This window comes from Lepidochelys olivacea (genome assembly GCF_965140295.1).
Source record: "Lepidochelys olivacea isolate rLepOli2 genome assembly, chromosome: 1".
Lineage (NCBI taxonomy): Eukaryota > Metazoa > Chordata > Testudines > Cheloniidae > Lepidochelys > Lepidochelys olivacea.
In genome coordinates this window covers 325,500,022-325,730,793 of record NC_140411.1, presented here as the reverse complement: position 1 = coordinate 325,730,793, position 230,772 = coordinate 325,500,022, and the positions used below count along the sequence as shown (strand labels likewise).

The window sequence follows — 230,772 nt, the reverse complement described above, 5'->3', positions numbered from 1 at the left end:
GTACATTGGTCAAACTGGACAGTCTCTATGTAAAAGAATAAATGGACACAAATCAGATGTCAAGAATTATAACATTCATAAACCAGTTGGAGAACACTTCAGTCTCTCTGGTCGCTCGATTACAGACCTAAAAGAGGCAATTCTTCAACAAAAAATCTTCAAAAACAGACTCCAAGGAGAGACTGCTGAATTGGAATTAATTTGCAAACTGGACACCATTAAATTAGGCTTGAATAAAGACGGGAAGTAAAGACATAAAGTAAACCTATTTCCCCATGTTTATTCCCCCCCGCCCCTGTTCCTCACACATTCTTGTCAACTGCTGGAAATGGCCCTCTTTTATTATCACTGTAAAAGGTTTTTTTCTCTCTCTCTCTCCTGCTGGTAATAGCTCACTTTACCTGATCACTCTTGTTAGAGTGTGTATGGTAACACCCATTGTTTCATGTTCTCTGTGTATATAAAATCTCCCCACTGTATTTTCCACTGCATGCATCCGATGAAGTGAGCTGTAGCTCATGAAAGCTCAAATAAATTTGTTAGTCTCTAAGGTGCCACAAGTACTCCTTTTCTTTTTATGAAAGTTAAGTGTTACTTAAAATTTTTGAACAAGGCATTTTAAGTTGTTAGTTCTCTTTCATTGGGGTAGGTAGCAGAGCAGTACCATGAGAGGAGCAGAACAGGAGGAAGGCAGAACTGAGACCTTTCAAATTTTTGGCCCAAGCGAGGGGTAATGGGGGTGTCATTTGAGCTCCCCGCCTCAGGTGGCTGTGCCTCTCCAAACAGCCTGGTGTGGCCCCACCCACACTCCGCCCCCAGGCCCTTTCCCGCACTGCAGTTCCTTCCTGCTCTTCCACAGTAGCCCAGGTTGGCTGGGGCTGGGGTGGGCTGGCGTTGCAGTTCCACCGGGACTCGGGGCAGCTGGTGCTGGAGCCACGCTGCCCACCTGGCACTTGGGGCGCTGGGACCATGCCGCAGCTCTGGGGCTGGCGGCACTCCAGGGCTGTGGTTGGGGGCCCGCCCAGAGCTCTGGAGGCCTAACCAGAGCTCTGGAGCTGGGGCAGGGGGCCTGGTGGCCACAGTGGGGGTGCTCTGGGTCCCTGCAGGGGAGGGAGGGTAGAAGGGGAGGGTGAGGAGCAGGGCCTTGGGCAGAAAGGGAGGGGCCAGGGGCTAGCCTCCCCAATGGCCGGTTCACCAGCTGCCCGTGGTGGCTTTCCACATCCAAAAATTCTGCAGCCACGGTTTGTCAACCCAGACTTGCATAACACTAAGATCCCTCCATTCAGAAGCCCACAGAGTGCTGGGATGGAAACCAATGCATCATGGGACATTGAGCCCACCCCATGACATCCTGTATCCTCTCTGCCTTCCCAGAAGTCTTACCTGCAGAAGGTGGACAGTAGCACCATGGGATAGCTACCCACAGTGCACTGCTCTCTCTGTTGATGTTAGAGCACCAATTGTGGACACGCTTTACAGAAAGAGGGAGCGTAGTGCAAACACGCAATAGTGATGTTATTATAGCGCTTTTCGATGGTCCACATAACTTTTGTTGACAAAACTCTGTAGTGTAGATCAGTGGTTCTCAAAGCCAGTCCCCCACTTGTTCAGGGAAAACCCCTGGTGGGCCGGACCGGTTTGTTTACCTGCCGCATCCACAGGTTTGGCCGATCACGGCTCCCACTGTCTGTGGTTCACTGCTCCAGGGCAATGGGGGCTGAGGAAAGCGGAGTGGGCTGAGGGATGTGCTGGCCGCCATTCCTGCAGCCCCCATTGACCTGGAGCGGCGAACCGCAGCCAGTGGGAGCTGCGATCGGCCGAACCTGTGGATGCGGGACAGGAGCTGATGGCAGGATGCTGCATTGCCAATGTTCATGCTCTTATCAAGAGTTTCATGTTATTGGGTGATTTCCTTTAGCGCCAGCTCCGGGAGTCCTGGGATTTTGTAAGAATCGCAGCTCCTTTAAAAAAAACAAAACCAAAGGCTGTTTCCAGCCTTTGGGCTGAGGGGCGGGGGCGGGAGCCTGGAAACGCGACCCCCAGAGGCTCTGTTAAGTCAGCAGACAAGGAGCGGTGGCTGCTACTGCCAATCGGATCAATCGCGGCATTTGAGCGGCTGGATCCCGACGCCGGAGCAGCGGGCGCGTCCCGTCACCCGGCCCGGCCGGGCGTGTAGGACGGCTCGTGAGGGGAGAAGGGAACGCCCCGGCTAGGAGCAAGAAGCAGAACCATAGAGCGCGGCCTCCGCGGAGTGCTAGACAGGCACATTCTCGGTCCCTTCCAGCCGGCCCGTCTCGGTGCTTGCTGGCGGTAGGGCACGCGCGGCCTTCTCATTGGCCCGGAAGACACCCGCTCCAGACCCGGAGGCGCAGGCACGGGCTGCCGGAGTCGAGCGCCGGGAAGCGCTCACCGCTGCTCGGTCAGTGGCCGGCCGGGAGGTAGGCGCCTGTCCCCGTTCCCAGCCGCTCTGCCCCTCAGCACCGCCGGTGTCCCTGCCCCCCGCACCGCTCCCCGCCCTGAGCCCCCTCCTCGCCTATCCCCCGCACCCCTCCCCTTCCTGAGCCCCCTCCCCGTCCCACCCCACTCTGAGCCCCCTCCCCATGTATCCCGCACCCCGCACCCCTCCCCATCCTGAGCCCCCTCCCCGCGAATCCCCCCACCCCACTCTGAGCCCCCTCCTCCCGTATCTCCCGCACCCCTCCCCATCCTGAGCCCCCTCCCCGCGAATCCCCCCACCCCACTCTGAGCCCCCTCCTCCCGTATCTCCCGCACCCCTCCCCATCCTGAGCCCCCTCCCCGCGAATCCCCCCTCCCCACCCCACTCTGAGCCCCCTCCTCGCATATCTCCCGCACCCCTCCCCATCCTGAGCCCCCTCCCCGTGAACCCCCTCTCCCCACCCCACTCTGAACCCCCCCATGTATCCTGCACCCCGAGCCCCCTCCCCACGAATCCCCCCTCCCCACCCCACTCTGAGCCCCCTCCTCGCATATCTCCCGCACCCCTCCCCATCCTGAGCCCCCTCCCCGTGAACCCCCCCTCCCCACCCCACTCTGAACCCCCCCATGTATCCTGCACCCCGAGCCCCCTCCCCGCGAACCCCCCCTCCCCACCCCACTCTGAACCCCCCCATGTATCCTGCACCCTGAGCCCCCTCCCCACGAACCCCCCCTCCCCACCCCACTCTGAACCCCCCCATGTATCCTGCACCCCGAGCCCCCTCCCCGCGAACCCCCCTCTCCCCACCCCACTCTGAGCCCCCTCCCCATGTATCCCACACCCTGAGCCCCCTCCACGCGTATCCTCCTGCACCCCACCCTGAGCCCCCTCCTCATGTATCTCCTGCACCCCACCCTGAGCCCCCTCCCCACATATCCCGCACCCTGAGCCCCCTCCCCGCATATCCCGCACCCCTGCACTCTTCCCCACCCTGAGCCCCCTCTCCCTGCACTCTTCCCCACCCTCAGCCCCCTTCCAACATATCCCCCAACTCTCTCCCCACCCTGGGCCCCCTCCCCACATATCCCACAACCCCTCCCCATTCTGAGCCCCCTCCCCACGTATCCCACAACCCCTCCCCATTCTGAGCCCCCTCCCCATGTACCCTTCCAAACCCATATCCCTACTACCCTGAGCTCCCCATGTGTCCCCTAAATCCCATACCCCCCTCCCCGAGCCCCCTCCCCCTGCCCACCCTGAGCCCTCTCCGCACATACCCTTCCAGACCACCATAACCCTGAGCCCTCTCCCTATGTATCCCCATACTCCTCCTCACCCTGAGCTCCTTCCCCACCTATCCCCCAAACCCCATATCCCTCCTCACCCGGAGCCCCCATCCCCACATATTCCCAAACCCTGTATCTCTTCTCACCCTGAGTCCCCTCCCCACTTTTCCCCCCAAACCCTGTATTGCTCCCCACGCTGAGCCCCCCTCCATGTATCCCCAAATCCCTCCCAGCCCTGAGTCCTCTCCCCATCCACGTATCCCCCAAGCTGCATACCCCTCCTCACCCTGAGCCCCTGTCCCTTGCATCTCCCTACCCCCAGCCCCTCCACTCCCTGAATCCCCTTTGCCAAGCCCCCTTCCCATGTATTTCCCAAATCCCCTTTGCTACACCTCATTCTGAGCCTACACCCATGTGTCCCTCAAACCCAAGTCCCTCCTCACCCTGAGCCCTCTGTTCTTGCATCCTCTTGCCCCATGGATCCCCCATCCTGAGCCTTGTGTCCTTACCTCTCTTCCTGAATCTCCTGTATCCCCAACACATCGTGTCTGCTCTTCTCACCCTATGCCCCTTATATCCCTGACACTTCCCTTTCCCTGCTTCTGTCTTCTCCACAACATACCTTTCCCCTCACCCTATATATCCTGCTGTCTCCCATATCCCTTTCTCAGCCCCTCCCACTCCCTCCACCTGTAACCTTCCTCTCCCTTTCCCAACCTCTTGCCCCTATCTCTTTCTCCAAAGATGCCCCTCTTAGCCCTGGCTAGCTCCCTTCCCCCATATGTCCTCCTTGACCCTAGCCTCCCCCGCCCTTCTTTTATTCCCGCCCCATCAGATTGTATCTCCTGCACACCCCTTCACCTCATTCCTTCTCCTCCCCCCCCTTCATCTTCCTACTTGTTCCTCTACGCGTTCCCTTCATCCCCATCTTACCATCTCCCATCTTTCTTGTCCCCTCGCCCCCCTCCCTTGGGATACTGAGTGTTTGTGGCTCTTGTAGTTCCCCCTTTACCAAGAAGAAGAAGAATAGTCCTAAGCACATCTTGCTTGCCCCTTCTCACTGACAAAGTGCCTCACTAACATTAATGAATTGAGTCCCACGTCGCTGGCTGCTGCTGTTGTAATAGTTTTGGGGGTTAAATTCAGTGGTAGTTGTCTGGCCTGCCAGAACTTGAATTTGCTGTTATGCATTCCACCTACAGTTTTCAGATTTGACCCTAAAGTCAAGTGCATAATATTATTTTCATTTAAAAGAAAGGTATGAAGAGAAGTCTCCAAATTTGTTTCATAATTTGATCACTTTGTTCATCCCCCATGTGCTTCTATCATTCCCTTTGACATCTTCAGCATAGTTACAATATTCCAGGCTGTGCATGTGCTCGTACATGTGAACGCACATATCTGTTACTGGGCTAAACTGCATCATAACATCCTAGTTCTCAGAAATTGTTTTCTCTGTCCTGTTTCTTTTGTGACTTGTCTCAAACCTGAAGACTTTAAGCCTCTTAGGTGATTTCCCTTCCCCGCCCCACCCATACCAGGGGCTGCACAAATCACTGATGTGTTTTTTTTTTTAAAAAGCAAGAATGTTACTCTTTGTTTAGATGAGTTAATCCTATTCTCAAATTGTGGTATGGGTTTTGTTAAATACTGTAGTTAACTAAATCTGTGTAGAAAGAAGACAGTAGGGAAGGGCCAGTTCTTTTCCTTCAAGCATAATAAACCTCTGACATGTTTCAGTCTTTGCCAGGTGGACTTCATTTTTCTTCTCCAGTCCCTTTATCTAATGACGAAGGTAATTTGGCAGTTGCTGATTAGCTGGTGAAGGTAATTCGGCAGTTGCTGATAGGCTGCGGTCTCTTAGAGGTGTGTTTGAAAGAGCACAGAATTAAGATGCATTATGGCTAGTGTGTATGCTGAGTTAGCATAATGCAATTGAATGTTATTACAGTTAAAGTGTTTTCACTGTTTTATCTTGGATTCAGAAAAATAATCTTACTGCAATATTTTGTTTCCATAAAATTTTATGGAGATGGCTGTGTCTTTTAAAAAAAAAACAACCCTGTGGCCTTGCTGGTGATGCATAGCATCAAGCAATCTGGCAGATCCAGATCCTTGGTGATGTAAAGCCAACCACTGTATCTCTGTGACTATTGCTCCTTCTAGCCCGCATTGTAGGGAACATTTCAGGGGGCAAAGGGAGTTGGGCCAAGATAATCTCTGGCTGCAGAATGGCACCTTATGGCATTGGCTGCTGGACATAAGAGCCTTAAGAATGCTGTAACTTGCACTGGGAGCCAGCTGACTCCAGGATAAGGAGAATGCAAGTCACATGAAGTCATATTTGCCCCAGTCTTGTGCCTACTGTAGCTGATGTTGCTCTTTTTTCCTATGGTCTCTGTTTTGTGTGTCAATGCAGTTAATCATTGTCCAAATAGCACCAGGGTCACCAAATGGTCACCAAAATGCCCAAGACAGACTGACCAGAATTCAATGAGAACTTAATTGTGTTCCTGTCTGGGTCCCCCCTTCACAAGTCAGCTTTTTCCAGAGCCCTGAAAGACTGGAGCTACTCCCCTTTTCCACAGATTTGTTTTCTGTTCCTTCTAATTTTTAGTTCTCTCTCTTTCTGAAATTTAAATACCTTTATTTAATACCAAGAGGAATGCAGTTGTCTTTTCAAACTTTACTCACTTTGGCGCTCACATTGAGATTCCCTTATCTGATGAACTTGCTCTGCCCTCTGAAATATTGGAAATGGGAGTAACTCTGTATTCATGTTCTATATCATGGCTTGTCTTTTCCCACATGTTTATCAGGTTTCCTTAGGCCTTGGGTTCAGGGTTGCATAGAATTTTTCAGTCTGTCTTTTTTCTGCTCTGTAAGTGTTGGATATTTGGTAGAAAGATCTCAAGTTTCAATCCTTTTGAAAGGGAGGTGATGCAGTTCTAGAATTTTTCTCTAAGGCAGTATTGATAATGACAAAACGGTTAGTACTGATCAAAATATATCCCTGGCAGAGAATGTCCCCGTTAGTCATCTTAGTTCCTGGCAAGCAACTCTGTGCCTGAAGATTACGAGATGCTCAGTTCCCCTTGGATAATGTCATAAGAATGGCCATACTGGGTCACACTAACGGTCCATCTAGCCCAGTATTGTCTTCTGGAGTTGCCAATGCCAGATGCTTCAGAGGCAATGAATAGAACAGGGTACAGAGTAACAGCAGTGTTAGTCTGTATTTGCAAAAAGAAAAGGAGTACTTGTGGCACCTTGGCGACTAACCAATTTATTTGAGCATAAGCTTTCGTGAGCTACAGCTCACTTCATCAGATGCATACTGTGGAAAATACAGAAGATGTTTTTATACACACAGACACAGGGTAACTTATCAAGTGATCCATTCCCTGTTGTCCAGTCCCAGCTTTTGGCAGTGAGAAGTTTAGAGACACCCAGAGCATGGGATTGCATCCCTGATCATCTTGGCTAATAGCCATTGATAGACCTATCCATGAACTTATCTCATTTTTGTTTGAACCCAGTTATACTTTTGGCCTCCACAGCATCCCCTGGCAATGAGTTCCATAGACTGACTGTGCATTGTGTGAAGAAGTACTTCCTTATGTTTGTTTTAAACTGGCTGACTATTAATTTTTCCTTTTTTGAGATAAAAGACCAGAACTGCATGCAGTATTCAAAGTATGGGTGTACCATGGATTTATATAGGGGTATTATGATATTTTCTGTTTATCCCTTTCCTAATGGTTGCTAACAGATTGTTAGCTTTTTTTGATTGCTGCTGCACATTGAGCAGATGTTTTCAGAGAACTATTCAGTGACTTCAAGGTCTTTCTTGAGTGGAAACAGCTAATTTAGACTCAATCCCAACTATATATACAAAATGATGATGTTTTCCAGTGTGAATTACTTTGTATTTATTAATATTGAATTTCATCTGCCATTTTGGTGTCCGGTCATCCAGTTTTGTGAGACCCCTTTGTAACTCTTCAGTCTGATTTGGATTTACAAAATTATTCAGGATATTTATTGTGTACAGACTTTGCCACCTCCCTGTTTACCCCTTTTTTCCAGATCACTTATGAATATGTTGAATAGTACTGGTCCCAGTACAGATCCTTGGAGGACCATCGTATTTACCTCTCACCATTGTGAAAATGGACCATTTATTCCTACCCTTTGTTTCCTATCTTTTAACCAGTTACTGATCCATGAGAGGACCTTCCTTCTTATCCCATGACTGCCTACTTTGCTTAAGAGCCTTTGGTTAGGGACCTTGTCCAAGTACACTGTATCCACCATATCTCTCTTGTTCATGTGTTTCTTGACCCCCTCAGAAAATTCTAATAGATTCGTGAGGTATGATTTCCCTTTTTCAAAAGCCGCATTGACTCTTCCCCAACAAATTGTGTTCATCCGTGTATCTCATAATTCTGTTCTTTACTATAGTTTCAACCAGTTTGCCTGGTGCTAAAGATAGGCATATTGGCACTTCTGGATCCTTTTTTAAAATTGGGGGCATTGCAATAGCTATCCTCAGTCATCTGGAACAGATGCTGGTTTAAGTGATAGGTTACATACCACAGTTAATTTTGCAATTTCATATTTGAGTTTCTTCAGAACTCTTAGGTGAATACCACCTGGTCCTAGAGTGTTGTTATTGTTTAATTTATCAATTTGTTCCCAAACCTCCTTTACTGACATCTCAATCTAGGACTGTTCCTCAGATCTGCCATCTTAAAAGAATGGGTCAGGTGTGGGAATATCTCTCTCATCCTCTGCAGTGATGGCCGATGAAAAGAATTCATTTAGCTTTTCCACAATGGCCTTGTCTTCCTTCAGTGTTTCTTTAGCACCTTGACTGTGTGGTGGCCCCACTGATTGTTTGGCACACTTCTGATGTATGTAAACAAAAATTCTTTTGCTGTTAATTTTTGTGTCTTTTGCTAGTCTTTTTTGGACTGCCTAATTATACTTAACTTGCCAGAGTTTATGCTCCTTTCTATTTTCCTCAGTAGGATTTGACTTCCAGTTTTTAAAGGATGTCTTTTTGTCTCTAACTGCCTCTTTTACTTTATTGTTTAGCCATGCTAGCATTGTTTTGGTCCTCTTACTGTTTTTTTTGTTTGTTTGTTTGCTTTGTTTTAATTTGGAGTATGCATATAGTTTGAGCCTCTATTATGGTGTTTTTAAATGGTGTCCATGCAGCTTTTAGGCATTTCACTCTTGTGACTATTTCTCTAATTTCCATTTAACTAGCCTCCTCATTTTTGTGTAGTTCCTTATTTTAAGTTAAATGAGTATCTACAAATTTTATCTCTTCATCCTGTCCTGAGGTGGAATGTTCCTAGTCAATATTGGGATAGTTGCAAGCCCCCATTATTATTAGGTTTTATGTTTTTGTAGCCTCTCTAATCTTCCTGAGCATTTCAGTCACCATCACCATCCTGTCTGGTGTTCGGTAGTATATTCCTATTGCTATACTCTTATTATTCAAGCGTGGAATTTCCATCCATAGTGATGCTATGATCTTGTTTGATTAATTGAAGACTTTTATTATTTTTGATGGTATGTTTTCTTTTTTTCCATATAATGCCACTCCCCCACCTACATGAGCTACTCTGTCATTCCTATATGTTTTATACCCTGGTATTACTGTGTTCCATTGACTGTCCTTGTTCCACCAACTTTCTTGGATGTCCATTATATCAGTGTACTCATTTAATACCAGACACTCAAGTTCACCCATCTTAGATTTCATGCATTTGTATACAAGCACTTATAAAATGTGTCACTATTTAGTTGTCTCCGTTCATGTGATGTAACTGAATGGGACTCTTTTTTTCATTTGACTGTCTCTTCAGCTCCTATCTGTACTCTTATCAGCTTCTATCCTCTCCTCTTTACTAAGATATAGAGTATACCCTTTAGTAAATCCTCCCTTAAGGAATATGTTTGTCTGAACTGTGTGCTTCTCTACATCTGTCGGCTTTCCCCCAACCCTTAGTTTTAAAATGCCTCTATGACCTTTTTATTTTTACATGCTAGTAATCTGGCTAGTACATCTTTCCTGTCTAAGCTTCTCCTTTCCCAAAAGGTTCTCTAGTTCCTAATAAACCTAAATCCTTCCTCTGAACATGATCATCTCATCCACACATTGAGATCCTTCAGTTCTGCCTGTCTCACTGGCACTGTGCATGGCATTGCAACCATTTCAAAAAATGCCACCAGGGAGGTCCTAGACTTCAATCTCCTACCTAGCTGCCTACATTTGGCCTCTAGGGCCTCTTTCCTACCGTTCTCTGTGTCATTGGTACTTAAATGTATCACGACCATCACTTAAATGTACCTCCTCCCCAGCACTGCACATACATCTGTCTAGATGTCTCGAGGGGTCTGCAACCTTTGCACCCAGCAGGCAATTCACCATGTAGTTCTCCTAGTCATCACAAACCCAACTATATGTATTTTAATAGTCAAATCCCTGATTACTATTGTCTCTTCCTAATAACGGGGATCCCCTCCCCTGGAGAGGTAACCTCAGTGTGAGAAAATACCATAACATAATCTGAAACTGTGGGATCATTTCCCTCTGCTCTAGCTTGATGTTCTCCTTCCCTAAGACTTTCATCCTCTTCAATAGCACAGTGGCTGTTGGACTGAGTGTGAGACTGCTCTAATGTGGCCCAGAAGGTCTTGTTTGTGTACCTCTGTTTCCCTTAGCTCCTTCAGTTCAGCCACTCTTGTCTCAAGCCCATACTTATCTCAGAGGGGAATGGAGCTGCTTGCACCGAATGCACACATGCCTCCTGCCCACACTCAGGTGATCGTACATGCTGCATTCAGTCCACTCCGCTGCTGCCCTTCTGCCTGCATTATTTTTACTCTTGCAGGTTGTGTGTTTTTGGGGTTTTTTTGAGGGGGGCATTTATTACTCTAAGTTTATCGTGTAATAAACATTCTATCTAGCTTTCATGCTCCCTCTCTAAACTCCTTGTCAAAACTCCCCTGCTTGCTGCTCCTGTTCACTAGCTCCTCTAGTTGCATAGGAGCTGGCTGTCAGTGTCTGCGTTCTAGAGCTAGGCACTTTGTGCCAGGTACTGTACACCTCTCCCAAAATGTCTACACCCTTTGAAATCTATTGACCAATTTGCTTTTTCCTTTCAATACTGAAATCAGTATGGGTGTCTTCTGCGGTGTTTAAGGGCCTGATTCTCTACTCAGACTGTAGAGTAATCAGTGGAGTAATAGTGGTGTAAATGAGAAGGAAAATCCAGCCCTACCATTCTGATTTGGTAGCATCACAGATGCAAATGACTACGCAAAGTACAAGGCAGTGGAGAGACTCAAGCCCTGAAAGTGAGAAGGGAATATTACGAGATTAAAATGACCAATTGGAAACATTTACCAGTGCTTTGTTCAGTCTTGTTTTAAATGCATTTGGCTTCCATCCTTTTCCTTTGAAGGCTATTGCTCATTGTATCAGTTCTTATCCTTAGCAAATTTCTTCTGATATTCAGCCCATGTTTTCCTTTTGATTAATGCATCCCACCCTTTTTGATATTACTGTAACAGCAGTCCTTGGCCCTGGTCTTGGAAAACTTGCGCACACACACAGGAGTAGTCCCATATGAATTGCAGTTAAGCATGTACATAGACCTTTGCAGAACTGAGGCCTTTAAAGATGAACTGCAAATCCTTTAAAAAAAAGTTTTAATGTCCTTTATGCTCTTTTATGTTGTATAAAGACTGTTTAAATCGGTGGTTCTCAACCCACAGCCTGCAGTCTGCTTGCGGCCCAATCAGCACACAGCTGCAACCCAGGTGACATCCTCATGGCCATACAGTGTATATATATTGTGTGGATGTGTCCCACGTAACCCACAGAGAGCTGCATTTGTGGTCCAGAATGGTAAATAGGTTGAGAACCACTGGCTTAAATTCTTCTATCAGTTTCCTCTGGACGCCCCTCTTTTCCCTCTTGGAAGTATCAGATCCTCTCTTCCCTGTGTGGGGCTCTCTGTGCAGCAATTTTTGTTTGTGTCGAGGCACTGTAAAGCTGTAGAAATATCTGTAGTGCTAGCACAGAGAAATCACAATAACTCCATTGTGTTCAGTGCTCTCCGTGCTTGTATCCCTGGGGAAGGATTTGCCCAGTAATTTTTATTGGAACCTATAAAGTTCTCTCCAAATAGCGCAGTTCAGGAAAAAGAACAGTGCATCTTTTCATATATATCGTTAATGGTTTTTATTAGGGCTGTCAATTAGTCATAGTTAACTCACACGATTAACTCAAAAAATTAATCGTGATTAATCACATTGTTAAACAATAGAATACCAATTAAAATGTATTAAATATTTTTGTGTATTTTTCTAAATTTTCAAATGTATTGATTTCTGTTACAACACAGAATACAAAGTGTACAGTGCTCACTTTATATTTTTATTTTTGATTACAAATATTTGCACTGTAAAAATGAAAGACAAAAGAAATAGTATTTTTCAGTTCACCTCATACAAGTACTGTAGTGCAATCTCTTTTCCGATGAAGTGAGCTGTAGCTCACGAAAGCTCAAATAAATTTGTTAGTCTCTAAGGTGCCACAAGTACTCCTTTTTCTTTTTGTGAATACAGACTAACACAGCTGCTACTCTGAAACCTCTCTTTATTATGGAAGTGTAACTTACAAATGTAGATTTTGTTTGTTTGTTTGTTACATAACTGCACTCAAAAACAACCCAATGTAAAACTTTAGAGCCTACAAGTCCACTTAGTCCTACTTATTCAGCCAATTGCTAAGACAAACAAGTTTGTTTACATTTACGGGAGATAATGCTGCCCGCTTCTTGTTTACAATGTCACCTGAAAGTGAGAACAGGTGTTTGCCTGGCACGTCTGTAGCTGGTGTTGCAAGGTATTTACGTGCCAGATATGCTAAACATTCGTATGCCCCTTCATGCTTTGGTCACCATTCCAGAAGACATGCTTCCATGCTGATGATGCTCATAAAAAAAAAAAAAAAGTGTTAATTAAATTCATGATTGAACTCGTTGTGGGAGAATTCTATGTCTCCTGTTCTGTTTTACCTGCACACATCTGCCATATATTTCATGTTATAGCAATCTCGGATGATGACTCAGCACATGTTTGTTTTAAGAACACTTTCATAGCTGATTTGACAAAATGCAAAGAAGGTACCAATGTGAGATTTCTAAAAATAGCTACAGCACTTGACCCAGGGTTTATGAATCTAAAGTGCCTTCCAAAATCTGATTGGGATGGGGTGTGGAGCATTGATTTTAGAAGTCTTAAAAGAGCAACACTCCGATGCAGAAACTACAGAACCCGGACCACCAAAAAAATCAACCTTGTGCTGGTGGCATCTGACTCAAATAATGTAAATGAACATATGTTGGTCCACTCTGCTTTGGATTGTTTTTGAGCAAAACCCATCAGCAGGGTGGACACATGTCCCCTGGAGTGGTGATTGAAGCATGAAGGGACATATGAATCTTTAGTGCATCTGACATGTAAATATCTTGTGACGCCGGCTACAACAGTGCCATATAAATGCCTGTTCTCACTTTCAGGTGACATAAACAGGGGCAGTATTATCTCCTGCAAATTGTAACCAAACTTGTTTGTCTGAGCGATTGGTTGAATTAGGACTGTGTGGACTTGTAAAACTTTAGAGCCTTCATTGTTTGTTTTATTTTTGAATGCAGGTTTTTTTTGTGTATAATTCTACATTTGTAAGTTCAGCTTTCATGATAAAGAAATTGCACTACAGTATTTGTATTACATGAATTGACAAATAGTACTTTGTTTTTTACTGTGAAAATATTTGTAATAAAAAATATAAAGTAAGCACTATACACTTTGTATTCTGTGTTGTAATTGAAATCAATATATTGAAAATGTAGAAAATATCAAAAAATATTTAAATAAATGGTATTCTATTATTAAGAGCGTGATTAATTGTGCCGTTTAATTTTTTTAATTGCTTGACAGCCCTATTTTTTATTCTTCCATAGTTGTAATAATGACCAGTTAGCAAGGAATTCATTCACAGTGTCTCCCTACCTTTATTTGCACTTACTAGAAAAATGTCTTATAGTAAAGGAGGTAGTCACAACTTGTATTAAGTTGTAATTAGCTAAAATTATAATATTGAATAGTTTTCTTTCCCCGGCGCGCACACTCTCACACTCACTCTCACCAGCATTGCCCACTCTAGTCTCTTCTCTCTACGTCCTCTACTTGCTCCACTCCCACCCCTGTCTCCAATCTGGATCGATTACACACTCTCTCACACTCACACACCATTGCCCACTCTAGCCTCCCCTCTCTCTCTCTCTTCTTGCTCCTGGCTTCTTGCTCTCTTCTTGAACCCATTCCTGGCTTCAACCTGGATTATCAAATTTCGGGGCATTTTTGAAAGTGGATCCGCATTGCAACTCGGGCAAAAGGCACAGTAAGGGCAGCAGCTTCATTGGGGCTTTACTTGCCTTAATGGTCATATGCGTTGTACATGCCCATTAGACAATAGTAGGAGGGTGAGCATGTGCAGAAGCAAAAAGGGCATGTTTGGAGGCTGGGCAGATTCTCTCAGCACTAAAGATTTTCATGCACATGTAAACTTTGTAATTTCAAGTTTTTTATAGGCATGGATGCATTGCTGATAATCGAAATAGCCACTTAGATTATGACTTGTTTGGGATTCCTTCTTTTTGTTTTAGAACCTCGCTTCAAAATACCGAAGAACATCAAGAGAGACAAAGGGTCAAGGTAAGACAACCTGTCTGCTGATCTTTTTTGGATATTGATGCAAAACTATAAATATCTGTGGCGTTTAAAATATTGTGTGTTAGATTCTCTGATATGTAATATGTTCTTCTCCAGCACTCCCCACCCCCCACCAACTGCTTCATCCATTGTCCCATTCCAGCACCGCTCCCACCCTACTTCATTCCCCTTTACACCTGACTGTCACTAACAATCCCCTTGTCTTCCACCCATCTTCACTCTCCTGACCTGCTCCAGCCTCTCGTCCTTCCCTTCTTCTCTTCCCACTTACTTGTTGGCATCATCATCTTTCTGGCCTGCAAACCCTCTCGCACCACTGACCTGCTCCAGCCTCTCTCCAGTCTCCGCTGACCTGCTTCAGCAATCCTTCCTCCACTCTCAACCTGCATAAATAACGCTATAGGCATTTCAGGAAAACTCAGAACAAGGGAGAGAGTCAGGGCAGCAGTTTTATTTTCCCATTGGGCATATGCACATAATTTGCATATGACTTTTGGGGCAGTCTTAGGAGTCTGGACATATACGGGTTAACAGGTTACTTTGGATTCTGTTCTTTCTTTTTAGTACATCACTCCATCTTACCTAAGAACAGCAAGACAGTCATCAGCACAAGGTAAGACAACTTGTGTGCTGCGGGTTTGTGTGAGTTAATTCAAAAGCGTAGGCATATTGGGAAGTTGATTGATTGTGACCTGTGTTAGAATTTGGTGTGCAATTTTCAGGCATGTGTCATGTGCAGTGAAAACAAATGGCTTTACTTCTGTGAGCACAAAAAGATGTGCCGGTATGAGTATCCAGAATATACAAGCTTAAAAAAAAAAAAAAAGGCTTATTTTGACTTCCTTCAAGGAAATTTTGTCCATGAACAATTTTTAGTTGCACATCGGTCTTTGAATGAATTTTACACTATGAATTATACTGCTTTTTCACTAGTAATGATCAGATTATTGACAGGATGATTCTTTCTTTAGCATACAGTACAAATCTGCCTTAGCTGAACATGGGGGGTGGTGGGGGCACGATGAGGAGTGTGGAATCCTTCTGAGTCGTATGTAGCATGTTAGACATCCTCCATTAGTTAAGGCACTGACTTCGATTCACTGTCAGAAGTTTGGCTTTAGTACATTTAACTTAGAACTGACTTTAATCTTAATTAACTGCAATATCTGTCAATAATGATGATCATTTAGTTGTGTAAAATGGAAAGAATATATTCTAATGAATGTTGAAGGCGTTACATTGCATCTTTCATCAAAAGATTTCTAAGTGTAAATTATTCACCGATTATTAAGATCATCTAGGCTGACCCCCTGCATAACGTAGACCATAGAATTTATTCCTATAATCAGTCAATTTTAGGGCTGAAGCTGGATTGTTGGTGTCTCTAATTGGAACAATTTATTCTCAATATAGAGTGAATATATGAAGGAGGAAGTGGGGGAATCTGCTGAAGATGAGGCGATTGAATCGGAAGAAGACCCTGAATTTGATGAAAGAGTTGGATGCCTTTCCAAAGGTTCCTGAGAGCTATGTGGAGACTTCAACAAGTGGTGGAACAGGTAAGCCTTACTGAGACACTGGTGATGGCTGGCCTGATTAATTTGGTGAGTCTCTTTAGCGCATTTTGGTAGTAAATGTTTCAGTTGTGGGAAGACATGAGTTTACAAATGTGGATTTAAAAGACCTATACGGTGCCGTAGCTAATCCCTTTCAGGTGATGGCTCAATTTGTTTCTCCTGCTGTTGGACAAAATGTATGAATCTGTCACATGGGAAATTCTGTCCAGTAGTTAAGAATCAAACAGATGTAAGGGGTATATGTGCACCTATGATATAAATTAACAAAATGAGCTTTAGAGAGAGTTATGAATTTACCCCCACCCCCCAAACATGCTGTGCATACTTTCTAAACGGAATACAATTGAAGTGTACTGTAGCTACACTAAAATAAGACTGTCTATTGTGTCCCTCCTTCCAAAGCCTGCACTTGTGGAGTCCCACAAGGATTGGTCTTTCCCCTATCCTGTTCAACATCTATACGAAGCCATGACAATGTGAAACAGCATGGACTGAAATACCAGCGATACACAAGTGATATCCAGCTCTATATCACTTTAACATCAGATGCGAAAAGAATCATCTTCCCTAACTAGTCTCTGGAAGACTGAGGCAATGTTAGCAGGGTGAGGGAAGCATTCAGTAATTCTGTAATACCCCCTCCACTGAAGGTATTTGTGCAGACTACAGCCTCAGTGTTCACCTGGGCTCCTCTCATTTCTATCTATAGGTGTCAGACCAGGCCAGAGTCATGGTTCTAGCTGGCAATGCACAGCATGTGTCTCCAGATGAACCTCAGACATCTTTACTGTATTTCTGTGTGTATTCACAATAGCATGACTTTATGCACAATTTCTCAGTTCCAATGAGGGTGTATGCAATGCACATCTTGGATTAGAAATTGACCATTAATCCAGTTTTTGGTGCTTTTTAATGTGTTCATTTGCTCAATCAAACACAAAGTGGGCTGAGTTTTGTGCATCTATAATTATTACAAAAAGAGGCTGGTAGCCTTGTTACTGGATTGATATGCACAAGTGACTTCCACAGGTTACCTCTTCTTATTGAATGAGTGGTGCATCTTATTTCCCTTATTTGTTTTCCTTGGCTGAGACTAGAAGCATAAATCTGTGATATGAAAGCCCAAGTTCTATAAGCCTGATTGGTACCAAGGCATTTCGTGCCCCCTAGGCATTTCTTGCCCAGTCTTAACCATTTTAAGTTAGAGAAAGGTACGTGGGGTCTGCCACAGTTCAGGGCAACTGCACCTATATTCCCCCTCCGTAATCCCTCAAGGGCATCCACTCTAGGCTCCCAGCTCTTCAACTGTCACCTCTCTTTAGCACACAGCTGCATCTATCTCCCTGTAGACTGCGGTTTTTCCAGGCTGCACAGTTCCCTGCCTACTCTGTGGTATTCCCAGCAAGCCAGACTGCCTAAACAGGCCAGCATCTGCACTTTGTTTTCTCTCCAGAGACTATATGAATAGCGTAAATACTAGCAGTTGTATGTTACCACCCAGCTCTTTTTAAGCAAACTCATTTATTCTTAAGGGAAAAGCATTACAGAGAAAACATTATAAATATTAAAGAACCTACACACATTCTATAAAGCTTACGAGAGGTCACGCAACTCTGACTTCAGGCTCCGGTAGGTGTCAGCCTTTCCATGAGGATTGGGGCCCTGCCTGGGGCAGAAGGTCCTGTCCATTTGCTGACCCAGAAAGGAGGTTTTGAGTCAGTTTAAACTCAGGCTGTTTATCCAAAAGTCTCTTCTTTGTCTGTTGGTCGGGGAGAATCCAGTTTTAACCAGTATATGTGAGCTTCCCAAGGAGCTGGTGCATTGCTGTGGGGGTTGCAACCTTGCTGATTTGCCTTAATCACCACTGACTGCTTTTAGTTAGAAGGAGTTGTGCATGGAGTAGAACACAATCATATATAAACTATTCATTTAAAACAATAGACCTAAAGCTACTTAAACTTAATTCAATAAGGTCTCCCAAGGATATACAGGAACTGATCATATCTGTTACAGGGTAATGCTGCAAACATCAGGGTTTACTTTTTATTCAGGCTATTTTAACTAAAGGAAATCTTCTGTGTGAATACCGAAAATCCCAACGGGCTCTGTGTTTAGTAGCCTGTGCTGTCATTGTAATGGAGCTGGATTTGATTTTCAGGCCCTGTGCATGGTGATGGATATATTGTACACACAATATGCTTAGCCTTTGAGCAGAGGGCAGAGCACCTGGATACCATGATGATGGGGCACTTCTGTAAATAAGTAGCTGGAAAGCTGATCTTGCCCTGTGGTTATCTTTGTATTTGAAAAAGGATCAGCAATGATGGACTTAAGTCCATCCAGCACCCCTTATTCATAGAAAGTTGTTATCATGTGGCATCCTTGAAGTGGAGGGAGAAAATTTTTATGGACTCTATGAAATGTTTTCTGAGGACACAGCCCATCATACCCAAAATATATTTTTGGATTGGGACTTTCAGTATTTTTGTTTTTCCTATGTAAATGAGAAAATTGTACAGTTGATGATGTGTTTCTAAGAGAATTTTTGCACTTATGGCTTATTTGTGATAAATATAGTCAAGACCTGAACTCAATAAATTCATTTATTTGCACAAAAATGCCTTCCTTAAGTATTAAATTCTTTTTATTGTTTCTTTTTTGTAAATGCCAGCAGTAAATAACATTTTCTCACAAGCTGATCCTTTTTCTTTTTGATTTTTCAGTTTCTTTAATAGCATTTACAGCTATGGCTTTATTAACCATACTGGAGTTTATGGTGTATCGAGACACCTGGATGAAATATGAATATGAAGTAGACAAGGATTTTACTAGGTAACTTTTTATTCCTTAGAATTTCTTTTATATTTAAGTTGTCTGCATTTCATCAGCTGTTCTGAAAAAGAATGAATTTAAAATATTCTTGCCACTCATTAGCAACTACAGTTTGAAATTAAAATGGAAACAGGTGATTTACTTTTTGTTTTGTTGTTTAATACGCTGGGGCCAGGTTCAGTAAGAAAATGAAACACATCCGCCTTCCATGAAGAGGGAAGAGACTTGCTTTCAATCCAGCAACTTTTTGGATGTAGTCTCAGCCAAATCTAACACTTAAAACCAAGGTGCTGTTCTGGCACTCTTTCAGCATTTTTGTCAGTATGCTTCTTGTTTTGCTTCTGAGTGCAGTTCAGAGTGTTTGAAGATTAATTTTAAAGCAATTCGCTGTCGACGACCAAACTATCTGAAGATTGCTTGTCATCTTACTACATGTCATGACAACTGAGGTTGGCTGGAGATACTCTTGCTGTCAGTTCCATGTGCTTGCCTGATTTTTCTGAGGTGCTACGTGCTCACAACTCCACTTGAAGTCAGTGGGAGCTGAACGTGGTCAGTGCCTCTGAAGATCGGGTTTTGTGTATTTAAATCCTGTAACCCAGTTCACAGATGTGATGTACATTTTTGAAAATTGGCTTAAAGTGGTGATTGTGTTATGTCAAAAGTTCAAAAAGACCTATTTATTCAGAAAAAGAATTTCTATAGTAGATTTAAGTGAGATGCATGCAAAACTCAGGTTTTGCCCCTCAAAGAAAAATCCATTCGAACAGACTGACATCCTCCTATTGCACGCAGTTACATAGCCTTTGGCTCCTTCGTCAAAGTGTCTCTTAAGTTTGGCTGAAAAGCTATCTTGGGTGAGTGTAGCAAACCTTCCCTTTTTAAACTGTGCAACCTGCATCTTAAGTATATATTGGTGAGGAGGTTTCTTTGCAAAGTCACTTAGCCTGCCTGTGCCTCTATTTTCCATCTGTAAAATGGGATTAATAGCACGTACTCACCTCACAAGGGTGTTCTGAGGATAAACACATTAAATATTGTGATGTGCTCCGATATTACTGATATAGAGGCCATATAAGTACCTCAGATAGATAGAAGGAATAGTCCGGATTCATATGACTTTTTGTTTGTTTTCGTTTGCTGCTTGAAAAGTCCTGCTTTTAAAAGTGGCTGTACTTTGGTGCTTGAAAAGTCCTGGTTTCAAAAACAGAAGTCGGTACCAAAGGCAATAGCATTTTCTGGCAGCTGGATCCCAATTTGAGTCCGACAGAGCAGCTGTTGAATTGTGATCGTGTAGGATTCTCACTGAAATGAAATAAAAACCTGCTCCTGCAGACATAGTCGCCGACTTTGTCTGTTCCTAGGGGGTGCTCGACTCCCGCCTCATCTTTTCCCACCTCCACCTGCCCCCGCTCCTCCTCCTCCACCCCCACCAGCACCTTCTGCATGCTGCTGAACAGCTGATCTGTGGCGCGTGGAGGAGTTGATTGGTGGGGCTGCTGGTGGGTGCTGAGCACCCACTATTTTTTTTTTTCCCCATGGGTGCTCTGGGGCTAAAGCAAGAAGTAGATGTTCAAATCCTTGCACAGGGTTTTAGCTTTGTGGCCCCCCTGTACCTCCCATTCCACTAAATTCATTGGGAGCTGTGTGCTACTACAGTCTCCTGAAAATATACTTCAAAATATTACTGACAATGGAGACACTGCTTTTCTGCAACCTTTGGGGTTTTATAAGAGGTAGCTAAATTCCTGAACCAGTCATATTTCATTTAGTTTTTAAAGTTAATTGCAATATTTAATTTTTCTATGAAACTAGTTTTCCCTTTGCCACTCATCTTGTCTTGTATTAAAGGCTAAAGTGGTGACTAGGACACTGGGTGACTTTCTAAAATTCTCTGCCTACGGGGATAGTATTTACCTGTGCTGGTATTCATTTTGCCCTTGGAGTGCATTTCTGTACATATTCTCACATAGTTATTTTGTCTTGGCATCTGTACTAAATTTACTTAATATTGCAAATTTTTGCTTTTTTGTCTTCCAGTAAATTAAGAATCAATATAGATATTACTGTTGCCATGAAGTGTCAATGTAAGTATTCCATCAGCATGACAGTGCTGGTGGTTGTGGTTTTTTAAAAAAATTGGTATTGCTTTCAGATTAAAAATAACATGCTTATGATAACTTGTTCCGACATCTTGATTTTGGCTGTCCAAGAAGAGAGTATGATTGTTCTAGATTTTGTTGAGCAATAATATGTAGCTTTATTCCTGAGTCACAGGATTAGGCATAGTTAACTGAGAGCAGACAGGAGCAATTTATCAAAGTCGTAAGTCAGGCAGATCATAAACGTGCTCTGCTGTTTGGTGGCATTTACAACAAAACTAAGACAGAGAGAGGGTTAGTTTCATGCTAAGGTTGGCCGTGTTCAGTCAGTTCCTTTGTAATCGTTAAACACAGGTTCACAGCTCTTTTTTAACAAGCAGTGGGTAATTAAATTACATTTGTCTACATTGTAGTTGTTGTTTTTTTTTCAGAGTAGCAGCCGTGTTAGTCTGTATCCGCAAAAAGATTCTTTTTTTTATCCTTGACTGACAGAGAAAACAGTTTTTCCAAGACAGATTGTTGGTGTTAAGGTTTTGTCTACGTTCTATGTTGAATCCCTCTTTTCATGGGTCTTACACAGCTATAATATTTTTAGATTGTGTGATGCTGAAGTTTGTCTCATAATTCTTTTGATTTACAAGTACCCCATTCCCTACTCTCATGGGTTATTTTAAATGTTAATCTGCCACAAGAGTAGCAGATAGGAACTCTCTGAAATCTAAACCTGGCTCTGATACAGACTCTCTGTTTGGTCTTGGGCAACTCCTTAAACCGCTCTGCCTCAGTCCTGCCATATGATAAATGGGTACAATACTTAGTTACCTCATCAGGCTGTTATGACAATTACTGTTTGTCACGCTCTTTGGAGGTGCAAAGTGCTAAATAAGAGCTTAAATATTATCAGTATGCTTTTTGCAGTTAGTTTTAAATAAATCTATCTTCCAATGTGTTTTCCTTCTTTTAAAAAAAACAAATAACTTAGTCTCTCTGTGGACTAGTGTCATTTTAGATTTGATAACTGCGTTTATGTAAATGGAAGAGATTTAAGTTTGCACTGATCAATTTGTGTGTGGGAAATGTGTATAAATGTGTGTGTATATAGAGCTACAGTAATTACACTTCATATAATATTTTGTCCAGTACTTTCTGTTTAAGAAGAGCAGTAAATGAGCATTCTCTGAAAGTGATATATCAGTGAGAAATGATGCTTCTCCTAAAAACTGTCTCTGTCCCCTTCTCTCTCTGTGATGTTTTGTTAGGTGGATTGAAAAGTTTTTTCAGTCATCAGTTTCTTGCCAGCTTTTTTTCCTCTACTAGTATGGACTTGCATACTGTTAATAAAGAATAGATTTTCTCACCGTAATTAGTATCTGCTGTTTTACTGATAGGTTTGAAGAGATGCTGTCAAGCTTGATTTCTACTGGATATTTTTTGTTTTTATTCATATTTATATTTTCTTTTAATATTTGCTATTTTGTTTTGTTTTTTGAAACAGATGTGGGGGCTGATGTTTTGGATTTAGCAGAAACAATGGTTGTCTCTGCAGATGGTTTAGTTTATGAACCGGTAAGTTTATTCCATTTTCTTTATAAAGATGGTGCTCTTTATTAGCTGTGACATGCCTTTTTCATTTTGGCTGAACCATACCTCCAAAACTATTATCCAGTCCTGAAGTTGGACCCATGCAGAGTAACACTGAAGTCAGTTATGCTCCACATAGTCACAAAGGTTTGTCCATGCAAAACTGGTTTCAGGATTGGCTATGTGAGCTTAATATGCTCATGCTAGAAAGAAATGCTGTCCAGAAATGTATTTTCATTGTGACCATGGAACTATGTTTTCTGCATGCTCGCTCATTGTTAGTGTGCAAATTTAAGTCTTTAACTTAAGAAAACAACAGCATATTCCCTGTTCTTGGGTCCGCATTCATGAATAGATTGGAATATTCTATAGCTATTAAGTTACATCACCATTAGGTAGCATGTGTGTTTCTATTGCTGAATTATAACAGCTAACAATTGGCTCTGTATTCATTTTCCTGTCAATTAAATAAATGAAGAACTCCCATTGGCAGCTTTGCTTAATTTTGCTTTGTGTTTCTGTAAAGAGAGAGAGTAGAATCTGAAAATATTTTCTGTTGTCTTCTCCCCCAATTTAGGTGTATTCTTTTAATGTTGGTTCCTTGAGTTTGCTTTTTCATTTTGGGCTTTTCATGTTTTTCCTGTGAAGTGGTTCAACAGACTAACTCATGGACTGTTGTTTATTTTTCAAGTACCATTGTGTGCGCGGTTTTTGTTGTTCTCGTCCAGCTGTTGGAGAACCAGCTTCAAGTGTTACCTAAAGTGCAATTACAAGTTCCTTAATGGATGCTCATTATTGTGGTGTCTTCTTATCTTTCAATTGAGCAGACAGTGATGCATCTGGATATGAGATCTGCTTGATGCTGTTTCCTCAAGTCATCGAGTCCCATAGCAATTATATGCTGCTTCCCTGAAGCAGCCTGCGGGTATGTCTACACAGCAACTAGACACTCACAGCTAGCCCATGCAAGCTGTCTTGGGATAGCAGGGCTCAGGCTGCGGAGCAGTTTTGTTGCTTTCTTGATTTCCCAGCTGGGCTGGAGCCCTGTAAAGTGGGAGGCTCCCAAAGTTCAGGCTGCAGCCCAAGCCTGGAAGTCTACACAGCCGTCAAACAGCTCCACAACTTGAGCCCTGTGAGCCTGAGTCAGCTGGCATGGGCTTTGCTGTGTAGACATACCCTGTAAGTCTAACTGCAAGTCAGTACAGTGGGCCTGAGTGAATGGGGTTAAATACCTTGTCCCCGGGGAGTATATGCTGCATCACAGTTGTCTGTTTAGTTGCAGATTGATTGATTAAACCCATCAAGTAGTTCTGTCTGTAATTTCTTGGAGACTGTTCAGTTTACAGTAGCTGAGGAAATGCATATGGCGTTATTGAACCTTTTCACTTCACTGATAATTCTGTGCCAGGAACAACTTGCAAATATTTGATTCTATCCCTCTCCTTTTTCCTTCTGTCTAACAAGAGTCTCTTAGCTGGCCGAGACTGTATATTTTGTAACATTACTGTCAGCCTGTGATCAGAAAGAAACCGCTAAAAGAAGTACCCTAAACAGCCCAATGCTGGTTTGAGTTTGCCAGGTCTCAGAGTAGCTAATAAGACCATGTGCGGTGTCTGTGTTTTTTCCCAGCAGTGAGGTTGCAAGTGAAAGTCAACACCAGAGACAGAAGTCACATTTTCAATCTTTACTGTTTGTGTCTCCTAAGAAATGGGGTCTAACTGCAGCAGCAGCAACAACAGGTCCAGCCCATCTCAACTAACATCTTCTCTTTTCACCAAAAGGACAGTTATTACCATCTTTAGTATCATCTAATAGACTGTAAAAACTCTCTCCAACTAAAGGGAAAGGAAATAAGGGATGTTAAAATGAAAGCCTTACTTAATACTTTACGTTTCAGGTGCTTTAACTGTTTTTCCTTCTTTGCTGTGTCTGTAATAAAAGGTTAAAATGGTGTTCAATGGCGTGTTTGCCATGGCAAAAAGGAGGCTGAGGTTTCGATATACCAAATGCTGAGCCTTGTTTAACACAGTTCAGTGTTGGACCATGACTGCACTTGCTTCTTTTATTTTTAAACTATAGTTGCTACCTTTTGAACTATGTATAGTTATAAAAATCTGTCTCCTAGCTCCACATTGTTAGGATTAACTAATGAAAAGCTAAAATTTAAAGTCCGCTTTGGATTTACTGTATATGGGAAAAGTTGGATAAATCTTTTAGCACAAAATAAAATATTGTTAAATCACCTTCCTTTTTTCTGTTCTGAATTTTGTGGAGAGAACTTTGGTGGGGTGAAGTCATTGGTATTGCTTTCTGGTTATGTGTTACTATGTGTTTTCTTCTTTGTTGCAGGTAATATTTGATCTTACTCCCCAGCAAAAAGAGTGGCAGAGGTAATAGATCATTCTAAAGCACTGATGTGAATGCATGTAGATTGGACAGCGATAGGTCTGCTTTTCTTTTGTCACTGGATATAGCTCCGAGAATGTGCTCTGAGTATACCTAAGTCATGTTTAAAAGAAACAAACCCAACCCTATGTTACCTTGCACAGATACTGCCCATAATCGTGCAGTACACACCCACTGAAACTGAAGCTCCTTTATTTTTCCTCTGGCTTTTTAGAGCTGGCTAGTCAGCATTCGGTGTCTTTGCCATGAATGAGTACTCCTTTCATTTTGTAAAATATAAAACTGTATGATTTATCTATCAGTCCTTGTAATAAACCAGTCCTGACGCATTTTATCTAGTTTAATTGCACGTGCGGTAGTTTTGGTAGTTTCATTATGAACTCATTTGCCATGTTTAGATGTATGTCAGGGTCATTAAACCAAAATAACTCGCCACCTTCAGCAGTTGAATTGATTACTGTTAGCACTTAAAGTTTATTGTTGTTCTCTCCTTCCTCCTTCCTCTTTGATGCAACTGGGGAGAGAAATGCTCCAATGTACTGTATAACACAACAGTAAGCAGACAAGTGCATATGTGCTTTAATGCGAGACCCTGGAGATTGCATGCAGGACTTTGTTTAGTATGAATTTAGGCCTAGGATTCATTCTGATTTGTTTTTGTTGGAATTGGGAGGTTGGTTGAGATGGTGATGAGGAGGGATGTGTGTATGGAATCCCAAACTGCTGAGTTTACCAATGGAGCTACTGCCAAAGTAAATGAATGGTTGGGCCTGCCAACCTTAACTGTATGCAGTGTTGTTGTAGAGCCGTATCAGTCCCAGGATAGTAGAGACAAAAGGTGGGTGAGGTAATATCTTTTTATTGGACCAATTTCTGTTGGTGAGTGGGAGATGTTTCAGGCTTACACAGAGCTCTTCTTCAGATCTTTTCCTGAAGAAGAGCTCTGCATAAGCTCAAAAGCTTGTCTGTCTCACCAACAAACCTTAACTGTGTCCTTCGCATCTGAAAACTGTGTCACAGAATCTAAAGCCTCTTTAAATTCATGCTTAGTTCTTTAGGAATCGTTTTCTAGTTTTACCATCCTCATGGCATACTATGGGAGTCCAACATCAGTGCTTTTATTTTTATTTTTTAAATTGTGTATATTTGAGCAGTAGGAATGTTTGGCATATGTCTGAATTTAACATACCATCCTTTTGCTGAACTGAGTTGTTTTATAATATGTAACTAATATACCTGACGGTAACTATGAATTTATTTTCTGTTACTCTGTTGCATGCATTCCCACTTACTGTACTCATCTGTGTGATCTTTTAGGATGCTGCAGTTAATTCAGAGTAGACTGCAAGAAGAACACTCCCTTCAAGATGTGATATTCAAAAGTGCTTTTAAAAGTGCTTCAACAGCACTGCCACCAAGGTGAGAGAGAAATTGTTGCATGCAGCTGATTTCACTTTCTCTCATGACTGATTGCTTTCTTTAATTCATTTCTGAAGACAAAGTTATAATGGTGAAGAGACTTGTATGCCTCTGCCTTGCTTCAGGTTTCCCTGAATCCAAAGCCTTTGTCTTAATGTTTTAGAGACTTGCTGGTCTGGGTTGTGAAGAAATCAGTAACAGTCTGAACTGGATTGTATTTTACTTACATCCTTAGTGTGCCAGCAAACACTTGCCGGAAAGGTTGTTACTTTTTTATATGAATCCATTTGTGTGTGTTTAGCATTTTTATGATGATCAGCACCCCACAAGATTCAAGACTCATCACTTACCTGTCATGTATTAATGCTGCTTAAAATTAGTTACAAAATATTTTTGAATATTTTAAACAAATTGTATCTACTTATTTTGATGAGCTACCTTTCTAAAACAATTTCAGAGCCCTCTCTTTCAGTTCTTTCATTTCAACCATCAACAGGTTTTTAACCTGCTTTATCAGGCACTTGCATTTCTAATATAAATAAAAAAATATTAAATCAGTAACAAACATGAATTTTTTCTTTAAAATCATTTAAATAACATATATATAAGACTTACTGTGCATGTCCTTATTTGGTGTAAATTTAAAAAAAAAAAAAAGTTTCTCCTTTTCCAATGCTAATAAATGCTCCCTCCCATAGTTAGTACACTGTGGTCTACTACACCTTTCCCATGTCTGGGGAGCGACTGTATTCTTTCATCTTAGACCACTGCTCAAGAGTGCTCAGAAGTGATGCTCCCATTTCATTATCTTCTGCTCCCATTTCATTGTCTTCTGGGGTGCCATTTAAACTACACTTTGGGCTGTTTTAACAAACTGTTTTCAGAAGGAGATCTGGAAACTTTCAGGTGACATGGTTATACCAGCAAATGTGAGCAGGGCAAAACTTCTTAAACAGATGTTGAAAACTTTTCTTGGTACATGGTCATTAATTAGCTTTCAGCAACTGGTTTTTTTTTTTTTAATGTTTTGTGCTGTTCACCCTGATCAGCACAGCTGTATTACCTGGACAAACCATTTTCAATCTGAGTTGCTGAAAAGTGTTTCATGAGGTGACAGATATCCCAAGGGCCTGAGAAAGTCTTCTCTGTAATTTGTTCTGGTTCTTGTCCATCTGGTTAGCCTCATCCCCTAGGAGTCTTGAACATTTGAGTGATGTGTTGAAACTCTGAGTGGCATCAGGCTGGCAAGGATATTGTTTATAAAATGAGCTACGCTTAATTTGTTTTCCTCTCAATGGGGGTGTGTAACTTTTATGTGCTTAATCTACTATAAAATGTGCTTTTTAACATAGAAGTCCAGATGTTTTAAAGCTCATAATTTGTAATTACAGTTTGTTTTCCCTTTTCTGAATTTCTAGGTTGTACCAGAACGTTTATTTTCCATGGCAGAAGAATATGGTTTTCTAAACTTTACATTGATGCTATTTTTTTTACCTACATATAAAATAATCTCAATTACTGTGTTTTGAGCTGTTTCCCTGTTTCTTGTTCAAACAGGGAGGATAATTCGTTACTGCCTCCAGATGCATGCAGAATTCATGGTCATCTCTATGTCAATAAAGTGGCAGGAAACTTTCACATAACTGTGGGCAAGTATGTTCTTTTCACTTACTGAATCTACCACAAATTGATCAAGACAGATGTGTGTGTAGTTAAGCAAAAAACTTTCTTTGGCTCACTTTTGCCTAGTTAGCTGCTTTTATCGTAATACAGCTTCCCTTTCTGGTCATATTTTTCATATGGTATCTCTCATTTCAAACATCATATTTCTTCATGTCTGGTTGTAGTCAACATGAACTATGGAACTTTTTGAAATGTCTGCTGAAGTAGCTGCTTCTCCTGTGTTCAGCAATGTTGTCATATATCCATAAATTGAACCCTTACAGCTCATTAGATGAACTATTGCCTTTTGTTAACATGTGATAAAGTGACAGCTAATACTTTTAGAATGCTTGTACTTTCCTGTTATCTAATTGGGCCCAACCTTACTATACCTCTAACCCAGAGGTAGGCAAACTACAGCCCACGGGCTGGATCCCTCCTTTCTGGCCCCTGAGCTCCTGGCCCGGGAGGCTAGCCCCCAGCCCCTCCCCTACAGCCTCAGTGTGCCGCACTGCCGGCGCAACGCTGTAGCCGGCTGGGCAGTGCAATTGCAGAGCCGCAGCCTGCCCTGGTGCTCTGGGTGGCACGGCTGTAGCCCCACCAGCCACCAGTGCTCCAGGCAGCACAGTAAGGGGGTGGGGGGGTTGGATAGAGGGCAGGGAAGTTGGGGTGGTGGTGGTCAGGGGCGGGGGTGTGGTTAGGGGTTGGGGCGGTCAGAGGGCAGGGAAGAAGATGGGGGCAGCAGGGGGCAGTCAGGGGACAGGGAGAAGGGGTGGTTGGATGGGGCAGGGGTCCCGGAGGGCAAGTCAGGAATGAGTGGGGGGTTGGATGGGGCGGCAGGGGGCAGTCAGGGGTGGGGGGTCCAGGGGACAGGGAGTAGGGGGTGGTGGATGGGGTAGGAGTCCCGGGCGGGCCATCAGAGGACGGGGGGTTGGATGGGGCAGGAGTCCTGGGGGCGCTGTTGGGGCGAGAAGGGGTGGTCGGATAGGAGGCGGGGGCCAGGCCATGCCTGGCTGTTTTGTTTTTCTCCGCTAACCAGCCCTCCATACAATTTTGGAAACCCGATGTGGCCCTCAGGCCAAAAAGTTTGCCCGCCCCTACTGTAACCGTTCAAGAGCAAAGCTGTCTGTCATAATAAAGGGCATATGTTTCGCAGCACAGATTTTTGTTAGTTGTATGAATGAGATAATATAGTTATAGAAGCATGTTAGGGAGTCATGACTAAATGTGAATCACAGTTTCCTGATATGCTTCTGTAATCATGTTGTCTTGTAAACACTTTAAACTAGAGATCTGTATTGGAAACTTATGCCTCTAACCAAGCCAGATCATTGTGCACTAGCATGGCTGGAGGTGTCATGTTCACATGCCATGTGTGGTTTCTGCAATGACCCTTTCTTGGCCTGTGACTGTGCTCTGATTCTTCTCCTGCCTTGCCGACTGTTCTTTCAGCATCTATATACCTCCTTAAACAGCTCCTCATTCTTTTTCTCTATCCCTGTCTGACATCCCTAAGAGTTGCTGAACCCCCTCTTCTCGCTCTATGGACCCACTGAATAACCATATCTCCTTTTGTGGTTTCAACTATCATCTCTGCTAGACTGAATCCGAAACCTACACCTCTAGTTTTGTGTCTCAAAATTGCCTTTGACATATGTTGTTAGGTGCCCAGCTGTCTTCTCAAGCTCAGTCTGTTCAAAATTGAAGCTCTAATCTCTCCCCTCCTACTCTATCTCCGTTGCCATCTCTTCTGTCCTTCCTGCATCCTAGCACAACCTGTCTTTTCTCTCTCATCCCCTTCATATCTATGCTCTTGCTAAGTCCTGTTGCTTCCTTCCTTCTGGTCGTGTCTTGCCTTGATTATTGTAGTCTTCTAGTGCCTCATCTCCCAATCTTTTATTCCGCACCCCTCACCCCCCATCTTCAATTTCTCCAAAATGCATCTGCTTAGGATAGTCACTCAACTTTTAATGTCTAAATGGTGAAGGAGGGTTTATTTAATTCTGTTAGGTGTAAACCTCACACTAGATCATAGGGTAGTAAAAGCAAGCCTAGAAAGAAAACTTCTTTTTGAGTGTGAAGAGGGGCTGGGGAAGTGTGCCAGTTTTCCAATCCATGCTGGTCCTTTCCCAGTGTGATTCTGGTGTTCCCTTTGTTTTCCTTCTCTCTTTCCTCGTGCTCTTCCAACCTCTCCCAATGCACATACTATAGAGTCCCACAAATGAAACTGATAATCTGCCTACTCACAAGGCAAGTGCAGGGAAATCCATATTAACCCCTGGCACACTTGAGCTGTTACATGGTTGGTCTTGTACTGTATTTGGCCATGCCAGGGTTTTACAGCTTTTCCCCTTGCAGCTCTCTGGCTAGACAAAACCTATTGGGGTTTCTAAAAAGAACTTTTTGTGTATATTGGAGGATTTTCATGAGCTTAATGTGTCTTCAGGTGTTACTCTGGTTGTCTGTACTGAGCAACGATGAAAATTTCAATGCCCATTATAAAGAGCTATTTTATTGAAATCAAGGGAAAACTGGTGATTTGCTTTATGGAAACCCCAATTTTTATTATTTGAGCTTCTCCTAAGTGTTCGTTAAATCACCACTTTATCAAACATGTTTTTGCTTTCTTTAGGGCAATTCCCCATCCCCGAGGCCATGCACACTTGGCAGCCCTTGTGAGCCACGATTGTAAGCATTTACTGTCCTCTTTCAAAAAACACTGTTGGTTCATAGCATCTCCTAGCTACTAATTTGGGCATTAGTGTAGTATTGGACACATACTATTGCTGAGATATTTCTAGCTGAGTGATTTGCATTGTAAAAGAAATCGGAGAATAGGCTTCAGTATATTATATTGTAAAGTGACAAATCTTTTCATGCATTTGACATTCACAGACTATCTGTTTATGCTGATTGTGTAACAGTCATAATGTAAAACGATATGTAAAATAATATGTAAATAACAATAAAAAGCATGTTATAATAGTATAGCTTGGATTTCAGAAGTATTGTATAATAATCTGTATTTTTCAGAGAGCTTGTTCCCCTGCAATATTTAGACTATAAAAGGTTTAAAATTTCTGACCTCATAAAGCATTATTTCAGTGTTTAGGATTACTAGTCAGGCTGCTGAATGTATATTACTGCAGTGTGTGTGTGTGTGAGAGAGAGAGTAAATGTTACTGTGAAAATTTAGCTTTGCTTCCTGACTCTTTACTGTTTAAGCCTCCAATCCTGCAATGGCTTCCATGTGAATTTAATTTTACATGTGTGTATTCCCAATGCAATTAATCATGTGCATAAATCTTTTCAAGATTAGGAACTAAATTAATAAAATTATTCTTGCATTATATAGGTTTGTGCATTTAATTAATAAAACAATTTAATCTTTCCAACACTTTTGGTCAGCCTGAAATGTGAACTGTAAAGTAATTCCAGGTGTCTTTGGCTGCTTCTTGGCCCTTTAACTCTTGGGCTGTTGCAAATGCCTGTACATTTAGATCTACATTGTATTGCCTATAAAAATGGAGGGGAAGTGCCGAGTTAAAATTGAACATACATATTTTTAAATATTGATGCCAGTAAAGCAAGCTTTGCTTATAATAAATACACATTTGGATTTGTGAAAACATTTACAAAAGTGCAAATCCTGAAAACATTTTATATCCATCCTAATAGCATTAAATATTCCAATTGATGCTTTTCCTATTGTGCTGTGGGTGGGGGGGGTGTGAGAGAGAAATGTACAAAATTTTCATATTTCACCAAAATAAACCCCTTACATTTGGTGGTTCTTTTGTGTTGTCTTTTAGCATACAACTTCTCTCATAGAATAGATCACTTGTCTTTTGGAGAGCTCATTCCAGGAATTATTAATCCTTTGGACGGGACAGAAAAAATTGCATCAGATCGTAAGTGTTTCATGATGGAAAAATAATTTAGTATCTGAGATGCTGCTCTGTTAATTCTTAGCTTAAAAACTAACATTTTTCTTGAATTCTGCTACTAACAAATGGTACATTATGGTAAATAAGGAATGCATCATTTAGTTACTCTTTCTTTATCCTGCATCATTCATGGTGTAATCTTTTTTTAACGGTACTTTGCTACTTCTTTGTTGCTTCTGATGTTGATTTGTAGTTGCACATACAAATGTACTGTATTTAAATTATGGCTGAGCACTCACCTGTGTGGACAAATTCCAAAAAGATTTACAGCTGTATGTTACAACTTGGACTTGCAGAGCCAAGTGTCATCATGAAGGAGACTGTCTAGTGGTTAGACTGTAGGACTGAGATTCAGGATTCTTAGGTTCTGTTCCCATCTCTGTTACCGACTCACTGTGTGATCTTTGGCAAGTCATTTACATTTCCTCATTTATAAATTGAGGCTAATATCTACCTCACAGAGGGGCTGTGAGGTTTAATCACGGTTTAGCACGTTCATTGACAAAATATATTGAACTCTTTGGATGTGTTTTGTATTGTAATGTCACTGGTAAGATTACTTACCAGACTATTGAAAAGAAATGGAATTAATTATTTCTGTGACATGAATATTTTAATATGCTAAAAAACTGCAAAACCTTAGACCCACAGACCTTGATCAGACAGCAGAGCAAATGGTGTTACTTTGCTGATTTGAAATACCATTTCACTTGAAATGATCATTTCAGTTGTTTGGTGGTTTGTTCTGCTAGGATGTTGAATGAAGAGGGATTATATTATAAATACATGACAAAATGCTGATTGTCTATGTTAAGGAAAAGTTAGCACATGTGACTCCATTTTGGTTTGGGGCCCACCATTGTCTAACCTCTCAGGTATAATTCGTAACATCTACTATGAGTTCTCTAATGAACTGTCTCATCTAGGGAAACTTTCTGAAAATCCAAACAATTCAGTCCCACTAGTGTTAAGAACACTGGAAGAATTTACATAGACAGACTGTTGGCTTCAGCCACCGTTTTAAAACCACTGCCATAACCCCTACTTCTGTGTGCAGGGTTACATGAGATGGTGGTTAAAACAGCAGTGGCAGCCTGTGGCTTGTCTACAGTAGGGCCCTGGAAAGATTTATGCACATGCTAAACTTCACACACTGAACTGTCCTATTGACTTCAGTGGGACTAATCACAGTGTGTGAAGTCTGGCATGTGCAAAAATTTGTCCGAGGGCCTAACCCTCAAAATTAACACTGATAGAGCCAAACCAGTGTTGTCAACAGTGGGACTTTTTGAAATTGCCCCCAGGGTAGACAGAGCTTAATAGATAATATTCTTAATGGTCTTTTCAGAAAAATACTTGTTTAACAGCTGACTATCTCTCTCAAATGATTTTTACCCTATAATTAGTGTTAATTCAATAGTAAGATTTGTTTTGTTTTAGACAACCAGATGTTCCAATATTTTATCACAGTCGTGCCAACAAAACTCCATACGTATAAAATTTCAGCAGAAACTCACCAGTTTTCCGTGACAGAAAGGGTAAGTCCCAGTTAGAAACCAACCCAAAGAAAAGGTTTTGTTTTAGTGTGTTTGTACTTGTCAAAGGTAGATTGGTTTTTGCTTTTAAAAACTCTTCAGGCAGGTCAGTTTACTAAAATACTCCAGGATATGTTGGGATATTTGTCAGTGATGATATACTGAATGTAAAATATATGTATGTGGCAACACGTGTTCAGTTATTTGCATTAGCGTCTTGCATCCAAAAATCCTGGGTCCCAATGTTAGATTTAATGATTAGCAACTAGCCTTTCTTACTTCACTTGTGGCTAATAATGAAAACAGGTTCCCATAAATTATCCTAATAGGCTTGCATGATAAATACTTAATCCATCTCTATTCCTTTTATTCAACTCCTGTTGGATTGAGTAACCCGAGGGTACAGAACACTACTTTTCTTTGCCTCCCAGCTATTTTGATTTGCATTTGGTGAGGCACCTACTGTTAATCACCCAATCTCTTGATTGTCAAACTTCTGTTATCTTTAGATTTGGTGTTCATTATAAATTCCAAATCTGTAAAAAGGGAAACCCAGCTATTAGTTACTGCAGTCTACTCCTTGCCAAATTTTGTCATGTGAATGTTCAAAGACTGATGTAAATAAGAAAAAAGCATTCTAATATATTCTTGTTACACCTGTCTCATTATCATTTCCCTAGTCAGTGGTTGAGCTCAGGTTGATCTTGATATTTACAAGCTGAAGGAACAGCTCTTTGAAAAGCTCAACTATGAAAGGCAGGCAGGGGATACTGGGCTTAAAAAAAATTGTATAGTAATGATCATTCACTTAAATGTAACTTGTATGAAATTGATTATTCTACAATCTAGTGTTTCCTCACAGTCTTTATTTTGCATTGGGAGCACTATGCTATGCTTCATAGACAATTGTTTTTGCTGTATTATCAAAGTGGGAGAAAAAGGAGTGATTTTTTTTTTTAAATTCAGCAGTGGGACATTCAGGATATTGAAGAAAAGGTGGGGAGGTTATTCTGTAAAGAATTGAACTCAAAACAGGAACAAAAATTAATCAGTGATCTGGATCTTGCAAGATACATTTCAGTCTCCTCACTCCTCCTCCTCATCTAGCATTTTGCCATTCCTCTGCAGGACAGTGTCACTGCTCCTTCCAAGGCACTGCCATCTGGAACAGTTTTTCTAAATCTCTCCACCTCATTGACTCTCCATCTCACTTTACATCACAGCTTTTCTCCCTGTACCTCCTTTCTCTCTTTCTGCTTGGAAAAATTATTTATTTTATTAGTAGTAGTGATTTATTTAACTCTGTAAATCTTTTGGGGATTCAGTTGGTCTGAAAGATGCTACAGAATCATAAGCTCCTAGGAGGAAGTTTTTATGAATAACTGAGGTTGTGGGTGGGATTACAGTGATGTGCCTCGCCAGGCAAGCCTGCCTGTTAATAGTATAGTTCTTCTTTTAAACTAATAAATGGTCTGAGGAAGGCTATTAGAGAGAGAACAGTTTTCCAGAGAAAAATTGTCTAGTGTGTAAGTGGTGGTGTTGTAGCAGACTACAGAATGTGTCCAGAGATTGAAAAACCCAGGATCCACATTGTGCCAACTCCTCATGGTTAAAACCTGACCCCTGTAGGGCCTAATAACGTCCGTAGGAGATACAGTGGGGAACACAGCTTGTCCTTGTCTATGGTGACTACAAAGCCATGGTTAAAGTAATGTTAATTAATGCTGCTGTTTGAAAAATTGTTTGAATATGTTAAAATGTATTACTGTAGAGAAGGCCTGAGCGATAACCAATACCTATACCACATAGCTCCACTTTTCTACATATAGTAGGGCAGATCCTCAGCTGCTGTAAAGTGTTGTAGCTTTGTTGAAATCAATATAGCTATGTCAGTTTATACTAGCTCAGGATCTGGTGTTGATAGGAATAGAAATAGAAAGTAGAAATATTAGACCAAAATGCCCCCAAAAAAGATGGTTTTTCTCTTTAATGTAGCTTTAGAATAACGCTCAGGCTGTCTATAGCAATCAGAAAAGAATCAACTCTTGTTAGTGCATCCTTGGCTCTACATACTGACCTTAACGGCCTCCATCCAGCTTTTTTTTTTTTTTTAAATGTGTAATAAAGTCTGTTGGTATCTGTCCTTATTGCTTAATACAGCCTGTTGGTCTTAAAATTCTGAAAGTACGTATGGGTTTCTTCTGTGATATGGGTTTGTAATTATTGCAATTAATAAAAGCGCTTTGTATGTAGCTGATAAATTTGATATATGACGCTCACATCCTCTTACTTTGGTAACTAAAAGCAGCTGTATATCATAAATATAACCTGGTTATACATGTCAGCTGAATTTACTGGAGAAAGATGAGATGTCTGAAGTTTTCAATCAGTTGCCTCTGATTTTGAGTTTCCAGTATACTGGATGCTCTTTAGTAAAAGGAAAGAGTGTATTGAATTCTCAGACAGGATGAAACTGCTCCATGATACATTGCCTTTCTGTTTAGTTTTGCGCTTTTCTTATGTAGCTTACTTCTTTAGTCTATTCATTGCTGAATATATCTTCAGTGAATTAGTTCTTTGCTACCCTGTGCATTTACTCAGCAGCTCCCAGGTTATTTTATCAACAGCTGTCACTAGCATGCAAATAGCTGCAAATTTTTCAGGATGACTTCAGATAGATGTGACTTCTTTTCTCTTGAAAACCATTCAAAAGAACTTGAATTTCTAGGTTTTAAACTGCTTTGTACTTGACCATCTTAATGATCAAGGAGAGGCAGGAAAGTGAGGATAGTAAGAAGTGTGTTAATTTTGAAGAAAATTCTGAATTTGGGGAGTATTATGACAGTAAGAAATCATATACAAGAAGCTTAGAGAGATGAGAATCAACTTGGGAAGTACAGGCTAATACATCTGGGAGAAAGAAACTGAAACAGAGATTTTCAGACTTGGAAAGTGATGATACCAAAAGAAACCTCTGGGAGACAGTGGGCAGCAAAGGAGATGTGACCTTGCAGCACAGTATGGCAACAGAAAAGCAAATGTCTTTGGGCTACATGTGAGAGGTATCATGTAAATGGCCTTGATGAGATTGTCAGGAGTAGTGTGCTCTGTTCTGGACCCCTCGGTATAAAAGAGTTTTTCACAAATTGGAGGAAGTTATAAAAGTGATTAAGGACACCGATTTGTCTGGTGGTTAGAGCAAGGGGCTGGGAATCAGGAGTTTTGAGTCCTTTTCCATGAGTTCTGACCTACCTGGATGTTTGATTTTTGAGTCCAATTACTTAGTGTGGATTTTCTAAAATGGTCTCTAATTTTGGATTCCTGTCTTTAGACCCATTGGGTTAAAATTTTCAAACATATGAGCCTGATTTTCAGAAGTATTGAGCACCCATGCTCCGAGTGAAGACAATACAATCCGTGGATGCTCAGCAACTCTGAAAATTTGGCACTAGATTTTGAAGGGTCAGCACCCAAATTCATATGTAGGGATCTAATAAATAAACCTACAGCTCCTCATGACTTCACTTGAGGTTGTGGCTACTCAGAAACTCTGAAAATGAGGCCCACATGTCTCAGATGAGGCACCTAGAGGCTGGTTCTTAAGATCTGGACTATAACCTTTCTCAGCCACCTCAGTTCACCACTCTGTAAAGTTGGTACAACGCCTACATGTAGTGAAGTTTAAAGTGCACCTGGATGCTTCATACTTAAGGGAAGAAAACACTTATAGGCTAGAATGTTTCTTTATGACCCAACCCTGTATTAGGGGCAGTGCAAGGCTGCAGCATCCTGGGACATGTGTGGAAGGCTGCACTTCTTCCTGGTGTACAAGGCCATGACCATTATATCTTTCCCTTCCTTTTTGAGGCAATTACAGGGGCGCAGAGAGGAGGCAGTCCCTGGCCCTTACAGGTGTCTGCTGCCCTTATACTCCCAATCTGTACCCCATATACCTGCATAAAGGACAGGGATGATCTGGTTTTAAGCTTGGTCCTTAAAGAAATGAATTAAGTAAACCCGTATCCTGAGAGGAGTGTGTAAATTGCTCAGTTGTAGAATTAAAGGAGGGCAAGTACTAGTCACTGGTATTGAACAAGGTTATGCAATGCAAAGGGCAAGTAAACAGGAAAGTGAATAGTGACTTGCTAGCATGAAGGTCTACAGTATAAAATAGTATCTCATCCCTACTTTGATCAAAATCTAGTTACTATGTGTCACCTTGTTGCTCTGTTGTCTCATGTTGATTACTGACTGTCCTAACAAGTTGCTCTTCGTCAGCCCTGTCCATTAGATATTGCTGTGCATGTGACTGATGTGAGACTACTAACTTTTGTATGTTTCTCTCTTTGCCCTCAGGAAAGAGTGATTAACCATGCAGCTGGCAGCCATGGGGTATCAGGGATATTCATGAAATATGACATCAGTTCACTTATGGTGACAGTAACAGAAGAACACATGCCCTTTTGGCAGTTCTTAGTAAGACTCTGTGGTATTATTGGTGGAATTTTCTCAACTACAGGTAACCATCAATGCATTCCTTCTTGTGACCTACCAGGTAGATAGAATTATGCAACTAAAGGCCATAAATCCAGCGTCCACCCTCGTTACGCTACTCGTTTTGTGAGTTCATGCAATAAGCTATTAGGTATCTATTCACAACTAGTGAGTGGGTTATTGGTTTGTGCATGAAATGCTACGAATTTCTAATACTGTGTATAGAACATCCCCAGTACACTATGGTGGACTTGCCATTTCTTTTCTTTTCTAATTAAAACCATAGTTTGTTCATTACTGGAAGTTCGTGGATATACACTACAAACTGGTGTGACCTCTAATATTCTGTCTGACTCTATACTGTAGTTGGGGCCTAATTCTGCTAACCTTGTCCAAAACTTACTGAGGTAAAACTCCCATTAAAGTCATCATGAGGTTTTTTCCTTGGTAAGTCTTGAATGGACCATAGGATTTGGCCCCTGAGAGAAACAGCTAGCTTTACCTGAAGAGGCATCTCAATTCACTGATTACCCAGAGCCAAAATGAATCATAAAAAGAATCAGGTTCCTCTGTGCCTAAGAATTATTAATACCGTTGCTTTTAACTTGACAAAAGTATCTTCCTATTCTGTACTAAAACTGCTGAAACAGAGACGATTTTAACCTGTGAACATTAGCTGTCTTGTTGAGTGGATGCTTTTTGCCTCACAAAACAGATTTGTCTACGCTGACAGCATTTAATGATGAATTAGCATAACCCGGGCAAAAGCCATTGTATTCTTCTAATTTTATCCATTATCAAAACACTTCAGAGCACTTCATTTGTCTAGAGGAAGGGTCGTACAATGTACTCCGTGTTCCAATGAGAAAATGAATCGTTCACTGAAGTATAGGTTCCTCTAATTTTGAAATTAAAGAAATTAAAAAAAACCATAATCATCAGCCAAATTACATAGGTAATTAATAATGGCTTCGGTGGTCTCTGATCCCCTTTAGTCTTTGAGCTTGTAACCATGCTTGATACCTAGCAGTTGTTTGGTTTTCCCCATCTGCACAATGGCCATTGGCACATCCTTCCTGTTACCTGAAACCACTTTTTTCCCTCCTCTGTGACCTTGTTCCCAGGCAGGCAGTTACTTTTTCCCTGCCTTGCTCGAGTGACGTTTCTGGATTTATCAACAAGCATCTGGCCCAACAAACGGTCTCTGAAACCAATTCCATTTACCTCATGTGAAAGAATAGTTTATTGGCACTTCTAAAGAAATAGAGGGAAAAGCTTAGCATAAAATGTGCCTAGAACAATGCTACAGAAAGCCTCACTAGACTGGCATTGCTGTTTGGTTCTGGATTGCTTCCTGTGGCAAAAAATTCCTTTTAACTCTTATTACCACTACTAATGGTACAAGGTTTACAGGTACCAAAAGAACCCATGTTATTTCATTGAATAACTTCATTAGCTCTGTAAGCCCTTCAGAGATCACAGCTCTGACTCAAAGGATCAGAGTTGTGCCCCTTGCACTAGTGGTGGCTGGTTTGGAGTCAGATTTGGGATTTTTGGTTATTCAGAGCATATCTCCAATTCATTTGAGGGGCAGCACGTGTGTAGCACATGACCAATGACACGGACATGACCTTTGTGAAATTCATATAGGCTTCTGTCCATTGTAAAAACAGCTTTCAGCTTCTTGTGGGAAGCTGAGTTTTCCTGTCAAGTTTTTTTCAAGTGGGTGGTGTAATAAACTGGTCAGTCTGAATCACAGCTTTTGGTTTTTGTTTCCCCCAAGCCAATGAATAAATAGTAATGCGAATCTCCTTGTTGATTAACTTAATTCCCTGATGCTTTTCTGACACAAAATTTGTTTTATGGAGGGGTCACATTTGCATGGAAAAAAATGAGTGGTTTCCATTTCAAAATAGAAATCTTTGTTAAGAAAATGAAAAATATTTTAAATTTTTTTTTTTTTCAGTGCATGCATTGTGGTCAATTGTACTAAAACGGAGTTTAAGTTTAAACTTGATGTGGTGCTGTTATTGCAGAAGCCTCTTTTTACACAGTCCTCATTTTATTCCTTTTAAAAAATCAAACCCTGTTTGATATTACAGGCATTTTACATGGCATTGGAAGATTCCTAGTGGAAATTATCTGCTGTCGTTTCAAACTGGGCTTACACAAACCTACACCTGTAAGAATATTTTCTTTTCTTATAATAGGAATTAAGGAAATAGAACAACTATATACTAGCAAAGTAAAAGATTTTAAAAGATAGCTAGCTGTAATGAAAGAATACAATTGTATGACCTAATCCTGTTCCAATTGAAATCCATGGTAAAACTTCGCTTGATTTCATTAGGAGCATGTTCAGAAGTTTTTAAAAATTGTTTGAACAGCATGGGTCCTTAGCCAGATTTGTAATAAGAGGACAGTGATGTTCCCTGGAAAATCTACTACATAAGTGGGGAAAAAACCACACACTTCTATGGATTTAAGGATCCAGAAAAGCAGAGAATGGAGGACATGCGTATTTAAAAAAAGCAAAATGCAACAGATGAAGTTCTTGAACAAGATATTAATAATGTTTTCGTTTTGTTAGGTCCTACTTCCGGATGGCCATATAAACAACCACTTACCTCTAATTACAGACAACAGTATGCATTAGCATCTCCTTGGGAAACTTTTTTTTCTTTCTTTCTGCCTGATACAGAAGACAATTTTTATAATAAAGAAAACATTGTGCAATATGTTGAGACAGTGCTGATGGGAAGCAAAAATCAAGCCTTTTCAAAAAACAGTCTGTGTAATTTGTCTCTTTTAAGTGCACATGGAATCGAAGGAGGCCAGGAAGCCCTGTGAAGCCAACCTCTTCTTGAGCTAGCAGAAGCATTACTGAAGAGAGACAATATTTGCAATGAAACTGAGTGTCTTTGCAAAAACTGCCATCAGCGCTGAAGTGTCAGTGTAGTGATCTGGATTCCAGGCCTGCGAAGTCAGGCAAACACCTACGAAAGCTAACACACATGCAGAATGCAGAGAGATCCCCATGCAGTGTTGAGCTTGCAGTGCAGCAAGCAAGGGTGGCTGTGATAATTGTAGTTTAAGAAGCCAGGATTTGCTGCTAGGTTTTCAGAAATGAGACATGAGTTTTTTTTATTTTTATTTTTTAAATGAGTAGGTAGAGGAGGCTTGGATACTATGCTTATGGAGGTGGGGGGAACTATTGAAAACCCTGAAATAGAAGCTGGCTCAGGGACTAAGACCGAGCCACAGCACTTTCAGCAGTCACTGCCATTCTCCAGTAGCACTATTACCTATCTACAAGAGGAAAAAGTGCTGCAGAGCAGGGAATATGGCATTTCTCTGTGTCTCTTCTTACAGCCGCTTTTTGCCAACAATCCGATTCTCTCCGAGTTTGAGCCAAGGAATCAGGAATAGGAAGTCACTGTTGAAAAGGTGTTTGACCGGACTCATATCTGTTTTCCTATCCCAGGGCTAAACACAGTCTCCAGAAAGTAGGAAACCACCTCTCTGCTATGGCTTAGAAAAGAAATGAATGTCTTGTGATTAGGTGGGCCACAACACTGCTTTTCAAGAATAGACATGTCCTCTACCTGCTGCTGGAACATAAGCTTTGGCAAATAAAAAACAGGAGAGTAAGAGGAGGGAGAAGAGATTGAAGGACAAATGGCTAAGAACAGCAAAGCAATTTATTACTAAATACTGCAGAAGCAAGTAAACTGTCAGCCAGTGAGTCTGCTGGACCACCCCGGGTATAGTAAAGACAATCACCAAGGAACAGGTGATGGCAGAGAATTTGAATAAATTTCTCTGCAGTATAAGTGATGAGGAAGAGTTTAAATTTACACGTCATGAAAGTTTCGGGGGGGGGGAGGAGGGATGGTGGTTGTTGTTTTTTAAGTAAATGGAGCATCCTGAGCTTTATGCTGGAATACATTAGTGGAGTTGGTGGCGTTAAGAAACTAAAGAACTAAGTACTGTAGCTGAACTACTGACCAAAACATGTCATTAAGAAACCCAACTATTCCACCAGAGAGTACACAGTGTATAGGCTGATTTGCATCACCCTGATTTTTGTAGAGGTAATGCCTCTCTAAATTGTGAGAATTATGCAGAAGAGCATTAAATAAAAAGTGGGAAGGGAAGAACCTGTCCATAATTTGTTTGGATGATTGAAAAAGTCCCAAGTTTAAGGAAACTAGGTCATCTGAGGACAGAGGTAAAGTTTTTTCATAGATTTAAACTGACTGAGATGGGAAACAAAGGTCTTGGCTACCTTCAGCACGGAAACCATACATAGTGACTGCATTAAGGGGCATGGTGCTTCACGTGTCCTTGCAACCTTGTAGTGTATCCACACAGTTTTGCCGTTCTTGATGGAACCAGTCTAGTGCATTCACATGGGTCTTGTATTGCAACTGTGGTACTAGTGCATTCCATCATATAGTGCCCAGCACCTTTGCTAAGAGCAGGGGCTTTTGGGGTAACTTCCAGATATGAGGCACTGCATTGTGAGATGGAGTTAGAGGCAGTTGTACCATTGTAGCTGCCATGCTTGTTGCTACATGTCCATACTGGGGTGAAGCCATTATAGTCTGCGCCAGCTCATCTGGATCTGAGCTGAAGGCTTTGTTCCCAGTGTTACAGCTAACTAGCATTGCAACCACACCTTGGACAGCTATTCTGTGTGGATGCGAGAAGGCACACAAGGGTTGCAAGCATAAGCCATCTTATTACAATGGTTTCTTGTAATGCTTCATTGCTTTGTGTAGCTGGGCAAAAGAGTAGGGTTAAGTGTAAGTGTGTGGCTTCCCAGTGAACAATATGAATGCTAGCATTGTTCAGTATTATTCTGGAAGGTAGGTGAGACAGGAAACTAGTGAAGTTGCATCTTAAATGTAACTTCTCTTGAATTAGCCAAGTTTAGGGAAGATTGTGACCAAAGAAACATATAAAATGCGTATTTGGGCAGTGTGATGGTTGGTGACAGTCACTATAAACAAGTGTAAGGAAACATCGATAGGAGGGAATATTTAAACCATTCAGAGAGTCCTTCATTATGAATTTGTTACTTCTTTGTAAGTTCTTCAGCTCCAACTTCCTTCAAGCCAGCGTCTTCAGCTGCTGCCACTCTAGCAGATTATTCTCCCTCCTGCTTCTGCTTGCACTGGTTCTGATGACCAACGTTTTTGTTTGTCTCTGCTGAATGCTCTCCAGATTGTCCACATTGTTCATAGTGTAGTGCCCAAATACTGGAAACGGTACTGCAGTTGACGCCTCACCAGTGCCAAGTACAGCAGGACAATTACCTCTTGTATCTTACATATTATACGCCTGTTAATACACCCCAGAACATAAGCCTTTTCTGCAGTTGCATCACATTGTTGACTCATACTCAGTTTGACACCCACTATAACCCCCAGATCCTATTCAACTGCCTGCTGAGTTATTTCTCACTTTGCATTTGTGCATTTGATTTTTCCTTCCTAAGTGTAGAACTTTGCACTTGTCTTTATTTAAATTCATTTTATTCATTTCAGACCAATTCTCCAGTTAGTTGTAATGCCATGTAAAACATTCAAGTATCATCGTGTCCAAATTAAACCCACCTCCCAAGTGCTAGAAACCTCCGACAAACACTGGACATATACTCCAAATATCTGAAAGCCCTCAGAATGGCTGGTTTTCAGGTGCCCACCACCTAGAAACTGCATTGTGTTCTAAGAGGTCAGAAGACAGAATAGTTGAGAAACTGTTATAACAGCATTCTAGAAATTGTGTGTGTGTTGTTCAAAAGTATGTTAACTCTTGCAGACCATAGAAGAAATAAAGGGCAGTAAAAACGACATTAAGTGGGCAAAGCTTGCATCAGAAGAATGATGAGGGTGGAGAAAAATTAGCAGCCACATTTTCCAAAGTAGCCAAATTGAAAGCTCAAAGGGACAACTTGGGTTTGACTTTTCAGCAGTGCTAAGCACCTGCAAATCCCCTGACTTAACTAGTTAGGCTATGTCTGCTCTACAGCTTATGTCGGTATAATTTATGTTGCTTAGGGGAGTGAATAAACCACCCCTCTGAGCAATGTAAGTGCTGGTGTGGACTGTGCTCTGTCCGTGGGAGTTTCTCCCCTCGACCTTGCTGCTACTGCTGCTCGCGGGAGCTAGAGTCGTTAAGCCAATGGGAGAGCACTCTCCTGTCACCTTAGAGCACCTACATTGTAGCTTGCAGCTGCACCACTGTAAGCTCTCTAGTGTCACTGGAGCCTCAGTGCTGAACAGCCACAGCTCCAACAGAAACTGGACACGAGGTTGAGTTTCCAGAAAGAAAGGCACCCCAAACCAAAACTTCCTGAAAATGCTGGTTAGGGCTATTAAATGTGGGAAGGCAAAGAGTAAGATGCAATAATGTAGATCTATATTTACTTGTATACTATTATATTTATAGCTGTATATAAGTACAATGAAGACCGTTGGGAGACTGTTCATATCGTGTATCATAATACAAGAACTAAAGGGCACTTAAAGGCAAGACATTTTAACTGGATTAATGGAAGATCGTTATGTAAGGTATACTTAAGTTGAACTCTTTTCAAGGCACTAGGAAGAATAAAAAAGAGGGACACATGAATACAATCTGCAGTTATGTTAGCTGCAATAATTTTTGGGTGGGGGAAACTAATCATGAGCTGGGTAAGGAACAAATTTCTATTTCTTTCCCCTCCATGCCCTCGAACAAACTGTGATATAATATAACGTATGTTTCTGACTGTTAAGTTATTAGATCCCCTTCCTCATCTGCCATAGGTAGCTGCCAAAGGCAGGATGAGAGTCTAGATGGAAAAATGATCTGACCAGGTATGACATCTACCATATTTCTTAAAGAAAATACAGATGATGTGTCTGTGGGAGAAATGTCAGAATTAGGATGACCATACCCACGATCAAAGACAGGCGTGAGTCTCGACATTCAGGCCCCGAGCATCCTCCCAATATTTTAGTGCTTGTTTCCTTTTAAGGTTGTTGGGATGCTCGAGCTTTGCTTTTAGATGTGTTGTGCTTCTTTTTTGACTTTCATTAAGATTACTTTATAACTTATTTGCACTTGCAGCCTCCTTGCCTTGAAAAGCTTAATCTGTCCCACCTCTTGGCTTCTAGTGCCATACCACATAAGCAATACCATGTACCAGCTACCCTTTCTGAGCCCCTCCTGGCTGTGGCTTTTTTCACTTCCTTATTGTTCAGCCTGGTGACTGGTTGCCCTTGTTGCAGCTAAATCGATACTGAGTCTCACTACTGCTACTACTTTGCTTTCTTCCTTTGCCTCTGTGGCTTCAAATACAGGGTTGGACTCAGAGGAGGCAAAGTGAAGGGAATAAGTTGGGTGCATGGATAAGAGAGAGAGAAATTCTGCTTAAGACTCTTTTCTAGAGGAAACATTAGAGGGGCATTTACTGCAGTAGATTTAAGAAAATCATCATCTTGTGTAGAGGGCACTGGTGTGAAAATCATCCAAGCGAAACTGCCTAATTTGTGAGTTTAGATGAGGGTACTTGGGTAGCCCTTTGTGATGTTCGCGCTCGCTCTCCGAGTATGTATGTGTATATATGTGTAATGGTGTGTGAAGCCTATCCAGGTGGAACTGCTTCTGCAGATGTGCTCAGTCACAACTGTGAGGCACTTCAGTCTCAAAAGGTAATGTTCTCTCTTTGCTGTATCCCAGTGCAGGATTCTCTTTGGATTTTCAGGCACTACCTTGACCATCTGACTCAAAACCACCAACACATCTCTACCTGGCTGTTAATTGTCTTTCTATCTGTTACAGCTGTTTCTGTGGTATAAACTCAGCTGTGATCCTCTCTGTATACTACACCAGCTCTGGAGGGGTAATAGTTGCACTGGAGGACAGGACCAAACTCTCAAGTGTCCTGAAGCGGGGCTGAAAGCAAAGAGGAAAGCTTTGGGACTTACAACATATAAGGCTTTACGTTTCTGTGTTTTGTTTTTTTTTAAGAGGAAAGAGTCAGTGCAAGTACAAAGCAAGGGGATGTAAAATTGAGCTGTCACAACCATGGCATTTAAGTTCCTTCTTAATAATTTTTTAATGCAACCAAGCACTGTAGTTGTTTCTTAGAACAGTGGTTCTCAAATTTTTGTACTGGTGACCCCTTTCACATAGCAAGCCTCTGAGTGTGGCACCCCCCCCAATAAATTAAAAACACTTTTTAATATATTTAACACCATTGTAAATGTTGGAGGCAAAGCGGGGTTTGGGGTGGAGGCTGACAGCTTGCAACCCCCCATGTAATAACCTTGCAACCCCCTGAGGGGTCCCGACCCTCAGTTTGAGAACCCCTGTCTTAAAAGATGTGAGATCAAAATCATTTGATTGGGAGGGAAAGTGTCCAGGGAAAGGTTTGTCTCTGCCTTAAAGTACTCCACAGTGTGAAAATATTTGAGAACAACTGTACTATGTGCACCTAGTCTTGCCTTGGTAGTTTATTCCATATGTTAATTTTTTATGTAATGACCTTTCCATCAAAATTCATTTAGTGCTGGCTCCTGTATTGGGGCCCTGGGAGTAGTTTGGTATTTTGACAAAACATCCTTGCACATCTGTATTCTACACCCCCCACCCACCCTTAAAAACACTTTGTGCATTTTGAAGGAACTCCACTTGCCCCACAAGAAGTCTAGCATTATGGCACTTGGCCTTTAGCTTCAGCAGGGGTCAGTGGGGCTCCTGAGTTAGTCAATGATGCCATTTTGTTCAGCAGGACTGGTTAGTTGCTCCTTCTCTTTTCAACCCTGTGGATCAGTGCTCTGTGTGCATAGAATTCCCAGCTCCTGTTGGCCAAGGCGGCAGATTATTCTCTTTCAGTGAGGTCTTTTCTCACTCCTGTCAGGTGGTGTGTCTAATCTTAAATTCTTTGAGATGACTACAGTGAGTGGTCTTTGCTGTTTGAATACAAGAATCTGCTCTGTGGACAGCAATGGCTGGCAACGGAAGAATTGTTTTCTTAACCAAGGAGGGAGCTAACCCACAGCTTTGGCTCTGTGTACACCTTGTCTTTTTCACTGGCACCATTTCATTCCAGACTCAACACCTGAGGAGCATGTTAAGGATTGTGAGTAGGGTAGACCAGTGGTTCTCAACCTTTCCATTCTACTGTACCCCTTTCAGAAGTCTGTCGTGTGTACTCCAAGTTTCACCTCACTTAAAAACTACTTGCTTACAAAATCAGACATAAAAATACAGAAGTGTCACCACACACTGTTCCAGAAAAATTGTTTATTTCTCATTTTTACCATATAATTATAAAATAAATCAATTGGAATATAAATATCATACTTACATTTTAGTGTATGATATCTGGAGCAGTATAAACAAGTCATTGTCCGTGTGAAATTTTAGTTTGTACTGACTTCACTAATGCTTTTTACGTAGCCTGTTGTACAACTAGGCAAATATCTCTAGATGAGTTGATGTACTCCCTGGAAGACCTCTGCGTAGCCCCAGGGGCATGTGTACCTCTGGTTGAGAACCACTGGTGTGGAGGGTCACAGTAGGTTGACGTAAAGGGTAATTATGTAACACATTTGTCAAACCTACTTGCACAGCAGCTCCAACACACAACCAATGCACCTCTGTGCTGAGAGTGCTGGCCAGTGCTCTGCAAGGCTGGGGGAATGGAACGTCTTTCCAGGTGCCCGAATGTAAGTCTCAGGGTAAATGAAAATGTAATTGTACCTGCCTTATGCCTTGCCTGTCCAGGGTTGAAAGCCTGCCAGGCGGGGTTATTTTATAGTGCAGCCACATCACTACTCTGTTATTTTTTGTATGTTATATAATGTATGAGGCAGTTTGAGATAGAGGAAGAAACTCCAGAAGTCTTATTCTCTGTTTGCTCATTGGAATGACTGTGATCTCTTTTCAGAGTAGCAGCCGTGTTAGTCTGTATCCGCAAAAAGAAAAGGAGGACTTGTGGCACCTTAGAGACTAACCAATTTATCTGAGCACGAGCTTTCGTGATCGACAGCTCACTGCATCGGATGCATGTAGCTCACAAAAGCTTATGCTCAAATAAATTGGTTAGTCGCTAAGGTGCCACAAGTACTCCTTTTCTTTCTGTGATCTCTGTTGCTGGGAAGAGGTAGGGCTGAAATTCCCCACAGAGCTTCCGGCAGGTGGGGTTTATATACTGGAATTAAATTGGTGGGGAGGGGTGGTTTTTTGTGGGGTTTTTTTGTTTGTTTGTTTTTTTCCCTTCAGCAGCCTTTTTGGGATCTTTGTTTGAGAGTCTGAAACAGTGCAAATGGGTTAAGGCCCAAACTTTGTTTTCACATTTTTATTGATGGACCCTTTTTGTGAATAAGAGGGATTTTTTTTCCCCATTCCATTATCCCCACCTTGTACTCACGCATTCTCAGTAACCAGTTGAGTGATGTTTTGTACGATGACACTGTGCAGCATATTGCTGCATTTCCCAGGACACCGACAACCTAATATTTGACTATTTTATGTGTTTATCAGAAAATTGCAAGCCACATGCTTCATTACAGCCTTCTCGTTGACCTCCCACAGCAGGAAGAGAAGGATTGTGAGGAGAGAAGGAAAGTAGCCTAGTCTAAACCACAGTATGAGCATCGCTCTGATGATGCGCTCAATGATTTGGGACAAGTAACTCCCCCTCTCTGCCTCAGTTTCCCCATCTGTACAATGGGGACAATGATACTGACCTACCTCACAGGGCTGTTGTGAGCATTGATTAGATGTTTGTAAAGCACTAGGAGAATGGAAGCACTACAAATGCTGTGGAATTGTTAGATTTTGCTGAAAATGTGTGTGGCCAAGTATTTGTGTTCCCTTGTTCTCGGACACCTGGGCAGACTCTGTTGCGGAGCTGCCATTTGCCTGGTGCTAGATGGGACTGGCAGTTACTGTCAACTTAATTTTCACAGATTTTTTTTTTTCAAAGCTGCAAATGCAAAGGAAATGTACAATGACCATTCCCAGTTCCACGGTATTATCAGTATTATACACAAACAGTGCTCTGTGGAAATGTGCCCTTTTATCACACTTTCCAAAAACAGAAGCTGATGATATTTCTGTACCAGGATTTTAAGTCCCTCTCCTTGGGTATTTCTGGCTAGAGTAACCTAGCAAGAAAACTGTGTTTTTGAAGTCATCACTTGTATTGTAACAACATTTTTAGGGTGTCAGTCCAGGAAATAAAAGATTTGCAGGTGTGACAATGTGTAAACAGTATTTATTTATTTCTAGACTATGAAATAAACTCTGGTCAGAAATGGAGCTATTTGACTGGCTGTCAGCACTGTCAAACTCCTTCTGTAGATAAATTGCAAGGACTACACAAGTCTAACTGGTTTTAATTTGTTGGCTGAGCAAAATGGGGCCCTACACTTGACTTGATGGCAATTCAGTTTGTTTGTGTCTGTCTAATGCGATAACTGCTAACACTGAATCCAAAAAGAAAAGGAGTACTTGTGGCACCTTAGAGGCTAACCAATTTATTTGAGCATAAGCTTTCGTGAGCTACAGCTCACTTCATCGGATGCATAAAGTGGAAAATACAGTGAGGAGATTTATATACACACAGAACATGAAAAAATGAGTGTTTATCATACACATTGTAAGGAGAGTGATCACTTAAGATGAGCTATTACAAGCAGGAGAGTGGGGTGGGAGAGAGAAAACCTTTTGAAGTGATAATCAACGTGGGCCATTTCTAGGAGTTAACAAGACCGTCTGAGGAATGGAGGGGGGAGGAATAAACAAGGGGAAATAGGCTTGAATAGAGACTGGGAATGGTTGAGTCATTATACAAAGTAAAACTAAGTTAATTGTATCCAATTTGCAAATTAATTCCAATTCAGCAGTCTCTTGTTGGAGTCTGTTTTTGAAGATTTTTTCTGGAAGAATAGTCACTTTTAGGTCAGAAATCGAGTGACCAGAGAGATTGAAGTGTTCTCCGACTGGTTTTTGAATGTTATAATTCTTGATGTCTGATTTGTGTCCATTTATTCTTTTACATAGAGACTGTCCAGTTTGACCAATGTACATGGCAGAGGGGCATTGCTGGCACATGATGGCATATATCACATTGGTAGATGTGCAGGTGAATGAGCTTCTGATAGTGTGGCTGATGTTATTAGGCCCTGTAATGGTGTCCCCTGTATAGATATGTGGGCACAGTTGGTAACAGGCTTTGTTGCAAGGATAGGTTCCTGGGTTAGTGGTTCTGTTGTGTGGTGTGTGGTTGCTGGTGAGTATTTGCTTCAGGTTGGGGGGCTGTCTGTAGACAAGGACTGGCCTGTCTCCCAAGATCTTTGAGAGTGATGGGTCGTCCTTCAGGATAGGTTGTAGATCCTTGATAATGCGTTGGAGGGGTTTTAGTTGGGGGCTGAAGGTGACGGCTAGTGGCGTTCTGTTGTTTTCTTTGTTGAGCCTGTCCTGTAGTAGGTGACTTCTGGGTACTCTTCTGGCTGTGTCAGTCTGTTTCTTCACTTCGGCAGGTGGGTATTGTAGTTGTAAGAATGCTTGATAGAGATCTTTTATAGGTGTTTGTCTCTGTCTGAGGGGTTGGAGCAAATGCGGTTGTATCGTAGAGCTTGGCTGTAGACAATGGATTGTGTGGTGTGGTCTGGGTGAAAGCTGGAGGCATGTAGGTAGGAATAGCGGTCAGTAGGTTTCCAGTATAGGGTGGTGTTTATGTGACCATCGCTTATAAGCACTGTAGTGTCCAGGAAGTGGATCTCTTGTGTGGACTGGTCCAGGCTGAGGTTGATGGTGGGATGGAAATTGTTGACATGAGAGATGGGATAGAGAGGGTCTGCAACAGGTTCCTGAAATAAAGGGAGATGGGAGGGTGACGCACAGGGAGCTTGTGGGGTATGTGTGGAGGGATGCAGGGAGTCTCTGGTGTGTAATGTGCTCAGTCTACAGGCACAATGGCGTGTGTGTCCCCAGTATATAAATGCCAGTATAAAATTGCAATAAGCACTCACCTGTTGCAAGCAGTGAATTAGGACAATGATTGCTTTTCTGGCTTTGTGAAAACCACTGTGCGTTGAGCACTCTAAATGTGTTCTCAGTGTTTCTCAGGTGATGTAAATTGACTTCAGTGGACAGTGAAGGATTTACACCATATGAGGATCTGGTATCTTATCTTTCACTCCCAGTCAGTTGAAATTAATCTTGGGATTTAATACAAATAATAGTTCAGTACTAATGCAAAATTATCTGCTAGCTGTTTTTAACAATGCAGGTATCATACTGTCTCCCAGTAAACTCAGAATTATCCACATTTAATCCAAAGCTGTATTTTTCAGATGTGATTGGCAGACACCAACAACACAAAGTTTAATTGAAACCATATTATTCATTTTACAAAGAAACCAAATCTGAGCCGAGTTGTTGGCATGTGTCTTAATAATGCTTGTTAGACTCAGTTCTCTACTGATTTAAAACAGTCTTATATACAGAGGAAATTAAGTATCTCAAGTTTGTAATTTTAGAACAAGGACGCTGCAGATCTCGCAGGCGCAGGAGGTGATATACCGGTACGAGTACTCTCATACTTTTCCTCCTGAGCAGAAAAGGGGAATGGTTCAGAAGCCACCAGATTTTCTCTACTGCAAAGGCATGTATTCTCCACTTCTTCTGTAGTGTAGTTATACCTGGAGAGGAAAAAAAAGAGGGGAAAATAATGAGCAGTGGGTTGGTAATACATGGACATTTAAATACAAAATCCACTATCAAGATGCAAAAATAACCCATTAAGTTATCATTTACAGTTCTATTTCACAATATGTTACTATATGGAAAAATCTCAAACATTTGAAAGGCTCAGCATTAAAAAGAACAAGGAGAATATGTAATGTACGGTTGGAAAGTCACAGGCTCATTGTCCAGTTAATGATACAAACAGAACAACACCACTGGAGGTGTGGAGCCACATCTTGGCCCAGGCATTGATCCCTTCATTCTGGTGGCACAAAGAGGCTGGAAGAATTTTGCAATAAATATATTTGAATAAAACATAGTAACTTACATTGGGGTTTTTTTTGCGGTCACCAGCACATTTTGCCATCTGAACCTTGTTTTTACGGTTACTAATGTTAACTGGTTTCAGAGTAACAGCTGTATTAGTATGTACTCGCAAAAAGAAAAGGAGTACTTGTGGTTAACTGTTACTTTCACAGGTGCTTGCTTGCATTCCCCCTTGCCTATAAAGGTAAAGTCCACCAGAACTGAAACTTTGTACTAGACAAATACATTTGTAAAGACTTATCCTGAGACCTGCCTGTCCAGTCATGACTTATAAGTAAACCTGTTAAGTGGTATTTAATTTATTCCCAATGTATTCAGCATATACCATGCAGAAAGTGAGACACAAATTGGTTGTTTAAACAATGGGTCAGTTCTTTACGATATTTGAGATAGTGAAGATTCATTCCAGTATATAAGCTGTTTTTTGTGTCCCACTTTTCCAATACTACTTCTAAACAAGTGAGAAGAGGGCAAATCTGTTTTTTTAAAAAAACCTACTTCATCTGAAAACAACTCACGTAATAATGCATCCAGTGAAGTGAGCTGTAGCTCACGAAAGGTTATGCTCAAATAAATCTTTAAGGTGCCACAAATCCTCCTTTTTCTTTTTTTGGATACAGACTAACATGGCTGCTACTCTGAAACCTGTCACATAATAATGAATGTGTCTTTTTAGTACTTATGTCAGACCTTAAGCAACTGGATATGCAAAGGAGAATTTTCACTTTTTTTTAAAGGAAGTTAGTAGCCCTTTTCCTTGTGCAAACAGGCTTGAAAATGCAAATGATCATGAAACCAATTGCTCAGGTTGAAAGAAACAAGCAGCTGGGTTCCACTTCTGCCCCAGGCACACAGGTGCTGAACTAAAGAGCCCAGGCCCTGCCGCATTAAGATGAATCAGTTCCAGTTGGAGTATACACCAAAATGGCAGTCGCTCCTGCATTTCTCAGGCTAGCCCTGTGTATAGTTGCGGGACTATGGTGCACGCAAACTGGCAAAAATGTTCCAAAAGACAATGACCCCATTCCCCCCCACCCCCAATTCAAAAATATCAGGGCTGGTTCTGCAAAGTAAGCCAGCCACGGGCCTGAAACGCCTGACAGGAATTGCTGCTTTCCCTCCCCAAACATGTCACTAGTAGCAGAGTTCCGTTATTACAGGTGAGATTTCGGAGTAGTAGCCGTGTCACTCTGTATTCTCAAAAAGAAAAGGAGGACTTGTGGCACCTTAGAGACTAACCCATTTATTTGAGCATAAGCTTTAGCTGTAGCTCACGAAAGCTTATGCTCAAATAAATGGGTTAGTCTCTAAGGTGCCACGAGTCCTCCTTTTCTTATTACAGGAGAGGGCACCCTACTAACGATCATGCTGCTGGACCCTGCCATTGGTGCCAGCGCTCTCCTCGAGCTGTCGGTAGGGAAGGAACTGGATGTTGTGTTAGGCAGAGCGTGTCTGAATAGCTGTGCCCGAACACCCAGGCTGTGCCCACAGTAAGAGAACTCAAACCAGCACTTCTTCACTGGTACAGCTCCTTCTGGGGGAGCCAGTGATTACACGGACCCATGTCTGCAACCCCTGTGCAGGGGTTGCAGTCTCTATTCCAGTCCAGGGGCTATGGAAAGGCCAGAGGGGAGCTGAAGGCTCCCCTGTCACCTGCACATGGGCAGGGTGGGAGGATTTCAAACCCCCAACTCCCCGGCAGCAACTCTGTGTAAAGCCCACTTAGTCGGGCTTGATGTAGGGTGGCTGGGGGGAAATTCACTTTCTAAGTGGAGTTTCACTAAAACAGAATTAACCATAAACAGGCTTTACTGTGCTATTGACACTGGGCATCACAGCTCAGTGTAACTTCTATGTAAAAGTAACTAGCTCTGTACAAGTCTAGCAGAATTTCATCATATTATATATTCTTGACACCTGTTTAAAACACAAACCACACTAGAATCTATAGATTTATCATATGCCCTATATGGTAACATTCCCTATTGCTTTTTAACCTTGTTTTTAAAGGTTGGGGTGTGGCTATAATGCTCCAAGCAGCCCTGGAGATCAAAAGCCCTTTGCTTATCTACAGATCAGATTAAGCAGCTGCAGTGGCAACACTGGCTACCCACCTAATGCCCCTCAACAGGGGCATCTAAGTGTTTTACAGAGTTGTTAATAGTGGTGTCCCCATTTTAGAGAGACAGAAACTGAGGCACAAAGGCATTGAGGGCATCTGCGCTACAGTGTAAGCCCAGAGTTCGAACACAGCCTCAAGCCTAACTCCCCTGCCTTCCATCGTCTCACAAATTGCGCTAACTCAGGCCCTGGATCCAGGACCCCACAGAGACAGATGGCCCAAGCCTGAGAGGTGCACCTTATTAGCTTATGTTAGTAAAGTCTTGAGATACCATTTTAAAAGAAAGGCCATTAGGAAAATTTGAATCTGTTATTTTATATATGTTATGTACTTTGCTGCACCAATCTCTGCTTGCGACTGTGCTGAACCAGCACTGTTAAGCCCTCAGCCGTGCACACGTACAAGAGGCATGGATTTTCTAGATCAGCAAATGTCTGGCCAATCTAAAATAACATCAAATATAAATATGAGTGGATGAGAAACTACAATGTGACCAAACAAGATACTAAGTCAGTATTAATAAATTCAGTGGGCATGTGGTAAGGGTATTACTTTCTTGTAAAATATCATGATTTTGAGCACTGTATATTGCTCTGCCAAAGTGTTTAGGAATAATTTTAAAAGGTGTTTGTTTTTTATATATATATTCTCTGATTTCCTCCCAGTGTTATCTTTACAAGGTCTCTGATCTCTTTTTGTGTGTGTTGCTTTTCACCGTTTAAGTTAGGTAAAGAAAACATAACTCAGCTATTCTGGTTGCCTGATGAAACTGCATAAGCAATTAACACACCACTAGAAGAATGTCCTTAAAATTCTACATCTACTTACATACTTTACTGGCTTGGAATGTTACAGCAAGAACCATCAAATTATTGCTGTTTTCCGGGTGGGACTGTTAAGGGGCCCCTTCTCCCATGCTAAGAAAGCCCTAATTTATCCCATAGGCCCCAATTCTGTAAAGAGAACCATATGAGATTATCCCTGTGCACCTGTCTGGAGCTCCCATTGGAGTCAGTGGGAATGACTGTGCTAAATAAACTTGTAGTCAGTGGGGGGCTAGGCAGAAGCCAGGATCTACCCATGCAGCAATCTTTGAGGGATTGAGGCCTTAGTGGTCAATGCACAGTGTGGAAATAACCCTTACAGTTTCAAAACACTGCACAAGGGGTTTAGCCATATGATTTCCAGAGACTTTAATGGGGTTCCCCTGGCTAAAATGCCATCCAACAACTTGAGCATGGAGAGGAAGTTTGTCTCCTTATCTATCTGTCCCCTTGAATGAAAAAGTGAAATGAATGCATAATGTCCTGTTTTACACACTTAGCCCTGGTCTACACTACGAATTTAGGTCGGATTTAGCAGCGTTAGATTAGTTTAGCCCTGTACCCGTCCACACTACAAAGCCATTTTTCTGACTTTAAGGACTCTTAAAACCGGTTTCTATACTCCTCCCTGACGAGTGGATTAGCACTGAAATCGACCTTGCTGGGTCCAATTTGGGGTAGTGTGGATGCAATTTGACAGTATTGGCCTCCGGGAGCTATCCCAGAGTGCTCCATTGTGACCGCTCTGCACAGCACTCTCAACTCAGATGCACTGGCCAGGTAGACAGGAAAAGCCCTGCAAACTTTTGAATTTCATTTCCTGTTTGGCCAGCATGGCAAGCTGATCAGCACAGGTACTATGCAGAGCTCATCAGCACAGGTGACCATGCAGTCCCAGAATCTCAAAAGAGCTCCAGCATGGACCAAACGGGAGATATTGGATCTGATCGCTGTATGGGGAGACCAATCCATGCTACCAGAACTCTGTTTGAAAAGACGAAATGCCAAAATATTTGAAAAAATCTTCAAGGGCATGAAGGACAAAGGCTATAACAGGGACCCGCAGCAGTGCCACGTGAAATTTAAGGAGCTCAGGCAAGCCTACCAAAGAACCAGAGAGGCAAACGGCCACTCCGGCTCAGAGCCCTGGACATGCCGCTTCTATGATGAGCTGCATGCCATTCTAGGGGGTGCCCCTACAACTACCCCAGCCCTGTGCGTGGACTCCCTCAATGGACTCTCACGCAACGGGGATGCGGATTTTGGGGACAAAGAGGAGGAGGAGGAGGTTGAAGCACAGCAAGTAAGCGGAGAAACCATTTTCCCCAACAGCCAGGAACTGTTTCTCACCCTGGATCTAGTACTCTCCCAACCCAACGAAGGGGGGCTCCCAGACCTAGAATGTGGAGAAGGGACCTCTGGTGAGTGTACCTTTTGTAAATATAATACATGTTTTAAAAGCAAGCGTGTTTAATGATTAATTTCCTCTGAAGACTTGGGATGCATTCGCGGCCAGTACAGCTACTGGAAAAGTCTGTTAAAGTGTATGGGAATGGAGCGAAAATCCTCCAGGGACATCTCAATGAAGCTCTCCTGGATATACTCCCAGAGCCTTTGCAAAAGGTTTCTGGGGAGGGCAGCCTTATTGCGTCCTCCATGGTAGGACACTTTACCATGGCAGGCCAGCAGCATGTAATCTGGAATCATTGCATAACAAAGCATGGCAGCGTATGGTCCCGGTGTTTGCTGGCATTCACAGAACAGCCGTTCTTTATCTCTCTGTGTTATCCTCAGGAGAGTGATATCATTCATGGTCACCTGGCTGAAATAGGGGAATTTTATTAAGGGGACATTCAGAGGTCGCCGTTCCTGCTGGGCTGTTTGCCTGTGGCTGAACAGAAATCATCCCCACTGTTAGCGACGTGGTGGGGGGACGGGTGAAGAGATCATCCCAGATAATTTTGTGTGTGGGGAGGGTGGGGTGGGAGGTTAGTTCGGTTTGTGCTGCACATTAACCTGAAAACCACAGCCCCTCCTTTTAAATGGCCAACCCTTTTTAAAGGGCAAACCCAACAGGTTCTTGGTATGTGAAATGAGGGTGCTGCTGTTTAAAACCATTCCCACATGTTAGGAAGGTTAAAGAAGCCAAAAGACTGTGGCTTACCATGTCTGCCTGCAAACTGAATTCTGTTGCCCGCAGGCCCTGCCTGTGTGATCTCTCACACCATACCGACAGGCCCACCATATAAGAGGCAAAATGCGACCTTGTGAAGAATGCACATATGTAATGTTAACAGCTTGGTTCACCATGAAAGAATCTACCCATTGTTCTCTAAAATGTCTCTTTTTAAAGACTAATCTCCCTTTTTTCCCTCCCGCAGCTGCAAATGTTTCATCGCTCCATGTATCATCTCCATCCCAGAGGCTATCAAAGATTAGAAGCCAAAAAAAAAATGCACTCATAATGAAATGTTCTCTGGGCTTATGCAGGCTTCCCATGCTGAAAGAGCCCAGCACAAGACGTTGAGGGAGACAATGTCAGATCCAGGAAAGCACAAAATGAACGCGAGGACAGGAGGGACGAGTGAGAGGAGAGGAGGGGCAAGCGCGAGGACAGGAGGGACGAACGAGAGGAGTGGTGGCGGCAGCGTGATGAGAGGAGGCAGGATGCAATGCTGAGGCTCCTGTAGGATCAAACTGATATGCTCTGGCATATGGTTGAGATGCAGGAAAGGCAGCATGAGCACAGAACGCTGCTGCAGCCCCTGTGTAACCAACTGCCCTCCTCCCCAAGTTCCATAGCCTCCTCACCCAGACGCCCAAAAACGTGGTGTGGGGGCACCCAACCACTCCACCCCAGAGGACTGCCCAAGCAACAGAAAGCTGGCATTCAATAAGTGTTGAAGCACAGTGTGGCCTTGTCCTTCCGTCCTCCCCTCCTCCACCACCCCACCCGGTGCTTTCCTCACCCCTCCCGAGCTACCTTGGCAGTTATTCCCCCATTTGTGTGACAAATTAATAAAGAACGCATTAATTTGAAACAATGACTTTATTGCCTCTGCAAGCGGTGATCAAAGGGGGGAGGGGAGGGCGATTGGCTTACAGGGAAGTACAGTGAACCAAGGGGGCGGGTTTTCATCAACAAACAAACAAACAACTTTCACACCGTAGCCTGGCCAGTCATGAAACTGTTTTTCAAAGCTTCTCTTATGCGCAGCACGCCCTGCTGTGCTCTTCTAACCACCCTGGTGTCTGGCTGCACGTAATCAGCAGCCAGGCGATTTGCCTCAACCTCCCATCCTGCCATAAATGTCTCCCCCTTACTCTCACAGATATTGTGGAGCACACAGCAAGCAGTAATAACGATGGGAATATTGGTTTTGCTGAGGTCTACCCGAGTCAGTAAACTGCGCCAGAGAGCTTTTAAACGTCCAAATGCACATTCTACCACCATTCTGCACTTGCTCAGCCTACAGTTGAACAGCTCCTGACTACTGTCCAGGGTGCCTGGCTTCATGAGCCATGGCCTTAAGGGGTAGGCTGGGTCCCCAAGGATAACTATAGGCATTTCAACATCCCCAACGGTTATTTTCTGGTCTGGAAAGTAAATCCCTTGCTGCAGCTGTTCCCACAGACCAGAGTTCCTGAAGATGCGAGTGTCACTGTACCTTTCCCAGCCATCCCACGTCGATGTTGGTGAAACGTCCCTCGTGATCCACCAGTGCTTGCAGCACCATTGGAAAGTACCCCTTGAGGTTTATGTACTGACTGCCTTCGTGGTCTGGTCCCAAGATAGGGATATGCGTTCCGTCTATTGCCCCACCACAGTTAGGGAATCCCATTGCAGCAAAGCCATCCACTATGACCTGCACATTTCCCAGAGTCACTACGCTTGATAGCAGCAGGTCAGTGATCGGGTTGGCTGATTGCATCACAGCAACCCCCACAGTAGATTTGCCCATTCCAAATTGATTCCCGACTAACCGGTAGCTATCTGGCGTTGCAAGCTTCCACAGAGCTATTGCCACTCGATTCTCAACTGTGAGGGCTGCTCTCATCTTGGTATTCTGGCGCTTCAGGGCAGGGAAAAGCAAGTCACAAAGTTCTATGAAAGTGCCGTTACTCATACGAAAGTTTCGCAGACCATTGGGAATCGTCCCAGACCCGCAACACTATGCGGTCCCACCAGTCTGTGCTTGTTTCCCGGGCCCAGAATCAGCATTCCACAGCAAGAGCCTGCCCCATTGCCACCAGGATGGCCAAATTGCCGAGGCCCGTACTTTGAGAGAAGTCTTTGTCCATGTCCTCCACACTCTCCTCACTGCGCTGCCGTCACCTACTCGCCTGCTTTTGGTTCTGGTTCTGCATATACTGCTGGATAATGCGTATGGTGTTTAGAGCAGTCACAACTGCTGCGGTGATCTGAGCGGGCTCCATGCTTGCCATGGTATGGCATGAGCAGGAGAGCAGAGTGGCAGTGGAAGCGACTGGTGGATGACGATGCTGACAGCAATATGGTGCTCGCATGGAAAAAGGCTCAAAACGATTGTCAGCCGTTGCTTTTGCAGAGGGAGGAGCAAGAGGTAGGCTGGCAGCAGACAGTGCTGCTGGCTGGGAGAGCAGCCTGAGGCAGAATGGCCCCCTCACAGATTGAATTCTCAACCCTGGGTTTAGCAGGCCAATGCTCAAACCACTGAGCTATTCCTCCTGCCAATATTCCAGGCAGGACTGAATCTCCATTAGACAAAACTTAAAGAAGAGAATGACCTGAGTCACACCCATTTATGTGCAGGCGCCCCGACAGACCTCACCGAGATCTGCCAGGAGCACCCATGTCTGCCCAGGTGCCCCGACTGAACTGAGCAAGGCCAGCCAAGAGCACCGAGGGAACAATGAGGACGGCTACTAGTCGTACTGCACAATTTGCTGCCACAAGGCAATGAGCTGCTGCTGTGTAGCAATGCAGTCCCACATCTGCCAGCACCCAGGGGACGTACGGTGAAGGTGACCTGAGCGGGCTCCATGCTTGCCATGGTAAGGCGTCTGCACAGGTAACCCAGGAAAAAAGGCACGAAACGATTGTCTGCTGTTGCTTTCATGGAGGGAGTGAGGGAGGGGGGCCTGACAACATGTATCCAGAACCATCCACAACAATGTTTTTTTGCCCCATCAGGCATTGGGATCTCAACCCAGAATTCCAGTGGGCGGCGGAGACAGTGGGAACTGTGGGATAGCTACCCACAGTGCAATGCTCTGGAAGTTGACACTAGCCTCGGTACTGTGGACGCACTCCGCTGACCTAATGGTCTTAATGGTTTTAAGTGGGGACACACACAATCGACTGTATAAAATTGCTTTCTAAAAATTCGACTTCTATAAATTCAACCTAATTTCGTAGTATTAGACATACATACCCAGTGTATATGTGTGTGCGCACTTCACAAGAGACCTGTTTAGCACAGAACTTAGATTCCAAAAGTTCTGAATTGTACAGAGGTGGACGTTACCGTGGGTCAGGCAATCGCTGTTTCTATTCCCTCCCCCCATGACAAACTTTGTTTTTTCACTGAAAAACTAAACGTTTCAGGGTTTTTTGGGGGGTGAGGGAACCAAATATTTTAGTTGAAAGTGAAATTTCTCTCTCTCTCTCATACACTCACATACACTTTTGAAGAAACCTCTCGCTCACTCTCATTCATAGTATGTTTGACAAAATCTCACCTTTTTCATCCCCAAAAATGTCAATCAGCTCTCATAGCTATCATGGTGCTCTGCTTGTTCCTTTGTAATTCAATTAAAGCATTTGGAAAGGAGCATGCAATTCATCTCATAGTCTCTGTTGTTATGGCAACATTTCCCTGGTTCTCAGAAAGAAACATGTTCAGCATTTAAATAATGTTAGTGGTGCTGAATTTTAGCAGGCTGCTATATTTTCAGTAGTAGTTACATTCTTCTTTATCATTAACATCATTACTGTTTAATTATTTTTGGGCACCCACGAGTCTGTTAAGCTTTCTAATCAACATCTGGCTGGTTTTTTCCAATCAAGTTGACGATTTCCCATTTCAATCCCCAAAACACATTGCATTCTTCTCTTAGCAAATATTGAAAATTGGACCCATACCACAAGAAGAAAATTCACAGCGGGAATCATCAGGTTTGTGTTTTACCAGCCTCTCTCCAGCTTTCCAGGAGGGTGCGCTAGGACAGGTCAGAGGCGAACATACAACAGTATTGGACTCATTGCAGATACAGCTATAACAGCTTGTAGTCCATGTGTCTCCTGAGTGGGGGTTAAAAACAGACCTGACCCTTAGACACCTGGTCAGTTACAACTCGAGGAATTTTGTGCAATCCAGAAAATACCTGAATACTCTGATTTTTCTCTCCTATTGAGCTGTAGCAAACTGTTTAAAAATGAATGCATTGAAGTAATTGGCAAAACTCTCATTGACTTCAACAGGGTCACAATTTCATGTAGGAGTTTTGCCTGAAAAAAGACTGACATCAGTCACTCTGCCAATAACCGAGATCTACTCACCTATACCCAAAACTCTAACTATAGCCCAGTGTCTTCTCTTATTGCCTGTTTTCTTACTTGAATAAATCTTAGTCACATACAAAAGAAACTGTCCTCACACTAATATACCATGGTCCAGATTCTGCTGTCAGTCAAACATCTGTATTGGCGCTGGACAGGTGTAACTAGAAGCAGAATCTGGCTCCGATGATTGTTTAATGTAGCATACATACCACAGGTTGCCATTCATCTGAATCGTTCTGCTTGGCTTCAGAACCTCATCATTTACGTAACAATCATGTTGATCATGCTCAATACTGATACCTTCACTATTTTAATTTTAATTCCACCAAGATTTCAACAACTTCCACCCTACCATCAACCTCAGACTGGACCAGTCCACACAAGAGGTCCACTTCCTAGACACTACAGTGCTAATAAGCGATGGTCACATAAACACCACCCTATACCAGAAACCTACTGACCGCTATACTTACCTACATGCCTCCAGCTTTCTCCCAGACCACATCCATTGTCTACAGCCAAGCTCTAAGATACAACCGCATTTGTTCCGATCCCTCACAGACAAACACCTACAGAATCTCTTATCAAGCATTCTTAAAACTGCAATACCCACCTGGTGAAGTGAAGAAACAGGCTGACCGAGCCTGAAGGGTACCAAGAAGTCACCTACTACAAGACAGGCCCAACAAAGAAAGCAACAGAACACCACTAGCCATCACCGACGGCCCCCAACTAAAACCTCTTAGTGGCTAAGTCATTATGCAAGGTAGCCTGTTTCCTCTTGTTTTTTCCTACCCACCCCCCCAGATGTTCTGGTTTAACTTGGATTTTAACTTGAAGAGTGGTCAGTTTGGATGGGCTATCACCAGCAGGAGAGTGAATTTGTGTGGGGGGGTGGAGGGTGAGAAAACCTGGATTTGTGCTGGAAATCACTTTAGATAAGCTATTACCAGCAGGACAGTGGGGTGGGAATAGGTATTGTTTCATATTCTCTGTGTATATATAAAGCCTGCTGCAGTTTCCACGATATGCATCTGAGGAAGTGAGCTGTAGCTCACGAAAGCTTATGCTCTAATAAATTGGTTAGTCTCTAAGGTGCCACAAGTCCTCCTTTTCTTTTTTCAAATAAATGTTATTGATTAGATGTTTCATTTGGCTCTTGTTCCCTGCATCAGGGTACTATGCAGATTATCTATGAGAAATTATAAATGTTGGGCTTTTTAAATATTGTTTTAGCAAAAAAATTTGAAGATTACTATTTATGTATATAATATCTACAGTGGTTTAATCAGAGCATAAGAAAGATGAAGAACTTACATGAGAAAATAAAAGCAAAGCAATGTAGACAAGCTAAAGTAGCCCCTGCATTCACAAATTCCCCAGACAGCTGGTTAGATATTGGTCAGAAATGCTACGTATTATGCACTCTCCATGTCTCCTGGAATTGTTGTCAAGAAATTCTGTACTTCTTTGCGGTGCCAAAAAAATACAACTAAAATTGCCCATTTTATTTCCCTTACATCCCCATGACTCCTAACAGTGCCCTGTGCAAGCCTAATGGTGTCCACTATATAAAGATTAGACAAACCCTTGTTTTAAAATATCAGGTAAATCTGAGAAAAGTGATACTATGAGACAACACTGTTCAGGCTTGAATCAACAAATTTAAGAGAATTATTGCCAAGTCCTAGTCAGCTTAACTCGTGGGAGAAGTCAATGGGACAGCTCTCTTGTGTCGTGACTGCAGGACTGAACCCATAAGCAAACACACTTTGGGACAGATTGTGACCCCCCCATCCATATCTGCATTCGGAGGGTCTTCAACATATTGGTCTCCTCTCCTCTGTGTGGAACGGGGGCTCAGGTGCTACTGTGAGGATCAGTGAGCTGAGCACAGTTTTCTTTTACAAATGTTTCTGTAATAAATAATATGAATACACAAATATGACATTTGTTTCTGTTTGAGGGTCTTCAACTGAAGTGTTGTTGGGCTGATAGACTAGTTCTGGGGAAACAAATCAGTAATGGAAGTGAATATTTTATGATGATGGCATTGTAGAGATTTTTTTTTTTAAACTGAAGATACATACCTCATTTATCTAGCTAGTAGTTAGTTACTAAAATCCAAAACAGACAAATGTGTTAGTTAAAAAAAAATCACTGTTGAACAGGGTGGGAAGTTTATACAACATCATTCTGAGTATAGCCATTAACAGCAGAAGGTGGTCTATTGTTTGAGATATTCGCAGATTGACAGAGCCAGAAGAGTACCCAGAAGTTACCTACTATAGGACAGGCTCAACAAAGAAAGTAACAGTACGCCACTAGCCATCAGCCCCCAACTAAAACCTCTCCAACGCATCATCAATGATCTACAACCTATCCTGAAGGATGACCCGTCACTCTCACAGATCTTGGGAGACAGGCCAGTCCTTGCCTACAGACAGCCTCCCAACCTGAAGCAAATACTCACCAGCAACCACACACACCACACAACAGAACCACTAACCCAGGAACCTATCCTTGCAACAAAGCCCGTTGCCAACTGTGTCCACATATCTATTCAGGGGACACCATCATAGGACCTAATCACATCAGCCATACTATCAGAGGCTCGTTCACCTGCACATCTACCAATGTGATATATGCCATCATGTGCCAGCAATGCTCCTCTGCCATGTACATTGGCCAAACCGGACAGTCTCTGTGTAAAAGAATAAGTGGACACAAATCAGACGTCAAGAATTATAACATTCAAAAACCAGTCGGAGAACACTTCAATCTCTTTGGTCACTCGATTACAGACCTAAAAGTGGCAATTCTTCAACAAAAAAGCTTCAAAAACAGACTCCAACGAGAGACTGCTGAATTGGAATTAATTTGCAAACTGGATACAATTAACTTAGGCTTGAATAGAGACTGGGAGTAGATGGGTCATTACACAAAGTAAAACTATTTCCCCATGTTTATCTCCCCCGCCCCACCGCTGTTCCTCAGACATTCTTGTCAACTGCTGGAAATGGCCCACCTTGATTATCACTACAAAAGGTTCCTCCCCCCCCCCCCCCCCCGCTCTCCTGCTGGTAATAGCTCACCTTACCTGATCACTCTTGTTACAGTCTGTATGGTAACACCCATTGTTTCATGTTCTCTGTGTATATAAATCTCCCCACTGTATTTTCCACTGAATGCATCTGATGAAGTGAGCTGTAGCTCACGAAAGCTTATGCTCAAATAAATTTGTTAGTCTCTAAGGTGCCAAAAGTCCTCCTTTTCTTTTTGTAGATACAGACTAACATGGCTGCTACTCTGAAATCGCAGAGAACAGGCAGTCATCTAGTAGTCGCCTTACTGGCCAGCAGGTGATGCTGTTGTTCCATGACAATGTTGAAAGTACATTTCCTCGCTGTAAGAAAGAAGGGTTGTAAAAAATGAAGTCTGGAAATCAGTTTGTCAGAATTTTAGCTCTTTTATTAAATGATTTGAAACTCATTAAAACCATAAAATCTATACCACATGCCCCAAATTCAGTTAAAATATATATTTTTCATTTACATTGGATGGCATGTATCGTCAAGTATATAATATTGCTATATTGTTATATGAGTGCTCAATGATCCTGATCAGGATCACTACTACACACGGGTATGTCAGTCTCTCTCTCTCTCTCTCTCACACACACACACACACACCCTTTTTATCTATTTTTCAGTTAAGATTATTCTGATGAAAAATAATGACCTCAAATACTTCTAAAGGAAGAAATTCGGTTTTGGCCCTTGATATACGTTTATATATATTTTTATTAACCGTCTCAGGAGAAATGTAAGTATCACATTTTAAGTTAGACCACATGCAGATGGTCTCCTCCTCCCAAAGTAGAGTATAATTTGAGATGTATCACAGCAGGTATAATACTTTTTCGTTTGCTAAGATGCGATTCTACATACAGCTACTAAAAATGAAAAGTAGTAACCATGCCCTGCTCAGCATATTATATAAATAGTGATGCTGCTAATTCTACATCAATTCATTTAGTTTCTTTTCTACTTTGCATTTCTGTTTGGTTTTAGCTTATTAGGTACATTTTTTTAATCCTAAAAGTTGGATTCTACCAGAAAATACATAATAGGGACATGAGCATCTACTAGATTCTACCAGAAAAATACGTAATAGGGACGTGTGCATACAAATCTAAAAGTCTTGTCAAGTTAATGATCTGTCAACTACCAATGATGGTAACATTAAACAGGGAAAAGCCTTTTGATAATTGGGCTAGATTTTACTTTAGTGTTGATTAGCTAATATAGGCCTATAGGGCTGTGTTTTCAAAAATACCTCTGGGAGTTCGGGGCCCAATTCCTATTGACCTTTTTAATGTTATAAATCACTAGGAGCTGATGCATCATAAATTCACCGATGCTCAGTGGGAGCTGGGACACTGACTCCTTAGGTGCTTTTGAGCATTCCACAGCGGGGGGGGGGGGGGGGGGGCAGATTGCAAGGGGCTAGATGGAGCAAGGAGCATCTTTTTCTTGCACCCCCACAGAATTGCTGGAATTAAATAGTGGTTTGATTACTCAGGGAATGCAAGGGCTGACTTTAGGGCCTTGGCTGGCATTGTTATTGCCAAAAAAGGATCTGCCCCATTATGAACCAGCCAACGCCATACGACCTGTCAGAGCACTGTTGCAAGGCTGGTTCATGGGCCACATTCCTCCTGTCATTCCGGAAGCCTTGTGTCTATCTGAACCATGATGCCTCCCAGAGCTATTAGAGGGGCAGTGCACCTCTGATTACTCCCAACTTTCAAGGCACAGCCAAGCCCATAAAATATTGCCTTTTTCTATGCTGGCACATGAAGGTGGCCTTGCTTTAGGACATGACATCAATCCCCGGGAACTTGCAAATGCCTCAGAAATCACCTCCAGTATTTTCTGGCTGGACATAAAACTGGATTCTGCATTGTTTCTGAATGATCCACAGAGCCCTTTGGATTTCATATACATATTTTCCATTTGTCATATTGATGTTTGCTATATGTGCCACTACACAGCAAAGTAAATGTCAGGTGTTTCAAGAGGTAATTCCATTTTCAAATAGCCTTATTAAATACAAAGAAATGAAACTGCGCGTCTTACACAAGGTCCAATATAGGTATGAGCGGCTGACGTCTTGAGCATGGGTGCAGTTCAGTACTGAGACCATATTTCTCACTTGATACATCCAATATGGCGAGAAACATCTGCATCGCACTCGTATACATTCTGAGCACCAGAATGGGCCAGTTGCTGCTAGTGATCCAAGAAGAGGACAGTTTGGAGTGTGGTTGTAATGACACCTATCAATGACTCCAAGTGCCCTATATATATTATGCATCCTACTTCTTGTGAAAAATCAGATACCATAAAGATCACATATGGCAAGACTGGAACCATGTATAAAATCAAACAGTTAGGACAATTATTTATTTTCTTTGTCCATTCATGAACAAAGCACAAGGTTTTGTTTGTGTAACTTTTATTTTGTCTTTTGTTAAAAAAAAAATCAGACTGATGTTTGAATGTTTAAAAAGGAAACAAAAGGTTTTACAAGCCATGTTGCCAGCAAGAAGAGTTGTTTAGCCCCCGAAGTCAAAGTTTAGATATTATAGCAGTGGGCTTAAAAATTGCAAGATTCAGCTTATACCTATGGGGGCAGGCTTCAGGAAATGCTTACAATAGCATAAGAAAATTGATAGTGTATTTAATTAGCTTCCCCATCTGCTCTCTTGGGACTAGAGCCAAGTGAAGTCAGTGACAGACTGCCATTGACTTCAATAAGTTTTGGACCAGCCCCTTACTGTTCTAGCATTTTAATGCCTGCACAATGTGAAATTTGAAAAGACATACAGTCGGGTTAGAGCTCAAGAGTTTACTAGAGGGAAATAACTGACAAGATCAGGCCACTTGGGAGTGAGGTAGCTTCCACAGCACTAGCATTATGACAGTTTTCATCTACAAACAAAATTGTGGCTTACATCATGACTTCCCATGGAAAAATCCATAGGAGGACATATGTTAGGCAGAAAACAAGCACTCCACTCCCACACCGTTCTAACAGTGCAGGGTGCGAGTATGTGTCAGTTAATACTGAGGATGGCAGCAGCAATTTCATCAAGAAAATCCAGGCAGGTTTCTGGGGGATGATACTGTGAAGAGAAGTTGAGTTGCCTCAATCTCCATTTCACTAATGTACTTGGGAACAGGGATGGGTTTTCTGTTCCTTTCATCCTCACTATGGGAAATATTAGATCAGATGCTATAGCCTTGTAATTAGATCAACTTTAACAAACAATGAATGGCATTAGGTATATGAACAGCAACAGAGAATATTAGATGTCAAAATCAGGGAAAATTCTCAATCTAATTTCAGAACTTGCATTAAAATAAAATAGTTCAATCATCAGATCCACAAGCTATAAATGTTGTTTGTATTAATTCTAGAACTCACAATTCAGGAGCCATTTCCCAGTAACATAAGTAAAAGTTAAAAACTCGGTATGTTTAGTCTTGAGGAAAGAAGACTGCGGGGAGACCCAGTAAAGTCTTCAAATATGTTAAGGGCTGTTCTAAAGACTACAGTGATCAATTGTTCATGTCCATTGATAGTGGGAAAATAAATTAATTGGCTTAATCTGCAGCAAGGGAGATTTAGGTTAGGTATTAGGAAAAAATTTCTAACTTTAAGGATAGTTAAGTACTGGAATAGGTTACCATGGGAGGTTGTAGAAACCCCCTCAGTGGAGTAATGAGGAGTCCTTGTAGCACCTTAGAGAATAACAAATTTATATGGGCATAAGCTTTTGTGGGTTAGAACCCACTTCATCAGATGCATGGAGTGAAAATACAGGAGCAGGTATAAATACATGAAAGGATGGGCGTTGCTTTACCAAGTGTGAAGTCAGTCTAATGAGATAAATCAATTAACAGCAGGATACCAAGGGAGGAAAAATAACTTTTGAAGTGGTAAGAGAGTGGCCCATTACAGACAGTTGACAAGAAGGTGTGAGTAACAGTAGGGAGAAATTAGTATTGGGGAAATTAAGTTTAGGTTTTGTAATGACTCAACCACTCCCAGTCTCTTCAGTGCAGTGTGACAGAGTACTGGGAACCAATAGCTGAGCCAGAACTCTGATAACTTACACACCAATTAAATTCCCTGGGATGGACCTGACATTAGCAGATTAGAATGGACTGGGGAGGACTAAAGAACTAATTAGCCAATTAGTTCAGAGGCTAGAAGAAAGCATAGGAAGCCTGTGCTGGGAGACAGATGTAGGTTCATAGAATATCAGGGTTGGAAGGGACCTCAGGAGGTCATCTAGTCCAACCCCCTGCTCAAAGCAGGACCAATCCCGAATTAAATCATCCCAGCCAGGGCTTTGTCAAGCCTGACCTTAAAAACTTCTAAGGAAGGAGATTCTACCACCTCCCTAGGTAACGCATTCCAGTGTTTCACCACCCTCCTAGTGAAAAAGTTTTTCCTAATATCCAGCCTAAACCTCCCCCACAGCAACTTGAGACCATTACTCCTTGTCCTGTCCTCTTCTACCACTGAGAATAGTCTAGGTTCATAGAGCTAGAACCAAGAAAAATCCCTGGGTGGTGAAATCTCTTCCCTCTTCTTGGTAGAGGAGAACTAATGCTGTAAATGATGTGATGTACTGGTCAGTAAAGGTGGTGGGAAGAGACAATGTAAATAAGCTACACAGAGATGTTTAACAACTGAAGGTCTCAGAAAAGTCCATGTATTCAGAGCAGAAGACAAGAGTGGAACCCTGCCATGTCACACTTTGGAGGCTTGTCTGGGATCTGCCTTTACCTGTGCAGATGGAGGACCTTGAAATGGAGTTGGTGGAGGTTACACGGCTTGGACCATGGAGGAGACCCTGCAATGGCTGGTTGAGCAGCAAAAAGAAATGCAAAAGGCCCTCCAAGACTTTCAACAGGCCCATCCCCTGGAAAGACAGTCTTTGCTCACCTGGCAGCTGAGCAACAAAAGAGCCTTTACAAGGAAGCAATTGCACAAGCAGCAGCAGCAGCTACACCAAAGAATGGTGAGTCCTGTGACCGGGAACCAGGGTAATCAGGTGCAGGGAATGGGTCTGTGTAAGATGGGCCCTGCAGATGACACGGACGCATTTCTGGGCACCTTTTAGAAGGTAGCTGTGGGCCAGGGCCAAGAGACCTGGGACAGGACCAGGAGACCTGGGCCTTGTGTCTAGCACCCTATTTGACTGGGGTGGCACAGGCAGCCTCTATGGCTTTAATGAATGAGTGAGACTAACCATCCTGGATCAAGTGGGCCTTCCCACTGAAAAATGTAGACAAAAATTTCAAACTGTGAGATGGATTGGGGAGTCCAGCCCCGGGCTTTTGCCCAGAGGATGACAGACTGGGCCACCTGTTGGCTGAAGCTGGACACTCAATATGTGGTGAGATGAAGGACACTTTGATCCTTGAACTGTTTCTACAGAACCTCCCTGAGAACACCTGGCTACAGGTCAGGCAGTTCCAGCCTGTCAGCCTGCATGCAGCAGTTAAACCCAGAAAGAGGAGGGTCAGACCAGGGGAGGCAGGCAGGGGAACTCACTATCAGAAAAGGCCCACAGAGGGGGGGAAAAAAAGGAAGAACCCATTGGAACTCCAACAGGGGATGGGGACACTTCCTGCTACCAGTGTGGGCATCAGGGACATCTAAAAAGAGATGGCCTATACACAGAATGTGGGTTGGCTGAGTTCTGTAGTTGGTCTGGAACTCTCAAACAAGGAAGAGAAAAAACTGTAAACCTTGCCTCTAATGGTGGGGAGGAGTCTAAGCGGCCTGATAGACACGGTCTCAGACAGTTTACCACTCTGGTGGGAGCTGGTGAAACCCCACTGGATGATCCCAGGAGTGAAGTTAAAGCTGGAATGTATACATGGAGTTCAGAAGTACTGCCCTATAGCAGGGGTACCCCTAGAGGTTTGGCTGGAAGTGGCTTAGATTAGTAGACATCTCTCTGTTTTGCTGGGCACAGATTGGAGCCCATTCCCATTTGGGAAGTGGAATGTTGCCAGAGGGCCCAGGTGAGGAAAATGAAACCCATGTGGCAGGATAGGAAACCCAAGGGGGAGGAAATAGTGAAATCAGAATGTTTGGTAAATACTGGACCTAGGAAACATGCCATTAGAAAGAGGAGTCCCCCCAAGAGACACAGTGGGAGGAGAGGGGGGGGGAAAAGACAAAGGAGGCAAGTGACACACATACCCTGAGCATGGTAGCTGGGGTTGAGGGGTTATCAGATGTCCCCCACTGAAATGCCAAGGGAAAAGAGCCCAGGCTTATTTCAGAAGGTTGGAGGAGACAGGGGTTCTGAGCAACCAGGCAGAGGAGGGGAAACCACAAGCCCCACCACAAAGGGGTTGAGATTTGGGAGCATCCCTTGGGTTGCACCTGGTGCAAAGACCTGTGGGCAGAAACAGAATTGTGGGGGTTACCTCCACCCACCAAATGCAATTTCTGTGGGTGGAGAATGGGTGGACCCCAGATAATCGCCCTGGGGGCAACAAGAGGCTCAGATAGAGTAACACCTTTGGCAAGGGAGGAAGAGCCTAGGGAAAGAAAAATATGTCCATCAGGCAAGGGGGGAAGGTTAAGTGACAGAGTGCTTGGAACCAGCACCAACTGGAAATCTGGAGATGGGCAGGCATACGCTGGCCCATAGCTAAAGGCCTCTCCCTCTAGCCTAAGGGGAGGAGCTACCAGACCCATATCCCAAGCAATTCTGGGGGACAACTAATGAAAAAGCAGGGACAAGTGTGAAGGTCACAGGGAGCCAGAAGGGAACACCAAGCAGAGAACCCTGGACAGCACCCATTGCAAAACAGTCTATTTCCCCTCACTAGGATCTTCAACCCCATCTCTGGGCCCTTTAAATTCAGGCCTTTGTTGGGCACCCAACTAAGGACTGTCCCCTTCTTGGGGTTTATGCTACTTTACCTGTGGCCAGTAGGGGAAGTCTGGCCCTCCCGCTACTCCGGGTACCAACCCAAGGACTCTGTAAACAACCCAGCCATGTACTGCTTACTCCAATCTACTATTTTCCTGGGCCTCTTCCTACCAGGCCCCTTTTATCTCCAGCCCTAGCTCAGGGTCAGCATCCTCAGGTTCTCCTCTAGCTTCAGGCCAGAGATGAATACTCCTTTTCTCTCCTCTGGTCCTAGCCAAGAACTGACCTGCTAAGGTCCTGCAGCTCCTTTTATCTGAGCCTGCTAGGATCTGATTGAGTGCTTCCATGAGTCCTGGAGGACCCACCTTCCCTATTTCTTTCTGTCACTTCACTGCTTCTTAGGGTATGGTGTAGTAGGAGTGTGGGGGTCTCCTGTAAGGAGCCGCAAAGGCCAGGTACACCCCACCACAGTCCCAAATCAAAAATGGTCCAGAATTTTTGTTTTGAATGAAATTTTTTTGTTCCTATTCAGAAAATCTTTTTTTGACACTTTGGAATTTCCCATGGAACAGACGTTCTAGTTTCTTACCATTTCTAATTATGCTAAAATCATTCAGGCTATTTAAAATGAATCCTTCAGATTCTCACTGGAAAATGCTATATTTAGAAAAAGAAGCAGCCAGAGGGAGTTCCCATGTATATTTGGTGAAAAAGAATATAAACCATGAGAAGTAAAGGAAGGTTCTTGTTCAATACGCTGGCCATATTTAAATGTATGTTATTGTTCATCAGCCCCCAGAACGCACTAGATGCTTCCCAAATTGGAAAGCTAGCATGGGGATTGTCCTGAAAGCTTACAGACTGACTGCCAGAGAGGCAGGCATACAAAGTGATCGAGTTTGTTAAGTGATATAATGCTATTGGGAGAGGGAAGATCTCTGTATGGAGGATCTCTGGTGCATGAAGATCTTTTGTGGCACAAAACTTGCTCTTTCTAATCATGGCCAGCTGCTACATGATGTACTCAAGGTATTTTTTCCATAATGGTGTATTTGATTTGCTACAAAGCAGCAAAAGAAAACTAATTTTATGTTGTATGAGTACTTTGTTGGTCTGCTAAAGAGTTGGAAGACCCTAAATGGAAGATTTTCTGCAAATGGATCCTTTGTGGGAATTGTCGTCTCTGATTTTTTTCCCCCCCAGATTGCCCAATCAATCCCCATTTGTGTGTGCTGCGATGCAAGAGTATCAAGAGGGTCCTGTTACGAGATACACTATCATGTGAGATTACTAAAGGCTCATAGTCATGGTAACACACTACAGAAGGAAGTTACCCCGGAGACCCTGTTACAGAGGCAAGATTCAAGGAAACCATCTCAAGGAAAGTTAAACTGCTGTAGGAAGAGCCAGAAGATAGATAACACAAAGTGTTTTCCCTGTGTAGGCAATCAGAGCTCCCTTAATTTATCTCATTGAGTCCCTCCTATTTGTAGTATGTAATGTTACCTACAGCTCTGAAACCCCCTATCTATTACAGTTGCTGCAGTGCGTAGGGACACCAAGGCTGAATGAAAACTTCGGTAGTGCTATCAATGGAATATCCTTGTGAAATTACTAGGGATTTAATACTCCTCATTTATACTTGTCCTTTTCTCTGCATCTATGTGCTGAGGTTGTATTTAATTCCCTCCTACTTTCTCCTTTTCCTAGTGACCCCTTGCTAGAGCTGACCTCTTGTATAAGGGAAACTCCTCAGACAATGCTAGAGCTTTTAAAGTAGAATGAGGAGATGTCTGACCTCAAAGGGCCCAGTGATTGTCAGCAAAACCTGAACTATTGAAAAGGGAAGGATGGCCTGGCAACTAAAACACGGGCATGAAAGTCAGGACATTTGGTTCCTGTTTCCAGCTCTGCCATGTAAGTTTTCTGTGTGATCTTGGGCATGCCATTGAAACTTTGGAGGGACTTGTATTTCTGTCTGTAAGATGATACTTTTTTCTCCCTGAAGAGTTATAATGAGGCTGCACCTTTTCAAATCTTTCCACTCTCTCCCTTGTTTGTGTTCTGACAGAATGTGGCCCTGCCCAGGAGCTCCATGTCATAGAATATGTAAAGTGGGAGGACCATTCAGCAGAACACTTAATGGCAATTCATATAGCCATGCAGAAAACAGTCACGGCGCAGCAGTGCAAGTATGTTAAATGGTTTTTCATTAAAGGGCTTTTACAAGTATTTCAATCACTCTGCTGCCTTTTCTTGTCTGAATTCTCACATGCATCTCCTAAAAATCTGTGTTCTAAACTGAATTGGACTGAAATTAATACTCAGAAAAGTTTAAACAAAGTTCAAGAGTCATCATAAGCTGAATTCTTCTGTTCCTGCTAAAGGGATGATAAGTTGTAAATATTTTTTACTATTTAAACTTTAAGTCTCCCAGTTTAATGGTCAGACTTGGAAAAGAATAGATGTCTTTATATAATTATCTTCATAGGTCATCATAATAAAATTATAGAAGCACAGAATGGTAGAAATGTAGGGCTGGAAGGGAACTTGAGGTCACCTAGTCCAGCTCCACATGCTGAGGAAGGACAAAATATACTTAGACCATCGCTGGTAGGGGTTTGTCTGATTTATTCTTAAACAATCTTCTGTGCCCTGGTCTATACAGACTACTTGGAGAATTCAGTGGCTAAATGTTACAGTGTCATTTATTTACTTTGCTCTTCCCACCACCTTTCTCATCCATACACCACATTATTTACGGCATTAGTTTCTCCAAACCCCTCTGCCAATGACAGGACAGGGAAGAGATCTCTCCACCCAGAGATCCTCCTTGGTTCTGGCTCCATTTGCCTGTCTCTCTCCTTCAGCACTTCCTTCCTGTCCCTTCTTATGCCCTCTGTGCTAATGGGTTAAGTAGTTGTTTAGTCATGCCCAACCCATTCTAATGTGTTAATTAGGCACAGTCAGGTCCATCCTGGGGGATTTCATTAAGTATTTAAGTGATCGGAATGCTGGCTCTGCTGCCTACGGTGGGGGACTGTCTTGCTCCACAGCATGGACAACAAGGTCATAGCGAAGGCCATCTTGCTGTGACTGGGGTCCGTGCTGGTGGACGTCGTCCATACTGACCAGACCTACACTGTCCTGGGTCGTACCATCTTCAATAATCTTTATCTGGTCTGGGACATCCTCGAGCTTGAGTGTAAGGATGGGTCATTTGCCCTCCTGTCCCTGGACCAGAAGGTGGCATTGAACAGGGTGGATCACGGGTATTTCCTGGGCACGCTGGGCTGCAGGCATTTGGCTTCGGGTTCCAGTTTGTGGGTTTTCTTCAGGTGCTGTACGCTTCTGCTGGGTGTTAGGTCAAGCTCAACTGGACCCTGACCAAACCCATCAGCTTCAGGTGAGAGGTGCGTCAAGGCTGCCTGCTGTCAGGCCAGTTGTATACTCTGGCCATTGAGCCCTTCCCCCATCTCCTCTGCAGGAGGCTGATGGGGTTGGTGCTTCGTGAACCAGAGTTGCGGATGGTCCTGTCAGCATTCACTGATGACATGCTCCTCATGGTCCACCTCCGAGGGCTCCAATATAGCTGGCATCTCTTTTTTCTCTTCTAAGGGGGTCTTCTGTGAGACCTCTCCGAGCTGCCAATCTTCTATCAGGACCTCCTCATGACCTGGAAGCTGGTTTCAGCGATCAAGTCTGTGGTGGCAGCCAAGGAGGCAGATCTCCTTGCGGACCCCCTAGTGCACAACCCCCAACTTGGTATGCAAGTGGGTGGAGTCCCCCTTGGTGTGCCAGAGGCTGGTCCTGGCAGGAACCACCAAAATTGGAGACCTGCTGGACTATGGCCAGGGAGATGGGTGGATTCCCCTAGCACTCGCGTGGCACATGGGGCTCTTCATCCTTCATACCCTGCAGCACATACTCCAGGTGAGGGCAGCCTTATCACTCACCTTTCAGGTTTTCCTTGAGTGGGTCCTGTGGCAGGGTGCTCCCTGCTCACCCCTGGCCCTCCAGACTTTTAACATATGGGCCCCTACGCTGCAAGTCCCCCCACAGCCTCGACGCCCTCCCCTCCACAACCCAAGCCAGCTAAGTGACCTTCAGCCAGTTTGTTTCCGAGCCGTGCCTCGGGAACAACTATTCATGCTCGTTCTCCACACACATTTCCCTCACCCTTGTGTCCTGCCCCAATACTAATGGCAAGAATGTCTGCCATTTGTGGAGGGTGAGGAAGCCCAGTGGGCCAGAGCCTTCCATCTTGGTTCCACGGCCCACCAGGAATATCAGTTGGCAGCTCCTTCACGGAGCTGTGAGCATGGGTGTGTACTTGGCACAGTTCATCCCCCTTCCTGACACCTGCCCCTTCTGCACCGTGAGAGACACCCTGGCACATAGCTACCTTGAGTGCGCCAGGTGGCAGGCCCTTTTCCAGCTCCTCTAGAACTTTCTCTTTAGGTTCTGGCTGCACTTTTCCACACACTTCATTTATACATACCCTGTTCACGGCCCCATGAAGTCATGAGACCTCCTCGTCAACCTCCCCCCTGGCACTGGCCAAGGTGGCCATCTATTTCCCCTGGAGCAGGATGCTGGATGGGGAGGTGCTCTGTGACTGTGGGGCCACAACTGTTCTTCCCTTCAATCACATGTCCAGGCACAGTTCCTCTGGGCCGTGTCTGCTGGCTCCCTAGCCACCTTCAAGTATCCCATGTCTCCATGCAAGGCATTATTCTAACCTTTTCATCTTCTCTAAGGTGGCCATAGAAGAGCTACTGCTGCAGACCTGAATAAGGACTGAATGGTAACTTCTTACAGTTCCTTTGGAGATGTGTAAATGATGTCACGAGGCAGCATAGAATCAAGCCTCCTGTCTTCATGCCCATATCCTTAATAGTAGGGAGGTCTGCTCCTGTTTCCTTTGACTTTGATAAAAGTAGGCCTGTGCCCTAAAAAAGGGAGGAAATTCCAGAACATATCTTCTATACACAGAACTATTTGTAAGCAGAATGTTCCTCAGTTTTCCATGAAGCGTTGGTTGCTCTTTACAAAGATAAAAAGATATCCATGATTAACAATGTCATTAACCTGGAACTACTGGATTGTTTTGAGAAGCCACTTAAAATTAATTTATAGGTGAACTACTTCCATAACATTTGCTAGAAGCTAATAAGATTCAATTTAATTCAAAGCCAATAGCCAGGAGAGGAACAGATAGAAAAAGAATTCAATATCCAGCTGCTGAGTAATCAGTTCATGTCTCTTTATGAAACACCTTTAAGTCAAGTACACAAAATAAATGAGATGGATTTTTTTAAAATATGGGTTTAGTTAATTTTTTTTGTAAATTAAGTACAACAAAATAACTGCATTCAAAAATAAAACAATGTAAAACTTTAGCCAACAAGTCCACTCAATCCTACTTCTTTTTCAGCCAATCACTAAGAGAAACAAGTTTGTAAATAAGAAGCGGGCAGCATTATCTCCCATAAATGTAAACAATGTCACCCGAAAGCAAGAAGAGGTGTTCACACGGTACTTTTGTAGCTGGCATTGCAAGGTATTTACGTGCCAGATATGCTGAACGTTCATATGCCTCTTCGTGATTTGACCACCATTCCAGAGGACATGCTTCCATGCTGATGATGCTTGTTTTAAAAAAATGTGTTAAATTTGTGACTGAACTCCTTGGAGGAGAATTGTATGGCTCCTGCTCCATTGTTTTACCCACATTCTGCCATATATTTTCTGTTATGGTAGTCTCAAATGACAACCCAGCATATGTTATTTGATTTAAAGAATACTTTCACCACAGAGTTGACAAAACACAAAGGTTCCAATGTCAGATTTCTAAAGACAGCTGCAATAGTCGAACCAAAATTTAAGATTCTGAAGCACCTTCCAAAATCTGAGAGGGACGAGGTGTGGAGCGTGCTTTCAGAAGTCTTAAAAGAGCAACACTCTGATACTGAAACTATAGAACCTGAACCACAAAAAAGAAAATCAACCTTCTGTTGATGGCATCTGACTCAGATGATGAAAATGAACATACATTGGTCCGCACTGATTTGGATTGTTATCGAGCAGAACCCATCATTAGCATGGACACATGTCCCCTGGAATGGTGGCTGAAGCATGAAGGGACATATGAATCTTTAGCGCATTTGGCATGTAAATATCTTGTGACGCCAGCTACAAGAGTGCCTTGCGAACACCTGTTCTCACTTTCAGATGACATTGTAAACAAGAAGTGGGCAGCATTATCTCCTGCAAATGTAAACAAACTTGTTTGTCTGTGCAATTGGCTGAACAAGAAGTAGGACTGAGTGGACTTTTAGGACTTAAAGTTTTACATTGTTTAATTTTTGAATGCAGTTTTTTTTGTATATAATTCTAAATTTGTAAGTTCAACTTTCATGCTAAAGAGGTGAATTGAAAAATACTATTGTTTTTTCTAGTGCAAATATTTTTAATAAAAATATAAAGTGAGCACTGTACACTTTGTATTCTGTGTTGTAACTGAAATCAATATATTTGAAAATGTAGAAAACAGCCAAAAATATTTAAATAAATGGTATTGTACTACTGTTTAGCAGTATGATTAATTGCATGGTTAACCATGATTAATTTTTTTTTAGTCACTTGACAACCCTAGTTTAAAGCACTACCACCCACAAGCACTATTATTCTGGCTTGGAAGGGGAACTTCAGACTCCAGCGAGGACCCACAGGACAATCAGCCCAGCATCAGCAATCCTGAATCAGCAGAAGAATCAGCACAATCAGTAATATTGCAGGCAACTTGTGCCACTACTTCCCCATCACTCCACTCAGACTTTCTACTGCTGAGGGCTGTAATCTGGGTTCCACAAACTGAGGGAACTGGACTTGTTATACTCACCAGTCAGTCAACAGCATAAGAGGCTAAGGGAGGTAGGGCTGCTATAACACAATTCTAGCACTGTGACATGCAGCGGAAGAGGTATTCTCCTGTTATGAACAGACTTCTGCAAAACCTTTATGGGGTGGTTTCAATATTGTTATGTTCAGCATGTTTTCTCTGCATTTGAGTCCCAGTGGGTCACCACTGCTATGAGCCTTTTACCTTTGAAACAGTGGTAACTCAACTATCAAGAAGAAACAATGGACAAAGTTAGGTTGGTTTGACAACTTTCTACATCACTCTGTTAGCATCTGAATAAAATCACTTGCTTCTGGAGGAAAGCTTAAGAGCTTAGAGAAGTAGAGGTCAACTTAAATTCCAGCGAAATCAACCTGCAAAAACGTGTGGTCACAGCAAAAACAACAAATTTCATGGATGTGTCATTTATGCCATGACCAACCTGTGAAAAATGTGATTTCTCTGTAGCATTTCTCAAACTGGGGGTCCTGATCCAAAAGGAGAGGCTGGCAAACCTACTGCCACCCTTATTTCTGTGCTGCCTTCAGAGCTAGGTGGCTGGAAAGCAGCGGCCTGTGGCCAGGCACCAAGCTCTGAATGCAGCGTTGCTGCCCTCAGTGGAGAAGTAATGATGGCAATACTGTGACCACCCCTCCCCACAATAGGCTTGTGACCCCCTTTTGGGTCAGGACCACCAGTCTGAGAAATGCTGTGTACTTTTTACCCTATACTATAAGGTAAAAGTCTCACAAAGAGACCAGATTTCACAGTCCATGACACAATTTTCATGACTGCGAATTTAATAGACTCCTGCATATAAGTGGTCAGGCCCCAGCTCAATAGAAATTCTGTGAGAAATAAAGCATACTATTGGAAAATTGTCCATGAAAATAGTGTTCTAATAAATAGATATAAGGCTTACACTTCAACATGATTTATAAACTGACTTCAGCACATGAAATATCAGATATTTAAGTTTATTTCTTTATGATAAAAATAATGTATTTTTTGAGTTATAAAATCCCATATAAATAGCATTATTCATAGCACATAATACAACACAAACACATTATAAACCGTGTACATATGAAAAGAATCCAAATAGCCAAATACTGATTCATTTTGAAAAAGTTCTGTGCACTCTGTTGTCCTAGTTTAGGAATTATTTATAACTATAGAAGATTGGAAGGAGAGGGACTTGTCTGGTCCCAACACCTTGCTCTGTTCCACAGGAGACAAATTTCAGAATGGCTTTGGGTTTTTTGCTACCTGGCATTGCAGGCTTGTTATGGTGAAGAAGCTCTTGGTCTGAGGGACAGAGAAAGACATCTGTCTGTGGTCTGAAGGACGGAAGTAAGGCACTGAGTGCATGCTGTCAGATAATTGGGTTAATGGATACAGAGCAATAACATGGCATCTCCAGAATGAAGGTAGGTGTGTGCGTGAGCAGCCTCACGGGGGGGGGGGTGGGGGCGGTTACACAAGGCAAGAAGTTACACAAGACAAGAAGTCGCCCATTCTTGGATGCCTGCTGGCTCCACTACATACTTCAAAAATCTCAATATAAGGTGCTCATAACAAGGCTGGATGGTAAACTTTGCACACAAGGTAAATATGAATACTACAGTTTTCATGCTTTTTCAGACTGAGATAAGCGAACTGAACAATTCTATTGCGTGAATACTCCATAGGCACTTTATAGCACATTGGCTGGCTACCTGAGAAGCACCATGTCAAGAATTTTACCCTGCGTTCTCTTGCCTGTGCAACGTGAGTTGTAAAATTACGTGTGTGAATGTGTTGTGTTGCTATGAATGAGATTGCATTGCTCAGTGCCAGGCAAACGCTCACAGTCAAAAAAGGCACTATCTTCACAGACACCTTCGTTCTGAATTTTGTCTTTGCTGTTGCAGGGCCCAGCCTTTTATGAACAGACTGAAAATGGCCAGATTCCTAATGTACATAGGAAGGGAAAAAGCCTGACCTATTCAGCCTGTGCTTTTTAAACGAGGCTGTATACGGTCTACCAACTAGCTGTACTATCCATCATATAAACGACAATGTTTTCCTTCATATAATCAAAATTATTAAATATGAGTTTAACTAAGAACATTAACCACCAGTAAAGTTCATGTATGCAGGCGGCAGTATATATAGTGAAGCCTAAACTTTGCTCTCATTTACAATGTCAGCTTAATGAAGTTACTCTGCATATACAAGGCTATAACTAGGAGCAGAATCTAATCCTGTGGAGTTACTCTGGATTTATGCTGGTGTAACCAAAATCAGAAACATACCAACCAAGATTCTTTGGATTTACACAAGTGTTGCTGAAAGCAGATTGAGTGAATAGTTTTAACTCCTTCAAAATATTATAAATAAAAATATTCCTTATTTCTTCTGATATTTTATGATTTTGAGGGATGACAGTCACTTCCCTTTGTTTCTTACATTACTTTTTTGTTTAATATATAGTAAAACAAAGTTTAAACCAGTGGAAAACTGGGAAACAAGATGACTCTCCACTTATCTAGGGCTCCTTAATCCAAAGAAAACCTTCTCATTTTTTCTGCTAATTCCTGTCTCACTTCAATGTGCTTTTTCAGGTTTTGTACTTCATAGGGCAGCTTAATGTCCCACACGGACATACACGACTGCAGTTCTGCAAAAATAATTTAAAAAAACGTTTAAAAGTACTACACAGATACAATTATTGCATTACAAATGTGATTTTGCTTTGTTTTTAATTACAGTTAGAAATAATAGATCTGGAAATGTAAATGAGCTTTAGTGTAAATGAGAATCCGGCCCAAATCATTAAAATAGAATTAAAACAGATTTGAACGCTAAATTTACTAAGGTTCAGACTATATTGGATGTGAGCCCAGTCCCACAACCCTTATGCAAGGAGTGAGTCCTTTCTCCTTGAAGCAGTCTCACTGGTTTCAGTGGAGTAAGGGGATGAAAAGACTACTTGCGTGAAAAAGTCTAGTCTCAATTCTGATTACTATAGGTACAATTTTGGATACTGTTACACAGAGTAAAAAGGCAAAGGATTTTATTACAATTATAATCAGGGACCCTTAAAAGACGTTCTGGTTCAGTTAGAATTTTGAGTAAAGGTTTGTCTGGTTCTTCTTTTTTCCACATTTAATTTTATATGAATAAGCCATTGTCATATTTTACAGGCTCAATTTGGCAGGAGTCTAGAAACACAGACAACAATAAATCACTACAAAACTGCAATGAAAATATATCAAGTGATATAATAAAATTCCTAACAGACATATAAAAAAAAAGTACAGTATTTTTTACAACATAAGTAACATGGATTAGTAAAATAAATTACCAGATACCTTTCTGACATTTGTCGTCTTCATCACATTTATAGCAGTGCCCCAAAACCAGCATGACATTCTTGAGGCTCCCTTTTCAAAAATAAAATGTTAGATTTTAATTTTAACTAGCACTTGGATTTCACTTCATTTAAGAGCAGAAGAAGCAGATTACATGCACCATTGAAGGAACAGAAAGCAGATTTCAGTAAACTAATGCATATTATATATTTTACTGTTAGAAAAATCAAAATTCAACATTACCAATCAAAGTGACATGAAAAAATGCAGTGTGTGTGTGTGTGTGTGTGTGTGTGTGTGTATAACGATGCTACCAATTGAGAGTGCCAATTCAGGACAAATTGCTTAAAGCAGGGCAGTTACAGCCCAAGGCTGGGGTTACTTTGCACACCAAGGCAAACCAAACCAGCCAGAGAGGAGAGGACTTAGGTTTTACCCCACTGGCTAACCACAAGTCACACAAGCAATTCCCTTAGACACTCCAGTTTCCCAGTATCACCACCAGTGCCACTCGTTATGGGGACAAATGGTTATGAAAACCAATACCCCAGGATTATTCACAAAAGGAAAAAGATATAGATGAGAGCTAGAATTGGTTAAATGGAATCAATTACACACAGTAATGGCAAAGTTCTTGGTTCAGGCTTGTAGCAGCGATAGAATAAACTGCAGGTTCAAATCAAGTCTCTGGAGTACATCCACAGTTGGGATGGGTCTTTCAGTCCTTGGTTCAAAGCTTCAGTGTAGCAAAGTTCCTCCGAAGGTATGAAGCAGGATTGAAGACAAGATGGAGATGAGGCACCAGCCTTTTATAGTCTTTTCCGGGTGTAAGAACACCTCTCTGTTCTTACCATGGAAAATTATAGCAAAATGGAGTTTGGAGTCACATGGGCAAGTCCCTTACTTTGCTAAATCACAAGGCATATATGCCTTCTCTCAATGGGTCAGTTGTATAGTTGATGATCCTTAATGGGCCATCAAGCAGGCTAGGCAGAGCTGACACCAACTTTTCTGGCGTGGCACCCAGAAGCATAGCATAAGTATGAAATACAGACAGTGTAGAGCCAATATTCATAACTTCAACTACAAAAATGATACATACATATAGACAGCATAATCATAACCAGCAAACCATAATCTCTCCATACATCCCTTACACGACAACCTTTATTCAATATTTGCTGCAAATATATATCAGTAGTCGCAACAGTGATCTATACAGTTACAGATTATGTCAACGTCAGAGTGTGTGCACCCCCATTTAATATGAGGGATTTATAAAAGATCAAGGACAAATTACATAAATATTGTAAATCATTTACCTTCATTTACACCCATTCAGCCTCACTGGGTAGAGTAGAGAAAAAAATTGCAATGAAAATATGTTAAAGTTTTATCAGTGTGTGTGCGAGGAGAGGCTTCGTCCCTGTGTCTTATGGAGCATATATAAGGCTAGATTTTGGTTCACTACCAAAACTAGGATTGTGGAAGCTTTGAGGGGCCATGCTGGGAGTCCCAGGAGGTATTCTGCCTGAATCAGCCAAAATTCCTCTTGGGTCTTGAAGGGAGTGGTTGCTAGAGCAGCAGTTATCCCACTATGAAAATACACAGTGTGCCCTCCTCATGCTGGGCTAGCTCTGCCCACTATGGGTGTCTGTCCCCTTCTGGACTGTACAGATTTCCCATTTCAGGATTCTAGGTAAGCATGGTATACATTTTTGTTACAGAAAACCACTAGAGAAAATTCTGGGCTATCAGTGTATACAGTTAATGTAAACAGGTTGTAAAGAAGATGCTATTTGTGAGTACACTTCAGATTGCCCAAAGTTTAAAAAAAAAAATATCAAAATTGCAGTCAAGTGAGAATTTTTGGTGACAGATGCCTTGTTTAATTTTTAGTGTTGAAGCAGGGAAGGATATGAACTTTTATTAAACTCACAGTACAAACAGAGCAGACTAAGGATGTCTACACAGCTGCTGGCAGGTGCGATTCCCAGCGTGGGTAGATATACACATGTGCTAAAAATAGCTGCGTGGCCATGGCAGCATGGGCAGAGACTTAGGCTAGCCACCTTGGTACAATCCTGCTCAAGGCATGTACGCAGGTGGCTAACCTGTGCAGCCACCTCCACACTGCTATTTTAGGCACGAGCTCAAGAGGAGTTGGCAGGTGTATGTCTACCAGCCCTGGGAGTTACATCTCCCAAGTGCGGTGTAGACATACCCTAAATGTTCTACCAAGTGGCATTCTGTTAATCTTATTACATTCATGGAAAACGCAGAAAACTGTTAATTGTGATACAGAAGGCTCAGACTCAAACTTTAAGGCCAGAAGGGACCATCATGATCATCTAGTCGGATCAGGGCAGATTAGGGTTTTGGCCCCCTCCCCACCCCTTCTGCCTGCAGTCCCCACCCCCGGTGCTCCTGTGGAGTGGGTCAAGCCCCCATACCCTGACCCCATTCCGTCTGGCGCAGGAGGGGAGACGGGTGTGTGGAGTGGTGCAAACCCCCATGCACCGACACAGGGGAGGGACTGCAGGACAAGCTCCCGGTCCTGACCCCGATCCACAGCAGGAGCGCTGGGCTGGTGAGGGGAGCGGGGTCAGGGCATGGGGCACCCATTTTTCCAGGGCCCCTGGGCGCAGGCCCCATTGGCCCAGTGGCTAATCCGCCACTGAGTCTGACCTACTGCACTTCACAGGATTGCTCCTCTCCCTCTGATGTCTTCCTGCTTTGTCTAAAGCACACTGACAGAGCAAATGACAGGAGAAATACATCTGTGTACGTGTCAAAGAGCTCCTTACCCCTCTGGTATGCAACATTTTGTAGGGGCTGGATAGTCAGGCTAGTTCATTGCTGTGACAGAACATCACCCGTTTCACTCAGGAGTAGAGATGGCCCATAATGTACACAATAGATCAAAATGTACCTAGGTTTGGGAAAATTTCAATCTGTTCAGAACTTTGTACTTGGGAACTATCCCTGTCTTAGCTTCCCTATACTCTTTCCCATAATGAACAGTTTCAATTGTTCTCATGAGAGGGACTGAGGTATTAAGGGTTATGTTTTTATAACTGGACTATCTGGAGGTGTAAATTTGTGCTTGCAAAATGAAATGCAGATGTAAATCTGAATATCTGAACATCCTCTAATGACCCAATTTTCACTTGTCCTATTGTAGGCCAATCTATTAGTAGATTTCTGGAACCTATTTACAATAGTTAAATGGAAAAATGAAATAATTTCACGATATTTGGGTAAGTTCTATTCACCTGAAATATTTATACTTGATTGAAATACGTATTTTAATCTTGAAACTGAAACTATTTTTGATACTGAAGTACTTTTCCCCTAGTTCCTTTTATCTCATACAAGCAATGTTCTATTATTGAAGAATTACTCACAAGGCTTGGACTGTTTCCTATAATTCTCTTTGGAACTGAACAGTCTTTGCATTCAAAACACTTAAATAAATACACGGAAAAACTGACTAAAAAAAGTTGATAGGTTAAATTGGGTGTCTATTTTAACAAAACTTATATCTACAAAAACTGTAAGCACACTGCATGGAGCACACAAAATTAAGCTCTTTATTTTAAATCATTATCTTTCCATATGCAGAATTTGATTTTTCTGAAGATTAAGGTGCCTGGAAACTAAGAATTAGAGAATCCAGGTTTTAAAAATCAACAAACTAGTATTATTGTAAAATGTACTTGTTAGGATCCTATCACTGTAGAATTCAACACCATTAAATAAAATAGTAGTGAATTATTATTAGGGCTATGATTTTCTCATGGAGGTCACAGAATCCATGACTTCTAGAGACCTCCATGACTTGAACCTCTGGTGCCTGGGAGCTATAGGATCCCTCATCACCCCTAGCAGCTGGGAACTGTGGGGGACCGAGCTCCCAGCTGGGGCAGGAAGCAGGGCTGCCCCGCAGCTCCCAGTGGGGGTGGGTTGCCTGGAGCTCCCAGGGGGCAGGGAGACCCTGAGTTCCTGGCCTTCGTGGGCAGTGGGGCTCCGGGGAACTCTCAGCTGCTGTGGATGGTGGGGATGCCCCCCAGTAACTGCAGGTGCCCCAGAGCACAGAGCTGCCATGGGTGGCCAAGGTGCCCCGGAGCCACCGCAGGCAGCTGGGGTGCCCCGGAGCCACCGCAGGCAGCTGGGGTGCCCCGGAGCCGCTGCAGGCAGCTGGGGTGCCCCACAGCTCCGAGCCACTGCAAGTGATGAGGGTGCACTGAGATCCGAGCCACTGCAGGTGGCAGGGGTTACCCGAGCTTGGCACCAGGGTGGTGGGGGGACCCTGCGGCTCCCAGCCAGGCCCTTGTGTGTGGTCTGGAGAGCCTGCAGTTCCTCATTTTGAATGCATATTTTTAGTAAAAGTCAGGGATAGGTCATGGGCTTCCATGAATTTTTCTTTATTACCTGTGATCTGTCCGTGACTTTTACTAAAAATATGCGACACAAAATTTTAGCCTTAATTATTATTTACATTATAACAAGGGGCTAATGCTGTAACTATAAGGACCACAGTGAAGAGAAATATCGAATACTGACTTTCTAATAAATTAATATTTAGCTGGCACTCTGTCATCTAAAGACCTAAGTACTTTATAAAACTGCTGTTATAGGCCCTGATCTTGCAAATGGATACCACGTGTCTCTGGACAGGACCAGGGGTCCATGGAAGCCGTTCTATTTATAGGATTGGGGCCATAGTCAAAAAAACAACAACGGAAAAACACCTTCTGAGTCAATCTATGTGCCCTCTGCTTCCTTTATGAAAATAAACATTTTTTATTGCTTGAAGCACTGCAGAGCCAATACCTTTTGAAGGGTTAGTCAGAGTGAATTGAAATTTATTCTGCCTTATAAATCATCATCATCACCACCAGCTAAGTCTGACTGTAGAATATATTTAATAGAGTCAGTGCTGCAGAAAGAAAATAGATTGGGTTTACAGTGATGCCAATGAGAAGATATCGGAGCTTTAAAGTACGGAATTGACTAACAGGAATATAGTAAGTGTGGGAACTCCACAATGTTAGCTTTAGAGTCACTTTTCCTACTATGAACATGCTTTATTCCATACTGACACCGGAGATGCAGCTTAGGGGTGTTTAGTAGGTGAATGGAGTCCACGTACAATATTCCAGAGCAGCGTTTCCCAAACTGTGTTCTGCAGAACACTGGTGTTCCACACGATGTGAATAGGTGTTCCGTGAAAGAATCTAGAATTTAATTTTGACTCTTGCACTTGATTTTTGTACTACTTTATACCTGCTTTCCAGTTAGAAATTGTTAGTTCAAGTTACTTTAAATTTGTATTTTTACTTTGTTTTATAAAATAAAATATATTTGAGCATAAATAATGCAATTTTCTATTTGAAAACCAAAGGATTACAAAATAATATTGTAAGTGTTCCGTAATAGGCTAAAAAGTGTTCCATGGCCAAAAAAGTTTGGGAAACACTGTTCCAGAGTATTTTACTATAATACATATACCTAAGTTTTCCATCCTTGCACTATGACGTATTGTAACCTGGGGATGTTTAGATTAGTCTGGGGGACACAGAAGAACAGTGGGGATGGAGAAAATTACCATACCCCAAATCTGACCCTTCTGCACATGTGCTCCTCTGGCTATGTATAAAGCAGAAGTAACTCCTTGAAAACCACCCCCCCTCAGTCCCTGCTTCCACAGTGGCTCATAATAGAAGTGGCCATCGCCACAGGAGCAGCTGATACATACAAAGCTGTAGGCTCTGATAGCAGCCCACTAACCCAAGCTTCTATCCCCTGCTCCTACTTCACACAGCTGAATTGAAAGCTGCACATGTAACTCTGCCCTATGGGGGCACCCATTAGAGTTCTGCTCAGTGGGAACTGAGAGTGGGAGCCACAAATCAAATAAGTAAAAAAGAATGATTAGAAAGCAACAAGATTACACACACGCACACAGCACGCGAGAGAGAGAGAAAAGGAAAAAGGGAGAGAATTAAGAAAGAGAAAACAGGCAAACAGAACAGGAGAAATAAAATGGATAGAAGGATGGTGGAAAGCGTGTGGGGGCATGGCACGAAAGGAGCTGGGAGCGAGATGTTATTGGTCACAAGTGGGGCTTCGCTAGAAAAAGCGGGGGAGCCACTGCTGTCACATCTGAGCACCAGTAGCACATTCTTTGGTATTTACTCACATAAGGATTTAGATTGATTAGATTAAACATGCAAATAGAACAGAGTGAATGAAAAACAATGAATATTCTAATTAGTTCATGGAATGTCATGTCAAACAGGAATTGTCAGATTCTATAATGAAAGATTGTTTCTTTTGAATACTTACCTAGCTGGGCTGTCAGCATGACTCGAACAGAGGCACAAAAATCGCGTATTATTCGTATAGGACGACGTGTTGATAAATCAAGCAGCAGGATATGTCCTCCCCCTGTTCCTATCCAGAGGGCAGTATTTTTTTGTAGACAGATGGTCTTCACTCTTCCAGAATAAGCCACTGTATGTTTTGATTCTTTATTTAGTTTCACTACTTCTTCCCTAACAATATGAAGAGATTTTGTATTAAAAATTGCTTGCATGCATGGATATTTCATTGGATAATTGCTAAGTTGACGTCCTTGCACTGGACAAATTTTTTAAAATCTGGTGTCAATGCAGACTGCATGAATCCCAGCCTAAGAAACTTCCTTACATTAAACAAGTTGGGAGGAAAGCTTCTGAAGTTTTAATAACCATCAGTCTTAACTTGGGCAACCTGAACAGGGCTTTAAATTGGACATGGGTAGCTCTCCTTTCTCTTCAACTCTCAAAGCTGCATTTGAATAATTCCCTGTTCTAGTCTTTTAAAGGAGAGGATGACATTGATGCTACTGCTCACAGCAGCACGAGAATGAAACAGCACTCATTTTCACCAGCTTTTCACCAGGTGAGAAGAGAATTGTGTACAAAGAGTTAAATTAACTAGGCTTGTGTAGCCTAGCAGGAGATAATTTGAGGATGGGAACTATTTTAGGGTATTTTGGTTACCAATCTAATTAGTACGGTTTATGGATTGGGGACAAAGGAAACTCAGAAATGAAACCTTCCCTTCCATATTCTAAATTCTCTCCTATATGAAAAAGAAAGACTGGCAAGGCAGGGGAAGAGAAATCCCTGCACAGACCAAAATAAATTAAAACATCCCCCCCCCCAAAAAATACAATCCTTTCAGGAGCCAGGATTTCCTCTCACAATGTGCTAATATGGGTAATTTTATTAGCATGAGTGAATTTATTTTCAACTAACATGCATACATATAGTTGTGTGTACCATATGTATGTAGTTGTATATATTTGTATATAGTATATGTGTTATAGTTATGGTCCCTAGAGGATCCAGTATGTGCATTTTATACATTGGATGAAAAGCTACTACGTCATGGATTAATACTAATGGTGATCACTTCTGGCATCTTAGAATCTCTCTTCTTGAAGGCAGAAGCTGTGAGCTGTTGAGTATCTCCTGGGTAACTCTGATACGCTCTCATCTCAGCGTCACTCTCTCACAGATTCTTGAGTTCAACGGGATTTGAGGGCACTCAAAAGGCCCAGGAGCCATTTAATACCTTGCAGGGTTAGGCTCTGAAGGACAGGAGCAATAGATAGCAAAATTAAACCACCCTATCTGAAATTTTGAGATATGTTCCCTGTGTTCTCAATCTGGGCATAGAGCAAGGGGTGGGAGATAATAATGCTATCTAACTACCCTAGGTCAGCCCATAGCTGTGGTGGCATGGACAGGAGTCCCACAGAGTTAAAGCGTTCATCTGGGGTCACAGGTAGTCAGTGAAATAAACATTTGGGGTTAAATTACTAGAAGCTCAAGAATGAAAGCCAGGGAAAAATCCTGAGAGCCTGCCTGGACCAGTCCAAAACTTAGGACCAGAAGAGGGGAAAGAAAAGCCATGCCTGACAACAGAATTGGTCTCAGCAGTGATTCCCTTCCCTGCCACCCCCAAAATGTGAAGTATTTCACGAGACAAAATCTCCCAGACGAATCCACTATTCATCTATTACACACAATAACAGTACAAAATAAGACGCTTACCTTAGAAAATGTGCACAGTCAATTAGTTCACAAAGTTTCTCTGTTTTCTTATCCCAAACTTCCACAAAATGGCTGTTTTTCTTAGCCAAGTAGATGGATTTGTCTACTGCTATTGAAATAATGTTTGCGTCACTGTAAGCCTTGTGACAGAATCTAAGAAAGAGGGAAAAAAATTAAGCGTACACTATATTCCTAATAGGTAAGCTCTGCCTACAATTACAGACCCATGCAGCCTAAAAACAAAGTGGGCCTGGATCAATTTAAAAATAAAGGATTGGATCTGAATGTTTACAGTCCGTGGAGTTACACCAGTATAAAAACATTTAAAGTGAGCTCAGATCCAGGCCTATGTCGTCACTATTGGTTCAAGGTATGGGAAACTGTAATGTGCCTGCTCCTGCTCCCAACAAAGTCAAGGGATGTTTTACCACTGAATTCCATGGAAGCAGAACCAAGTCCAGTATCTATTAACACATCTTCCCTAAACGTATGTGTCAGGTCACAACAGAGCAACCACCACTTCTTTCTATTCTAACAAAGGGCCAGATCCTGCAAGCTGCTAAGGACTTTTGACTTCTTTTGGAGAGCTGCTCAACACAACAAAAGACCAGTCCCAAAACGGGGCCAGCCTGATTCTGCCCAGTCTGCTTTGCCTCTGTTTTTAACTCTAGTGACAATGTTTTTGATTACTTAGTTATTTGAATCTCCTACAAATCCCATGATTGTGCAAACTTTGATCATAATATCTCTGCAATTTGAAAAGAGCATCCTTCTGCCTCACTGATTTGGGGTGAGGACTGTATGCTCAACAACTTCAGCCTCACAGTCTGATATATGAATAAGACCTTTGGTATCTTCATCACAATAAAATTATAGCCTTTTAAGAATTAGTGGTGAGGAATCATATGCAATGTATGTATATTGGGCAAAGACGTAAACACATACCTTATAACTATATGAATATATACGATCAAATCCTAAGCTCAATGCATGTAAATGGCTCCCAATGAAATAAATGGGAGTAGAGCAAATTCTTCCCATGTGTGCCTTTGCCCAATAGCATTTCTATATTCATAGAACATACATTTACTTCCTACCACATTTGTAAAATAAAAATGCATACTACTTAATGTTTGCTTTAAAACTAGAACAAATATATTAAATATCAGTTGATCTTATATTCTTTTTAAATATTATTAAAAGAAAAAATTGGAAATAAGATATTTACAAAGAACAAGCAATAGGTCAGGATTCTCAGACAAAACACTGATAGAAAAATGTCAATGAAAACAAGAACAACCAAATTACATTAGCATAAAAAACTCACAGCTGACTTGTCTTTGTCTCAATCAGGGTTTGAATAGATATATCACCAGATAATAATATGATCTTTGTTCCACAGCCTCCCCAGACTATATTTTTTTCAGATGCACATGTGGATTCACTTAAGCACGTAAGTGGTGTGCTGACATTCCCTATAGTTAAGATCTTCAAAGGTGCCGCACCCTTGTACTGTAAGAAGAAATATACCCTCCATTAGAAACATATAGTATATACTTATACAAGGCAACTTAGAAATTGATAAACCAAGAACTTATATTTTACAGAACAGATACAGGGCCAGATTTTCTATACCTTTATAAAAGACAGTTTACCTTTTCCATAACTGGTGTTCTTCGAGATGTGTTGCTCATGTCTATTCCGCAATAGGTGTGCGTGCTCGCCAAGTGCACCGGTGCCAGAAATTTTTCCCCTAGCAGTACCTGTAGGGGGGGAGCGGCCCCCCGCGATCCCCGGAGCGGCGCCTGCCTGGCATGATAGAAGGGGGGCTGCACTCCCCCCACCCTCAGTTCCTTCTTGCCAGACAACTTCGACAGAGGGGACGGAGGGTTGGGTGTGGAATAGACATGAGCAACACCTCTCGAAGAACACCAGTTACAGAAAAGGTAACTGTCTTTTCTTCTTCGAGTGATTGCTCGTGTGTATTCCACAATAGGTGATTCCAAGCTATATCTGTTGGAGGTGGGTAGGAGTTCACAAGTTCTCAAGTTGGAGTACCGCCCTGCCAAACCCAGCATCATCCCTGGCCTGGGAGACTATCGCATAGTGCAAGGTGAACATAGTGCAAGGTGAACCGAAGACTAGGTGGTGGCCCTACAAATGTCCTGGATGGGGACGTGGGCCATGAAGGCAGTCGACAAGGCCTGTGCCCAAGTCGAGTGTGCCCTCATAATGGGCGGCAGGGGAACCCCTGCCAGCTCCTAACAGGAACAGATGCATGAAGTGATCCACTTAGAAAGCTGCTGAGTGGAAATCGGCTGACCTTTCGTGCACTCAGCCGAGGCGACGAACAGTTGCGAAGACTTTCAGAACGGCTTGGTCCACTCGAGGTAGAAAGCCAGAGCTCGCCTCACATCGAGCGTGTGGAGACGGTGTTCCTCACTAGTCATGTGAGGCTTGGGGCAGAGGACTGGCAGAAAAATGTCCTGACCCATGTGGTAGGCGGAGACCACCTTCGGGAGGAACGCAGGGTATGGGCGGAGCTGGACCTTGTCCTTATGAAAAACCATATACAGCGGTTTGGAGGTTAGGGCCCTGAGCTCTGAGACCCGCCTAGCCGATGCGATAGCTACCAGGAAGGCCACCTTCCACGAGAGGTGAGACCAGGAACATGTGGCCAGTAGTTCAAATGGGGCCCTCGTGAGACGAGCCAGCAACAGGTCTAGGTCCCACTGTGGAATTGGGGGCTTGGAATATGGGTAGAGATGGTCCAAAACCTTAAGGAACCGGCTGCTCATAGCATGGGAAAACACTGTGCCCTTGCACTGGGGGATGAAAGGCCGATATGGCAGCCAAGTGTACCCTGATTGACAAGGGCGCAGGTCCCTGGGCCCTCAGGTGGAGGAGGTAATAAAGGATAAGCTGGATCTGGGCGGCTGTCGAGGAAACACCTTGGCCTGCTGCCCACCTTGAAAACCGAGACCACTTCGCCAAGTGGAGGACCGTTTAATTTCAAGGACGCACTGAACCTGTTCCGAGCATGTCCTTTCCTTGCCACCTAGCCACTGAGCAGCCACGCCATGAGGTGAAGCGTTGCTAGGTTGGGATGGAGGAGGCAGCCTTGGTCCTGAGAGAGCAGGTCCGGGCTGAGCGGCAACTGCCATGGCGGAGCTACCGCCAGCCCCAAGAGGGTCCCGTACCAGTGCTGCCTGGGCAACGCTGGGGCAATGAGGGGGACCCTGGCTTTGTCCATCTTTATTTTCTCCAAGGCCCTGCTGATCAGAGGAAACTGGGGAAAGGCGTAGAGGAGCTGGCCTGACCAGGACAGGGTAAAGACATCGGAGATAGGGCCCTTCCCTAGGCCGCCCCTGGAGCAGAACCAGGGGCATCGTCGGTTCTGCCGGGTTGCAAATAGGTCCACCTGGGGAGTACTCCACCTTCAGAAGACCTGGTGAGCCACTTCCGGGTGTAGAGACCACTCGTGCTGAGAGGAAAAATCCCTGCTCAAGTGATCTGCCCTCACATTCCGGGAGCCCGATAGGTGGAAGGCTCTTAGGTAGATGTCATGGGCTATACAGAAGTCCCACAGACTGAGGGCTTAGTGGCAGAGGGCAGAGGATCGGGCCACACCTTGCCTGTTGATATAGAACATCGAGGCTGTGTTTTCCGTGAGAACCCTGACTACCTTACCCTCCAGGTGCAAGCGGAAGGTCACACACACCAGTTGCACAGCCCTGAGTTCGTTGACTTTTATATGAAGAGGTAGGTCTTGTACAGACCACAGGCCTTGGGTCTGAAAGTTCCCCACATGGGCCCCACAACCCAGGTCCGACGCATCAGACACCAGCTCCAATGACAGGGCCCTGTCCCTGAACGGGACCCCTTGGAGCATGTTGTTTGGGGCGGACCACGACTGCAGGGAGGTGATCACAGAGTTTGGCACGGTGAGACTTTGCCATTCTGTCCGTGGTCTGGGAGAACTGTGAGGCCAGCCAGAGCTGGAAGGGCCTCATTCCGAGTCTGGCGTGATGGACCACATATGTGCACGCAGACATGTAACCCAGCAGTTGCAGGCAAGCCCTCGCCGTCATCACCGGGAACCTTGTGACCGAGTCGATGAGCCCTTGAGTTTCACCATGTAGTGGTTCAGGCCTCACAGGTCCATGATGGGCCTGAGCCCCATTTTGGCCTTCGGGATAAGGAAATACCAGGAGTAATACCCTTTGCCCAGGAACTCCTTGGGCACCACCTCTATAACTCCTAGGTCCAGGAGCCACCCCACCTCCTGCTTGAGCAGAGCCTCGTGAGAGGGGTCCCCCAGGAGGGACATCGAGGGGGCGGAGGGTGGTTGGGCGGGGAGGAGGTAAACTGAAGGGTGAAACCTCAGGAGATGGTGTTGAGGACCCATTGGTCTGAGGTGAGGCACGACCATTCCGGGAGGTGAGCACACAACCGATTGGAGAAAGAGAGCTTTTCTGGGGGTAGGTCCCTGCTGAGAACTGGCAGGGAACCCCCGAGTGTCCGATCAAAAACACCTTTTGCCTGCCTGCTTGACCTTAGAAGACCCAGGCTTGGGGGTAGGCCGGATTGCCGTTGTGGGCACTTTCTATAGTTCTGCTGCTTTTTGTGGGCAGCCTTGTACTTTGGGAGGGCGACCTGGGCGGGAGCCTGCTGCGGCTTGAACTTGGATTTTGCCGGAGGAGGGACATAGAGGCCCAAGGTCTGGAGAGTCGTGTGGGAGTCTTTCATGCCATGCAGCCTTGTGTCTGTTTCCTCAGCAAACAGAGCCTTCTCATCGAAAGGGAGATCCTGCATTGACGACTGCGCTTCGCTGGAGAGCCCAGAGAGCAGAAGCCATGACGCCCGTCTCATGGATACCACTGAGGCCATGGACCATGCGGCTGTGTCCACTGCATCCGAAGCGGCCTGCAGGGATGCCCTTACAGCTGCCGCCCCTTCCTCCATGAGCACCCTAAACTCCTTCTTATTGTGCTCCTGGAAGGAGTCCTCAAACTTGGGGAGGGATTCCCAGAGGTTAAACTCGTAGCGACCCAGGAGAGCCTGATGGTTTGCTACTTGTAGCAGAAAGCTTGAGGAAGAATAAACTTTTCTCCTGAAAGTATCCAGCCTCCAAGAGTCTTTGTTCTTGGGGCTCGTTGCCCCTGCCTCTCCCTGTGGTTGACTGACTTGACCACCAAGGAGTTGGGCGCTGGGTGGGTATACAGATACTCGTGTCCCTTCGTGGGTACAAAGTACTTGCACTCCGCCTTTTTGGAGATGGGAGCCAACGAGGCTGGTGTTTGCCACAGGACATTTGAAATTCTTGCCACCCATTCATGGAGTGGCAAGGCCACCCTGCCCGGTGCTGAAGGGGACAGCACATTGAACATGGAGTCTGAGGGCTCTTCCATCTTCTCAGCTTGGAGGTGGAGACTTGCTGCCACCCTTTTTAGGAGGTCTTGCAGGGCCCGGTAATCCTCCTGCGGCATGGAGAGGGGCGAGGACGTAATCAGATCCTCCGGACAGGGAGAGACCGGTGTGGTGCTTTGGGTGTTGTCCGGCACCGGAGGATCCACCACCTGGTTGGATTCCGGGCACAGTACAGAGGACACAGGTCCCACGGACCTTTTTTCTGGTGGTTTAAGCATGGATGCCGACGGTGCTTCCGAGGCCCCGGCCACCAAGCGAGCCCGCACCGGGGGCTGCGCCGGAGGCCATGGTGCCCACTGGTACCACTGGGCCTGCTCTGAAGGGGCCTGGCTACTCCGCTCAACGTGAGTGGGAGGCCTAGGGCCCAATGAGGATCGAGGACTACCTGACATGGGCCTACCCTCTGTCCCAGACTTCCCTCGGTGCCGTTACAAAGAGGGAGTCTTTCCGGTCCTCTTGGCATGCCCCGTGGCGGGGAGTGGTGCTGACTGGACAATGGTCCCGGAGGGTCTCCGCGTACTGACGCCGCTGTACCGGGTACCTTCAGAGCGGCGTGCCGGGGTTGGGGCCAGCGCTGACTCCATCAGGATGGCCCGGAGCCTAATGTCCCTTTCTTTTTTAGTCCGGGGCTTGAAAGACTTGCAGATCTTGCACCTTTCGCTGATATGGGTTTCTCCCAAACAGCACAGACAATCTGCATGAAGGTTGCTCCTTGGCATAGAGCACCTACAAAAGCAGCATGACTTAAAGGCTGGGGAGCGGGGCATGCCCTGGCCCGGGCTCAATGACTAATTAAACTAACTGAATTAGCTAACTGACTACAGGTACTACTGAACAAATGAAGAGTTCTGGGGACGAGCTACAGCAAAGCTGGAGCAGAGCAGTTCCGATGCACCTTCACTGGCAGCAAGAAGGAACTGAGGGTGAGGGAAGCGCAGCCCCGCTTATACCATGCCAGGCAGGCGTCACTCCAGGGGTCGTGGGGGGGGGGGGCGCTCTCCCCCATGGGTGGTCCTAGGGGAAAAACTTCCAGCACCGGTGCACATGGCAACCACACACACCTATTGTGGAATACACATGAGCAATCACTTGAAGATGAACTCCTTTGTGCCACTGGATTTTGGTTCAGCACTCCCCCGCACCCCCTCTTTTTTTTTTGGTAAACTGCATGAAAGAAAGCTATTAGAAGTAGTTACTTTACATATTACGGATTACATTTTTTAAAGAGAGAGTACTGTATACGTTAAATTTACCTTTACTACTTGGTCTTCAAAAACTGCTACTTTGCCATCAGCTGTTCCCACCAGAAAAAAATTCTTCTGTTTGCTGAAATGAAATGATAAATTCCAGAATTGCCTCATGAAAGGACGTTCATTAAAGAAGATTTAAAAACAGAAGTGTCTGGCAGATCAGGGGTTTTATTGGTCACTAAAAGTGAACACAGGGCCACATGTCCAAAAATAAGCACTTAAGCTCTGCCTGAGAGCAAGTTAACACATGTGCAAAGTATGTAGCTGCAGGCACAATACAGGTGTCTGCATGTACAACCACCCATTTTGTTAATATTGCTGTGACGTCAGATTTCAAATTGTAGCCCGTAGTACACTCTAAATTATACCTTTGCTTTGAAAAAAAGTTGCTGTATAAACAGGTAACAGAATCGGACATTTTCTGAAGATGGTGTTTGTTTTTTCCATCTTCTGTATTAAATGCCCACAGAGAACCAAACTGGGTTCCTGCCAAAATCCAGTTTTCTTTCTCTGTAGGAAGAGTCACTAAAGCCAAACACAAGATTCTTCCATCTGCAATGTCCTGTGTCAAGAAAAAAATAATTAAAAGCAGCCTGGTTATTTTTCAGCGAGGATTACATGAGTGAATTACATAAAGTAAAAACAGTAGGCCCTTCTGGGAAGATGGCCTTTCTTCCCAATGGAAAGAAATCCCCAATTAGCAGAAGATACTTTCATCTTTTCCTCTGGCAACCTCTGGCATTCAGATAAATGAAATAAATGATTCATAAATAGCGATGATCCATGGCAGGCTGATGCCATGCCTGTCCTTTTAAGAATGCACCATCTGTCTGCCCAATGCTGTGAGAAGGCCAGCATGGTGATCGAACACATTAACTAACTACCAGGAACACATACATTCTCAGCATATAGCAGCTAATGATCCGAAAGCTGTTGTTAGAGAAGCAAAGAAATGGAACTGCACTTATGTTACTTTCTGTGGCACAGTTTAATTGATGGAAATAAAGCAGAGATCTAAAATATTTCATTTTAAAATATCCCCCCCTTCCCCAGAAAGCAGCAGTTTCAAATGTAGCACAGTATCTGCTAGGTCATGCCTGTGTCTCACTACCGTATATTGTGTCACAGAAATCCTTCTTTTAACATGCTCTGTGAGGAGTTGTATCCTGTGCTGGTAGTGACACACATGTGCAACTTTGCACACCTAGCCTGGGTAATCCACCTTCCAGTTTACAAATCTGCTTCTTGTGACAATACTGAATATGGGAACTCCAGAAACTAAATGTTGACATTTGGTGGGTGCATTCCACAGCAGCGAGAGTGTCTTGGGAGGAGTGGGAATTACAAGAAGTTGTGTTGGGCTGCAGGATTATCAGGACTATTGGTCTGTGTTCTGACCTCAGTGCAAAAAGGCTGAGGGTTGGCATACAGCCAGCCCACTGGAAGAAATACATACATTGGTGGTAAGACAATATTGTGAGGGGTGTTGGATGGACAGGAGGGAGAGTAAGATGATCACAGAACCATAGAAATGTGGAGCTGGAAGGGACCTTGAGAGATCATCAAGTCCTTTTCCCCGGGGCCTTTCCCCTGCTCTATATTCCATAAGCTAAACAGCTTCACCTGTCAGGAAGTCTCATGATACTCATATTAAATTCCACTTTACTCAGTTCCATCCCATGACTTCTAGCTATGCCCCTCCCTGAGACACCCTCAGTAATTGCTCTTAAAAAAAGAAGCATTTCTGTGGCCCTTTTGGTCTGAGGATCTCAAAGCACTTTTCAGACATAGGGAATTAAGCCTCAAAGTCCCCACCTTCCTGTCAGTACAGTAACTATCAATTCTAATGTTTTATAGTTTCATAAGGTAAGTCTACACAGCAAAAAACAACAACAAAAACAGACCAGTGGCAGCTGTTTTGCTTCATCTCATGGTATCAGTGCTGATTCTTATATCAAATGCCTTTGGAATTCTTGGCCATGAGACGTAGCTGATATGGCTGTACAGCATGAAAGCAGTCAAAGCTGGGATCTAGGCTTTCCAGAAGCTATACCCTACTGTTAAAATGCATTTAATATGTAAATATAGAAACATCAGATCTATCAATGCCAAGGAGTTAGTAATAAATGACAACTTCACACCTACCTCACAAGTATGGCCATCTGTATTTAAGTCAATAAATGAAACCTGTCCTTTTTTTGTATTTCCAGTACCGATCCAGACCCCTGCCTTCTTGCAGCTTTGATTAGCTGCAACCATGCACTCTGCTGCAAAGGCACTACGTATTGAAATATGTCTCATCAAACAGATAAGTTTTGCGGAGTTCAAAATATCATAAACCTGTAAAGGACACCACAAGAGAACAGCCTGTAAATTAACAGATAGTACTTTTCATTCTGAAGGATAACAAAGTACAAGGTATGTACACAGTATCACAGCATGCAATAGTCACTCATGTACTGCAGGTACACAGTCACTATGCACTACATTACTGTTTTTCAGGGGGAAGTAAAGAATACATTTTCCCAATTGAAACTACAGGACAATGTCAATGTGACTTAGTCTCCTAAGTCACTTAAGGCACTTTTGAAAATCTTACCCAATATCACAGAGCAAGGTAGTATTGTGATAGAAGACACACTATGGTAGCTTTTAGAACCATACCATTATAGAAGATGTACGGAGTGGTGTAGATTAACTGCATCCACAATTTTATAACTAGTTCTTGTTGTGTAATGTTAATTGAAAATGTCTATCTGGCATGAATCCTATGTGGCTAGCATATAAGAGTATTAATCACCAAGTAATGAAGTGGCAGAAACATGACTGGATGATTCATGGCAAAATATAAAAGAAAATGGCCGATTTGTATTTTGCACAAATGTTTCTGTTCAAACTAGGGAGGAGAAAATATTGTACTTCTTAGGAAGGGTTTATCTACACAGTGCACTAGTCCGAACCACTGGGGTGTAAATTCTAGTGCACTGGTATGGAACACACTAACTGGCCCCCATGGACCCAGAAGTTCCGTAGCGCATGTTAATGTAGTCCTGTTTGAAACGGGACTACATAATACCCATTATGGAACTTTTAGTGCAGGGTCTACGTGGGCCAGTTAGTATGCAACTTGCTAGAACGGGCTAGAATATACACCCCTCTGGTGCAGACTATGCCAGAGGTTTACACTGCATAGACAAGTCCTAACTTAAATTCACCACTTCCTCTTGAATTGGTAGAGCATAATAAGTCAACGGCAGATGCTAAACTAGAAATAGTATAATACAACCACAAACTACCTGGGCCGATGTAGGTCTTTCCTGAGGGTTTTCTTTCAAACACTTGCTGATTAAACTTTCAACTTCAGGCCAGGGGGCACACCCATATTCTTTCACAGGATCTAAAATATACATTTTGTGCTGCCAATTAGATAATTGCCTAATTATTACAATTTATCACAACTAAAGACTTAGAGTTATGAATACCATTCTTCTTACCAGAATTTCTCACAACTTCTTACAAAGTTGTTCAGAGATACATCCCACACTAGAGTAAAATTTCAAACTGCATAGAGATTAAGTGCTCAACTTCTATTAACAGCAAACTGGAGTTACACAGCTAGAGTGGTTGTCATTACCAACAGGTACATCATGATGCCCAAGGCATCACTGTTTCCCTAATTTTAGAATTGGATCTAAGCGGTAACTGCTGGCGAATGTTGACTTTTTAATGGTGACTTCGGCAATGCCCATGCACTTTGTTTTGAAAATTTACTCGTCTCTGTTAGGCAGAGAGAATGGTATTAAATAGAATTAGAAGAAGTCTTTCATCATATGGGTGAATTTTCAGCACACTGCACAGGAACTCCCAACAACATTTATGGGATTTATGAGGTTAAATTCTCACATAGTGCTTTACCTCATCATCTTAGGCACTGAGAGTTCAAACGCAAAATTTAAATATTAATTATGGTGAATTAATGTTTTCTTTTTGGTCCATCAAAATGCATGGCGATATCCCCAGTATCACCTTATATGGACATGACATTAAACAAGGTTAAAGAATAAAATACAGCCTACAAAATGAACATATTCTCTCTTACACCAGGTCTGAATTTAGTTCTAAGCATACAAAAATCCTGTTTCTTTACAGAGTGCACCGATTTGATCCCTGATGTATCTCTAATAAAGTTACACCAGGGATGATATTGGCCCAATATCACCAAATCTGAGTTTCTCAGTTTGAAAACGGGATGTAATTTTAGAAAAATTCAAAAGCTGCTCATTGTTTTGCATTATCCTCCAAGTAGTGGCCGCGGTCAGACATAGGATACAACACAAGTGGCAATATTTATCTTAGACAGTATGACAATCGCTATAAGAACATATGAATGGCCAAACTGGGTCAGACAAAAGGTCCATCTAGCCCAGTATCCTGTCTTCCAACAGTGGCCAATGCCAGGTGCTCTAGAGGGAATGAACAGAACAGGTAATCATCAAGTGATCCATCCCCCACTCCTGGCAAACAGCTTCTGCCAAAACTATCCTGGCTAATAGCCATTGATGGACCTATCCTCCATGAACTTATCTAGTTCTTTTTTGAAGCCTGTTATAGTCTCGGCCTTCACAACATCCTCCGGCAAGGCATTCCACAGGTTGACTGTGCATAGTGTGAAAAAATACTTCCTTTTGTTTGTTTTAAACTTGCTGCCTATTAATTTAATTTGGTGACCCCTAGTTCTTGTGTTATGAGAAAGAGTAAATAACACTTCTTTGTTTACTTTCTCCACACCCGTCATGATTTTATAGACCTCTATCACATCCCCCTTTAGTTGTCTCTTTTCCAAGCTGAAAAGTCCCAGTCTTATTAATCTCTCCTCATACGGAAGCCGTTCCATAACCCTAATAATTTTTCTTGCCCTTTTCTGAACCTTTTCCAATTCCAAAATATCTTTTTTGAGATGGGATGACCACATTTGCATGCAGTATTCAAGATGTGGGCGTACCATGGATTTATATAGAGGCAATATGATCTTTTCTGCCTTATTTTCTATCCCTTTCTTAAGGATTCCCAACATTCTGTTTGCTTTTTTGACTGCCACTGCACACTGAGTGGATGTTTTCAGAGAACTATCCACAATGACTCCAAGATCTCTTTCTTGAGTGGTAACAGCTAATTTAGACCCCATCATTTTATATGTATACCTGGGATTATGTTTTCCAATGTGCATTACTTTGCATTTATCAACATTGAATTTCATCTGCCATTTTGTTGCCCAGTCCCCCAGATTTGAGAGATCCTTTTGTAGCTCTTCACAGTCTGCTTTGGACTTCACTATTTTGAGTAGTTTTGTATCATCTTCAATTTTTGCCATCACACTGTTTACCCCTTTTTCCAGAACATTTATGAATATGCTGAACAGTACTAGGCCCAATACAGACCCCTGGGGGACACCACTATTTACCTCTCTCCATTCTGAAAACTGACCATTTATTCCTATCCTTTGTTTCCTATCTTTTAACCAGTTACTGATCCATGAGAGGACCTTCCTTCTTACCCCATGACAGCTTACTTTGCTTAAGAGCCTTTGGTGAGGCACCTCAAAGGCTTTCTGAAAATGTTATACTGTATCCACTGGATCCCCCTTGTCCACATGTATGTTGACCCTCTCAAAGAATTCTAGTAGATTGGTGAGGCATGACTTCCCTTTACAAAAACCATGTTGATTCTTCCCCAACAAATTATGTTAATCTATGTCTCTGACAATTTTGCTCTTTACTGTAGTTTCAACCAGTTTGCCCGGTACTGAAGTCAGGCTTACCAGCCTGTAATTGCCGGGATCACCTCTGGAGCCCTTTTAAAAACAAAATGGTGTCACATTGGCTATCCTCTTGTCATTTGGTACAGTAGCTGATTGAAATGATCTTTCCCTCTGTATGTTCCAGTGTTAAATCTTGAGGAAACATGACATACCTGGTAATTTTCCATGAATTGCTAATTCATCAAATTCATTTGGAAACTTCATGCCTTCAATTATTCTACCTCCTGCTGTTAAAATGTCATAAAGAAGCAAGCCAAATGAATATACATCAGCTTGCTGATTGTAAATAACATTTCCTCTGGCAACCTCTGGTGCTCGAAATCCTGGAAATAAATGATTCATCAATAGTTATGATTTATGCCAGGCTGATGCCATGCCTCTCCCTTTAAGAATAAATACCTCTTGATGAAAAATGCCACAGGAAGTTAACAAAAAATTACATACTATCTCTGAACTGGCAGCAGTCCATATGCTGAAAAATCACAGAAGAAATGAGCAAATGGAAGGTCAGTGTACAAGAAGTATCTGTAAATCAGTTAATAAGCTTCTGTGCTATTAGTCTAACCACCAAAAGAGTTTCATTATTTAATATTGAAAAGGAAGGGCACATCCTGCAGTCCTAAATCAGGGCCTGATATGGGAGTCATGCCCTCAAGTTCATGGCAACTGGCCCAATTCTCATTCACTCTAAGGCAGGGGTCTCAAAAACACGTGGCCCGTGGGCCGCATGTGGGCCGCAGGGCTATTTCCTGCAGCCCACCAAGCGGCCCACGGCCCACACCCCAGCCTACCTCCAGGCCAGGGGTGGACAAACTACAGCCCGTGGGCCAGATTCGGCCGGCAGGATTGCCCCCTGTGGCCCCGCAAGCCCTGCGCTGCTCCCTGAAGCAACCAGCACAATGTCTCTGCAGCCCGGGGGAGAGGGGCAGACGGCTCCATGCGTTGCCCTGGCTTCCAGGTACCGCCCCCCACAGCTCCCATTGGCCAGGAACGGGGAACCGCGGTCAATGGGAGCTTCGGGAGAGGTTCCTGGAGGAGCGGCAAAAGCAGCACACGGATCCCTGTGTCCTTGCCCACATCCTTCCCTCCCCTGGGCCACAGGGACATGGTTTCGGTTGCTTCCCAGAGCGGAGCGGGACCAGGGCCAGGGCAGGCAGACAGGGAGCCTGCCCTGACCCCGGTGCACGCTGCTGCCACCCTGGAGCTGCTCTAGGTAAGTGGTGAGTAGTGTCAGGCTGGAGCCCGAACCCCTCCTGCACCCCACCCCCCAACTCCCTGCCCTAAGCCCCCCTACCACTCCCTGCACCAGCTCCCTGCACTGAGCCCCCTGCCTGCACCCCAACCCCCTGCTGCACCCCAACTCCCTGCCCTGAGCCCCCTGCTGCACCCTGCACCTCAACTCCCTTCCCTGAGCCCCCACCACAGCCTGCACCCCTCCTGCACCCCCTGGGGGCAGAGAGGGGGCAGAGTTGGAGTGAGGACTTCAGGGAAGGGGTTGGAATGGAGGCAGAAAAGGGGTGGGAAGAGGCGGGGCAGGGGCGGGGCCTCATGGAAGGGGTGGAGTAGGGGCGGTGCAGGGGGCAGCGTGGGGGGTGTCAGTGATGCGACCCTTGGACCAATGCACTAGTCCTCATGTGGCCCTCGTGGTCATTTGAGTTTGAGACCCCTGCTCTAAGGCTACTTTTTCATTGCTCTAATAGTGCAAAGGGGCCTTCAAATGGTGTAAATGTGATCCAATTAAAATCAATGGGAGCTGCAGGTGTTCAGCACCTCTGAAAAATCAGAACTCTAAAGAGCACATTACTGACCACGAAAACCCAACCACATTTAAAATATTGTTTTAATAAAATAATAGGCATAAAAATATTCAAACTGAACATATTTGTACAAAAGAAAAAATAATTAAAATCAGTTAATGTAATTTAACTTACATTCTTTTTAACACCCCATTATACTGCCAGCATTGTGTAAAAGGCCCCTTAGTGTAAATGGCAATCAGGCCCAAGGTATATAAATCTGTTTTCATCAGTTATAACATGGTGAGAACCACAGCAATGTAGACTGTTCCTTAACTGTACACTTCTTATGGTGGAATTACAAAATATTGTCTTTATTCTTTTTAACAAAACAAAAAATACAACAAAGCATTTTTTGCCATACCTGGTGTACCTTCTGAGGTTTTTATCCCCATTCTGCAGCAATACTGAGCAATGCCATAATCAGCTATCTTTGCAATGACTGCTGAATTGGGATATAATGTAAAGAGCAGCACATTATGAGGCTTTAAATCACGATAAATGATCATTGAAGAATGTAGATACCTGTTAACAAAAAAGTATTTAGGTGAAAGCATTTAAAATCCATATCTATCTATTTACACTGACTGCATTAATAATACTATAGTAAGCCATGCTATTAATTTTATTTATTCTAACATCAGAAGGAAAAAGTTCACTAATACGATATCAGATTGATGGATTATGGTTTTGGAATTATCCCAATATATCAGTTATTGGTACATGAACAATTTGGTATTATAGTTCAAGACACCTCACCGAGAGGGACACCACCAACTTGAAAAAGAAGCCAATTAAACAAAAAATAAAAGTAGTTTCACCTATACCTGCCCCTGAGCTTCCTTGCCAGATTTTGTAATTTTAAAATCATATTTCCCTAGCCTTTATGAGGACATTCACAGGTTTTCAGGTTAAAAAGAATGGGACAAATTAAAGGTCAAGAGTGCTGGCTTTTTCTCTATTCACATGAATCCCACTTGTGAATAGAAAAAACAAAAAACACAAGAGAAAAGACAATGAATAGACCAAATGTAAAAGTATCGACTGCTTGTGAGTGGTTTTCTGGTTCCTGGCCCTACAGGTGAGTTGTCACTTCGTGCTTTCTGCCTTTATTCATTCACTTGAAAATCGACAAAATAAATAATCTAGACTAAATTTTAAAAAAAAAAGTACAGAATTCTGTCTCTTTTGGGACACACACAAATTAAGAATATATGATAGCCTAGCCTTACAGTTGATTAAGATCTTGAAAGGATAAGCTAATATATGTCATCAGATGCCCAATTAAATAATGATAGCAGATGCCCTTGATAGAATGTTCTTCTTGTAGCCCGTGCCTACAAATCCCTTATGGAAAACTGCTATAGAATTGAATAGAAATAATTACCTTTCTATAGAGTTTTGAATGATCTTACATAATTTAATAGAAGTATACTGCATTGTATACACTGCTTCAAGTACACAGACAGTATTTTATCCTCTATTCAATTAATCGAATATAAAAAGATAGAACTTATTTGACTAAGAATACACCTCCATGGAAGGAGACTCAAGGAAGGGGAAAGAGAAAGCTTTCCTACTTTCAGACTGTCAATATTTTTCAGTGCCAAAATTAGTATGTCAAGAAAATTTACCTTAAACCATCTGCTACATGTAGAGCTATCCTGTGCTGAAGTGTTTTAGTTAAGCTTGAACTATCTTGCTGAAGTAAACGATCCAGAGAACCCTTAGGGGCTAATTCCATTACCAACATCCGGGGACGGATTGCAGCAGCCAGCAAAGATACTAAGCTAGGGTGATGAAGATGACAAAGCACTGCAAGCTCCTGTAAATTGTAAAATCAAGTGAAATACTGCATGTATTATAATATTGATAGTTCTGGGTGAACTGTGTTTGTTTCAACAATATTAATCACTAAAAGGCAGAAAATTCAGAATTAAGGCAGAGACTGTGCTTAAACGTGATCAAACCCTTCACTATCGTGGTTTTACTAGCACTGCAATATAAAAAGAAGCAACATTTCTTACTTGTCGTAAGAGTCTGAGGGAGGTATGTTTATTAAAAATCTTTACAGCTACTTCTTCTCCACCATATGATGCGCGGTACACAGATCCAAAACCACCGTCACCTTTTCAAAAAGAAAATGGAAGGGAATATAAAAAAATAAAAGAACATCAATCTTTTCTCAAATTGACTGGGCCTGACTCTAAAAAGCACAGAGCATAAGCCAGTGAGAGTCATGTGTGCTCAGCACATCTGAAAAATCAGGGCCCTAACATACATATTACTCGAAGTTAAAAAAAATGCTCTATAATTCAGAAGTATCTTTTAGCAGCACAGTAGACAAATCAAATAGAAAAAAAACCCAGGTAAAATGTTTTCAGTATGTTTCATAATTTAGACCGATAGCTTAAGTTACATAAACGTTACACTTTTAATATCCTTGCCACATATTGGGTATATAGAGGAGACAAAAAATGAATATTCACCCAACAGAAATTCAGGAGCCTGGTCAAATTCCAATTCATCATTGTTCAACATGATATTTCTAGGCAAATCAGCCAATATCAGGTCAGGAGCAATCTGGGCTATTGGAATGGTAAATCTTGGTTGATCTGGATTTACTAAGAGATCACCTAAGTAAGAAAGAAAAAATATGAGATGCAGTTGAAAAGCAGAGAAAATAGCATATTCACCACACTAAACCGAGTGAAGCGTACATATATTCAGTTGTCACTAGTTAGTACACATATGCAAAGTTCATATGAAGTGCAGTAGTTGTATACATAAATAGAGAGAGATACCTCAATTTATATACATTTCTTGCATGTGTAAATAATTCCAAACCATGGTTTAATGGCATATGCAGTGGTCAACATTAAAAACTAGCCTTTGTCAAGAGTTACCATACAGCATTAAGCTAACTGAGATACCACATTTTTTCTCTATACCTAGAATAGGAAATAACTCTAGTAAATGCGTGGTACCTGTTGGCTAATATTGCCTTTTTAAATTGTGTCCATTGTACAGGATCCAATCAACAGAACTAATGTCAACTGCAGGACTAACATGAGTCAGAATAAATCACATGAATAATGAATTGCTGGATCAGGTCCCACAGATGTGTAGGCGAGTGTCTTTCAACCCTCCCACTTTGTACAGCAGTGCAGGGGCTAGCCACAGTCTGGCCCGTACTGTATTGTAATACAAAGACATTAGGACAAAAAAGTTGTGGTTGTTGAACCACATTATGAGGATGGTTTTGTTTATTTTAATCAAGCGTTCTTAAATAATGTGAGGTCTCTAAATGCTATGGCTATGGGCATCATGTACAGTAACTCCTCACTTAACGTCTTCCCGGTTAACACTGTTTCATTGTTACACTGCTGATCAGTTAGAGAACATGCTTGTTTAAAGTTGTGCAATGCTCCCTTCTAACATTGTTTGGCAGCTGCCTGCTTTTCCACTGCTTGCAGAAAAAGAGCCGCCTGTTGAAGCTAGCTGGTGGGGGCTTGGAACCAGGGTGGCCTGGCAGCCCCCTTATCAGCTCCCCACTTCCCTATATTCCCTGTGCAGCAGCCACCCAGCAGGCTATCAATTGCCAGGCAGTTCAGCTGTCCCTCCCCACATTGCCGTGTGCTGCTCCTGCCCTCTGCCTTGGAGCTGTTCGCGGGAGCCTCCTGCTTGCCGTTTGTGTGGGGGGGGAACGAGGGGTGCTAATGTGAGGGTGTCCCCTTTTCCCCCACTCCTGCCCCCCATCTCCACAGAGAGGGGGGGGGGACATGACAGGGCTCAGGAGAGAGGGAGCTTGCTGGCAGCAGCTGCTGTCTCAACTTGCTGATCTACTTAAAAAGGCAGTGTACTTAGAGTGGGGTCAGCGTACTTAAAGGGGCAAAGCATCTCTCTCTCTCTCTCTCACACACACACACACAAATATGTTAGTCTTCAAGGTGCCACCGGACTCCTTGTTTTCATACACATGGTATGGGTCTCTGTCTCTGCCATGCAGTCTCCACTCCCTCCATTTGTGCTCCCTTGTAGAATGTGAGGCTACAATAACAACGAGTTAACCCTTGAAGGCTCAGCCGAGTTCTAGTTTATCATTTAGCAGTAAGGCATTCCCTGGGAAATATCCCACTCTCTTTCACCTTCTGACTTCACCACCTCAACCAAGCTTCACAATCATCATTGCTGTGTACAGTATTAAATTGTTTGTTCAAATCTTATGCTGTGTGTGTGTGTGTGTGTGTGTCATTTGTCTGGCGAAAAAAGTTTCCCTGGAACCTAACCCTCCCTATTTACATTAATTCTTATGGGGAAATTGGATTCGCTTAACATTGTTTCACTTAAAGTAGCATTTTTCAGAAACATAACTACAACATTAAGCAAGGAGTTACTGTATAAATATTTATTTATACGGGTAATCTAATTAGCTTAATTAAAACATTATATACCTTCTTCAGCTTTTTCAAGTAAATCATCAAGTAATATTTTTTGGTGCTCTTTGCCATCCTCAAAGCTACACAAAGCCCATTTCTTCAACAGAGTTTCCCCTTCACCACATACATCGATATCCAGTAAACCTGGAAACCATTCTTCCATAAGAGAATCAATGTGATCCACAACTTGCCCCAAAAGGATACAACCTGTAAAAAGCCCCAAAAAAGTAATTAGAACCACCGTCTCATATCTCCGATTATAAAAACATACTGCATGTTCTAAAAGGAGCAAGCAAAATGAAGAAATGCACCAAGCATAACTCAAACAGCAGATACAAGAACATATTCAGGAATAATTTAACCTTTTCTGCAAGAAGGAGCTGTAATTTTCAAAAAACTGTCTGGATTGCTATCAAATACTGCTGATTCCACTAGACAGTAAGCTTCAGGAGACCAGTTCAGGTAAACGCCTTGTCTCCAATACATTCTATTAGGACGAAGAGCTCGTTCTAGGGAAAACAAAGTTAGTCAAAGTCAGACCTTTAATATGAACTCTTCTATAAACTGGGCTGAACATTCCAAAAATACTATTGTAAGCATATACTTGTGGTTTTATAGATTTATACAACACAAACAACCAATGCATCTTTGCATGCAATTGTGCATCACCAGAAAAGCTGAACATCCTAATCACATTTTTGACCATTCCACCGATGCATATACAAGAATACTAAATATTGACTCAGCTCATGGACTAGTTGGTGAATGTAGGTAAAGTACAGACCTTGAAGTGCAGGCAAACTGGAGTCAAATATAAAGTTTCTTAGGCAATAAATGAAATCACTTGGTGTCTTCCATTTTCTCCCAGGTGGACATGTCTACATTACATATGCACCATAGCCTGATGTGACTGGAATGGTCTGCCCAGGGGAGATCAATTGCCAGAATAGCAGAGGTGTATTAAGTAAAATTTGAAGAGCATTACCAAAGATACATTTGTGTGAATCGTCTAGCTGCAGCTAATGCTCATATGTTATTAAAAATTAAAAACCCCAGTGAACTGAGAAGCGGTGGGGGGAGCAGGCCCTTCATATGGACTGAGTGATTTAAAAATGGTTCTGATAAAATTGGAGTCTGCAGAATTTTTTTAAAAGGGGGAAGAAATGGGCATCAGCAAATGTGTAAGGGCAATTAATTTCACGCCCCAGGAGCCAACACAACAAAACTTGTCAATGGTAGAACTCCTAGAAGGAGATGGGTGTCAGAGTGCATATATCCCCCAAGATGAGACTCAGAGGATGTGTTCAATATAGCCAGGTTTTTCCCCATTAATGGCAGAATTCTGTCATACAGCCATAACCCTGTATTGGGTGCCATATGAAGGCACACTACCTTAGCAGGAAATCCAAGAGGCACCAGGTCTAAGTAGGTACAATGTTTTTTAAAGATGTGGGGGGGTCTTCAGTGACTAACAGCAACTGCATTACCCCCGGTGCAGCATCTAATCCCCTCTATGCTCAGCCAGCTCCGCTGGGTGATGTGGCATAGGAGGAGACAATGGCTCTACATCCTCCCTTCTTTTTCCTGCCATTTTTGCAGAAACTAATCTCATCAGTGCTTAAATGCAAAGATTCCCTTTGTGTCTGGCGTGTGTGCGCACACATGGTGGGCTGGGGAGAGAGGGAACACAAGAGAGCAAGAGCCTGCTTTCATTCTCCCTTTCTCACTCACACAGAGGGCAGGCACAAAGTGTTCCTAAGAGTTTTTAAATTACAAGTACTGGCCACTATTTTGTTTTCTTACACTTGTAAAATGGCCAGAGATGAGCCCAAAACAAAAATATAACACACAAAATTTCAAGGAAGTAGTAGGAATTAGGATTTGAATCTGTAGACCTGAATTCAACCCCTTGGCTGCTAGGTGTACAAGGTAAACACACACATTGATAGTTTTAAAGTTAAATGTCAGTACCTCTTCCTGAGAGCATGTAAGGAGACACTTCAAGCAACCTGTTGATCAGTCTGGACCAGAATCCCATGGGAAAGTATGGCATCTCATACAGCCTAATGATGATTCCTGAGTTTTCACAGTGGGGAAGCTCTATAACAGGTCTGTGATCAGACAAACTGAAAGAAACAGGAACATTATTTTCCAGTATTTCATAATTTACTACTTCCAGAATTATTAAATACATAGACTAAAGTGAGAATTATTGTACAGCTGATTATGTTAGCTATATTGATGAATGAATGTCAGAAATGAATGCACCACCAAATCACATAAGCAGGGGGCAGATTATTGGGGTTTATCTGTACTAATGTGTTTATTTATTTTTCATGTTAATGGACAATTTCTGCTCAATTTAAACCGCATGCAGTCCCAGTGATTTCGGGGAACTATCCAAGGATATAAGTGTGTGAAAAAATTATGTAAATATAATTCTTATAGATAATTCTTATCTTGCACTTATAACATCACACATCCAAGGACTCTGAAGAGTTTCAAAGGAATAATCCACACAACACTCCATCCTTTAAGGAAGGTAAGGATTAGTATCTACATTGCACTGATGTAAAAACTGAGGCAGAGAGGCCATGTGACCTGTCATAGCTCACGCAAAAAGAGGGTGTCAGCACTGGCATTACAACTCATAACTTCGGATTTCCAATACTATAGTTTAACCATTAGACGATTCAAAGGCATAATGCCTCCAGGCATCACTGCGTGGGCAGTGCAACTCCTCCCAAGTGTGGTCCTGACTTAAACTAAACAGTTTATAAATACTAATGTTTATGACTTATATTGAAATGAGTACCTGTATATACTGGTACTATCTGGAAGATTTGATCATTAGTAGTATAGGATATTTTGCTATTGTGGTCTCATTGTAAAAGAAATTGTATTCTCACAAAATATTTTGCCTTTTATATGTGCCATTTTCCATTGTGCTAATGGTATACAACTAGTGCCCTACCAAATTCATGGTCCATTTTGCTCAATTTCATGGTTATAGGCTTTTAAAAGTCATAAATTTCATTATTTCAGCTATTAAAATCTGAAATTTCATGTTGTTGTAACAGTAGGGGTCCTGACTCAAAAAGGAGTTGGGGTGGGGGTCGCAAGGTTATTGTGGGGGGGGGGTTGCGATACTGCTACCCTTACTTCTACGTTGCTGCTGACAGCGGCGCTGCCTTCAGAGCTGAGCAGCTGGAGAGCAGCGGCTGCTGGCTGGGAGCTCGGCTCTGATGGCAGAGCCGCTGCCAGCAGCAGCACAGAAGTAAGGATGGCATGGTATGGCCACCCTTACTTCTGTGCTGCTGCCTGCAGAGCTGGACCCTCACTCAGCAGCTGGCACTCTCTGGGCACCCAGCTCTGAAGGCAGCAGCGCAGAGTAAAGGGTGGCGTGGTACGGTATTGCCACCCTTACTTTTGTGCTGCTGCTGGACGGGTGCTGCCTTCAGAGCTGGCTGCCTGGCTAACAGCCGCCGCTCTCTGGCCAGCTCTGAAGGCAGCACAGAAGTAACGGTGGCAATACCGTGACCCTCCCTGAAACTCCCTTTTGGGTCAGGATCCCAATTTCAGAAACGCTGGTCTCTCCCATGAAAATCTGTATAGTATAAGGTAAAAGCACACAAAAAACAAGATTTCATGGGGGAGACCAGATTTCACGGTTTGTGACGTATTTTTCATGGCCGTGAATTTGGTAGGGCCCTAGATATAACTTTGTTTACTATAAGATCAGTTTCACTTTTATGAAAGAAATTGAGTAGTATACCAATCTAGCATAATCAGTCAAAGTCTTGCTCACTAAGGGGAAATTGCTTTGATATCAAACAGCTAGAAATGTCATTACAGCCTGAGAATATCAGAGTTTTTGATCTTGATACATTTCCATGGCACATTTGTGGTTTTAGCTCTTTTTTACCTGCTTGGAACAAGTAGTTGATCTTCTCCTAATGGCAATGCAATTTGGAACTTTTCCAGAAGCTTAAAGTATTGTGACATGTAGATCTTAGGGAATCTGCTCTTCTTTAAAAGGAATTTTTCCACATCTGAACGCTTTACAATTCCCTTAGGGTATTTAGGAAAGCCTTCCACTTTCACTGTCAAAATCTTTTAAAAAAGTAAAATAATTTCAACTCTGCAGTCATAATTGGATTGCATTTTTCTGACAAAAATAGTTTTCTGCAATATATTACTAACATTACTTACAAAAATTAATAATCCTATTCATAGTAAAACTCAGCATTTCAGCAATGACAGCCATCTGAGCACAAGCTAACAGTTCTGAACAATATATCCCAGGATACCATTTAGCTACCTTTTCATTCAGTGGTGTAGTAGTGTACTTTAGTGGCTCCACCTACTGCATATCATATGGGAGATTATTCCACACGTTAGTTAGTATAGAACAAACCTTCAAAGATTTGGAAGTCTGAATAAATATCTAAAAGTTTGGAACCTTTTCTAAACTAACTAAACCAATTGTGGATCCTTTCCAGGTAGGCCCTCCTAGCAGTCCTTTTGCCCCTCGCCTGTCCCAATATACAGGTCAGTACAACCCATCCTCTTCTTCCTTCTATAGCAGGGTCCAATTACCCTTCCTCTCCAACATTCTAGGTTACTGTTATTGCTTTGTGCCAGAACTCCAAGCTTTAACAATTTGTTGCAGGATTATGCTGCCTCTCACCTGGGATCTCCATTTCATTTTACACATGTACTGGGACCTAACTGACTGTGAGGACTATGCGACATCAGAGAATAAGAGAACTGAGAATGGAGGCATTGGTGTAAGCTTGAACCCTAGAATGCATATTTAAAAGGCAACAGGAGAAGTCATGCAGGCCAAACTGGGGAGCTATGAAAGGGAGTGGGTCATGAAACTGGGAAGAAACAGAGGAAAATGAGACCAGGTCAGCTACAGTAGTTGGGGATGGAGAAAAGAGTTGAATAAAGGGATACATAAAATATAATGAGAAGCTAACCTGTGCCATGATTTTACACAGCCACTTAGGGTCCACAAAATACAGATCTGTTAGCTGGAGTGCTGGGTCTTGAAAATGTAGCAGTACGCCTATATAAATAATACTGTAATTAGAATAATATCACACAACATCTATATGAAACAAAAGAAAAGAAGGACGTTGCTTTTAGACAATTCTGGGCTGCCTTTTTCCTGCTCTTCTGGTTAAGGGCATATTAAATGGTGGATACTTTTATCAAACTTAAGTGTAACTCAAGATATCTGACTGCAGTAATGAAATGGTCACCTTTTCCATTATTTCCAGGTGTCGTATTTATAGTCATAATCTGACCTACTCCTTTCAAATATCTAATATGCTCAATGTGAACACTCAGTGTTGATTATTATTTTAATCTAAGTATGTTCAATTATATAGTTCTGAGATAATGTGTTAACTATGTTGTATAACTGCTGTCCTAGTCACAGGCTATCCTAGTGATCTTATTTTTCCTCCCGAATCCTCTTCTCTATTCTGCAGGTTTATTACTTTCAAATAAAGTTAAGAGACATAAGCTGTTAGCAGATTAGTCCTTCACATGATTGTTCCCTTAGGTTATAAAATTTTGAGATAAAATGAAATCATAAACAAGAATAACAGCACCAGGAGGATAAGGTGATAATAGCCAACATGTAAGGTCAAGAACAAATCATTTCAGACCAAACCAATTTCCTTCTTTGACAGAGGAAGCAGTAGAAGTCATATAACTTGATTTTAGTAAGGTTTTTGACAGAGTGCATGACATTCTCATAAACAAAACTAGGGAAATGTGGTCTAGATGTAATTACTATAAAAGGTGGCTGCATAACTGGTTGAAAATCCATACTCCGAGTAAAAAACAGTTACCTACCTTTCTATAACTGTTGGTCTTTGAGATGTGTTGCACATGTCCATTCCACTGCAGGTGTATGTGCACCTCATGCACAGATGTTGGAAACTTTTTTCTCCTTACAGTACCTGTTGGGGTGGCTCAAGCACCCCCTCTTGCTGGGCACCACCACATGCTGGTATAAGAGGGTGAAGCAGCCCCGGCCCACCTCATTTCCTTTGTACCAGATGCACTCTAATATACAGGGGAAGGCGGGTGGGTCATGGAATGGACAAGTGCAACACATCTTGAAGAAGAAGAAGAGTTACAGAAAGGCAGATAACCCTTTTTTTCTTTGAGTGATTGCACATGTCAATTCCTAGGTAACTCACACACAAACAGCTATGTAGGTGGGTTCAGAGTTTATCTGAACAGTGATTCTAGAATCACCGTCTGAAACTGGCATAATCTTTGGACTGAGGGTAATGACGTAATGAAAAGTGAAGATGTGGACTGAAGACTGATTGCTGCTTTACATATTTTGGTAATTGGTACTCAAGCCAGGAAAGCTGCAGAAGTTGCTTATGCTCTAGTAGAGTGCCCCAGTATGCTAGCTGGCTAGTCAGTTGGTAGCATAAACAGATGCAGGAAGAGCTCCTGGAGGAAATCATCTGGGAGGAACTGGATTGCTCTTAACACTGTCAGCAACTGCAACAAAAACCTGTGTAGAATCATAGAATATCAGGGTTGGAAGGGACCTCAGGAGGTCATCTAGTCCAACCCCCTGCTCAAAGCAGGACCAATCCCCAATTAAATCATCCCAGCCAGGGCTTTGTCAAGCCTGACCTTAAAAACTTCTAAGGAAGGAGATTCTACCACCTCCCTAGAACTCTGGAATGATTCAGTATGCTCTAGGTTGAAAGCTAATGCTCTTCTCACATCCATTGAGTGAAACCTTCAGCCTTGCTTATGGTGATGGGGTTTTGGAAAAAAAAGTTGGCGAACTTGGTTAATGTGAAAATTAGAGACTACTTTTGTAAGGATCTTTGGGTGCAGCTGGAGATAAACCTTAATCCTTATGAAAATTGTGTAAGGGGGTTCTGACACCAAAGCTCTCAACTCATCAACCCTTCTGGCTGAGTTGATCACTGCTAAAAAGGCCACCTTCACACACAGATAATGGAGGGAGCAAGTTGTGAGTGGTTCAAAGGGAGGTCCCATTAGAGTTGCCAGGACTAAGTTGAGATGGCAAGGAGGGACAGGGTCCCAAATTTAAGAGTTTCAGAGTAACAGCCGTGTTAGTCTGTCTTTGCAAAAAGAAAAGGAGTACTTGTGGCACCTTAGAGACTAACCAATTTATTTGAGCATGAGCTTTCGTGAGCTATAGCTCACTTCATCGGATGCATACCGTGGAAACTGCAGTAGACATTATATACACACAGAGACCATGAAACAATACCCCCTCCCACCCCACTGTCCTGCTGGTAATAGCTTATCTAAAGTGATCATCAAGTTGGGCCATTTCCAGCACAAATCCAGGTTTTCTCACCCTCCGCCCCCTCCCCCCCCAAACTCACTCCTGCTAACTTAATGATCACTTTAGATAAGCTATTACCAGCAGGAGAGTGAGTTTGTATGGGGGTGGGGGGGGGGTGAGAAAACCTGGATTTGTGCTGGAAATGGCCCACCTTGATTATCATGCACATTGTAGGGAGAGTGGTCACTTTTGATAAGCTATTACCAGCAGGAGAGTGAGTTTGTGTGTGGGGGGGCGGAGGGTGAGAAAACCTGGATTTGTGCTGGAAATGGCCCAACTTGATGACTTGTGGAGTCAAGGACTGCTCCAGTGAATTCTGTTGTCCGTACAGGTCTCCGTATTGATTTTTCTAGATTCAGCAGGAGCCCCAGAGCATTGAATATGGATAGACCAGTGGATATGCTGGAAAGGACTGGAGATTCTGATCAAACCATCGTCCAGGTACAGGAACACATGGACACCTAATTTGAAGATGCAACCTGAACCTGAAGTGGAGGCAACTATCCCCATGCAATGCCTTGGCTGGGAGTTGAAGTGCTGCTTCCATAAGCAAGCACTTAAGCCTTGCTGCTCTATCCTTTTGTGAATGGGGTTTGAAGCCCTTGCAGATGTGACAACTGTCACTAATGTGGGCCTCACCCAAGCACTTCAGGCAGGTCAGATGAGGATTACTAATCAGCATGGACTTTGAACACATCCCACAGGACTTGAACCCTAGGGATTAAGGCATCGTTCTGGTACCGAGCCCAGTACCAAAAAGAAATGAACAGTCCCAAAAGACACAAAACACAGAAACCTAGTGCTAACTTACTTGAAAAACTAACTAACAATTAACAATAATTAACTTCAACTGTTTACAACGATTACTTTGACAACTATCACTGGCCATAAGAACGAACTGAGATGGGTTGAGGGCAGCTCCCCCCTTTTATACCAGCACTCAGTGGCACAAGGCAACAGGAGGTGCTCGAGTCACCCCAGTGTGTATTGATGGGGAAAAAAGTCTCTGACATCTGTGCACAAGGCATGTACACACCTACAGTGGAAATGACATATGCACTCACTTGAAGAAGAATGATCAATGATTTGCTGTCAAACTGGAAGGTGGTGTTTAGAGGGGTCCCGCACGGATCAGTCCTGGGTCCAGTAGTATTCAACATTTAATTAATTACTTGGATAATGGAGTGAAGAGTATACTTATAAAATTTGTGGATGACACCAAGATGGGAGGGGAGCGTTGCTTGCATTTTGCAGGACAGGATTAGAATTAAAAATTGGAGAATTGATCTGAAATCAACAACATGAAATTCAATGCTGATACTGTAAGTGCAAAGTACTATATGGAGGAAGGAAAAATCAAAGGCACAACTACAAAATGGGGAATAAATGGCTAGGCAGTAGTATTGCAGAAATGGATCTTATAGAGGATCACAAATCGAATACAGCCAACAATGTGATGCAGTTGCAAAAAAAGGCTAATATTCTTGGATCTATTAAAAGGACTGTCATATGTAAGATATGGGAGGTATTTATTCTACTACTGGGCACTGGTGAGCCCTCAGCTGGAGTACTGTGTTCAGTTTTGGGTGCCAGACTTTAAGAAAGATGTGCGTAAACTGGAGAGAGTCCAGAGGACAGTAACAAAAATGGTAAGATTTAGACATCTGACCTTTGAGGAAAGGTTAAAATAACTGGGTATGTTTAGCCTTGAGAAAAGAAACTGAGTGGGGCCTGATCACAGTCTAATATGTTTAGGGCTCCTGTTTATCAGGGTTTAATAATTTCATTTTTGAAGGTTTATTTTTTTTTAGCAATTTTTGAGTTTTATGTAATTGTTCTGAAATGGGGGGTTTTCAGGTCTTTCTCTTCGCATATACTGTAATGACTAATGTATATTATACATATTGCTCATTACAATATCAATACCATTACATCCTCGATACTTTTTGTAATGTTCCCTAGTGCACTAGGAACTTCTAGTGTGCAATAGCAGGGTCCCCCCGGACCAATTAATGTACAGTATGTTAGTGTGCTTGACAAGTCACATGCCAGTGCTCCACGTTACTGTTCCATGCACACAAATCCTTGGATACAAATAACCATTTCTAGTGTTTTTCTGGTGTTAAACACCAATTTCATGGTTTTTTGTATTGGGGGTGTTTTATCTGTGCTTATTGGTTAAAACCTAAAATCACAACTAAATTTGTTAAGGGCTGTTATAAAGAGGACAGTGATCAATTGTTCTCTACGTCCACTGAAGGTAGGAGAAGTAGTAATGGACTTAATCTTCAGCAAGGGAAGTTTAGGTTAGGTATTAGGAAAACTCTTCTAACTAGAAGGATAATTCAGTACTGGAATAGGTTATCAAGGGAGGTTGTGGAATCCCAATTATTGGAAGTTTTTAAGAACAGATCAGACAAACACCTCTTGGGGATGGTCTAGATATACTTGGTTCTGCCTCAGTGCAGGGAGAAGGGGTTGACTAGATAAGCTCTCGAGGTCCCTTTCAGCCCCACATTTCCCATGATTCTATTATTTCAGTCCACCATGTTATGGTAATCTGCTGCAGGTCCGGTGCACATTGCTGGCATCAAACTTTACCCCAATGAAGAGATTATAGTACCTGATTCATTCAGAAAGTAAACTGCATGAGGAAGTTCATTTTCATCCAGCTGTAACTGACTTTCTTGCACCAGTACTAATAATCGCTTATAGTCAATCACAGGAAATTCAGTTGGAACATTTTCACGTTCGAATAAAATTATCTTCTCAAGTTCCAGATAGCTGTCTGGGATTAGCTGTCCTACTACTGGCTGGTCTCTGATCTGTGTAATTATGAATAATAATCTTAACACACATTTTATTTAGTTTTTGTTTTAAAATTTCAGACAGATGCATGCAAGATGTAAATTAAGCAGAGAACACAGATAATCAAAGTCAATAGAACAAAAGAAGAATTATCTGATGGCTAATCACGGCTTTTTAAAGATTCACAGAAATAAAAATATTTCAATATACATTATGAACATATTTTAAAAATTAATTTTTCATAAAGAACTTCAAAAATTCATTAATATGCAAAAGTAAATAATTATATACCTGACATCTGAAAATATTTTATTTTTCAAATCTTTATTACCACAATAATCAGAGTTCAGCTAAATGTTGAAAAGATCCGAGTGGGGAATCCTGTATGTAAGAGAAGCATGCATACCAACGACTAAGGCTGCGAGTCTGTCACGGAGGTCACGGAAGTCACAGATTCTGTGACTTTCCGTGACCTCCATGACTTCTGCAGCCACTGGTGCTAGCTCAGGTGCCGCCCGAGCTGGGCAGCCCTGGGCCAGCAGCAAGAGCAGTTTGGGTATGTGGGAGGGGGCTAGGGACAGTGGGTTTGGGGGGGTGCTTACCTCAGGGTGTGGGGGCTCCCGGGATCGCACAGCCCTGCAGTTCCTAGGAGTCGAAGGGGCCGGGGAGAGGGGGCTCCGCGCCGCATGTTGCTCATGCCAGCAGGCCCCGCCCCCGCAGCTCCCATTGACTGTGGTTCCCGGCCAATGGGAGCTATGGCAGTTGGCGCTGTGGCAGGAGCAGCATGCCGAGCTCCCTGACCCCTCTGCCACCTAGGAGCTGCAGGGACACAGACCCAGGTAGGGAGCCCCTGCCAGCCTCCTCAGCACCAGCAGAGCTACCGGCCGCGCAGTGCGGCCCCCCTTAGCAACAGTGGGGGTACCAGGCTTCGCTGCCAGTCTCTCCCCCAGCAACAGCTGGGTTCCTGTGCCGTGCTGCCCGACCCCCACCAGCGGGGTGCCCTAGACCACCCCTCCCAGAGCACCCATGGCACCCCGCCCAAGTTTTAGTCATGGGTATTTTTTGTTAAAATCATGGACAGGTCACGAGCCGTGAATTTTTGTTTACTGTCTGTGACTTTTACTAAAAATACTTGTGACTAAAATATAGCCTTACCAACAACATACTCTCAGCACTTTAGAATCCTAGTGCTGTTCTACATATCTTAGAACTAATCATTGGGACAAAATCCTGGCCCCACTGAAGTCAATGGAAATTTTGCTATTGGCTTCAGTGGGGCCAGAATATCATCCCGGGTATTTATCTGGAACTAACCTAAACTGAAGCAACTACGATTTTTTAGAGATCTATAAATGGCCTTTCAGATTCTTATGTGAACATTTTTCATATAAGATTTCTTCCAGCTCTTTTTACCTTTCCCCTCTAGTTCTCTTATGATCCCTTACTGGAATCAACATTAATGTTTTACTGAACCAAATATCTTTTGACATTACTCAGTAGTAACAAATACCTTTCTACCTTGAGGCTAGAGAAGAAATCATGAGTATTATTTTTGCTCCACAAACTACTTATCTAGTTAATAATCTTCCTCTGAAGACTCCCCCTCAATTTCTTAAAATGCTTAACAATCTGGTGCTGGATTTTATATGCGACAAGAAATATTACATCCTTAAGTACCCTTGGAAGACTGACAGCCTTGGACTACCTATTTTATACTTAAATAATTTTACTTTTATCTTCCAACCTGTTTCCTCATGATTTTCCTTTCACAGAAGCTCTACAAAATATACAATTCCTCCTTTCTCCTTATAGCTGCCTTATTTTTTATTATCAATGAAGTCTAAACACAATGCTAAATTACAGTCCTGATAGCTTCTGAAGTGTAAAGGTAGGAGGACCACTGCTAAGAATTCTGCCTTCCTAATGCAAAATATCTCCAGAATTCTGTGGAAAATATGGCGAGATGCGGGACTTCACATCTTTAAGAGGTGTATCCTGCATTCTCCCCAGTGCTTCTCTGTTCATAGCTTACTGAAGTATAGGAGATGGGTCTATTCTGTTCCACACAGACATACCCATTCTGGGACAATAATCAAAGGCTGGTTCCCATCCTGTGCACTGCTGAGCATACCTAAACAAATTATGGATGTTACTATGCTGGTAGACTGTGGCAAAGGAGAAGAAAGGGGTTTTTGCAACCTTTCCCCAGCATTTAGTGCACCAGCACAAAGCTAGACATAAATATGTTACTTGGGCTGTTCGATCATTAGGGCAGGCACTGTGGGTGAATTCCTGCCTACAATGATGCCAATGGGAGTTTCCAATGACTTCAGTGGGGCAGGATTTCTCCTTGTGTCTTTCAAGTATCATGGTCACTGATGGCACTACATAAACAATGAAGAAATAGACCCAGAAATAGAAGCTAGACCCTGTCTTCCCATTAGATTCTCTATCTTCATGTCTCTATATGAAGAGCCTTCTACACCCACTTCTAGGTGTAAAATCCTGGGCTCAATTCTCCACTACACCCAACCACAGCTTTGGCATAATGGAGAGAGAGGCCTAACAGGGAGCCAGTTGCAACTCTCTCTCCTCCATGAGTACACCCTCCTCCTCGCCTCTGATCTACATGCTGCTTCTCCACTCCTCTTATCTCAACTGCCAATACATCTGGCCCCGACCTGACACACCCAAGTCCCCTTGCGCAAGACACAGTGAAGCAGCTGGTGCAGAAAGCAAGAGAGCTACCTCCACTAGTTTTACACCAGTGGATATTCTCCCTATATAAGCTGATGCACCTTTGCTTTTCCCTTCATAACACATTTTTTAAACCGTGCAAACTGAAGTTAGTGGATGGGAGAATCTGGCCCCCTTATCTTCAGCACGACCCATTCTGAACTGCTGCTTTAAAATAACTCACCTCAACTTTACAAACTTTCCACTTTCATCATTCGCCTGGATTAACCTTTAGGAGACAAAAGCATAGTCCTCCAGCAAATCGCTGTGTCACAAGTTTAAGAATTTAGAAATGGCTGGATGCCAACATCACACAAACATTCCTCTGTCTCCCTTAATCTGTTATTTCTAACTGCAGTGATGTTGCCGTTCAACAAGAGTGAGTAGCTGTTGATCAGACCAATCCAACAATCCATCAGAAAAAGGTTAATCTATTTCAATTTAAATGTTTTATTTCTGATATCTTATATGTTAAACAAAAACTATACTTAGATGATATTTGTGCTAAAGGTTTTGGAGAAAAAAGTAATGAAAGTAAATCTGTTGGTATTTTTGGGTTAGTGATTTGCCTTCTTCATTCTGTTATGTCTAAGGTATTGTAGTAAGTTTTATGAACTTGATTTCAAGCTAAAAAAAAAAAGTGTTACAACATTGTTTCCTCAACAACTTTCAATGTAAAGAATAGCATATGGTTTACCTTGAAATTCAGACTCTCCTTTATTATGGTTTTCCGAAGTTTGATCATAGCATCAGATTCTTCTGTAGCATTTACAAAATGACAATCTTGGATTGCTGGGAAACCCCTTTTATTCAACAGCTCTCTGGTAATTTTACTCAGACAGGCCTTACGTTGTTTCTTATCAGAGACATCTAAATGAGTGCCAACAAGAATCACGGGGGATGATGAAGCTCGAGCCTGTTAATAAGATCCACACAGTTTGTTATCTCAATGTTGAATCATGATTTTCTCTTTATGTTTACACATTTCAACAATTCAATCATAACAACTTATGAAACTCTAGGAATACAAAAAGGCAACCATGTTTGTCACTGCTGCCTCTTTCGGTCATAAATTTATATTTGTCTATTTTCTTCTCAGAAGCAAAGGCAGGGTAATATTAGGAATTTTAAAAACTGATTTAATTCACAACCTGCCGGAATTTATGAAAAAACCTGAGTTTTTAAAATATGTAATACAAGGAAATATTTTAGGTCTGCTGATGGAGTAATCAGTAGAACTAAATCTGAAAGTATATGCGTTCGAAACTGCACATCCATTTTATAGTTTTGATTGGGTAAGGCAATAAAAATGTTACAGACCTGTGTCTGTAATATATTTTAACATGCAAGGATGGGTTTGATCCCGAACACAGATCTTTATCTTGGGGAAGCTAGGATCTAGAATCCAAACTTTGCAGCTTGGTTCCATCTCTAGTAATATATTCTAGCAAACGTATTTTTAGAAAATACAAATCTTTCAGCAAACAAATTGGTGCATCAATGAACTAGAGGTACTGAAAGTGGGAAAGCAGTACATGTCAATTATGGCCTTTACTAAAAATTCACTGACTATGGTTTTATACCTTGGGGCAGGGAAACAAGATGTGAACACTGTGTGATGAGTGAAGGAAAACAGCAGGTAACAGTTATGAGAAGAGTGAAAAAACCTAATATCTTTGTACTGATCAACCTCTGGTACAGTTAGACTGAAAACAGTGAGGGTGTAATGCTTAACTTGACAGTTAAGGGTAAGATGAGATCACGGACGTCATGGATTCTGTGACTTAAATGGACCTCCGTCACAACTTTGGCTTCAGCCTCGCCGCAGTGGCAGTCAGCGGCAGGGGCTAGAGCTGTTCCCCATCATGGCAGTTGTGTGTTAACTATTATAACTCTACTGACTTCATTGCAGTTTACAGCAGTGAGAAAAGTGAACCAGGGCCAATGCTCAGAACTCTCTATTCAGTATCCAACAGTCCCCCTTACACTGTTTCATTAGTCTGTGCAAAATAACATCACAACTTGCCAAATTCTTAGTATGCATACTCTACTGCACAAATTTAAATTGAAAATTGTACTTTATAAGTCTGCAAAAAATTATAAAGACATTTTCATAATCAATAATACGCATTCCAGAAACTTCCTCATCTTAATGTTTGTACCAGCTGAACAGGACATACAAAATTTTCAAGTGAATTCTCTTTGATGTTTTCACAGAGTCACTTGGAATTTAAAAATCTATATTATAAAAACTTTTCTGTTACCTTGATATTAAACAGCCACGGCTTCATAGCATCCACTTCTGCTTGTCCTTTGCTGAGATCATAAACAGCAAGATACAAGGCTCTCTGAGTCATAAAATGGGGATGAGTGCTGTAGAACTCCTCTTGTCCTAAATGATAAAGAAATCAAATATTTTATACTACTTTCCTCACTTCACTCCTCCAGATGAAATAAACACAGCAGAACCTCACTTCTCCTGAATTCACTAATCTGCAAACCTAATTAATTCTCACAATAATCCTGACAGTCCAATCTCACTTCTCTGTAACGCTTTCCATTGATTTTAATGAGCTTTGGATCAGACTTATGATAAACTGGGAATCTAGCAACCTCAGAGGCTGCTTCTTCCTCCATGAACTTCCTAAATAGCTAAGCTGTACAGGAACAATGCATCTAGAGAGATACCCAGGTTTAGACAGCTGACACCAGAGATACAACACTCGTAGCTGTTTGACCCTGGCTGTGGAACTTAAATAGGCAAGATCAGACTGAGCCCAAGCATGACTATGTTCAGATCTAAATGAGACACAGATCTTTTGATAAAGACTCTTCCTGGGAACACTGACCACTTTTAGAAAAAAAATCCCTAAACATACAAACTTACTGAAACCTGGAAGGAGGCGGTGGGTTATATAACTATAAATGAGAGAGAGAGAGAGAGAACGAACAAAAACCAAAAACACATACGGGGTGAAATCCTGGCTCCCCTGAAGTCACTGGTGAAACTCCCACTGAATTTCAATGGAATCAGGTTTTTACCACCATTTTTCTACTCACTCATATTCTTCCACAATTGTATTTGGTTCTAAGGGTATGTCTACACTACGAAATTAGGTCGAATTTATAGAAGTCGGTTTTTTTTAAATCGGTTTTATATATTCGAGTGTGTGTGTCCCCACAGAAAATGCTCTAAGTGCATTAAGTGCATTAACTCGGCGGAGCGCTTCCACAGTACCGAGGCAAGCGTCGACTTCCGGAGCGTTGCACTGTGGGTAGCTATCCCACAGTTCCCGCAGTCTCCGCTGCCCATTGGGATTCTGGGTTGATATCCCAATGCCTGATGGGGCTAAAACATTGTCGCGGGTGGTTCTGGGTACATATCATCAGGACCCCGTTCCCACCCTCCCTCCCCCCGTGAAAGCAAGGGCAGACAATCATTTCGCGCCTTTTTTGTCTGCTGCCAGCCAAAGATGTAAAGGATAGATGGAGTGGGTCAGAACAAGAAATAGACCAGATTTGTTTTGTACTCATTTTCCTCCTCCCCTGTCTAGATCACACTGCAGTCAGTCACAGAGAAGGCGCAGCGAGGTTAATCTAGCCATGTATCAATCAGAGGCCAGGCTAACCTCCTTGTTCCAATAACAACGATAACTTTGGTGCACCATTTCTTATTGGAACCCTCCGTGCAGTCCTGCCTGAAATACTCCTTGATGTACAGGCACACCCTTTGTTGATTTTAGCTCCCTGAAGCCAACCCTGTAAGCCGTGTCGTCAGTCGCCCCTCCCTCCGTCAGAGCAACGGCAGACAATCGTTCCGCGCCTTTTTTCTGTGCGGACGCCATACCAAGGCAAGCATGGAGGCCGCTGAGCTCATTTTGGCAATTAGGAGCACATCAACCACCACACGCATTATCCAGCAGTATATGCAGCACCAGAACATGGCAACGCGATACCGGGCGAGGAGGCGACGTCAGCGCGGTCCCGTGAGCGATCAGGACATGGACAGAGATTTCTCTGAAAGCATGGGCCCTGCCAATGCATGCATCATGGTGCTAATGGGGCAGGTTCATGCTGTGGAACGCCGATTCTGGGCTCGGGAAACAAGCACAGACTGGTGGGACCGCATAGTGTTGCAGGTCTGGGACAATTCCCAGTGGCTGCGAAACTTTCGCATGCGTAAGGGCACTTTCATGGAACTTTGTGACTTGCTTTCCCCTGCCCTGAAGCGCATGAATACCAGGATGAGAGCAGCCCTCACAGTTGAGAAGCGAGTGGCGATAGCCCTGTGGAAGCTTGCAACGCCAGACAGCTACCGGTCAGTTGGGAATCAATTTGGAGTGGGCAAATCTACTGTGGGGGCTGCTGTGATGCAAGTAGCTCACGCAATCAAAGATCTGCTGATATCAAGGGTAGTGACCCTGGGAAATGTGCAGGTCATAGTGGATGGCTTTGCTGCAATGGGATTCCCTAACTGTGGTGGGGCTATAGACGGAACCCATATCCCTATCTTGGCACCGGAGCACCAAGCCGCCGAGTACATAAACCGCAAGGGGTACTTTTCGATAGTGCTGCAAGCTCTGGTGGATCACAAGGGACGTTTCACCAACATCAACGTGGGATGGCCGGGAAAGGTGCATGACGCTCGCATCTTCAGGAACTCTGGTCTGTTTCAAAAGCTGCAGGAAGGGACTTTCTTCCCAGACCAGAAAATAACTGTTGGGGATGTTGAAATGCCTATATGTATCCTTGGGGACCCAGCCTACCCCTTAATGCCATGGCTCATGAAGCCGTACACAGGCAGCCTGGACAGTGGTCAGGAGCTGTTCAACTACAGGATGAGCAAGTGCAGAATGGTGGTAGAATGTGCATTTGGACGTTTAAAGGCGCGCTGGCGCAGTTTACTGACTCGCTTAGACCTCAGCGAAACCAATATTCCCACTGTTATTACTGCTTGCTGTGTGCTCCACAATATCTGTGAGAGTAAGGGGGAGACGTTTATGGCGGGGTGGGAGGTTGAGGCAAATCGCCTAGCTGCTGGTTACGCGCAGCCAGACACCAGGGCGGTTAGAAGAGCTCAGGAGGGCGCGGTACGCATCAGAGAAGCTTTGAAAACCAGTTTCATGACTGGCCAGGATACAGTGTGAAAGTTCTGTTTGTTTCTCCTTGATGAAACCCCCCGCCCCTTGGTTCACTCTACTTCCCTGTAAGCTAACCACCCTCCCCTCCTCCCTTTAATCACCGCTTGCAGAGGCAATAAAGTCATTGCTGCTTCACAGTCATGCATTCGTTATTCATTCATCACACAAATAGGGAGATGACTACCAAGGTATCCCAGGAGGGGTGGTGGAGGAGGGAAGGAAAATGCCACACAGCACTTTAAGCACAGCACTTTAAAAGTTTACAACTTTAAAATTTATTGAATGACAGCCTTCTTTTTTTTGGGCAATCCTCTGTTGTGGAGTGGCTGGCTGGCTGGAGGCCCCCCCACCGCGTTCTTGGGCGTCTGGGTGTGGAGGCTATGGAACTTGGGGAGGAGGGCGGTTGGTTACAGAGGGGCAGCAGTGGCAGTCTGTGCTCCAGCTGCCTTTGCTGCAGCTCAACCATACACTGGAGCATTCTGGTTTGGTCCTGCAGCAGCCTCAGCATTGAATCCTGCCTCCTCTCATCACGCTGCCGCCACATTTGAGCTTCAGCCCTGTCTTCAGCCCGCCACTTACTCTCTTCAGCCCGCCACCTCTCCTCCCGGTCATTTTGTGCTTTCCTGCACTCTGACATTATTTGCCTCCACGCATTCGTCTGTGCTCTGTCAGTGTGGGAGGACAGCATGAGCTCGGAGAACATTTCATCGCGAGTGCGTTTTTTTTTCTTTCTAAGCTTCACTAGCCTCTGGGAAGGAGAAGATCCTGTGATCATTGAAACACATGCAGCTGGTGGAGAAAAAAAAAGGGACAGCGGTATTTAAAAAGACACATTTTATAAAACAGTCGCTACACTCTTTCAGGGTAAACCTTGCTGTTAACATTACATACATAGCACATGTGCTTTCGTTACAAGGTCGCATTTTGCCTCCTCCCACCGCGTGACTACCCCCTCAACCTTCCCCCCTCCCTGTGGCTAACAGCGGGGAACATTTCTGTTCAGCCACAGGCAAACAGCCCAGCAGGAATGGGCTATACTGAGTGTCCCTGAAGAAAAGCACCCTATTTCAACCAGGTGACCATGAATTATATCTCACTCTCCTGAGGATAACACAGAGAGAGAAAGAACGGATTTTGGTTGAATGCCAGCAAACATACACTGCAATGCTTTGTTCTACAGTGATTCCCGAGTATGTGTTACTGGCCTGGAGTGATAAAGTGTCCTACCATGAAGGACGAAATAAGGCTGCCCTCCCCAGAAACCTTTTGCAAAGGCTTTAGGACTACATCTAGGAGAATCGCAAATGCCAGGGCAAAGTAATCCTTTCACATGCTTGCTTTTAAATCATGTATAGCATTTTAAAAGGTACACTCACCAGAGGTCCCTTCTCCGCCTGCTGGGTCCAGGAGGCAGCCTTGGGTGGGTTCGGGGGGGTACTGGCTCCAGGTCTAGGGTGAGAAACAGTTCCTGGCTGTCGGGAAAACCGGTTTCTCCGCTTGCTTGCTGTGAGCTATCTACAACCTCCTCCTCATCTTCTTCGTCCCCAAAACCTGCTTCCGTATTGCCTCCATCTCCATTGAAGGAGTCAAACAACACGGCTGGGGTAGTGGTGGCTGAACCCCCTAAAATGGCATGCAGCTCATCATAGAAGCGGCATGTTTGGGGCTCTGACCCAGAGCGGCTGTTCGCCTCTCTGGTTTTCTGGTAGGCTTGCCTCAGCTCCTTCAGTTTCACGCGGCACTGCTTCGGGTCCCTGTTATGGCCTCTGTCCTTCATGCCCTGGGAGATTTTCACAAAGGTTTTGGAATTTCGAAAACTGGAACGAAGTTCTGATAGCACGGATTCCTCTCCCCAAACAGCGATCAGATCCCGTACCTCCCGTTCGGTCCATGCTGGAGCTCTTTTGCGATTCTGGGACTCCATCATGGTCACCTGTGCTGATGAGCTCTGCATGGTCACCTGCAGCTTGCCACGCTGGCCAAACAGGAAATGAGATTCAAAAGTTCGCGGTTCTTTTCCTGTCTACCTGGCCAGTGCATCTGAGTTGAGAGTGCTGTCCAGAGCGGTCAGAATGGAGCACTCTGGGATAGCTCCCGGAGGCCAATACCATCGAATTGTGTCCACAGTACCCCAAATTCGAGCTGGGAACGTCGATTTAAGCGCTAATCCACTTGTCAGGGGTGGAGTAAGGAAATCGATTTTAAGAGCCCTTTAAGTCGAAATAAAGGGCTTCACTGTGTGGACGGGTGCAGGTTTAAATCGATTTAACGTTGCTAAATTCGACCTAAAGTCCTAGTGTAGACCAGGGCTAACATACAAACGTGATAGGCATATTGGAAAAACTTAAAGGCAAGATAAAAAATTAGGGTGGTTAGTGTACGCTTAGCCTGCATATGTATCCCTTTTGGTTTACCCGAACAGAATTCTGATGAAGTACACCAGAGGGAGCCCTTATACAACTGTTATGGCCTGTAACTTTAACTATAATTTAACTTAATTTTGCCTTAGTGCAGGGGGATGGATTAGATGATCTCTTCCTGTCCCATTCAGTCCTACATTTTTATGATTCTACAGCAAATTGCAGTACTCAACTATTCTGTAGTCACATTATAATTAATACTAAACCACTATTATCAAAATAAGTGATCAGAGTACATTTAATGATGGAGGTATCCTTGGATCTTTTGTTTTATGTATTTGTTCAATTAATCACTAATTTGCAAAATTCAGTAACTCACAATGAGTTCCTTGATCCTGAGTATGAATTAGCAAGATTCTGCTATATGTGGTTTGAGATTTTACAGACCGTTTCTAGGAACAAGCATTGTATATATGAGTTAATCAGGGCAATAAATTAATAGGTTTGTGAACAGAATACCTGCAAAATCCCAGACATTTAATATCAAATCCTTCTTCACTTTGCCTTTCACTGGAACTGACCAGTCCTTTACATCTATGCCTATTGTAGGATTCTGTGTCCCCAAATCTGATCGCTTGCATTTCATTAGTTGTTGTAACAGTGTAGTTTTACCACTGCCAGTATTTCCCACAATCATGAGTTTCATTCTGTTATAAGGGACAGCCTTCTTTAGCCGCTGCTGAAGAAACCTGGCATGAAAAATAGTTGATAAGAAGTGTATAATAAAGACACATACCAAAAGAAGTCTCGAACTGACAAACCAAGATAACGCCAACCCCTTTTCAAATTATTTACGTAAACAATTCTTTAATATTACATGTAATCTTTTTGACAGTATGTGTGTTCATTTTGGATTTTTAAAAAATGTTTAAACACAGACTAAATATCTTGTGTGTTTTGAATAACTTCTGCAAAACTTTCTATGAGTGACATATTGTAACATATTACAGATGTACTAAGCAACCATTGAATACCTTTGTTTGTGTAAGAGTCATATGCTTTTCTGGAGGTATCATCAACTCATAAAGCGGTACTATTACATTTTCATATGGCTATGGACCACATTTTTCTTGAGGAACAAAGATTCACCAGAATCATAACTAAGTAAAAGATTAGGTGGGAAATCAGTTGATACCTTTAAAGGGGCATATTGTTACCACACTATCCACGGTGTATTCCATGAAGACATGAAAAACAGACAACAATAGGATAACAAACCTTATAATGTCTCTGGCTTTGCATCCAACATGTTTGAAATCTAAATTAAGATGAAGCCCATCCAAAGGAAGATCCCAGACTTTGGACAACTTTCCCATTTCATCTGGAAAGGAACTCAAGCCAGGATTATAACTTACATCCAGAGATGTCAAGTTTTCAAGGAAGCCAATCTGAGGAGGAATCTGGATAGAGAAAAGTTAATAAACATTTGAGCATTTACTAAAAGTGAGCATTTATTTGTCTATATATGAAGATGAATATCTTAAGCAAATATTTAATAAGACCAAACACAATGCCAATTCTTTTTTTCCAGTTATTATCATCATCTAAAGTACACATACCTAATATCTTGATCGGACAAGAAAGTAACTCTTAAAGAACTAATTTTATATCCCTTTTACAAAGAAGACGACAAACACTACTCTTACCATAGATTAAAGACAGAAAAAGTTTAAGGAAAGATAGTCATATTCTTTTCAAAGGCAATACACAGTTCTAATTACATGCTATTTTACTACTAGGGTCTTCAATCACAAAAAGTAGCGCAAGAAGGGCGGAATTTAATTTAGGGTTGATCTGAAAACCAAGTGATCATTTTAAAGACCATATATAAATATGAAAAGTGGTTTGATATTTTTAAGCTTAGGCACCGATGGGTGCTCGACCCCCCCCCTGCCCCTGGTCCCGCCCCGACTCCACCCCTGACCCACCCCCTCCCACCCCCATTCCAATCCCTTCCCCAAAGTCCCCACCCCCTACTCCACCCCCTTCCTGCCCCTATTCCGACTCCTTCCCAAATCCCTGCTGCCACCTCTTCCCCGCCTCCTCCCCTGAGCGCACCATGTTCCCGCTTCTCCCCCCTCCCTCTCAGAGCTTGCTACAGCTGTTTGGCAACAGCAAGTGCTGGGAGGTAGGTGGAGAAGTGGGGACACGGCACGCTCAGGGAGGAGGCAGAGGAGGAGGTGAGGTGAGGTGAGGCAGGGCGAGCAGAGAGCTTGGCTGCCAGTGAGTACAGAGCACGCACTAACTTTTCCCCGTGGGTGCTCCAGCCCCGGAGCACCCATAGAGTTGGTGTCTATGTTTTTAAGTATCTAAAAATTCATACTTTACCTCCTTTAACTTGTTATGGGACAGGTGTAGCTTTTCTAGCCTAGACCATGCATATGCTTTTTCATTCAAGTCCAAAATGTCTATCTGATTGTAGTTAAACAAGAGCTCCCTTAAGTTTAAGGATTTCCAGTGCATAGGTCCAGGCAGGTTTATGATTTTATTGTTGCTTAAGTCTACTGATCGCAAACTAAGAAAATAAAGGAGAAAATTAGCAGAGAAAATAAATAAAATGGAGACTAGCTATAAATATATTAATCTGTTATAAACAAACAAAGGGGGAAGATATTAGAATAAGAATTCCTGTTGGAAATTTAGATAGGAAGATAGAAATTTATTGACGACCCAAGGCCAACCTCAACAATGTTCAAGGAATTAAAGGTACAAAGCAACGGTAATTATCTGAGAAGATATTGCAAATAGGATGTGGATATATCAGGGGAAAAAAAGGAAAAGAAAATCAGAGAACTAGGATTGATTCAATAAAGCGTACTTTTAATGTATTTATTTACACATGAAATTATATATTCTGGAAATGAACACTCAATGTAATCAATATACTTATTTCAGTGACTGAACCAAAAGTGGCACTTTCAAATACATGCATGTGCAGTTACATCAATATGGGATAATATAATTATTTTTATTTATATAGTATGATAAGCTTGTATGGTAACGTCCAGATTAATAAAAGACCAAAATCTAAATTCTACTTTCAGTCACACCTGCGAAAATATGGAGTAACTCAAATTAAATCAATAATTATTCCAGGTTTTTACCCATATATCAGAGCAGAATTTAGCCAATGGTCCCAGGTTCAAGTGACTTCACAATAATGGCATCTTTACTAAAATAAACATGCTCAGAGCATTCATTTCAATATAATATCAGAAGAATGTTTATTTTAATGTGTTTTACGAGATTCAAATAAAAAGGCACTGTTTCCCCAAATGTTTTTGCATGTATATACTGGAAGACAACATGCTGAAGAAACACATGCATTGTGTGTATTTATTTCTATGTGCAATCTATTGAACAAATGCAGCTATGTTTATTTCAATGTGAGGTATGAACTATGCAAGAAATTCATAGTATTCTTTTCTGACTTTTCTGGGCTGGGAGAAACAAAGCTTGAGAGCTGCATCTCCTTCAATTAGTATATTAAGTTTTAGGGCTCTCAATTAATAGCAGTTAACTCCCATGATTAACTCAAAAAAATTAATCATGATTAATCACAGTTTTAAATCACAATGATAAACAATAGAATACTAATTGAAATTTATGGATTTTTTCTACATTTTCAAATATATTGATTTAAATTACAACACAATACAAAGTGTACACTGTTTACTTTATATTATTTTTATTACAAATATTTTCACTATAAAAACGGTAAACAAAAAAAATAGTATTTTTCAATTCACCTCATACAAGTACTGTAGTGCAATCTCTTTATCGTGAAAGTGCAACTTACAAATGTAGATTTTTTTTGTTATATAACTGCACTCAAAACAATGTAAAACTTTAGAGCCTAGAAGTCCACTCAGTCCTACTTCTTGTTCAGCCAATTGCTAAGACAAACAAGTTTGCTTACATTTATGGGAGATAATGCTACCTGCTTCTTATTTACCATGTCACCTGAAAGTGAGAACAGGTGTTCACATGGCACTTTTGTAGCTGGCATCACAAGATATTTATGTGCCAGATACTTCTATAGAAGTAGCTGGAGTCAATATGTAACCAGTAGTGGACACTGGAATGAGTAACAGGAGGGGGCCACAGAGATATTGGATACATAGAAGAGGGGGGTGGAGCTGCAGTGCTAGAACCAGGAGAAGTGATAGGAGGGAGCTGCCATGTGAGAGATGTATACAGGAGCAGTACTGGTGCCTAAGAAGTGACTTGAAAAAGTGGGTTGGAGAGTAGTGCTGAGGCTGGAAGGATAGAGAGAGGAAGTGGGCGAGTAAATCTCTCTGGAGCTTGGAAAGGTGGTGGAAAGGAATGGGAGTGCCAGTGGAAAGGAGCAAGTGCATGAGTGTGAGAGGTGTTGTTAGGCCATTTTAAAAATAGTTAACATATTAAAAACCAGCCTCATGGGTCTGTGTATTATTCACATCTGGACTGAGTATTCTTTACATCCCTAGTATTAATATGGTTGCAATTAAAAGATGGCCAAAATAATGCACTCGGCACAATGTGCTAAAATTTAACGTTGCTGTAACAAAACTTAATAGAGCTAGTTTTCACATGAATAATGCTTTGAAGGAACAGGATAATTTGTGACAAATGCAGCTCTAACCCAATTCAACTTAGGGGGCCATAAGCAGTGTTATTCTTTGAGAAAGAACTTATCGTAGATATTTGGGAAGAGAGCCACTGGACTCAGTTGCTTTGTGCAAAAGGATGAAGTTCCAAGACTTAATGAAAAGAGAAATTGCCAATATCTTTTCTACCTTCTTTGCACCTGAAAAAACAAATTGGTTCTAACTCTGGAGGCAAAAATGGGCAGCTTCAGCATTCCTAAAAACATCTTTTAGTTTAAAAAAAAGGAGAGGTTCATAGTTTGGAACCATCTAGGGGATTCAGGCTTCCTCCAGTTATTGAAGAAAAAGTGACCGACTCTGGCTTCAGTTAATGGTCACCATGTTTTCAATTTAGCCTTTTTAGGATGATCGTCTGAAAACGTTGAGTAGAAACATGCCGTATTTTCTGCTTAATAATGGCCATTCCACTAGGTTTTCCTTCACAGAAGGCACAACATTGGCATTAACAAGTGAAATAACTTACTGTGGAAGAAGAAGAATTGCTTCTGGAATACTGACAAAATGATTTTGAGATAATTTTAAACTTGTTATGCTAGATGGCAAGTTAGATATGGTATCTAAAATAGAAAAGAAACTGAATTATTTCCTTTAGGCATAATTTTTCAGCACTTTTTACCTTAGTTTATAAAGCTGTCATTTTCTAAAATTAGAGATAGATTGTGAGGCTAGTTTCCAAACACAGGTATCGGATTCTATTTTCTGGTGCTCAAATTGGCACGTAGAAGCATAAATAACCATTTTAATCACCCAAGTGTTAACTTGAGCTGCCAAAGACAGGATTTGGATTTTCTTTTTCAGGAACTCCCATCTGAAAACTGAACTCCCAATTTGAAGAGTTTAGAGGAGAATTAAACACCTATTTTCTCCAAATATTTCTACCTTTTTTTTTTTTTTTAAATTTTTATTAGACACTATGACATTTAATTTCATATGGTTATCCAACATTGAAATATTCTTATTTACATTTTGCTGTGTTACTAATACTATATATGTTTGTCATTCCACCAATGTAGTAAAATACCATATGTACATAAAAGATCGCTTAAAAAAAACTTAATTTATTCCAGACACAACAGCTACATTCTGAAAGACTGAGAAACTAGATTATAAGCATATGCAAAATAAAAAATTCTGTATGTTGGATAGACATGTACAAAATTCTAATAATAATTTAAGAACGTCTATAAATTCATTAGGACAGGTGGATTCATGTATTACATTTTCTCAAATTAGTTAATTTTTTGTATAAAACGTTTTAAGCCATTGAATTACACTCTATATTGCTTAGTCAAATGACAGGAGAAATCTATGCAGACACTCAAAGGTTCACTCATCTCATTTAAACCAGTATACATTTAAATAAATGGGAGTTATACTGGTGTAAAATTGGCATGAGAAAAGAATGAAGTTCAAGTTTAATATTAATCAACAGTTATCACACCACAGTACCTGAGATGCAACAGTTATTTCCTATGGCAAGCATAGGGAAATAGTATTGTATGTGTGATAATTGTTGTGGTAAACTGCGGCTAATGGATATAGTATGGTAACTGTTGATAAATGTTTAAGAGGCTAATACTGTATATTAGACCTTGCTGTTTTTCAAGCAGTCTTTACATTAACTGTTCTGCTTTGCCTTGTCCGTATCTAGACTACGGCATGTATCATCTAAACCTCTCTCACCCTTTTTTTAGCAACTCCTAGAATACTTACCAAGTAAATTCATCCTGGCACTAAATATCTCCAATTTTGTGCACTCCTTGAGAAAATTAACAGCCAGGGATGAAATATTGTTCTTACTAATGTTTAAAACTTTCAGTTTCTTCAAGCATATGGGTGAACATATACCTGAAATTTTGTTTCTAAGGTAAAGGAAAACAAAATTACAAGTGTTATACAAAACTACTTGCTAAAAAATGGAAAGTTAGAGTATGGACCTGATTTTGCAGTCTTTAATTATGCAAACAGAAACTGAAAATAGTTTTACCTGAGTAAGGACTGATGGATCAGGATTGAGATTTATCCACAATACCAATGCATATGACAATGTGAATACCTCACCGTATGTATTTATTCACTTTATAATTCAAATGTTAGCGTGTGCAATAAAGTGTCATTTTCTGATTATACATTAAAGTCCAATCGTCAAGCACATATGATTAAGTAAGGGTATGTCTACACCAGAATTAAAAACCCGCAGCTGGCCCATGCCAACTGACTCAGGCTCGCAAGGTTCAGGCCAAGTGACTGTTTAATTGCAATATGAACATTTGGGCTGCCATTTAACTTGAGCCCCGTGAGCCCAAGACAGCTGGAACGGGCCAGCCGCAGGTGTCTAACTGCAGTGCAGACATACTCTGAAACCTGCTCACATAGGGTAACAGCCGTGTTAGTCTGTATTCGCAAAAAGAAAAGGAGTACTTGTGGCACCTTAGAGACTAACCAATTTATTTGAGCATGAGCTTTCGTGAGCTACAGCTCACTTCATTGGATGCATACCGTGGAAACTGCAGCAGACTTTATATACACACAGAGAATATGAAACAATACCTCCTCCCACCCCACTGTCCTGCTGGTAATAGCTTATCTAAAGTGATCATCAGGTTGGGCCATTTCCAGCACAAATCCAGGTTTTCACCCCCCCCACCCCCCCACAAATTCACTCTCCTGCTGGTGATAGCCCATCCAAAGTGACAACTCTTTACACAATGTGCATGATAATCAAGTTGGGCCATTTCCTGCACAAATCCAGGTTCTCTCACCCCCTCACCCCCCTCCCAAAAACCACACACACAAACTCACTATCCTGCTGGTAATAGCTCATCCAAAGTGACCACTCTCCCTACAATGTGCACGATAATCAAGGTGGGCCATTTCTCACACACACACACACACACCCCCATACACACACAAACTCAGCAGGAGAGTGAGTTTGTGTGTGTGGTTTTTGGGAGGGGGGTGAGAGAACCTGGATTTGTGCAGGAAATGGCCCAACTTGATTATCATGCACATTGTGTAAAGAGTTGTCACTTTGGATGGGCTATCACCAGCAGGAGAGTGAATTTGTGTTGGGGGGGTGGAGGGTGAGAAAACCTGGATTTGTGCTGGAAATGGCCCAACCTGATGATCACTTTAGATAAGCTATTACCAGCAGGACAGTGGGGTGGGAGGAGGTATTGTTTCATATTCTCTGTGTGTATATAAAGTCTGCTGCAGTTTCCACGGTATGCATCCGATGAAGTGAGCTGTAGCTCATGAAAGCTCATGCTCAAATAAATTGGTTAGTCTCCAAGGTGCCACAAGTACTCCTTTTCTTTTTGCCTATGTGAGCAGTTCCACTGACTTAATATGTGTTTGCAGGATTGCAACCTAAAGAGCATCTATCAATTTAAAAGAAATCGGTAACCAATTTCTACAGGACATGGACAGACAAGGAGAATACAGATAGTTCTAAGATTAATGTATCATGTTACAATGGATGTATTCTAGAAGAAAGAACAAGGGAAACAGAGAGTTAAAGATTTTCAGTGTGAAATATAAACTAAGATGTTAGAGATATTTGGGAATTAGAGGAATAGCAAAAACCTCTCCACCATGGTGGTATTAGAAACATGAACTCATCTAATGAAACATAATAAAAATGAAGAAATGGAAGGGAAACCTGGATTCTGCATCTCCTTGCTTTTGTGAATTTAATTAAATTATAACATATTTTTGATCAGAAAATAATTTACATTCAGTGACACTGATTATTTCCTGCAATTTTTGTTAAACAGTAATCAGATAAACTGGCACTATTCTTACCCTTCTAGCATTAACTGTTCCAGGTTTTCTGCAACATCCACAAGAAATTTAGGAATGCATGACAGCTGATTGTATGATAGATTAAGCTGCTTTAGAGATGGGCATTTGCTATGTGGATCCAAAGCTAAGGAAGGGCCAATTTCATTCCGAGAGATATCAAGGTTTGCAATACAATTCATTTTCAGTAAATAAGTAGGAAAAGATGCAAACAGGTTACTGTGCAAATCCAAGTCAGTCAAACATTTCAAAGTCTGAAAGAAAAGGAGAATTTCTTTTTAAAAAGTGCAACACACAGATATGAATTTCTAATTTTTAAAATAAATTAATATTTAGGCAATTCAGATTTATTTTATTTATCCTATCAAGTAAAATGAGAGAAAATGGTAATTATTATAATGTATTATATAATATTATATCAATAAAATAAAGAGGATGTTCAGGCATGCTGTAATAAAACTAACTAGTACAATTACACAAAGCCTTTAGCACAGTGGTCTCCAATCTTTTTACATTCAAGATCACTTTTTGAATGTAAGGGCAACCCAGGATCTATCCTGCTGCTTCCCCAAAGCCCCGCCCCACTCACTCCATCCTCTCCTTTCTCCGTCACTCGCTCTCCCCCACCCTCACTCACTTTCACCGGGCTAGGGTAGACAGTAGGGGTTTGGGAGGGAGTGCGGGCTCTGGGCTGGGGTCGAGAGATTCGCACTGTGGGAGGGGGCTGAGCCTGGGGCAGGGGGGGTTGGAGTGCAGGAAGGGGTACAGGGTGCTGGCTCTGGGAGGGGGTCAGGGTTGGGGCAGAGAGTATTTGGGTGCAGGAGACGGTGGGGGTACTGGCTCTGGGAGGGGGTCAGGACTGAGGCTTGGGGTGCAGGAGGGGGTTGGGATTCAGGCTCCGGAAGGGGGCTCAGGACTGGGGCTTGGGGTGCAGCCTCTTGCCAGGTATCACTTACCTCCGGAAGCTCCTGGTTGGGGTAAAGTGTGGCTGCCGCTAAGGCAGACTCCCTGACTACCCAAACCCCACGCCACTTCTGGAAGGGGCCAACGCACCCCTGCTGGAGGTGGGGGGCGGGCAGCACGTGGCTCCACACATTGCCCCTCTGCAAGCACCGCCCCCGCAGCTCCCATTGGCCACAGCTCCCTGTTACCGGCCAATGGGAGCTGCAGAGGCAGTTCTTGCAGGCAGGAGCAGTGTGCAGAGGGAGATCCTTGCCCCCGCAGCTGCGCTGGCCACTTCCAGGAGTGGCGTGGGGCTGGGGTAGGCAGGGAGTCTGTCTTAGCGGCAGCCCTGCTACACCGTCAGAGATCGCGATCAACTGGGAGATCCTCTAGGATCAACCAGTTGATAGCAATCGACAGGTTGGTGACCACTGCTTTAGCATATAAGTAACATAAGCAGTTCTGATTTCCATTTACATAATTCAATCACAAACTATCTGTAACATATACTTCCCAGTTTGACCCTCTGCAGCAAGTATCCGACAGAAACTCCCTGAGCATGTCTGCACAACTACCACCACATTCAATTACTGCATGAAAATTGTACACATGCAAATTAGGGATGCGAATGTACACACATAGGCACAATGATGACAATCTGGTCTTTGATCTTAAAAGAACTGATAATTTTCTTGCATTATGTAAAATGACATAAAATTACTTCACACAGTTGTTCTGGAATGCTTGTGAGTGCATTTTGGTGCAGCTCCAATTTCTCAAGACGTTCCAAGTGACCAGTTAAGCAGCAGTTCTGACTGATGGCATCTATATTCTCCAGCTCATTTGATGAAAGATCTAATGACTTAATATATTCTTTCTCAGAGACCAAAGACGACAAACTGTCTGATCGTCTTAAATGTGATTGGAATTTTGAGATCCCTTCTATTAAAACAAAAACATAAGCATTCATCTTCACAGGTAAAACATACAACAATTTAATAAACACGATTTCATTTATCTCTGAATTACAATTCACAGAATTTCAGGTCTAACTCTGTACCCAATGAAGGCAATGGCTGTTTAGATATTGGCTGAAACGGGAGCCAATGAGGACTGTTAAGAAGCTACAATTCAAATTCCTATAGGGTTCTATAGGGAGTAGAGGGATACTGGTGTTCTGCAGAATACAAATGGCTTTAAAAATGCTTCTTAGGGCTGTCATGAATGTACATTATTATACATAATCTTACAGAAATTCTTTGTAAGAAGAGAAAAGTGCTTTACTGTATAAGCAACATTTGTACTGTTTTAATAAAGTTTAAAGTATTAGGAGTAATTTTTCTAAATATTATTTTTGGAAAAAACATCCCCCTAGTTTTCTTGAATATAACAGTACCAATGTTGCTTAGACAGTTTACTTCAACGGATTACAGATTACAGTTATCCACAAAAAATGTTAAAAACTGGAAAATCTTATGTATTTTTACATCTGACTTACTGTGAGATTCATCTGAAGACAATTTTCTTCTTTGCTTCACTAATGGTTCATTATCTGAACCAGGTCCCTGATAAATCCCAAAACAGAACAAAAAAACAACAGCTGTGAATATTTTTACATCTCTAAAAATGTAGGAATTCAACTAACTTTCTTTTTATAGCAATCTGCCAAGTCATCCACACAGTAACCCAAAAAGGTGAGAATTTTAAAATCTAACAAAAAGTAGCTTACTTACTATTTTTTAAGAATTACTGACTTGTAATACAAAACAAGAATAGATTTAAAGTATAATGAAATTTACAGGCTATTTTTCTTTGGCAACATAAAAATGACAATTACTTTTAAAAGTATTAAGATACCATATCTGAAGTTCTCGTTAGATCAGAATGGCTATTTGTACTGTTTGCCATAGGCAGTTCATAAACATTTGCTGAAATAAAATGCTATCTATGGCAGTACTCTATTTAGATGGGAGCTCAGTCATCACACAGTTATGGAATATTTTATAAGGTACTAAATGGTGTACCGGTGACCACCAGTCGTTTCTTGATACTTTATCATTAATAGTTTTCCATCAGGCAACACACATAATGGATTTATGGAGGTTTACAGTGATTAAATTACTTATCTTACCAGAGAATTGGAATGCCTTTGCAAAGTAGGAGAATATCTTTGTAAGGATGTATCTTTGTACAGATCAGCAACTGCAATGGAGTTGTATTTCTTTTTCATCAGAAATGAACCTTCACTCCCTAATACAAAGTGAGGACATAGGACTACAGAAAATTCAACCAAATAATACACATATCAACATAAACCGTAGTGCAGTATTTCCAGCACATTAATAATAGCATGAATTAGCCAGTCAATACCATGTGCAATATGTAGAGAACATACTCTAGTTTCGAATATATGTACTATACTAATTTAACAAGCTACAGATATGAACTTCAGTTTGCTAGGTCATTCCTTTTGCATTCATGCTAACAGGATTTTCAGAAATGTAGAGCTGTGATACTTAAATTGTCTTTAAAAATATATCCTCCTCTGCTTGGAAGCAGGAGAGCTCTGAGCCATACAGGCAAACATGCTGTGGAAGGGCATTTCAGACTTGTGGCTTCAGCATGTCTTAGAACAAATTGCTCCATCAGCCATTAGAGGCCACTCTAGTGGCTGCTGTTGAGTAATCTACAATTGCCTGCCCTTGTTCCTCCTGCAGTTCTACCCTCCTCTTCTGCTCTTTGCCTATGCTGTCCTATAGAGCAGAGTGGCAGCACTTGAAGCTGAGAGGGAAGGAAGGGAGGGAGGTGCCTTCTGAGTACCCCCTTCTCTTGAATGGGAAGGGGAGGAAGAGTGGAATCCCCTCAACTCACCACCACTGCATGAGAGGGTAAAAGAAAAAAAGGCATCTGGCCCCTTTTGGCCTTCGGACGAGAAGGTGAGAGATGGTGGTTTGGTGGATGGGATGAACTAAAAAAGGTCCAATGGCTTTCTCAGCCCTGACTGGCAAAGGAGGGAGACAGAGAGAATCCTAATTCCTTTAGATATTAAGAGAGAAGGATGGATGGGAAGCTCCTGGGTTTCTTCCCACCTTGGATGGAAATTAACTCACATCTTGTGCCACCATACAAAATGTTAATATAAATAATAATTAATGGTATTGTGAATATAAATTCTCCCTCCCATCATTGTTTAATGGGAAATGTCTGAGTGTTTTGATGGCTCCTGTGATTTGGTATATCTGGGCCCCATTTAGTCTTATTTCCTCCTATCTGCTGGACGTGTGAAGTGGAGGTAGGAGATCTTTGTGTGCCTCATATTCATTCTTTGTGGAGGAGGAGACAGGGCTCTAAAATCTTAAGACCACCATGTTAGAAGAATTCATGCTGTTCACACAATTTACAAATGAATACCAGTTTTGATATATGGGGCAAGAAACAGTATCTACTAGCATACAAACTTCTGGAAAACAATGCTACAGTAATGAAAAATGATGCTGAATAATGCAATAGAAAAAAACAAAATAGATAAAAATATCAACAAGTTGGACTTTTCTGATTCCACAAAGATGTTAAAATGCTAATTCTTGAGCAATGGTTTTAGGTTTCCAAGATTTCAAAAAATAACACAGGCATTAAAGCAAAAAATCTGATTGTACAAAGTAACAATGTCTAGCCAATTTTATTAATTAGTCACTGAATTCAATGCAAAAATTGTGTTTTAACTATTTACTATAATGAAATGTTATGTAATGTTATGACATTAACATTTACTATAATTACTGCTGGGAAAGATTGTATGTTGAAGATGCATCAATAGAATTTAATTTAAGTTTTCTGAAGATGTGATAAAGACTCTATTTTTTATAGAGAAGGTGAGTGAGGTATCTTTTATTGGACCAACTTCTATTGGTGAAAAAGACAAGCTTTGAGCTACACAGAGCTTTTATTCAGGTCTGGAAAAGGTACTTAGAGTGTCACAGCTAAATACAGGGTGGAACAAATTGTTTAGCATAAGTAGTGAACACATATTTGAAGAGACCATTTGAGGTGAAGTGGCAGTTAACACCTCTCCAGTCATAAGACAAAAAAGAGGGGTTAGTGGGTTACAGATTGCTGTAATAAACCATAAATCCAATGTCTTTATTAAGACCATGATTTTTAGTGTCTAGCAAAGAGTTTTAAAATTAAGCTCCTAGGCTCATCTTTTGAAGATGTTCTGCAGGTTTCTTTGAGGATGAGGCCGGATAGTCAATTCATATCTGACCTGTTTTATGAAAAGTGTTTGCTCCTAGGTGATATGATGTTTTGGTCCTTTATTATTTTTTCAGTGTGAGTTCATTTGAGCCAATGAAATGATAGAAAATAAATTATCAAGTGAATAACCTAAAACCTAAGAACTTTAGTTTCATGTTTTGAAGACATACATTTACCTGCCACTGTTTTCCACATATACCATAACAAATATCCTATAGTTATATACAAAGAGTTCTACCTTAAAACAAATAAATTGCGGTATACACTTTACTTACTTATTACTTTATGGTCCAATAGTTGCTAAAATACTTTAAATTGAATTTTCATCCCAAATTCTAGACCAGCATTGTTAAGAGGAAACAAAATTGCTAGAGTATATGTACCTTCACTATCGATATCATCACTCAAGAGAAAAACATTGTCTACTAATAGCTCAGGCATGAATATCCAATCATCACTTTTATCTAGTGCATCTTCAGAGAAAGTTACATTACAACTGGATCTTGATCGGTCTTCTGAAAAACTCTTCATTTGGTATCCGAGCACCATTCTTGCCAATGCAGAACCTGCATCTAAGACACGTAAGAAACCAATAAAGTGGCATGTTCTTCAGTAAATTCATGAGGATTAAAATTACTATAAAGACTTGATTTTTTTATTTTTAAAGTTTAGGTTTCAGAACCAAGAGGGCTATGCTGATTTACACAACCTACGTAACAGGCTCTCTAACACTGTATTTCAATTTTAAAACTCTTTCTGAAGGTTTGTAAAACGTCATTAGGAGGGTTTATCACATTTTAATATAACAAATTCTACATATACTTACTTGTTTGTTTTTTTATAGGAGTAAGTTTATTTGGGAACAAAGGGCTAAGCCAGGAAGGTTCAATTCTTCCAATACAAAATCCTCCAAGACATATACTGCTGTTGGCCACATCCAGGCTAAGCTTCCTTAAGAGCAAGCTAATGATTTGGCTATCTCCTTTCTTTATGCTGACTGTTAAAGCACTCCGAACATCCTGCTCTCGAGCACCACTAGTTAATAGTAGTTCCACCAGCTTAGGATTGCTTCCTTTCTCACAAACCTATTACAGAAGAAATGAATAAAATGTGTGTAAAACAGCAGCTTAGATTTTAACAAGAGTTGTTTCAACTATTGTTTCTCCATATTCTCAGTGTGGTGTCCTGCGATGAACTGTAACACAGAATTTCCTAAACATCAAGGCTGATATTTTCAAAACTGCCTAAGTGAAGCTGATCAAGGCCCCTATGATGCTTTAACCTAATTGTGTAATGAATACCTTCAAAACATGTGGCAAATGCCATATATTTTGGCATGAGTACACATAAGTGGTGGGTTATACCAATGAAAATTATGGATATTTATGATTTGCTTGCTGCAATTTGAAGTCAACTGTGTGACGCTTCTTGGGATACCCAGGATTGAGAGTCACCTTTTTACCTTTGTGCCTCCTGGGAGAGGGAGACTTGCTTGTGCTTAGCTGAATGTCAGCTCCCTGACACTTCTGATCAGTTAGCCCAACAACTTATCTCCTCTGGGCTATGCCAGCCCTTACTTTGCCTTGTAGGTTAACACTAGATGTACCTCAGTCACCAAACCCCTTTGAAACTTTTCCCTGCAGGATGCTCAGAACACTGTAGGATTGGGTCTAAAGATAGTTAATCTTGCTCATGCAGGCACACACACAAATTAAAATCATCCCAAAAAGTGACATCTTTCAAACCAATATAACGATCTACATTTCCAAGAACCTACCTGATAGATTAAAGAGCTCCTCTTTGTGTTCTTATTAACATCAGCTCCTAGTAAAAGTAAACATTCAGCCATAATGCTATTGTATTCAGCACATGCTTTCTCCAGCATCATGTTTTTTAAATCATCATTGTTGGCTATTTTAGCAAAGCATTTACAGCACAAGCTTTGAAACTGAATGGGAAGAGAAATAATTGAAATGAAGGTAGCAAACTTCAGAACATTTCAGAACATTTGGATGTGGAGTGATTGAAAGAGAGAAGATACCTGCCGGTCTCTTTGTTCAGTGAAACACATGGACATCTGATAAAAAATGACTGTGTCAAATGATTCATATATCAGCAGCTTTGCAAAACAAGGTGACAAGTCAAGGATTGTCAAGATCATGTGAAATCCCTACAAATAACAAAATGATGTTATCAACAACAAATGTATATTTAAAAAAATATCAAATTTTAAAATGATGGAAGTCAGATACCATGTGTTACAGAATTAACAAAAAGAAATTTATTAGTAAAATAGCTATACTCTTTTGGGATCTTTTGTTTTGGTTTTTTAGACATGTAATCATATTGGACTGCAAGGTGGATCAGAACATAACAGAAGGTCTGAGCATCGAACCACTTTTAGTCTTAAGAATATTTCTACACCATAGTCAGGAGTTCTGATTAAGCCATTAAGGCATGCACAGGCATACCTGGTACAGCACCGATCAAACTAGCTTTCTAAAAATAGCAATGAAACTGTGGTGGTGCGGGTGACTGCACAGGCTAGCTGCCCAAGCATGTACCCCAGGTCCTGGACAGGCTTGCACTTAGTTAGCTAACCCATGCTGCTGCCTGTGCTTCACTGCCATTTTTAGTGAGCTAGCTAGATCAAAGATAGCTTTGGCATGCCCACAGGTGCTGCAATCACACTTCCCTACTGCAGTGTACATATACCCTCAGTTGCAGTTTAGTCTCGGTTAGTTTGACCCACTTATGTAGGTTAGTGGCAGCTATTGGTTGATGTATTGAAAAACTAGCAGTGGGCCTGGTCCATTATCAGGTCCACTGTTATAAACTGAAATTACCTAACTTTATGTAAAAATAAAATATTGTCAACATTTTAGGCCCAGCATTTAATTTCACTCAAACACTACTTTTGCTGAAAACCTTAATTTCCAGATTACCCCTAGATGTATACATATTCTCCCTCCAAACTATCATTCATAGATATAAGAGAGAAAATAAAACAGAACATAATTTGAATTAATTCTTAGCATGAATAAAGTTGTACATGTCTTCATAAGTTGAGATAGTGCCTAGCTGTAGCACAAATACACAGGAGAGAAAAAAAGGAAGACCTTTCCCCTCCCCTCCCTTTTGCATTCTCAGTGTAAGGGACAGACATGACGACGGCTCCTGTGCTCAGAAACTGCAAGACTGCTTCTTACTAATGCCCAGAGGACACAAGTTACCCCATATGGGGTGGGTGAAGGTGCCCCCTATCAGATATTGAAGTGTTCACACCACACAGCCCGCATGCCTGCTCCATAATGTTCAATTTGAAACACCAGTTTGCTAAAATACTTACAGTAAATCTAGAAATTAAAGAGAAAAACTCAACAACTCTAAATGTAAAATGTGAGGCTATTAACTAGAAATGAGTAAACAGTGATATATAAGAACCTTTGTTCATAACTCATTGTGACTAAATACTATTTGAGTAATTTCCTCCCCCAAAACATTATTTTTTCATTTTTCTCCATTTCTGTACTGGGCACCAAGTTAAACCTGAAAGGGAAAAGCCCAAAATCTCTGAAAGTAGGCCATGCATATGATATTTCTAGCTTGAGCTGAAATAGAAGTAGTGGGACTCTCAGAAGAAAGTGACCTCACATGATGGCTTCATTCCACTGGAAAAATAAAGCTGATGACAAGCAGGGAAAACCTCACCATCTACAGGAGCCAGGCAAAAGCTACTGAACTCATTGTCTGACAAGATAAGAACGAGTACGACCCTCACCACATTCAAAACTTTATGCAAAACCCATCTGTTCAATAAACTTTCCCTCAAACTTTCCCACAATAACCTTCTCAAGTACAACAGCATCCATACACACAGATGTTTTTTAAAAAAATCTCATCAATAACTTTGAGCTTGTTGCTGATGACAGGGCTGAAAGACACACATTTTGCATTTATTTTTCATAAAAGGTGCTCAGATACAACGATGATGGGTACATTATAAAATGATGATCAGGGGATTTCTGTTCCAGTTTTGCAGACCATATACGTTCAGATAAGCATCCATACTTAAGGGTGCATATTTTGAACTGAATTCATGCCTTCTGAGACAGCCATTACTATGGGAACCTCAACAGTTCGATTTAATTTTAAATGTTTACTTTCTCAGCTTTATAGTAATTCTATCATTATTTGTATTACTGTAGTAACTAAGAACCTTAGTCAAAGACCATGTTCCCATTGTGCTAGGCACTGTACAAACACAAAAAATCAGAAACATATTTCAAATTTATATATCAAATAATGTTTTTAAAAATAAACATGTTCCCATTTTCTTTCATTCATTCTCATCTTTACACTCAAATAAATCACATACGTGTATCTGTATTTCAACGACCTCCTTAAATCGTCGTAAAGTAGAAACCAGAACTGTTGCCAGCACATGCATAGATGCGATACATAAACTCTTTCTTGTAATCAAAGATCCTAGAAGACTCAAACCTAAGCACTGTATTTCTAGAAAAAAACATTATAAATATTAATTACTGGTTCAGAATTAAAGAGACAAATTTAGTATGTTATATTTATAATATGATGTAAAGATAAACGTGAATCTTGTAATAGCCTATGTAAGTCACAAGACATCTTCCTATGTACCTTGATCATCTGGATACATCTGTAGTGTGTGAAGTATAGTGTCTGTGGCTCCTTGCTGGGATAACATTTGTAGTGCACCAGAACACTCCACTACAGAAGAAAGTATTTTTAATCCACATTTCTGAATGCCAGGATTTCCAATAAACTAAAAGAGAAATCAATACAAAATAAGGTCAGATTTTTTTCTCAATGTGATAAGGAAAGTTGCTTGTCAGTTTTTTTCTCAAAAGGTAAAATTGTAGCTGTTATGAGAGTAATCATTGCAATTAAATTTGCATAAACCTTTCCATTATACCTTCTGTTTCATCTTTTCATAACTTTCCATAATATTCACCTTTCAGGCTGAAATCTTGTAAAGGTGAATATTTTTTGAAAGTTAGAGCAAAAACTATTCAGTCATTTTGAGTATAATGAGATCAAAAAAATGCACTTTCCCCATTGCCAAAAACACAGAACAAAAACAAGCCTCTGAAACAGAAGACAAATGGCTCAAAAACATATGATGCTTTTGAAAGCATTTTCTTAATAATCCAAAGGTCAGCGTCATCTGGGTTATCTGACATGAAGGAAGATATGCCTGCGGGCTAAGCCTAACAGGCACACAAGACTTCAAAAATATCTAATCTTTTTTTCAGTTATGCAATAAATGTTAGGGAAGAATGGCCACAAATAACTTGTTTCCCTTCATTTACATTTGTAACCTGAAGACAAAGTACCAGCTAGTTGCCCTGCTGCCGGGCTTTACAATATATAGGTCATGATCCCCTGGGGAGTTACAAACAGATCTCAAGAGGGTTATGACCATTTTTCCTCTTTATCCCTTTCTTATCCTTTCATTACTGTGAACCAAGCACAAACTGATGCAAGGATGCCTTCCTGAATCTGTAATAGTTCCAAGATAGTGTTTCTTAACCAGTGGGTTGTGACCCCCACATAAGGATCACAAAAGGCATTAAGGGGTGTGACGTTCCCCTCTGGTGTTGTCTGGAATGGTGATCTGCTAGGCCACTCCAATCCTTGACTCTGGGAGCCAGCCTTACCCTGCTCTTCTGTGAGAGCCCCCACTCCTGGGCTGTTCACACACAGCCTCTGACATGTAAGCTGCTCCCAGCTACTTGCAAGCGAATGACCCTAGTCAATATCTCTGGTTCCAGACATGACCCTGGGAACCTCCATCTTGCAGTGTCCAGTTATGTCTGCTGGATGCTGCAAGCTTATATAAATTTGTCAATTTTACAAAGAGATTGATATGTACCAGGCTTGTTCTCCCAAGGGGAGTCTTTGACACACTGCAAACCAAACACACTGTTTCAGGTAGAATATACAAACAGATTTATTAGCTATAAAGGTAGATTTACGTGATTATAAGTCAAAGCATAACAAGTCAGATTTGGTCAAATGAAATAAAAGCAAAACGCATTCTAAGCTGATCTTAACACTTTCAGGGTCCTTACAAACTTAGATGCTTCTCACCACAGGCTGGCTCTTCAGCCAGGCTCTCCCTTTGATCAGTGGCTCAGTCGCTTGTTGGTGGTGGTGGTGTCTGTAGATGTAGGTGGAAGAGAGAGAGCATGGCAAAACGTCTCTCCCTTTTATCACGTCCTTTCTTTCCTCTTGGTTTTGCCCCTCCCGCCTCTTCAGAGTCAGGTGAGCATTACCTCATTGCAATCCCAAACTGCCCAAAGGAAGGGGGTGACTCCCTTGAGGGTCTAACAGATTCTTTTGTTGCTGCCTAAGACAGTGTCCATTGTTCCTGTGAGGCTGGGCTGGGTTTTGTCCCATCCATGCCCTGACGAGGTGTGAACAGCCTCTCTGTTCTTGGAGAGTTTTTGCATGGGCTTGCTTTAAGCCATGAGGATACATTTTCAGCCTCATAACTATATACATGAAATTATAACCTATACCTTACTATAACATTACTGTAACAATTACTATAACAACCATGTTCAGTGCATTATGAGCCTTCCAAAGACACCCAACATGACAAACTTTGCATTGGACACCACACAATCATTTCATAAAGATGAACATAGGGGTGTAGGGTGTTTCCCCGAGGTACAGAGCGTCACAAAGGGGGAATCACAAGGTATTAGAAATTTTATCAGTTTAAAGCAAGGAAAATCTCACTTCCTACTTCCTGCACACCTTTACCCTTCAAGGTCAAGTATTCTCATTCAACCCCTTGAAACACAGACAACTAAATAAATTACATAGTTTTATCATTTCTAATATTGATACATTGTTTACTGTGACTACTTTTATAACAAAAGTAAGGGGGTTATAAAAATTTTGACTTCACTAAGGAGTCGCTAACTCAAAAATGTTGAGAGAAATGGCTCTCAGAGATGTGTGAACTGCCTCATTCATCTCAATCATGGCCACATGGATTCAATGGGCCCTGGGATTTGGCATCTTTCCAACGTACCATAGAATTCAGCATTTTTGCCATAGAACTGCTATTTTGCTGCAGCCAGTGGCCCAACATTTTGTTTTCTGTCTCCTTATCCTGCTGGGACCTGCTTGCAGGTGCCTCTTGCTCTCCAGGTTTCTTCTCAATAGGTTGCAACTATCCTGCTCTTCCCAATGGCTACAGGGTCAAGCAGTCCCAGGCAGTTTTGTTTGGTATGGAATAGCTTGAGAAACACTGCTCTGTTGGAATCCAAGAAATTTGTATTGGTAGTTACAGGTTTTAGGTGAATCACGTTAAGTGAACAGTTGCAGGTTTTTCTGTGCAAATGACATTAAATTCTAGCTTATGCAGGACATTCATTATTTGTGTATAAAGCAGTCTTTCACATATAAAATATCATAAACAACTGCAAATGAATTGACTGTCTAAGAAATATTAAGTCTTCTAATAAATATCCACTAGAATTATTACATCAAAGATGAACTTCTCTGGCATATTCCAGAATAAATTAGAGTAAAAAAAAAAATAATGTAGATGAACACGTGTATGAAGGGTCACGTAAGGTAAAGTTTATCAAATCAACCGGAAAATGATTTCATTGCATTCGAAGTTATAAATAAGTCATTAACTGCAACTATAAAATACCAAGCAAATTTATTAGGAGAAAGATTTTAACCATACCCTGTTCAAAGCATCAAGCACTAGTGTGTGAGTCCCCTCCAACAAACACTGGTTTTTAATTACTTTTAAGGTAAGCATCAAGTCAGCATCTCCCACTGCTCCTGAAGAACTATTTTGCCGTTCTTTTGTGGCATCTGTAACACACAGAGAAACTTCTTCAGGGAAACAAATTTCACATTTTCTTTTGAAATCAGTAGTGCAATGAAACTGTTGCAAAGTTATTTACAAATAACTCATGAGACCTGTGGGATGGGGTGTACTCCCCACACGGCCCTGAGAAGGTAAATTAGGCCCAATTATCCTACAGTCTGCACCTGGAGGAGGAGCCATGGAGCACAGGTTGATAAAATGAGGGTCAGCTGGACGGGAACAGGTGGTGCCTGTATAAAACTCAGAAGCTAAGGAGCAGAAGAGAGCTGTTAGGAAGTAGTCTGCAGTCACCCCTTGGGAGAAGGGAAGTGTATTTGGGACTAGAGACAAGAAGCCTACAGTTACTCCCTGGGAGGGTGGAGCATAGCTTGGCAAGCCCAGAGACGGGGAAGAGCAGAGCGGTAGGCAAGGCTCATGGAGAAGAGCAAAGAGGTGTGGGGTAGGTCCAACTTTAGCTGCTGATGAGAGGACCTCTGAGATAGGACCCAGAGTAAGGGTGGGCCTGTGTCCCCCGACCAGCTACTGAAGTGGCACCAGTGGGGCAGTGAGCAGGAAGACTGCCTAAGCCCATTTGTCAAGAAGGACTTTGATACCCCAGAAGAGGGGGTACATGTCTGGTGACCTAGCCAGAGGGCTGAGTCATGAAGAGGAGGCTGAGGTTCTTGGAGTGAGAGGGGCCTGCAGGCCAAGGGGATGATGGGAGGAGATGCACCGTCCTCCGGCAGTGTAACAGCTAGCCAGAGCTAATCTCCAGGATGGCCAGGAAGAGGTGCCACCAGTGGTGAGTGCACCCCATGACAGCCTAATTCTAGCTTCCCACTGTTTTCACACTCCTGTAACGTCACAGACCAGAGTTACCAAGAGCCTGTGGTGTTAAAACTCAGTTTCTTCATGTTGCTGTTTGTTATGAAACAAATACTCACTCCAATGAATTTTGGTTGCAGCAAATTGGGGGGATTTTGCATGTGAACTTGTATAATACGTTAATCATTCATAAACTGAATCCCAATTAACCTCAAACCTAGTAAAATAAGATGGGATTCAGACAGATCGCATACTTTTCTATGAGTGGGGATGAAGTCTAATCATACAGAGAACCATGTAGGGCACCAGTCAACAGCAGATTCAAGAGAAATGAAAAATTCAGCTTTTGTTTGAACTTTCAGTTCAAAATCTAGCAAGAAATTAACTACTTAATGGAGCTCTCTGTTTCTTAGTGTCCATACTACTTATTTAAATGCCTTTAGGATTTTTCTTGGAAGGAAAACACTTAAAAGGAATTTTCGACTACGAGACCTTTCCATTGGCAGCAGATTAGAAACCAAATTATATTCACAGAGAACATCAATGGAAATTGTGCACACATAAAAGAGCAGAACATGGTCCTTAATTTAACATTTTTGTCGTAATCAGCACTCAGGGCAAAGTGGCACTACAGAAAGTAACTAGAAAGCATTTAAAAGACTCTTTAGGATTCAAGAATGTACTTATTATTTTTTCGATAAAATACTTTAACTTTCTTCACGTATTAACCTTCAAACGCCAACGCAGACAACATTCAAAGGGAAAAAAACTTGTCTCTTTTTTAGCTTCATTATGATGGACAACGGCTCAAAAGATTTTAGCAAAAAAGGAGAATTTCTCCTGTTGTTGAATATAAAGTCTTAAATCTCCTGTTTTTGCTCAAGGACTCATTGAATGAATGGAAAAATACAATTATATTACAAGGGACAAGAAACTGAAATCTGAGCTTGTAAGAGTAACCTGCATTTTAATCAAACTGTTTAAAACTGGGGGTTTTTTTGGTCAATATTCATTTAACTAAAACTCCTGACAAACACTTGCAAGAAATGCTGGCTTCAAAAAGATTCAGTTCCCCATCTCTTCAGTTAAGACTGAGAAAGCTCCCACTCCAGATCTTATGGGACTATCAGCAAAAACAAAGAGGACAAGACTTAATATTCTTGATTTAAAAAAAATGCTCAGGTAACAAAACAAATCTTTTCTAACCTTGTCCAAGCCTTCTGTTTCTACACAAGAAAGAACAAAAGGAACACACGTTTTTTCCCCTCTGCAGATTGCCTCTAAAGTGTTTCTTTGGAAAGGATTTCCTAAATCATCTAGTTTGGCCTCACAACTATTTGCTGTAGACAAGAGCTAATATGTTTCTAATCTTGAAGTCACTGCCCCCACTGCTTGGTGTATGAAAGAGAACATTAACTGGATAGGACACTGAAATGAAGCAATACCTCCTGCTAGTATATCCAATTTGAAAGAATGTTTGTTATTTTTTGTCCATCACTAATGGAACATCCAATAAATTAAGCTATAAAGTCATGACAAAGGATCCATATTCCTTAAGTCTATAAGTGGTATCAAGGGAAGCAGTAATGGATCAAATTCATCACTGGTATAAGTCCATCATTGGAGAAGTCAGAGTTTCAGCAGTGATTAATTTGGCCCAATATGTTCAATGTTTGCCAAGCTTTTTCTTCCACCTTTAGCTATGTTTCTACCCTTTTCAAACATAAGTTCTCTTTTAATTATAGAGCTTTAAGTAAAAATTACTCATATGAAATTCTACTACAGGATGGATGATTAACTATTTTAAGAAAGATCAGAAAACAGCCTTATTTATATTTTCCCATTTGATGTATAATGCCAGCTATTTTTCTTGGATGACTTACCAGGGATCATAAAAGGTAAAATGACTCGAAGGGCCTCCAGCTGTACAGATGGCACCTTTCCATGTTTCCTCATGGCCTTTATGACTTCTGATGCAACTATCATCACTATGTCCAGATGGGGGAAACTAAGAGCAAATATGCATTTACAGAACAAACAAACATACAATTTAGAAATGCATTAGTTTTAGTTTGGTAAACAGCAGTATGTGAGTCTGCACACTAATCTTCTCAGTTTTAACTAGCAAACAAATTCAGCTATTGTAGTTTTCTTATACAGTATTTTCAGGCTTTTAATCTCTATTATAATACTAAATGTAATTATTTCAATCCTGGAACATTCAGAAGTTTTCTATGCTGTGCAGACTAATAACAGAGCATGTTACTGAGAAGTGTACCTTTCATAAGTACCACTTTAAAACTCTGCTCTAGATGCAAGAAAGGACGTGACCTCACTCCCTCCGTCTGCTCCATAATTTCCATAAACTGTTCATCAAGTGACAGACGCTTGTTTCTGTTCATTTCTGCAATCTGTGATGTCAGCTTTTGATCTATCAAAACTGTATTTATTATCAAAACAAACCCTAGCTCAATTTATTGGCATTCCAAAATGGGTAGCAACAAAGCCTCTAATTAGCTTTTGAGGGCAATCTCCTTTATTTTAATATTTTTTCATTACTTTTAAAGTGGTAAAAAATAGCACCTAAACACATGCTAAGGCTGCTGTCCTTTGGGTTTTCTAAATTTCACTCTTCATAGCAATATTTCCTTTAAAATGTTTCTATTACACAATTAGGTCAGTGGTCCCCAAACTGTGGGCATGCCCCCCACAGATGGGCATGGGGGAACTATTTTGGGGGGGTAATAGAGCCCATGCCTGCCCCCATTGGGGGCAGGGAGGGTGCACAACCCAGCCCCACTCTGCCCCTGGCCTTCTGGCCCCCCAGCTCCTAACCGCAGCTTTGGCTCTGCTCCCAACAGCAGTTTCGGGGGGGGGGGGCGCAGACCAGGTGGGGGGCATGACTGTAGAAGTTTGGGGACCACTGAATTAGGTAAATAAAAATGCACTTTCTTTCCAATTAAAAGGACTTAATGTGATTGCATATGGCTACTTTCATATGTAAATATGGTTGTGCAGCACATTAACATTCATGTGATAAAGGAAATAAGAGGAAATACCTGATCAGCAAGATGAGGAAGTTACTCACCTTGTGCAGTAATGCAGTAACTATGGTTCCTTAAGATATGTCTGTGTCCCTGTGCCGCTGATCAGAGATCTTTGGCGTCTGTTCACCTGGTGCATGTGTGGCTCTTCGCCTGCCACGAGGCTACCCAGCATGCGCGGGTGAACCCTCCTCAGTTCCTTCTCTACTGCAGAGCCAAAGACAAGAATTCCGAAGTAGAGGGGAGGTCATGGAGCACCTACAGAGATACATCTCAAAAGAACCATAGTTACTACATAAGGTGAGTAACTTCTTCTTCAAGCAGTGTCCCTGTGGGTGCTCCACTGTATGTGACTCCCACCACTGGAGGCTGGGGCTTCAGAGTTGAGGCTGTTATAGATGATAGCACCGTGACACCAGATCTGGCATCTGCAACCAAGCATCCCAGGATGGCATAATGTTCTGCAAAGGTGTGAGCAGATGCCCAGGTAGCTGCTCTGCAGATTTCTGATATAGGGACATCCTTGGAGGATGCAATGAAGGAGGAGACTGATCTCATAGAATGTGTGCGTATTGAAGATGGGAGTGCTACATTATGTATCTGGTAACAGAGCTTGATACAATTCAAGACCCATTTGGAGAATCTTTGAGCTGAAATTACAGTACCTTTTGACTTATCTGCCAATGGAGAGGAAGAGTCTGAGATTTTCTGAAAGCTCTTGTTCTAGGCCATGGCTCTCCTCACATTGAGCATATGGAGGATGGCTTCTCTTTTATCCTGATGATGTTTAGGATAAAAGGTTGAAAGCTGAATAAGCTGATTTATATGAAAAGTGGAAGTCACCATGGGAGTGAACTTCAGATGTGGTTGAAGAGTGATTTTGCCAGGGAAGAACACAGTGAAAGGGGGGCAGGGGATGTGTCATCAGGGCCATATTTCCCCTATCCTTGCTGAGGTAATGGTAATCAGGAATGCTATCTTCATTGAAAGGTGAGTTAATGAACAAGTGGCCATGGTTTCAAATGGCTGTCTAGTCAGTCCTTTTAACACTAGGTTGAGATCCCATTGAGGAGTGGGAGGTCTGGGTTGGGGAAAGAGGTTTGCTATGCCTTTGAGAAGCCTCTTTGTGGTCAGCTGGGAGAAGCTTCTACCCCCTGGTGGAAGGTTGCAATTGCTGCTAGGCAAACATTTACCAAGCTGATAGACCCAATTTCTTGAGAATTAACAGGCAATCCAGAATTACTGGTAGGGTGGCTGCATTTAAGGTGACACCTTTGGGCTGACACCAGATTTGAAATCTCTTCCATTTTTGTAGGTAGTGTGACAAAGTTCCAAGCCTGTAATTGTGGGTCCTGCACTTCCTGGCAGATCCAGGGGCCTCAAACTCACTAAGGCCCCAATGTGTCCTTCCTTTCAGAGTGTAGTGGCCAGAGTCACAGCCTATTGAGTTACTTTCATCACAGGCCAGCATGGGAGATGGAAAGGGGAAATACCCCAGTCTTTGTTGCTCCATAGAGCTTATTAGGTCCATTCAGGAGGTGCCGAGTCTTGCTTCCCCTCTCAAGGGGATCTCTGTAGAGTATGAGAGGGGAGGGGAACCTGGGTCCGCCCTCTGCTTCGGGTTCCAGCCCAGGGATCCTAAGGCTAGCAGCTGTGCATTTCCCTCCACCTCTAAATGCTGCTTTGATTCCCTGGGCCACTTCCCCCATGGTCCCCTCTTCCTAGCTTCACCCTTACCTCAGGATACAGCAATGCTTCCTCCTCCAGATCCTTTCACCTGGGCTCTCTCCAGGGAACTGGAAAGGAAAGCTTTTAAGCAGTCTGAGTGAGACCTTGATTGGTTCCACCTGTCTCCATTAGCCTAATGACCTTAATTGGTTAATTGGCATCAGGTGCCTTGATTGGCCTGGAGTAGCCTTTGTTTGGCTCTCCAGGGACCTGCTGATCCTGAGGCTGATATACCTGCCTTCCCCAAATGTTATATCCTTCTGGTCTGACTCCCTCACAGTAGGTAGTATGAGTAGCTCCCTTCCGATGTGTAACAGCACCTCCAGTACCTCCTCAGAGCAAGATGTGCTAACACCATGAAGGAACCAGGCTTTGAGTCACAGAATCTGCAGGTTGGGATGGAGTGCGCGTCCTGCATTCTGCAACAGCAGATATGGAGTGATTGGAAGAGTCATCAGTGGTCATAATGTCAGCTGTGACAGGTAAGGGTACCACATCTGCCCGGTCCAGGTGGAGCAATCAATGATGTTTGCTTTCTCTTTTTTCACTTTCAACAGGACTTTCAGAATTAGAGGGAATGGGGGGAAAGGTGTAAAGAAGACCCTTGTCCCATAAGAGTGTCCTTCATGAAGTGTCATCCAATACCTGCTCTAGAGCAGTACTGAGGATATTTCTTGTTCTGGTAAGTAGTGAACAGGTCTACTGTCTGTGTCCCCCATTGCTGGAATATGTCGTGTAGGACCACTCCATTTATTCCCCATTCATGGTAGAGTGAGAACTTGCAGCTGACATTTTCCACTGTTGTGTTGTGTATTCCTTGGAGGTATTCCCACTGATATTATGACATTGTGGGAAATGCACCAGTCCCATAGCTTTAGCGCTTCCATACAAAGGGAGTGTGATCTGGCCCTCCCTGACGGTTTATGTAATACATGCAGGCCACATTGTCCATCATGACTTTTGTGTGTGTATGTGTGCGCGCGCATGCGTGTGTGCATGTGAGAGATCAGCAGGAGGAAGTGAGCACACACATTTGACCACTCTGAGTTTGAGGAGGTTGATGTGAAGGCATGTTTCAGATGGTGACCATTTGTCCTGCACCATGAGACCACTGAGATGTGCACGCCAGCCTATGAGGGATGCACTGGTGGTCAGGAGTAACGATGGGGGAGGCCGAACAAATGCAATTCCCATACATACATTTACTGGGTCTTTCCACCAGTCCATGGATTACTTGACCTTGTTGGGCATCGAAAAAAATTTATGATCTCTGTTCGGCCTGTAAACCAAACTGAACCAGGCTTGGAGGCATCTCATGCATAGTCTGGCATGAGCTATGACCGATGTGCCTGCGGTCATATGCCCTGGGAGCTGGAGGCAATCTGGCCAAGATTTGGAAGCTGGATTGTATGGTCTAACAGCATGGATAGGCTGAGGAATCTGTGTGGTGGGAGGAACACTTTTGCCTGGATGGAGTCAAGGTCAGCTCCTATGAATTCTAGTCTTGTACCGGTGTTAATGTTTATTTGTAGACCCAGATTCTGGTACAGATTCAGTGGTGTCTGGGTGACTCGCTGGGCTTTGGCAAAGGAACTGAGAAGGCAGTCATCCAGGTAAGGATAAATCATGATTCCCTGAGAGCATAAGTGAGCTGCTACCACCAAGAGAATAAGCTGGGGGCCAACAAGAGGCCAAAAGGGAGTACTCTGCACTGGTAGTTCTCTTGGCCTAGCATGAACCTACGGTAACATCTGTGACTCAGTATGATGAAAATGTAGAAGTACGCATCTTGGAGGTTGAGGGCAGAAAATCAATCTTCTTTCTCTAATGCTGGAATAATCATTGATAGAGTGACCATCTTCATATATCTGAGCGCTCTGAGGTCCAGTATGTGTATCCAACCTCCCTTTTTCTTTGGTATTAGGAAGTAGCAAGAATAGAAACCTTTGCCTCTTAGATGTATGGGCATAGGCTCTATGGCTCCTATACTGAGGAGATGGCTTACCTCCTGATGTAGCAGACTCTCATTAGAAGGGTCCCTGAAGAGGGATGGGGAAGGGTGTTTGGGATGGGGGAGGGAGGAGAAATGGATAGCATATCCATCTTGGATCATCTCCAGCATCCAATTGTCAGAGGTTATCCATTCCTACATGCTTCAGAATGAGATAAGATGGTCTCCAAAAGGGATAGGTGGGGTTAGTGAGGAGATATTGAGGAGACTGTTCTACAGGCACCTCAACCAACCCATCAAAACTGCCACTTCAAAGTTGGGAGCTAAGAGAAAGTTGGTTGAGAATCTGACTGCTGTCGCCCAGGGAACCTAGACTTCTTCCTCTGTGGCTCATAAAATCTCTGAGTACAGTGAGTGGGGCTTGAACGGTGGCTGAGGGCTGTACTTTCCTTTGTAGACAGGAGTATAGATCCTAAGGGATTGAAGAGTTGCCCTAGAATCCTTCAACATGTGAAGGGATGTGCTGGTTTTCTTGGCAAATAACTTCGTCCCTTCAAAAAGAAGGTCCTCCACTAAAGTTTGGACTTCTTTAGGGAAGCCAGATAAATGAAGCCACAAAGCCAGTCTTATCACAATGGCTGTGGAAATGGAGTGTGCAGCCGTGTCAGCTGCATCTAGTGTGGACTGGAGGGACATTTGACCAGTTGGCCCTCATAGGCTATGGCCTTGAATTGTTTCTTGTGAGAATCAGGAAGTTGCTCAATAAAGGAATTGAGTTCTATGTAGTTCTGGTCGTTACATTTTGCCAACAAAGCCCTTGGTAGTTTGCTATGCGGAACTGGAGCGTGGCTGAGGAATATGCCTTCCTGCCGAACAGATCCAGGCATTTCCAGTCCCAGTCATAAGGGGTGGATTTGAACTGGTGCTAGCAGCCCTTAGAATAGACTGCATCCACAGTAATCAAATACGGAAGCAGATGGGAAAAGAGAAACTCAGTGTCCTTTGCTGGCACGCAATACTTTTTGTCTAGCTGCTTGCATGTTGGTGGGACTGCTGCAGGGTTCTGCCATATGACTTTGGTGGGATCCAGGAGTATCTCCTTAATAGGGAGAGCCACTCTGGAGGAGGTGGAGGAATGTTGTCCATCAGCTTGTGGTGAGACTTAGTAACCTCCTATAACAGTATTTGCAGGGCTTCAGCCACTCCCTGTGCCAAGTCCTGGAATAATTTGCAATCAACCGTCAATGGTGGAGAGGACATCACTGTCTCATCTGGTGATGACGATAAGTGGGCTTGAGGAGTGACTTCCTCCTCCACCTCAGCCTCTACTTCCTCCTTGCCTGTTCAAGGGGTTCAGAAGCTCCTGAAGCTGCAGCTGAAGAAGAGTGTCTCCTTGTTTGCTGGTGTGCCACACTACAGGCATGGGAGGCTTGTTGTCTCTGAGCCTGCCAAGGGTCCTAGTATGGCTATTGTGATGGGTAGGGGCCTGGCAGTTGGTGCCACAGTTGACCAAACCAGGGGGACAATAAGTTGGATGTCCATAGTGAAACTAAGCCCCATATGACAGGTGAGAAGAGCAGTGGGAATCCATGTCTTCTTGCTCACTTTCTGACTCCAATGATGAGAAGGGCAGTGCAAGGCAGGAAGAGTTTGGTAAGTCCATGGCTCTGGGTGAACTCTGTAATGAGGCCCCAATACTGAGTAGGAGCAAGTCCGGTGTATCAGACACCGAAAGATCCATTGCACACCAGAAATCTGGCAGTGTGGAAGGCATCAGTAGTGGAGGTGGCTGTCTGTCCCAAGAGGCTTGCACCGATTGGGCGGAGAGGTGGACCTGGTAGTGAGTTCTGTCGGTGTCTGGTACATTGGGGTCAGTACTGGTGCTGACATCTGTACTGTGGGAGCCTTTCCCGGAGAGGATCTTCTATGTTTTCGCGCTTCCACAGTACCGGTGCTTCGTTGTCCTTGCCCATTGGGTCTTTAGGTAGTCTAACCTTGCTCAGTCAGCTTGGTATCACACTTGCCCTGGGTACCAGATTTAGATGGCTTCAGTGCCATTGATACTGATAGTTTCCAGCTCGATTGGGGCTCTCTATGGGGACTCACTTACCTTTTCTTAGAGACCTTATGTGAGTGGCTCATCTCTGTGGGTTCATCTCCCTTTGAAGGGTTGTGGTGAGAGCTCCTGCCGGGACTGCAGAGGTTGAATGGCCGACTCCATGAGTAAGAGTTTGAGTCTTAGCTCTGTCTTTCTGGATCTGGGCTTCAGTTGCTGACACAAGCCACACTTCTGTGGAATGTGCTTCTTTCCCAAGCAGCGAACACACTGCAAGTGTTCATCAATCACTGGGATAGATTCCTTGCAACTGAGGTACTTTTTGAAGGCGGACAAGCTGGGCATCCTTGTCCATGGGATTCCCCCCCACACATTGGGGTTGGGGGAGACAAGCTTTTTTTTCTTTTTAGGCACGGCCAAATAAAATAAAATAAAAAAAAAAACAACAAAAAGCTTTGAGGGAAGGTAAAAATTAGCAATTCTAAGAGTTAACGATCCACAAATGGACAGCTATAACTCCATTACTAGCCAAGGACAGTTGAGAAGGAACGGAGGAGGGTTCAACAGAGCACACTGGCCAGCCTTGTGGCAGGAAAGGAGCAGCGTATGGGCTGAGTCGACACTGCTACCAAACTTCTCCGATTAGCAGTGCAGAGATGCAGACACATCTACAGTGGAGCAACCACAGGGACGCTACTTGAAGAACAACTATCACTTTTAATTCAACTGTTTCTAGACAAACAATGGCTCCCAGTTATAGCAGTTTGGAAGAACAGGGCATGCAAATTCATTCATTACATCATGTTGAAACGGAAAATAAGAGATTTCACCACTGTAAAGAATTACAATAATTTGGCTTGAAAAGAACCTTCTGCTTTTTTATAAAAATCTGGTTCAAGTAGAGTGAACTCCATCTCTGATTAAAGGATAAAGAAAAAAATAGATTAAAAATATACTTAGTTAATTGTAAGACTTCAAGTCTTAAGTCAGGATTTTATATATTTACACATAAATTAGAAAATTATCAGCACTTTTATCAACTTTTGATTAACTCTATATCCGTATCAGCCAAAACAGAGCTGTAATTTTGTACTTGTTAAAACAATTCAGGCACAGATTTTCTTTGCATGCTATTTATTGTTGTCACTTGTTCTGAAAAGGAAATGGTAAGTGGAAAAAGGAACTGAAAATTTGTTTAGCTTCATGGTACTGAGAGCTGTAGTATTCTTTTTAACTTTCTTAAACCACAGTAATCTTGATACCTGCCAGTGCAACAGTGCCTTGGGATTATTTTCTCTCTTTTCCCAGAAATGTTTACTCCATTGTTGTATGCATATATGCTGGTTTTTACTTTACAAATGAGAATTTAGCATTTTATAAAAAAAGGATCTAACACAATGAAAATGTCAAAGTAAAATGATATCATATAAAGTCTAATGGTATTGCTTAGGTAAATAGGGACAGTTGAATCAGAATTTGTGGGACTGAATGCAATGCAAGGCTTAGATCAGGGGTGGGCAAACTTTTTTTGGCCCAAGGGCCACATCAGGGTTGCAAAACTATATGGAGGGCCGGGTAGGGAAGGCTTTGCCTCCCCAAACAGCCTGGCCCTTGCCCCCATCTGCCCTTCCCACTTCCTGCCCCAACTGCCCCCCTCAGAATCCCTGACCCATCAGCCCCCCTCCTTGTCCCCTGACTGCCCCCTCCCAGGACCCCTGTCCCTAACTGCCCACCCGGGACGCCTACACTATCCAACCCCCCCTTCTCCCTGTCCCCTGACTGCCCCAACCCCTATCCACACCCTCGACAGGCCTCCCTGGGACTCTCATGCCTATCCAACCCCTCCCCCCCGTTCCCTGTCCCTTGACTGCCCACCCCCTAAAACCTCCGCTCCCTGTCCCCTGACTGCCCCAACCCCTATCCACAACTCTGCCCCTGACAGGCCCCCTGGGACTCCCACACCTATCCAGCCCCTCCTGTTCCCTGACCGCCCCCACCCAAAACCTCTGCTCCATCCAACCACCCCCTGTCCCCTGACTGCCCCCCGCGACCTCCCACCCCCTTACAATGCCAGAGCCAGCCATGCCACCCACCCAGCAGGAGCAGCAGGCCAGTGCTGGCGGCGCAGTGAGCTGTGGCTGCAGGGAGAGGGGACAGCAGGGGAGGATGCCGGGAGCTAGCCTCCCCAGCTGGGAGCTCAGGGGCCAGGCAGGATGGTCCCACGGGCCATAGTTTGCCCACCTCTGGCCTAGATCCTGGAAGCACTGATGGTCATGCCAACTGACTCCAATGAGACTACTCACACACTTAAAGCATTGGCAAGATTGTGGCCCAATTCATTATTGTATTTCTAAGCAAGTGTCAGGGTTCCCTCCCCACTCCGAACTCTAGGGTACAGATGTGGGGACCCACATGAAAGATTCTAGCAGCTTAGGTTAAAAAACTCCCCAGGCACAAATTCTCCCTTGTACTGTGGGTTTAAGTAATGTTGCCACCACCAAGCAATTTAACAAAGAACCAGGGAAAAGGACCACTTGGAGTTCCTCTTCCCCCAGCAATCCCCCCCCCCCAAACACTTACACCCCCTTTCCTGGGGAAGCTTGAGAATAATATCCTAACCAATTGGTTACGAAATGATCGAAGACCCAAACCCCTGGGTCTTGGAACAATGGAAAAATCAGTCAGGTCCTTAAAAGAAGGATTTTATTTAAAGAAAAGATCAAAGAATCACCTCTGTAAAATCAGGATGGTAAATACTTTACAGGGTAATCAGATTCAAAACACAGGATTTCCCTCTAGGCAAAACTTTAAAATTATAAAAAACCGGGATAAACCTCCCTCTAGCAAAGGGAAAATTCACAAGTTTAAAACAAAAGGTAATCTAATGCGCCTTGCCTTATTTACTTATTCTTTTTGTAATATCAGAGACTTGTACAGGATGGTTATAGGAGGAGTTTTTTTGACCTGATGCTTCTCTGCTTTCCCCAGAGAACACACCAACAAAGCCTTCCCCCTCCCCCTGCCAAGATTTGAAAGTATCTTCTTTCCCCATTGGTCCCTTTGGTCAGGTGCCACCCAGGTTATTTGAGCTTCTTAACCCCTTACAGGTAAGGAGGAATTCTAGGCTACCCTTAGCTGTATGGTTATGACAGCAGGTTACAGTATCTTTAAGGCCATTCAGAAAATCCTTAAGTGAGGCAAAGCACTAGAGGGAAATGGTTCCCACAGAAGTAAGCCTACTTAGTAGATAGGCTATGTTGACCAGTGAGATGCTTATTTTTAGAGTGAAATTCATCCCAGCACACAGCCTGAGCAAACAGACTATGTGAAAAGAACTCTGATAGTTGGAGGGATGAAAAAGAACTGGATAAGTAATTTGTAATAAATTTGATAAATTTCACTTTGTGAGTTGTCCAAGAAAGGTTCATGATATTCTTCATTTATTACTTGAAATTTGACACAAAATTCCTGTGAATAATTCTTTTGTAGCTTATTCATGTGCAGCTTGTTGAAATGATTTAACATTCAAAATCTGAGCTGTTTTGATAGGCACGTAGGATATTTCTGTTCCTTGACTGAATAAGTAACACTTAGAATCAAGTTTCCAGTGCGGGTACTCATGGCTAGGAGTTCTAAATTTGTCTGCTAACATTCTGTTTCTGACAACTTTCTGAACAATAAATGCATTTGTGAGAATATCTGCAGAAAGTGAGTACAAAGGTGGAACAAACACCATCAAAGGGAATTACTTTAGCAACTGGAATTAATGTTTGAAAATGTTCAATATTTGTTCAGCTCTACATGGAATTCACTGTGGCTTATGGGCTGCCTGTATAGTCCATTTAGTGATGGTATCCACTGTACATTTCCGGGGGTTCAAAGGACTCAGGAGTAGTCTCTTTACCCCACCCCTCTGTACAGTTGACCCTAGGGCTTATGAAATTCAGACTTCAGACTATGACTTCAGCTCTGCAGTAAATTTTCACCCTACATGAAGTAAATAACTGTCAATTATTTAAATATGTCTTAAAACCTGCACGAGAACATCACATGATCCCACATTACTAGGTATATCTTACCTTCCTTCAAAAACATGATTCAGCATTTTGCAGGCACTTTCAGCCACTTCAGGAGAGTCTGAATGTTTCTTCATTATGTCCAATGCATTAATGTGTATTCCTTTTGCCAACAGAACCTTTCTAATACTTACTACAACATGAGAAAGCATGATATGAACAAACATATATATTCATGTATATATTCATTTAGGCTGTGATCCCGCCAACATCTGTGCATCTTCTAACTAGGAGAAGGCAAGTAGTCCTACTGACGTCAATAGGACGTCTTGCTCATTTGAAGTTATGCATGTGTGTAAGACTTTGCAAGGCTAACACTTTATTTACAAATTTATATACATACAAACTAGAATTGAAAATAGTATAGGCTGGAGTAGAGTGTATTTGCACAACTTAGCCCATATATTTAGGATCTTAAAAGTGCCTAATGGGAACAAATACTGCCAATATTTCCAGTTATGCAAAGTCACCATTATGGGATGCAGGATTTATCATTGAGTCTATTTTTAATAGTTTATTTTATTTCAAAATAACTTTTACTGTGAATTGTTCTTCTGTGATCACGCAGGAAACCGAAAACTTTAATTTTCAAAATAAGGCTCCAAAAATAAGTGTTACTTTCTGCATGGGTCCAAAGTCTTTCAGTTTCACCAACATAACTCCATTTACTTTAATCCATAACTGAGATCTGATTCCTATTAAGTAATGAGTACATCATACCTGAAATAACACTGCAGAATAGAATAGTCGTGTTTATACCACACTGCCTCCTGTACTGGTCATCATAACTATCATTAACTCCTGCCTTTCAGAAGCTAGTATGTACATTTCAAACCATTATGTAAATTGACTATAGATTTCAAGATACTTCTCCTCTATCTATTATTTCTGCGTTAAGTACGTTATTTTAAAAGGGAAAAAAAAGCAGTGGGAGAATTTAAAAAAAAAAAAAAAAAAAAAGGCAAAACTCAGACCTTGGGCTGGGATTTTTAGAAGGAGCTTAAGAAAGTTAGGCTCTCAGCTCCCATAGGATTTCAATGGGAATTGGATACCTCCCTCCCTTAGGCACCTTTGAAAATTCCACTCCTTGTTGTAATAAAATTGTATATCATAATGTATACATACTGTGTTTGTATATCTATAGCTATTAAAATCCAAATATATAACTTTTTGCTCACATGTAATTAATACATCTGCATGATTTGGGTTTATGGAGAAAGAAATATTGTTACATGCATCAACAACATTGTACGATACAGTTCAATCTGTCAATAATTGTATTGGGAGGGCCTGGAGGTCTAGTGGCAACATAATGCAGTCTCCGCTGGGGGATGAGTGTTAGGGTGCCAGTCTCTAGGGTGCCTCACTCTACCTAAGGCTATCAGGGGCAGGAGCAGCAACAGAACGAGGGCCATGATCCTGGAAATGCTTATGTGCATGCGCTCTCCGAACCCTAATCCCTGATGATCTAATGTAAACATACCCTATAATATTACTGTAATGAATTGTTGATGAAGGCTGACAGTGAAGACGAGGGTATCTGGTACTAAATTTCCTTACCATTTTGTTCTGATAAAGTTGCCAAGGCATTAGCAGCTGCCTGAAACACTTCTTTTGCTGTGGAATGCATCAGCATGGCTAGCATTGCTTCTCTGTGTATGGGGTACCTTTCACAAAAATAAATAAATCACTGTATAATGGCCATATTACAATGATTATAATACATGCTTAGGAATCTATATTAGAATTAAGTGAAATTATTCTTTGTAGATCATAATACCAGGTTGTTAATATTTTGCCATTGCAATAGTTAAAGAGAAAGCCCTTTAAATAGTTGCAAACTGCACATATTAGGCCAAATTCCTGTCTCCCTGACATTAAATGGGAGCTTTGTCTAAATCAGTCAAGGTCCCCAAAAGAATACAATAAACTGTATTTCAAATTTGGCTATCATGGCATCTCTGAGAAGGAGGTAACAGAGATTCTACCTCTGTCTCGCCCATGTCCAGCTTCTCCTCCCTGATTCCAGTAATGCCCCCTCCACCTCAGCTTTCCATCTAATTTGGGGGCTTATTCCTCATCTTTTTCTCCCAAGCTACCAGGTGGTTCAAGCTCCTCTCCCAGCCCTAATCTTTTGGGAACAGCAGCAAGCTGAGTGTCTTCAGGCAGCATCCTCTGCCCTAGGTATCGCTGCTGGCCCTGCCCGTTTTGATGAATTAGAAAGCAATAAAAGGGAAACAAAGTCAATTAATTAACCACGTGACCTAACAATGAGTTTTGAACCCCTCCGTGCTCCCAAATATATAGTTCAAGTTATTACTACTGACTGTTTATCTTCATCTCCAATTTTCTTATGAAGGTTGCATTGGTACATCAACAGATTGTTCAAAGCCCAACAGGCAGCCTCCTGAATTTAAAACAAGAGCAAAATAAAATACTTTTAAAACAAATACAATTTAAAATAGCTACAAATTATTTTTAAAGACATTTTATAAATAGTTCCATTATTTTTGCCACTCTGTTGTGGACGTTAACACATCAAAAACAGATAAAAAAAACAAACAGTTATGAATAAAAATACTAATTCAGTCACAATTTGTTATCCAGGTTGTTATGATGACAGAAAGCCTCACTTTATTTTTTATATATATATATTACATACATACACACACACCTCATGTTCTTATTGATGTTTTATTTCATAAACAGAGTTTAGGAATTTCTCTGGCTTGCTTTTGTTCAAACAAGCCATGGACCATCTCTTTTTTCCACTGTGCTAAGTTGATAAGGGAACAGACACTGACCATACAAGCTATGTGTCTCATTCTTTTTTTCAGAGACTTGTGGCTCTTGGGTTAAATTTATAAACACTTATATTTCTGTTCTCTTATACTGTGGTATGAAGGCTACCGGGTACAATCCCGGGCCCCACTTCAGCCCCCTACAAGGCCTTGCATTGGTCCGCTGTACCACCTGTGAATTATACCCTTACTGACTACATATGCATGATCTGAAGAAGTGACTGAGACCAGCCCATTGAGGAGATGAACTAATGGAGAAGTGACAAGCATTGATTCCTAACTCCAGTTCAATCATCAAGAGCTTATCTATGTGAGAAAATGTTATTGTGTTCAAACATGAATGTGAAGAACTGAGTTAGCTGACACTATGCTGACCATTACTGACCAGTCAGTGTTGGCTAGAATAAATCATTTTCAGTGTCATGTCAGCTAATGATGATCACAAATAGGATACATTTCTCTTTATTCAGACTTCCCTTTACTATAAATAAATAGTTTGTTAGTCAAGATTCACCTACTGATTTGGGGGAATATTTAACTTGTTTCAAAAAGAAAAGGAGGACTTGTGGCACCTTAGAGACTAACCAATTTATTAGAGCATAAGCTAATTTATTTGCCAAGAGAAGAATATTCTTCACAAGTGGGTCTCACTCTTATAAAAGGTGTAATCTGATGGACACAACAGAAGATATTGTAACTGAATGAACATACTGTTTTACAGCCTGTTGGGGTTTGTTTATTTATTTATTTATTAACAATCTTGAGTTCTCTTGCTTCTCTAAATCATGGCACCCTCTAACAGGTGGAAAGAACCTTTCTGTGAAAAAAAGTGGGGCCAACATGTCTGCACTTCTATCATGAGAAGCCATTATTAATAATTAAGCAAAACCCAATCTTTATTTCTCCAGACTATAATTTTAGTACATTTGAGAGAATTGCTTTGCTAAACACCTTAACTTGTGCATTTAATTTTTTTAATTTTCTCTCTCTCTCACTCACACACACACACTCCCAAAATTCTTACCTGTACATCTACGTTTTTTCGGTGCAATTTTAATGCTTTATAGCATGCTTCCAGCCAATATAATTTTTCTCCCTCTTCCTCTTCTTTTCTTTCCTCTAAGTCTTGATTTAAAAATATTGTTTCCGCTTGAAAATAAAATGACAATCAATATTTATTGTGAAAATAAAAGATTTAGGACTTGTTCTCACTCTGAGTTACGCGGGTGTTCATCTCTGCCTATGCGGCTAAATCAGATTTAGCCAAAGCTGATTTTACCAGAGAAAGGTGATATACGCCAGTCCCTTCGAGGAAGGATGAAAACTTCTGATACAAGTTCTGCAACAGATTTTTCTCATTTTCTTTGACATTATGAAAATATTTTAAAAAGTTCATTACAGACAAGAGGGTTTTAAATTAAATGTAGTTATGTCTCAGGCCATATCTCTAATTTAAAAATGCATGCATATGTTTATTTTCATGTTCACAAAGAATACTGCAGATGTTAAAACATGACCCTACGACACTTCTACACTGCCATTCATCACAGAGTCACCGTGATCTTCCAGCACTCTTCTGTCATTTGGAAAAGAAGGGTACATTGAACTGGCTAAGAGAAGTATTGGGCAAGAGTAAAATAAAATGTGATTTTTAACAAGCTGGTTTTAAATTGTCAGTGAATTTCAGTACTTATGAAAATGAATGGTTGCCAACACGGTACTAAAGGTTACACAAAGTAGGCACCATTCTGCTATCTGCTACACCTTTGCTACCCTTATTCACATGAGCAACCCAACTGACTGCAATGTGACACAGAATTATTCACATTTGTAAGGGGTTACAGGATCACACCCCTAACAAATTAGACTCCCACATTTAAAAATTGTGGCCTTAATGCAGCTTCAAATAAAGCTCAAAACTTTCAGTTTATTTCTAGAACACAGACACCATCCTGCTGGGAAACAGAAGTAAACTGCCATAACGGTATTAGTATGCAGATACACAAACCAATGATCGACCTTAGATTCAGAATTCCTATATTCACTACCCTCAACAGTTTTTAAACTAAGAAGGGATTGCAGCCTATGAATAGATATGTTAGTGCTCATCAAAACAGTATACCAACTGAGTGGAGGGTAGGTGACGCGGTTAACTGGTACAGATACTGGCATGCTACAAACAAAACAATGAGCTCTAACAGGTAAGCAGGAAAAAACACTGTTGCATACCTAGCCTTGTTAAGCCCTACTCCTGTTTGAAATCTACTAATGACAAAATACAGAAGAATTATGAAACCACAGGAAATTACGCTAGCACACCAACTGAGAATATATAAGTGTTTAGGTAATTAGGAAGGAATTTACTTACTGAGGAGAGCTAAACAACTGAGTGCTGCAGCCTGTAACTTTGCATTTTCAGAGTATCTTATAACAGCCTTCACAATGACTTCATGTACCTCATTTAATACCAGAATGTTGAAAAAATTTCCTAAAAATAGATTAAAATGTTATCTGAATATATCTAGCTAGATCTATATACAGAGACAATATAGCTACATCCACACATACTGTGCTTGAAGAAAAACAGCAGATGAGGCAGTTAATTTGTTTGACATAGTAAGTAAATTGCTTTGTGAAATGAGGATAACTGGCCAAGAATAAGAAAAACAGGGAACTGGGTACTTTGGTTTCTCCTCCTCTTTCATGTAGGAAGGACTCCTGAGGATCCTCTATATTCCACTGAATCCTTCAAAGAGGATTTTATCTACCTTCAGATGAGACTTGCTGGATGTGACTCTCTAGCGCCTATAAACACCATTCCTTTAGGCAGCTACAGAAAGTGTTAATGAAGAGCAAAATGAAGTGCCCACCTCTGTCAAAAAGCAGAGTGTGCAGCCACTGCATTATTTCCAAGCTATTGCTGCCTTCAAATGACTAGCTAAAGTATAGACCTGAACTTTGATTTCTGCACTGACACTTGACTGACCCTATAGGAGAAGCTATTTAGCTGTTTTGACCTATATTCTGAAATAGAGATCTCTCCACACAAAATAGATCAGGGTTTAGCACAAGCTTCTAAAAGAGTTTACACATTTTGAAACAGTAGAAAGACAAATATCTTTGCTGTATATATAATGAGCATCTCTAAAAAGAAACATTTACTATGGTATGTGCAGCATTTCCTGCCGTAGGTTCAATGTAAGGAATACTGCAAAGAACAAACAAATAAAAACCAAATTTCCCTATGCCCCCCAAGGAAAATAAATACTACATGTACATCTTACTTTAGGAGTACCCACTTCATTAAACATATTCTGCTAGTTACATCTATTGTACCTGATATTTAATTTTGTTTAGTAATTCTTAATTAAGAGAGAGCTGAATCACTCTACCAATATGACAGAAAAAAAATCAAAGTTTTAAGAAGGACTAAGTTTTCTCTAGCCCTTCAGATGAAATGTAAAACTGAAGAACATACCACTTGTGGTCTGATGGTGCTTTTCTGACACACAATAGGAAGCGAACCTTACTTACTCCAACTCATTATAGAGTTGATCCTGCAAGGGGCTGAGCACTCTCAAATTTCTATTGCCTTCAATAGGAGATAAACAGGATCAGCACCTTGCAGGATTGAGCTCTACGGCTCAAATTTAAAAAAGCACTTAAGCACATCTGCATCACTCTGAAATGTCTAACTTAATTCACCTTATAAATGGATATAGTATTTTTCTTCACCCACTATCCTGTTATGTAGTGGTGCCCTGTTCTTTTAAATAGCTGTTTCTTCCTGCATTTCTTTATGTAGCTTACAGGCATTCAGGTGCTTAGGTATAAACCAATTTGAGAGCCTCTCTCTAGAGGCTCATCTAAAAGAGATGAGTATGAACATATGACACAGATAATGAACATATTTTGTACTGTAAATGCCTTTAAATTACCAGATCATGTTCAGACCTGCAAGAGTGGTGATTCTGTCTTGTCATAGTTGAACATGAGCTTTTGAATTTGCAAGCTTTCACCACTTCTCTAATTTGAGCATAAAAACTATAGATGAGACAGAGTAAGACTTAACTTGACTGTGTGTTACACCAGGCATAACCAAAAGTAAAATATCAACACGTCAGACTGACACTCTAGAAGCAGTCATACAATTCAGGAGATCCAAATCCAGGTCCTAAACTTTCACCCAAACTTCTCAGGCAAGCAGGGGCTGCAGAGACTATAGAGCATAACACTATGTTCATCGTGAGGGTGGAGGAGCACCTTGTTTTGCTCTTGATTAACCGTAGTCAGGACTGAAGCATTTCTACGATCGAGAAACAACCTGGTCCAACTTTCCTTGACCAGAAAAAGAGTTACTGTGATGTGAATCTTTGGGAGCATTATAAGGAGGATACATAAGTTCCCAAAGGACACTTTCTACAAGAAAATATAGTATCATCAGTTGTTTCTCAGGTACTCCGCATCAGCACCTCAAATATGAAATCCTAGAAGGAACTATCTTCCATGCTGTAAGAACTCTAAAAAGAAGGCTTGGATACTATGCACACATAGATGTCATTGTTGCCTTGTGCTTCTCCTGTCTGTTTGTTGTATCTAGCTCCTCTAACTTAGCTTGTACTTAGAGTGTAAGTTTTTCAGGGTAGAGGCTGTCTTTTTGTTCTGTATTTGTACAGCGTTGTGCCTACGTGACTGGGGCCTGAGGAGCTACCACAATACAAATAAATTCTTTATTGCCTGGCTAGATATAAACATTAATCTAGTTCTACTCTAAAGGTTAACTGGTCATGTAATCTTTTCACTAGCAACACTGTCAGCTGTTAAAGAAGCAAGCAAACCATGAAAAACTTCAGTATAAAATACTGTTTCATGAACTTACCAAGTGTAAGCTTGTGCAACAAACAGCAACTCACTTCCTGAATTGGTTCACTGTTGGGAAATGTTTTCATCATTGCCACTATGACATTGTAACATCTAACATTTCCAGACATGAGCACTTCAACATTGCTGGCTAAAGTAAAAAAAACAACATTGTTATGCTTCTTAAATAAGAAAAAATAAATGATAAGGTTTGAATATATACATGTATTTCAAAAACTGGATCTATACTTTGGTTTCAGCCACTGTGACAATTTTTATTATTTCTACTTATTTCCACAATGAAAGACATTAGCTAAAACCTATATTTACAAATGCTATTTTACTTCAACTTAGAGTGTGAATTGTTACTGATGTGCTTCTATTACATAGTTAGCCCTTTAACAGAAATAATACTTTTTACTTATATAGCACCATTCATAAAGAGGTCTCCAAGTGCTTTACAAATAATAATTAAATCTGTAAACAGGTAGGTAAATATTTCTTTGCACATTTTACAGATGAGTAAACAGAAGTATACAGTATTTAAGTGATTAGCCCAAGGATATACAATACATCAGTTCAGTGGCAGGGCCTGGAATACAACCCAGAAATGTTGACCCCTAGTGTCCTGCTCTAACCATTGTAATTCTAATCTCCTCTCCTTTGTGGGCAAGTTAACATCACTTATTTTGGCTGTTAGCTCTGCCCTATGCCCACTCAATAGATAGAGAATGCTTAGAAGTGTTCAGCTAAGGTATGCTTCTGGCTTTTTGAATGATGTGCTGAAGTGCAGGTTTTAATTACAAATATTTCTACACCTAGTTTAAAGTGCAAGTAGTATATAGCAAACAACAACAAAAAATTCTTATTAATGATTAGTGAAAGAGGCTGAGCAGATCATCTTCCAATAGAAATGGGGACAAAAAGCAGGTCTGCCTCTATTAAGTCAGGGTATGTCTACCTAGCAATTAAATGTCTACCCAGCTGGTCAGGATCAGCAGACTTGGGCTTGGGCTGCGGGGCTGCAAAATAGCTATGCAGACATTTGCGCTTAGGCTGGAGTCCAAGCTCTGGGACTCCACAAGCGGGAGAGTCCAACTGAGCTTGTAAGAATTCTGAAGCAGCTTACTTCAGAGTAAAAGGAGGCCACATATTTTGTTTCAGCACTAAGTAACCACAATGTTTAATTAATATAATTCTTAGCAGCTGAGAAACCACCTTCATTTTCAAGTGTTTACTTTTTTGATTTCTCAGTTATGACAAACTAAACTTGTGTTCAACAAACAGTATTCTATACACTTCACAAATAATTATAAGAGTAGCCCAAATATACAAAAAAAGACTATAGAAAGCTTCCACCCAAAGAAGAACAAAAATAGAGTGGATCTTAAATAATGGAACAATCGAGCAGTTCTAAGCCTGTGAGGTGCCAATAGCTATCCAGGACTGGGTGGGCACAGAGGGATTCAAGGCTGCTCTCACATTCTAGTCTCCCACCTTCTGCTAAAGCAGATTTGCTCAGCCACCTAAACCGGACCTCCTCAGATGCCAAAAGCCATCCAGTGCACCAATGCGTATGGCTTTCCTTTGAACTACTCTGGGAATTCATGAAGCAGCATAGAGAACATTTCAGAACTGAATGTCCTGGTGTGAGTGATTTGAAAAGACCGATAGCCCCAAATATTATAGTAATGCACTTACATGGACCAGCTAATGAATGTAAAGAATAAAGTGCCGGAAGTACTACATCTTCTTTTTCTTGAAACTGTTTTAACACATTCAGTATGATCATGTGATCTTTGCTTTCAACAAATTCAGTCAGCTGCTCTTCTGGAACTAAATTGAAAAGCAAACAGATGTAGTATGTTTTAAGGAAATAATATACTTGTACAGCTTGCTATTAATTAAAAACAATTGTTTTTTTTTTTACAAAGTTTTCTGATATTTATTTTATTCCTTTTGCACAAGGTAAGTGTTCTAGAGACTAAAATCCTTTCAATAATTTAAGACTTTTCTCAGCATTGTCTTCCTTTGGGCTAAAACCTTTATGATACAATAACAAACTAAATGGGAACCGTTAACACCTGTTTTCTATCAATTGACTGCTCTGTTGCTTACATAAGTAAGAGATCTTAAGGTTGAGCTGCAGCAGCAGCTATGCCGCTGCAGCGTGTGTGCGCGCGCACGCGGTGAAGACACTCTATGGCAACAGGAGAGAGCAAACCCACCCTCCTGAGAGGCATAAATTTTGCTGACATAGGCGGTAGTGTAGACATAAATGGATTAACTAACTTGATCAGTTTCTCTTTTTGCATATGGTTGAGATGCAGTGTAAAAACTGGTAATTTCTTTCATACATTAAAATGAGTTATTTTATATAACTGAATTTTAAGCAGAACACTTTATTGAAACCAGTGACGAAAACTGCTTAAAAATCAATGTCATGATATGGTTTTATAGCTGTGAGCTCTTATAGAAAATAAAAGTATTTACAAAGAGAATCAAACCCTAAAGTTGTGGACATAATGACACATTCCACTTATTTTTTAGAATGAGCACTGACATAACATCATATCTTTTACTAGTTTTGTAGGCCTTTGCCATTGTACATGTCATGTATTAAGCATATCTGAGAATATAGTGTATTAATTATGTACTACAGCTGCTTACCAGTGTACATTGCATTAAAATTTTGGTTGTTTTAGAACATTTGTATAAATGGATAATCCAACTTATATGAGTAAAAATCCAAGAAAACATTAATTCTAAGACAAAATTCTCAGCAGCAGCATGTCAAATGAATGGAGCATGTGTTTTGCATTATTAGTCTATTTGTTCATGTGGCCAAATCCTGTCACTTATCAATTCAAAATGGAATAAATAACAAAATTCAGTGGGAGTTTTGTTTGATAAAGGAGCAAAGAATTTAGTCCAAATATAATATAATAGTAATTATAAGAAGAAAATTATCAAATCCAAAAAAAAAATTGAAATAATTACATAAATTATATTTTACAAATTAAAACATGTATGACACTAATATTAATTTAAATTTATACTTCCTTATCACCAGAGACCGTGAACAAAATTGAGATATTATTGTGCTAGGTTTGTACAAGAACATGTGAAGATATAGCCATTGTCCCTATTAGCTTAGAAGACAGTGACATAGGAATGGTGGAGAGAGAAATACTAATTGTCTGATATTTTTATATATGTTCTGGCAGAAGCAGAGGAGTGGAGATTTGTTTATAGGTGTTGAGCAGAGATAGTTGTGGGCTCAGTAAGGGTGTTGCATTCCTTAAAATTAATTTTAAAACAAGATGCTTCAATTTGATTCAAGACCTGCTTTAATAAACATATCATGGTCTATCAAAACCAGCTATGGCAAGTAAAAACTATTTTGCAGGTTATCAGTACATAAAGATTTTCTTTTTCAGAAGAAAATTTAAAATAACAAATGATTATACAGTAAATGTGAAATTCTTCAAACCTTTAGTAATTTCAAAAACATTAACAATCAGAATCACAATTATTCTGAAGTGAAAACATTTACACATGGACATTGGACTGACTTTTAGCAGCACTAAAGTCAATGGAGTATTTTCTCGTATGATCTTGAAAGCTGGATTTTGTATTGATTCACCCAATCAACTGAGGTGTGATCCTTTCTTTACTTATATAAAAATATAACACAGTTCAGAACTCATAGCATGTATTTTTGCAGCTAGGTAGTCATCTTTAGTTTATTCCCAAATTATGAATCATTACATCATGATAAACTGAAAAATATAAATACCTTTCTCAAAAAGCATGTGCAAAGTTTTACATCCATACTGCTGGATTTCTTCATTGTTTGGGAAGGTTTGCATAGCATCAAACACCAACAAAAATACATCTGTCTCTTCATCTAAGAGCATAATTGTAATTATATCTATACAGCAGAAGAGAAAATGAGACGTGATTACATTCTGTACTAAGCTACATGGATCATTTCTGTCTGAAGCATGGTACTTGATTGATAAAATTACAAATTATTTCATACTATCTTTAAGAGTGTTAGTTTTGTTCTTCACTATGATGGGTTGAATCCATGTGTTGTTACAGCAAATAAGGGTTTCCCAGAGTCACTTGCTGTCACTAGGCCCAATCCTTCAGTTCCTATGCAGGCAAAATCCAAATGGAACAATTGCCTGTATAAGGACTGAAGCATCAAGCCAACTGCTTGTATTATAAGAATAAAAAATGCTTATGACATTTTCTACATGTCTTGAACCAGTTTTGTTTTAAATTAACATGGGTTCTTTAAAAGTCTATGATATACTCTGTCTATTGGTGAAAGTGTCTAGTAAATAGGTGACCATGTAAAACAACTCATCAGAAGGCTAGGGTTAAAACAGCCTTGCAAAACTCCACTCAACCACTCACCTATGACATGTAATTTTTCTGATGGATGAGTAAAATATCATTAGGTTCTTTCATGATAATGACCACCACGGGAAGGGTGTATTTTTTGTTGGACTAATACATTTTCATGACAATTTTTCAAGGTTGTGTTAAAGAAAAGTAGGATTCATTATGCGTACTATTTCAATTGCAGCTATTCTGTTCTATTCAGAACCTATAGTATGTAGAGAATGTATAGTCCTACAGCTCTGCATTCTCCTTGGTTAGGCAGTTCTAACTGGAATATAATTAAAAGTATACATACTATATATATATATATATAAAAAAAGAAAGAATAATTTAAGTTCTTTGTGACAGAAAATACAGTTTCCAATACATTTTCTGAGGTAAGACAACCAAAATGCAGTGATAAGGGTAAAGTTTGATTCATCAGTTACATCTACTGTAGCACTGGGAGAAACAGTTTCAGTAAGAAATAACCTGCGATAGAATAACTAGTTGATAGATTAGGAGCACTGGGACATATGAGACTGAAGGAAAACTACTAGCAGTAATCATTCACTAATGGCCATATTTTGCCATTGTTATTGTTCATATTGAGTAGTACCTTGGTCTGCAAATAGGGCCTGACCTAAAACTTGTTAAACTCAACGGAATGACTACCGCTGGCATCAACAGGCTTTGGATCAAGTCCATAGTCCTCACTACAGTTGAACCTCAAATTTATGAACTAATTGGGGATTGAGGAATTCATAAAATCAAAAAATTCATAAAACTGAACAGCTCAAAATTACAGTAGGTTCGGTGCCTAACTTGCAGAATGATGCATTGCATTGCTTTCTTCTTGTTCTTCAAACCACTGAAAAGTTATTTCCAATGCACAGAAGACACCAGAATGTGAAGGGATGTTGACTTGTTCTTCCACAATGTCACTTTCATTATGTGATTTTTTTCCATCGGGAAAAATGGTTCCTATAACTGACTGACTGTAAGATAGGTGTTCATAAAATTGAGGTTCTACTGTATTTGTACAGTAAGATATTACTTAGTGAGAGTAAAGGTGGCAGAATATAACCCTTGGGGATACCCATTAATTTAAGTGGGAATTCAAAAAGTTCAGCATCTCACAGGAAGCTCTCAGGGTGTAGAAGGATCAGTGTGTTAGTGAGCAGAATGATATAAATTACTGTGTCTCCAAGAGAATCTGATTTTTTCAGAAATACTAGCTATTACAAATGGAAGCATGTCAGAATCAGTTAAACTTGCCCTTCCAGTTAGTAAGAAAAATTACATAACTACTCAGCAAGCATCTGTTACTATGCTAATGCTGATGGTTCTGAACAAAAATTCTTAGAAGCAAAAATGAAAGTCTATATTTTCTATTGCCTTGCAGCCAGTGGAGTTCTATACACCTGTGCAAAGTGAGTGCAAAGTAGGTGCAAAATACTATTATTACAATTTTGTAGCGTTTACTCCTACTTTGCACAGAGGTGCATGGCAGAGAAGAATCAGGCACAATGTATTGAATAACCTATTTTATATTATAGTCTACAATTAAAAATATCATACCAATTAGGAAAGTAGAATGCATAATACCTGAAGAGAGTAGTAGGTTTAGTGTCTTGAGTCCTATTATCAAGAGGTTTCTGTTTGCATTGTGGATAGTAAGCATTTTAAGAATATGCCTAAAATGGAAAAAAATATTAATACTAATCAAATGTTAGTTCAAAGTATACCAAATACAGATATACAGCAAACACTTGCTTCAAGAAATAATTTTTTTTTAACCTAGGGAAAGCTTTTTAAAGTCATTTTTAGCTCCACCTCAAAGAAATTTTATACCTTTCTGTCAGTTTGGTTTTTTAAGCCATCAATGACCATAACTAGTTTTTGATATTTTATTTCTATATATTATACTTTGTTTATTGAGACTGTATATCTTTTAAAAAAAGAAAAAGATGTAATGATAGACAATTATATAACAAAATGGAACAAGATAAAAAGACCCTTGTAAATCACTAACTGCTGAGGAACAACTTCTGCCATTAGATACACATGCACAATTCCCACTGAAGTAAATGGGGATGGATATGCATGAGAGCAGAATCTGGCTCTAGGGGAGTAAAATGGTAAAAAGAAAAAAAGGGATGCCAGTCATACCAATATACACATAATAGGCCACATGCTGCTGGGTTTACCAGCAAAGCAACTGAGGAAAAAACAAATTTTCCTCACAAATTTGAGTTCCCTCACAACTGTCCCACCTAGGAGAAAGGAGTTCACCACCCTGTCTAGAACAAATGGTCTCCAATATCCATGTAGATCTTTAGACTCCCTAGAAAACAGACATACCGGCATGGAGTCCCAAGCTCACTGGTCTTCCCTCTCCCTCACTATAGTATGATTTGCAGCATGTTTCAACCCACAGCGACTCCTGGACACATTCTCCCCTGGAAATCACAGGGTCCCATAGGAATATGCTGGGAGATTAGCTGGTTCTCAGCCCTTCCTGCCCCTTTCTCCAGACCCCTTTCTTTGAGCTGAAGAGTCCCAATCCAATAGAGTGGTACCTTCAATGTCTAGGAGCCAGGGATGAGCTACCAGCAGAGCAGGTACTCTATTCACTCCTCATGAGTTTGGGGTGTCTTCAGCCACAGTTTACAACCCTCCATACCACATAGCAAAGTAATATGTGTAGTAGTGTTATTTATAGAATGAAATGTCTAGGTTGCCTATGTTCTATGTCAGTGACATACATCTGAAAGCAACTACTTACCATGTATATTGGATTTGTGTGCCAATTTGCAGTGAACTAAGACACTGTCTTGACCCATCACAAATCCAATAAAAACCAGGCGCTTGTAGGCTCCAGGTGACCACTGCATAACCTATGGATCAAGTGCACTATTTGGGTCATTCTCAACAGTGGAAATCAAGCTTCAGTTAAAGATAGTCTTGATATTCATGAGAAAAGATGTCATTGCACCTTCAATATTATTCACTGATCTCCTCTGTTGGGCTTAAGAGGGGCAGAAGGCCTTATACAGGTCCTCTACACTGGGGCAGAGACCTCAGACAAATTCTTAGTTGGACTGAATGCTGGGGAGATGCTTGGAGGGAAGGAAGGAAAATATTCTCCCTTCAAACTAGTAGAGTAGCTCCACAGACTTCTCAAAGGATACTTCAACCCAGTGCCTGAAGTACCATAGTCCTGAACATCCCTAATGCACCCCACTGTGGAGGAAAGACAGATCCTTCTGTCCAATTTCTCCCTTGCCCACATATATCCCACACCCTGAATGCAAGGAGAACTCAAAGTTGGCCCATATGACTCTGCTCAGCCTCCTGAAATCCAACCCCTCCTTTGCACAGCAGACTCTCACCAGCTCTAGAACATAAAGGGAAATGGAAATTAGGTTTGCCCCTGTGTTTTCTGGACATTTCATAGCAGGTGAGCAGTGCCAAACAATAAATCTCAGCTCTGAAGTACCTACATTCTACAGACATGAGTTGGCCAGACATGAGTTGGCCTGGTTATTAAGATCAAAAGACTGAGCAATGCATAAAGAAATTCTCCACATATCCTCCCATCTCAAAAGTAATTGAAAGCGAGGAAGTTAAACACTTTCACTCCATTTACTGTATGACCAACTTAAAGTCAAAGATTACAACATAGGCATGCGTAGCACATTTAATTAGGGTGTGCACCTAGGGAATATTTTTTTTTTTTAAGGTGAACATTTATTGAATGCTCAATCATAAAGGACATTATTTTTATTCATCAAACAAACTAAAACTTAACTAAAAACTTAATGTTTTTTAAATTAACAACTAAACTTTACTTAAAAAATACAAACTTTAAAAATCCGATACAAAATACCAATTTTTTGCTGTAATGATAACCAGGCGTATACAAAGACACTATTGGAGACCCCAGGGCATGGCCACTAGTTAAGTCAAGGGGATGGAAGGCCATAAGGGTTGAGGAAGTCTCCCTGCTGAAGGCCTAAGGGCTTCTTCTCAACCCCCTTAATAGAATTCAGGCCTGGCTGGTTTGAGTAAGCTCTTTTGCTCTTAAAACAATGTTGCAGCCGCAGATAATGCCTTATAGTGTAAGGTTTGCTGACACCAAGTTAAAGATAATAGGAGATAGTTACAAGGCCAGACAGAATGTGCTGGTTGTTTAAGTTGCTAGGAATGCTTATTAGAGGTTGCAGGAAATAAACATTGTTGTAACCCATATAAGGAAGGCAGAGTTTTTGTGCAAAGTTTTAATTGGCTGATGTGTAGTGCAGTAGCATTAAGGAATATAAAAATGTGTGTAATGACCTGCTCTGGTGTGCAGGATTTGAGATTCTATTCTCCCTGTACCTTGTTTGCAGCTGCAAATAAACTTTTCTGCTTCTCCACCCCGCTGTGATTATTGAGTGAAACACACCGGGTAATGAACCCCTGCTGTTGTTTTGCCTCTCGGCATTGGGTGCCGGCAACAATACAGTCAATTTTCATGATCTTTATCTTTAACCAGATAATGAGCTAACCCAAATTGACCAAAACAGATTAAGGTTTCTTCATCTTCCTGTCCTAGAGAACGAGACGTCGCTCACCAGGTGTTATGGACTTAAATTCCTCAATCACATAATTGTAATTAACTGACAAAGCCAATTCTTGTTCAATGTACAAAATCATGGGTGAGTCGAGGCGCTGTTGGGACATTTTACTTCTTAGTTTGTTTTTTGATATGTGCTAGTTTCGAAAAGGCTCTCTCTCATGAACAGCTTGTAACAGGTAAGACTGCAAAACACTGAATAGATTTCTAAAAGGCCTGGAACATGGCCAATTCCTTTAGCCAATCAAGCCACTCTCTGGTGGTGTTCATAGTGCTACCTTTAGGAATAGATCCGTCATAGCCCCGAAGCAATCTGACTTCAGCTTCCAACTATATTGTCCCTGCCAATGTCTCAGCTCAGCAGTTTTCCCATTGCAGTCACAACTTTACAAGTCTCCTGTTCAAATCGCTGGTCAATGCCGGTAATCACTGAGTCTAGGAGTGGGTAAGAAAGTTATTCTTTCCTGCTCCTCTTTTGTATCAAAGTGATGCTGGGACTCAAACGTGTCAGCAATACAAGTGGACATTTTTCTCTTCTTAACAGGAGGAATCGATATATCATTCTCTACACACATTTTCACACGGTCATTGAAAATAGATTGAAAATATTCTGGGCCACTTCTCATTGCAGCCAAAGAGTTACACAAGCTTTTCACCCTTGTCATTGCAGTAAGTTGAGATCTGGAGCTTGAAGAGCCTTACTCACTTTTACCACCATCTGGAGAATAGGGTGCATCATGTGAAGGGCAAAGATGAACTTGAATGAATTACAAAAAGCAAAAGGAGTACTTTTCTTTTTGCGGATACAGACTAACACGGCTGCTACTATGAAACCGTGAATGAGTTTAGGTCACGGATAAGGCCCATGGCTTTTATTTTAGCATCAGTAAGGTGAGTTGTTTCGATAATCTTTTGTAAAGCTTGTAAAATGATGGAGTAGTTTTGTTTTACAGCAGCCATTGCTTCTGCTCTGCGTGCCCATCTTGTGTTTGACAGGGACTTCAAAGTCTTCAACTGGGATCTTACTTCTTATGAAATCTTCTCCATTACTGCATGTTGCACAGGATTCCCCTCCATGAAGGTATAAAAAGAGTCTGAATAACACGAAAAAAAATCAAAGATAGTTCTGTTTTGTTTACTTGCCGTGCATGCATCTTCTAGGACAAGGTTCAAACAATGCGCATAGCAGTTACATCGAGTATTTCACTGTTTCTTTCTTTACATTTCATTTGAACTCCCACAGTACATCCAGACATAGTAGATGCGCCATCAAAACAGACAGACATCACTGATGGTCAGTCAATTTTAAGAATGCAAAAGACGTCATTTAACTGGTCAAAAATAGACTGTTCAGACTATTAACAGTTGATGCTCAGACACAAAATGTTCAACTGGACTATGTTTTTCATTGCCAAAATACTGCACCACAATGGACATCTGTTCATGGTGTCCACAGTCAGTAGTGTTGGTGGCAATTATTGAGACCATTTTTCCATTTAGTGAAGACACAATCTTTTGTTGCACAACGTTGTGCAAGGCTACAATTAAATCATTTTGGATGCAATTACTCAGATAGGTAGCGTTTCAAGGAGATTGCTGCACATGCTTTGCCATTATGGGATCATATTTTTGGAGCATATTGACAAGATTTAGAAATAAACCTTCTCAACACTGTCAGCTTTTTCATTGTGACCCCTGAATGGTCTCCCACCTTTCGCCAAACACAGAACAATGTCAATCAGTCGCTCATAACACTTTGGTTATGGCATTGTTCTTCTTGTTTAGACAGATAAGCCTGCTTGCCCTCACCCAACAATACATCAATAGGTTTCCCTTCATTAAAACTTGACCATGAAGAACAGCTCAACACATGAGATTTTGACAGTAGGTGGTTTTTAAAACATTTGTTAGCCCTATGCCAGTTTCTGAATCCCTTATCAATAAATGCTGGATCAGTGTGACCTTTGTTTGCTGCATCATTAGAGGAGACGAAACAGCAGTAAAAGCAAAATGCTGTGTCCTTTGATGAGTTATATTCTAACCATCTATACTTTACCAATACCAATCGGACTGAAAACTTCTTTGTTTATTCCCTATTTTACTTCTAGGAAACATACTCAATCTAGGTTGATAAGGACCTCTAGATAATTGAGACTGGCGTTCTAATCTGTTTTTTGGAATATCACAGACCGGGTCATCAGATGGAATGTTTGATGGCTTTGAATAGGAACTACACTGACCTGAACTAAGAGAAAGTCTGTTTCTGTTGGTCATTACTCAGTTTATTGCACGCACTAGAACTGGTGGCGGCACTGCCTTCATGTAAGTTCTTAACCGAGGAGTCCGAGGTATTTGCACTACTGTCAGCACATTCATTATAATTCAGTTTGTCTGCTCCTTTTCTTATATTAACAATGAACTGATCCATATTTTAAAAGGGGGTATCATATGATTGAATTAAAACGTAAAGCCACGAGTTTGTTATGCTATTTCAGTAGCGTACACGCGACAAAGATTACAAACACTGTAGATGCTGCGCTGGGCACGCCTGACATGACCGCTTATATAAGTCAAAGAATTTTCTAGAATAGTAGTCGGAGGGGGAGGGGTAATGGTAATGCAGTGCCGCACTAGTGGGGACACATGCTGCGAGCGAACGCGGGCTTTCTATACATTTCTACAACATCTATATTATGCAATTCGGTGTTTATTGCCTAATAATACAACATAATACAACTGCAAAACTAAGCATTTCTGATGGTATCTTCGAGACTGAGCACTGAGTCCCATTGGGTAGATAAAAAGATTAACCTAAATAATCTATACAGAAGCCTGTGGAACCCCACAAGATTGGGTCCCTAATCCATGAACTATTAGAACTCATTTACAAAACTTTTCTTAAACATTACATGAATATATTGTCTCACACTATAGAATTAGAATTTATAATCCCTATTCCATGATGAGATATAATGTATCTATCTTTAGATATGTTTTTCCCTCAAAAATCCAATTTAAATTAAAAAAATCCGATATTTTTGATTTTTTTTTTAAATCATTGATTTTTATCCACCCTAACAGCTGGACATGGTGGGGACGGGGGCAAGGATTGGTCCCCAGCTGGAGTGAGGCAGGGGCCAGGGGCAAAAGGAGCACAGTGGGGCATGGGGGGAGGATTAGTCCCTGCTGACTGGAGTAAGGCAGGGGCCGGGGACGAAATCACAGCGGGGCAGGAGCTAGGGTTGGTCCCTGGAGCAAGGGAGGGGCTGGGCATAAACTGCAAGTGCAGCAGGGCTGGGGTGGGGGTAAACAGGATCCCCCCACTCCTGCCCACAAAGAGCAGGTACCAACCTTCTCCCTGGTTCTAGCCCATTCTCTTTGTCTCTCTCCGCACCAAGCTGAGGGTGGGGGTGCACTGAGTACAGGGCTAGGGATGCAGGGTCTGGGAGGGAGTTAGGGTGCAGGAGCAGGCTGGGAGTTGGGGTGCAGGGTCTGGCCAGGAGGTTGGGGTGTGGAGCGCTTACCTGGGGCAGCTACCATTTGGTGCGAGGGGTGCAGGTGGATATGTGGGCGGGAGGGTGCAGGAGCTCCCCATTTGGTGCTCAGGATGGGGGTGGGGATGTGGAGGGGTGCAGGAGTCCTAGCTCCCTGCCCTGAGTGGTTCACAGCAGGGGGCTGGAGAGGCTATACCCTGATTCCACCCCCTTTCCCAAGGCCCTGCCCCCGCCTCTTCTCCAATTCCTCCTCTCTCTCCCCGACACACAGCTGATCGGGGGCAGGGAGAGCGAAAGAGTGAGAGGAGGAGGGGCGAGTACGCAGCATGCTGTGGGGAGGAGGCGGGAGCTTGGCCACCGGCTGACGTGGAGCAGCAGGACAGAGCCCGGGGCGCGCAACACCACCAAGCTTCTGCCCCCGCAGGGGAGAATGGGGGTGGAGAAGAGACACCGGGCTGGGGCCTCCCCTACCCCAGACTCCTCCAGCCTCCATCTCCTGCAGTCCGGCTCCCCCCACCCCCACCCACCACCTTTTTTTTTTTTGGGCTCTTGGGGCAGCCCTGATTAGGATGTGCCTGAGCACACCCAGCACACCCCATGCGCATGCCTATGGATTACAAAAGCTCTGGCAAAAGGTTTGTGAGCATTTAGAAAGAGCCCAGATATGCTGAGAGAATTTCCTTATGTTTCTTTTTTGAGAGTTGTTATATAAACTACTTATCAACGTATCAGTCAAGATGTGAAAAGTTACTTCATTTGCTGCATTGTTTTTTTATAACATTTAATATAATGTTGAGCCAGAAAGTCTTGTGAACCAATTAGTCAAGTTATTATAATTAATTTGTCATACTGTAGCAGGTACCAGACGTTACAATGGATCAGGACCCATTTTGCTAGGTGCTGTACAAACAGAGTAAAAAGACAGTCCCTGCCCAAGAGCACTTACAATCTATGTCAAAATTTCTAACTTAAAATTTCTGTTTTCCAAAAATACACAAAAGTGTATCATCTTACAGTACAAATCAACTGTATATAAATTATGTTTTCATCTTTAGCCTACCTGCATACTGCCCCTCTACAACCATCAGGCAGTTGATGCAATGCAGCAGCACTACAGCGTATACCAGACACTCCTACAAATTATTGCATAATAAACTATAGTTTGACGCAACTGATCTTATCAACTATAACCTGGTATCCTTTTTGAGTAAAGAAATGGGGAAGATTGGAAAGAGTACTCACCTGACCTGTACCTGATCTGTGACATTGGACCTTCCCAATTACATATTTGACCAAAATTGCTTATTTGACCACACTAGTGGACTATCTTTTCTTAACCACAGATAAGGAATGTACCTCCATACCCATATTACTGCCTCACTTGGCTGCACTTGACAGCTTAAATCCTGAGATGATGCTGTTCCATCTTAAAGAGCTAGCAAGACTGATGGAAACTCCATGAGGTGGAAGAGATCCTTCCTCTCAACCACTACTATGAGGGGACTGCACTTCTACCTTACAAGTTCTCACTTGTGGAGTTCCACAAAACTTTATCCTCTTTCCAACTTAAGATGTGTGTTACTGCTAGGTGAGTTCATAAAATGCCCTAATCTGCCAACAGTATGTAGAGGTCACAGAACTTTATTTCTTTCACTCTGAATGCTAAGAATGGAATCCCCTGGCTGTCGTAGTACCTAAATGAGATCAGTGCTCGGATACACTAGTTTGCGGACGACGAACCCAGGGAAAATGGAGGTAATGCTGGTGAGAAGAATCAATCAATCTGAAGACCTCGCAAACATAGTAATATCATCCTCCTTCTAAAACGTTTGCCCCCATATTGAATGGTCAGAATGGTTCTGAAATGCCTTCATTGGCATTTGGCCAGCCAAGAGACCTTTCCACATCCTGCCAAATGAGAACCTAGTGACAGTTCATGCTTTTATGACTTCCAGTTTTCTAATAGTTAAAGCACCATATTTAGGAGTAAAAAAACTTAACAACTCCAGCTGGTTGAACACATACTGTCTTAGCCTACCTACTAAACAACAGACTTGACATAAACACAACACACTGATCACTATATAGGCTCCTCATACAATCCCGGATCAAGTTATTTTCAAAGAGATTTTCTAATATGGGAATGGCAATCAAAGACACAGCAATTTACTGGTTCACCTTCCAATAAATCTTTTTATACGAGTATTTTTTCCTCTTTGCTGTCCTAGTTTCTATCCATTAGAGCCTGTTCCAAACAACCTTTTAATCTTCACCTAAGTCTTATGATGGAACTCTAGTGGATTTTTTTTTACTCTGCATTACTATACGATAAAACTGTAATAACCAAGTTAGAAAGTTAATCTAGAACAATTACTTAATGTGTTAAAAAAAACCAAAACATTTTTCTCCTACTTTCTTCTTCTAGAACTCTAGGAGACATTTTGCATACACTATTTGTTTGTAAAATTTATATACTTACTGATGAACACCAAGTACTTCCCAATCCTTTCCAACATCCTGAGGAGCTATGTTATGTAGAGTGGCTGGACACACTTCTATTAATTTACAAAAAAGTGACCAACCCACCTGGAAAATAAAAATATAGTTATTTTTCAACAGACATGTCAAGTCTCTTACTTGTGTCCCTTCTCCGATGAAGAGATATTCTACTTTAAAACATAAACACTGTTTCCCATTCCCCTTGCATGTAGGAAAAAGGATGAACTCATAACATATTCCTTGATCTGAAATTCTAACAACCTAAATAAGATATGATGAACTAACACAAGACAAGACAAGGCAGAGGACACACGAAAGTTAACAACTAGCTGCTCAATAATATGCAAATTCCTTGATTCTGAAATACCTCTGAGAATAAAATACCCAAGGCCTAAATTGAAAAAGGTTCCTTATTTTACCCATTTCTTGTTGGAGAAAAAACACTAATAAATGTTGCTAGTTTATTATGAAAGCTTCCTAGATCTTAGAGTTGTAGGCTCACATATTGAAAAAGGATATTAGCGGCTTGATTATAGTCTATAATTATCTATATGGGGAATAAATATTTAAAAAAGCACTCTTCAATCTAGCCAAGAAAGGTATAACACGATCCAATGGCTGGAAGTTGAAGCTAGACAAATTCAACTGTAAATAAGCAAGAAATTTTTAACGGAGAGAGTAATTAACCACTGGAACAATTTACCAAGGTTTGTAATGGATTCTGCCATCACTGACAATTTTTAAATCAAGATTGGATGTTTTTGTCAAAGCTATGCTTTGGAATTACTTTGGAGAAATTCTACGGCATGTGTTATACAGGAGGTGGTCAGACCAGATGATCACAGTGGTCCCTTATGGCCTTGGAATCTAGGAATCTATTCAAAATATGTAACATTGCATGCCACATATCAGGCCATAGAACCATTGATGATGGAGCCTTCCCAAAACCTCTGTGGCCTTGCCCCTCTTCTTCCCCCTGAAGCCCCACCCTTGGCCAAGCTGGAAGCCACCTGTGCGGGGGTCCCCCCCCCCCGAGAGCAGCCCCCACCAGCCCATATCCCCACCCCTGGCACCACGCCCCCCCGTCCAGGACAACTGGAGGGTACATGGTTCCCCGCAGCTGCCCAGGCTCCCCAGACAGGCTCCAGCTGCAGGCCTGGCCGGGGTGGGCCTTGGGGGGGGGGGGGGGAAGTGGAGGGGCAAGGCCAGTTGCAAAAAAATGCGGGGGCACCAGGGTTTATGGCCCTTCCACAAACCCCTGCCCCCCCCCCCGCATATAACAGATTACATTTGGTTGAGAATGCAAACACTTGAATGCTAGACCAACTTTGTCTAACGAAAGGGATTTAAAATCACAGCACAATTTGGTCCTACGTATTAACAAGAGATGCTACTTATCTGCAATTAGATTATAAAATTTGTAAATCTGGCTTTTATATTTGTTTAAGTTTTAATGTTAATTTAGTGTCCAGGACAGGTACTGGATTGGGATTCCTGGAGACTGAAATCCTCCATTAATCTACAGAACAAGGAAGGGCATAGAGAGCAACAATGCGAACTCCTCCACTCAAACTAATGTGTCATAACCCTGACTTAAAGGAAGCACCTCTTGGCATGAGTGGGGAGTTTGTTTTCCATACAAATTCAGCTCTTGGCCTCGCCTCTGAGTGGGGGTGGCCCTAGACTACCTGCCAGCAACTGGCGCCCTAGGCGAACCATGCAATTGGCATCCCCACCCTCAAACAACCCCAAGGGCAGATCTAGGCTGAGGTTTTTGGTAACCTGGGAAACATTTTACCCCTTTTTTCTTTTTAATATTTTTTAAACAGAGGCTTAATTATTCGGTTTATCCGTCCATCCGTCTAACCAACGTTAGAGATCAGATAAAACAGAGACACGAAATTTTCAGAATAAATTTGTACACGACAGCTAGATGATATTTCAGTCCGATTTCAAAATAAAAATGCATTAAAAATGTTAATCATTTTTATTATTACAAATCCAAAATCATCCATTACGCTATCCTGCTTTAACTGCCATTACCACCACATCCAATATAGAAGGAAATAAGAAAACTCTTCAATAAACTTTAACCTGTATTTACAAAACTCTAAATAAAAAAAAACACTCTGTGCTCTTAAAACATGACTTTTCTTACTTTAAGTTTTGAAAATTCAGTCACTAGTTCTTTTAGATCCAGTTTTCCAGCTATTTCATGCTCTATTGACATTGTGGCAAGTCCAACAAGTCTCTCTTGCACCATTGTTGAACACACGTTTTTATCAATTTTAACTTTGAGAAGCTATGTTCCCCACTAGCTACAGGAAATTAACTGGCAAAATTAAAAGAATGCATAGAGCTATAAAAAAGTTTGGAAAACTGTCTGAGTTTATTTTCACAAACAAACTTCAGTACTTCTTCAGGAGTGGAATGTTTCTTAAGTCGTCTTGAAAAAGCCTGAAGCTCACCACACAAATCTGTAGCATCAATGTCTTTTCAATTTTCCATAAGCCAATGCCGACTCCAGTTTTATACAAAATTCTCTTATTTGTTTTGCTATTTTCTTTTGCAAGCTATGAATTTCATATAGAAAGCCAAACACTGACTTTAGCTGTTGCATCTGTTGAAATCTTTCATCAACAGAGTGAATAGCAGTATCAAGGACTGCGAAGTAGAAATTCACTTTGAACCTTTGGTTTGGGTTCTGAATGGGTTTGTCTCGTCCTTCATATGAAAACGGCTGTTTCTTTTGCCAAATGCGAACTGGCTCTGGTTCAAATTCCGTCGGAAAGTCTATTTCTTAAGCAAGCTCGAGAGAATCTACTAGTGTTCTTTCAAACCCTTCATCATTTCTGAATTCCTCCAGAATATTTTTTAGTTTGCTGCATTTGTCAATAGCAGAATGTATGCTCAAGTTCTTTTCCTGAAGCTGCTTACTAGTGAGGTTAATCTCGAAAAGGATATTATACCACAAAGTGAGTTAAGTCACAATTTGACCTTGGAAAGGCCATTTGCAAGAGCTTCTGCATCTGAACATGCCGAATTGATCCAGGAAAGGTAGTATCAGAAATTTCAATTAGGGCATCACAAATGTTTCCAAGTTCATAGCGAAGAGGCTTCAAAGCATCAATGTGACTCTCCCATCTTGTCTGACTAAGTGGTTTCACAGTTAGAGAATTCATATGGCAATTCAGAATTTCCCAACGGCGTGTTGAGCCTGAGAAAAACACAAACACATTGTGCCAGGTCAAAGAAACTGCTTGCCTCCAAACAGCATGTAGCAGCATCATTGACAACCAAATTCAGAGAATGTGCACTGCAAGGAACAAAAAAGGCCCTAGGATTGATTTCCATCATTCTTGTTTGCACACCATTGTCTTTACCCTTCATATTACTCCCATTATCATAGCCTTGGCGACATAAGTTTTCAACAGATAATGACATTGTTTCAAGCTCTTGTAGAATAGTTTCAGTCATAAATGCTCCAGTTGTCTCCTTCAGTGGTACGAAACCCAAAATATGTTCCTTTATGAGCACTTCAACATTATTTTCATCTTCAGACTTTTCCATTTCCAGAAAACGAATGATCATTGGCATTTGTTCAACATGAGTCACATCTGGTGTACAGTCCAGTATTATTGAAAAGTATTTTGCAGAATGGGCAGCTTCTACAATTTTCTCTTTAATAGCATTTGCTAGGATTTGAATCAGTTCATTCTGCGTATTTTTTCCTAAGTAATGAACCAGTGTTTCATGAGCAGTTATTTTACATAGATGCTCCTTCATGACTGGATCAAACAAAACTAGGTATTCAAGAAATTTTAAAAAGTTTCCATTACCTGGAGTGTATAATTTTTCATTGCTACTGCGGCTGCAGAATGCTAAATTTTGCCCACTGAGAACGCTCACTAAAGCGATCAGGTGCTCTAATATTTGTTGCCAATATTCTTCTTTTTCCTTGATCACATGTACATTTTCTTCACGGATAGTTTCTTTTTTCTTCAAATGTTAACTCAAGTTCTTTCCAATTTTGAAAACATTCTAAATGTTCTGTACTTCTTTCATGTGAGGAGAGAATTTAAGATATGTTTTTCCAGTCCTTTGAACCATTTTCAATGAGTGATGTACCAACTGCTTTATTTCTAAACAACTTGCAGCAAAAGCAAAACAGAGTCCTTCAACACTGAATACTGTAATCAGTTTTGATGAATTTCTTCCCCATTAATGAGTTTCCTCTTGTAATGCTGAACAGAGAATTCTCTCTCTCTTCCCTAAGGATGGAAATAAAATTCATGAACTTGTTTGGGTCCATGTTTCACGAGAATTTGCCACACACTGTCATCACATCTGGGCAATGAAGCTAGGTCCCCATACTGTAACTTGTTTGTAACTTCCACATCCTTTCTTCCTTCTACTTCATTTACTTCAATTTCTGCATGTGTCTCTGAAGGTGAATACATTTTCTCCACTTTCATATCAGTCTGATGCTGTGAGCTGCCTTCATCTAGAAATAAGATTCCATCATCTTGAGTTTCCAAACTGCTTCCATGCGGATGTGAGCTAACCTCCTCTCCAAGTAAAATTCCTTCATCTGGATGCTGTGAACTGCTTCCACCTTTATTTGGATAAAAGAGAAGATATGCTGTTTTGCTTGGTCCTTTTCCTTCTCAGCCTTTCGTTTATGATACTCAGCTCCTGAGGGTTTTCTTTTTCCCTCTTTCTGCCATGGGGCATTTGAATATTGTTATGTACTAACTGTGCTCCCAACTGCGAGCATTATAGCGTTAATGATGGCTGACACCACATGGTCGGTGATTTAAACCGCATTGCAGCATCCCAACACATTCTTCACAATAGTTAGTTACAGCATTTACATGGAAACAAAATGACCTTTTTCAACATTATAACCCAACACCGGCTGTTTGGAAAGTAATCCCCATCCTCGCAGATACCCACTTGGAGTGTGATATCATCACTTTCGTAGTCTAAAGCATTAACTCTGTTACTTTTCTTTTATGGACCTTATTTATTACATGTGAACCAGTTAAAACAAAGAAAAGTTCATAATTCTACAGCCCGATAACGCTAAGGTTCAATAACATTTAAAGATACTCACATTTTGGATTTATAATGCTGAAAAATGTTATTCTTTGGCACCAAGAAACACAATTTTCCACAGTATTCACTTAATTCTTAACCATCTACCTGCGACGTGTGTTAAAATGACTCTTTGATGTATATCAACTCACGAGATCTCCGCTCTACATGAATTTCTGGCTATGCGACCTTGATGTCTATTTGAGTGAGGTGTCACTGGTATTGCAGCTCTTGCCGCTGGCAGATGTGTTTCATTGTGGCCGAGTTATTGCTTATCAAAACTGCAGAGCGGGTCATCTTGACCCTACGTCGCAAATTGAAAAAAAAATCGCTAAAATATTATTTATTTTGGCAGTAAATAAAAGATTTGACATATTAATAAATTCTCAGAAATGTAGAGAGATGAATTATAATTCATATTCCCTCCATACACACATGGGAATTGAAATAATGACAGCTTTTTTTCCATTTTATTTTTTTTTGTATTTGATTTTTTCCCCTCAAATTTGGCTCCCCATTTAACTTGGCACCCTAAGCAACCACCTAGTGCACCTATATTAACGGGCCACCCCTGCCTCAGACTGACAGTAAGGGTATCATTTGTCGTGGGTGATTTTGCATTTCAGTTATTTGGTCACTTGGAGGACACCAATTCATTCCATAATTGGACTCATATATACATACATATACTTTTGTTACGTAATCCTCCATAATCAAGACAAAAATACAATTAATAAGTGACAGTAACTAAGTTATCACTTTCAGACCAACATAGGTTCCTTCAGAACATTCTTTCCATAACAGGCTCAACCACATATAGAAAGCTGGATTGTGCCTGGACCTGAACAGGTGCAAGAAGGTTCAGAAGGAGGAGATGGTGGAAAAGGGAGAGAGCACAGGAACCTCCCTCCCCTTTGCATATCTGTGCAGGGATTGCACAGAATCTGTCCCTTGTAGTCCTCTAAATGCAAGAACTCCACAAGACCCTCCTCACTCTTAGTGGTTCTAACATCTGCAAAATGAATGAAGAACAGGGCAGAAGAAGGCCATCGTCCCACATAGAATGGGAAAAATGAATCCAGCACTCCTGCAAAAGGTGGCATGGAAGCTATGTTTCCCAGAGGCGTTGTTTCTGAATCAGACAAAATGCCACCCTGAGCTCCTGATGCACTTCCCACACCATAGGACTATGTGCCTTAAAGCCATAATAAAGCCCTAAGAAAAGATTTTGGCTACATAGACAGAATTATTGTTTTAAATATTTATGGAATGTGTGTTTCATAAATGAATTGTTTCAATTATTGTCTGGTTCTGTGAAAAAAATATTGATGACTTGTTATTGTCAATTTGTTTTAATTACAGGTTTCAGAGTAACAGCCGTGTTAGTCTGTATTCGCAAAAAGAAAAGGAGTACTTGTGGCACCTTAGAGACTAACCAATTTATTTGAGCATAAGCTTTCATGAGCTACAGTGAAGTGAGCTGTAGCTGTAGCTCACGAAAGCTTATGCTCAAATAAATTGGTTAGTCTCTAAGGTGCCACAAGTACTCCTTTTCTTTTTGTTTTAATTGTGGGTCATGTTTAAATGTAAAAAATGTCACAAAAGATAACATGATTTCAGAGGTCTGTACCAGTAAGCCATACATAGTTATAGAACAAACTGGAAATAGCATAAGGCTTTCATGTTCAAAACACGTCTTCCCTTTTCTAGCTGCTGAACTAAGTACAGTGTTCAAAAACAAATGTGTTTGCATTGCTTAACAAAGACTGTATTTTGAAAGTCTCCCCCCCAGCCTCATCTAACTCTACTGTTCTCTATAAAATGTAGAACATAAAACTTAGCTTTATACGTGGGTTTTTTTTAGTTCCCCCTTCTTGTTCCCCAATACATTTTCCTTATAAAATCCAGATTTGTATCATACCAAATTATTTATTATTTTAAGGACCCAGTACACACTGAAAAATGTAAAGCAAGTATCTAATGTGCTAATACAGGGGTGGGCACACTACGACCCGAATCCGGCCCACCAGCTGTTTTAATCTGGCCCTCATGCTCCCACTGGGGAGCGGGATCTGGGTCTTGCCCCACTCCAGCGCTCCAGCCAGAGAGCAGGGTCGGGGGCCACTCCATGCAGCTCCCGGAAGCAGCGGCATGGCCCCCCTCCAGCTCCTACACGTGGGGCAGCCAGGGGCCTCCGCCCTGCATGCTGCTCCCACTCCAAGTGCTGCCCTTGCAGCTCCCATTGGCCAGGAACTGCAGCCAATGGGAGCTGCAGGGGCAGCGCCTGCAAATCGGGGCAGCGTGCAGAGCCGCCAAGCCGCGTCTCCATGTAGGAGCTGGAGAAAGGACATGCTGCTGCTTCCGGCAGCTGCTTGAGGTAAGCGCCGCCTGGAGCTTGCACTCCTGAGCCTCTCCCTGCGCCCCAACCACCTGCCCCAGCCCTGATCCCCCTCCCACCCACCAAACCCCAGTCCCTGCCCGGAGCACCCTCCTGCACCCCAAACTCCTCATCCCCAGCCCCACCCCAGAGCCCTCACCCCCCCCCCGGATCCCCCGCCCGCATCCTGAACTCCTCATTTCTGGCCCCCACCCCAGAGCCCGCACCCCCAACCAGAGCCCTCACACCCTCCTGTGTGCATTTTGTGAGCATTCATGGCCCACCATACAATTTATATTCCCAGATATGGCCCTCAGGCCAAAAAGTTTGTCCACCCCTGTGCTAACATAAGATCCCTCTTGCAATGTTGATATAAAACCCCCAGAGCTTTTAGGGTTCTTAGCCTTTGTCCAGTAACACTGTAAGCAAATGATTGTATCTTAAATAATTGTCCGAGAGCCTAAAGCCCAAATTGAAAGGAAAATAAATAAATAAAAACATTCTTACAGGTACTAAAGTGGATCATTTACATAAGACCCCATTTGGTGGCATTACTAATATTCTGTTATTTTAACATTGGTTCCCTTTTCATTACTAGTATGCGTAGTGAGTTGAGCCAGTAATGTTTCAATGATAGCCATTCACTTACTTGAATTTAAACATGTCTTGTCCTCTACTATTTAAGCAGTATCAATCTGACCGTCAGCGATCGCAGAAACTGTAGTTGTTACAGTACTTACTAAATATGGTATCTGTTCTGTCTAAGGCATTATTATTTTTGATTTATTGGAGATCAGTAGCTTTCCCACTGTTTGTAGAGAAGTTTGTGAGGTTTGTATTAATAGTCCAACTTGCCCTGGTATCTACAATACTGATCTATTAAGAAGTAGAGGTTCACTTTGTGTGAGTTGATGATACAGCAGCAAATCACTGTGTGGCAAGCTGAGCTAGAAGGAAATTTGTTAATCAGTCCAGACACTGCCCTTACTCAGACAAACCTCAAAACATTGGTCAATTTCACTTCAGTGCCACAAATCAGAGAGAGCTACTGATCCATTAACCTGTACATTGAAAAGCAGTTGTTAGTGTAGACATGCTGTAGCAAAATGGAGCATCTACAGTAACTCCTCGCTTAAAGTTGTAGTTATGTTCCTGAAAAATGGTACTTTAAGCGAAACGACATTAAGCGAATCCAATTTCCCCAAAAGAATTAATGTAAATAGGTGAGGTTCGGTTCCAGGTAAAAAAAATTTCGCCAGACAAAAGACTATCTATCCATACACACAGTATAAGTTTTAAACAATTTAATACTGTACACAGCAATGATGATTGTGAAGCTTGGTTGAGGTGGTGGAGTCAGAGGGTGGGATGTTTCCCAGGGAATGCCTTACTGCTAAATGATGAACTAGCACTCGGCTGAGCCCTCAAGGGTTAACACATCGTTGTTAATGTAGCCTCACACTCTAAAAGGCAGCACGAATGAAGGGAGGAGACACTGCATGGCAGAGAGACAGACATACATTGTGTGTGTGAGAGAGATGGCCATTGCCCCTTTAAGTAAGTACACTGCCTTTTTAAGTAGATAAGCAAGTTGAGACAGCAGCTGCTGCCAGCAAGCTCCCTCCGTCCATCCCGAGCCCTTTCATTTCCACTCCCCTTCCCCCACCCGGCTCTATGGAGATGGGGTACAGGAGCAGGGGGAGGGGGGACACCCTGACATTAGCACAGCCGCCCCCCCCCCCCGCACTGCAAGCAGGAGGCTCCTGGGGGCAGCTCCAAGGCAGAGGGCAGGAGCACCATAGGGCAGTGTGGGCAGGGACAGCTGAACTGCCTGGCAATTGATAGCCTGCTGGGCGGCTGCCGCACAGGGAACTTAGGGGAGCTGATAGGGGGGCTGCCGGTCCACTCTGGTTCCAAGCCCCCACCAGCTAGCTCCAATGGGCTGCTTGCTCTTCCTGAAAGTAGTGGACAAAGCAGGTGGCTGCCAAACAATGTTATAACGGAGCATTGCGCAACTGTAAACGAGCGTGTTCTCTAATAGATCAGCAACGTAGCAACGAAACAATGTTAACCAGGACGATGTTAAGTGAGGCGTTATTGTACAGCACACTGTCCCCACCATAAACTCAGATTCAAGAATCCCACAGTTATTGTGACTGCATCACAATGGATGAAGCAGGGAAGACTGAGTACAGTTAGTGTATAGTATATTTAAAATTGTTACAGCATTAGGGAAAAGAGGAAAGGGTGACTGCAGCATTTTGTGATGTGAAGGATTTGAGTTGCATACTAGCTATGGGCTTGGTTAAAACATTAGACTTTTTGTAGCCCCTTAAAGTAAACTCATAAAGGTTAAGAAATTCAGACAGAAGGCTGAAACTTCATTTTAAAACCAACTATTAAAGGTGAGTTAAAGATATTATCTCAGTGTCCTGCACTTGCAGCTCAGGTACAGTCATTACTTTCTCCCTTATGCAGTTTTCCAAAATTTCCCCTAAAGTTTCAGTTTGAGATATTTTTTACTTCCTATTCTAAACTTCTGCATCATTTTGCTATTGCTAAACAACTGCTGGGTTCGATCCTAAAAGTAATGGCTCTATAAATCCTTTACCTATATGATAATTGAATAGTGAGCCAGGAAATTAAAGTTTCAGATTCCCCACATTGCTCTGAGATCCTCAAAGGAAAGGTATAATAGCAGTGCAAAGAATTACTATTTCATTATTATTACAATAACTATACATCACAAGGAGAGTCAAGAATACAATTTATTGCTTACTCTGAATTTTTTTAATTGTGTGTGTTTTAACTTCGACCTTTCCCATTATTTAAAATAGATATATTTGTGGGGGATTTTAATATTTTGCTTCCTAACAAACCGAAATTTTAAAAGATGAAAACAATTGCAATCATTCACATTTATTAAAATAAAATACAAACCAGCCATACAGAGGTAATATTGTCTGTAAATATCCTTTGGGGGTAACATACATTTTATTTTATGTGATTGACAGGAAGGATCTGTTTTATGTGTGTTTTCTGGCAATGACATGGAAAAGCACCTGCAATATTTAATATGAAAATGAGTCAGTCTTATATTACAGAGATAACCAAGCAGAATCTTAAACTGCAGAATTTCCCCTGCTTTGTTTCTGAGGTTTTCCTGTGCGTGACAGTGGCTAGTTAAGTCAGATGTCACTTTCTTAACACACCCTGCTATGTTTAAGAAAAATACTGGAATACATCCAATATTATATCACATTTGTAGCATATGATACCATATGTGATTTGGAAATTTGTGCAGTACAGTACTTACATAATTTATAAATATACTTGTTTGCTTTATTTTGGTTTAGTATTTAGAAAGACAAGAAAATAATTCAAATAAGCAAACAGGTGACAACAAACTTTAGCCATTAAAAATCATTAGTATTCTAGAGCAGTGGTCCATGATAATAGTAGAATATATTGGTAATATTATTAGTATATAATAGGTACCACTATTACATTAATCTGTTTCTTAAACTTTTCCAAGTAATTTGACACAGAAGAAAAAAAGCAACTTGGATAACGGAATTCCACAAATTTAAATGGTAAATGGTATCTTGTTATTTACTTTTAATCCGCTTCTGTGTGTTTCTCTTTAATGTGGCAAAGAGGCCTGTGGCACCTTATAGACTAACAGACGTATTAGCACATAGGCTTTCGCGGGTGAATACCCACGTCGTCGGATGCATGTGGTGGGGGAGGACCCCTGCGCTGACCCCCCCCCCACAATCCCCCCCCCAGTCCCGCCCCTTCCACCAGAGGCCCCGCCCTGGTAAGAGCTCAATTTTACTGCCATGGCTGATGGTTAGCGTCTGGCACGGAGCTGGGCCGTCCCGAACGCCGAGTGAGTTTTGATTTGGCTCATGAGACAATCAGGACCAGCCGCGCGCCGTTTGGCTCCGAAACCAAACTTCCCGCGAAGCTGCGGGGAGCTCGGGGCTGGGGCTGGGCCCCGTCGCTCCCAAGGGGGCTGGGCCAGGCGGCTCTGGCCCGCGGGCTTGACAGCGGGCAGCTGGGGATGGAGGGGAGGCCGCCAGGAGAGGGGGCCGAGGCCTTTACCTGCTGCAGCGCGACCACTCGCGGGTAGGAGTCCAACACCAGCAGCACCGGCACGTGGACGTTTCGGCCGCCGAACAGCCGGGGCGCTGGGGGGGGGGGGGGTGGAAACAAAACAAGAGCCGGTTACTCGCCGGGGCAGAGCCGGGGAGCCCTGGTGGGCGCCCGACCCGCCGGGACAGGAACCTCACCGCGGGGCCGGTGGGCCAAGGCCAGCAGGTCCTCCAGCGTCTGCAGCAAGCTCTCCAGCGGCGTCCCCTCCTGCACGTTCGTGAGGCGAACGGTCAGTTTCCTCAGGGCGGCTTCCTCCCTCTCCTCCTCCTCCTCGGGGCAGCTGCCGCGACTAGCCATGGCTGACCCCCCTCCTCAGCCCACGCAGGGCGTCCGGCAGCTCCCCTCCTGCCGCTGAGGCGGCGCCTGGTTTGCGGCTGGTAGTAACTGCTGCCGCATCTACTCCACGGCTCAGCCCGGCAGCTGCAGTCATCGGGCTATTTCTGAGCCTCTCCTCCGTCCCCCCGCCCCTTTCGCCTCGGCACTGACATAATCTGCGGCGAGACCCGAGCGGCCCTGCCCCGCTTTGAGATGAAGGGGGGTGGGGGGTGCAGCACCGCCCATCTACCCCTAGGGGGCGCTGACGCGACACAGTCTCCCCGGAGGGGCGCAGGGGTGGAAATTTATGGGAAGCATCAGCCAATCAGTTTTCAGCTGCTGACGGCCCTGCCGTCCAATCGTATGGGTGTTCTGGGAGGACCGCCCCTTCCTGCCTCTCGGCCTCCCAGGGGCGGCCGCCCCAGCGGGCTGTGGTCGCGCGTCGTCGCCTGCTGTGGTTGCGGTCCGGCGTTTTGGGGCGGGAAGCAGGTGCGGGCTGCAGCTGTGGCGTCCCCTTCTGGGATCGGTGTGGGACGGGGCGGGGAGAACGGGTCTCGCAGACCTAGCACGGGCGGGGCAGTCCCCCGGCTTGAGGCTGGGGGGGTGCGCTGCCCCTAAGACTTCAGGCTGAGCAAGAAGGGCCCAAAGGGCTCGTCTCCGTGCCTCCTCCCCCACGTGTCCCATGAGGGGGCTACAACTGACCTGCCTGCTTTCCGGATATGGGGGGAGGGTCCCGGGCAAGTTATGCCGCCCCCGCCAGCAGGAGCCCTCACAGGGCCTGGGCTCTCATTACTTCGCAGAGAGTGACTGGGGCTGGCACACCATTCCCAACCTGCGGCTGCCGTCAAATTAGAATATACACCATGTGTGACTAGTCCTCTGATCTCCCAAGTACCAAGCTGTCCTCTGCAGTCATCTCCGATACTTTGAAAGGAGGGCTTTTAAAAAGCAAGATTCTAAATCATTGAGCAATTAGCCAAATCCAGCTCCAGAATGAAAGAGCACCTCCCTTTCCCTGAGTGAGCGCTGGCAAGTCTGTGAATGAAGTCTGTAGCTATCATCCCACAATTAATTATGTGATGAAAGTTGCAGAAGCATGTAAACATACTGCAAATATCTTAAGTATTAAATTAAGATTTAGAGTCAAATTGCATGCCTGAAATGATTTTCTGAATGACTTTTCATCTTCCCACCACACATGTTTCACTTGATTATATACAATTACCAGAAGTCAATTTAGACAAACAGTGAATTCAGTAAGGAGAATGATGATAATGTATAGTAAACCAACTGAAATGTGATTTAAAACTTGGTGTAGTTCTGTGGTGATATGTTCTTGTGACAGATATACATACAACTAGAAAATGCAAAAGTTTAAATGTATTAACCAACTTGTTAGTGTATCTATGTATCTGTCGTTAAATTCATTAATGTGTCTGTCACTTCTCCAGAATGCTTGTAACAGGTGCCAATAATCACTTTAAAAAATCCTCTAAAAATGGGGCTTGCAACAGTAAGAATAAAAATAGGAATACTTTCACTGGCAACCTTTTATTAAAGATTAACAAATGAACTATTCTGAGAAAAGTGACGCAAGTAGGAGATGATGTAAAAACAGATAACTGAACATGAATACCATGATGTATGCTTTCTGTAAGTTTTCCTCAACCTCTGTTGCCTCATTTTGGAAGTATTTTCGTGCCTCACGTCTTTCACACTTTCTCTTTTGCAAGAAGAAACCTTGTACTATCACCAGTTCTGTTTTTCACCATTTTTAATTGCTTCGAGCTGTTTTTAATCTCTTACTACAGATTACATTTTTAGTAAGTAAATTGTGACCATCAATACAAAACTGTGCTGACTAAAGGAAGAGAAGGGGAATACTTTAAGACCAATTAAGTTTATCTCTGTTAAACAAGATGAATGTCTTATCCTTTTTGAAGGAACAACAAGGAGCGTAGGGTTCTTTGAAGCTTTCATGCTTACTATATCCTAATGCCCTGTTACTGATAAACATACACAGTGCTTAATGTGAAAACACATGAAGAAAACACCAGCTTAACTCCTCTTTTAAAAATGTTTCATTTTTTAGACACAGGTATTCTGAAACACCTACAAATCATTGGTTACTACAAATGCTTGTTGACTAAACTATCCTTCGCCTATTAAATATCAACTTGATCCTAAAAATGTAGAGCAGTGCTGTCTGAATCAAGCCATATTTTTAAGAGTTTGTATACAAAGAAACTTTTGCCTTGGTTTCTTAATTATAGACCACAAAACCATGACTGCATTTGTGACATGAAGGGAAACAAGCTAAAACTTCAAGCACTAAAAAGACAATATGGATCTGTGTCAGTCTGATGAAACACTGATTCATTAGAAACTAGTTGAATGCTTTCTCATTTGAGGTAGTGCTAACTCCCATAATGACAAAGTAGATTGAATATAAGTAGATACATATCAACCAGCACATCGAATACAGTTTTCTTTCTTCAGAATTAATAGTTCAAACACTATTTTTAAGGAATGGTGCTGGATTCTTGCATTCCTGACTGTCTGACAGCAGCTAGCATCAGAGACTTCAGAGGAAAGTTTAAAATATGCCATAAATTGTAATGTTGGTAATTACACCTTTGGGAAGACTCTAATATCAAGCATGAGGTTTTCTCTCCTCAAATGCTTATCCTAACTAGTATAAATTGCACATCTTTACTAATCCTAGTCACATAACTGTCTAATCCTAAATTGAATCCTACTGTGGATGGCAGAGTCCTGTGGCACCTTATAGACTAACAGATGTATTGGAGCATGTGCTTTCGTGGGTGAATACCCACTTCGTCGGATGCATGTCATGTTGTGGATGGTACTCTTTCCTTTTTGAAGGTTGATTATAAGGGCATTGTAATGGAATTTTAGTGTTCATGTGTATAGCTGCCATAAGATAATTTTAACTCTTATAGGAAAACCTTGTCATTTGGCTAATCAATGAGATCATTACTGAATTACATTGCATACTGACTTTTGAAAAAAATACTGAAAAAAATACTAGATGGTTCTCATGTAATTATTGAATAAAACGTTCTTCTTTTTCTTTTTAGAGTTAAAAATTAAAGATGGTTGAGTTTTCTTTTTATGAGGCACAAAAGACTTCAGCAGTCTTGTAGAGGCTGTTTTTATGTCTTGCTAGGATGGATGGAGTGGTTCTTAGAGGGTTCTGCTGCTTACTCAAAGATTCCAGGGGACGCTGATGAGAGTAGACCTTCTACTCTCCAACTAATTGGAAGCCTTTGAGGAGGACCACTGGGGAGTCCCGATGACTGCTGGATTTTGGTGCAGGCGGGGAGACCCTTTGGGATGATGGACACCAGGAAAGCAGGACCCCCCACAGGTAAGATGGATTCAATTCACTGTGACGGGGATAGAGATGACAGGTCTTTCCTTCCTCAACCTTGCTGTGGGATAGATGGTACTCTTCTCTCTAGCTCTGGAACCCAACCGTGCATGCGCTGCCGCTGGAATGGACAGCACCACGCAGGCACTGAGCAAGATCTTGTATAATCTCTAAGGCAGGAAAAGTTTTGAGGGACTAGAATGTTGGGGGTTGGCTCTGGCGGGAAAAGCTGGCTTAGTCTGGTTTGAACCAGAGGACTCCAGTGTCTAAACTGTAAACAAGTTCGCTTACAAAGATGGAGCCCAAGGGTCATAGTTCATATATTCCATATTAGAGTCTATTAAAACCAGTGATTCACTTAACATTACTTCAAAAATACATGATTAAAAACAACTAATTGAAAATATTAAACAGTACAAACATTTCTTACTTTTTTATACCTAACACATTGAAGGTACATTCACCTGAAGCCACTGATGCAGGTAAACTGACAAAAATATGGAATGCAATTGCGATATTAGGAAACACCCCAGAGAGTCCAAGTTCAAGTATTTCTTGAAGCAATTCCTTTGGCTTGCAATCCAAATTAAAGTTCGTTGAATGTATTTGTTTGAGGAAGATGACCTCATCACTGAGATCTTTTGAGATTTCTTTGTTGTAATGTTGCTGAAATTGTTCAGCTGCCGAAAGTAGATCTTCATTAATCAGTCTGTTGAACTGCCAAAGAAACCCAAAAAGGGTACAAATTAGTCGCAGTGACTCAAATCGATGTGTAAGACCTTATTGAATAGAGTCAATCATGACAAGGAAGACATTGACCCTATAATGCTGCTCGGCATCGAATTCAGTAGGTAAGTTGCAATTAGGTGGAGAACTCAGATGAAATGCCAATATTCTGTGCTACTAATTTGGGCTCAGTCAGGATCGCATCCCATTGTTCACAAATCTGTTGACTGTCATTGATAAGATTTTCGATGTTATCCCTCTCAACATCAAGTACAGCATTGCGTGCTTCAATTACCAGATTAGTTTGGTGGATCACTGTAAGTAGCTTCATCCACAAAGATGACATCAGAATGCATTTAAATTTGGACATGTGCTTCTGAATAGACTGAAGTTCAGTTCGAGCCTGTGCAGTGAGATTGAGATTCAAGCTAATTTAAAGCCTCTCTCACTGAATTCAAATGTTGTGCAACCAGCTGAACACCATCAATCCGTGCAGACCATCTAGTTTTGGACATCCCATGCAGTGAAACAGGAAGATAGTGCTTCAGAATTGCCCAGTTTTGTGGACTGCTACTGACAATCCTGTCCATTTGCTGAACAGTTCCAAAGTAAGTAATTGCCTCCTTGCATGATGCAGCACAGTCAACACATAAAAGTTTTAGTGTGTTGTTTCCACAGCTGGAGAGAAAACAGTTTGAATTATGCTCAAGCAGAGCTGCTTGTACACGTTTGTACTTCCCAGCCATATTAGATTCATTATGATAAGCTTGACCAATGCAGACTTGAAAATTGAACTTAATACTTTCTAGAATTTCTAGTACTTGAGCAGCAGTTTGTTTTCCACTTTTTCCTCATAAAATTATTAAACAAAATAAACTTTTCTTCAACTGAAAATTTTGAGCTGTCTATAATCTTAATATATCGAATAACCATAAAAAGAAAAGGAGTACTTGTGGTACCTTAGAGACTAACCAATTTATTTGAGCATGAGCTTTTGTGAGCTACAGCTCACTTCATCAGATGCATACCGTGGAAACTGCAGAAGACATATACACACAGAGACCATGAAACAATACCTCCTCCCACCCCACTGTCCTGCTGGTAATAGCTTATCTAAAGTGATCATCAAGTTGGGCCATTTCCAGGACAAATCCAGGTTTTCTCACCCCCCCTCCAAAAACCACACACACAAACTCACTCTCCTGCTGGTAATAGCTTATCCAAAGTGACCACTCTCCCTACAATGTGCATGATAATCAAGGTGGGCCATTTCCAGCACAAATCCAGGCTCTCACCCCCCCCCCCTTTTTTTCTTTCCCCCGGGGACACACACACAAACTCACTCTCCTGCTGGCAATAGCTCATCCAAACTGACCACTCTCCAAGTTTTACCAGAACGTCGGGGGGGCGGGGGTAGGAAAAAACAAGGGGAAATAGGCTACCTTGCATAATGACTTAGCCACTCCCAGTCTCTATTTAAGCCTAAATTAATAGTATCCAATTTGCAAATGAATTCCAATTCAGCAGTTTCTCGCTGGAGTCTGGATTTGAAGTTTTTTTGTTTTAAGATAGCGACCTTCATGTCTGTGATTGCGTGACCAGAGAGATTGAAGTGTTCTCCGACTGGTTTGTGTGGGGGGGGGGGGGTGAGGGAGTGAGAGAACCTGGATTTGTGCAGGAAATGGCCAACCTTGATTATCATACACATTGTGAAGAGAGTTGTCACTTTGGATGAGCTATTACCAGCAAAAGAGTGAGTTTGTGTGGGGGGGGGGGGGGGCGGAGGGTGAGAAAACCTGGATTTGTGCTGGAAATGGCCCAACTTGATGATCACTTTAGATAAGCTATTACCAGCAGGACAGTGGGGTGGGAGGAGGTATTGTTTCATGGTCTCTGTGTGTATATAATGTCTTCTGCAGTTTCCACGGTATGCATCCGATGAAGTGAGCTGTAGCTCACGAAAGCTCATGCTCAAATAAATTGGTTAGTCTCTAAGGTACCACAAGTACTCCTTTTCTTTTTGCAAATACAGACTAACACGGCTGTTACTCTGAAACAAATAACCATAGTAGTCTTTTCCTTGTGAGAACAATCTGGAGTGGCATCAACAATGATTGAAAAATACTTGGCATTTCAAATCTCATCAAGGATTGTTGTCTGTACGAGTGACCCACATAGCTCAATAAACTCGTTTTGTATGAGTGTGTAGAGATAATGGACTTACATGCGCTTTTGACTCTCTTGCGATTCTCAAACATGTTTAACATGCTCTGATAAAAGTAGGTCATATTTGCTGAGGAGCTCAACTATGCCTAGAAAGTTTCCATTTGCACGATCACCAATATGTTGACTGGAACCAAAGAAAGCCCATCCCCGCTCAGAAAGAAAAACGATGACATTCAGGATGTACTCAAGAAGTTTTTTCCAGTTGCTAATTTCTGTAGAGAGTTTAGACAAGAGTAAATTCTTAACTGAACTTTCAGCTGATGCTGCCCTACTGGCTGATTTCCATGCAACATAGTTTTCTTTGTGTGACGTTGAACTCTCATGTGATGGTATTCGGTCTTTCAACTTCCGCCAGGGCTCTGTTGATGCTCCATCCTATCCACACTTGAAATCTTCTACTGTAAACGTACACAAATGCTGAATGGTACACAAATGCTGAAAAGACTTAAAAGAAGGAGTACTAATTAAGAACACAAAATGAAACAGTCAGGTTATTATCCTTATCACTGAATCAAAACTCAAGCACGCAAGGTATAATATAACAGGCTGAGCTGAAGACAAAGGGATGACATATATAAACACAGACACGAATACAGAGGGAGGGATATTGTCCAAATATTTCAAATGTGTGTCCTCACAAAACACTCTGAACAAGTTTGTCCTCACAGATTTTCACCTTGAATCTGGGCCTATAGACTACGAAATCTTATGATGATGGCTAGGCTACCAAGCTAGGGCTCAACCAACCAACCAACCAGTCACCTCTTTTAGTTACCATACAAAGATAGTAATGAGGAATTCTCACACACAAATAATTCCTTAGTCAACTAGACGTAAAACTATAAAAGACACTAAAATGTAACAATTCTCTACCTTTCAACATGCACTTGATCCCGCACCAGCCGCTAGTAGTCATTTGTTTATATAATCAGCTGATCTGAGAGGACACATTCATCACTGTCTAATCTTGTGGCATCAGAATGGATATATTTTTATTAATATTTATGAACATTTTAAAATCTTTAATATGACAATCTATATCAGTTAACAAAAAAAATTATGTCTTTTACTAAATCACATCTCTTATTTGCTTAAATTTGCAGCTCTAAGCTGAGAGAGCGTGTTACATTTTGGTCCAATAGGGATGCGCATAAAAACAAGTTGCAAAACTTATCAAATGCCAAAAAATTAACAAGTGTCTAAATTTGAGGCCCCTTTTGAGCTTGAGGCCCAGGCCAAATGGCCCTCCTGGCTCCCCCTCTGGTTGGCCCTGTTTGTAGCATCCCTTAGGGGCAACCTAATGCCCAAATAAAGATGCAGACTTCCATGTTGAAGTCCTTCAAGCAGATGGTGGCCCTGAACCACCCATACACTTGACTCATCAGAAAACCTGTGCTTGTGCAAGCCAGGGATTTGGCATCATGCTTCAGTAGGGGCAACAGCAGAAACCAGCAACCAAATGCTCCAACTGTCTTCTTGTCTCTACCCCAAAAAAAGAAACACCATCAGTCTGCAGGAAAGTTTTACACCATTTTAATGTGCTTCTTGGCCCCCTACCATTTCTTTCAGGCAGGAAAGCAGTATCTTGTGAATGACTGGCTAAATGTGAAGCCATAAAGTGGCTCTGTCTGGTTGTATAGCATCATGATTGCAAACATATCCAATACCATGTTCTTCCATACAGGTTTCAAGTTCCACGGTCTTCCATACAGAAGTTTGTTTCATGGCCCACAGTTTATGTTCCACTGGTTGTATTACACTATTATTAGCATTTAATCCTAATGCTACATAGCATCTGAGCATCAGACATCATCACTATATAGGTGGTAATTTGATTTAATTGTACATTATATGTAAAGTTTGCCATTTTCCACCAAGAATAAAACTTTTGCTCAGAAATAGTGGCATGCTTTCACATTTAACTTCTTATTTCTAAAGGTAGGATCCCACTCATTCATTCTATCCCTTATGTCTTTTACCACATGACTTGTTCATGTTTGTGCTTGTATACAAGATAATGCCATAGATACATTGCGCTGTAATACCTCCACTGTTTGTAATACTAAGTGACCCACTTCTTGAAGCTCCTCCAATCCAGGGAGCAAACTAGCTATTATTTAGGATTAGTACTTCTCATTTAGAGATGTTTTCAAGGGTTTGGATATCGCTCCTAAGTGCTGTCCCACTGCATTTAATTTGTTAGCCAGCATTTCTACATCTATACTATTTAATACTCCGAGATCTGTTCCTGCCCCTCCTAGAGCTGTATTCAGTAAACCTCTTTTTTACTTTCTTAACAGAGTTTCCTCATAAAAGTTGGGTTCCTAGCCATCTCTTCTATCCTATAAACAGGGGTTCTATGTATCTAGCATGTTGTGGTTGTATAAGAACAGCCATACTGGGTCAGATCAAAGGTTCATCTAGCCCAGTATCCAGTCTTCCAACAGAGGCTAATGTCAGGTGCCCCAGAGGGAATGAACAGAACACGTAATCATCAAGTGATCCATTCCCTGTCACCCATTCCCAGCCTCTGGCAAACACAAGCTAGGGACACCATCCCTGTCCATCCTGGCTAATAGCCATTGATGGACCAATCCTCCATGAATGTATCTAGTTCTGTTTGAATCCTGTTATAGTCTTGGCCTTCACAGTATCCTCTGGTAAGGAGTTCTACAGGTTGACTGTGTGTTGAGTGAAAAAATACTTTCTTTTGTTTGTTTTAAATCTGCTGCCTATTAATTTCATTTGGTGACCCCAGTTCTTGTGTTACGAGGAGGAGTAAACAACACTTCCTTATTTACTTTCTCCATACCAGTCGTGATTTTATAGACCTCTATCGTATCCCCACTTAGTCGTCTCTTTTCCAACCTGAAAAGTTCCAGTCTTATTAATCTCTCCTCATATGGCAGCCATTCCATACCCCTAATCATTTTTGTTGCCTTTTCTGAACCTTTTTCCAATTTCAATATATATTTATTGAAATGGGGCAGCCATATTTGCATGCAGTATTCAAGATGTGGGTGTACCATGGATTTATATAGAGGCAATATGATATTTTCTGTCTCTTTCTTAATGATTCCCAACATAGTTTGCTTTTTTGACTGCTGCTGCACATTGAGTGGATGTTTTCAGAGAACTATCCACAGTGACTAAGATCTCTCTCTCTTGAGTGGTAACAGCTAATTTAGACCCTATCATTTTATATATATAGTTTGGGATTATATTTTCCAATGTGCATTACTTTGCATTTATCAACTTTGAATTTCAGCTGCCATTTTGTTGCCCAGTCACCCAGTTTTGAGAGATCCTTTTGTATTTCTTCGCAGTCTGCCTGGGACTTCACTACCTTGAGTAGTTTTGTATCATCTGCACATTTTGCCACCTCACTGTTTACCCCTTTTCCCAGAACAGTTATGAATATGTTGAATAGGATCAGGCCCAGTACAGACCAATGGGGGACACCACTATTTACCTCTCCATTCTGAAAACTGACCATTTATTCCTACACTTTGTTTCCTATCTTTTAACTTGTTACCAGTCCATGAGAGGACCTTCCCTCTTATCCCATGAAAAGTTACTTTGCTTAAGAGCCTTTGATAAGATACCTTGACAAAGGTTTTCTGAAACTCTAAGTATGCTATATCCACTGGATCCCCCTTCTCCACATGTTTGTTCACCCCCTCAAAGAATTCTAGTAGATTGGTGAGGTATGATTCCCTTTACAAAAAACATGTTGACTCTTCCCCAACAAATTACGTTCATCTATGTGTCTGACAATTTTGTTCTTTACTATATTTTCAAACAGTTTGCCTAGTACTGAAGTCAGGCTTACTGGCCTGTAATTGCCAGGATCACCTCTGAATCCCTTGTTAAAAATTGGTGTCACATTAGTCATCTGGTACAGAAGATGGTTTAAATGATAGGTTACAGACTGCAGTTAGTAGTTCTGTTGCAGTTTTATCCAAACCAAAATGTCCTTGGCTTTCGGATAAACTAACCAAATTATTTTCTTAGACATGTGGGTACCACCAAGACCGGCATTGTGTCTTCAATATCCTTTTAAAAAGCCATTATCAGCCTTTCTTTATTTCTGAACATGTAGTTGCAGTGTTTTCCTTTTTGTAGGAGATCTTGCAATTCCTTGTTTTGCTTTTGCAAGGCCTCAATATCTAGCTGGCTTTTTATTTCTTCATCCCTGGGTTGGACTTTATATGCTTTCTTGTTCAGTTTGGTCCATAATTGTTCTATGCCCATTTGTGCTGCTTGTTTAGCAAGCCCATCCACCTGATTATTCAGTCTGGAAACTCTGGACTGATCTTTTCGTTGGGTTTTAACCTTGAACAGGTGGGTATCACCTCTTTGAGTTGTTGCAAGCCTCCACGCATACAGTAGGTATTTAGAGTGAGCCACCCGGCTTACCGTCAGCTGAGTTCATGGGTCTCTGGATCCATACAGGTGTCCATTCAGATAGGGCTCGGACCACCCAATCTGAATCGGAACAGATGAAAAGGTTGACTTCAGGTTCAACTGCATCCAGTACTGCTGATACCACAACCACCTTGGCAGTTTGAACTGAATAAGGCACTACGCTACCTTGCAGGATGTTCTGGGTGTTTATCTGCAAAGCTGGCACATGGCTTGCCATCCTTATAGAAACAGCTTCTGTCAACCACCCAAATATCTAGTCCTTTCATCTTTGCTTCTTGATAGGAAGCTCCTATCTGGAAAGGTGACTTGACTTGCTGCAGGTCTTCCAGCGGCAGAGGACACTCATGGTCCTCTCCTTGAGACAGTAGGGCATAGGGAGCGATGGATAACTGGGGTGCTTTACGCATTTCTATGTTTTTATTTAGTAAGCTGAGGGTCCATCCTGCTAACCTGGGGTTGAATACCCTTCCTTTGTTAATAGGGCCTGACAGGATGTATTTTATCGGTGTGTGGATGATTTTAAGAACCACAGGAGACATCCCCATTAAGTACTTCCAGTGATTCAGTGCTCAAGTCAGGGCTAAAACTTCCTTTTCACAGGTCGAGTACTGTTTCTCAATGTCACTAAGCACCTTCAACCCATAGGCAATGATTTTGTGTGTCCACATCCATTGTCCTGGAGCAATACAGCACCCAGGCCTCTTTCAGGTGTTTCCAGTTGCAGCTGGATTGGGGTATCTGGTTTTGGATATAAGTGCTTGCTTCAGTTTATTGAAGCCTTCTTTGTGCTCCTCACCCCACGCCCATTCCTTTTTTCAAAAGCAGGTACAAGGAATGTGCTATCTCTGCATAGCTTTCCACAAATTCCCTTGAAAAGCCATTATGTCCCAGAATGGATCTTAGAGCAGAGATATCCTGAAGTTCTGGGAGTTTACATATTAACTCAATCTGCTGTATATCAGGTCTCCTTCTATGCATGCCTAATTGTATACCCAAGTACATGACTTTTTCCATTGCCATCGGCATTCTGGATTGCTGTGGGGCCAGGGATGAGGTTGGAGTGCAGGAGTGGGCTCCAGGCTGGAACTGAGGGGTTCAGAGTGTAGGAGTGGGCTCAGGGCTGGGGCATTGGATTGGGGTGCAGTAGGGGGTGTGAGCTGCAGCTGTAGCCTCGGGGGTGGGGGGCTGGAAATGAGGGGCTTCAGATGCAGGAGGGGGCTCAGGGCTGGGGCATGTGGTGTAGGCTCTGGGAAGGAGTTTGGTGTGGGAGGGGATTCTGACATGGAGCAGGGGATTGGGGCACGAAAGGGGGGTGTGGGCTCTTGGAGGGAGTTTGGGTGCGGGAGGGGTTCCGACCTGGGGCAGGGGGTTCAGGGCTCCAGCTGGGCAGCACTTACCTGAGGCAGCTCCCGCAGTGGGGCTGTTCTGGCTCCGTTTTGCTCCCAGAAGCAGCCGCCATGTCCAGCCCCTAGGCAGAGTTACAGCCAGGCAGCTCTGCGCAGTGCCAGGGCAGGCAGGAGCTGCACGGAACCAGAGAGTGTGCCTTAGCCCCGCTGTTTTGCCAACCAGACTTAACGGCCTGGTCAGCAATGCTGGTCGGAGCCACCAGGGTCCCTTTTTGACTAGGTGTGCTGGTTGAAAACCAGATGCCTGGCAACCCTAACATACACCTACAGTAGAAGGTATATATGCACAGACATGCAAAGGAGAACTCTTTCTGTGTGACAGCCCATTATACAGTTGATCAGGCATTATGGTCATGTAGGCCTTAATATTTTGTTCACCTTAAAGATTTACACATTGGTTTCTCAACCTACCACCTGAATATATCAGCTTCTTTAATACAAATAACTTGTTTATCTTCGTTAAAGATCAGTTATATATTTTATATTGCTCTACTTCTACACAAAATAGAAAGCATGATCTGAACTACTTGCAATGTTTTGTGGTCAGATAATGAAGCTTCCTCAAACTGAAGGGGTCTGCTACAGAATGTCTTTACAGAATTTTAGTTTTCTGATAGTTTATTAAATCTTAATTGATACCTTCAGATTTTTGTCTAATAATGTTATACCTTATGATACTATACCAAACAGTGTAGCATGTTCTGCTATAGCTGTATTACAAATCTATAAGTGTACAGAATAGAAGAAAAATGTAAAAGGGGAAGTTTCTTCACAACTTAGCAAGAGTCTGTGGTTAAGCCTACCTAGTTAGAGTTACACAACCTACTTCTCCTCTGTGTAAAACACAGAAGCAACATCTGTTGTTTGGCAGAACTTAAGGCAAGTTACGCCAAGATTCTGGCCTATATGTGAATGTCTAATATGATTATTCAACTTCATATTTTCTGTATCACACTACAATGCTCTTCAGGAAACAATCATGACACAAGCCCAGGAGAAGAAGTTGCTGGTGGAGAAAGACAGAGTTGAGTCTGCCTCTGAGAATATCACCCAGAAAGTAGTGTGTGAGAGAGGCAAACCAACAGCCACTTCTTCATGACCTACTGTATAAAAGACTAAAAATTTACAGAACTTAGTTGTTGGGACTGAAAAGGGAGCGGATTCCCTGGAGGATTTTCTTTACAATGAAGAACATACTTATACAAATTCTGAAGAGACAAGGTGGGTGAGGTAATGTCTCTCTCACTAACAGAAGTCGGTCCAATAAAAGATACTATCTCACCCACCTTGTCTCTCCAATATCCTAGGACCGACATGTAGAAATACCAAGGGTTGACTGTCCTTAAAAGTAAGATTTACAGCCCCAAAGAGTGAGACTTTCCAGGTGGTGTCTTAGGTCATTGCTTAAGATAGGGACTCTCATCTTTGGTCTATTTTACCTTTTGTCCCTGGACTTTATTGTTGCCACCACCAAGTGTCTAACAAAACATAACCGGGAAAGAGCCAACTTGGAAACATCTTTCCCCCCAAAATCCCCCCAAGCCCTACACCCCCTTTCCTGGGGAAGGCTTGATAAAAATCCTCACCAATTTGCATAGGTGAACACAGACCCAAACTCTTGGATCTTAAGAACAAGGAAAAAGCAATCAGGTTCTTAAAAGAAGAATTTTAATTGAAGAAAAAGTAAAAGAATCACCTCTGTAAAATCAGGATGATAAATACCTTAAGGGTAATCAGATTAAAAACAGAGAATCCCTCTAGGCAAAACCTTAAGTTGCAAAAAGACACAAAAACCGGAATATATATTCCATTCAGCACAACTTATTTTATCAGCAATTTAAACAAAACAGAATCTAACGCATATATAACTAGATTGCTTATTAACCCTTTACAGGAGTTCTGACCTGCGTTCCTGCTCTGGTCCCGGCAAAAGACACACAGACAGACAGAGAGAACCCTTTGTTTCCCCACCCCCTCCAGCTTTGAAAGTATCTTGTCTCCTCATTGGTCATTTTGGTCAGGTGCCAGCGAGGTTATCTTTAGCTTCGTAACCCATTACAAGTGAAAGGGTTTTTCCTCTGGCCAGGAGGGATTTAAAGATGGTTAGCCTTCCCTTTATATTTATGACAACATGCCTCCCTATGTCCCTCTGTGTCTGTTGTAAAAATTGAGTCACCTTTGTTTCTCACAAGTGATCAGTTAAATTGTGCCAATCCAGACCAAGGGTAACAGAAATTACACACACACACACACACACACACACGTAAATAGTATGTGTGATTACTAGTATATAATACGCTGGCATTACATCTACATTCATCCACTGGGGGTTAGCTGATACTTTCATCTTCCCAAAATACAGTTTCCCGGGATGTAACATAGTCCATTGTACAAAACACAAGTAACATTTTCTAGTTCGTCCCACACACGTTCCCAATGATGTATCCCTACTACATGGTTCTGTGGTGACAGGTAGGGACAAGCACACCCATTTTGATGGCTCCACTCCGTACACCCTCAGTATCCAATAATTTCTCCTCTATCCCAGTCCACTGACCCATAACCCAGGGTAGCCAAAAGGATCTCAGGGTCAATTTTGGGAGCAGGCTCACTTTCCATATTTCTGTCTCCACAGACTGTCTGTGAGCAATTTTAACAATACATTTCACCTAATAGCAAATCAGGCTTAACCATGCTGGAAAAATATTGCATCCATTCATATTTGTAGGTGTTGAACAAGGACCTCTTCCGTTTTTTTAAAAGATGCGTTAATACCCTAACATTTCCAGATATTACCCAAAACATTTTGTGTTCAAGTGATGTTAAACTAAGAATTTGCATCTCAGTACATCCTATGGCCAAGGCAGTTTTATTCCCTAATTTTATTTGTTGTTTATACAGCAGCCAGGTGGTGGTGTTTAACCATCACCACATATTCCATATTGCTTTTAGGTTTTCCAGACCAATTTGTACCAAGTCCACGGTAATATCTACCTGCTTGTGAATGAGACTATCTTGCAGTTGTGATAAGGAACTTAACTTATTCTTAATTACCTCCAGGTCTACAGTATTCCTAATCCCTGCTCCAAAACCAATCCCTCCTAATATGGAGTGTGCTACCTGAGGATGTTTCCCTGTTAGCAGACTGGCATTCCTTGACCTCCACCCTTCTGCAACATTGGTTTCTGTAAATACAGTTAACATGCTTATTAATCCTTTTCTGCCTAATGCAGTAGGGTTTTTTTGGTATCACAATACACAACAATGCTAGCAACAAGACAAAACACAATACACAATTTTTGTCAAGACAGTAGATTCATGTATTCTGGGTTGCTCTTCAGCTGGTATCAGCTTTTCCAGATTTTCTGAAAGACAAAAGAAACATGTTTCTACCCCTTTTGGAGTGGCAGATTATTGCTTAAAATATCCCTTTCTTTTACAAATACCATTGCTGATTACAGGCAAAAAAAGAGGAATTACCCACATACTTTCCTGTGTTTTTGTTCTATAGGCAGGCCAGGTTTCAATGTGTTCTACCTTTTAAGGGTAGAGGGTGAATTATCCCACTGTTCAGCTTTAAGTTTATTCACAGCTAATAGCTGAGAAGCATCATTACCATAAGACCTTAAAGGTTTTTTTCCAAAAATCATATACAAAAGTATCTTGTTATACCATGCCTTTTATTTAGGCAATTTGTTTTTGAGGCCAATGTGTTCAACATCCTCTTGAAATCTTTGCATAGGCTTTTTAATTTAATGATCTCATTGCAGTTTTGGTGCATTAAAAGGTAAGGGTGTCATACATATAAGCAGACCCCTTTTGTACCTGTCTTCAGATTTCAGCCCTGCATACACACAAAAAAGCATGCATATATTATATATATATTTTTTTTTACTTAGGTGTTACCTCAAGGGGAATAAGGTAACGCTTCAAAGGGAAAACTCTAGAAATGGTAGAGGAAGGGGAAATAGAAACGGAAAGCCCCTTTTCTCAGAAGAGCAGACTCGACTCTCTTCCGTGTCTGTCACCAGTTAGATTAGCTGACAATAGGTGTGTCCCTCCCTCCCTGTGTGGTGCAGTGAAAACTAAGAGAAGACAAAGTAACATGGTCCAACAAAGGTAAGTCTATTAAGGGTAAAGGTACAGAAACTGGGTAAAATAGGGGGAGAAACAAACAATGAATCAGTGACTGGTTTAGGAGCTTGAAGCTCAGACCCACAAAACTTCTCTTGGTTTTTGAGAATACAACAGATAACCCCAATACAGAAACCTTTCCCTACTATTTCTAGGTGCAGTGGACACAATATACGGATGCGAGGCCCAGGACCTTCTACTCTCTGGCTGATTGGGAGCCTTCGAGGAGGACCACTGAGGAGTCCCGACAACTGATGGGCTTTGTTGCAGGTGGGGAGACCCTCAGGGATGCTGATCACCAGGAAAACAGCAAGACCCTTCACAGGTAAGGTGGATTTGCTGTGGTGGGGATGTCAATGTTAGGCCTCTCCTTCCTCGTCTCGCTATGGGATGGATGGTGTTTTTCTCACTGGCTCTGGAGCGTTGGGAAGACCTGACCATACACGCGCTGCTGCTGGAATGGAAAGCACTGCGAAGGTGCTGAGCAAGATCTTATATAGTGTGACGGGGCAAGGCCAGATGACTATGGAAAAGTAGTGGGAGATAGATATATTAGCTCCAGGCTAAACAAATCCCTGGTACCAGGTTAAGTGAAATGGCAGCTGCTCCAGGTCAGTTAAGACATTTGGGGCCAATTAAGAACTTTCCAAGAAGGCAGGGAGAATGCTAGGTTGATTGGGACACCTGAAGCCAATCAGGGGCTGGCTGAAACTAGTTAAAAGCCTCGCAGTTAGTCAGATGGGTGTGCATGTCAGGAGCTGTGGGAGGAAGTTGTGCTGGTGGAGAGGCTGAGTAGTACACACCATATCAGGCACAAGGAAGGAGGCCCTGAGGTAAGGGTGAAGTGGATCTTGAGGAAATGAGGGCTGCTGTGGGGGAAGTAGCCCAGAGAATTGTACGTCATGTTTCTAAAAGGTCAGCTACCATAGCTGATACTATTAGGGTCCTTGGGCTGGAGCCTGGAGTAGAGGGTGGGCCCGGGCTCCCTCACCCACCTTTGCCTCTTGATTAATCACTGAGCCTGGGAGACAACAGAAACTGTGCAAGGAAAGATAACCTCACCTCCCTCACTGGTTTATGATGAAAATGGATCAGTAGACTGTGACCCTTGTCTCTAGAGAGAGAAGGGTTATGTGGAGGGTCACAGTGAGCCTCTGAGGCTAGCGAAATCTGCCAGGAAATGCGGGACCCACGGAGGCAAGGACAGAGCTTTGTCACAATAGTCTCTATGGCAGGAAAAGTTCTGAGGGAATGGAATGGTGGGGGCTGGCTCTAGTGGGAAAAGCTGATTCTGTCCAGTTTGAGCCAAGGGAATCCCGTGTCTTAACTGTAAACAAGTCAGCTTACAAAGATGGAGTCTGAGGGTCACAGTTCATATACTCCATGCTGGATTTCATTAAAACAGTGATTCACATAACATTTCCTCATAAATACACTTGAGACAGCTAATTGAACGCATTAAACAGTACCCACATTCCTTACTTATTTATACCTAATGTAACCCTTTTGCCCGTCAGAGTTAGCAGCAACAAGGGCCGGGTTCAATATCTAGGGGATCCGTTCCAATAACACAATGCAAACCGCCTCGAGCCCCCACCCAGTGACCTGGGACAAATATATACCACCCCCGCTGGGCACCTCCAAGAGGCAATACTTCCCCTCTCACAAGCACATAGTCTCAGTGTAGCAAAAAGCCTTTTAATAACAGAGAGAAACAATGTGGCATTATGTTGGGGAAACACCACCAACAGGATTCATAACACAACCCATGAGCAAAAAACCCACCCCAAGCAAATTGGGGCATGTCCCTTTCCCTTTGGTTCTTGAGTCCAGCAACCCCAAATCACCCAACGTGCCAAAAGTCCCATGACCCAAAAGTCTCTGTCCCTGGTCAGGGCAGCCCCAGAGTTCGAAAGTTTATCTGTGGAGCTTTACCTCCCAACCTGGGTGGAGATGGGACAAGGGTAAGAGGCACCTTACATGATCTGAAGCTGACCGCTCCATAGGCCTTCGCTCCACTCCGCCAGCCACCCCATGAACTCCTTCGCTCAGCTCCGCTCTGCAGCCCACCAGCAGCTCCCGCCGTCCCACGAACTGCTCCACCAGCCTGTCCACAAGGCACTCCAGCCATCCCGCAAACTGCTCCACATTATATCTTCAGGCTCCTCCACTACTTAACACAACGCTCAGTGATTTCAGCTCTTAGTCAGTTCAGCTCTTTGGTGAATTCAGCTTGTAGTAGGGGAGCCTCAATGCTGGTGCACTGTTAGCCCAAAGTGAGCTCAGCAGCCTGTAACTAGACTTCTAATGAAATCAAAATTAGCTCTGATATTCCATAGTGGAGAGAGGAGGAAGTGCAATTAGCATGTAAGGCCCTCACCAAGGAGCCTATGCCACCAAGTATTAATACCTGTCCCCAGCCTCTCTCAAGTCACAGAGTTTTGGAACCCATGACCCTTGCCTAGCGAGTGCTCCTTAGTTGATGGTGAGTCCCTCCATCATAACAAAAGGCCAAGTACAGTTCCAAGCACAGTTCCCATAATCAGGGTAATAATTTATTCTTCCTGCCCCAATAACAGAGACACTGGGGATCCCACAGCAGCCAAAGTGACCATTTGGGCAGCTATGGCCTCATTCTAGGCGGGGTGGGTGTGCCTATGCAAATGAGATCGGCCCCTGAAGTTTTTTCACAACTTGCCACACCTCACCACCAGATGTCAGGGTGGAGCTCATCCTGACACTGCTTACACTAACATAGGGTTAACTTGTTCCTCTCTTGTTCTTAGGTTTGACTCCTTTTTCCACCTTCCTCTGGAGGGTCATAATTTGAGCTTTTTGGTTTCAGGTTGGTTTGTTGTAGCTCCTGAGGCCCCAGTCATGTAGACATGACGCTGTACAAATACAGAACAAAAAGATACCCTCTACCCTGAAAAACTTACAGTCTAAGTACAAGCCAAGAGAGAAATAAAACAGACAAGAGAAGCACAAGGCAACAATGACACCTGTGCATGCATAGTATCAAAGCCTTCTTTTTAGAGTTATTATGGCATGGAAGATAGCACCTCAAATATGAAATCCTAGAAGGAACTGATGTGGAGCACCTGAGAAACAACTGATGGTACTATATTTTCTTGTAGAAAGTGTCCTCTGGGATCTCATTTAACCTCCTTATAGTGCTCCCAAAGATCCACATCACTGTAACCCTCCCTCTGGCCAAGGAAAGTTGGACAGTTTATGCAGCCTATTGTGTTCCAGTAATAGTAACTTAATGAAAATGACTCTTTACAACATGAGAATTGGAACATTTCAGTGACAGAGCACCCACTATCCTTATAGTCTGTTACCCTGCCTCTTGCAGTTATCCATAACTGATACTTAAGACAATAGTGAAAATAGTCCATTTTTCACCCAGTATTTGAAAAGAAGAATGAAATAAGAATTGGTTTTCAAGTAACACTGCTGGTAGATTCTTCATCTAGCTAACATAGCAGCAATGATAGTCTTTAAGATAAAATATGCCTTCTTGCAAAAAATCTGGTTTGCCGCAATTATTTCTACTGGGGAATGCCACTGGATGATTACATAGACTGTAATGGAGGTAATTTCCTTTCTATCCCATCAAGTGCTCCATCACTTTTATATTATGGGACATGGCTCACAGGCTCATCAAGTTAACAATTGTCATATGCATTATTTTACATATCTCCCTCACACTAATCTTAATCTTTAAATTTTCATTGTACCAATCTGGAAATTTTCAATTTTACCTATGCCTCTTTTTGAAGTGAGGCTGATCAGACGAGGGAGGAGTATAAAAATATTACTTGAGCATTCAGGGGTGTAATCAGGAAGGCCAAGGCACAATTGGAGTTGCAGCTAGCAAGGGATGTGAAGGGTAATAAGAAGGGTTTCTACAGGTATGTTAGCTGTTGGATCATATTAAAGAAGTTCTGTATTAAAATCACAAATGAGTTTGATTCCCCAGAGTTTAAATTCCAGGGTATTACTAATTAAGAGGTCTCTTGGGTTTTGGTACTGTTTCTCTCCCTCTATGTGTGAAACTTGCAAGCTGCTAGCTGTGTTAGTACATTCTAAGACAGAGTCTGTTCTCAAAGCAATTCACACAGAGAGAGACTCAAAGCAATACTCGAACAACAGAAACAGCACCCAGAGACTCCCCGCCCTTTTGTTGTATTAACAATTGTGATTAAAATAGAGATAGAGGATGTATGTGGATGGATGCTTGGTGTAGATAATAACTGAATGATCAGGGAGGTGCCAGCCTAAGAATCCAGTGTCCATCGGCTGAAGAAGGAGTCAAGTGGAAATAACCAGAGGACCCCCCGGAGGGCAGACTGGAATCCACCCAACAGCCTCAAGAATGGGAGAACCAAAGAACAAGATAACATCTTGGAGCCGTCAGGAATGTGCTATCTGCTGATTGATTCAGCAACAGCATGATGAAGCAATTCCCATAGACTGGCATAGGAAGAAATTCCTATAAAAATAGACTCTAAAAAGTGAGAACTTTGGGGTCTGATTCTGCAAACCAACTTCCAGGAGCATCAGATGAGCATCTGACAAGGCCCTGCTCCCTCCTCATGTCCAGGCCACCTGGCCAGTGGCTTGGCATGAGCAACTCTAAGGCTGGTAACTATGATAACAACCTTGCAGAACCTGTGTGTGTGGGTGTGTATATGTGTGTGTGTGTGTGTGTGTGTTTGTATGAATGAATGTGTGAATAAATATGAGATTGAATGGAATGTTATAGCTATAACTAACTGCTTACTATGATTCTTTCTGTATTCACAATAAATGTGGTATTTTGCCTTTTTCCCTTTAATAAGATCCTACTGGTTTTTATTTTATTGGTACAACATAGCAACAAGAAGATGGTCAGGGAATGTGTGAGACCCTAACTGAATGGGGGAGACAGAGGAAGGCAGGGGAAAAATCCAAAGGGAAGGCACGTGGACCCACATGCGCTTGCACACTCAGTCTTACGCTGGCTGTTGTAACAGTCCCAGCTGATGGCATGGCAAGCAGCTGAGTCCAGGAGTGGCGGCAGATGGTAGGTAGGAGTGGTGGAGGGGGCAACAGTGGTGGTGGGGGTTGGGGAGAAAGATGGCCCTCAGGTGGTATCAGGAACAGCAGGGTCAGGGTCCCTCACTCCCCCTCTAGGGAGCAACCCCTAGAGGGCAGCAGCAAGCAAGCAAGGAGGGCAACTGGCCAGCAAGGGAGCAGAAGCAGGGGACCTGGACCAGAGGGAAACTGAAGCAAGCCCAGCAGCAGCACCTAGCTGGCATCCTGCTCACAACAGCAGCTCCACACCCATACAAGGTGGCAGATAAGCCAGCCCTGCAGCAGTTGGGGGAAATATGCAACACAGCAGAGCCAGGGAGCAGTGGGAGAGGGGAGATATAGAAGCTGTTGCCGGCACAGAGTGCCCGAGGCAAGCAATAGCAGGGTTCGTTGCCCGGTATGCGTTGCCCAATAATCACAACGGGGTGGAGAAGCAGAAAAGTTTATTTGAAGCTTCAAGTGGTACAGGGAGACATTAATCTCAAATCCTGCACACAGAGCAGGAAGTTACACAGACTTTTATACATTTTTTTTTCAGCATATTTATTCAATAGCAAGCTGCCCTAAGTATCCATATAGCCAGCCAATCCGGTATACCAGCTACCTTTTTCTTTGTACCATCTGTTAAACCACATAGAGTTGCTTTGTTTAGCATTGTTTTGCCATATCTGCCCTGGCTGGCCTTGCAACATATTGTTGCAGATCCTCAGCATAACTGCTGCGAGTTCTTCCAGGCGGGGGGGGGGGGGGTCACTGTCAGAAGATCTTTCTGCATATCAAAAAGCCTCACCATCAGTGGATTCATTTTTTCTAAGCCCAAGTCAATAGAGCCATCAACAGAAGGAGAAAAGGCTTCGATCTTCAGTTGCCTCACACTATGATCTTGGAAATAAGGAGCAGTGGCACCATTCAGCAGACAGGTTGACTTGGTTCTTGCAGATACATGATCCTGTTGCACAGTCTGGAGATATCTTTAAACAGGGGGCTCAGGTGGTTTGCACTCGCAAGAGGAATATAGTGCTGTGCTACAGAGTTGTAACTTTCACTTTTGCACGTGTCACCGGGAGGGGGGTGCGTTTGGTCATATTTTGTACATAAACAAGGTGTAATAAATAAAACCAAAAAGTGACTTATCAAAGTTGAATATAAAAATTAAGACAATTAAAAGACATTCAAACAGTATAACCAGATTTTCACAAGTATTAATGTTAACAATGATACAAATAGTGAGTGGATTTTCTTTATGTGATAGAAGGATTGCAAATTTGTGTCTGTGTAACTTTGTATATGTAATATACTGTATTTTAATAATCCTGTTTCCTTGGATAAAGGCATCAGCTAAATTAAATATTTAACCCTCATCAGGATACATTGAAAACTGTACAGAAAATCTTGGGCCCAATAAAAACATTCATAAAAAAAATCAAAGCTTTCTGAAAAAACATTACAAACAGAGTACTAGCTATAAGTAACTATACGAACCCCCCACGCCCCAAAAAAGGCAAACAAATTACTGCTGGGGAACCCAAGTGCCCTGAATAGGGTTAATAATAATAAAGTTGAATATGTTTAATTGATTACTGTTAATTATTTTTCAGTGAGGGGATTCACTCTAGGTACAAAAGGAATTCATAGCTACTCTGCCATTTGTGTGGAGTATTTCACATTTCAGAGGGAGAGTTACAGCTTTTTCCTCCTTGATGGCCACAGAAAGGCTCCTGGCAACACAGCATATATTTAAAAGAAGTTTTGCCTGTTACTGGGATAATGAAGGGCCACGAATTTTTCCACCATGGTTTAAATTTTGAACTGTATTTTGCAGAACCTGCAAACTTTCAATCAAGTCCTACTGTTTTTTTTGGGCAAACTCATATGTTTGACAGTCAAGTATTCACACACACAAACCCCATGTAGCCACCGCGTGCGTGTGTGTGTGTAGAATGTGGGCCTGAAATCTGGTTACCACAGTACACAAGCTTGGAAAGCAGCTTTCCAAACTCCGAGCCCTGTGCCCCAAGCCCTGGATGTATTGTTGTCTCTTGCAGTGCCTGAGTAAAGATATTTTAAATCTTTATATATATTTTTATTCAAAATGAGTGAGATAAGCTTAGGAATGCATGTGAGAGACTGACACCCAGTGGGTGACACTTGACATGTCTGCATTCCTGGAATACTGGACAGCCAGGAACATAGTGGGGGTAGGCCCACTGGAGTGAACCCCTCCCACCATCATGTGCCTGTGAGGTCCAACTGCACAGGGAGCACCATTTTGAAGATATGCTGCTCCACCCCTCCAATCTGTGGCAGCTGCTTTGTTTACCTATTGATGGAGCAGCCTTTAGCTATTTATCATCAGTATAAAAACTGAAAAGGTTTGAATGAAGTTGATTTCATTGACCCCAAAGCTTCATGCTCTCATGGGAGAGATCTGATATTTTAAAAAAAGCTTACATTCCCAGGCACAAGTATTCTGGTCTCTAAGCATCTGCTGCAATGCTTTTCTCATAAGCCAACATATACCTTACTTTCTTATGCTTATTGTAACTGTGTGACACCCACTTCTCATTAGGGCCTCCTTTTGGTTAGGTGTGTCTGAACTGCTCACAGTTTACGGTGATCCCTTCTGGCAGATCCTCTGGTGGTTTCTAGTGATTCACCCCTCCAGCCGAGTCACTCATGCTCTGTTCAGAGCACAATTCAAACAGACTCATTCCAGGGTATTAGTCTACCAGCTGGGGCTCTTAACAGTTCAGATCCCCTTTTGGGGGTTTATCACTATCCAATTGTAGGTTACTTCCCTAGTGGCCTATTGGGGGGAGGAGACAGGTCTATCCACTACTCTGGATCACAGTTCAGGGACCCTAAGAATATCAGCCACACACCACCATGTCCCTTTAACTAAACTGCTTTCAGTTCCCTGGGCTACTTCCCCACAGCCCCAGCCCTCACTCAGTTCTTCACCCTTACCTCAGGGCCATTCTATGTTCAGGCCAAGCAGCCAGCAGGAGTTCTTTCGTGCTCCCCCAGTCCCTGCCTGCACTGAGCTGCAATGCCCTTTAGCTTGCAAGGAGCACTATCTGCACTCTTATAGCTCCAGCAAAGAACTAACCTTTGTCTGCACTGCAGCTCTTTTATACTAGCCTGGAACCCTCTGATTGGCTAGCACCTTGCAGCCTCCCCCCTGACTGGCTGCTTTCCTGCACAGTCTCTCTCTAGGCTGCTTGTTCCAGCCTAAGGGGGGGATCCACAGGACCTGGAAGCCAAGTGATTTCGGAGGACAACTAATAAAATAACAGGAACAGGAGCGTGGGCAACAGGTCAAACAAAGGGAGCCTGATGGGGACACCGAGCAGAGAACCCCAGACAGCACCCACTGCTCCTCAAAGGTGTCAAGGGAGTCAGTGGACACCGCCCAGAGGAACTCTGCTTGGATGCGTGAATGGACAGAGGATCAGAAATAGGCCCCACAGTCACAGGAGTCTCCATCGGCTAGACCGCTTGGAAGATTAAGCGTCTTTCCGGGGACACAGGTGTGACAGGAGCCTGAGGCCTCCAGCACGGGGCCTCGGGGCCTAGTCCACGCTGTCACACTTACTCAGACTATGCAGGCAGGATTGAATAAACCTTGGTTTCTTATGTGCACAGCTGTGACAGTATGTCATCCAGCTAATAATCAAACTGGATGAATGACCATCATGGGCTTCTCAAGCCACTTCAGCACATTCATGCATGCGAGATAAGTGTTGGCAGGGAATCAAGTGATACATGTGACAAGTTCATGATGCTGCTGAACAATAAACATCTTTGGGCCATTGCTAGCTAAAGACAGACATATATGCATTGGTGTGGCATTAATTTATGAATAGCCTGCACAGGTATAATTTTGTGAAATCTGGCAGATGTTTTTGTAAGCCATTTTGACCCACCCATAATAAATGTCAAATATGACCTATTTGCAACTATACATCCATACCTTTCATGTGGACCCTTCAGAATAATTGGTGTAGGCTCTGATACATGAATTACCTGTTGTTCAGACAACGGGGCATTAACTTTCTGATTCTATAGTAGTATTCCGTATTGTCTTTGTGTAAGGTGCTGCTTCCAAAGTAGACATTTTTCTGGGTTTCATATTTAGCAAGTGAGGTGCTAGATATTTTGCAGCTAATGTTTTTGTGAAGGCAGCTCGGGGGGGGGGGGTTGGGCAGGTGGGATGCTTTCATTTGTTTAAGACACGTTACAGAGCCTGTTTTAAAAAGGGATTATCAAAAGGTGTTTTGGCTAAAAGCTTTCTGCATAGCCTCCTGTGTATGCTGTGAAAATCAACTGTTATGAGAATGATACTTCATGGAATGATCATAGTCTTTGCATGTCTTTGCCTTAAATTTGAGTGACACCTAGTGGTTGATATGTATTCATTCAGTAATACTAAAGCAATGAGTGCCTATGTCAGTTCTTTATATGATCAGTCCTATGCTGAGGCAATTTAATCTTAGGACACGGCCACACTAGAGAGTTTACAGTGGCGCAGATGCACTGATGTAGCTGCGCTGCTGTAAGCTCTCTAATGTAGCTGCTCTAAGCGGACAATTTAGTTACATCCTTGAGCGACATAAGTTATGCTGACATAAGCTATAGTGTAGGCATAGCCGTAGTAACTCATAAGGAGAGTTCTGTATTAGAAGTAGGGCTGTCAATTAATCATGGTTAACTCACGTGATTAACTCAAAAAATTAATTGTGATTAATCGCTGTTTTAATCACACTGTTAAACAATAGAATACTAATTGAAATTTGTTAAATTTTTTGGATTTTTTCTACATTTTTAAATACAGCGGACCCTTGCTAGAGCGCACATCGCTAGAGCGCAGATTCGCATATAGCGCGGTTGTGGCGATGGAGCCCAAATTTAAATATTTAAATTGGGATCCATGGCAACGCGGCCCCCTCTATAACGCGGTCCCCACATTAACGTGGATCCCGAACCCCATGTTCTAGCGAGGATCCGGTGTATTTTGATTTAAATTACAACACAGAATACAAAGTTGTATGGTGCTCACTTCATATTATTATTTTTATTACAAATATTTGTACTGTAAAAATGATAAAATAAATCATACTTTTCAATTCACCTCATACAAGTACTGTAGTGCAATCTCTTTATCATGAAAGTGCAACTTACAAATGTAGATTTTTTTGGTTACATAATTGCACTCAAAAACAAAACAATGTCAAACTTTAGCGGTTACAAGTCCACTCAGTCCTACTTCTTATTCAGCCAATCGCTAAGACAAAACAAGTTTGTTTACATTTAAGGGAGATAATGCTGCCCACTTCTTATTTACAATGTCACCTTAAAATAAAACAGGCGTTCGCATGGCATTTTTGTAGCCAGCATTGCAAGGTATTTATGTGCCAGATATGCTAAACATTCGTTTGCCCCTTCATGCTTCAACCACCATTACAGAAGACATGCTTCCATGCTGCTGATGCTCGTGAAAAAAATAATGCGTTAATTAAATTTGTGACTGAACTCGTTGGGGGAGAATTATATGACTCCTGCTCTGTTTTACCCACATTCTGCCATATATTTCATGTTATAGCAGCCTCAGATGATGACCCCACACATGTTGTTTGTTTTAAGAACATTTTCACTTCAGATTTGACAAAACGCAAAGAAGGTTCTAATGTTAGATTTCTAAAGATAGCTACAGCACTTAACCCAAGATTTAAGAATCTGAAGTGCCCTCCAAAATCTGAGAGGGATGAGGTGTGGAGCATGCTTTCAGAAGTCTTAAAAGAGCAAAACTCCAATGTGGGAACTACAGAACCTGAACCACCAAAAAAAAAAAAATCAATCTTCTGCTGGTGGCATCTGACTCAGATGATGAAAATGAATATGCATCACTCTGCACTGCTTTGGATCGTTATTGAGCAGAACCCATCATCAACATGGATATATGTCCCCTGGAAGGGTGGTTGAAGCATGAAGGGATGTATGAATCTTTAGAGCATCTGGCACGTAAATACCTTGTGATGACGGCTACAACTGTGTCATGCAAACACCTGTTGTCACTTTCAGGTAACATTGTAAACAAGAAACGGGCAGCATTATCTCCTGCAAATGTAAACAAACTTGTTTGTCTGAGCGATTAGCTGAACAAGCAATAGGACTCAGTGGACATGCAGGCTCTAAAATTTTACATTGTTTAATTTTTGAGTGCAGTTATATTTTTGTACATAATGCTACATTTGTAAGTTCAACTTTCATGATAAAGAGATTGCACTACATTATTTGTATTAGGTGAATTGAAAAATACTATTTCTTTTTTTTTAACTGTGCAAATATTTGTAATAAAAATAATAATATAAAGTGAGCACTGTACACTTTGTATTCTGTGTGGTAATTGAAATCAATATATTTGAAAATGCAGAAAACATCCAAAAATATTTAAATAAATGGTATTCTATTATTCTTTAACAGTGCAATTAATCGCAATTAATTTTTTTAATCGCTTGACAGCCCTAGTAAGAATACACTTTTAAATGGCTAAAACCTAACTTAACAAGCTATAGTGTTTGTTGATGGTCCTTACCAATCTTCCATTCCCCCTTGGCTGAAGGACCCATCTTTCTCAGCTTCCAAGAGCTCTGGCCCTTTGTGTCTGTCCAGTGATGGATGCTGAGATAGTTTCTCCTTTCTCCTTATATCTTCCCAAACTTACTGTTTTGTCCCAAATTTAGGATGACCTCCTGCTGTTCTTCCCTTTCTGTGGACTTCCCATTGCCCTGCTGATTTGTATGTAAATGGAGCTTCTGCTGTTTTTGGTCACACCTTGCTTAATTTCATTGGAGACAGGAAGACAGCTGCCTTCCATTCTGTCTAAGAAAAGGTCTGTTTCTCCCTGTGATTGGTCACAGGCTTTAAAGTATAATATTATTAAGTATCCATATTTTCTCATATATGTTAAGACATACATTTCACAATATTAATCACCAGTGGATCGTTAGCTTTCAGAAAAGACCTTATCTGATACACTTTTATAATACAGTAATATTGTATACAGTCAGTTGATTCAATTACTTATCATTTGAGGTTCAGCGGCCTTGCCTTTATAGCCCAGATAAAGTTTGTCTCCCCTGCTGAGGTATAGATGCAATGCTGTCTTCTCCCCCACTTGGTGGCTTTGTTTATCATATATGTAAATAGGCCTTCATTGTCTCTGCCTGATGAACAGGCTGGACAGACAGACAAATACACACTCCTTTGTCCAGGGCAGACTGGGCTTATGGATTGCTTGTCAAACACATTTTAAGAATGTAATTCTAGCACATATTCGTAACTCTGTGTACAGACCCTATGCATACATTGGGCATGAATGTTAATGATCAGTGAGTTATTAGTTTTTCAATGATATCTTACATGCCACCTTTTAGATACAGATTATGACAACAGTGAGTTAGATGTTATGAGTATGTCAGGCCTAACAGGAGTTGCTGACAAAAAGTAGTGAACCACAAATGGGCCTCTGTGTCATAGCTTCCCAGGGAAGTTGTGGAATCCCTGTACTTGGAGGTTTTTTAAGAACAGTTTAGACAAACACCTGTGAGGGATGGTCTAGGTGTACTTGGTCCTGCCTCAGTCTAGGAGTCTGGATTAGATGACTTCTCGAGGTCCCTTCCAGTCCTACATTTCTATGATTCCATGTTTTTCATTTGTACTTTTAGTTATTTTCCTAATGACAGGTTTATTCTTATTGCCTGTATAACCAAATCAACATGTTTTAATGGTTATTTACAACCAAATCAACATGTTTTTAGGGTTATTTACAACCAAATATAGAATTTACACTAGTTTGATACTTCTTACTAGTCACAAGGATAAACCATAAACATTTATTATATCACTTAATATACATTTATTCTGCTTAATTTCTACATTTATTCTGCTTAATTCCATTTTGTTGGAAAATGATGACTTTAGGAAACTAATTATGTAATAATACTCATGATTTATGTCAATCTGCATTTGGATGAAACTTGGCATTCAGTTAAAGCAGCATTTAATTTCTTTTATTAAATAAAATGGCCCTAACTGTGTTGGATAAATAAGAAAAAATCAAAAGTAGTATTAATTGTATTAACAAAGCAGTTCAATTCATTGATTTGTTTTTGGGCATCATATCCTTCAAATATTAAACACCTCCCACCTTGCTTTTATTCACAGAATGGAAGATAATGAGCTTTCAAACTTTTTCAACTCCTAACTGGGCTCTCAACTTTAAACGAACTAGTCCAAATGAAGAAAATATTCTCTCTGCATCTGCAGAGAGGTGATTGCCATCAAAAGTTGGTTTAACACTTCAATAAATTCTTGTTCCAATTGCTTAGCCACCATCTTTCACCAATTTATTGGCTTGACTTCCTTTAAACATCAGCAAAAACCATGTACAGCTTGAATAGTTTGCTTTCAGCCCTGAAATTGATTATGGTTGGCGTGATTGATTGGCTGATTACTGGATGCTGTAATGGACTTGCATCCCCTTTTTCTACTGGCCTCTTGTGCTGTCATGACATTGATTCTTCCTCTTAATCCCGCCTCTCTGGGGCTACCAATAAATTCAAGACAGGCTTCGTGTGGGAGAACACCCCTTTATTCAGCAAATAATCTACCAAGCAAGAAATGAAATCTTATCAATAAAGGGAAAGGTAACTACCTTTCTGTATCCAGAACTGTAAAATCCTTCCTGGCCAGAGGAAAAACCCTTTCACCTGTAAAGGGTTAAGAAGCTAGGATAACCTCGCTGGTACCTGACCAAAATGACCAATGAGGAGACTAGTTACTTTCAAAGCTGGAGGGGGGCAAAAAAAAAAGGGGGTCTGTCTGTCTGTGTGTGTGATGCTTTTGCTGGGACCAGGTCAGGAATGCTTTTCAGAACTTCTGTTAGATTAGTAAGTAATCTAGCTAGAAATGTTAGATTTCCTTTTGTTTAAATGGCTGGTAAATAAGGTGTGCTGAATGGAATGTATATTCCTGTTTTTGTGTCTTTTTGTAACTTAAGGTTTTGCCTAGAGGGATTCTCTATGTTTTGAATCTGATTACCCTGTAGGGTATTTACCATCCTGAGTTTACAGAGGCGATTGTTTTACTTTTTCTTTAATTAAAATTCTTCTTTTAAGATCCTGTTTGCTTTTTCCTTGTTCTTAAGATCCAAGGGTTTGGGTCTGTGTTCACCTATGCAAATTGGTGAGGATTTTTATCAAGCCTTCCCCAGGAAAGGGGGTGTAGGGCTTGGGGGGAAGACGTCTCCAAGTGGGCTCTTTCCTTGTTCTTTGTTTAACACACTTGGTGGTGGCAGCATAGGGTTCAAGGACAAGGCAAAGTTTGTACCTTGAGGAAGTTTTTAACCTAAGTTGGTAAGAATAAGCTTAGGGGGTCTTTCATGCAGGTCTCCACATGTGTACCCTAGAGTTCAGAGTGGGGAAGGAACCTTGACAGGCTTCGTAGGGGAGAACACCCCTTTATTCAACAAATAATCTACCAAGCAAGAAACAAAATCTCATCACCAAGGGTTCTAGTCCCTGCCCCTGGAATTGAGATTCTCCGCTAAACAATCTCTGAATCTTCCTTTAAAGCAAGAAACTCCCAGCTTTCTACTCAGAGCTGGAATACAGCAATCTTTCCGTTATCCTTCCTCAGAGCTGAGACACAGTTCTCACCAGTTCTCTGTTTTTACACAGCTTCCCTCAGTTCTCCTACTGGAGCTGGGCCTAATAGTAAGCTAATTAGGACTCAGTCAGAGACTGTTGAGGGAGAGAAACTGGGAAGGAAGGTCTCCCAGAGGAAGGAGATCACTGTAAATGTATCATAATAAGTTTAAGCCTTAAGTTGCCATAAATTCAAATGTATTTTAAAAGGTTTATCTTTTTGAAAGAAAAACTTATTTATAATTTGAATAAAAAGTCTGATTTAAATAAAAAATACGTTTATTTCTTAAATAATTGATCCCTATCCACCCTGCTGCCATTGGAGACTGTTGGCATGGTATGACGTCTTATGGAGAACTGAGGATGTATTCCCTTAATGCCCCTGAGAAACTACTCTGCAGTGGTTGATGGAAGCAGAGGGTAGACTGTGAACTAACCACTTCTTCTGCTATTTATACAGTTGCCTGCAACTGCCGTTCCATTTTACTGAACCATGTCTCCCTCTCTGCACACTAGCAACTAGCACAACTGTGATCCTCATCAATGCCTCTGGATGTTACTGCAATGGGTCATTGCACACTGTACCCTTGTGCTCTGCAGCCCCATTTGTAGCCACTTATGGAGCAGTGGA

General features: G+C 41.9%; 4 protein-coding genes and 1 long non-coding RNA gene across 7 annotated transcripts; 3 read left to right on the top strand and 2 right to left on the bottom strand.

Annotated features, from left to right (window-relative positions):
• The first annotated feature begins 2,225 nt into the window (after positions 1–2,225).
• ERGIC2 (ERGIC and golgi 2) lies at positions 2,226–46,054 on the top strand. Of its 2 annotated transcripts, none has more exons than XM_084645926.1 (16): positions 2,226–2,419; positions 14,478–14,526; positions 15,109–15,157; positions 15,958–16,103; positions 18,845–18,953; positions 20,994–21,040; positions 22,551–22,621; positions 24,986–25,026; positions 26,360–26,461; positions 28,019–28,114; positions 30,756–30,811; positions 31,936–32,034; positions 33,511–33,608; positions 37,962–38,124; positions 40,202–40,281; positions 40,690–46,054. In XM_084645926.1, the coding sequence occupies exons 4-16, from the start codon at positions 15,998–16,000 to the stop codon at positions 40,753–40,755; spliced, it is 1,134 nt and encodes a 377-aa protein (XP_084502052.1). In that variant the 5' UTR covers positions 2,226–2,419; positions 14,478–14,526; positions 15,109–15,157; positions 15,958–15,997; the 3' UTR covers positions 40,756–46,054. The 2 variants fall into 2 exon arrangements, with proteins under 2 accessions (XP_084502052.1, XP_084502051.1); XM_084645925.1 differs by having other exon boundaries at positions 2,226–2,438.
• Positions 46,055–54,985: 8,931 nt separating this feature from the next.
• Positions 54,986–58,174, top strand: LOC311510634 (zinc finger and SCAN domain-containing protein 32-like). The gene is made up of 2 exons (XM_084610445.1): positions 54,986–56,548; positions 57,509–58,174. Exons 1-2 carry the CDS (start codon positions 55,987–55,989, stop codon positions 57,652–57,654), a joined length of 708 nt encoding a protein of 235 aa, XP_084466571.1. The 5' UTR covers positions 54,986–55,986; the 3' UTR covers positions 57,655–58,174.
• Positions 58,175–79,509: 21,335 nt separating this feature from the next.
• LRRK2 (leucine rich repeat kinase 2) lies at positions 79,510–199,526 on the bottom strand. The gene is made up of 51 exons (XM_084616554.1): positions 198,861–199,526; positions 198,673–198,758; positions 187,072–187,178; positions 178,086–178,174; positions 175,882–176,016; positions 173,784–173,918; positions 172,102–172,233; positions 169,591–169,710; positions 168,247–168,371; positions 166,749–166,828; positions 165,982–166,088; positions 164,425–164,554; positions 153,450–153,574; positions 150,613–150,746; positions 147,522–147,666; positions 147,241–147,380; positions 144,904–145,032; positions 144,640–144,810; positions 143,689–143,947; positions 143,246–143,434; positions 140,740–140,858; positions 140,107–140,173; positions 139,330–139,550; positions 137,670–137,920; positions 135,579–135,727; positions 134,329–134,422; positions 131,545–131,731; positions 130,435–130,616; positions 129,676–129,905; positions 123,920–124,047; positions 122,353–122,571; positions 118,735–118,936; positions 113,731–113,819; positions 112,671–112,858; positions 110,717–110,871; positions 109,108–109,254; positions 108,761–108,952; positions 106,796–106,942; positions 106,334–106,434; positions 105,941–106,131; positions 104,671–104,831; positions 102,663–102,833; positions 99,989–100,089; positions 98,838–99,032; positions 97,061–97,254; positions 96,696–96,768; positions 91,340–91,524; positions 90,013–90,165; positions 88,256–88,464; positions 81,905–81,976; positions 79,510–81,210 (listed from the first exon to the last, which is right to left on the bottom strand). Exons 1-51 carry the CDS (start codon positions 199,018–199,020, stop codon positions 81,089–81,091), a joined length of 7,593 nt encoding a protein of 2,530 aa, XP_084472680.1. The 5' UTR covers positions 199,021–199,526; the 3' UTR covers positions 79,510–81,088.
• LOC311514798 (myb/SANT-like DNA-binding domain-containing protein 7) lies at positions 127,091–128,790 on the bottom strand. Its single transcript, XM_084617485.1, has 2 exons — positions 128,173–128,790; positions 127,091–127,585 (listed from the first exon to the last, which is right to left on the bottom strand). The coding sequence occupies exons 1-2, from the start codon at positions 128,748–128,750 to the stop codon at positions 127,528–127,530; spliced, it is 636 nt and encodes a 211-aa protein (XP_084473611.1). The 5' UTR covers positions 128,751–128,790; the 3' UTR covers positions 127,091–127,527.
• On the top strand, positions 198,378–229,541 carry LOC311514152. Of its 2 annotated transcripts, XR_014709836.1 has the most exons (5): positions 198,378–198,457; positions 202,229–202,429; positions 215,508–215,677; positions 227,178–227,326; positions 228,661–229,541. It is a non-coding gene; the product is annotated as an uncharacterized lncRNA (long non-coding RNA). The 2 variants fall into 2 exon arrangements; XR_014709837.1 differs by lacking the exons at positions 227,178–227,326; positions 228,661–229,541 and adding an exon at positions 218,198–220,163.
• The last annotated feature ends 1,231 nt before the right edge of the window (positions 229,542–230,772 follow it).

Excerpts from the sequence above, each read along its gene's own strand:
- ERGIC2 (XM_084645926.1), top strand. The coding sequence starts at position 15,998 with ATGAGGCGATTGAATCGGAAGAAGACCCTGAATTTGATGAAAGAGTTG. Across the intron at positions 16,104-18,844 it reads TTCAACAAGTGGTGGAACAG|TTTCTTTAATAGCATTTACA; the intron begins GTAAGCCTTACT and ends TTGATTTTTCAG. Across the intron at positions 25,027-26,359 it reads CAGCAAAAAGAGTGGCAGAG|GATGCTGCAGTTAATTCAGA; the intron begins GTAATAGATCAT and ends GTGATCTTTTAG.
- LOC311514798 (XM_084617485.1), bottom strand. The coding sequence starts at position 128,750 with ATGCAGAGCTCATCAGCACAGGTGACCATGATGGAGTCCCAGAATCGC. Across the intron at positions 127,586-128,172 it reads AGGCGGAGAAGGGACCTCTG|CTGCATGTGTTTCAATGATC; the intron begins GTGAGTGTACCT and ends TTTCTCCACCAG.
- LRRK2 (XM_084616554.1), bottom strand. The coding sequence starts at position 199,020 with ATGGCTAGTCGCGGCAGCTGCCCCGAGGAGGAGGAGGAGAGGGAGGAA. Across the intron at positions 187,179-198,672 it reads GAGTGGTCGCGCTGCAGCAG|GTGGGTTGGTCACTTTTTTG; the intron begins GTAAAGGCCTCG and ends TTTATTTTCCAG. Across the intron at positions 137,921-139,329 it reads TTCCAGAACAACTGTGTGAA|ACTTTGAAATGTTTGACTGA; the intron begins GTAATTTTATGT and ends CTTTTCTTTCAG.
- LOC311510634 (XM_084610445.1), top strand. The coding sequence starts at position 55,987 with ATGCAGAGCTCATCAGCACAGGTGACCATGCAGTCCCAGAATCTCAAA. Across the intron at positions 56,549-57,508 it reads ATGTGGAGAAGGGACCTCTG|CTGCAAATGTTTCATCGCTC; the intron begins GTGAGTGTACCT and ends TCCCTCCCGCAG.